A 288,358-nucleotide genomic window follows, 5' to 3' on the forward strand; every position below is an offset into this window, starting at 1 on the left:
TAAGATTTTGGAACGACCTAGATTGCACCATTGCTGTGTTCAAGAAGAATGTCAGTGTCAAAAAGTTAAAAGTCACTGTTAACAATAGAAAAAAACACTAAGACAACAAATCATTCTTTTAATATTCTCTCCTTTTGTCCCCAATCTTCTGGCTCTCTTATAAGCTCTGTGAACTTTCTGTAAATCATCTTTCACAAGGTTTTTCCCCAGTCCATTATCAGATGGTACCTCTTCTTTGTCTCCAGTCTCTCTTCTTCTGTACTACTGATACCCATAGTGTTTACTTTCCATTCTGTTTCAGTGTAAATTGATGCAACAAAGTTCTTCTTGGTCCTCATGCCCATAATCACATTTCCCTACTATCCAGCTTCTACAAAGCTGCCAGAAAATTTTTCCGGATTAAATCTTATCAATTGCTCTTTACTTCAAAGCATTCCAGGTTTTCCATGATCCACAATACACAGTTCCTTGGCCAGGTACAAAATAATTTTATGGTCTGTCTCCTGCCTAAAGTCTCCAAATCTACTTCCTACAGCCCCCAACAAATGTCTTATGATCTCAACACATAGAATTATCTGAAGCCCATAAATGTCCAACCATCTGTCTGCATCCTCTGTCCATTCTCCATGGCCCCACTGATCCCATAGGCCTTCATTGATGTAGGTGGGTCTTCTTTCTACGTGTTGCTTTCATTGGTTAATTAATAAAGAAACTGCTTGGCCTGATAGGTCAGAACATAGGTGGGTGGAGTAAACAGAACAAAATGCTGGGAAGAAGGGGAGTGAGTCAGACGCCATAGCTCTCCTCTCCGAAATGGATGCAGGTTAGAATCTTCCCGGTAAGCCTCGTGGTGCTACACACATTAATAGAAATGGGTTAATCAAGATATGAGAATTAGCCAAGAAGAGGCTAGATATAATGGGCCAGGAAGTGTTTAAAAGAATACAGTTTCCATGTAATTATTTTGGGTAAAGCTAGCCGGTGGCCGGGAGCCAGGTGGTGGGAAGTAGCCCACGGCTCCTTCTACACTTCACTGACAAGGAGATAGCTGGAAATTGGCCAAATGGAATAGCATGGACAAATGGTGGTATAGGACCCTGCAGGAGTCATAAATATTTATTTTCCAAAAAGGTGGAAAGAAGGCAAAAGACTGCTTTAACATGACACAAAGAACAAACAGAGTAGTTAATTGCTTCAATACTTGAAATATCAATCAACTATATCCTTTAGTTAAGTATTCCTTTGTTTAGGAAAGACATGTAAAGACTACACCTTAGACCAAGCATTCTGTAGGCAGCCACTCCCTGGATCAAACCTCCTGTCATATCCTTAAAGAAGCAGGAATAGGCTTGAATTCCTTGACATTTAGTCAAGGTGGAATGGATCCACCTCTATGGGCCATCTTAACATCCAAAACCCCAAGTAACCACACCCTAGGTCAGGATGCCTTGCAGCCGCTCCTTAAGTCAGTCTTCTTGCTGAGAATTTTGAAAGAGCAAGAGTAGACTCTGGACCAACAGTTAGGGAGCCTCCATGACACTGACCCTAGACCTTGTGCATGTGTGTGACAATGGTGTAGCTTGCTCTCTTTATAAGGCTCCTAAAAGTGAGATCAGGACCTGCCCCTGGTGCTTAGCTGGCTTTTGAGAGCCTGTCCCCCATGCTGGATTACCTGGCCTACCCTTGAACAAGGGGAGGAGCTTGGTCACACCTCAACTTGATGAGCCAAGTTTTGTTCAAGCCCATGGGAAGCTTGCCCCTTTCTGAATGGAGAGGGAGAAGGAGTGGGTAGGGGGAGTGTTGGTGGCAAATGGTAAGGGGGAGAGGAAGAAGGGAAACTATGTTGAGTATACAAAATAAATTAAAAAGTTACTTAAACAAAAAAATGCACAAGCTAAAAAAAAAGAATTTGAAAGGATAAACATTTAAATTAGAATACTCTAAACTCATTGCTTGGCTGTAAGCAAACTACTCCCCCCAGTTCCCCCACACCCCTCTTCAGTTTGCCCATGTCATGCTGCCACAGAAAATCAGTGATTTGCCTTACTTAACAATGAGGTCAGTGAAGATTAAGAGAAAAAGTCATCTAAACCCCATTCTCTGGCATCCTACAGGAGATAACCATTGCTAGAGCAGACAAAGTTCATTTCCTATTGTTTGCTCCTTATCCTGAAGTTCTTTTCTGGAAAATGTGGGTCTACTTCTAGGTTGACGTTGTTTTTTATCTCACGGGTAAAGTGACAGCCAAGTACTCAGGAAGGAGGTGCTGGGATTGTCCTGGCATAATTATTGCGGGGTGCCCCTTCACCTCCAGAACTGTGCTGGTTTATACAGTGAGTTAGTTGTTAATTTGAAAGCCTCACTCTGAAAGCTGGCATTGAAGTTGAGCTATTTCAGCTAAGTCGGAGTCACAGAAAAGAGAAACACACAGCTGCAATGCAGGTAACTTGGCCATAGTGAGGTTGGAATGATTATCAGATCTCTCTGCCAGAAAAAAACTGAAGGATCCCATCCTCCCAGGTTCATGAGACCACAGAAAGAGGACAGGGACACAGCCCAGTGAAGTGACCCAGGAAGCCATATACAGCCAGCTGCTTCCTAATCCTCTTGTGGAATGCCTTACTTTCCAGTGCAGTCCTGGCCCTGATCAGAGAATATAGGCATTAAAGCCACTGTTTCTGTGTTCACAGGGGAGGGGTGTGGCTACAAGGTCAAGACAAAAGGCTCTGTGAGGAACCCCAATAAAGTATCTTTTCAAAGTAAGAAATTTTCAGTTCCTTGTATTTTATATGTAATAGTCATACACAATCAGCATCTTCTTGTTTTTATTGCAAATAGATTCTTTTTTTATACAATATATCTGGATTAGAGTTTCCCCTCCCTACTCCCAGTTCCTCCCCACTTCCCCTTCCTTCCATATCTACTCCCTTTCTATATCTCATTAGAAAAGAACAGGCTTCTAAGAGATAACACCAAACATGACAAAACAAAGCATAACAAGATAAAACAAAAATTGTCATATTAAAGTTGGACCTGGCTACCCAAAAGGAGAGAAAGTGTCTCAAAAGCAGTCATTAATGTCAAAGACCCTCTAGTTCTAATAGTCAAGAGCCCCACAAAAACTATATGCAGAGGACCTGTGTTTGCTGCTTCAGTCTCTGTGGGCTTACATGTGTCTTCGTTAGCTAATTCAGAGAGCCTTATTCTCCTGGTGTCTTCCATCCCCTGAATCTTAACAATTTGTCTGTCTCCTCTTCCACAGGATTTGCTGGAGGATTTGATGAAAACCTCCAATTTAGAATATCTCTCTGCATAATGCCTGTCTGTGGGTCTCTGCATCTGTTCCCTTGTTTTGCAGAAGGAAGCCTCAGATAATGACTGAATAAGACATTGACTTATTATTAGAAATAATTTTATTGATTTTTTTAGGGCAGCTGTGTTTGTTTGTAGCCTGTGTCCCTGTGTCTCTGGGCTATCTAGTCTCCAGTTCTTGGTTACATAAGCAGTGTTGCCTATCAGTTTCTTCTCATGGAGGGACCTTAAGTCAAATCAGACACTGGCTGGCTCCTTCCACGAGTTCTGTGTCACCATTACCATAGCATATTTTCCAGGCAGGACAGATTGTAGGTCAAAGGTTTTTTTACTGAGTTGGATTCCACATTTCTATTTCAATAGTCTGCAGAATATCTTCCTGCAACAAATAGACTAGAATGTAGAGGTAAAGGCTCCAGGTAGGTGGGCGCTTGACTTCTCCATGTTCAATGGGTTGTGTGATGCTGTCCTCAGCTGGCATTAACCAACTCCTTTGTTTTAGCACCAACCAGGGTTGGTAGGGTGTAGTAGGTTGTTCTTTCATTCCTGGCTGCCCAGACCCAAATAATCACACAGAAACTATATTAATTACAACAGTTTAAGCTATTAGCTCAGGATTCGTATTAACTAACTCTTTCATCTTAAATTAACTCATTTCTATTAATCTGTGTATTGCCATGAGTCTGTGGCCTACTGGTAAGGTTTCTGTGTGTCCTTCTTCTTCAGCACCTACAAGGCATCTCTTTAACTCTGCATTCTTTCTTTTTTTTTTTTTTTTTGGTTTTTCGAGACAGGGTTTCTCTGTGGTTTTGGAGCCTGTCCTGGAACTAGCTCTTGTAGACCAGGCTGGTCTTCAACTCTCAGAGATCCGCCTGCCTCTGCCTCCCGAGTGCTGGGTTTAAAGGCGTGCGCCACCACCGCCCGGCTCTGCATTCTCTCTCTCTCTCTCTCTCTCTCTCTCTCTCTCTCTCTCTCTCTCTCTCTCTCTAAATATATATATTTACCTCCATTGGCCAAAATAGCTTCTTTATTAACCAATGACAATAAAATATATTCACAGCATACAAAGGGGAATCCCACATCATTTGGGAATTTCCATGGCCAATAACTCAATTAAGTACAACCCAGTTCTGCTACTGGAAGCCCTACCTGGTGACAAAAGATGGCCTGTTGAGTCTCTGTATCCCCCATGAGTAGGAATTGCCATTAGGATCACCTTCACAAATTGCAACATTTCCACTGCGCTAGGTGTCCACATCATTCCCCTAGGTTTCCACATCACTCCCCATGTGCCACCTAGCTACAGTTGTCTCTCTCCCCTCCATTCTCCCTTCATCTCACCCCTAGCAGATCCCTCCCATTCCTGTCCTCACTCACCCACAGTCCCCCCATTAAATCTATTCTCTGCTCCCTTCCCCAGGTGATCAATGTGTCACCTTAGACACTTACCTTTACCCAACCTTTTTCCATCTGTGAATTGCAGATATTTTATATGGACCATCATCCTTTGATCTCTAGGGTGAAGTCTATTTAACCATGGTAGATGATCTTTTTGATGTGTTTTTGGATTCGGTGTACAAATATTTTACAGAATATATTTGCATGTGTGTTTGTACGAGAAATTGGTCTGTAATTCTCTTTCTTTGTTTAGCCATTATGTGATTTGTGTATCAGCTAAGTGTGGTCTCATAAAATAAATTGGATAATTCTGTTTCAGTTTTGTAGAATAATTTGAGCATTGGTGTTGATAATTTGAGAACAGGCATTAATTCTTCTTTGAATGTCTAGTAGAATTTTGTTCCAAAACCATCTGGGCCTGGGCTTTTTTGTGGTTTGTAAACCTTTAATTATAACTTTTATTTCACTAGGGGTTACAGGTCTATTTACATTGTTCATTTCATAGTGATTTAAATTTTGTAAGTGGTACTTATTGAGAAAATTATGCATTTCTTTTAGACTTTCCAATTTGATGGACTATAGGTTTTTAAAGGATGTCCTTTGCTTTCAATGGATTTCCTCAGTGTCTGTTGTTATTTTTGTTTCTAATTTTATTAGTTCAGATATTCTTTCTCCATATTTTAGATAGGGGTTTTTCTATCTTGCTGATTTTCTCAAAGAACCAACTATTTGTTCCATTAATTCTTTGTATTTTTTCTTAGTTTCTATTTTATTGACGTCACCTTTCAATTTTATTATTCCTTGCTTTCTGCTTCACTTTAGTGCTTACTTCTTTTTGTTTTAGAGCTTTGGGTTTTGCATTTGTTGGAATGAGATCTCCCATTTTTTTTAAATGTAAGTCCTTATTGCTAAGAAATTTTCCCTTACAGCATTTTCCTAGTGTCCTATAAGTTTGGGTGTTCTATGTATAAATTTTCATTCAATTCTAGAAAGTCTTTAATTTCTTTCTTATTTTCATCTTGACTCATTTTTCATTCTGTAGAGAATTGCCAGAATAGACCTTCTTCTCAGCACCTCATGGAACTTACTCAAAACTGACAATATACTTAGATACAAAGCAAGTCTCAACAGATACAAGACCATCACAGATTAAAGCTGTACATCAACAACAGCAGACTGACTTTGTGCCTTAAAATGGGGCTGTGAGTATGGCTTGTGTTAAACAGACCTCCACCCCACCTTGTTAGACTAGGCAGAGCCAAAAGGAAAAGCAACCTTAGTCTTAGTAAGGACACTTAGAATTCTAAGAAGCATTTCTGGTCAGAAAATAACTATAGATATGCAATAAAGACAAATCCAGATGAAAAAGACCTCTAGATGGATCACAGTGTGTTTTAAAAAGGAACACAGGCTTGGAATAGAGAAGAAAAAGGGTATATAATGTTATGAAAGGAAGTAAATGGTTTATTAAAAAAACAACAAAGTCTTTAAGGAGACAGAATACAGTCATAGATTAAAGGAGTAAAGATAATAAAATAAATATAAAAAGTAATAGAGTAAAAACAAATAGGCCATGTAAAGATGGAATATACACAGAGTCTGGATTATGTATATTATTGTGTTTTCTTTGAATTTTTTGTTGGTGAAGGAGCTAAGAGAGACATTTCATTGTATGAGCTGCTAAGATAAAGCAACATAAAGGTATCTTGACTTCCAAATTTAGGTCTAAGGATTTGTTGGTTTTTAAGAGAGGTTCTGCTTTTGTTTCCACAGAAGATGAGAACCTGTGGAATTATTTCAAATTAATGTGGTTTGATGGATCAAGAAAGGTTGCCATGAACACCCCCAAATATACTTCACCCAACAAAAAGCAGGAAGCAGTTTGAAGAGAACTACACTCAAATTCCAAAATATTGTTTATAAGTGTTTGTTTATAAATATTTTTAAGGGGGATATGATAGAGAGATGAATACTTTGCATTGGTATGAATCTTGGCTTATAGATACAAATTTAAGGTCAATTTTGTCATATGTTTATTGCTGCTCTTGATTAAGGTATTATGTTTGTGCAGCTCCTTTAAAATGCAATGTATAATTAAGAAATATAGGTCAATAGATAGTCATCTATAATAGTCAAGTTTGTAGTCATGTTAGTTAGGTTTTCTAGATATATAGAGATATATTTCAGTTAAATAGATATTCTTCAAATCTTTCAGAGACCTTCAGACTATGGCATTTAAAATGTTTAAGAACTTAGACTTTTCACGGCAATCAGACACATCTGCTCCTGCATCTGCTCCTGGTAGAACAATCACTTTCTTCTGTGTCCTGCAGAATGTCTGTTAAGACTCTTTCATGAAGCAGGAACTCCGAAGGATAGTCTCACCTTTAGGCAAGTTCAGCAGTCATTTGACTGCAAGTTCTGCATGTCCAGTTTATACAGCATAACATCAAGCATCCCAGGCAAGATCAGTTTCTTGCCCAAATGGCTAACAAATTCCCTAAGGAGCGTCTTTGATACCCATCTTCCATTGAAGGGGTGCCTGCTAGAGTTGGGAGCTGGGATATAGGGATGAGTGAAGTGATGTAGGTTAGAAGGGATGATCTGTAGGACCCACAGATGTGAGCAGTGGGGAGGGAGGATGCAGATGGTGATCTGGTGTAGCACTAAGGACAAGACTGAGGGAGTGGATCCAAGGGAACAGATATAGCACATCATTATTCTTAGTCCTGAAGTATAAAACAAAAATAGAAAGTAAGCCAAGTATAATTGACTTACAGGGTCCATCACAGTGGTGACAATTTATTTTAGTGTTTTCATAAAAGAAAATGCTTCCCCAAGAAATTGATACATTTTGAATATATGGGTAAGCTGGTATATTTAATTGAGGCTGTATATATATTGAAAACATTTTAAGTAAGGGGCTGCTGGAGGTATAAGTGGGTATAAGAACTAGATATGCTGGAAAACTGAAAAGTCATGCATCTATCATTTTATTCCATTATATCACCACGGAGTAAAGACTGCCATGTTTTTATTCATGTTCTCAAAGCAAATGTATGGGTTCTACAAAAAAAAAAAAAAAAGACCAGCATACTAGGTTTTTGTACATGTTGACTTTTAGGGCCAGACCTTTGGCATATAGTGAGTATACTTGTCATCTCCTAGACTGGGCCTCTTGCAGACATTGTATGTATTGATCAGCTCCTAGGGCTGGACTTCTAGTACATAGTAATTGAACATGTATATTACTATTGGCTCCACTGCAAGCATTGTTGTTGTAAGAGGCTGCTTGTTTGTTCCTGGCTGCTCAGCCCCAAAATAATCACACAGAAACCATATTATTCGCAATACTGTTTGGCCAATAGCTTAAGCATATTTCTGGCTAACCCACATCTTAAATTAACCCATCTTCATTAATCTGTGTATTGCCAAGAGGCTGTGGCTTATGGGATAAAGTTCCTGTATCTGTCTCCAGCATGGTACATGACTTCTCTTGACTCTACCTTCTTTCTACCAGCATTCAGTTTAGTTTTCCCCACATAGCTCTGTTCTACCCTATCACAGGCACAAAACAGCTTCTTTATTAACCAATGGTATTCACAGCATACAGAGGAGAATCCCACATCACCTCCCCTTTTCTGTTTAAGTAAAAAAGGAGGTTTTAATTTTAACATAGTAAAATTACTCCAATGTTGCAAATAAAACTTTGGGTGATTGCCCAGGTAACCAGTTGTCTCTGTCATTTGTTTAACATTTTGGAAATTGCTTGATTGCACTTTCTGCTTACTCAAATAATACCATTTCCCTTCTCAGGTCTTTGATGTTATCAAAGACTAGACAGTCATAGTTACTTTCCTTGTATGACATAACCAAGTTATTTATAATACAAGACTTAGACCCCTTAGGATAGGATAATTATTAAAACATTTATCACATGTTTCTTGCTTGATATTGTATATGTTGTTTGTAATTCTAATTTTTATACTTGATATTTGTTCTTATTGCATATAATTTTGTATTAGGCTTAGCACCCTCTTATTTAGACAAAAGGGGGAGGTGCTGTAGGAAATCCTTCAGCCAGTACCCTATAAGTTACTCACCCACTTGGGTGTGGCCTCTTATACTATAAATGCTGATGTAAAATGTGTGCTCCCTCTCTCTTCCAGCTGCCAGATTTGGTTACTGTTCCCTGTTTGAACAGAGGATTGTGATCTGTAAGCCTAGCTCTAAATAAATAACCCTTTATTATACTCAATAATGAGCTAGTGTGGAACTTTTTTTTAGCATCCTCTTCACATTGTGGAGAATTTTCATCTGCCCTGAATTTTTAATGAACTTCCCATGGTCCCTACCCTTCCCACTGTTATATGGATGTCCCTCTCAGTTCTGCTTACTGTGAAGCCTTCACATGCCAAGGGTGAACTGTCCTAGAGGTGACTTGCTCTGTCTCAAATGCATTCACTTTGACTCTATTATTAAAGGAGATTAAGACTTTCCATGAGATATTCTGAAAATCATGAATTTCAAACTCCATTTTGTTTACTCACAGGAACACCAAATCCCCCAGTAAGTCAAAAAGAACACCTTACTCTGCTTATCACTAGCAATTGTAGTAACACATTTTGTTGATATGAAGTTTCCTGTACAATCTGTTTTTCAGAGTAGTCAAGGACAAGCTAGAGAATACATATTTTTACTCTATAAGCATAAGTTTGCCTTGGCCTCTGCCTAGTAGCCCATACCTTTAAAATCAGGACAGCCTGTGGGGGGCAGAGGTAGGTGGGTCTCTATGAGTTCACAGCCACCTTGGTCTAAATAATGAGTTCCAGGACAGCCAAAGATATATAATGAGACCCTGTCTTGAAAGCCCTCCCAAAAAGTTTTGCCTTGAAGTCCTTAGGACTTCAGTAGAGAATAAATCCAAAGAGGAAGTGCAGGTCAGTGGAGCCACATGCTGTCATTTCAAGGGTCCATGCATGTATGGAAGTCAAAAACTATGTATCTGAAACTGTTCATATGCTTTTTTATCTCATAAAAAGTATGAAATTTCCATAAGACATTTGTTTTCAGCTAGGCATAGTAGCACATAAATACAAAGCAATACTTGCATGGTAAGAAGCAGGATGACCAAGAATTCAAGGTTATCCTTGGCCACATAATGTGTTTAAGACCAACTGGAGCTACATAAGATACTTGCACTAAAACAAAAGCAAAGCAAAAGCTGGGTATGAAGCTTAGTTGGTAGAGTGCTTGCAGATCATGCATGAAACCCAAACTTAGTTACAGCACTGCATAAAACTAGGTATAGTAGTGCACACTTGTGATCCAGCATTGCAGAGGTCAGGAAGATCAGAGCGGAAAGTCATCCTTGGCTGAATGAAAAGGTCAAGACCAGCATTACAACATAAGACACTTTCAAAAATGACAACAGCAAAACTTTATTCCCAAGGTGATGGGCCAGCCGCCCCTCTTTTTCATCATGACAACTCTGAGGAAAATGTCGTACACCCCATGAGGCTTTCTCATAGCATGGACACCTGCTATCATTCTGTCTTACTGTAAGTGTTCACACTTCTGTCTCAGAGAAAAAGAAACTGACTTCTAGATAACGACAAATATCCTGAGATATCACGATAGTGACAAAACTATGAACAGAGCTTGGATTTGAAAATACTAGCATATTGCTTTTCCTTTGCAATAGAGACAAAGGCTTGAGTTCAAAATTATAATTCTTACCACCTCCCCATACTGCCTACTCTACCAGTGCTGTTTCTCGGTCTCCATACTAGAATCGAATGAAACTGTTTTTTCCAGGTTCAGCACTTATTGCTTGCACCCATATGAGCCTCTACTGCGAGGCTAACAGGTACAGTTGTGTGGTATACACTGCTCAGCTCAACAGACTTCATTCATACAACTTACGCAACAGTCCTGTCTCAGTCTGGAAAAGCTATGCCATGAACCACCAATCATGTGTGGCTTGTTGTAGAATTAGCCTAATTACACAACATATAGTATAATGCATCAATATACTATTACATATTAATAATATGTTAGTATCACTGTACTAATAATATATACATTAATATACTAATACATTTTAATGCATTATTACATATATAACCTCCTTTTGTACATTTATATTTGTATTATCCAAAACACAGATAAAATATCACTTAAAAAGACTAATGTCTAAAAAGCAAGTATATGATAACAACTAAATTAATACTCTTATTTTTATAGTAATATTATGAAGTAGAAAGAAATTTGTCTTTATTAATAGAAACAGAAAATAAATTTTTAAACAAAAAATAAATATCTTTTTTTATAATTTATAATGTTTTCATTTTTAGAAACTGCCCAATGTTATTTTTCTTCTTGGGATAGCAATATAATTAGCTAATAGTATCAGTTAAGAAACTGACAATATCTGAAAAATCAATCTCCAACATTATCATGCCAGTGTGTGAGTAAGTTTCACTTGGGCTTTGAAAAACAATAGTAGGAAAAAACAGTTACAATTACAGAGCATGGACAATGGTGTCCTATAAATGTTTCAGTATTGGAGACAAATCACTAGTTAAAATGGTCTCAGTTATTTATACCTCGATTTGCAGCCCACTTTACCATATGGTACTGGATCATTATCATCACAATGTAAACCCTGTTCCCCTAACCTAGAATCTAATGTGGATTTGTTACTTCATTGTGACCTAATAGGCAACAGCAAGACTGATGATGTGACAGTTTGGAATCTTTTGGAATACCATCATGTGAATAAAACCAAACACAGAGTAATTTTCAGTCGAGCTAAAACCATTATGGACCAAGCAGATCACCATAGAGCCACAGTCGACTATCAACATGCAAGTGAACTTGGCTAAGCCTCAAAATACTCAGCCCAATTGAGACCAAATTGCATATCCCTACAGCAGTGAATTATTCTAAGTGGTTATTTTAAGACATAATATTTGTGGGTGGCTATTACATACTAAATCTGTCTCAATAAAAAAGTGAAAACAACATTATCCTATGTTCTTCATATTTTGTCTTCTTTTGCTGGAAGAGTCCCTGGTAGAAATTCTCCCACCCCATTTTCAGTTCTACTTAGAGAATCATGTCCATTGTGCAGCTTCTCAAAGCTTTAGGTCGGCTTGGTCTCCAGCCAGAGATACAGGGGAGTTCACCAAAGGACGTCCAGAGATGCTGTTCTCACATGACGATGCAGAAAGGAGAAAACCTACTTGGAAATCAGTGATCAGATGTATTTGTAAGCATTGTAAATTCTGACCTATGACAGACCTCTCTTGATGAGGCATTAGATGCAGTTCTGTTTAGCCACCCAAGTGCCAGGACTAAATCTACCAGAAGAAACTGCTTTAGTCCCAAAGGTCAGCAGGGCAGAGCAATGTCTACAGATTCACTACTCTTATTTGAGGCCAGTGACACTGTAGCACTGTTTAAAATCTAAGAGACAACTTAGAAGATGATTTCTAAGGTAATCATCACAATCACAGTTATGATAGCCTTACATTTATATATTTCTTCCTCTCTAAGAAGGTGCCGTCTATAAAGTGTCCATTGCAAGAAGGAGGAACTAGCAAATGTCATCCAGAAAGGGCTCTTTATGAGACAGAGTGACAGGCAGGAAAGCGATGACAGAGTGAAAATGATAAAGACAGTTGAGCAAGAAATTTACAGCAGGGAAAATGAGATTTGTTTTCTTCAGGGTTCAGAGTTCAAATCTCAGTAATAAAAAATTTAATTTAGGTTTATCACCACTTCCCATCTGATTCCTCTTTACATTAGAAGGAGATTTTTCTCTTCTGCTGGCAATAATAGTTCCAGACACTGCTGTCACAAACGTGACTCCCCTTCTATGAATGTCATGCATAGGCTTTGTTTCCACTCTATGAGAAAAATGCAAGTCTGTGCAGCTGCTTCAGGGAGTGAGCCACGTCTATTTACATCCTTAAAAACATTCCAGTCTTTCCAAAAGCACTGATGGAGCACAGAACAAAAGCCAACAGTTGTGATAAAATGCAAATGACTAACTTCATCTTTTAAAAAGAAGGAAATTACCATACTGCTGCAGCCTGCCAGCAGGGCAGCTCTTTCCCCCAAACATCATGACTGGAGACTCTGCTGCCTGTGTGAACTCAGGAACCACCTACCTCCATGCCAGCCCTGACTCTCTCTGCCTTTTTCTTCTGACTGAACTTCCCTTTGCTATGTCACTTGCTGACTTGAAGAGTCACTGTCTACTAGGGACACCACAGCCACTACACTTGCTGAAGATCCAGACTGAAAAATAGTGATCAAAGAATAGAACACCAATCCACAAGATGAAAACAGATGACTACACCAAGAAACATTTTAAACATCATTACCCTGGATGCCGGGATCTCAGTGTAAAAACACAAACACAGTCGGGACATTTCTTCTCTAGAAGCCAGAGACCCTATTGCAATAGGCTCTGAGGAAAGCAATTCAAATGAAGCCCAAGACAAGGACTTCAGAGTAGCCATGATGAATGTGTTAAAGAACCTTACAGGGAACTGGACAAATGCCTTAATGAAGACTGTGAAAACAGTAAAATGAAACAATGAAAACAATACAACACAAGAAAGCAGAATTTAATAAAGAAATAAAATCACTAAAGAAAACCCAAACTGAAATAAAATTAGAAATGAATAACTTAAGATGTCAAACAAAAACCTTATAGGTAAGACTCACTGAAAGAATAAAAGCTGTAGAAGAGAGGATTTCAGATCTTAAAGACAACCTAGAAGAAATAGATATCCCAGTCAAATAAAATGGGAAATATTTTTTTTTTAAATCCAGGCACAAGATATTCAGGAAATTCAGGAAACTATAAAAAGATCAAACTTAAGAATAATAGGTATAGAGGTTGAAGAAGGAACTCAGGTCAAATGTCAGAAAATACTTTTAACAAAATCATAGAAGAAAATTTCTTCAACCTAAAGAACAAGATGACTACCAAGGTACAACAAGCATTCAGAAGACAAAATAGACAGGCTCAAAAAAGGAAGTTCCAAGGACATATAACAATCAAAACATTAAATATACAGAATGAAGAAAGAACACTTACAGCTGCAAAGGGAAAAGACCAAGACACTTACGAAGGCAGGCCTATAAGAATAACACCTTACTGGCAATTCCGAGAGCCAGGAGGACCTGTAATGATGCTCTACAAGCTATGAAAGACCACAGATGCCAGCCCAGACTACTGTACTGAGCAAAAGTATCGATCACAATTGAAGAGGGAGTAGGAGGAAAAAGAGAAGAAGAGAACATTCTACAATAAAATCAAATTCAAGCAATTTTCTATCTACCAATCCAGCTCTACAGAAGGTACTAGAAGGAAAACCTCAATGTAAAGAACTCAAGTTAACTCAATGTAAAGAAATGTACTCAAGATGACACAAGAAATATATTATTCAAGAACAGTCAATCAAAAGGTGGGGGTTCCCACACAACAGTAAAGTAATAGCAATAAGTAACACTGCTCATTAACTCTCAATGTGAATGATCTCAATCCCTACCCATCCCCCAAAATCCCAGACTGACAGATTAAAAGAGAAAACATGAGCCATCTTTCTGCTGCATCCAAAAAACACATCTCACCATGAAAGATAGATATCACGTTATTGTAAATGGATACAAAAAGGTATTCCAAGCAAATGAGCTCAAGCAATTCCACTAAAATCAGGAACAATAAAAAGATGTTCACTCTTGTAATATTAAGTTGGGGGCATCACCCCAGACCCTGGCATTTATTCTTGAGGCACCAATGGAATGCCAATGGAGCAGAAAGCTCCATCTTAGACCCCCTCCCCTGGGAGTTGCCTTGGGCAGAACTCCACCTCCAGGAAAGTCCACCAAATGCAGACCATTCCCCAGGGAGGGTCAGGACCACTCTCACAGGCTATTTAGGCTCCTGCAACTGTGGTTTAAGGTTTTGCGTGTGCTCTCCGTCTCTGTCTATTTCTCACCATGCTCCTGGCCACAGGAGAGAACAACATTCATTAAACGTGGGCATTTTTGATTCAGTCTAATTTGGTTTGATTGGAGTTCTTTGCACCAGTGGAGAGGCTCTTTTTAAGATTTTTTCCTAAAAACTCTTTTAATATCTAGTTAATATGGTAGTTAACTCTTAGCTAAACCAATAAGTAACTGACAGGGATCAAAGGGGTACAAATTGTAAAGGAAGACATCAAAATATCTTTATTTGCAAACAATATGATCTTACACATGAAAGACCCTAAGGAATTCACAAAGAAACTTCTATCATTGATAAACCTTTTCAGGAGGATAAAAAATTAACACACGAAAAAAATCAGTAGCCTTTCTATTTACAAATGACAAAGATGTGGAGAAAGAAATCAAAGAAACAGCGCCTTTGATCAAATCAAAGAAATAGCCTAAAAAATCTTGAGATAACTCTCACCAAGAAAATAAAACACTTGATTAATAAAAACTTTAAGACATTGAAGAAAGAAATTGAAAACACTCCAAAAGATGGAAAGAACCCCCATACTGCTGGATCAATATGATTCATATTATGAAAAAGGCCATCCTACAAAAACAACCTACAGGTTCAATGCAATCCCCATCAAAATTCCAACACTGAAAAAAATAATCTTCAAATTCACATGGAAACACAAAAGACATGATAGTTAAATCAATCCTGAATAATAAAAAAAATTCTGGAGGCATCACCAACCAAGATTTCAAGTTGTATTACAGAGCTATTGCAATAAAATCATTGTACTATTTGTAATGGACACTCACTGGCAAAGGGAAATCAGTCTCCTCTAATAGCGTGTCACCGTGTGTGTCAATCAAACTCCAGGGCGGGTCCTTGCCCGGGAATAGTTGGCCAGCACAAACAAACATGCTGGATTTTTTGTTTTGCTATGACTTATTTTGTCTTATTGGTTTTTGTTTTTGTTTTGATGTTCACTTTTTATTTTGTTATGTTTTTTTTTTGTAAAAGAGAGATAAACATAAAACAAGATTGACTATCAGTACCATAATAATATAAGACATATTATTTAGGAATAAGTTTAAAAATATTAAGACATGTGTGGGTAACAGAGTAACATTTTATAAAATAACATCAAAAAATTCTTTAAAAACATGGGGAACACACAATAATCCTAGGTAGGAAAATAATATGGTAAAACTGCTAATCAACATAATTTCTAATAAATTTTTATAAGAATTCTCTTTCAGGCCGGGCAGTGGTGGCGCACGCCTTTAATCCCAGCACTTGGGAGGCAGAGGCAGGCGGATCTTTGTGAGTTCGAGACCAGCCTGGTCTACAAGAGCTAGTTCCAGGACAGGCTCTAAAACCACAGCGAAACCCTGTCTCGGGGAAAAAAAAACACAAGAATTCTCTTTCAAGGAGTCTATTTAAAGTTTATTTTAAATTTTTAGTAATTAGGACATTGTAGAATGTTAATTTCAATAATATAGATGTACCAGGACACACAGACCCACACAAAAGTTGTTTGAATTATAAGAAGACAGTTTTATAAATTAGAAAAGAGTCTATTAAATAAATATTCCTAGCACCATTGCTGATTTGTGTGGTAAAATAATATGCTCTTAAGTAAATACAGAAACTGAATCTCTGACTCCAATCATACATGATTATTAAAACCAAAAAAGTCAAAGCCTAAAAGCTATAGAAAAAATTATAAAACATTTTAGAAAAAAAATCAAAAAATCCTAGGAGACTATTTTTATGACTTGAGACATGACCAGCTCCCCACCTGACTCTCTGGAGTGTCAAGCCAGTGTAAAATGTCACAGCAAAAAACTACTCACCAAGTTTCTATAAATTCCTAAACATCAAAAATTAAATGACAAACTTTTAGTGACAGCATTAACTTTTATAAATAAAGTGAATGAGGGCAAATTATCTCTGCAAAGAACCCATATCACACATGCCTCCACCTGCAGAGACCTAGTGCTGGCTAACCCACCTCCCTGAAGTGTGCATAGTGCTTATTCATGTTTTTAATCAAGTAAGAAAGAGCATCGATGACGACAGCCCAGATGTGTGGTTTATATCAGGTGAGTCACAGGAATACTATGATGCCAAACACTGAAGGTAGGTCCTGTCTGCCTCGTGTCGTCCCTTCTTAGAGCTGTGTCATATGGCTGTCCTTTGCGGGGAGGGTCATTTGCATTACTGAGAGGAAGACAGTGGTGGCTAGCAGGGACCCTTAAGCAGTAAAATACTGTGAATTACTCTAAACATGCACCAAGGTTCTATTGGCTGTCATTCTTGGGTCAAGGAATAAAAACTAGACATCTCGAAGGATAAGGGAGAAGCTTAAGTTGCCTCAGAAATCACTACTGACACACATTAATTTTTCTTGTCTGCAAGTGACAAAAAAATATTTAAGAAAAAAGGCATCCCTTGGTGGGTCATGTGACTTCGCCTATTCTCCTGGCAGATCTCTCTTGTCGGGCAGTGTGGAGGAGATTTTCGCTGCCCGTGCAGGAAGAAAACAGGTGGATGGTTAAATAAATATGGCCTTGCTCCTGGTCTCCTTGCTGGCACTCCTGGGCTCAGGAACTGGATGTCATCACTGGCTCTGTCATTGCTCTAACAGGGTCTTCCTCTGCCAAGACAGCAAGGTGACGGAGATTCCAACCGACCTCCCCCGGAACGCCATTGAACTGTGAGTATCGCCGCGGGGACAGCTGTGTGGCTGCCATTTGTTCATCGAGTACTATTGTTATTTTCCTACTAGACTGATATCTTCCGGGCTGAAATATTTCTGACCCGACCAAAAGCCACAATAAAACAAACTCCCCCAGCCAGACAGCCAGACGCTTCTGTCCTATGCTTTTCCAAGGCACTTTGGTGAGAGTTTATATAGGCATTTGTCAGGGAAGGCCAGTGTGGAAAGCTGAATCTGGAGGGAAACAGGGACAGTTCAGGGGACACATTTACTCCTAATCTCTGCGCTCCCTAGAAAAGAAGGAAAAGTAAAAAGGAACAGAAAGTAGAAAACTTAGGAGACCTTCACCTGGAGATAGGAAGAACTTGTTGAAGCCAGCTAGCTGTACACACACGGTACATTTCAAGACAAAGGCACCCAGGACTGTGGCTTTGAAGACAGCAGCAGATAGTTCTGGAGTTCTGGGGTTCCAGGGTTGTTTTTAATAGAACAAAAGGGGGAGCTTGAGGAGTGTGGAAACAGTTTGAAGAAAGGAAGAAGAACAGCTGAAAGGGAGAAAGAAAGCAGTATAATAAACTCAGCAGGGAAAATGATGCCAACTCTAGATTTATGCTGATATTTATTTAAATTTCATTTAAATATTAATTAAAACTAAATTTCATTAAAATTTATTTAAATATTAAATACAAAGTATTTAAATGGGATTTAGACATTCTCCTAGAGTTGGGCAAGAACTGGGACATATCTCACCCTGTCTGTACCCTTTGCAATTTGGAATCCAGAGACCACTAAAGAAATTTCCAAACTCTTACTGCGTATCAAAAAGGACCCTGGGGATATAAACCAGAGGATCAAGCCCACCCACTCAGTGTGTTCTCTCCTGGAGCCCCAGACCTGGGCTGTGTGGTTGTTCAGATACTGAGAACCAAAAGTGTAACTCAGATGGCAAACTGTCTCGGGCTTTCCACTCCATGCTAGGACTGTGAGTCTCAGATTATCTTCTTAGGATAATGTTTGGAATTTATCACTCTTCCGTGACCTCTCAAGTCTACAGCAACTATGCAGAAGCAGTGGCTCAAAGAGAAAACATTGCCCATCTCTGTGTTTTGGCTACACTACCCAGATGAGGCAATTCTTCTTGATTATACTGAAGGATGTGCTGTGCACAGACAGTCCTATGGATGAGGTCAGTCTAAAACAGGGAAGTCAATGCACCCTTAGCCCCATGAGTTATCTGTACCCCAGGCTTTAGGTGTTTACCCCCTCCCCAAGCCTCTGCTTCCTATTTCTAAAGTGATTTTAACACTTGCTTTGGTGACTGTGACATGTGACATGTGGTTCTTTCCTCTCCACACTAATTCGCCTTTCTCTGGGTCTCCTCTACTTCTCCCTGGACCAAGCAATAGCATCCAAGTTTTGAAGCAAATATCCTCTATAGATTTAACTGTTGAGTAGTGTGCCACTACCCTATGAACTCCCTTCCATGCCTGATGGTCTTCCGTCTGCAATTTCTTCCTAAGAAGAGGGATTTTTTTCCATCCTACATAGAAAAAGTTGGATAACAAGAAAAATTCAAGGGAGGGAAAAAGGAGAAGGAAAAAGGAAAGGAGAGACTGGGAGAAATGTGTGTGTACAATACACAAGGACCAGCAAGATGACTTTTTTCTTACACTAATGCATCAATGACTAAAGTACATCCATGTTGAAGAACATTTCATAGCTGAAACAAAAGCATGAGGTGTTTTCCAGAAAAGTGGGAGAACATTAAATGGAATAGCAGAAAAAAGTTTTATACTTGATTCTGGACAGCCCTACTTAGATATATACAATAGAGGAAATACATAAAACTGAAAGGGGCAAAAGAAATGCTTGCTGATTGTTGGCATTCCCTATCACTGTCCCAAAGAAATAAGCCCAGGCCTTTGAAAGCTCTGGGGATCTATTCTCTCTGGAGGCCTTAGGTCAGAGTGTACTAAGTAGGCTAGCAATCTTCTTTACAAAGCATGCTGATAAAAAGAAGATAAAACACAAAAATTATGTGAGGAGTGTGTGTGTGTGTGTCTGTGTGCAAGCTTGCGTGTGTACAGAAGAGAAGATAAAAATCAAGAACTGACATTCCGATTGAATAAACAATTGTTTTATTCTTCCTTATAGGGATAGATTTAGGGTAAACTGGAGTTTTGGCCAAAGAGGTGAAGTTGTGGGCTCTGTTTGGTATTTTTCATTCACCTTGTAGTGTTCTGAGTTAATTAAGGATGTCAGTGGTGGTCATATCTGCTAAGGGTGGGTTGACAAGCTGAGCTTCACTGACTACAATGGCTTGACCCATCAACATGGAAAAGCTGCATTGCTCACCTAAAGAAAAACACCCGTGTTCCTCCATGTGTTTTTATCCTGCCTTCCAACCTCATTTGCATCAGTTTCACTTCATTTGGCGTATGCGCCACCATCACCAAAGATTGCTGCTATCATATGACATGCACATGCTTGTATAAACAGACGTGATCAGAAGTGCCACCGACAGACACGTGGACTGCATTTTCCAATCGGTTCCTGCTGCTTACTTTATGCTCTGCATGTAGTGTTTCACTGAAAACTCACAACGGAGATTCAAGGGAGGCCCTGTTGTTGTTTTCAGAAGCACAGAGAAATTGTACAGCTTCAGCAAAAACCCTAGTGCTGTTCCTCTGTGACAGAGCTAAGAACCAAGTTTAAGTCTGCTTTTGCATGCCCTCTGCATATTGTGGGAAATGTGTATTATCTGACTCCTTCCTATTCTTCTGAGGGAAAAGAAATACCAACATGCTGTTCTTCTAGTCTGGACCCTATGGGTCGTTGCCAAAATAGCTCTTTGGCAGCTATTTAACTCAAGTGTGGTGGCATAAAAGCAGACACAGACAGCAGGTAAATGAATGAAATTATCCTCACAAAACTTTTTTACGCACACACTGAAATTTAAAGTTTATGTCATTTTTACAATACAAAATCTTCTGTGGCTTTTCCAAATCTGTAAAAAAAAAGGGGGGGGGGTTGAAAAAGATTTCTAGTTCATGGTCTTTAGAAAAGCAATCACAACAGTGTTATTTTGGTTATACAATGACCTATTTGGCCCAATCTAGGTTGTTTGCCTCCCACTCTTGCTTCAACTGAGAGTTTCTTCTGAGTTGAGAGAATAAATTGAATGTAAGTGATCTAGAAACTTGAAGCATGTCACCACAGAGAAAGCATTAAACTAGGCAGGGACGGTCAGGAGTCGGGCCACACAGAGTGGCAATTACAGGGTCATCTTTTAACTGATTCTGGCAAGTCAACAACGATAGAATATTAGTGTCTCCACTCTAGAGACCTGAGTTTTTAGACCTGAGTGGTGCCAATAACTTCTTACTCTATCATCTTGTGCCACGGGCTGTATGATAGAAATTACAGTGTATGCCTGACTCACAGAATTGCTCTGGGGACTAAATAAGACAATTCCAGTAACGAACGGCAACATGTCTCCGGTGCTGTTCTTGTGAATTTTGGTGATATTAGCAAGTGTAAAATATTAGACAAAACTCACTTTCAATCACAGGACTCTTGTGAAGATCAGGCCACTAGAGAAGGATGGGAATGATTTGGAAAACTGATTGATTTTCATAGCTAGTCTGTAACCTCCCTTTTGTTTAGCAGTGGTCTCATTCCAGTGGGTATGACACTTAAACTTCATACACTGAGTAGGAAAAAAAAATAAGCATTTCTACAGGCTGATGGCATTTGCCAAGCACTGGAAAAGCAGGTTCATTCTGCTCACCCTGAAAACAATCATGATTTCTGACTTATCCCAGAATCTGCTTCAGTTGGACGCAGCCCTCAAATCCAGAAAAATCTCGGATCATCCTTCATTCTTCCTGGAGTTGAAATTCCTGGGGAAAAGGTAAACACTTAGTCTGGGTTCAAAAATTTTCAATCTAGGAGGCACTCTGAATAGAATCATTTTCTTTGACACAGCCAGAGGACTGTGGTAGCTAAAGGGAGTTCACTGACATGATACCTGGCTGAGGGAATGTCAGACTGGACTCCTGTTGCAAGCTGCCTGTCTTGAACTCACTCCTCACAGTGTCCCATAACTGGTTGCAATCTCATTTGCCTAGAACATACTTCTAATTCTCTAATTATCATTTTTAATTATTATTCTTTTTCTTGACCTTGGATTCCTTGTATGGCTGCTTGTTCTCCACACCTAGAGCCCTGGGTTATTTTTTTTAATTAGGAGCAGGTTTTTCTGGCTTAGTCCTTGCTTGGCAAACCTTAGCTCTCAGGGCTATTTCAGTGTTCCATGAGAGGGATGTCTTTGCCATGCCAATGAGTTTTGAAATCCAAATAAAAGAGTTCTTGATGTTTTCAAACACAATTATGGAGCTTTTTTTCCCCCTAGGAGCATGTGTGGGGATTAAGATCCTATAAAAGACAGATACTTTGGGAAAAGGTAGTCTATTCAACTGCCAGGGCCAGAAAGAATTCCTTCTTAAGCATGAACCATAAGCAGGACTCCTGGCTCCTAACTCAGTACTAAAGGAGATGAGCCCTTGAGTGAATTTTCATTGTGTTATATCAAAGAAATGGCAGTTGGAAGATGTTTGTTCTTATAAAAGGTAGTTCTAATATACACACTGTAACCATGTGGGAAACAGCCATTACCTCTTACAAGTTACTAGTTCTGAGCTAGTCTTATCATTTTATATTCTACTGCTCCTAGCAAGCACCCTCCTAGCATTGCCGTCATCTTTACCTTTGATTGAAGGACTAGCTCTCCAAAGTTTGGCTTTTTTGTTTCTTCATTTACCCCTCTCTAATAAAACCTTCTTTCCCAAAACCAGCCTGCTCAATTGTCATTTCCTCTGCAAAATGCCACCATCACAATGTTATGGGGCCCTATTTCAAAAATAATTCAATAGCTCAATAGCTTCCCTTGCTGACATTTCTCCTCATCCTCTGGTGGAGGAGTGCATTCCACAGGGTTTCAAACTGCATCTTTACCTCTCTGTCTTTATATTGACTCTTCAATTTGCCCCCAGTTTCTTCTTGACCTCTTGCTGCGTACACTGATTAACATGGCCACGCTTAAAGTTTGTATCTTTCATGAAGTCATCTGTTGCTACTCACTCTTTATTTAATCCTCCTTCATCTGAACCCGGGCACAGCTCATTTCACACTTAATCTTGCTTTGCGTTTAATTTTTCATGTGTATCTTATTTCTTCAACTGCAGTGAAAATTCCCCTTATGCTACTCATTGTGCCTGGTTCAAGGCAACGTACATCCTGGGTCTTCAACTATGTGTTGAACAAATGATTTAATAAATCAGGCAGAATTACATCTGTTTATTTGCTCTGCTCCTTGGTATTGAAGAAAAGATTTCTATAAAAGATGATTATAGCTCTTTCCTGCAGTGAACTACAATAGCATTTGTTGCTGTTCTTGTTTTCCTTGCCTTTTATGTGTTTGTTTGACGAAAACACCTATATATCACTCTGGAATCTGTTAATTTATTCAGAAAAGGCAAAACAAGTCACCTAAGTTAAAAGTTTAATATTCTGTACACTAGATATGCCGCTCACTATTTTTTTACTTAAGTCAACAGCGTCTGTCTCTCTCTACCTATGAATATTGAAAAGATGAAAAAAAAATCCCTAAACAAAATCACTTTCAACCAGATAGAAATATTCAAAGAAAAATATATTTTATCAAATAGTACCAGATGTCAAACATGGAACATTATTCCTTATATATTCTTTAATTGTAGCTCTGTCTGGTTATCAAAAATCCAAGAACGCTCTGTGCAGACTGTCCTGGGTGCCCAGTGCAGACCCACCCACTGCCTTGCTTTGTTTAGATGACTCTGTGAGAAAAACAAGCTGTTCTGTGTTCATGCTAATGCACGTACAAGACTTCCTCATAAAAAAAAAACCCCAGTATCTACTTTAGCAAAAATTGTCTATGCCAATGTTTGAAATTTAATTGGGCTGCAGGAGAGAGGTTTATATTCCCTACAGAGGAATGAGGGGGAAATGACTAAAGGAATAGCTATAGAATATAGCACCTTGAAAGAGTAAAAATCACATTCCAAGGGGAAAAAATCTTTTAAAGCAGAAGATGAACTCTACCCTGAGAATTGGCTAAGAGCTATAATTTACAGAGTCATTATCAGCAATTGAAGAATAGGGGTTTGATAGCACAGAACTTCACTTGCTGCATGAGAATAAAATGCCGTTACTTTACCTAGGGGTACCTGCTTCTGTTCGTCAACAAGTCTTCTACTGAAGAAGCCTCCATCTAAAAAAAGGACATATCATGCAAGAAGATAGGAAATTCATTTAACTTTTGATTATTTTTCTCCAAGCCACTTAATTGATTTATCCAGTCACTATTGTTGATTGGACTGTATTTTTCTTTTACCTATTAGATTTAGACTCTCCAATTTAGATTTTTTTAGATAAGATTTTAGCTTACATATCCCTATAAGGTCAACTAGGAAAAAGAGTAATTATTTTTAATTGCCTAGGATCTGATTATAATAAGATTTCAATGATTGTTCCTGATCTGACCTCTCCCTGAAATATCTAAAAGCATGTTTTCTGTCTCTGACCTGAGCATGCCGTTACCTTGTTCTTTAGTATGGAATATGGCACCGATCTGCAACTCTTCAAGGGATACAAACGGATACACAAAGGATACACACACACTATTTTAAATAAAGCAGCTAAGCCTTGCCATGGAACTTAAACTCAGTTATATTTTTAGTATTAGGAGTGTTTGACTTCATTCTCTCTTATTTGTTCTCTGAAACCTCTTTCATCAAACAGTAACATAACACCCTCGCGCAGACTCCTGTTCCAGCAGTTTCAAGAAATGTACAACATCTCCATAATGCCACACTTGATGAAAACCTCCACAAAATAGAGACCCCGTGCCGGGGAGTGGTGATGCATGCTTTTAGTCCCAAAACTCAGGAGGCAGAGGCAGGTGCCTCTCTGTGAGATCAAGACCAGTCTAGCCTACCTCCAGGGCTACACAGAGAAACCCTGTCTCCAAGAAACAAACAAAAAAAAAACATGAAAGGGGGGAGGAGGGATAAAGAGAGGGGGAGAGAGAGAGAGAGAGAACCCATAACCTCCATTAAGCATCAATGAAATAAAAGGATCGACTGGTTAAGCAGACAATGCTAAGGAGATTGGTGGAAGATTGGTTTAGAATGACTCTCAGTTTCCTCCAGTTCTGAAAAGCTTTCATTTTACAAATTCCATTCAGGCACCAAACTTGCCAAAACTGATAGGATTTTCTTAGTCCTCAGATTCCAAAATCTGGGTAATAATTCTAATTGTTGGACTCAGTAGGTGAGAATTCCCTTGGGCTTAACCGACAGTTTTGTTATGTGAGAACCAGTGTGGAGAAGACCCACACAGACACCTAGATTGCTGTTACAGCCTGACAGGGATTTCAAACAAGAATTTGCTAAGAATCTCAGCTCTAGCCGTGACTTTGTGCCTAAATAAACAAAGCCTGAACTTTGCTGAGTATGACATTCCTCTAATGCCCTCTTGGAGTAAGACTGCATAGAAAAGAGAGGCCCCTGTCAGGGAAGGTCACAGTCTGGAATTCCAGACTTATCAGGAGTGGCTTCCCATATTCTATCACCTCTATGAAAGTAGGTAAGATCTGACTCCCCAAAACAGGACCGCAACCCTAGGAGACAGTGTGCCCTATACTTGTGTTCTCCTTTATCACATACTTGTCTGCCAGTTACTCTCTGAGCTCTCCTCTCCTGGGTTACTCTTTGTGATTCAGCTCTCAAATTCAGGGCAAGAAGCCAGATATATTTTAGCATCAAGTCAACACTCCTGTTTCCTCTCTCATCTTTTCTGGCCTCAGCCCTCTTATGTCAATTTTCTCTTCCCTAGCCCTCAGATAAATCTTCCATTTCCCTACACAAACATAATTATTTTCTCTCATCTAAATATACTCTTCTACTTCAGTATTACATAATTTTGAGAGCATAGGAAAGTGGTTCATTTTTACATGTTTTTAACAGCAAATATTTGTTGATCATATGTGTGGGAGACACTTCCCACTTGGGAAAGCAATCATAAGAGGCATCCCTTCTCCTATGAATTTTTTAAAAAAGCAAGTAAGAACAGTAACAGTTTTCTTCTTCACTCTTACCCAAAACAATCAATCCCCCTCAGAAGAGTCATTGCAGAAACCACTAACTTGATGCTTCATTGTACGTTGCTCTATGTGAGATGAAATGACAGCCCACGAGAACTAGAAGAAATGGGTGCAGGGAAACTCAGAGAGAACAGGGCTGTAGCCTAGCACAGAAAGAAAGTCAAGGAGGTCTGTCTACATCTTTCTTGCTGACCACCCTAAGGCTGACTTCAGGAGCTATCTAGGGCCACTTCTCAAACGCCCATTGTTTAAAAAGCTGGAAAATGCTTTCTCTGTTTTATGTATAGTAAAAAGGAGAACACAGAAAGAAATAAAATATAATAACGAATGAATACCAGCAAATTAATGATAGGATTTAACTGGAATATGTTCAGATATTAATTACATTTAACTTTAAGATTTCAAATTATGAAAATTCCAGGGAGCCTCTGAGCTTGGATGAGAGAGACTGACAAAGGAATTGGAAGGAGCATGAGGATGAGAGGATTGAGCTGCTGGATTCCTTTCTCCAAATTCATGGTTTTCCCCAAATCCACTGGGTTCCTAAATGCTATTATGTGTCCGTTGGGTAAAAGTTTGCCTGTCAGTGGACTGCATATGCCATATCCACTCCACCACCACCATGGTATATGGATGCATTCTCTTCAGAGCTGGTAATGGCACTGAACTTGCCTAACAAAAAAAGCAATACACCTTCATAATATAAAGGGGCTCTAGCAAAGGGTCACTGGGTGCCCTGAATGCATAAGGACTTTCTCTTCCTTCTCAGTTTTAAACTCTTTTGTATGGTTATATTAGCTTTAGACTAGAAAACAAAATTAAACACAAAATAGTCACTTTCCGTCTTCAGACCACAGCATGAACTGTATCCATAACCAAATCTAAGCTATTGCCACTCCTATATGCCTGCTATTGCTAGGTTTTCACCAGGTCAGGAAAAAGAACCATTATGGGTAAACAGTTGAGGCATTTCTCTAAGTCTGAATACTGGGAAAGGGAGCAAATCATGCACCAAGAATCACTGGTTTAAGCTAGAAAATGGAGAAAGCCATAAAAATATGAGTGTCGTGATAGGCAAGGGGTCATCTGGAAACCTGCCTGTCTTGGCCACGCTGCTTATCACGCCCCTGAGCATGAGAAGCAGTGGCTCTCCTTCAAGAAGAACACACAGTGTTAGAAAGGCATCTCATTCCCCCAAACAAACACTAGACACGAGTGGAAGAAGAACAAACAGTTCTGATAACCAGATAGGAAGCCTACGGAGCAGTTCCTGGGAGCAGCTTGATTCTGGAGAGAAGAACAAGAGTGGCGAAAAGTGTAATCATCGCAGCAGAAGACCCAATTGGGTCATTAGGGTCTAGACTAATGTTGGTCAGGTTCCCTGGAGAAAATCTTTCAAACACCTGCGGGCAGGTGAAACCCTTATTGTCAGCATTCTGAAGGACAAGTAAGGGCTTTGGGGGCGGGGGGGTAACTAAGCATCTGCATTCATAACTGGTACCCATAAGTGCACAACTCTATTTATGTTCTTCTTTTTTTTAATTTATTTATTTATTAACGATTTCTGTCTCTTCCCCGCCACCGCCTCCCATTTCCCTCCCCCTTCCCCAATTAAGTCCCCCCCCAGCCCGAAAAGCAATCAGGGTTCCCTGGCCTGTGGGAAGTCCAAGGAACCCCCACCTCCATCCAGGTCTAGTAAGTTGAGCATCCAAACTGCCTAGGCTCCCACAAAGCCAGTGCATGCAGTAGGATCAGAAACCCATTGCCATAGTTCTTGAGTTCTCAGTAGTCCTCATTGTCTGCTATGTTCAGTTTTATCCCAGGCTTTTCCAGACCCAGGACAGCTGGCCTTGGTGAGTTCCCAGTAGAACAGCCCCATTGGGGTACACTCATCCATTGCTGGTGGGAATGCAAACTTGTTCAACCACTTTGGAAAGCAGTGTGGCGGTTTCTCAGGAAATTCGGGATCAACTTACCCCTGGACCCAGCAATACCACTCTTGGGAATATACCCAAGAGAGGCCTTATCATACAACAAAAGTATATGCTCTACGATGTTCACAGCAGCATTGTTTGTGATAGCCAGAACCTGGAAACAACCTAGATGTCCTTCAATGGAAGAATGGATGAAGAAAGTGTGGAATATATACATATTAGAGTACTACTCAGCAGTAAAAAACAAGGGCTTCTTGAATTTTGCATGCAAATGGATGGAAATAGAAAATATTTATGTTCTTCTAAAGAATGTCTTTGGCAACTGAACTGCTAACTTGTACCCATAATTCCAACTACACCCGAGGCTGAGACAGAATTGCCACCCTGGGGAATGTAGAGAGATTCAGTCTCAATTTTTTTCTTAATCTCAATGCTGGAGCACACATTCTTAATTCTGGCCTTTCTGCCATGCAACTGTATTCTCTGTGGTGAGCTCATTCATAGCGTTACATTCAGAAGTTTTGTGCCATGCTCAGCTGCTTTATGGAGCCCCAGGCATGGAAAATTCATCTATAGCCTGAACACCTTCACTTGGATCCCTCACTGGAGTCTCAAAATGAACAAGTAGAAAGCAGTGAACTAACCAAACACCTTCCTCCAAGGCCCTCATAGACCCTTGTGGTCACGCTTTTCTTTCCCACCCTCCAGTTCCCAAACAACCAATATGGAGACTTAATACTACTTATAAATGCTCACTGAAAGCTCTGCTTATTACTAATTAGCTCTTACAACTTAAATTAACCCATTTCTATTAATCTATGTATTGCCATGTGGCTCATGTCTTTACCTATCCTCCAGAATGCCTTGCTCTCACTGCTTCTCCTAACAACTCAGGTGACTCTGCCCTCCTTTTTCTCAGCATTCTCTCTGCCCCCCAAATCCTGCCTAGCTATTGGCCAATCAACTTTCTGTTAACAATGAGAGTGACGTATTTTCACAATGTACAAAAGGAGTATTCTGCAGCAGACTCTCCTCTCCCTGTGTCACCAAATCCAATCTCTAGTATCAACTCAACACCTGGTGCTAGTGATTCAGTCCCTGAAGCATGGCTGTAACGTAGTCACTTCCCCTTAGTGCACCACCATCAGAGCTCCATCCATCATCACTTTCATCTGGACTAAGCTCCTGGAAAAAGCTTCCGCCACTCCTCATTCTCTGGTTTCAGGTGATTCCAGGCTCCATCCCCATCGTTGACAGCAAGAGAGGCTTTTAAAATCAGCACAGAAGAGAGATGCTTAGGATTTCTCTTAGAGTTAAATTTATTCAGCCCACGTCTCATAACATCTGACGATGACTGACATTTTTCTAGCTGCCGGAGAGCCAACAGAAGGAAGAAAACAAAATTCTCTCTTGTAGAGATCACATGTTTTGACATGAGTACAAAGTCACCCCTGAACTGGCTCTGTATGCCTCTTCCATAGCCCAATGCCTCTCATGCACTCTTTCTGATCACCAATAATTCCAGACTCCATAGACCCACTTTGAATCCAAGCTTTTACTCCTTAGCTCTTTACCTTCCTTTCCTCTCTGCCAAGAATGTTTTTCCTGCTTCTCTTGGCAATTTCTCACCTTCCTACTCTTCCTAAATGCTACTCCCAAAAACAGTGGTTCCAAACGCTGTGACCCTTTAATACAGTCCCTCATGTTACACTGGCATGGACCATAAAATTATTTCCATTGCTACTTCATAACTGTAATTTTGCTACTGTTATGAATCATGATGTAAATATCTGATATGCAGGATAGTTGATGTGCTGAACTCCCACACACACTGTGAAAATGTTATTTGCCACAACTTCTGCCCTAAAGGGTCTTTCCTGACCACTCCTCCACAGCTGTATCCCACACAGCTCTGGCCTGTGAACCTCCCTAACTTTTCATAAACTAACTGCAATTTGAATGCTTCTTTTTTCCCTTGTCTCCCACTATTCCAACCCCTAGAAACTAGAACTGAAGTTGCACGATGGCAAGAGTTGCTGCCATGCTTGATAGTTTCTGGCATAGAACAGAAGCTTAATATGCTCATGATTTGAATGAATAAGTCAAAGGCTCCTTCAAGCAAAGAATCCAACGGATGAAATGTAACCAGTATCTGCTGTGTCCCAGTGAGTGGCTAACCTCTAACAGTGTCTTCCTTCACATCACCACTCTCTCTGGATTAGCAGGGAGAAGCACAGAATCGATCAGCCCCAAGACCTCCTGCTTCTTTGTGTCACAACCTTTGTACTAAGCATGAAAGAAATACAAATGGCCTCCCTATGTCCTGAACTCCCAAAGGGAAAGTCTGAAGTCTTTACTTGAGGACTTATATATGTTCAAGTCTTGAAGTATTTTCATCTAAAATGCCTATGTTGTCCTGTTCCCAGCATTCAGCAACCGCTTTGAGTGTTAGCACTGCCCTCCCCCCCCCCCCCCACTGCATCCCCACTATACCCAGCCCTGATAGGTACTCAATAACTACCCAGTAAAGACTGGAAAAGGAAAATGAAGAATTATTCAATGGGATCATGACTGTATAGAATAAGGAATGAAAGGTAAATGTTATAGACACTTCCTCCAGCAATAAAATGCAAAAAAATCAGTAGTAGTTCAATGTTAAAGAGCTGTTTGAGCAATATATCTATAACTGTGAATGATGCAATTGGCAACTTCCTTTTGGCTTTTAGGCCTTTCCTTTGATTGCAGATCCCAGAAGAATGAACTTTTGGCAGGTGGAATAGAAAATCATGCCTAATTTTCTGCATGCATGCAGACTTATGCTGGAAGCAAACACTGGGCAAAGGACAAGGGTTGGAGGAGCCTCAGGATAATGGGAGCTGCTCTTTAAAATTTCCACAATCAATTAAATGAAACACAACTCTCCACCATTTAGGAGGAAATTATATTGATCTAACATAACGTTATCACCTCCTTTCTAAGACTTATTTCTGGATTTGGGAATAGCACCTCTATTTTATCATTTGGGCTGTGATTTTAAGGCCTTGGCCATAGTTGTTCCCATAGCTCACCAATCACCATGTCATCACAATTGGAGAGGTGTCAAGTTCAGTTGCCCCCAAAATATCATCTCCACAATTCGTCATAATATCATCATTAATGAATTCTCAAACCTTAAAGATTTCTCAAATTTCTATAACTCTATGATTGAAATATAAAACTATAAAGTCATCAGAAGTGTGTGTGTGTGCACATGTGCACGTGCACGTGCTCCTATGTATGAATGCACCACAAAAGAGATCAGAGAGCAATTTCAGGTGTCATTCTTCAGGTTCTGGACACCTTGGTATTTTGGTGGTTTGTGGTGGTTTTGCTGTTGTTTTTTGTTTATTGTTTGTTGGTTGGTTTTATAGCATTATTGATTTGGAGCTTGATATTTTGTCTAAGCAAGCTGGCCAGCAATTCCCAGAGATCTACCCGTTTCTACCTCCTGTGTACTGACATTCCAAACACAGACCATGAAGCCTTGCTGGTTCTAGAGATTGATCTAGGATCATCACACTTGTGCAGCAAACATCTTACCAGCTAAGCTTTCTCCCTGGCTTAAAAATGCTAAAAACTCTAAACCTATAAGACTCCACACACAAACATTTTTGTTTGTTTTGCTAGATAGTCTTTCAATTTAGTTCCAACTGGTTACCCTGGTATCTGCTACATAGCCCAGGCTATGGCCTTTGACATGTAACAATTCACCTGCCTCAACCTTCCAACTGCTGGGATTGCAGTCATGTATGATCACAACTTACTAAAGTCAACTCTGTGTCATTTTTCAATGTGAGCTTTTCACAACCCTAGTTTCAGAAAACATTCTATAGGAAGTAAATCTGTTGAAGTTTTTCTAAATTCAGGTTGGTTTTGAAAATGCTGCATGCTGTGCCTCTAATTCTAGACATTCACATGCACATAATAAACCAGGAACTCTCAAAGGAAGTCCAACTCAAATAACTCTTAAGTGGTTCATAGAGCACACTTCAAGAAGCTGTGATAGTGATGTAGCTAACCAAGAATATGCTTGGCCAAATGAATTCCCATATGTCCTCAGAGGAACTGAGGGGTTGACACAGGTAGTATGTAGGTGGCAATGGAAACTGATGGCAGCCACTATGGAAAACATTATGTAGGTTTCTCAAAGAACTAAAAGTAGAGCTACCACATGACCCAACTATACCATCTGTGTATACCAAAGAGCTCAGACGCCTACTACAGAGATCTGTGTATATCAGTGTTTATTGCCTCACTGGTCACAATAGCAAAGATAGGACATCTGACCAGATGTCCACCCACATTCATGGTTATGGAAACACCAGCACAATGGAATTTCATTCATTCATAAAGGAAAACATCATCACCTGCTGGGAGATGGGTGGCACCAGAAATCGCACTGTTAAGCAAAATAAGACAGGCACAGAAAAAAATAGAAATTTTTAATCTTATGTACATATCGTAGACTTCAATTTATAGATATAAATTTGTGTATATATATGTACATATATGCAGGTAGATAATAGATAGACAGATGGATAGTTGACAGACAGACAGACAGACAGACAGACAGACAGACAGATAGATAGATATGGTGTGGTCACAACACTAGAGAGGAGACCATAAGAGTGAAATAAGAGGTCTAAAGGAAGAAGGTAGGACAAGAGCAGATAACGAACTTTATGTGGCATAAAAACATTACTGAGAAGCTGGAAAGATACCACCCTGAGGAGACCATGAAACAGACCATGGGAGAAGGAAAGGAGAATCAATAAAAACAACCTAAGTTTGAAAGTGCCATAATGAAACCCACTGCTTTGTATTTTTATATATAAACATAAAGTTTAATTTCAAAAAGAGGCAGGAAGAATGTCAAGCCAGATAAAGGGAGCTGAATTTTACCCATGCACTCTGTATACCTGTGTGTAAATACCACAATGAATTTTATTACTAGGTACAATTAATTCTTATTAGCTAGAAAGAACAGTATCTGTCATAGAAGGTAGTCATATAACACTGGTTGAATGTGTGTGTGTGTGTGTGTGTGTGTGTGTGTGTGTGTGTGTGTGTGTGTGTATGTGTGTGTGTGCAACTGCACACATATATTAGGTCATAAAACTAAGAGGACAATAAGAGTAAGAGGTTTTAAGGAGGGAAAATGAAAATGGAAAGGTGATTATACAATGCAAAGCAGGTGGTTGTACCAATCTCCCCTACCTTAATTTTCTGTTTTGTTTCAGACTGTTTTATTTATTGTGACAGGGTCTCTAACTCTACCATATACCTGCTTAGGGCTTTCAATGTAGCACAGGATGGTCTCAAGCATGCTACTGTTCTCCTGAATATCAGAATTACAGGATTTTCTATGCCCAGCATCCAAAATCCTTTTTAAAATTCTATATGGAATAAGTGTTTTCCTTTGCAAACCTACTTTGTTTCACAAATCAGAGCATTTTTCAGTAGATGAAATTGACATTGCATGTGCAACTTCCCTCCCCTTGTTTTAAGATTGAAAAATAAAGTCATGCAATGAGACAGCTTAGTTGAGGTCAGGCAGATCACTGCAAATTGATCCTCTATTCCCAAAGTTAAAACCTTTAAGTATGATGTACTCAAAGTCTGTGGAGGACCTGATGACTGTACCTTCCTTCCTCCACAAAACAGTCTCTTGCTACAATCTGTACCATTTACTTCCCCAAATCAAGAACACCTTACAGATATTATAACCATTAGCATTTCTTAGCATTTCATTGCCATCCTGCATCACTTTTGTCTCATTTTGTAAGAGAACGCTTTGAGATGCAGTTTAGACAATAGGAAGTTCACCCAGTTAACAGGTATATCTCAGTGATTATTAGTATACAGTTGTACAAGTATGTACAACCATAACCATGGTAGAGAATAAGATTTTGGTTTCCTTTTGCAGTGCAGAGGATCCATCCCAGGACACAAAAATCCCAGGCAAATGTTGTACAATTGACCTACTTCTCCAGACCCTAAAGCACTTTTATCACCTCCAAGGGTGATACAGGCCATTTTTTTCCTCACTCTCAGCCCAAAGTTAATCAGCATATGTTTCTATATGTTTTTCTTTTCTGGACTCTTATGCAAGTAGAATCACATGGCCTCTTTTGATGTTTGTATCTTTCACTTAATAGTAATTTCAAGGTTCATTTAAGCTGTTGAACTTCACTAATTGTAGACAGACTGAATATTTCCAACAATCCTCTGGGGAATGAATTCCTCTACAAACAAATTCATTCAATCATGGCTCCTTCCAAGAATATTCGTGCAGAACCCAGAATGTCTCCTCTCAATTACCTTGCAACTGCCTTCCAACTGTCTCCTGCAAAACCTATCAGCCTCCATCAGAATTTCAACACTGCTCAAATCTTCCTGAGACTCTGAGTCCACCATTCAGGGAGCCGAGCACATTGTGGAAGGTAAAATAATCACTCTAGATTTCCTCTCTCTGACTCTGCTTACATGGAACACTACCCTATGGACTTACCCAGGCTGTCAAGGTCTCACTAGTTCTCGGTCATGCCCAAGGGAAGATTGAGTAAAAGTTGTCCCAAACAGCCTCAGTAACAGGAAGTTAGCAATATGATGAGAAATCCTAAAGTCCTGCAGCTTCAACTTAGAACTAAACAGAGCTATACAGGATCAGTCGATCAGTCTAAACTCTCTACCTCTCTGAGGTGGGAAGGAGAAGGAAGCAGTGTTCTTGGTTCATATTTCATGTGTTTGTGTGTCTGCATGTTGCATTGAATTATCATAATTTTTGAAGATACATTTTCTCACTTAATTCTTGCCTTTAGGGTCATTTCCAGGGACCCTAAATGGGTTGTTACTATTTTATATTTCTTATATTTCATCACGGGGTAGACCAGCTAGTCTCCTTGCACTGTCATGCTTGAGGTCAACCCTACCACTCTTTCCAATCAATAAAGCAAAGAAAGTGTGTATGTTGACAGAAAGCAAAGCAGGAAGGAACCAAGATCCCTGGCATTTCTGGTGTTCCTTTGAACAAAAGAGCATTTGGGCAAGCAATAAGGAACTAAAACATTATTACAATCAAGTTATTAATCTCATTTTTTACTTTAATCTTTCCGTATGCATTCCCTGTTTTCAATAATTCTAGAATATATCCTTTTTGTTTTACTTACTCTTTAGTTTTTAATTCTATCAATACAGAAAAGCACTTATATTCAATGACATACATACATGCAGAGATATTTTCTATATAAATATATCACACATAATGGCTATACCAATAGTGATATGGATTACTATTATTAAAATACGTACACAGATGACAGAAAATATATTTATCATATAAATCTTGTGTGAAATTATAAAATACGATTAGTTATGAACAAGAAGGCATTTTAGGGCATATTTTTTTCTTTAGATATGCTGCTTTCAAATTTCATATTCTAAAGTTTGAATGAAAGCATCATTTTAACTTAATTGTTACCTTGCTATGGAGAAACTCTTTTTTAATAGAAAATAAATTATTTTCTCACACACTACATCCCAATTATAATCTCCCCTCCTTCTACTCCTCCTAGTTTCTCCCCACTTCTCCTCCCCTCTGGATCTACTCCCTTTTCGGCTCTCATAAAAAGGGGAAAAGTCCTCTAAGAAATAACAACCAAACATGAAAATATAATAATATGAAGCAAAACTTCCATATAATAGTTAGACATGGCAACCCAACAGAAAGAAAAGAGCCCGAAGAGCAGGAAATAGAGTCAGAGACTCATTCATTCTCTCAGTCAGGAGTCCCATAAAAATGCTAAGCTAATAGCTATACTATATATCCAGAGGACCAATGTAGACCCATGCAGGCTCTATGCTTGCTGTTTCAGTCTCTGTGAACTTGCATATGCTCTTCTCAGTTGGTTCAGAGGGCCATGTTCTCCTAATATTCTCCAACTCCCCTACTTCTTACAAATTTTCCACTTCTGCAGGATTCTCTGAACTCTAGGGGGTGGGGAATTATAGATACCTCCAATTTAGTCTATCTATCTACCTATTATCTATCTATCTCTGCATAATATCTGGTGGAGGGTCTCTGCATCTGTTCCCATCTGCTGCAGAAGGAAGCCTTTTTGATGATGACTGGATAAGGCATTCATCTATAAGTATGGCAGAATATCATTAGGAATCATTGTGTTGATTCACTTTTTATACCAGTCATGTTTGGTTCTGTCCTAGGTCACTGGGCTCTCCAGCCTCTGGTTTTTGGTTACCCAAGTAGTGTCAGGTGTGGATCCCTTCTCATGGAATGGACCTTAAAGCAAGTCAGACATCGACTCTTTCCTGACATCTATGAATGTGATTCCAATGAAGATTTCTAGTAATGGGGGACACTAAGTCTCAATTGACAATCTCTTATAGCCAGGCAAGACTTCCTGTAGAGGGACTAGGCTGCATTCAATTGAGTTGTTCACCAAAGTGGTCTCATAGAAATCCCCAAACATTTCCCTGATCGCTAAGGAAGTTGAGCATGACCTTAAGTGTCTTTTGGCCATTTGAAGTTCTTCTGTTGAGAATTCTCTGTTCAGCTCAATGCCCCATTTTATAATCGGGTTGATTAGCCTTTTACGGTCTAGTTTCTTGAGTTCTTTATATATTTTGGAGATCAGACCTTTGTCAGTTGCGGGGTTGGTGAAGATCTTCTCCCAGTTGGTGGGTTGCCTTTGTGTCTTAGTGACAGTGTCCTTTGCTTTACAGAAGCTTCTCAATCTCAGGAGGTCCCATTTATTCAATGAGGTCCTTAATGTCTGTGCTGCTGGGGTTATACGTAAGAAGTGGTCTCCTGTGCCCATGTGTTGTAGAGTACTTCCCACTTTCTCTTCTATCAGGTTCACTGTGTTCAAACTGATATTGAGGTCTTTAATCCATTTGGACTTGAGTTTTGTGCATGGTGATAGATATGGATCTATTTTCATTCTTCTACAGGTTGACATCCAGTTTTGCCAGCACAATTTGTTGAAGATGCTCTCTTTTTTCCATTGTATACTTTTAGCTCCTTTATCGAAAATCAGGTGTTCATAGGTTTGTGGGTTAATGTCAGGGTCTTCTATTCGATTCCATTGGTCGACTTCTCTGTTTTTATGCCAATACCAAGCTGTTTTCAATACTGTAGCTCTGTAGTAGAGTTTGAGGTCAGGGATGGTAATGCCTCCAGACGATCCTTTGTTGTATAAGATTGTTTTGGCTATCCTGGGTTTTTTGTTTTTCCATATAAAGTTGATTATTGTCTTCTCCAGATCTGTGAAGAATTTTGATGGGATTTTGATGGGGATTGCATTGAATCTATAGATTGCTTTTGGTAGAATTGCCATTTTTACTATGTTGATCCTCCCAATCCAGGAGCAAGGAAGATCTTTCCATTTTCTGGTGTCCTCTTCAATTTCTTTCTTCAAAGACTTAAAGTTCTTGTCAAATAGATCTTTCACATCCTTGGTCAGAGTTACCCCAAGATATTTTATGTTATTTGTGACTATCGTGAAAGGTGATGCTTCTCTAATTTCCCTCTCTGTTTCCTTATCCTTAGTATATAGGAAGGCCACTGATTTTTTGGAGTTGATCTTGTATCCTGCCACATTACTAAAGGTGTTTATCAGCTGTAGGAGTTCTTTGGTAGAGTTTTTGGGGTCGCTTATGTATACTATCATATCATCTGCAAATAACGAAAGCTTAACTTCTTCTTTTCCGATACGAATCCCCTTGATCCCTTTATGTTGTCTTATTGCTATTGCTAGAACTTCAAGCACTATATTGAAGAGGTATGGAGAGAGTGGACAGCCTTGTCGTGTTCCTGATTTTAGTGGGATGGCTTTGAGTTTTTCTCCATTTAATTTAATGTTAGCTGACGGCTTGCTGTAAATAGCTTTTATTATATTTAGGTATGACCCTTGTATCCCTAATCTCTCCAAGACTTTTATCACAAGGTCCAAATCAGGAGCAGAAAGAGAGAGAGCACGAGCATGGAACTCAGGACTGCGAGGGGTACACCCACACATTGAGACAATGGGGATGTTCTATTGGGAACTCACCAAGGCCAGCTGGCCTGGGTCTGGAAAAGCCTGGGATAAAACCGGACTCTCTGAACATAGCGGACAATGAGGACTACTGAGAACTCAAGAACAATGGCAATGGGTTTCTGATCCTACTGCACGCACTGGCTTTGTGGGAGCCTAGGCAGTTTGGATGCTCAACTTACTAGACCTGGATGGAGGTGGGGGTTCCTTGGACTTCCCACAGGCCAGGGAACCCTGATTGCTTTTCGGGCTGGGGGGAGACTTAATTGGGGAAGGGGGAGGGAAATGGGAGGCGGTGGCGGGGAAGAGACAGAAATCTTTAATAAATAAATAAATTAAAAAAAAGAAAAAAATAAAAAAAAAATAAAAAAAAAAAAAAAAGAAATCCCCAAACACCCCAGACTGATGCTAAGACAGAGGGTTGCTTTCTACAAACTGACAGCAGGGCCCTGTTGCTGAGGACAACATCCACACCACTCATTTAACATGAGAGGCAGAACTGGTGTCTACATGGAGCCTTCACCCCTATGTTCTGGTCTCTTTGGTGAGGAAATACTCTGCAAGCTATCAAAAGAGAAATGCGAACAGCATCCCAACTACAAAACCTTTAGCCTACAATCTTCCCTTCCTGCAGAATATACCAATTCAATAGTGGCACAGAACTTGCAGGACCCACATGCCAAACACTAGTATGGTCTACAGTAATTTTTCTGTCTCCAATAAAATAAGATCAGTAATTTTTCTTCTTGGCAGACCTAACAGTTTCTTAAACACTGTGTGAGTTGAACATGCAGAAATGGGATTACAACCAAAGAGATGCTTTCAAGGGATGTTTCAGTCAGTTAGAACAAAGTAAAAGAACAGATTTGTTATTTCCTGAGAAGGACAGAGATAAAAGGACTTTCCTTCTGTGTGTTTACAATGCTGACCATTTGTCTGAAGAAATTCTACCAGAAAAGAACATACAGATGTACCATAAAGAAACAAGACAAAATTTATATAAGAATCTAAGTTCAGCAAATCATTGAGATTATAAAATATATATACACCATCCAAGAACCCAAACTCGAGGCAATACATCTTTTCTGAAAAATTTCAATGGGCACAGCCATTTTATGGACGGCCAATGACACAAAGACTAATGAACAGGCCATTTAAATGCAACAGAAGAAAATAGAGACACATCAAAGCATGAGCACATGACAAGTCAAGGCTGTTCAAGTTATTGTGTGATCAAGATAGGATAAGCCAGAAAATAGTAGAGCCCTGCAGTTCTTTGGAAGAAGCACATACATAAACATAGCATATGCAAATGTGTAATGAAGTGAGATCAGGGTTGGATCTGAAGCTGTGTATCTGAAGATCTGGTGGAATATCAATAAAGAAACAGTTTTACTTCTGAAGGAAATATAACCTCTGAATTATCAGTTTCTTGCCAGAAATCTCTCTTGCCCAGACCTAGGTCCGAGATGGGGAAAACTGAAGCATTTCTATTCCATATCTTTAAGGATTTTCCACCAAGAAATAATGTGGTTCTCTTTTAATACTTTTCAGAGGTTTATGTAGAAAGAATGAAGGTAATATTCAGAGTAATGTAACAGTGTGATAAATGTATTTTTAAAAATTTTCTATGACTAAACTTACAATAATTTAGGCCCTGCCCCAGTTTGCAACTGGCTTGAGTCACCACATAACTTTCAATAAAAATTTCAACTTTCATTCATGTTTCAACTGCCTATAGAAATTGACTGAGATTTTAATGTATCTAGAAAAACTTCAATTGTGAAGCTACAGGTTTCTGAAATACAGTATATTTTCAGATACACCATTGAGTTAATCAGCCTTTTACATGTAATAGTAAGTCAATCTCAATGAAATGTAGAAAATTTTTCCCAAAGTAACTTGAATGCACTATTTTATTTGTCCACTCTCACCTCTTCTTTCTGCTTAAGCAAAGAACAGAATAATAAATTAAAGAATGAACATGGAAAAATGAATATCAGCAGTTAAGACCTCAGACCATTCTTGAAGAAGACTAGAGTTTAGCTTACAGTACCCATTCTGTGACCTTACAACTACCCATAACTCCACTTTCAGGGAATCTAATGCCCCTGGACCCAAGAAGCACACATTCGTGTGTACACACAAACATATACATAATGCATAATTAAAACTTGTTTTTAAGCTTTTTTTAAAGTTCAAAATAAATATACTGACAACAGAAATAAATATGAAGAAAATGCTGTAACCATCCTGCCTCCATTTATTGTATTTCTCCAGCTCTGCCTCCGAGGCAGGCAGTACAGATCCGCTAAGATCTGCAGCCCATTTCATTTTCTGTTTATGTCACTCTGTTAAGTTGTCTCCCTTCCAATAATCATTATAGTGTAAGTGACACTCCAGGGGAAATCAATTCCTTTTGACTAAATAGAAAAGACTGTGCCTCCCTGGAATCATAATTGGTGTTTTTGTTTGTTTTGCTGTTCTTTGAACCTTGCAACAACCACACTCTTGTTTTCACCAAAGTTGAGTACTTTGCCTGCTGCAGCCTCCAGGGAAGGCTTGCCAGCGTTCAGAAACTCCTCCCTCAAGGGCAGAGTAATTAGAACCACTTAGTACAAGTGAATTTTCCAGCAACTGGCTAAACATTCTTTTCTTCATGATTTAAGGAAAAATCCCTTTAAGCCCCCAAGGGGATGGTGTCTTTTTCTCTCCACTAAAAAAGATGTACAATGACAGAATGTGTTAAGATTTGGAAGAATCTCAGAGAGGAAGATTCCCCATGCTTCCTTTCTATTTGTCTCAGGAATGCCAAATGCTATACAAGTCTGAAATCACAGGAGATTATTCTGAATGGGAATAATTAACCACTCACAGTGAATTGATGAGTTGTATTGACTTGGATGCTACTAAAGTGAATTTTAAGTGTGTATTTATGAACTGACAGGCGTCCACTGTGAGCATAGAAGAAGGTGTAGTAGTCTGAATAAGAAATGCTCCCCACAAATTCAGATATTTGAATACTTGATTTCCAGTTGGTGACACTGTTTGAGGGGGTTATGGGACTTTCCTATGCTGGGCCATGCTGGAGAAAGTACATCACCGGGAGCTGGGTGGACTTTGGGAATATAGCTCTGTCCCACTTCTAGGTTGCATTCTCGTCTTCCTGTGTAAAGAGATGTGATCAGACAGCTCTTCCAACCTGTTGCAATGCCTTCTCCTGCCACTACTGAATTTTCCTCTGGAACCATAAACCAAAATAAACTCTTCCTTTTGGGGAGTAGTTTTCGATCATGGAGTTTTATGGCAGAAACAAAAACCTAGCTAGGACAGAAGGCTAGAGTGTTGTCTATTGACTATATAATCAAGGCCAGAAGTTGGAATGGCCAGAGTGTCAGACTTCTAGGACCTTGAGGAAAATGATTTCAAGTGACTTGGTCAAGGACACACAAGAAAGCAGGGGACTAGCTGAGCCTATGGACCTGGTGACACAAGCAAGTCATTGTTCTCAATCATACTGAGTACACACTGTGTGCCAGGCTCAGCTCCAAGTACTGGAACCTGTCATCCTAAGTAGTCACAGTGACCCATAGGACAGGACTCTCTGCTACCCTGTTTTCAGCAGAAGAAACTGAGGCATGAAACATTCAATAACCAATTCATGCACGAGGGGCAACCAGGACGCGAAGCCAGAAACAAAGACTTAAAGACATCTCCCTTAAACTTCCATAGGCGTGACGGGCAGTAGAGGAGGCGTTTGGAGTTTGGCAGCTTCAAAATTCATGATTTATTACTAAAGAAAATACTAAGACTTAAAGGAAAAGGAAAAACAAAAATACAAGTTCCCTACTTGAGAACTTGTATTTAGAAACTTTTCCAATCTCCTGGACTTAACTTTTTAAAATATCCAGAATTCTCGTGTAAATTTACTGCAGTTTTGCCTGGTTTGAACTGCTAGATCATGCTGTCCATGGTCTTTTAGCTTGCACTGGGTTCCCATTTCTGGAGATAGCATAAATAAAAGCTTCTAGGAGTAATACATAATCTCTTATTTGTATTTTTCCATTATTTTCAAAACAATGTTATAATAATCCAGTGTTCAACTGTTGTTCAGGTTCAGAGGCATTATCAATGTTGGACACTATAACATATATTATCTAGTATGCATCATATACTATATACTAATATTATACATAATATATAAGCAATTAATATATTATCTCTATATAATGTGGTATCCAACCTTGAGATATGTATACATAATATCGGTATTGTTGATGTGGGCTATGTGTACCAGTGGCTTGTCTTGTACACGTGGACAGGAGAGAATTATGATGAGTGATGATATTGGATTAGAATGTAATACGGTATCACACAGTTTTTCAGAAAGGTGGGAAATATAAGTGCCTACCCACCGGTAAGGACTGACTGGGTATCTCCACTGAGTCTTCCACATAGAGGGCACTCATACATCTGCCAGAATCAGAACTAATCAATTGACTCTGGTCATTGACTATACTTAGTCTGAAGGTGCAAGCTCCTTAGGGTTATGAGCACATTGAAATTATTCCTTGATAAGTTGCTTGGCATCCTTTATTTCTGAGTGGGGTTTTCTGGGCAGGTGGTGGCAAAAGGAAGGCAAGAGACAGGTCAGAGTCATCAGATGTTAGTAATGGAATGTGAACAAAGAAGAGGCTGTTTCAAGGATAGCTCCAGCTCTGTCCTCAGCAGTCCAATGAGAGGTGATGCTGCTTTCTAGGTTAAGCAAGGGATAAATTGGTAAGAAGAGAGGGAGAAGGAAAAGTACAAGAGTATAGCCTGGAAGACAAATTTGAGATGCGTTTGAATATCACTGGACAGTCAGGAGTCAGTTGAAGGATCTAGGATGATTGATGTGTTCAAATCATTATCTTTTATAAGGGTAAAAATTAGGACTATGTAGGAGTTATTTATTAGTTTTTGTGATCTAGAGTTTCCAAATATTTTCCATCATTCTGAAAATCTGGGTGATATCATATTACATTCTAATCCAATATCATTACTCATAATAATTCTTCCAAGATTAAGGAGTCTCGTGTCCATTTGTATAAGTTACTCCAGAATCTTGACCTATAAGCCATGTGCAAAGTACATCTAAAAGTAGATACCCACACTTTGAAGGTTAACCCCAAAGTAACAGAAGACAGTGCAATGCTTCGCATAACAGGTATCCTTGGTTAAGAAGCTAGGAAGACAGCCAATGATACTTTATGCCTCCTGTCTTCTGGAAGTATTGGTTTCAGTTATTCTTCTTTATATGAATGTACAATGAGATATCCTTGAAAGTATTATTTCTTTTATTTCCTAAGCTTCACTTTGCTTTTCCTTTTAACTTTATTTATTCTTTGAAAATTCCTTTAATATATATAATGTATCTTGGTAATATGCAAACCTTCTATCCCTATCTCTAACTTTTTCTGGCTCCTTTGTTTTATCTCCCTCCAAACTTCATGTCTTCCATATATATATATATATATATATATATATATATATATATATATATGAACATGAAAAGTGTGTGTGTGTGTGTGTGTTATTATAGTGCTATGGTATTATAATTGTGGTCACTGAGAGAAAACCACAGCATTCCAAGAAAAATAATCTTACCAAGTATAAGGTTTTTTTGTTTTGATTTTTGAGATAGGGTTTCTCTGTAGCTTTGGGGCTTCTCATGGAACTCACTTTGTAGACCAAGGTGGCCTCAGACTCACAAAGATCCTGCCTCTGCCTCTCCAGGGCTTGGATTAAAGGCATACACCACCACAGCCGAGCCACAGTATGAGGGTTTTTTTTGAGTTTTTAATGAATACATCAAACATACATAAAACATTCATTCCATATTTTATTCCTTTTAGTTCTTCATAATTAACTTCTCTTGTAGTTTCTTATCTGTGCCCTGTTATATAATCAGATATTTTAATTACGTTATCACTAGCACTCTTTGTCACCCAAGGCTAGTTATTTTCGGCCTTTTAAGGATGCTTCTACCACACTGTCCAAACAAATCTTCAGTTGCCCGCCCTTCTCAAACAGCTCCACAGAAGTGGGCCATCTTTTCTTCTGTTGAATCAAGAAGCAGAAAAATTAGACAAAGACCTCCTTATGACAAAGGTCACTTACCAGTTTTGTATGAAGCAGCAAGATCCAGACACTATGAGGTGTGCCCCAGGACACAGAAGCAGAGTCAGCATCTTGGTACAATAAGTCCAGCGATGGACCAGAAAGCCTAGATAAGGTTCCAGCACCAAATGTGTGCTGTTGGATAAATGTGGAGAATCATGGACATCTTTGGGCCTGAAGTTGTTTCTCTGTAAAGTGATGAAACTGAATATACTGATCTCTTAAGTCCCTTCATCCCTGCAAAACAGAAGGAGAATTAGAGCACTGGGAATGAACTCTGACTGAGGAAGTCATTCAATCATTTAATGTTAGAATCAGCCGCCTATCTAGGCCATCAGCCTTCCCACTTTACCACTTCCAGAAGCCCTTTAGAGCTTTGCCATTTGCGACTCTAGAAACCCTGAGTGGATGGTAAGCAGCTTGCTTATCTCCCCAGCTTCTTTCCTTCTGACTCTTTGTAACTAAGTAGCACCGAGAATAAGGTAGCAGAACCATTGTGTTTTTATTGACAGTTTGCCCTTCAGCTCTTGCTCTGGGAAGAGGAAGTACACCAGGTTAATTGACCTCATTACCTTTCCACAGTTTCTAATCTTTTTTTTTTCACAGTTTCTAATCTTTAGGTCTGTTAGTAACTGATGCTTATCCATACCACTGCTGCAATGTTCAAGACTGGGGAATGAGGGCCACTTCCTGTGCAAGTGTATAATCACTCCTTGCTTCTCTTATCTAAATGCAATCTAGGAGACCAAAAGATTTTCAAATTTAGGTTGTTAATGACTTAAAACCTCTTTGATAAGCTCAACCTTATTTTCTAAAGAAATAAGTATACAAAGATTAGTTGGTACCAATTCACTCATTTATTCAAAAATATGTATTGATTGCTAATTATACATCCAATACTGCTCTATATTCTGAAGAGATGAAGAAAAACAAAACAAGAAGGGACGATGGTTTCTCTGGAGTCTATGTTCTTCATCAGATGACTTGAAAGTGCTGTCTGTCTAATTTTCTAGGTGGTGTTATACCCACTGCAAGAAATGAACAGAGAAAAGAAATAGGTAGCTCCAGAGTGGTAGATAACATTGACTAGGAGGCACCTCCTAAAAAAAATGAATTCACTAATGCCCTAAAGCTTAAAAAATAAAGCATGTAAAAACAAGAGAGAAGAGTATTCCAGGAGAAAAGGAAACCCGAGCTTTTGATGAGACAGGAGAATGTCTGTATGTACAAGGAGTCTGTATGTACAAAGATTTAAACTGAGAAGTGAAGGAACACATTAAGGTCAGAGAGCAACAGGTTTCATACAGTTAAAAGCTTATAGACTCTTACACAGTCACAAGGTATTCTTTACAAATGCTATCATTCCTGAAGGTTACAGTATTACTATAAGGGTTGCAGATAGGACTGACAAGGACGAGAAAAGGGAGAGGAGCTGTGTATAGGGGAAATATGCTCAATGTAAAACACATACGTGTATGGAAGCTTTAAAAGTAGATAGAGGAGAGTTAGCTATGGAGGCCCACACTGGTGATTCTACCACTTGAGAAATAGAAACAAAGAGATCGCTATTAGTTTAAGGCCAGCCTGGCTTACATACTAAGTTCTGGGCTATCCTGAGCTACAGAGTGAGGCCTTGTACGAAAAGGATAAGAATAAAAATTAAAAAAAAATACAGATGAAGGAGGCCCAGACAGAACCTGAAAGGACTTTTAGGAAGGTCTTAAAATAACCCATCAATTAAAGAGAATAGACTTCAGGAAGTCAGTTGCAGAAAAGAAAAAAACGGTAAGAAATAGTCTGTGTTTGGGCAAAGTTTAAAAGTAGTAACAACAACCTGATGATAAGTGTGGGATATGAGGGAAAAAACATGACTATAGAGTTATGAACCTGAACACTTAGGAAAATAGAAATCTATTTCCCAGGATTAAGAAGAATCTAGACAGTGGTTCTCAATCTTCCTAATGTTGCAACCCTTGATACAGCTTCTCGTGTTGTGCTGACCTACAGGATAATTATTTTCACTGCTACTTCATAAGTGTAATCTTGCTACTGTTATGAATTGTAATGTAAATGTCTGTGTCTTCTGATGGTCTTATGTGACCCCTGTGAATGGTTCCTTCTACTCCTCCCCAAAAGAGTTCACAACCCACAGACTAAGAATCACTGATCTAGGAGAAATGGGGCTGTATGGGAAAAATTCAGGAAAAGATTTCACGTTGCAGAAGACAGAGCATCAGGTCTATAAAAAATAACTCTATAAGCTAAAGATTATTATGGCTTGGATATTTTACTTTCTTCCATGTCATCTGATACCACCCATACTAAACTTGCTCATCACTTGCACATAGAACACTAACAATAAAAATTTATAATTAAAAATGTTCAAGAAAGTCTGAACAGTTGCATTATGCTCCACTAGAAGTTTTATCCCTGCCTCCTAACAGCCAAGCAACTTTCTCCAAGCTCCAAACTTAGGCCATGTGCCCTGGCCCACCTAGTGATAGTGCAAGAACGACCTGAAACTTGCTGGGCCTGCTCCTAGTGATAGTGCAAGAACGACCTGAAACTTGCTGGGCCTGCTCCTAGTGATAGTGCAAGAACGACCTGAAACTTGCTGGGCCTGCTCCTAGTGATAGTGCAAGAACGACCTGAAACTTGCTGGGCCTGCTCCTTTTGGCACCAGCATTCCACGCTCTTCCTCCTTACTTGCCCCCGCCCTTGCCTCAGCTGTCTCCCTCCTCACCTGCTTTTCCAGGGAACAAGTCTGGAGGGAGGACTCGGACACCTGAATCTTGCTAGTGACACATGATTCCTCCTCCATCAATCATTACAGATACAATGAAGAAAGCAGACTCCATATGCCTCAATTAGGTCAGTTTCTTCATGCCCTGAATAGTGTGTGTAGTCTGGGGAAGGGTGCTGTGCACCGATGCCATGGCATTCATATGGAGGTCAGGAGGCAATAGGATCTCTGTGTTTTCCTTCTGTGTACCAAAGCTGCTGGCCTCTATGCTTCTGAGTATTCCTATGTCTTCCCATCCCATTTCCTGATGCAAGCACTGAGATTACAGAGCTCAAACTTCCATCCAGATCTTCACACAGTCACAGTGATTCAAACTCAGGTCCTTGTACTTGCACAGCAACCACTTTTACCCAGGAACTCACCCCCGCATCCCTACACTGAATATTTTTTTAATTCTGAAATTGAAATGTGGAGAAAGGAATAAATTAAAAAAAAAGAAAGACCAATAAAGACCTTTATTACAATTCTCAGGCATGTACATCATTGTGAACCAGACAATTATATATATATATATCTTCATTTTAGAGTAGAAGCTGAGATTTGGAGCCAAGATTTTGCAAATTTGAGAACAGAATGCAAAAGGTGACCTTTTCCTTTCACAGGAATGGCTTCTTCATCAAAAGAACCTTTCAGGTCTCAGATCTCTTATGTGTGTTTTAACTGATGGTGCAACACCATGCAAGCCCTGCATCAGGAAGGGGAAGTTGTGATTCCAAAATGTTCTTCTGAAGATCAATGTCCAAGATAGATTCAACAGGGAGAAACTGGTAGAAATGGAGACAACAACGACGTCTCTCTAGCTAAGAAATCATGAGACAACCAAGACTTGAGTAGAGTAAAATTAGGAATAGAGAAGCTGGCTGAGTCCAAGACAAATGCCCAAGGAAGCAGTTGTCTGGTTTTTGGATGGTGAGAGTTGACAGTAAGAGGAAAGTCAATGGAGACCCCAACTATTGCAACGACAGAAACTAATGAGCTGCTTCAAAAGCTTATTGTCACCCCCCTGGTTCCATTCTTCAAAGTAGCTAGAGCCATCTCCCACCCAAGCTTCAGGATAATGACAGTTCTGTCGGCCAAATCAGTGGGGGGACCAGTTCACTCCCCTGCAAGTCAGAAAAATGCCCAGGTGGGTCTGCCAATCTGCTTCTAGCTGGCTCTTTCTTTCTTGAAGGCACAAAGGGAAATGCTTGGAGCATGCTTTAGGCAAAGCACATTTTATCTCAAAACTGAGAATCAAAAAAAGTTCACCTCTCATGCCACCCAACAGGCTCTCACTCTTTAGTTATGAGCAATTTGCAGTGGCATGCATGAAGCCTGGATGAGCAGACACTGGGAGGGAAAACACAACAGAGAACTTGACGGAAGTTCTTTAGAGGGCAATTTTCTTGAATAAATAAATAACTGGGAAAACGTCACCTTTCAAGAAAGGTGTTTATTTTGGTCCCCATCCTGAAGGGATAAGACAGACAGAAGTTGCTTCCTCATGGGAATTTTTCTTAAGAAAAAAACTTATTAAAAATGAAAGACATGTAGACCTTGTTGTGGTCCCAAGCCCTCTTCTAACAGACTCCAAGATAGAGGAGTTGATGTTTCTATGCATGAGGCTCTTTGGAGCTTTTCTCACATGCATGGTGGCATCTTCAGTCATCTCCAAATTTTAGTCAGTCTCTGGTACCCAAGCACCTTTGCCAGGAAGTGAAAGCCTCTGAAGAAGTCTAGATGATTAAGGACAGCAAATAAATGATTGGCTGCTCCCTTGCACCATACCTAACCCCAGAGATGCCCATGACTACAAGTTTTTTAAGCAATAAGACAGTCAGGATTTCTGCTCCTAAGAGATCTTTCAGCTTAACAATAAATACCATTTCCAAAGCAATTTGGAATTATCTCATTTGGTTTATTAATGCCTAAAGTAGAGATTATTATTCTGCACCGACAAGAACGCTGGAAGTCAGAAAAGTTAAATGATTTGGTCCTATGTATTTATATACTTCAAAAACAATAAAGCAGATTGAATCCAAAGGTTTCTTTAAGAAACTAAAACCAGACAGGCAATGGTGACACATGCCTTTAGTTCCAGCACTTGGGAAGAAGAGGCAGACATATTTCTGTCAGTTGGAAGCCAGCCTGCTATATAAAGTGAGTTCCAGCACCACCAGAACAGACAGAGAAACCCTGTCTCAAAACACTGAAAATAAATAAATAAATAAATATAAAAATAAAATCCTATCATGGAAATCTGTCAGTGGTGAGTGACACATAGTAACTGCTCAGAAAACAGCAGCATCTGGTGCCCAAACACATGGACTTTCCTGACCACCTAGAACCTGAGGCAAATTTCATATTTTAAGGTAATGCCTCTTTAAAAGCATGACTGTGGAATGCAGAATGGTGAGAGACATCATCTGGAAGGCTGGAAGTCACAAAGAGATTCCTGTCCCCTAGAAATGAATTAAGTAAGAAAAGAAAACCCAAATCCATCACCATCCACTTGTAGGCTACAGTGTAGCTCACTGGTATGTTTTAAAACTTGACTAACTTACACTAGAGTGATACTGGTTCAGAATTTAAAGAGTAGCACAAAAGCGCCAAGACCAAGGAGGTGTGCTCTGCACCCACGTTCAGCAGCTATCGCAATAGCCCTTTGTAAAAGCCCTGGATGGTGTGCATGTTAGATGGGCTGTGTGTCTAAGAGAGTGATGCCCAATGGGGATTTATGAATATCCAAAGTGTACCTTGTAGGTCCCCAAGTTAGGATTTGACGCCAGCAGTGTGTCTGCTCTGAACAGCTCCTCTCTTAAGCACAGAACAGGATCTCTTTTGGGTAGCAGTCATTAGAGTACAGTGGGTGTGACAGAACCCACCAAAGCCAGGCGGATTCCAAGATGCACATAACTGTCGTAACATGTACATATTCTTCCCTTTCTTCTTTGTAAGCACCCACCAACCACAAAAAGACCATCTTGGCTAAGGCTAGAAACTATAATCCATCAGTTTCATCAAGAAGGAAACTCATGTAAACTCCATTTTAATTCACAGTGAATTTTTACCACCCTGATAACTTCGGAGATAAGAGTTGTATCTAGACGGCTGAACTGTAATCACTTTCTTCTCTATTTGAGAGCTAGCACTGAGCTCCCTGTGTGCCCATTCTATCCATTTGCACCATATGGTAGTGCTCTGCCATTTAACCCTGACAATGACTGATGTGGGAGTGTCATATATCAATCTGTTGATTTCATTGGTTAAGTAATAAAGAAACTGTTTGGCTGGCCCTCATAGGTTAAAACATAGGTGGGAGGAATAAATAGAACAGAATGCTGAGAGGAAGAGGAAGTGATCTCAGACTGACAGCTCTGCTCTCTGGAACAGAGATGCCATGCTGCCTGCTCCCGGGCAGACAGACGCGATTCAGCTCCAACCCAGGATGGACGTAGGCTAGAATCTTCCCGGTAAGCACACCCAGCTGTGCTACACAGATGATTAGAAATGGGCTAGTCCAGGTGCGAGAGTTAGCCTAGAATTGGCTAGATAGAAATGGGCCAAGCAGTGTTTAAAAGAATACAGTTTCCATGTAATTATTTCGGGGCATAAGCTAGAGCTAGCCATGTGGGCAGCCAGGTGCTGGGGACGCAGCCCCGCCACTCTTATTACTACAAATGACATATAATGTGGGCAACAATAGTAGCCCAGCCTGCAGATGTGAAGACTGAGGTGCAAGCTGTGCCAGCTACAGGCGTGAGGTCTAAGAATGGTGGTTCTTTTGGGCTTTTGATTCATTTTTATACCTGGGTCCACTTATTTTATGTGAGTTACATCTTAAGATGATAACAGATGCACAGAAAGTGAAGCCCAGAGTGATAGATTTTACCTAAATATCACTTGCAATCTATTATAAATGTTTACAAAATGTTTGCACAAGAATCCTATAAGATAATTCAGTGTTCAAAGATTTGGTCAAACTAAGCAAAAACAATCAGTGATTTGAAAGTTGAAAAAACAAAACTGGAGCAAAATTGTGCAGGTGTGAAATAAATTACATCGATGGAATTGAAAGGGAAATTAAAACGAAACTTGTAGTGTGAAGTTTTTAGAAAAGAGATGATGATTTAATCTGAATCACTAAAACAAACAACAAAACACCAGGTGCTTCTTTTTCTCAATACTGGGCCAAACTGTGCCTTATTTGCTAATAGAACACTCCGAGCTAGTCATGTATGCAACCTAAGTTTTCTAACATGCCACCAGCATAACACCAACAAATAATTCTATAATAGGAAATCAAAGACCTAGGACTTCTTGTTCTCCTCTTTCTCTTCTCTGGTCCCCAGCAACGGCAAACATTATCTGATCTTTAGATGGTCCCATGAAAGTCCTGGATTGGGTTCATATGCCCAGATGTGTTCTTATATCGCTTCAATCCAGGAAGCTACTTCACATGATGCTCAGTCCTGCAGGCTGAGATGAAGCTGGAAGAAGCACCTTTTCTCCCATTTGGTCCCTCTGGGCTGGCCACACACGGAAGCTCTCCTACTTTGACTGTGTCAGAAACATGCCCGTCCTCTCCCTAAGAACCACCCTGAAACTCCCTCATGCCTTAAAAATGGCATTCTCCTTGCTGATGTGGAAGCAGATATCTCCCCCAGTTTTCATTCAGTTGACAGAAGCCCATAGCCTGGGAGTAGGTAGACACCTTCCCAGCTCTTTGTTTTCCCTCTGGTGCTCCATACACAGATCTAAGTCCCAGAGGGATTCTAGCTCATCAGTCAAATTCACGTTTTCAAAGAGAATTTCCAGAACAGTCTGTGCCTCACCCTTGTCCTTAGTTCAGGGAGAAGGGTTGCCACGTGATTAAACTATGGCACTGCTTCTGCACATTTCTCTACAATGAGACTAAAGTGCTCCTTTGTGTTGGGTGTTCTGCTCCTTTGCTCTAAGTAGTGAGCATCACCATGGTGCAAAGCCAAGCCTATGAAACAGATGAGAGAGTTAATGTGTGACCAGATGTGGTCACCAGGGAAGAACTCCTTTCCAAGAATTATCACACAAGATAACCCGCAACGGCAGAGACAGACGCACAAATGGGAAGAAACCGAAAAACAGAAAGACAGACAGAAATGAGAAAGTCAAAATAGTGGTCCATGGCACCACTACTCTAATGCCCCAGTACACACTGAGTAGACCCTTGATGCCACTGCACATCTTTCTTCCCCTTCAGGTTCTTTGCCCAGGGCTTTCAATAAGACACCTTATTGATCTGAAATACAAGCCTACTCTTTGGGACTCCTATGGGTCCTCAGCAGAAACACACGAATCTGCTAGATTTTGTGAGTCAGCGTGAGCTACAGAGAAGCACAAAGTAAAATAATATCTACTTCTCTACTCACTTTCCTTTGTTACTGTCTTGCCAATAAGTTATCATGGTGTGGACACTCCGCGGAGCCTTGGAAGCGTGAACAAATGAAAGGTGTAGAGAGATGAGGTGATGGGTCCCATTCGTTCCCTGATGACAGTAATGGCACACCAAGGAGGGAAAGGGTCGTTATGATTCATAAAGAGAGAGCTGAGCTGAAACCTGGAAGAGTGGACACTTGACACTTGAACTTCAGAGCTGGATGTTCTGCGACTGACCTAGTTTAAATATAAAGCCGAGGTAGACATTTGCTTTGAATGCTTTTTTTCTTGTTCTTTTTATTGTCTTTCATTCTATATTTTGTCTACTTAAGAGCAGGCAGCCTGTAAACTCTGCCATTGCTCCAGTTATCTTCACCAGCATTTCTAGGCAGCTCGCACAGGGCCTAGGCCATGTTTGCACAGGCAAGCAGATGGGAGCGGAGGTTCTTTCCCCTGCCCAAAGTTCTACTTTCCTGGCATCATTGTTTCTATTTTAACACAAAGTTGCACAGAAATAGAACAAGAAGGGTAACTGCCCCTTCGTCTTCTTGTGGCTTTCTTATTGTGTCAACAAAATAGAGAGTGTACAGAATTTGAACTAAACCCATGAGTCTAAGAAAGATAGTGGTAAAATGTGGGCACATAAAAAGGTATTATTATGACAGACAAGGTGGCTCAGCAGTAAAGACACTGTTGACAACCCTGAAAACACACCCCAAAAACCACACTGGAAGGAGTTAACTGACTGTAAAGATGTCATCTGATCTCTGTAGATGCATGTCCACACCCAAATGCACACCTCCCCTTTTCTGTGGGGGCATTAGGTTTCCAGACCCATGCTACTGCTCCCGAGCTTTACACAGGTCCTAGGGGTTCAAACTCGGGTTGATTCTGAGAGACACGGAACTGAAAGCCTCACTTGCATTCGCTTCAAACAATTAGTGCCTTCATGGGAAGACCCATTTTAGCCACATTCACAGAGAGGAAAACTGAGGCTCAGATTTCACAGAGCTTCTAAGCAGCACTGAGGTCCTAATCTGTCTAATGTTTTTTTCTTTTTTTTAAATTTATTTATTTATTAAAGATTTCTGCCTCCTCCCCGCCACGGCCTCCCATTTCCCTCCCCCTCCCCCAATCAAGTCCCCCTCCCTCATCAGCCCAAAGAACAATCAGGGTTCCCTGACCTGTGGGAAGTCCAAGGACCACCCACCTCCATCCAGGTCTAGTACGGTGAGAATCCAAACTGCCTGGGCTCCCCCAAAGCCAGTATATGCCGTAGCCCATTGCCATTGTTTTTGAGTTCTCAGTAGTCCTCATTGTCCGCTATGTTCAGCAAGTCCGGTTTTATCCCAGGCTTTTTCAGACCCAGGCCAGCTGGTCTTGGTGAGTTCCCGATAGCACATCCCCATTGTCTCAGTGTGTGGGTGCACCCCTCGCGGTCCTGAGTTCCTTGCTTGCATTGTTTGTAATAGCCAGAACTTGGAAACAACCTAGATGCCCTTCAATGGAAGAATGGATGAAGAAAGTATGGAATTTATACATATTAGAGTACTACTCAGCAGTAAAAAACAAGGACTTCTTGAATTTTGCATACAAATGGATGGAAATAGAAAACACTATCCTGAGTGAGGTAAGCCAGACCCAAAAAGAGGAACATGGGATGTAATCTGTCTAATGTTAAAACCCACATTCTCCTCATGGCCATTAAGCCTGTTAGTTCACGGCTTCTCTGTCTCACTTCCTTCCTCCCAACTTGCTTAAAATGTTCAGTATCCCTCCTTATCCTCTTCCACCAGGAACAAAGTTCAAATTTGCCCAGCATGGCCCAGTTGTGATCCCAATCCATCTCAGTGAGTGTCTTCACAGTTTTGTTCACATATCAGACTCCATTCTCATGAAGTTCTCACCCAACCCATTCTCAGCCTCCTCATAATGATTTGCCTACAAATAAGGGTCAAGACTCACCTTCTTGGCAGAGCTGGTAAGAGATACCCTGTCTCTTTCCACAGGAGTCTTTGCTCCTTTCCTGCTTCCATAATTGCAGCATAGTGATCCTGCAGCACAGCACAGTCAGTCTGCTCAACAGTATCCCAGCTTCAGACAGCATCAGCTACCACCGCTCTTACCTGGTACTTCAGCTTCACATATTAGCTACCACAGCTCTTCACCTAGATTTCCAGCTTCAGAAGACACCAGCTACCACCACTCTTCACCTAGTGTTCCAGCTTTAGAAGACATTAGCTACCACAGCTCTTCACCTAGTTTTCTAGCTTCAGATGACACTAGCTACCACAGCTCTTCACCTAGAATTCCAGCTTCAGATGACACTAGCTACCACAGCTCTTCACCTAGATTTCCAGCTTCAGAAGATACTGGCTACCACAGCTCTTCACCTAGAATTCCAGCTTCAGATGACACTAGCTACCACAGCTCTTCACCTAGATTTCCAGCTTCAGAAGACACTAGCTACCACAGCTCTTCACCTAGAATTCCAGCTTCAGAAGATACTGGCTACCACAGCTCTTCACCTAGAATTCCAGCTTCAGAAGATACTGGCTACCACAGCTCTTCACCTAGAATTCCAGCTTCAGAAGATACTGGCTACCACAGCTCTTCACCTAGAATTCCAGCTTCAGAAGATACTGGCTACCACAGCTCTTCACCTAGAATTCCAGCTTCAGAAGATACTGGCTACCACAGCTCTTCACCTAGAATTCCAGCTTCAGAAGATACTGGCTACCACAGCTCTTCACCTAGAATTCCAGCTTCAGAAGATACTAGCTACCACAGCTCTTCACCTAGAATTCCAGCTTCAGAAGATACTAGCTACCACAGCTCTTCACCTAGAATTCCAGCTTCAGAAGATACTAGCTACCACAGCACTTCACCTAGAATTCCAGCTTCAGAAGACACTAGCTACCACGACTCTTCACTCATGGTGCTGTATGTAACAATAAATCAAAAACTTTGATTGTTTCTTTAGATTGAGATACTTGAGAATAGCAATTTTGTTCTGGTCATTGTTAAAGCCCGGATGCTCAACATCATGACAGGCATAAACCATGGCCTCCCTAAACTGGGAGCTACAGCAGACACAACTGATGCTTCAACAAGGCCAGTGGGAGTGAAGACCCAACCTCCTCCACATCCGTGTGGTATACAGCACAGCAACTTACAGTAGGGCTGTGTCTCTACTGTCTGAACCTGGGAGGTATGTGCTCCCAGGTTCAAACCCAAGCTCTATCACTAACAATTCCAGAAATTACGTGTCTTCCAAGGGACATTTCTTCTGTGATTAGCTCAGCTTCTCTCCAGCAGCTTCATATTTATTTGACTTGAGTCCCATAATTTAATTATTCTAGCATATTATATAATCTGCAGAAATTAGAACCATGTTGGCCCTGCTCACTCTTTCCACATCTGTTACAGTATCTGTGACATAGAAGGTGCTAAGTAAGTGTGTTGAGTGATCTTGGAAGACAATCAGCTTTGAGGGTGCTTGTGTTCTATTTGCATAAAGTGCTGGGATTAGAATCAATGTTCAGAACATTATAGACCCATAAACAAGAAGTATACAGCTATAGCCATCTCTCTCTTTCCTCCAGGTCTCCTACTGTTTTTAAAAATTATTTTTAATGAGCTATATATTTTTCTCCACTTCCCTCCTTTTTTCCCTTCTTCTTCCTCCCTCTCCCATGATCCCCATGACTCCAATTTAATTTGGAGATCTTGATCTTCTTCTACTTCCCATGTAGATTAGATTCATGTATGTCTCTCTTAGGGCCCTTTTTGTTGCCTAGGTTCTCTGAGATTGTGTGTAGGCTGGTTTTTCTTTGCTTTATGTCTAAAAGCCACTTTTGAGTGAGTACATTTGATATTTGTCTCTCTGAGTCTGGGTTATCATACTCAATATGATATTTTCTATATCCAACCATTTGCCCACAAAATTCAGGATGTCATTATTTTTTCCGCTCTGTAGTACTCCATTGTGTAAATGCACCATGTTTTCCTTATCCATTCTTCAGTCGAGGGCCAGGTTCTGGCTATGACAACCAATGCTGCTATGAACATAGCTGAGCACATGTCCTTGTAGTCAATTGAGCATCCTTTGGATATATACCCAAAAGTGGTATTGCTGGGTCTTGAGGTAGGTTGCTTACTAATTTTCTGAGAAATCACCATACTGATATCCAAAGTGGCTATACCAATTTGCACTCCCATCAGCAATGAGGGAGTGTTCACTTTACCCCACATCCTCTCAGGCATAAGCTGTCATCAGTGTTTTTGACCTTGGCCATTCCTACAGGTATAAGATGGAATCTCAGAGTTGTTTTGACTTGCATTTCTCTAATGGCTAAGGATGCTGAGTAATTCCTTAAGTTTTCTTCAGTCATTTTATATTCATCTGTTGAAAGTTCTCTGTTTAAGTCTGTACCCCATTTTTTATTGAATTGTTTGTTATTTTGATGACCAATTTCTTGAGATCTTTGTATATTTTGGAGATCAGCCCTCTGTCCAATGTGGGGTTGGTGAATATCTTTTCTATTCTATAGGCTTCCATTTTGTCTTTTTGACCATGTCCTTTGCTTTACAGAAGCTTCTTAGTTTTAGGAGGTCCCATTTATTAACTGATTCTCTCTGGGTTTGTGATACTGGGGCTATATTTAGGAGGTGATCTTCTGTGCCAATGAGTTCAAGTGTACTTCCCACTTTCTTTTCTATGAGGTTCAGTTGGTTGGCTTTATGTTGAGGTTTTTGATCCATTTGGACTTGAATTTTGTGCATGATGATAGAAATGGATTGATTTTCATTCTTCTACATGTTGATATCCAGTTATGCCAGCACCATTTGTTAAATATGCTTTCTTTTTCCATTTTATATTTCTTGCTTTTCTGTCAAAAATCATCTGTTTGTAGGTGTGTGGATTGATATCTGGGTCTTCAACTTGGTTCTATTTGTCCTCTTGGTCTGTTTTAATATTAATACCAAGCAGTTTTCAGTACTGTATCTCTGTAGTAGATTTTTAAGTCAGGGATTATAATGGCTCCAGAAGTTCCTTAATTGTACAGGATTGTTTTGGCTATCCTGGGTTTGTTTTTTGTTTTTTTTTTTTGTTGTTTTGTTTTGTTTTTGTTTTGTTCTGTTTTGTTTGTTTGTTTTGTTTGTTTTTCCATTTGAAGTTGAGTATTGTTCTGTGAAGAATTTTGCTGGGATTTTGATGGGCATTGCATTGAATCTGTAGATTGCTTTTGATAAAATTGCCATTTTTACTATGTTAATTCTATCTATCCAAGAGCATGGGAGATCTTTTCATTTCCTGATGTCTTCTTCAATTTCTTTCTCAAATATTTAAAGTTCTTATCATACAAGTCTTCCACTTCTTTGGTAAAGTTACACCAAACTATTTTAGCCTATTTGTGGCTATTGTGAAGGGTGATGTTTCTCTGATTTCTTCCTCAGCTCATTTATCATCTGTGTAAAGGATGGTTACTGATTTTTTTAGTTAATCTTGTATTCTGCTACATAACTGAAGGTGTTTATGAGTTTTAGAAGTTCCTTGGTATAATTTTTTTGTGTCACTTATGTAAAATATCCTATCATTAGCAAATAGTGAGAGTTTGACTTCTTCTTTTCTGATTTGTTATCCCCTTGATCTCCTTTTGGTGTCTTATTGCTCTAGCTAGAACATTAAGAACTACATTGAATAGATATGGAGAGAGTGGACAACCTTGTCTTGTTCCTGATTTCAGTGAGATTGCTGTGAGTTTCCCTTCATTTAGTTTGATGTTGGCTGTTTTCTTGCTGTATATTGTCTTTATTATGTTTATGTATGTTCCTTGTATCCATGCTCTTTCCAAGACCTTTATTATGAAGTGATGTTGTATTTTGTCGAAGGCCTTTTCAGCATCTAATGAGGTAATCATGTTTTTCAGTTTGTTTATATGGTAGATTACATTGACAGATTTTGACCATCCCTGCATCTCTGGTATGAAGCCAACATGGATCATGGTGGATGATTTTTCCGATGAGTTCTTGAATTGGGTTTGCCAGTATCTTACTGAGTATTTTTTGTATCAATATTCAGTGAGATTGGCCTGTAATTATCTTTCTTAGCAATGTCTTTGTGTGATTTTGGTATCAGGGTAATCATAGCCCCATAAAAAGAGTTTGGCAATGTTACTTCTGTTTCTATTGTGTGGAACAATCTGAGGAGTATTGGTATTAGTTCTCCTTTGAAATTCTTATAGAATTCTGTGCTGAAACCATTTGGTCCTGGGCTTTTTTGGTTGGGAGCCTTTAGATGACTGTTTCTATTTCTTTAGCAGTTATAGGTCTATTTAATTTGCTTATCTGGTCTTGATTTAATTTTGGTAAGTGATATTTATCCAGAAAAATTGTCCATTCCCTTTAAGTTTTCCAATTTTGTGGAGTACAGGTTTTTGAAATATGACCTGATGATTCTGTGGATTTCCTCCATGTCTGTTGTTATTTCCCCATTTTCATTTCTGATTTTATTAATTTGGATGTTCTCTCTCTGCCTTTTAGTTAGTTTGGATGAAGGTTTGTCTATTTTGTTGATTTTCTCAAAGAATTAACTTTTTGTCTCATTCATTCTTTATATTGTTCTCTTTGCTTCTACTTTGTTGATTTCATCTCCCACTTTGATTATTTCCTGCCATCTAGTCTTCCTGAATGAGTTTTTTTTCTTTTTGTTCTAGATTTTTCAAATGTTCTTGTTAACTCACTAGTGTGGGATTTTCCAGCTTCATTATGTAGGCATTTATGAACTTTTTCTTTTAGCTCTGCTTTCATTGTGTCCCATAAATTTAGATATATTGTATGGTCATTTTCATTAAATTTTAGGTAATCTTTAATTTCTTTATCTTCATATCCATATCTTTCTTTGGGTTGGGAATTTTTTTTGATGATTTTGTTGAACAGATTTTCTGTTTTTGAGTTGTACCTTTCCTTCTTCTATCCCTATTATTCTTAGGTTTGGTCTTTTCATGGTGTCCCATATTTCCAGGATATTTTATGTGAAGCTTTGGTTAAATTTACTATTTTCTTTAACCAATGAGATTATTTACTCTATCTTCAGCACTTGTTATTCTCTCTTTCATATCTTGTATTCTGCTGTTTATGCTTGCATCTGTGGTTCTGGATCATTATTTCATATTTTCTATTTCCAGAATTCCCTCAGTTCATGTTTTCTTTATTGTCTCTGTTTTAGCTTTCAAGTTGTGAATAATTTCTTTCATCTGTTTGATTGCTTTTTCTTGTTTTTTTTTTAAGGTATATATTGATTTCTTCCATTTTTTTGTTGATCTTTTTCTCCATTTCTTTGAGGGAATCTTTCATTTCCTCTTTAAAGGTATCAAACATTCTCCTAAGGTTATATTTTAGGTCATTTTCTTCTTCTTCCTCTATAGTGGGGTGTTCAAGTTTTGCCATTGTAGAACCACCAGTTTTTGTTGGTGTTGTGTTGTTTTTTGTCGTGTTGAGTGTGCTTTTACCTTGTCTACCCATCTTTTTTCTCTGATTGGTGTAGTTGGGGCTGTATCTCTGGTGATCAGTCTTTCAGGTGCCAGTGGATCCAAGGCTTAGATGGTTGTTCCTCATGCAGTTAGGGCCATGGTTCCAGTAACTCTGAAGGTCACTCAGCACTCTTGGGCCTTGCTCTGCAATCCCAGAGGTAGTTCAGGTCTGGTCCCAGGGAGGTAGCTTGCTTGGGGCTGCTCCCACTGAGGTTGCTGACTTGTGCCTGCTCCAGCAGTGGTCATTGCCTTGGGCCTACTCCAGTTGAGGTCATTGGCTCAGATCTCCAGTAGAGGTCTTTGGCTAGGACCTGTTCCCATTGATGTCCCTGGCTTGGGTCTCCTCCTACAGAGGTCTCTGGCTTGGTCTTAGTCCTGCAGAGGTCTTTGGCTCAGGCCTGATTCCTAGGCAGTCATTCCCTCATACCTGCTCCTGCAGAGATCACTTGCAATTGCCTACTCCAGCAGAGGTCACTGGCTTGGGCCTGCTCCAGTTGAGGTCATTGGCTCAGATCTCCAGTAGAGGTCTTTGGCTAAAACCTGTTCCCATTGATGTCCCTGGCTTGGGTCTCCTCCTACAGAGGTCCCTGGCTTGGTCTCAGTCCTGCAGAGGTCTTTGGCTCAGGCCTGATTCCTAGGCAGTCATTCCCTTATACCTGCTCCTGCAGAGATCACTTGCAATTGCCTACTCCAGCAGAGGTCACTGGCTTGGGCCTGCTCCATCAGAGGTCTTTGATTCAGACCCAGTCCCACAGAGGTCTCTGGCTTGGGCCTACTTCCTCGGTGGTCACTCTCTTGTACTTGATCCTGTGGAAGTCCCAGCCTCAGGTCTGCTCTGGAGGCAGAGGTCACTGGCTCTAGCCTGTTCCCATATATGTCCCTTATTTCTCTAATATGTTCACTAACTTTAAATAGCCACACGGTGCCCATGCCATTCTACATTTGCTTCCTCTAGCAAGCCAAACTTTCTCTGTTATAGGAGCTGAGGAGGCTGTTTTCTACACATAGATTCTAGGAATGGCCCTGCACTGGAACATTCTCTGTGGATAATAATCATCCTGAACATTCTGTCAAGTCAGCATAGTTCTCACCCCGCTTTACAGTATCAAGCAATGCTTTCTGTGTGACTCCTGTCTTTCAAATGATTCTTTGTTCTTCATGTTGTGATGGAGGAAGGTCATTGGTTGATTAAATAAAGAAACTGCCTTGGCCCATCTGATAGGGCAGAATTTAGATAGGCGGAGTAAACAGAACAGAATGCTGGGAGGAAGAGGAAGTGAGCTCAGAGGCCATGCTCCCCTCTCCCGGGCAGACACGATGAGAAACTCCGACCCAGGATGGACGTAGGCTAGAATCTTTTTGCTAAGCGCACCTTGGGGTGTTACACACATTATTAGAAATGGGCTAGTCCAGGTGCAAGAATTAGCCGAGAAGAGGCTAGATATAATGGGCCAAGCAGTGTTTAAAAGAATACAGTTTATGTGTTGTTATTTCTGGTGTAAAGCTAGCTGTGGGGGAGCCAGGTGGGATGAAAAGCAGGCCCGCAGCTCCTACTACAATGTTGCATTCATTTAATCATAATTAATACTTGTAACAATTGCACAGTCATTACTGTAACAATGTTTAGCTCTCTAAACCTAACATGGATTCATCATTCCCTCCCACCAAAAAGTTAATGTTTTTATTTTAATTCAGGGTGCTGCCTCAGTCTCTCAGGGTGTGAGAGTGAGAGGAATCACTTCAACATCAGACATCTTGAGAAATACAAAGTAGCACAGTGAATATCGAGACTGTGTTCTATCGCATATTCTGGGACATTTCACCTGCTTCTTCTGAGTGCAATGGCAACCCCACAAAGACTTCTATTCTCTTTTTGTTTTTTATAGTTGAGACAACTGAGACCAAAAACATTTAACCCACTCTACGTCACATAGCTATTAGGTACTATTAGGTATCAGAGCTAAAATCTGAAGAAAATACTCTAAGCTAACACAAAAGCCTTCTCATTCATTGTGTGTGTGTATGTCTTGCATGAAATATTCTACCAAAGGCTGAGAAGAAATTTTTAAACAAAGAAAAGCATAGCAGGCTTGCTCTGACATGTTAAGTGATGTCAGAAGACTGGTGCCCTGGTTTAGAATCAACATGGGAGTACACAGGGCTCTGCAGGAGACAGAGGCAGTTTTCCCCAATCATCACATTTGGTGTTTCAATAACAACCATCTCTGTGACGTGGAACTTAGTTGTCAAAGGTTCTGTAGGTATGGGTGGTTGTAAACTGGCGATGGGAAAATGCTGGGGTTCTGTGTACTGTCGGAAGCCATCTTCTGATAAAAAAGAAAGAGAGAGAAAAGAGGTACTTGCTGGAGAACGAGTTTGCCATGAGACAGGCATCAGAGCACAGCTCTCTGGCAGATAAGCATACCAGCATGAATAAGAAAACCTAGAGAGAGGTACTGGGGTTCAACCTGAAGATCAGAAAGCAGAGCAGCCAAGCCACTAGCGAGTTCTCACTTCTGAGAAATCATTAGACTGAAAGAGGGCAAGTTCTTGTCTCATCCTGCCTTATATTCCTCTCTAGTGTTAGGATTAAAGAAAGGTGTGTGACTTCCTAGTACTGGGACTGAAGGTGTGAGCCACAACCTCCTGGATCTGTCTCTACATTGATCTTCCGTAGCCCAAGGTGGTCTTGAACTCACAAAGATCCATCTGTCTCTGTCTCCCAAATCCTGGGATTTAAAGTGTGTGACACCACTGCCTGGCCTCAAGTGGCTTAATTTTACCTTCTAGTCTTCAAGCAAGCTTTATTTATAAAACATAATAAAATATCACTATAATGGTGTGACTTGAGAACTAAAAGAAGTCCACGGCTGACTCGGATCTCCTTGTTTAATCATTCTGTCTATAAACAGGATGGTAAGGCTCAGTGGAGACAACATCAGGAACTTGAGGACCAGAGATGAAGGGGTAGATACATGCAAGGCCGTTTGCATGTGATCAGCAGAGGCAGCGCTTTCTGCCACACGCCTGTCATCTCTAGTTGCCCAGAAGCTAAGACTTCCCTCTGGGTGTTCATAGTCCCTCCTTAGGTCCTGCTCAGAAAACACCTGAAATGCCACTGCCAAGGTAGAAAACCCAAAACTGTATTTCTGCTGGGGCTATTCAATGTTATAAAGTAGTTTCTTTGAAGGCAAAGACATGGAAGAAGCAATGTTCATGGGTTTAAGTTACAGGGAAAAACTGCATTAGGATAGAAGAAAAACAAAAATAGCCTCAAAGCGTTTCTGACTTAAAGCTTCCCCTCCCGCCTAATCTGCTGAGTTAAGTGCCCTGTTCCCCTTGTCTGGAGATGTGCAGTTCCCTAGCACAGAACATGAGAGATTGCTAGATTATCTGTTTACATAGCAACTCATCCACTTAAAATCCGGGAGAGAAGAATTCACGGGAGTTCCAGAATGTAGCCTTCCAGGGTACATCCTTTAACCCCCAATGAGGACCAGGCTCTCGGGGATCCTCATGTGAACATCTGCAGAGATTCCCATGCCATGTTCTGCTCTTGGGATAAACACTGCATTGAAATGGCTTACGCCTGCCTGATAGAACTGACTCCGAGAACAAAGATATTGACAAGTGGAAGCCTCCCCAAGGTCAATGGCAGTCAGTGCTTGCAGTGAAAGGGTGAAAAACACCCTTCCCAGCATCTCTACCTTCACAGACTTTGCCTTAACTCCTCCTGTTGTGGTTCTAATATGACCTGCTAACTGCTCCCTTTCTTTCCTCTTCATACACCTCAGGGCTTTTCATCTCTACCCTACTGTTCTCAGCTAACAGGGTACTTGAGACTCAGTCTAGGAATAAAGGTTCTCAGAACTGGATCCCAAGTAGCCCATTTTGCATTAATGCTCCATCCAAATAAATATGCAATACCATCCCACCAGCACATCCGGTATACACATAAATAAAGCATCACCTGCAACAATGGAAGCTTGTGGGACCGCAAGAAATGACTAACCCTTCACTCCATGACTAATGAGGATTCTCTATGCCCAGAGGAAAAATGAAACAACAAGGAGTGTTGGGCTCTAGTGGAGGTATCTAATATTCTCTTTGATTGGTCTATTGTTTCTGCCTAAAGATTCCAAACACAGGCACGTCTCAATGTGACCAGTCTATCTTTCTAGCATTACCATTTTGTTCTGAAAACCTCAAACGCTTCCAAGTATGGAGAGAATAGCGTATTAATCCCATTATACCTAAGGCCAACAGTGATGAATAAATGGCTACTCTTATTTCACTACAACCTCCACCTCCCACTATGCCGTAATATTTTAAAGCAAGTCCAAGGCATCATTAGCTCAACTATGAATATTTCTCTGTGTATTCTGGTAGGACAAAATGATATTTCTCTTTCTGAACTTCACGTTCTCTTAAACACATACATATTCTTCAGAAGCTCCTCGGGCATCCCTTCATGTAGTCTGGTGAATGGAAACCTGGAGATTAGGATGGATTTTTATTTTTACTCTTTGCTGATCTCCAGAATACCAATAAAAGAAAAGTTCAAACACATAGCCAAAGTGTCCACCTCACGTGCATGAGCACTGGCACCATGACGGCGTGTGTAAGCGAATCTAACTATCACAGTATTTTGTGTAAGCGAATCTAACTATCACAGTATTTTGGAAGCAGAGTAAATTTCTCTCTTCCCTCAGTGTCCTATTCCATACATTGGGGATAATACTATCTGCTCCGTGGGTTTCACTCAAACCTTGTGAGAATCCCACAGGGTGATCCATGTGGAGTCACTGTAAATACAGTACACCATTCGATTGTAAGGAACAATTACTGAGCAGGAAAGGCACTGCAGAAGCAGCACTCAATAGGAATGTGTAAAGAAGATGGAGACTTCACTGCCAGCTCAGCTGCCATGGTTTCTTGTGCCTCCTGTGAAAGCTCATAATGGAGGCATGCTGAGGGGCCCTGGAGGGCACCACTGCAGAGTGCTGTCAGGAGATGCTTTCTCAGTATGATCTCAATCAATAAAACTGCCATCCTCCTCTGCTATTCAGTTACAAAAGGCACCTGAAAAACTGTACTTTTTCACCTTTGTGCAATCAACCAACAACTGACAAAATGTTGGGCTGCTACCAATCCCACTGTGTTTGAAATGTATGAGCTAATTGCCTTCTCCGTGGTATAGATGAGTGTTGTGTCTCTACTCAGAAAAAAGCCTTTTGCAATGCGGGTATTCTGAAAAGGAAGTCTTATCAAGGAGCTTATTGTGTGCAACAGTATATTAAATGATCAAGAGAATCAGCATTAAGGTCAGACTGCAAATCAAATCCTGTGATTACCACTTCCTGGAGCAGATCTGCACTGTGTCTTTTGGCTCATCTGTGAACTGAGGAAGAAAGTCATCCTACCTTATCTGGTAATTCAGATGATGATGTAAGCTTATGAAAAGGTAAAGTCCTTAAAACAATGCTTGGCATGAAGAATGATGTTGATATTAGCTGCCATGGTGCAGAAATGATGCAATAATATAAAGAGCATTAAAAAAATGGGGATTTGTAGGCAGAGACAACTCGTTCGTTCCCAGCTGCCCAGATGCAGATAATCACACAGAAACTATGTCAATTACAACACTGCTTGGTGTATTAGCTCAGGCTTCTTATTAACTAACTCTTACATCTTAAATTGACCCATTTCTATTCATCTGTGTATCGGCACAAGGCTGTGGCTTACTGGTAATGATCCGGCATCTGTCTCCTTCAGCAGCCACATGGTGTCACTCTGATTTTGCTTACTCTCACTGTATATCTCTTCCAGCCTGGCTATATTCTGCCCTGCTACAGGCCAAAGCAATTCTTTATTAACCAATGGTAATAAAACATATTCATAGCATACAGAGGGGAATCTCACATCACTCATCTCCCCTTTTCTGCTTAGATAAAAAGGAAGGTTTTAACTTTAACATAGTCAATTACATATCCAAAACATGTATCAACCAAGAATTGCAGTTAAAATATTTCTTTATGAGTCTAAAGTTTTATATCTAATTTATCATTTATTATAACTAAGGAAAACTATAACTATCTGTCTTCAACTCCAACAAAGACCCCAGAAAGATATACTATTATCTAACTAAACAGGAATTACATTGTAAGCAGCTTCCAAAACTCTAGAATTGACAAAGACATCTCACTGCCTGGACAGTCATCAAAAGTTCTTTTGTAACATTGGGACATCCATATTCAGCCTATAGACCCATAATATCTGGAAGACTTTTCCATGAAACAGGAAATTTGAAAGACTGTTCAGTTACTTTCTTCTGTCTGGGAAACTCTTTCATGAAGCATGTACCCTTAAGGACTGTCTCACCTTCTTTAGACAAGTTCAGCAGTCATTTTTCCATGGGTCCTGCATGTCCAGTTTATACAGCACACCATCAAGCAGTACAGGCAAGAGCAGTTTCTTGCCAAAATGGCTAGCAAGTTCCATAAGGAGCCTCTTCAATGCCCATCATCCTTTTGAAGGAATTGGTACTGCCAGAAGCTGATGTGTCTCACTGTCAAGAAAAGTCTATGTTTTTAAAACATTTTAAATTCCATATTCTGTACATTTTTGAAATGTTGAATATTATCTATCTAACTGAAATATATCTCTGTATATCTAGAAAACATAACTAATATAATTAAACATTTGATTATTAGAGATAAATAACTATTAATCTGAAATTTTAAATTGTACATTACATTTTTAAATGAAGTGCATAAACAGAATACCTTAAACAAGAGTAGAAATATACACACAGCATAATTGACCTCAAATTTGTATCAATAAACCAAAGTCCATACCAGTGCAAAGGATTTATCTCTATATCATATCCCCCTTATTTTTATTTTTAGAAATTGACTATGACCATAAACACTTGTAATCAACCTCCTTTAAATAAAAACAAACATTTATAAACAATAATTTTGAGAATTTGAATGTTGATTTCTCCAAACTTCTTCCTGCTGTTTGTTGGATGAAGTATTTTTAGGGTTCATGGAGACTTTTGGGGGGGTCTTGTTCTATCAGACCACATTAGCCTGAAAGAAATCCACAGGTTCTCACCTTCTGTGGAAACAAAAGTAGAACCTCTTTTCTACAGCAACATATCCTTAGACCTAAAATTTGAAGTCGAGATACCTTTATGTTGGTTCAGCTTAGCAGCCCCCAGAATCAAATGCTTCTCTGCAGTCAAAATATTAAAAGGAAACACAATAATAAACACAATCCAGACTCTCTGTGTATATTCCACCTTACGTGGCATATTTTCTTTACTCATTTAATCTGTGACTGTCTGTACTCTTTTATATTACTTTTACTGTCTCTTTAAAGGCTTTGCTTCTTTTTATAATTCTCTATACTCTTTTTCTTCTCTCTTCCAAGACTATGTGCATTTTTTAAAACATGATGTGTCTCATTTAGAGGTCTTTTATGTCTGAATCTGTTCAATTGTGTATCTGAAATCCTTTTATGACAAGGGGTATTTTAAAAGGGTAAGCAATGTGGTTGTGGCAGCCCTGGATGCTGCCTCTACCTCTCTTGGCCTTTCAATATTGTAGAGGTACGTTTATCATCCTCTCTGGGACTGCTGGGTGGGAGTCATGCTCACCATCTCACCTCTGGGAAGCATTGTGGGACACACAAACTCTTTTTGTCTGAGTAAAAGCTAAATCTGCCATGCAGCATGTTGCTTGGCCTGGAAATGTCTCCCTTTTTGGCAGGGGGAATCCACAATGCTTTCCTGTCTGTCCATGCCTAGCAGATCTGATCCAGCAGTTTGACCAGGCAGGGGTGCAGAGCAACAGCGGTGCTCTCAGCTACTTTCCTTCTAACCCCAAGTGGGTATACAAGCACCTGGACCACAAGTGTGTGGCTGACCATGCAGGTTAGCTCCAAAGATATGGGCACTTTTCATAGATGGGATTTCTTGTTCATTTCCTGGCTGCTGAGACCCAAATAAGCCTCTAGCCCTCTGTCTACCTTAGAATCAGATATGAAGGTACCAAAGCTCTAAGGTGGGGTTGAGCATTCAGAGTGAAACATATGAAAGAAGAAAAAGAATAAAAGACAGGTGATATTCACAACTTATATGTGTGTGTGTAAGTGTGCATGTGTGTTTCGATTAACCAGGAGTCTTCAGGAAAATAGAATCAATGGGATGGATAGATGTAGTAATAAGGGCGGTGGCGGGGCTGCGTCCCCAACACCCCAGCCGCCTGCTCGGCTAGCTTATGCCCCGAAATAATTACACAGACACTGTATTCTTTTAATCACTGCATGGCCCTTAGCTCTAGCCCTTACTGGCTAATTCTGATATCCCAATCAACCCATCTCTAACAATCTGTGAGCACCAGTCTTACCGGGAAGATTCTAGTTCAGAGCTTCATCGCGTGTGTCTGCCCAGGAGCCTGGAGCATGGTGTCTCTCCTGAGGCGTCTGCTCCCGAGAGGAGAGCTGTCGAGTCTGACCTCACTTCCTCTTCCTCCCGGCATTCTGTTCTGTTTATTCCACCCACAGGGCCAAGGCAGTTCCTTTATTAGCCAATGACCTTCCTCCATCATTTCCCCTTTTTCGGTTTAAACAAAAAAAAAAAAAGAGGCTTTAACTTTAACATAGCAAAATTACATATAATGAAACAGTTATCAAGTAAAAGTTACAATAATCTTTATCATAACTAAGGAGAACTATAACTATAACTAACTATTCTTAACTCCATCAAAGACTCCAGAAAGATACAATACTACCTAAGCAAACAAGAAAAAAGCAACTTTTAAAACTCTAGAAATGACAGAGACATCTCACTGCCTGGACAGTCACCCAAAGTTCCTCTGTACCATTGGGGCATCCATCTTCAGCCTTCAGGCCCATGGTATCCAGCAGACATTTCCATAAAGCAGGAAAATTCAAAGTCAGTTCAGTCACTATCTGTTGTGTCCTGCAGAATGTCTCGCAGACTCTTTCATGAATCAGGAACCCCGAAAGATCATCTCACCTTAGGCAAGTTCAGTAGTCCTATCTCTGTGGGTTCTGTGTCCAGTTTTGCAATAGTCCAGGCAAAAGCAGTTTCTTGCCCAAATGGCTATCAAACTCCATAAGGTACCTCTTCGATGCCCATCTTCCTCTTGAAGTACATTGGTGCTGCCAGGAGCAGAGTGTCTCATTGTCATGAAAAGTCCTCAGTTATTAAAACATTAAATGTCCTATTCTGTAATCTTTGAAAGACATGAAGAATGTCTATCTATAATATATCTCTATATATCTAGAAAATCTAACTAACATGACTACAAGCTTTACTGTTATCAATGATTATCCATTAACAACCTGTATTTCTTAATTATACAGTACATATTTAAATGAACTACACAATCACAATACCTTAATCAAAATCAGAAACATTTATACATATAACAAAATTGACCTTAAAATCATACCAATGCAAATTATTCATACCTATATCATATCCCCCTTTAAATGTAAAAGAACATTTATAAACAATATTTTGGAAACATGGGCACAGTTTTTTCTCTCCAAACTGCTGAATGGGGGCGTCGTTAATTAGGTCTCTCATGGTATAACCTGTGTGCTAGTTTCATCTCAGTTGGCAGTTGAGCAAAGCAATTTTCTGAAGATGTCCACAGCAACCCTTCAGGAGGACGTGGTCCATCATACCAAATCTGGATAGATGCAATCCACAAGGTCTGATCCTCTGTGAAAACAAAAGAAGAATCTCTTTTCCAAAGTATCATATCCTTAGATCCAAATTCTGAAGTCATACCCTCATGATATCTGTTCTGGTTCCACTTGGCAGCCCATATAATGAAATGTCTCTCTGTACTTAGCTCCTTCACAGTCAAAAATTTTAAAGAAAACACAATGTACATAATCCAGACTCTCTGTGAATTTTCCATTTTTACGTGGCTTAGTTTTGTTTATTTCTTTTAATCTCTTAACTATCTGTACTCTGTCTCTTTAAAGACTTTACCTTTTTTTTTAAACCATTAACTTTATTCTCTATATTCTTTTTCTTCTCTCTCCCAAGCCTACGTACATTCATCCAACAGTGTGACTCATTTAGTGGTCTGAATCTGTCCTATTGTGAATCTGCAATTTTTTACTATCCAGGAGCACTTTTGATTTGCACCTTTAAATCACTAGGCGCTTAAGAATCTAAGCTGTGACATTCCTAGGTTAACTTTTTGCTTTTTGAGCATATATCTTTGACCTGGAATAACCCTGTAGATCAGGCTGTCTTTGAACTCTCAGAGATGGGCCTGTCTCTGTCTCCCAGGCATTGGGATTAAAGATGTTTGCTACTACACCTTGAACTCACAGAGATCTGTTTGTCTCTGCCTTTTAGGCACTGGATTAAAGGCGTGTGCTACCACACCTTGAAGTCACAGAGGTTTACTTTAAGAATTTTAACTTTTAGTCTGCATATATTTTTAACACACTTTAAACCATTCAGAAATTTTCTCTGTCTTTGAATCTCTCTTTACCGTATATCTCTCTTTTTCTGACCACATGAGTCTTTAATTTGCCAAGCAATCTCAGTAGGACTAAAGGCGTGGCTTTGCGGGCTAGATGTAGCCCATTCCTTAGCTTTCCAGCCTCATGGCGGATATACAGGCTGTAGCCATGTTTATAGCCACACCTCTATGGCGTTTCAAGGTCCCTGCCAGCCAGCAAGCTACAACAGACAACACTCAAGTCCTCTCTCAGTAGCTGGCCCTCCTGCCTCAAACAGTCAGAGTTTGCCCTGGCAGGATGGCCCAGAAAGCCGGCATTTTTAAACGGCACAGCTTTTTTTCTGCTACGGCTGAAAACTGAAAAGCATGTGTTCAGCTTTTCGTCAACACCGTTTAAGTGTTTCGTGGCAGGACCTCTTAATGAGCTGCAGGCTTTGCAGCTAAAGCTGAGTCAGGAAGCCTCTCTTAGATGAGGCGCTTGCTTTCCTCTGGCAAGCAGAGTAGACCAGAGAAATTGTCACAATCAAGAAAACATGCTTTACTCTTTCCCAAGCTTTCTCAGGCTTTCTGTGGACTCAGTTAGCCACACGTCTGGGCGTCATTTGTAGTAATAAGGACCGCGGCGGCGGGGCTGCGTCCCCAACACCCCAGCCGCCTGCTCGGCTAGCTTATGCCCCAAAATAATTACACAAACACTGTATTCTTTTAATCACTGCTTGGCCCTTAGCTCTAGCCCTTACTGGCTAATTCTGATATCCCAATCAACCCATCTCTAACAATCTGTGAGCACCGGTCTTACCGGGAAGATTCTAGTTCAGAGCTTCATCGCGTGTGTCTGCCCAGGAGCCTGGAGCATGGTGTCTCTCCTGAGGCGTCTGCTCCCGAGAGGAGAGCTGTCGAGTCTGACCTCACTTCCTCTTCCTCCCGGCATTCTGTTCTGTTTATTCCACCCACAGGGCCAAGGCAGTTCCTTTATTAGCCAATGACCTTCCTCCATCAGATAGATAGGTGAAAGACTGATAAATAAAAAACAGATGACAGGTGATGGATAGATGATGAGATAGATAGATGATAAATAGATACATGGATGGATAGATAGATAGATAGATAGATGATAGATAGATGGATAGATAGATAGATAGATATTAGACAGATACATGTGTATATAATGTAATATATATTTGCTGATAGAGATCAGTGTTCATTCTGAGAAATTGACTCGCATGATCATAAAGATTGAAAAATCCCATGACCTACCATCTCTAAGCAAGATACCCAGGAGAAAACTCACAGTGTAATAATTTCTGTAGCAATTAACCAATGGAATTGATTAAGAAAATTCCAGTCTACATTTAACACTAATGTTACAGTTAAAATAGGCCAGCAAGGAAGCAAAGATTTGACTTCATCTTGCTCTAACTCTTGGTTCTATTCAACGGATTGGATGGTGTCCATCACAAAAGAAAGAGAAATTCCACTCTACAGAATCAGATGCTAATTTTATTTCCAAACACTTTCATAGAGCACACTCTGAAATAATGTTTCCTGATACAGTCAAATTGACTCATTAAATTAGCCATCACAGTATTGATGCAGCCAGGTAAAGAATACATTCTGAAAACAGATCTCATTGCACTTCTGAAAGCTGCGGTGATGGAGAGGAAAGAGTTCCGGCATTAGAATCAGAAATAACCTGCCCAAAACTTATCTGTGCTGCTCAGAAATAGTATAAACTTGTGGAAGTCACATGGTCCCCCTCAGCCTCATCCCTTCATCTATAAAAATTTAGGCTAGTTGTTCTTACTTAGTATGGTTATTTTTAAAATGGTTAGAAAAATGAGCCTATAAAGACTCCTTCTAGATCTTGAGACAAAGCAGATTCCTAACAAAAGGTAGTCATTATTAATAATTTTGTGATTAGCCATTGTCAATCTTCTCATCTTATAATCAGATGGCTTCTTTTTTAACCATTAAAGATAGATCAATTATTCCCCAGTGTTTCCTAATCACCTATAATTTTCAAAACAACAGATGAGTGAAACACAGAGTCTGTCTCTTGGGGCTAATTATAATCAATCAAAACAGTCAGGTCAGCAAATAATCGTAGCAATGAAATAAGCACTATCAGATGGATATGTACAGGACAGTAAGAGGGCTTGCTCTGGGAGGAGAAAGGCTCAGGAGAGCCTGAGGAGGCCAGAGGCCTCTGCCTAGAGGAAATAAAAACGACAATGAATTATCTCAGATGAACAGAGAAAAGTCCCATGAGGTCCAGGAAGGAAGGTCATTTCAAGCTGAGGGGACAGCATGAGAGAAAAAGGCAGAGATATGAATACATGGTACATTCCAGAAGCAGCGGCTGCTTCAGAGGAAACCAGATGCTCAAAAGGGAAAAACGGTAGACAAGTCATACAGGATGTGTTTATAGCCACCATCTTGGAGAATGAACTCAATTGGGCAGCTAATGTGCACCGAGTCTCTCTCAGTGAGATGTGAGATTTTGTCCTCTCAGAGTTTCTTTAGCCACTGTAGAAAATGAACAGTGCTCTCTAATATCGTGGCACACGTAGATGAGGCTGGTAAAGGATGGCTTCTTGCAGCCCTGTTTAGGGAGAGAGGCTACCCGCAGGCCCCATGGAAGGGTGCGAAGTCCGGAAGACAAGTCCCAGTTTTACACGGGTGGCCTCGTGGGAGCTCAGCAGTGTGAGGTGACCCAGAGGATGGGAAGCTCTGTGTTAGAGAGATGTGAGGTTCATTAGCCAAGGATGAAGTCTGGTGACTCAACTACACTAAGGCGTTTCTCTAGAGGGGAGAGAAACTAGTGAGCGAAGTCCGGGTAGGCGCTGCTGCTGTAACCATAGCGCCCACAATATTTCTGCGCGAGCCTGAGGTTTGGTCGAGCTTAGTAAGATGCTCTTACAATAAGAAGTGCCCGCAAAGCAGGATGACAGTAAACATGGGGTTTTCCTTTCCTTCACTGATTTCATTTTGCACCTCTAAATTCTGAATGGCATGTCAGTCCTCAGCCTAACAGTAAAGCTGATTCACTTGAGCCTGGGAACTCTGTCTTTCCTCCTTGGTTATACTCCCCTACATTCTAACTGCCACTGTTTGGGGCCAACTTCAGGATCCCGGCCCCTTTATTGAACTGGCTTACACATCCTCTACATGTAGTTACATTTCCCCTCTGCCCTTAAGATATCACCATATCACTTAACATGATATCCTGCCTCCTGTTAGAGGCTTTTCAGGCTTGGGAGTTCAGGAAGGAAAGGTACACACTCAGTCCTTTGTCTCCACACAGGATGCCAGCTACCCAGTAAAATCAGGATCTATCCTTGGTGAGTGAGTTAGTTTATTGGAGCTCATTCCCTATTGTGGGATGCCATGCTCAACCTTAATGCAGAAGATCCTGCTCCAACTTAATGTGCCAAACTTCATTGCCTTCCCATACGAGTTGGGAGGAGTGGATGGGGGTGGACTGCAGGGGCAGGAGAGAACTGCAGATGGAATGTAAAATGAAATTTTAAAAATTAGTACAAAAGATGCCAGCTCCCAAGAGTCTACTCTTTGGTCTTCTCTCTAGCTGGTTAGAAAGCAAAGTGAACAGCAAATGCTCATTACCGAGCAGGAGCCTGTAATCCAGAATTTTATACCCAGTTAATATCACTAACTTTCCAACTAGCTCTCGCTGCTGACTTGGGGATGGGCAAGAAACCTTAGCTTGCCATGGGCTCCCCTGCTGAACTGGCATTGCTCATCTTCAATGTATCCAGTCAACTAGGCATTGTGAAGTGAGGTCAACACATCCCAGTGACCTTCCTACAGCTAGTGCTTTGTCTGTCTGCCTAGTGGCCTTGAGTCAGCATCCCCCAGCCATCTGGAATGGGAGTGCAGCTCGCAAGGACAGAGGTACATTGTTCTGGAAGACCCAATGTATCAGTGCTGAGACTGAGATGGGCTGTTTGAGGAATGGGCCAAGGCCAGCTGAGTCTGCCTTCTGAGAAAGCAGACTGCTTTTCCCTATTTAACTATTTTCCATTTATTTTTGTCTCAGCCTCCTGGCTCTTAAAGGTATACAATATTATTATTTGAATTTTAATTATGTGTGTGTGTATAATGTAGCACACACAGAGAGACACACACACGCATATATATGTGTATATATATATATATATATATATATATATATATATATATATACACACACACATATATATATAGAGAGAGGGGGGAGAGAGAGAGAGAGAGAGAGAGAGAGAGAGAGAGAGAGAGAGAGAGAGAGAGAGAGAGAGAATCCACCTGGTTGTCAGTCTAGTATATAAAGTAACTTTTTTCTGGAACAGTGAAAGTTAGGTCTCAGTGGTGAATGTAGTGGTGGCCAGTGATGGAGAAAGCTGGGGAGAAGGTTGCCAATACAGCACCACTAAAACATGTACATACATGTAATATATGCAGAAACTTCCAACCTTCAACACAGGCCTTCGTGCTCTCTTCAGGGATGATCCTTACAATTTGAGAAAGCAGTTACACTGCTGAAAAGCACCCCATCTATGTGCTTTGTGTCGTGTTTCAATGTCATTAGCCCCTGACATTTTCCACTTGCCCTCACTTGTCCAGAATTGATTGCTGTGACATCTTTCTCCAGAGGCTTTGCTCCTACCAATTTCCTAAATGGAAACATATAATCTGACACCTGACTTGGGTTTTCTTCACTTTAATTCTTGCATATTAATTGGCATATTATTGTCACTCTCCACCTGCCCCAAAGAGTGCTTTGAAAGCAGATCTCCTCCACTGAAGTATGTTCTGTTCCTCACAGACGGAACCCTGTGTTCTAGAAGAGGTTTCCCTTCAGGCTGGATAATGTGGGGGCTCCATTCTCTCTCTACCACGGTCTGTGGCAGGACTGTCAAGGGAAGGTCAAGAAGAACAAACTGAAGACACTTTGTCCCTCATTACTTCCTTGTCCTTCCCCAGTCCCTCCCACATTGCACACCTTTTGAAACAAAGAGTTGTCCCAACTGCTTTTTCCTTATTAAGTTAGAAATCAACCTGCTTCTGTTGAGATTGCAGCTGGACTGGAATTCAAAGGGAACACTGAGCAGAAATACTTTCTCGTCTCTAAGCTTTGGCCATTTTCTATGTAAAACCCTTGATGGATACAAAAAAAAGGGGGGTGGGGGGGAGAAGCAGCCTTTCTCAGAACAAGTTTCTGTGGTGAACTGTTCTGAACTCTAACCAAACTGGAGTATTGTTCCCTCCTTCACAAACAGCCAAGGTTCAGATGGCCTTATAGCAGTGACTGTTCTGTCCCAGTGCACAGCAAATCCTGTCTGAACTGAAGAAACCATGACCTACCAGATTCTAGGGTACCTGTTAATCTGATCAGCTTGCTAACACCAGAGGAAAGCAAATTGCCATCCTCAGTGCCACCTTTTCTTGGAGGGGTCGTTAGGCCCGTGGGGCATTTTTACAAAGATTAAATTTACTCTACTCTTCTCCAGCTAGAGGTTACCTAGATAATGACTTTCCCTGCTTTCCTGTCCAGCATTATTACTGATCCTATCATCTTTCCCTGACCTCTACAAACTGAAATTGCAAGGGTAATGGTGAGTTCTCTCAATGTCTTGTTAAGGAACAAGGGAAGTCACAGCCCACACATTCTCAATGTCTTCAGGCTTTGGAGAATATGGTCAAGACTCAGTCCCACTAAAAAGCAACAAGCAAGTTGCTGACCTGACTCTTGGCTCTAGGCTCATCTGCATTTCCTCTTGGGCACAGCTTCAAGTGAAGCAACTAATCATATTGAGGCTGGTATTTCAGTAAAATCAAGAGAATCAAGGGCAGATGCTCAGGCATTTCATCCAGGCCCGCTTTATTTAACAAGACATGGAAGAGGGCGACTGTTGAGGAGCCAGCAACAGAGCTGTGTAAAGACACCATCCCTAAAGCGGCCTATGTGCTGGGATCCACCTTTGTGCAGCCCCTGGCTTTGATCTGGGCTGAGCCCTTCCACTCCTTTCCACACAGGGCTCCACAAAGCTAACTTGAGAGTTTCAGGCATTAAGAAAAGCAGTGGAGGGTGGGGCTCTCTTTGTTTCTTTCTTCTCATAGGAAATGATCCCTTTGTTTCTCCGTCTAGTTTTATGAGAATTTGCCAATGCTACTTGCATGTCAATCAGAATTAACTTATAATGCTTTCATTTCCACACAAGAAAGAATATGGCAACATTTCTTTTTTTTTAATTTATTTATTTATTAAGGATTTCTGCCTCCTCCCCGCCACCGCCTCCCATTTCCCTCCCCCTCCCCCGATCAAGTCCCCCTCCCTCATCTGCTCCAAGAGCAATCAGGGTTCCCTGACCTGTGGGAAGCCCAAGGACCGCCCACCTCTATCCTGGTCTCATAAGGTGAGCATCCAAACTGCCTAGGCTCCCCCAAAGCCAGTACGTGCAGTAGGATCAAAAACCCACTGCGATTGTTCTTGAGTTCCCATTCTTCCTTATTGTCCGCTATGTTCAGCTAGTCCGGATTTATCCCATGCTTTTTCAGACCCAGGCCAGCTGGCCTTGGTGAGTTCCCGATAGAACATCCCCATTGTCTCAGTGTGTGGGTGCACTCCTCGCGGTCCTGAGTTCCTTGCTCATGCTTCGTCTCCTTCTGCTCCTGATCTGGACCTTGAGATTTCTGTCCGGTGCTCCAATGTGGGTCTCTGTCTCTGTCTCCTTTCATCGCCTGATGAAGGTTAATATTCAGGAGGATGCCTATGTGTTTGTCTTTGGATTCACCTTCTTATTTAGCTTCTCTAGGAACATGAATTATAAGCTCAATGTCCTTGATTTATGGCTAGAAACCAAATATGAGTGAGTACATCCCATGTTCCTCTTTTTGGGTCTGGCTTACCTCACTCAGGATAGTGTTTTCTATTTCCATCCATTTGTATGCAAAATTCAAGAAATCCTTGTTTTTTACTGCTGAGTAATACTCTAATATGTATATATTCCATAAACTTGTGCAACCACTCTGGAAAGCAGTGTTTCGGTTTCTCAGGAAATTCGGGATCAACCTACCCCTGGATCCAGCAATACCACTCTTGGGAATATACCCAAGAGAAGCCCTATCATACAACAAAAGTATATGCTCAACTATGTTCATAGCAGCATTGTTTGTAATAGCCAGAACCTGGAAACAACCTAGATGCCCTTCAACGGAAGAATGGATGAAGAAAGTGTGGAATATCTACATATTAGAGTATTACTCAGCAGTAAAAAACATGGCAACATTTCTTTATCCAGCCTTTCTCACATATCCTCAGAGATTCCCATTTCCTCCCCAGGAAAATCCAGTTATTTATACAGAGCGTTTTCTCCCAGTAGAGCAATATTGCCTCCAAGAAGGCAAATTTGATCCAGGACTTACAGGGATAGTGTGTGTGTGTGGGGGGGGGTCTTATTCATTTAGGTATGAATAACATATAGTATGTAAATAAACACAAAACATATCTATAATATTAAATTTTCATAGAGGCAACTGGGGGGAGATCAAAGACTCTTTAGGAAAGCAGTAATGGAATTCATTCCATGCTAACACTTGTGTAGAGACAGTCTCCCCAGTGTTTCTTAGAATTCACTCCATGCTAACACTTGTGTAGAGACAGTCTCCCCAGTGTTCCTTAGAATTGTGTAACCACTGCTCATAGAATACTGGGCACTGTGCTAGTTTCTACCTGGGCACGTACAACACAAAATTATAAACTAGGTAGACTGAAAACAACAGAAAGTCATTCTCTCGTGGTTCTGGAAGCTGAAAGTCCTCTTTGGAACTCTGCTAGAGAACATTGGCTCCACATCTCTTTCTCGTCATCTGGTGACAGCCAACAAGCCTTATCTCTCATTGATTCACTTTACCCCCTCTCCTTCCCTGGTAAGTCTCTGTCTTCATGTGATGGTTCCTTTCCTGTTTCTATTTTAGTCTCTTAAAACCACCAGTCATATTGGATCAGGACCACCTTCATCTCATGTGACCTAATCTTAAGTTCTTGCTTCAAAATCAGGTCACTTTATTTCAACACACCCCTTTAAAAGGGATGTATGTCAGCCCCAGTAGATTCCCTGTATAGAGCTTATAGATGCCAGTCACACGTATAAATGTTGCTGATCCTTCTCTTTCTAACACTCCCAGTAGTCAAAGGAATAGGCAAGTGCTAGTTCTGGCTTCCATGTGAGGAGGCACAGAATGCCATATCTGTTATACTCATGTGAGTTTATGTACATCTATATCATTCCCCCTCTTAAATACAGAAAATATCAGTCTTTCCTTTTAATCCATTCTTCTTCTGGCCCATTCACTCTCAGGTTTTTTTGACTATTAAAGTGACAAAATCCAATATCTCTGACCTGGTATCTATCTATACCCTTCAAACCTTGAAGCGTCATCTTATTGGCTCCCACTTCTCCCAAATATTTCCTTGACGTCCTTCGTCATTGTTCCTTTACAAGAACAAGTCATATTGGATCAGGACCACCCTCATCTCATATGACCTAATCTTAAGTTCTTACTTCAAAATCAGGTCACTTTATTTCAACACACCCCTTTAAAAGGGATGTATGTCAGCCCCAGTAGATTCCCTGCATAGACCTTTTAGATGCCAGTCACACGTATAAATGTTGCTGATCAGTAGAGGTAAACTCTACTGATTCTTTAGGATGCAACTTAAACATCACTTCACCTAGTAAACCCTCTTTTCCTCCTCCCTCCTTTCTTCCTTCTTTCCTTCCTCCTTCCTCTCTTCCAAATCCAAATCTAGTGTCCAATACTCATTATTTTTATAATACTTTATACTTATTTCTACCAATGCCTTTTTCATGTTTCTTCACAATTATTTTACACACATTTCCTCCACTAACCTATGAACTTTTAGGACAAAAATACACCTTCTTCTGTGTACAAATGCTCCTTGGTGAGACTGTATTCTGATAAACCTATCCCTAGTTAATCATCTGTCCTACCAGATATTATACCTTAGCTTAACATATTTAAATATGCTTATAATACTTACACTAGCCTAAAGTTTGGGGGGGGATCATCTAACACAAATCTATTGAATAGTTTACTAAGTATGGAATACCAGTACTTACCCTCAAGCAGTAACTCCATGATGATGACCAGCAATACGAGTTAGTATCACACCAAAGATTGCCAACTTTGGAAAAGATCAAAATTCAAAAATCAAAGTACAGTTTCTACTAAGCACTCTTGTATATTATTATAATACTTTTTAAAACCATAAAAATAACCAGTACAACTGAAGGTCATTATGAACTCATCATATTGAGTAAATAAAATATAAATTCACTTAAAATTTTGAATTTCAAAAACCCACTAAAATTTTTTTGCACATGCATTTGTATGTTGGTGTGTGTATGTGTAGACAAATGTGCACATGAATGTGCAGACCGAGAGTTTACCATAACTGTCTTTCCCCATTATTCATAGTGTTTTGGTTTGACTTGGTTTACTATTTTGTTTGTATTGTTTGAGTGATTTATGGAAGATTTCCCACGGAACATGGAGCTTACCAATTTGACTAATTTCAGTTGCAAGCATAACCTGGGGCATCCCTGTGTCTGCCTCTCTAGTCTTGGGATTATAGCAGCTTCCACCTCTGCGCAGTCATACACATATTCTGGGGTTCCAAATTCCCATCCCCATCCTCATGCTTTCTGCTACAAGTGCTTTATCCACTGAGACATTTCTTCAGCACAAAATTAATATTTAAAATGTTTCAGATTCATACATGCATATATCTTGGCCTTATACCTAAACATACACACACACACAAAAACAAAATTGAGAAATTCTATGGTGAGCTCAATAGAATAATAAAAATTACAGAGAAAAGAATTAATAAGCATAAAGACATGTTGACAGGAATTATTCAGTCCTCACTCTATTTTGATAAAACATCAGTCATTAGGTTTAAGTCAGCAAAACCCAAATAAGAAAAAGTGAAAAAAACCCATACCTAGAGAAATAGAACCGAAGAAAATAAAATAAATTTTACCAAGAGAAGGAAAAAACATTTCATATAGGAAAATGACACCAATGAATGACTTTCTTATAAAAATCAGTTCACTGGAAAGAAGTGAAAAATTTTATAATTCATTAATAATAATAATAATAATAATAAAATTCATGTACCAATAAGTTCATTATCTAGTTGTAAGCAATTCAGTGCTTTAGAGTACTCACAAAGGTTTGCAATCTATCCGGTAGCTAAGTCCTGAGCATTTCTATCTAATCCCCCCCCAGAAGCCCGCTACCCATCATTCTCCACCCCACCATATCCCAATTCCCTCTGAGTTCCTCCAACTACAGATTTGCTTTTGCTTTATTAACATTTCATGTAAATATAATCATTTGCCATGCAATCTATTGTGATTCTTTCATTTTGCAAATACTCTTGCAAGATTTTTTGTTGTATCCTTTTTTCACTAATTTATTCTTAATGGCCACATCTATAATCTTCCACCAAAAGAATGTGTTTCATTTTGTTTATCTACCTACCCAGCAATGGCCATTTGGATTCTTTTTTTAAATAATCAGGAATAATATTTCTGGGAGGCCTGTGCTTGTGTGTGTGTGTGTGTGTGTGTGTGTGTGTGTGTGTGTGTGTGTGTGTATCTGTTTTCAGGTTTTTGAAGTATGAGTTGATCAGAGAAACATGTCTTCAAATCCTTTACCCATTTTAACCTTTTATCCACTTCAAGTTGATATTTACAAATGATCCAAGATAAAGGTTGAAATTACTTCTTAGAGATGGTCTTGTCCAGTTGTCCAATTACGGTTGATTCACTACTATGATGACATGTCTCAACATTCTTGTCAAAAACAAGTCTACACCGGCCTCTGATCTCTCCATGTAATTTTACCCATTCATGTGTTTATCTTCGTATCAGTTGCTCATGGTCTTTGTTGCTAAAGCTTTATTTGAGTTTTGAAATCAGCAAGTATTGATCCTCCACATCTGTTCTTCATTTACAAGTTTATGTTGGCCGTTGTTTCCCTTTGCATTTCTGAATAAGTTGCCAGTTTCTGTAAATAACATACCTGGAATTTTGACAAGAATTCTAGGGAAACTATAGATTAATTTGGGTATTATTGCTATTTTAAAGATAACTAACTCTTACACTTCCAACACAGTGATGCCTTTCCATTTATTTGGGTCTTCACTATTTCTCTCATCAATGTGTAACAGTTTTACTGACTATAAATTTAATATCAATGTGATTAAATTTATTAAGTATTTTATGCTTTTATATTCTGTGGTAAATGAAGTTGATTTTCCCCTTACCTGTTAATGTGCTTATCACCATCATATAAAAATACCCTTGGTTTTTTGTGTGATAATTTCATATTGTACAACCCCGTTAAACATATTTATTAGTTCTAAAATTTCATGACTACCAATTCCTTAAAATTTTCTGTATTCAAGATCACGTTATCTACAAATAGATGCCATTTTAATATTTTTCAGTGTGGGTTGTTTTATTTTCATCACACAACTATTATATATGGAGCCTTCCGCATAGTTTTAAACTGAAATGATCAAAGTGGAAATCCTTGTCATGTTCCTGACCATAGGTAGAAAGCTTGCAGCCCTCAGTGTTGCAAATGCTTAGAGCTACATGCTTGAATATATGACTTTTATCAAGAGTATTCATCAGATATCTTGAGAATTTTTGTTGTTGCTATTTTTTTTTTGAGTCAGGATCTTGCTACTAAGTAGCCCAGGCTGGGCTGGAACTACCAATTCTTCTTTCTCCACCTCCCAAATACTTTACCTGTGGCATGCATCACCATGCCTGGTGTTGCTGTTTTTCTTTATTATAAAGTAGTATATTTTTTTAAAAAAATATTTTTCAATATCTACTGAGACAATAATATTCTGTCTTCTTTTAGTAGGGCATTGCACATTTATATTCATATGTCAAACCAATCTTGAATTTGTGGAATAAACTACATTAATCATGTTATATTATATAATCTATTTTTATATGTTGATGAATTTGGTTTTCCTGTCCCAGTTAACTCAACGCGGTCATGATCTCCCTATGTAGTCAGGAATAACTTTGATCCCTTGATCCTCCTGTCTCCACCTCCTGAATGATAGGATGACAGAGATATATCACCATGTTCCGTTCATGTCTTGCTAGGGATTAGACCAAGAGCTTCCTGTATGCTAAGCACACTACCAAATGAGCTATATCCCAGCCTAGTTTCTAGTATTTTAACGACAATTTTTGTAACTACCGCCCTATAGGTATTCATGTATGATCCTCTTTCCTTATATAATATTTCCTGATATTACAATCAGAGTAATTATCATCTCATAGAACTAGTTAAGAACTATCCACTTGTTTTCTACACACAGGCATGTTCATCCTACAGCTCATGAACCACACACACCTGAAAATACCTATGAATACATCTGAACATGATTATAGACACCATCATGTCACAGGTCCAAAGCCTAGACACCCTCATTAGAATTTTTCCTAAATATTCAATGCAAATCTCCCAGGAATCTAGGTGTGGTATAAACACAGACAATCCTAACAACTGAGAAGAAAGAGCGGAGCAGGATAATTGTGAGTTCTTAGCCAACCTCTGCTGCATGGTGAGACTATATTTCAGAAAAACGAAACAATGCAAAATTATCATTGAAGTCATCTGGTTTAGGGATGTTCTTTGTGAGAAGTTCTTCAATTTTCTATTGCTAACTTAGACTCTATATAGTAAACCTTTTCAAATTTTTCTCATTTCTTCTTTTTGGATCTTCCTAAGAGTTTCTGTCTCTCCTAGATCACCTTTTTTGTTAGCATGCAGTATGCAGCCTTCATTTGCAATGCCTTTTATTCTAATTTTGCTATTTTAAGTCATCTGTCTTTTCTTATTCATTTTGTCAAAGATTTTGTCCAATTACAAGTCATATTGGGCTTTTCAAAGAATCACCTTTAAGTTTTAGTATATTTTTTTCTATTTCCCCCTTTATATATTTATGTTGCAATCCTTATTCCTATTTATTGTTTCTTTACTTTTTTTCCTTCCTTAAGGTAAAAGTCTAGATAGTTGAGTTCCTTTTTATTGTCTTCCTTTTTGTAGTAGGAAGTTGCGGTAGGCTGCGTTCCTGTCCAGCTCCACACGGCTAGCTTTACCCGAAATAATTACACAGAAACTGTATTCTTTTAAACACTGCCTGGCCCATTAGTTATAACCTCTTATTGGCTAGCTCTTACATATTGATCTAACCCATTTCTAATAATGTATGTAGCACCATGAGGTGGCTTACCAGGGAAGATCTTAACCTGCGTCTCTGTGGGTTGGGAGAATTATGGCGACTCCTTGAATCTGCTTCTTTCTTCCAGCATTCTGTTCTGTCTACACCACCTACCTAATTTTATATCCTATCAGGCCAAGCAGTTTTCCTTATTAATTAACCAATGAAAGCAACAGATAGATACAAGACCCATCTCCATCACCTTTTAATTATTCTTTTTTTGATGGAGGAAGGTCATTAGTTTAAAAATAAAGAAACTGCCTTGGCCCATTTTATTGGTTAGAACATAGGTGGGTGGAGTAAACAGAACAGAATGCTGGGAGAAAGAGGAAGTGAGCTCAGAGAGGCGATGCTCCCCTCTCCCGGGCAGATGCACGCGATGAAGCAAGCCGCCAGGTCAGACATGCTGAATCTTTCCCGGTAAGTCTGGTACTACACAGTTTATTAGAGATGGGTTGATCGGAATATCAGAATTAGCCAGTAAGGGCTAGAGCTAATGGGCCAAGCAGTGTTTAAAAGAATACAGTTTCCATGTAATTATTTCAGGTAAAGCTAGCCAGGTGGCGGGACACAGCCCCACCGCTCGTATTACTACACTTTTTAATATCTTACTTTTAATAATCACTATTTTGTGTCATGTAGGTCTAGCTAACTTCTTATGTAGCCAAGGATAACCTTGAACTTCTGAACCTCCAGCTTCCATCTCCCTATTTCTGGGTTTTCAGATGTGCACAAACATTCCTGGCTTTATATGATACTGGTGTTGGACCCATAACTTCTTTCATACAAGGAAAACTCTCTATCAATTTACCTTACAAAAAAAGAATGTATAGTTACAAATTCACTCAAAACACTGTTTTCATTACACCCCATATATTTTAGTGTGTTGTGGTTTGAATTTCATATAAAGAACAATGTTTTTAAGTTCTAAAAGATATCACTTAAGACGGGAGACAAGGAGCTGGGTGTGGTGGCATGTGCATGGAAGCGCTGCAATTAGGGGTGAGAAGCAGGGGAAGAGCAAATATGTGGGCAGCCTGGGACACACATAGTGATCTAGAGGTCAGCAAAGAGACATTCTCAGAAAAAAATAAAAAATTGTTGCATGGCAATCCTGAAGAAAATTTGTCACCCAGAAGACACATCATACCAAAAACAAACTTAGAATATTGACAATAAAGTAAAGCAACAGAAGTGGTAAATATCTAAAGTACCTGAGAAAATATAACGGGTTCTTCTTTCCTCTTTCTGCATTCTTTAAATATGTATGAAGCTGTTGAAAGTAAAAATCAAAGCCATGCCTGATGGCATTTTCAATGTCTGTAAATTAAATGCACATGGCAATTATAACATGAAGGGAGGAGGCAAAACAGACTAGAAGGTAGAAGACTTCTGCATTCCTATTGAATTCATAAAATATTCATTCTAAGTAAATTCTGAAATTTTAAGTGTGAATATTTTAAAACAACCACTTAAAAATTTATGCAATATGTATCCAAATACAAGCTGAAGAAAAAATTCAAATAGTACAAAAGGAAGAACAGAGTAATAAAAACTGGAGGAAACAGAAAACAGATTAGAAATAGTCCACCAAAAGCTAAATATATTAATAATTATATCATATGTAAGTTCATCATAAGCTATTCAAAGCTACAAAACTCAACTGCATGTTTTCTAAAATGAATCTATTCTACACTATTTATAAGTAGGGTAAATAAAATAATGTTAAAAAGGTCAAGGAAATGCTAATCAAAGTAAGGATGAAGGTGCTATATGAACATCCTATGAATCAGACATTAGAACAAGGAGCATTGCCAGGAATAAAGAGAGACATTGTAAGGTATGAACAAAGTATTGAAGAAATTTACAACTACATTTGGAATTTTTAACATTTCTCTAAAAAAATGAAAAAGGCAAGTACAAAAGTAGACAGAAAATCAGTAAAAATATCAAAGAATGAACATTAACAGACAAGTGGCCCTTGTCTTAACCTATCTATCTGGTATCTTAACCTCATTTTATGAAGGCAGCATTGTTCAACTATACAAACCAGTGCCAGCGCAGCAAGAAGGAAAAGACAGGCATCTCTCCTGAACACACATGTAATTTTGTCATTGCTCACCAGCAAATCAAACCCCACAGTGTGTAACAAAAGTATGCAAAGTGACCAAAGAGAGTTTATTCTGGAGTATAAGAATGTGTGACTATTAGGAAATAAAGTGATATAATCCACATAAAGAAGCTAGAAGACTAAAGAAGAAATGCTAATATATTAATTAATATTGAAACCATATATTTCTACTAAAGAACAAACATTCAACAAACTAGACAGAGAAGGAAATGTCTTGGTTATTTATTCATATTTTTTTCTTAATAGATTTGGTCCACCATAGCTGAGAAGCTATTGACTGTCAATGCTGGCTGGGTAAGAATAGTCATTTTTCTTTGGTATTATGTCCACTGGTAGATTTTCCATATTCCAGTAGTTGGCTGCACATACATGACCATACAGGCTGCATTAATTATATACAATGATATTACATAGCTATCTAAATAGATGATTGATAGATAGATAGATAGATAGATAGATAGATAGATAGATAGATAGATAATATATATGACATGAAATTGAGAAGGCAATATCCCAGCTGTTCTCCTCTTATGTCCTGCCTACTCTCACTATCTCCGATGCATCCCTGCAAATCGCTTCAAAGGAAGCTTCTTTAATTTGATAAGAATACCTACAAAAAATACCACAGCAGTAATACAAAACTGTGGAAAGCTCGTCCTGGTGAATAGAATAAGAGCGAAGATGCCCCCTGTGGTGGTTTGATGAACATGGCCCCCCAAAGGGAGTGGCCCTATTAGGAGGTGTGACCCTGCTAGAGGAAGTGTGTCACTATTGGGGTGGGCCTTGAAGCATCTATACACAGGATAACACACAGTGTAACTGTCAGTCAAATTCCTGTTGCCTGCAAGATGTTGCACTCTCAACCCCAGCACCTTATCTGCCTACATGCTACCATGCTTTCAAGAAGTGGTGGTATGGACTGAACATCAGAAACTGTACATGAGCCACCTTCAGTTAAATGTTTTCCTTTATAAGAGTTGTCATGGTCATGGTGTCTCTCACAGCAATAGAAACCCTAACTAAGAAACCACTCTCACCACCACTATTGTGATGCACCAGCAGCCCTCGGTGGTGCAATGAGTCAATACAGACAAAGAGGATTCATCCCATTCTTATTAGAAAAAAACAGTAAGAAATATATTTCCTCTATTCGTATGTACTATGACCACTTATGAGAAGACCCCAGTGACATTTATTTTAAAGTCAGTGAACTGAGTTTTTGTTTGTTTGTTTTTTGTTTTTTGAGACAAAGTTTCACTGCAGTTTTAGAGCCTGTCCTGGAACTAGCTCTGTAGACCAGGCTGGCCTCGAACTCACAGAGATCCACCTGCCTCTGCCTCCCTGCGTGCTGGGATTAAAGACGTGCACCACCACCGCCCAGCTAGTGAACTGAGTTTTAATAAAGTTGCAGGATTAAAATAATAATGTGAAAACACATTTTACTTCTAAGTTAGTGATGGGTGATTAGAAAACAAAAGTAAAATTTAACACAAGTTAGAGATGGTAAAAAAAAATTAATAATTAGGTACAAACCTAAAACTAGACGCAAAAAGCTACAAGATGGGCCAGGCGGTGGTGGCGCACGCCTTTAATCCCAGCACTTGGGAGGCAGAGGCAGGCGGATCTCTGTGAGTTCAAGACCAGCCTGGTCTACAGAGCTAGTTCCAGGACAGGCTCCAAAGCCACAGAGAAACCCTGTCTCGAAAAACCAAAAAAAAAAAAAAAAAAGCTACAAAATGGTGAGAGAAATAAGAAAATTGAGAACATAGTAAATTTTTAATCCAAATTTTGAAAGTTCACTGTAGTTACAAAGCCAGTTTTCTCCAAATTAATCTGCAGATTAACACAGTTCCAACTAAAATCACAGCAGGATATTTTTATATAGAATAGCATATTAAATGCAATGAAATTAAAATAGCCATAATAATTCTGACAAAGATGGACAAAAATAACTTATACTAAGTCATACTAAGACTTATACATAAAAGATGTAATAATAAAAAGGTGCCTACCAAGAGATGCACACATAGGTCAAATGGAATAGGAACGCTCCATGGAACTAATGGAAAGGCACACTCAATGCCCAAGAAAGGATTTGAGGACAGGAGAGATGGTTTGGAAGAGTAACTGCTGCTCTTCCAGATGACAGGTTTGGCTCCTACCACCCACATTAGGCAGCTCACAACTGATTATATCTCCAACTCCAGGAGATACAATGTGTACTTCTGGCCTCCTCAGTCACCTGCACATACAAGCAATCATGAGAATCTTCTCTCCCCCCTCCCCCAACAAAATTTACATGAGAAGGTTTGGGTCAGAAATATGAAAGCACATTCAAAACTTAAATGAAAGAAAATAAAAAGAATTGTAAAAGTGAGGGGAAGGGCTGGGCATTTTGCTCAGCATTACACAAGAATGATGAATGAGTGTGTTTGGACACCAGTAACCACTAGAGAATGAATTAGAGCTGTGATATAATATGGCTGCACATATAGGACAGCTAAAAATGCAAACGAATTTATGCTTCTCTGTGTGTGATTTGTTGGGGAGGGAGGAGTTGTCTGAGGCTACTCATTCATTCCTGACCACTAGCACCCAAAATAATCACACAGAAACTTTATTATTTAAAACTCTGCTTGGCCAATTGCTTAAGCATATTGCTAGCTAGCTCTTATATATTAAAGTGACAATTTCCATTATTTTATATCTTATCAAGAGGCTCGTGTTTTACCAGTAAAGTTCCTAGGCATCTGTCTCCTTTGGTGGTGACTACATAGTGTCTCACTGACTCTGCCTACTTTCTTCCAGCATTCAGTTTAGTTTTCTCACCTAGCTCTATTCTGCCCTATCACAGGCCAAAGCAGCTTCTTTAATCATTAACCAATAAAAGCAACACATATATAGAACTTTCCACACCACTTCTCCATTTCTGTTCAAATAAAAAGGAAGATTTTTAAATTTAACATAGTAAAATTACATATATTTATATCTACTTTATCTTCTATCACAACTAAGGAAAACTATAATTATATTTATTTATTCTTCAACTCTATCAAAGGCCCCAGAAGGATTGTAATATTACCTAAATTAACAGGAAGAGCATTGTAAGCAACTTCCAAAACTCTAGAATTGACAGAGACATCTCGCTGCCTGGACAGTCACCAAAAGTTTTTCAGTAACATTGGGGCATCCAGTTACCATCCTACAGGCCCATAGTATCTGGCATACTTTTCCAAGAAGCAAGAAATTTCAAAGACATTTCTGCCTATATTGGCAGTTTGTCAGTCACTTTCTTCTGTGTCCTGCAGAATGTCTGCTTCTTTCATAAAGCAGGAACCCTGAAGGATAGTCTCATCTTCCTTAGGCAACTTTAGCAGTCAATTTTACTGTGGGTCCTGCATATCCAGCTCATATAAACATAACATCAAACAGTCCAGGCAAGAGCTGTTTCTTGCCCAAATGGCTAGTAAGCTCCAAAGAAGCCTTCACAATGACCATAATCCTCTTGAAGTAGATTGGTGTGCCAGGAGCAGATGTGTCTCATTGTCAGAAAAAGTCCTAAGTTCTTTAAACTCTTTAAAGGGCATAATCTAAAGTCTTTAAAAGTTTTTCAGAATAACTATCCATCTGAAATATATCTCTGTACATTTACAAAACCTAACTAAAATGACCATAAGCTTGAATGTTACAAATGACTATCTATTAACCTCTATTTCTTAATTATACAATGCATTTTTAAATGAGCTGCACAAACACAATACCTTAATCAAGAGCAGAAATATGCATATAATAAAATTGGCCTTAAATTTGTATCAATAGGCCAAGATCCATACAAATGCAATGTATTTGTGTTTATAGCATATCCCCCTTTAAATGTAAACAAACATTTGTAAACAATATTTGGGAATTTGGGCATAGTTCACTCCAAACTGCTTTCTCCTTTTTGTTGGGCAAAGTAATTTTGGGGGGTTATGGAGACCTTTCAGGGGGGTCTTGTTTCATCAAGCCACATTAGTCTGGAAGGAATATACAGGTTCTCATCCTCTACGGAAACAAAAGTGATGTAATGAGAACAGGAGAATTCTGGGAAGGAGAAAGTTGATTCCTCCCACCCCTGCCCAGACCACTGAAGCAGCAGAATGTGAGCTACCCCACTAAAAAAAGGTACTGAGCCAAATGGCTAACATAGATCAGAAAAATGGGTTAGTCAAGATGTGAGAGTTAGCCAGTGAAAGGCTAGAGCTAATGGACCAATCAGTTTATAATTTATGGAGACCTATGTGTGATTTTCTTTGGGGCCAAACAGCTGGGGGTACCAGGCAAAACAAAACCCCATCAACAAGCAGGCCTGGCCCTTTATGTTACACAAAAGAAAAACTTCTTTTCCAAAGCAACATATCCTTAGACCCAAATTTTGAAGTCAAGATATTTTAAAGTATATATGTTAGTTTAGCTTAGCAACCTGTACAATGAGATGTCTCTCTGTTCTTAGCTTCTTCATAATCAAAAAAATTCAAAGAGAACACAATAATAAATATAATTCAGACTCTGTGTACATTCCATCTGTATGTGGCTTATTTTTCTGTACTCCTTTAATCTATGATTATCTGTACTGTGTCTCTTTAAAGACTTTACCTTTCTGAATCATTTACTTCTTTTTATAACTATTTCTTCTCTTTCCCAAGTCTACGTACATTTATCCAACACGGTGACCCATTTAGATGTCTTTTTCATCCAAATATCTCTTTATTGTATATCTGTAATCCTTTTATGACCAGGATCACTTCTTAAATTGCTAAGCAGCCTGACTAGGACTAAGGCTGCTTTGCCTTTTGGCTCCACCAAGTACTACATGGTGGAGGCTTGTTCACAGCTTTTGTGAACCATGCTCACAGCTCCATTTTCAGGCACATGGCGGGTCTATGTTGCCATTAAGCAAGTTGTAGCACTCTGCTCACAAAGCTCCATAGCCAGACCTCTCAAAAGAGTCAAAGTTGTTTATGCTGGCAAACTGGAAATCCACCATTTTTAAAGAAGTTGTGCAGTTTTTACTGCACCTCTCTTAAAGGATTTTTTGCCCCTCTTCTCACCATGAGCCCATCCAGAAAAAAACGTTTGTGGCTACCAAGAAACTGTGCATGGCTCCTGTTTTTTGTGGGTCTAGAAGCCCTCTTTTTAAAATGCTTTTTTAGGTCTTATGTGGATCCATACCCTAGATGGTAAGTGCCATTCTTTAGGTGGAGACTGCTCATTTGTTCCTGGCCACTCAGACCCAAAATAAATCACATAGAAATTATGTTATTTAAAACACTACTTGACCAATAGCTTAAGCATATTGCTACCTTGTTTTTATATCTAAAATTAACTCATTTTAATTATTTTATATTTTACCATGAGACTCATGGTTTACCAGTAAAGTTCTCGGGTATCTGTCTCCTTAGGTGGCAGCTTCATGGCATCTCACTGAAATATTTTCTCCCAGTATTCAGCTTAGTTTTCCCACCTAGCTCTATTCTGCCCTGTCAAAGGCAAAAGCAGCTTCTTTATTCATTGGCCAATAAAAGAAACACATATACAGAAGGGCTTCCCACACCAGGGAGTCACCTGGACCATGACTATATGGCAAGTGAGAAATCAGTGTGTAGCAGTTCTGGAAAACAGCTCACTCCTTTCATATGTAGCTAATATGTATTTACCACATGACAGTGAGCTCACTTGTGGGGTACTTACTCTAAAAAAATAAGTTATAGTGATATGAAAACCAATATATAAATGTTTATAAAAAGCTCATTTATATTCACTCTTAAATGGGAATGGATTAAATATCCTTCAAAAGACAAATAGGTGAACAAATTGTGGTATGCCCATATAACAAACTCCTCAGCAATAGCAACAACAACAACATTTGTTGACCTGCACATTAAAACAGGTAAATATCAAATGAATTATACTGACCAGAAAAATCAGGCTCAAGGGACATATAAGTATAAAACTATGTATGCAAAAATTTTTAAAAGACAGAATAATACTAATAGAGAAGAGATTAGGCAAATGCAGTGGTTAAAGTAGGGACAGAATTTCTTCATGGAATTTTTCTGGTGAAGGAATTGTTCTACATTTCCACGATAGCAATGGCTATACAGACATACCTTCACACACACACACCACATGCCTGAGCACATGTGCATGCACACACACACACACACACACACCTACACACATGTACGCATGCCTGCACACATATCAGTTTTACTGTACATTATTACTTTTTTTTTCCGTCAATAAGAAATTTGCTTATTTTAGAAAAAAATCCAAATGCTGGCATTGTCCAGAAAATTTTAACAGGTTTATTTATTTATACATTATTAACTTTTAAACTTGCATTGCAACACTCTACTGTGAACCAAAATCAATGTGTGGCAAAGAACCTTGGACACTGACTGTCCATGTAGTTTTCTCGGTAACTTCTGTGTCATCCTCCAGTGCTTTCTTCCTCTTAATCAAGACCTTGTAGGTTGCCAGAGTCTTCCACAACCAGAATCCTTGTGCTATATAACATTTAAAATTAGAAAACCCTCAAAGAGACTGTGAACCTCTGTCAGGAGTGACTCCCAGTTCTTACCATGCTGCAGTCAAATTAGTGCAAAGACCTCTTTTAATTAAACTGTTTATTCCTAAGTTCAATGGATGTTGTCAAATATAGGCTATGTCAAAAGCCAGAAGCAGTTCTCCCTCTTCGAATGAAGTGGATGCAATTCTGCCTCCCAGAAGGCAGGGCCGGTCTTCACACTGCTGCATTGCAGCCTGGCCAAGCTCTTGCTGAGTGACACACAGTTACTCTGGTGATAGAAATTATTATATAGATTTCAATTTTTTTTGCTAAAAAGTACTTGTGTTTCATTTAGCCATCTCTATTTATGTCTACAAGTTGATTGCAGTAAAGGACAATCTTGCCAACTGCAGTGGCTCACACCTCTAAACCCAGCACTCAAGAGGCAGAGACAGAGGCAGATGGATCCCTCTAAGTTTGAGGTCAGCCTGGTCCACATAAAAGTTCCATACAATCCAGGGCTACCTGGTGAGACCTTGTCTCAATAGATTCTTATTATTACTTTTGAAATGGCAGACTGTGCTTTACATGCCTTCAGTGTGTGTGTTATTTATTCGGAACCTGCTCTGCTCATGCTCAGAACCTAGAGAAACAATGTGTGCTCCATAACCACTTCATGTTCTGATGCAAAACAGACTTACTTAGCTTGCACTCTGCTAACACTCTGCAGCCTGGTCAGAAGAAACAGTGTTGTAAAAGATGCTTCACTTTCACCCCCACAAAGGAAATTTGGGATGAAATCATAGATGTCATTTTAAGGATGATATGTGGCTCCCATCAGGCGATCACCACAAAGCTTAAACCATTGAATACCCATTCTTCAAATCTTATAACATCTATTGTTTTAGAAGTGAGTGGGGAGACAGGACTGCATTCTGAGCACTGTACCTTGGCTTTCCTTTGAGCCGATCTTAAGCAGTTTTATGTGCTTGTGCTTGTCTTTACCAGAGGTCATGTCTGACATTTTCACTACACAGTCACTAAAAGACAATTATTCAGCACATATGCCTTCTGATTAAACTTGAGACACATCTACACAGAAAATGGAAACTGATTACAAGTGAATTACAGAAGACCTAAATTTATCTTTGGCTCACAGAATGATGACCAGCTTCTCTTCCCATCTCATTGGTGGCTGTTAATCAACCAGAGCCATGAATCCTGGGAGAAAGCTGATTCCTGGTCAATAACTTCTTATCTGAGCAGAAGCAACCCCAAATTGACCTGCATATGACAGCTGCCTTTTATTACTGAATCTTGAGCTAAATGCTGTCAATAAAAATAACAGTTAAATCAGGTTGACATCAACTGAGAAGACCACAGGAACTTCTCAGAGGCCAAGAGTGTTAGCCATTGCATCATGGGTGTCTATAGGAATAGCGAAGTATTAAAGTCGAATTCTGTTTATTCTCTCTGGCAGATTGCATAAAGGGAAGCCCTAAATTCTATCCAGATCAAAACTCAGGAGCTATAGCAGCACAAACTCCAGTCTGACTTAATTTGACTTAAAAAAAATGACGCCCTAAACATCATTTAGGGACAGTGAGCCAGCTCAGCAGGTAAAGGCACTTAGCACCGAGTCTGACAACCTGAGCTCAGCTTCAGCGTTCCATATCATGGAAGAAGAGAACAAATGTCTAAAAGTTGTCCTCTGACCTCCACATACATGTCTGTCCCACACAGAATGGATGAGGACTACTGTTTAAAGGCTGTTTCTGAGGAGGATTTTCCAGTGAAATCTTACCTTTAATATTCTTGGAGCTTCCTTGGGTATTTCGGAGTCTTTAGCCTTGGAAGACTACTGTCCCCTTTGAGTCAATTTCGCTTCTTTATAAATCCCTAAGCTTCATTTCTGATGTGGAAGTGATTTCTTATTAATAAAGAAACTGCCTAGGCCCATTTGATAGGCCAACCCTTAGGTAGGCAGAGAAAACAGAACAGAATGCTGGGAGAAAGAAGCTGAGTCAAGGAGTCGCCATGATTCTCACTCCTGACACAGCCGCAGGTTAAGATCTTCCCTGGTAAGCCAACTTGTGGGCTACACAGATTATTAGAAATGGTTTAGGTCAATATGTAAGAGCTAGCCAATAAGAGGCTGGAACTAATGGGCCAGGCAGTGTTTAAAAGAATACAGTTTCCTTGTAATTATTTCGGGTATAAAGCTAGCCCAGTGGCGGGACGCAGCCCAGCCCGCCAATCTTACTACAACAGAGTGGCGCCCAGACGTGATGGACTAAATTCACTTAAAAACCTGAGAAGGCTTAAAAATAAGGGAGAGAGAGTTTAACACAGATTTTTGTTGTTAGTTGGTGGCATGCTGTAGAGAGATTTCCTGATTCAGCAACAGCAGCAGGAAAAATATTGTGTCATTTTAAAGCACAGCTTCTTGGGGCTGTGCCGCCAGTGCAAACTCTGGCTTTAAAGCATTTCAATGGCTCTTATGGGACTGGATGTATCTGTTCCTTCTTGGGATCGGAAGGAGAGTGTTCTGAGACCGTGCCAATGGCTCAGTGCTCCCCGCTTGCACCTGGGCAAACGGCAGAATCAGGCTTAGGCAGGCAGAAGAGCATGGTGGATTCCTGCCGCCATACAGAGACGTGTTTTCAGACTGAGCAGTGCTCTGTGTGTCAGATTTGGCTGTAACTTGGATGAAAAGAGTTTCTGTGCTGCATGCTCAGTCTCAAGAGTTAAAGTGCTGAGTGCGGCTCCTACCTGGTGGCCCCAGAGCTAGTAGAAAATGGTACGTCCTCCATTTTGAAATTGGAGAGAAGTGGAGCCAACATCCAGAGCAGCCCTTCGCCCTGCAGCTCAGAGGTGCAACTGATTCAGTCACAAGTGGCTCCGCCATGTTGCACTGGGCAGGGCAAGCCTGCAGTACCTGTTTTTGACCTAGGAATGTCACAGCTTAGATTCTTAAGTGCTTAGCGATTTAAAAGCGCAAGACAAAGTGCTCCTAGATAGTAAAAAATTACAGATTCACAATAAAACAGATTCAGACATAAAAGACCACAATGTTGGATGAGTGTACGTAGGCTTGAGAGAGAGAAGAAAAAAAATAGAGAGAGAATAAAGTTAATGCCTTTAAAAAAAGGGTAAAGTCTTTAAGGAGACAGAGTACAGATAGTTATAGATTAAAAAAATAAAGAAAAATAAGCCATGCAAAAATGGAAAATTCACAGAGAGTCTGGATTATGTACATTGTGTTTTCTTTAAAATTTTTTACTGTAAAAGAGCTAAGTACAGAGAGACATTTCATTACATGGGCTGCCAAGCTAAAACAAAATGGATTTCATGAGGGTATTATGACTTCAGAATTTGGGTCTAAGGACATGATGCTTTAGAAAGGAGTTTCTTCTTTTGTTTTCACAGAGGATGAGAGTCTGTGGATTGCGTCTATCCCAATATGGTATGATAGACCACGCCCTCCTGAAAGGTTGCTGTGAACACCCTCAAAAAATTACTTCACTCAACTGCCAACTGAGATGACCCTGGCACACAGGTTATGCCATGAAAGACCTAATTAATGACGCCCCCATTCAGCAGGAAGCAGTTTGGAGAGAAAAAAAACTGCACCCATGTTCCCAAATATTGTTTATAAATGTTCTTTTACATTTAAAGGGGGATATGTTGTAGATATGAATAATTTGCATTGGTATGGATTTTAAGGTCAATTTTGTTATATGTATATGTATTTCTGATCTTGATTAAGGTATTGTGATTGTGTAGTTCATTTTTAAAATCTAATATATAATTAGGAAATATAGGTTGTTAATGGATAATCATTGATATTAGTAAAGCTTGTAGTCATGTGAGTTAGATTTTCTAGATATATAGAGATATACTTCAGTTAGATAGGCATTCTTCATATCTTTCAAAGACTGCAGAATATGACATTTAAAATATTTTAATAACTTAGGGCTTTTCATGACAATGAGACATGTCTGTTCTTGGCAGCACCAATCTACTTCAAAAGGAAGATGGGCATCGAAGAGGCTCCTTATGGAGTTGGTTAGCCATTTGGGCAAGAAACTGCTCTTGCCTGGACTGTTGCATAAACTGGACACAGAGAACCCACAGAGAGAGGACTGCTGAACTTGCCTAAAGGTGAGATGGTCTTTCGGGGTTCCTAATTCATGAGAGTCTGCGAGACATTCAGCAGGACACAGCAGAAAGTGACTGAACTGTCTTTGAAATTTCCTGCTTCATGGAAATGTCTGCTGGATACTATGGGCCTGAAGGCCGAAGATGGATGCCCCAACGGTACAGAGGAACTTTGGGTGACTGTCCAGGCAGCAAGATGTCTCTGTCATTTCTAGAGCTTTGGATTTCTTGTTTGCTTAGGTAATATTATATCCTTCTGGAGTCTTTGATGGAGTTGAAGAATGGTTAGTTATAGTAATAGTTTTCCTTAATTATGATAAAAGATAACATAGATATAATTATTGTGTATTTTGGGGGAGGGGTTGAGACAGGGTTTCTCTGTGGCTTTGGAGCCTGTCCTGGAACTACATATAATTATTGTAACTGTAATTCTTACTTGATAACTTTTGTTATATGTAATTTTACTATGTTAAAGTTAAAGCCTTTCTTTTTTGTTTAAACTAAAAAAGGGGAAATGATGGGGGAGTGATTTCTTATTAATAAAGATACGTCCTAGGCCCATTTGATAGGCCAATCCTTAGGTAGGCAGAGAAAACAGAACAGAATGCTGGGAGAAAGAAGCTGAATCAGAGAGTCGCCATGATTCTCCCACTCCCGACACAGCCGCAGGTTAAGATCTTCCCTGGTAAGCCACCTTGTGGGCTACACAGATTATTAGAAATGGTTTAGGTCAATATGTAAGAGCTAGCCAATAAGAGGCTGGAACTAATGGGCCAGGCAGTGTTTAAAAGAATACAGTTTCCATGTAATTATTTCGGGTAAAGCTAGCCGAGTGGCAGGACGCAGCCCAGCCCGCCAATCTTATTACAACACATTTCATTTGTTAGACACCCCAGTTTCCTACATCAAAAACCAATCAACCCTGAATCACATACCCTATCTCTTTGTTCTATAGACACACAGAGGCTTGTAGACCTGGCTTTGAGGATAGATTGCTACTTGAGAACCATATCCTTTGTTAAACAACAGACCAAGTAAAACTTGGTGTCTCCATCTTTAAATGGGCACAGATACAGTTACCCACTTCTTAAGGTGGTTCTAAGTTTTGCAACAGCTAATGTAAACGTGAAGTTGAACATAGAACCTGACACAGAAACACTAAGTTGTTGCCTTTTGTCATTTCTACTGCTCTGCACTGTTGTTATTGGCTTATAGATACACACAAGAGAATTAGACCTGGTGGAGAAGGGAATGTGCCTTGCTTACTAGTTTCCCCTAGAAATTGTGAACCATGTGGTAGATGCTCAAAAAATTTTTTTAAGTAATTAGTGGTAGCAGTACCTTTCACCTCCCTCTTTCACACCCTTCCATCTCTGCATGTGTATGTATTCATTTAACTCTAAAGGAATATTTCTGTTTTTATGCAATTATGTTTTGCATTATTGGGCCTATATTTTTTCAGTTGCCCCATAACCATTTCTGCTTTGTTTTAGACTCCTTTCTCCTCACTCTTATCTCCAGTTAGAACATAAGTGCATTATGACATATAATTTATGTTTTATTGATTTTTGTGGTTGTTCCTTTTGGCAAATGTCACAGCATATACAGAAGTGTCTGGTATTTGAATAGAAAAGCAATAAAAGTTTGACCAGCTATTTCATGTTATCCTTTCTGGCTTAGTGACTTTATTTCCACAGGGTGTGCTGCTCTGTTGTGCTGTCTGTGACTAGCAGTGGCATTGCACACCTAACACAGAGTGCTCTTCACCGTGACCCTGACCTCATTACCCATAAACCCACATCAGTCGGTCAAAGGAGGTCCCACAGCAAGATGTATATGTCTTATTCATTTATGTAGCTATCTCTGTGTCAGTCACACAGATATTAGTATATTGACTAATATCTTGATGGTTCCAGGTGTTTAGATTGTTCCATAAGCACATTCTAACAGAAAAGGTCAGAAATAAAAGAAGCTTCATGCAACCTACCCCACCCATCACACACCCAGTTTCTGCCAACCCCTTAACGACTGATCAGAGCTGCTTGCTGCTGATGCTTTATTTCATTGTAAGTAGGTGTTCTCAGCTTAATTATGCACCAAGTCCCCCAGCGAGCTTTAAACTAAGGATGATGATGGCCTCACCCCTTCCAGGCTGAAGCTCAGGCACAGGTGGCATGTAAAAATTTCCATTAGAGAATTATGTGACCAGAATTGGGAATCAATGGGTTCTGAAGGATCCCGACTCATTCAGAATACATCCTTCCAGACACCAGAAATCGCAAACTCAGTGTCTTAACGTGCGCAACAGAGTATCAGCAAATCCTAACCAAACAGCAGCTCCTGTTAGCGTAAGGTTTCAGCCATCTTTTGACCACTGGCACCTATGAGTCTTCAGGCTGAAGCCGAGGGTCACTACATCGTCTGCCTTAAATCTACGGTTTTAGATGAAATCTCACAATTGGAAGTACTGGCAAACAATTCAAACTTATTTAAAATATTGTCTGGGCTGAATAAAATCACATCCTGGCCAGGATTCCATTCATAGGCCATTGTTGTACAGTTTTTACTTTAAACCAACCATATCATTAAAATACTTTTTATATTTCTAGCATATCTGTATTAAATTCCAAGAAGGCTTGACGAGGAGGCTTAACTCAGAAACGTCCTCGATACTAAGCAGAGATAATCAATCAGTAGAGTCAAACTAGTTTTAAGGGGTCTAGAAAGTTCTATGGTTTAGAATATGAGACAATCAGTTGCCTGAAACACAGAATGACTATTTCAACCTAGAGCAATTGCTGGTATCATGACCCCACATCTACCAGTATTCATCTATACCTTCAGTATCTATGGCACTGACTGAGCTGTTTGGGTTCCACCCAAGTGCCTGCTCTCTGGGACCAACCTAGATGCCTGGAGCTATAGCATCTAAACCTATGCAATTTTGGAACAAATACAACTCAAGACAATAAGTGGTACAAGTTTGGTGAGAGGTTAATTTACACACAGGAGATATTGCATGTCTCGTGAAAGCTTTCAGTTCAGAAGAAGTGTAATTGGAAATGGACTAAGGTCAAGGAGAAAAAGAATGACCAGCAGGTTTAGATTCCCAGAGGCAACTGTGAGCAGGCTGAATGTGGGGCTTTGGCACTCTTTGGTTTTCTCGCCTTTTGTTTAGTCTTTCTTTAGGTTAAAGAATGTGGTGGCAAGTAGTATAGAGGAACAGCCGCCCGAGTATGACAGGTGAGGCAGACTAGACAGATGCCAGAGAAGAGGGTATGTGCGTAGCTCCTAGCCAAGGCTGCAGGTGACGACCTGAGATAGCGTCCTGAGTGATGGCCTAGATGTTCTGACCTCAGGACAGAAAAGGAAGTATGTTATTCTGCCATGTCCTGGAACAGATTCTTTCTGTGATAAGCAATTAACATGGAAGTGTTTCTTTCACTTTTACAGGGGAACTGAGGTGGAAAGAACATAACTATGATCCCATCGTACAACCATATTATAAAATTTACCAGGTTTAACCTTCCGATTTAAAAGTGGGATTTATATGTTGTATAAATAGAGGCAAAATAGGGCTCAGAGTACTAAGGGTTTTTTTGCTTGTTTGTTTGTTTTGTTTTTTGCCTGTTTAGTTGGTTGGTTTTTTCTTTTTTGTTTTTGTTGTTTTTTTTTAACCTGTTATCTTTTCTCTTCACTACTGTGCTTCTCCAGAGAATACTTGTATATAAATGGCTTCTAAACCATACTCTCAAGCAAAAAGAGAGAAGATCACCAATGAGGGAAATTCTCTTCCCAGCCAATGTAAACAAAGGAAAGACCAGACAGAGAGAAAGGCTCCAGCCTTGCTGGGAGGTTGCCTGGAAGAGGAGATCAATTCAGGCATGATATGCAGAGATGGCACCATCCCTATTACCAACAAGAACAGATGTTGAGATAAGGCCACAGAAATGGAAGCAAAAGGACAGCAGATTCAGAGCAGCTGTGAGAAAATGCTTGAATGGATGACATGCTCTGCTCCGCTATCATCCTGGTGAACACAAGAAGTAACCATGCCTTCATATCTTCCCAACCATTCTCCTGCTTTAGTTCAAAATAGTGTTTCCTCCACAAGTAGGGCTTTCTAAATGATGATCAGGAGACAGTTTTAAGCAAGGCATGTTGACATATGCCTTTGATCCCAGCGCTTGGGGGGAAGATGCAGGTGGATCTCTGTGAGTTTCAGGTCAACCTGACCTATACAGTGAGTTCTAGGACAGCCAAGAGAGAGAGAGAGAGATTATAAATAAAACTAAAAATAGAAAAGGAGAGACTTTTATCTTTTAAAAAGGGAGGGTGTTGGGATGGTTTTTAACAACCAAGAAATCAACAGAGACAAACTTCCTCTTTTGCCTCTTATGGTAAATGCCATCACCATCCCACTAATGTAAAAAGCCTAGTGTCATCATGAGTGATAAAACTCTGCTGTTTGAATCAATTTAAGCACCGTTTGTCTACTACATGTTCCTACTACAGGCTTAGAAACCAAAAACTAGTAAAGAAAGCATGTTTCTTTTTCCGTATTTTCCTCTGCCTCTAGTTGCTATAGTTTCTGATCTCAAATGATTTGGGCTGTGGAGGAAACAAGATTGGAAGGAAAGGAATTCAATTATGTCACCTACAGCCTGGTAGTCCCTGAGGGTGTGGCAGGGATCCAAATGTTAACTGTTATTCTCAGGGAGCTGCTGTGGGCTCGGCAGTCTCCTGACACTGAAGACCTCCCTCTGCCTCTCCTCCAGCATCCCCTACTCGCAGCCTCGCTCTTAGTACCAATTCAGTAAACAGAAAAATCCACTTTCCTCAGAATAAGCTTTCTCAGATCTCTGTTTTGTTAGACCTAGGTCTACCTCATGGGAAAACTCATAGTTTTGCCCAATTGTCTCTACACCAGAAGTTTTCTCTCACAAATAGCTAGCCACTTCACAGGTTGCAGACCGTCATGTTCTAGTTCCTCTGTCTCTCAAATGACAGGAAGCACATGTCAACCCTTACATAGCTCTCCTGCTGCCTCACACACTTGGCTTGAACAAGATTCCACACCATGAAGATAGATCAGACAACACTGACACCTCTTCAGAGTCCTTTCTGGGAGATACTAAAGCCTTCATTCAACCTTGAAGGCAACTGGTGAATTCATATTGGCTGGACCAATTTCCATGTATTTCACGATAGGCAACATTGCATACTAAGGCATGGGACATTTGCTACTATCTTACTATTCCAGTCAGTCAGGGTTCATATAAAAATGTAATGGGGTTTTATAAAAAAAAAAAAAATTAAGGTGAAGGCTGAAGGGGGTAAGCATGCTTGCTAAACACATGTGAAGATCTGAGTTCAGACCCCTAGAACCCACATCAGTCTAGGCATTGTAATGTCATTGTAACCCCAGCACGCCAGTTACAGGAAGGTGAAAGAAAAAGATGAGAGAATCCTCAGAAGCTCGTGGGACTTCCAGCCTGGTGTATATAGCCATGGACAAGAAGAAATCTTATATCGGTGAGGTGGAAAATGAAGACTGACATCTGAGGTTGCCCTCTGACCTCCACATTCATACCTAGCATACATGTCTATATTTGCACACATGTGTGCATACATATATGCTCTGTCATAAATCGTCTGTCTCTCTATCCACCCATCTGGGAGTCAAATTACATATGCAAGCCACCTATTCCTACACATCATGTGCTCCGTGTGTTTCTAAGATTCATGGATAACAAGAGAGGAAATACAGCCACTTAGATACAGCCACTTAGATACCCAGATCACTTTCTAACCAGCTTGGTCATCTGCTAGATCACGGAAAATAGTTTATCCCAGTGGTTTGTGCTGCTTTTCTTTCTAATTGCATTGTTTGCTTAGTTCTCTCCACATAGTGTCCCTAAAATCATGCTCAGAAAGTTAATTAGAGTGGGCGTTTGACCTAAAGAGTGTGAAGCATGAAAGCTCATGGCTTTACAGGGTCAGGCTGATGATCAATTCCTTCCCTGTGCATCCTTTGCCAAGCTGTTCTCACTTGAATTTTTAAACTTGTGTGAAATTCAAAGAATATCAAGCCTAGTGTCATTTACACTTGGGTCATCATAAAAAGGCAGATTTCTCAAAAAGAGTATTGGCCATTTTCCAGACTGCCAGGAAGCTTTTTATGGAATCTTTTAACACATTTTCCTTTCAGCCAGAAAAGGGAATTAAACTTGGCCAAGGGTGAATGCTCTGCCCAAGACATGAATTACTGTGACCAGAGACAGAGTTCAAGGAAGACCTAAAGCTCCCCAACATGGGGAAAGAAGGAATAAAAATCCACCTGCCCACCCCACTTATCACATAAGAGCACAGACTAATAACAAATAACAAAGCAGTTTCTTTTCAGGAGGCATTTTGGTGAATTGTGAATTGTAGCAACCTTTTGTGTGCATTCTGCCCCTAAGAGAATGTGGTAAAGGAGCCACCTTCCCAAAGGCAGGCTGATGGCACTTCTAACAGCCCTGCTCTAAAACAAACAAATAAATAAAAGATGCTTGGGAATCTCAATCTTCCAAAGTTGATCATGAAATATTTCACATATAAGGAATAAAGAATGATACAAATAATATCTATCAAACAGCCATCAGCTTTGCCAGGTCTTGACATTTGGTCACCCTTTTTGGATACCTCTTGATGCAGAAATAAACTCTGTGCCTGTTCTGGGACTGGCTATCCTCATTTTAACAATTATGGCGGCATCTTTATAGGTCTTGTTGTGCAGGCTTTATTATTTAAATGTGGTGAAGCCAACAGGTCTAAGGACCCAACATTGAAAAGATGGCTCCTTAGACTTACAAATCCCTAGACAAAGGAAGTATAGCCTAGACGAAGGGTTTTATTGGATGTATGCCTATTAGAGAAATTATGTTTTTTTTCTTTCTTTTAATATTGCAATTTTATTTGTAGAGTTGTCTAATATATGGCAACTTTGAAATTCTTGGGAAACCCAACTTGATTTTTTTTTTTTATTTAGACTGCATGACACATCCATTATTGCTGTTATTTCAGACTGTATATTTATACTATTGAGATTTTTATCTTAATTTTTTTATATTGTTCCTGTCTGGCTTTGCTGCCAGGTTACACTAACTACACCAGACAGCCTGAAAGAAATTTTCTTTCTCACTATGGCAGTGTCTTGGGTAGTTTTTACAAAGTTGGGGTTTTCTTTTCTGATCTCAAGAGCCAGAGTACACTTCTGAAATCATATTGTTTGACCTTGATATTTGATGAAAAGTTTTTAAACTATGACCCACCAAACTATGCAGTGTCTTGTATCTATCTGAGGTAGTTGTCCTAATTCTGTCTCTATGAAAACTTCCTGTGCTGTTTGATTTTGAATGAGGAATTTATTATATATACCACTGAGAGGCCTTCTGTTTTCTGAAGAGAAAGAAAAAACAGAGGATTTAGAATAGAGGGGACATAGGTGGGTTCTATTAGGAGGGGAGTGAGGGGAAGGAGAGGTAGTTACAGTTGGGATGTATGTTATATGAGAGAAGAATAAAGAAAATGAAAAATTAAAAAATAAAATATCTAAAAAACTTCTTGGAGTTCTCTCATTTAAAGTTATATCTGTAGTGCCATCTCTCCAGCCATGTGTGTAGTGTGTGGGATATGCATGTGTGTGTGTTGTGTATATATGTGTGGTGTTATAGATGGTTGTGAACCATCATATGCATGCTGAAAACTAAACCCAATTCCCTGGAACAGCAACCAGTGCCCTTAACTGCTGGATCATTTCTTCAGCCCTAGAATTATGAGATCTTTAAACCACTACACTAAACCGTAAATATTACCAAAATAATTTCTTGCTCATTCTAGAAATAAACAGAGCAAATCTTAACTTTACAGCTATAAAATGGAAAGTTTATGTAATGATTAAACTTTATGAATAAAGATGCCTTTTGACTCACCATGAATAAATCCATTTAATCAGTTGATAATATTGAAATTTAAAATTTCATTTGAGGAGGTAGGGAAGATCTGGGAGGAGTTGGGAGAGGGGGAACCATAATTAAATATATTTTATGAAAAGAATCTATCTTCAGTTAAAAACAATTGCATTCTCACACTTAACTTACCAAACATTACAGCCTAGCCTGACCTGTCTTAAACACTCCCAGAACACTTAAACTGCCCTGTGGTTGGACAACACCATTTAATACAAAGCCTATTTAATGACAAATTGCTGAATATTTAATGCAATTTATTGAATATGTATATCCAGAAATACAGTGACAACACATAATAGTCGGGCATCTGTACCTATGTACCAAATTAACCTTGGACCAGAAAGATTTTTTAATGCTAATGTCACATTCCTCAAACCTACAGTATTTACATTGTGTTAGATACCATAAGTAATTAGAGATAAGTAGTATATAGAAAAGCATATATAAGCTAGATATGCATATATATATATATATATATATATATGAAGTACTTACTTGAGTATTCACGGCTTTTGCTATCCTCAAGGATGTGAGCTAGTCTAAAAACAACCCTCAAATAATACCCAAGAACAAGTACCCACTGTAAAATGTCTGTTGTTTCCTTTCCTACCCTCATGGCTTGCTTCTATAGGGAGCTATGGCTCATTTTGGTGGCTCACAATGGTAGCCAGGAAAAGACCAAAACATAAAATTAGAATTACAGCTTCTCCTGAAAGCATATTGTCTTTACATCATCATAAAAAGTCAAAATTTATATGTCAAACTGCTCTCGCTCAAGGACTGTTTATCAAGCTGTAGTGTCTCCTGGGTGTTTCATCTTCCCAAAACTTCTCTGTTGCCAGTCTCTTGTTTCAGCAATTATATTGATACTCATTGACAGTCTTTTGTTTCCTCAATTGTATTACTAATAATTAGTTTTCTCTTTACTGCAATCAAATACCTGAAAAGGAAAGAAGAGCTTGCTCATCTTACAGTTTGAAGGGATAGTCCACTGTGGTTGTTTGAATGAGAATGGCCCCCATACTTGGTCCAGGAAGAGGCACCATTTGAAAAGATTAGGAGTTGTGCCCTTGTTGGAGGAAGTGTATCATTGGGGGTAGGCTCTGAGTTTTTCAAAAAGCCCATTCCAAACCCAGAGTCCCTCTCTTCCTGCTGCCCGTGGATGCAGATATGGAACTGCCAGCTGCTTCTCCAGGAACATGTTCCCATACATACCAGCAGACTCCCCACCATGATGACAATGGACTAAGCTTCTGAAACTTTAAATAAGCTCCAATTAAATGCTTTCTTTTCTAAGAGGAGGCATGCTTGTGATGTCTTCACAGCAGCAGAACCTGAATAAGACATCAGCTAAGCTGTCAGTGGCTCATGTGTTCATGGCAAGGAATCCAGCCGATCAAGTCTAGTGCTCAGCTTGCTTGCTACTTTTTACTCAGTCTGGGACCCCAGGCAATTCAAAGATTGCACCTACATTTAAATAAAGGACTTCTAACCACAATTAACAGTTTAGAAACTCGCTCACTGACACATGAAAAGGATATTCTACATGATTCTAGATTTTGTCATGCTGACAATCAATACCAATAATCACGCCAATGTTTCTTGTCATACTGCTTTTGGGTTTCACTTTAAATTCTATCCAGGAATAGAATGAGGAAACACTGCCTTACGGTTTTTCTCTTTCAACAGTTCAATCCATCTTCTGCTGGTTTCTTCTGACAGAAGCTTAGCTCATTAATATTCTGTCTTTCTGTCCCTTCTAATGCTATAATAATTTAAAGCTGAAAGCTGTGTATGAGTAAAAGCTTAACTATTTATATTCTATTTTCTTATATTACCCCAAATCTTCTTATGATTGTAATTTCTTCTTTGTGTGATTTAAAGGAGTGCTAATATTTTGTGTTGATTTTCCATATGGGTGTATGTGTGTTGAGGTAAAGGAGTAGATTATCTTCTACTGTTTTCTAAGTGACTGAGCAATTGCATTCTTGCCAAAAAAGTTCTTTATTTTCACACTAATTTGCTCTGTGACTTAGTTCAGGGTCAATATCTTTTAGTATTGCTTATTGACTTGGTGGGTTTTCTGACTATTATAAATTCCTACCTAGTCAATGAAGGGTACTAATTTTTAGACTCCACAGTGTGTGTATGCATATGAGTGTCTGTCTTCCTACTGAATTAAGTTTTCTTATTATCTAAATAATTATCTAGCTAAAAGTTTTTAGTGTTTAATTAAATTTATCCTTTTGTCTTTATTTTACCCTCATATTTGAATGGTAATTTTCTAGTCACATAGTTCTAAATTAACAATTGCTTTTCTCTAATAGTTTTTAAGATATTCTTACAAATTTTTCTAATTCTTTTCCTTTGAAGATATTTTGTCTTTTTCTCTCTTTTTGCTTTAAAAATGTTTTCTCTTATAGATCCATAGTTTTTATTATCAGATATCTAGCAATGAAATTTGGTTTCTTTTTGTAGGATAGCTTGGGTTTTCTGAATCTGAGGATTTATAGCTTTCCACAAATTATGGAGTATTTCCCGGGTGCTATTTTAATGAAAATTGACAAGCCTGTATTTTCTGTTCATTTCTTTCTGGGATGCATATAAGATAAGGGGGAAAGAATGACTATAGGAGCAAGGGTTGAGGGGAAGGGAGAGGAGAAGAGGGAGGGAGAGGAGAAGAGGTTGGCAGAGACTTTGCATTTACCCTCTGTTACCTGGCAGACCAGTTTGGCATCCATATACAAATTCCTTGGTTACCAAATCTGGAAATCAAACTCATTCTCCCCTCCCCCTTCAGATTCTGATTTGAACTCAAACTTGCTTAGAATAACATCTGGGATTCAGTTTCTTACTTTGGGCTTTTGACAATTTTTTGACACTTTTGTACAAGCACAGCCATACATGTTAAAGTGATATCTGTTATGATTTATTTAAGACTTCTGGAAAAAATGAAAATTGTTCTTTTTAAAAACTGCTTTCAAGTGTAAAAGCACATAAAAATATGTTCAGAACTGAGAGTGTAAAATGCAGTGTGACCCTACATAGCTTCCATTCCAAATGACTATTCAACTATATAGAAGTTCATTAAGATGTATAGACTTTGGGTCTGTTGTGTGAGTTGATTTTTGTTTTGTTTTTCAAGTTTTTAATAATAAATTTTAGAGACTTTTTAAAAATCTTAATTGTTTTAATAACCTTGAACAACCTAATACAGGCGTGGTCCTTGAAACTTCTAGAAAAGAAGCCTGTTACTAGAGCTACAGAAGTGGTAGAAACAGGAGAATTGGTCTCTGCCATGGCTTCTCATCACGGAGCAGGAGCATGCAATAGCCAAGCTCAGACAACAGGAGAGAAAAGGCCTGCATGCCCACAGTGCAGCTCAGAACATCTGAAACTCCAGGCCGACTTTAAGCATGCAAGGCAGCTTGTGCTTGAAGCATTTTCTAAACATTCCTTGCTTTGCTCTCCTGTCAGGCACCAGTGTTGTAAAAACCCATTCAGAGAGAGCTGTGATGTGCCAGGTCTAGGTGACAACTCGGAAAACAGTCTCTGCCCCCGTGGAACTCTCACGCCTCTCAGGGGGAAGAGACAATTATGTGAACAGGCAGGCAAGAAAGAAAAATGTACAACATGCCAGAAGGATCATGAGAAAAATTTTAAGCAGGGAAGTGGGCCAGGGGACATGTCATTTTACATAGAGAGGTCGGAAAAAACCCAGCTGAGAAGGTGAATTTTGAGAGAATGGAAGATGAGGGGCAAGTCAGGAGGCTGTCTGCGGGCATGATGGGAGGATGAACCTGAAAATGTTACTGAGCGCATGCATTGCAAACTCTTACTATTAATTAAGCTGTTTAGCAAACTTTGAAGCAAACAAGAGGTTAAAGGAGCTAGAGAACAGAGAACTGGAAGCTCCTGTGAGGTTCGGAATGCCACTGTAAGCAATTTGTATTTTCCCTGAGTCAGGAGAGGAGCAGGACCCGATGGGAGTTGTTTTGTCACAAGGGTGAATCAGACATTTTAAACAAAAGAGATGTCAGAAAACCAGAAGTGGCTGCAGCAAAGAGAGGATTTCATGAACAGGGAAAACAGTGACATACTTGTATATGGATGTTGAAATTCAGCAGAGGGGGGATATACAAGCATGAGATGTATGAAAGAGGCGGGGAGATTTGCTGGGGTGTTTTCCTGGAGGAGAGGGAAATGGTGGAGTATGGGTGGGAGGGACTCTTCTTGGGCATGATGCTGGACAGCTCACCCATGGTACCAGGAGGACTGGCAGCAGGTGCGCTCACTGCAGTGAACATGTGAGAACAGTCAAAACTTTTCTCCTGATTCCCCTTTCCCCTGATGAATGGGATGGAAGGTCAGCTCAGTATGAGTGGAGGACAATGTGTAGAAGGGTCTCATGACTGACGGGCAGGCCTAGGCTCCAACCCTTGCTCATCTCTGCTATTCAGTGTTTCTTGAAACAGAACCTGGATGAGTGCTTTTCTGTGAGGAAGGGAACAATGGGAAACAATCTGAAGCCTTATTCTCATGGCAGGCATCCCATGTGTGTTTGTGTTACCTGATGGAATTCATCAATCACTCAATTGTTTATGATCCGGTGGATTATAATGCTTTATACCCACTCTCTTTTCAGGAGGTTTGTGCTCACCAAGCTTCGAGTCATCCCAAAAGGATCGTTTTCTGGATTTGAGGACCTAGAGAAAATGTAGGTATCTGATGTTGCTGTGTGAATGCCCCAGGTGGGCCATGGGTGGTGACCTTGTGCCATGTCTAACATGATGTTCTATACATGTGTCCATCCTTTTCAATGACTCCTTATCTGTAGATTCAACAAAGCGTTGGTTGAACGTATTTGGGAGAAAATATTCTGATGTGTGTATGTATGTGTATAATTCTTATTATTGTTATTCTATAACTGATACAATAATACAACTATTTATGTAGGTTTGCATTGCATTATGTATTTCAAGTAAGCTAAAATTGATTTATGTTGCAGTATGCATGACTATGTGGGAAGATTATGCATGTTATGTATAAGCTCTATAGTGATGTATGTAAGTCCTGAGCACCTATAGATCTGGTGGTTAAGAACACATCCTAGAACCTCTATTTGTTGGGAAGAACTGCATTTAAAAGTCACTGGGTGTTCCAAAAATCTTTTGCATGCCTTCCCTTTTCCTTTCTTATTATACTTCTTACCAATGGTGGTTAGAAACAATTGCTAATATTCCATCACTCTTGTGTGGTTTTGCAAAATGATTTACTTTCCAGGGCCCATAGATTAGATAACTCAAAAAAGAAATCATTTTTTTTCTGTTTACAGCCTTTCTCTTTTAAAGACATCCTCCTACTAGCACTGGTTAGCTTTGAATCAACAGCAAGGGCTAACGTCTCTGTCCTTAGCATTTAGACTTCTGGTTTCTGAGTCATATGCACAATTAATAGTCACTGATTCGCAAACATGTGTAAGTATTGAGAACGTTTGCAGGACTGGCCAAGAAGTCTCCTTTGATGTAGCAAACACTGACATTTATTGATGTAGTTTAACATAGAGTAGACTCCAAATGGAATTTTCTCAAGGCGGGGTGCAAGAGTAAACCCAGAGTGAATCCTCTCACACCACAAGTAATATGCCCTTCCTTTGAAGGCCTTTGGCTTCCCTGGAGGATTTTAGAAGGGAGACATGCACTCTGCAATGACACAGCCAGGATTTAATACTTACATGTCAGTAGGTACATTTAGAGATGTACTGAGTTTTCAGAAAAGGAAATAATTTTATGGCAATAAGGTGAAAGCTACCCTCCAGCTCATGTATTTCTCCTGGAAGCTGTAGGATTTTCCCACCTACTTGGTCCCCCCACTTTAAGACGATTTCTTACTAATGTCCAGGGGAGAGAGAACATGATCTATTCACAAATGGAACACAAAGTAGGGAGGAAAGCCCCATGCTTTCATAATTAAACCATCTGCTTGCAAGACAGTGGCCAGAGTCCTGGTTAATTGCTAGCTTCTGTAAAACTGACTATGTAATCTTGAGGTTGCCTTTAAGGCCTTTGCTTCCTCGTTCTGTATTTGAGAAAGAGAACTTCATTGTCATGTTAGTTGAGAGCTCAGTTTAAAATGTTCTGTCTTCCAATGTTCTCAGCTGGTAAAGATATTTAACACAAGGACAGGCATTCATCTTAATAGAGCTTACCACGAAAGTCATAGTTTGTGAGATTTGTTCCTTGGTAGACTAGCCAATGCCTGGCCAATGATGTGACATATACTAGATGACTAGAAGCACTCCTGGATCCCCCAAACATCCTACCACTCGCGTAGATACAAAACTAATGACTATCAAAAATAACCCACCTCATAAAATTTTATCTGGCAAATATGGCTGGCCCCTCACAGGACACTCAGCATCAACGAGACCATTGTATGGTTAAAGAGCTGGCCAAAGCAAGCTGACATAACAATAATACAAGGAATGAGGAAGCTGGTTCAGTAACAGTGTCACCACACAGCATCTGTTGCCTCTTGTCTTTATAAGTTAGCTAAGTCTATTGCAATGAGGTATAAAGTGCAATTACACTTGGCGTTGAACTCTTCTCACCCTGAAGCATCACCCTCTATCCCGCAGGTCTCAGGAAGCCACCTGCTCCTGTAGTCCCCAGGATCACCATCCCCTCACTGTCTCACAACCTGTTTTGTCACAGCTAAGTTCTCATCTCCTTCCTACGACCATCCTTTTCACCTAAAGTAAAAGTCTTTATTTTTTAACCTACTTCCTACATTTAATAAATACTGGCTTCATCTCCAGTATCTCCCTCTCCATAAATCTCTTTAATTCATTCTGCATATGACCATGTTTCTCTCCTATCCTTACTGAAAGAAGAAAAGGGAAACACTTTCTCCTGAATGTTCCCTTCCCGCCATGCATTTACCTCTCTTTTCACCATGAATACCACTGAAAGGATACCCTCTCCTGCCCTCCTTCCTCCCTCCCATTCAGTCACCTCTTCACCTGCACTCACTTGTGATTTGGCTACAGATTCTTCAAAACTGTCTAATTATCAAAGGTCTTAAGCAACAACTAATATTGCCAGATCTAATGACTTTGGGAGAGGATGGGGAAAGTGATGATTGCAGCAGTCTTCATTTGGTACCTGGCACATGGTGAAGTCCTCAGCGAAAGTTAAGTACAATAATTATTGTGAGGAGGATGCTAATCAGAAACTCCTGCTATCCTTCAGCTCTCAGTTCTCCTCCAGAAGTCTTCCCCAACCACACAGAGACACTGCTCTTCTTCATGGCGGAACTATTTTTTTTTTTTGCAGACCTTGTTTACCCGCGTATCAGAGTTTCTACTATGTCACGCACCCCCGCAGCAGAGCGGATTGTTTTGTTTGTAGGTCTTTTCTCCCTCACACTAAGTACATGTGGTTGAAGGAGACATTTCCAGCTCTGGAGATGAGCTCATAACTTAGGTGGCAGGCAGTTTGAACACCACGTCTCTTAGCTTCAGTGACTGCTAGAGGAGTGCTTCTGTAATCTAGGCAAGTCATAAATCTTGAGGCTTTCATGGAATTGAGCAATGAAAAAGTCAGATCTTTTTTTAGGAATATAATGCCACAAAGAAGTGAAGACAGATAATTGTCACCATCTATCCACTATGGGTGTTGATGAGGATAAAACTCACATAATAGAAGGAAAGACTCAGAGAGAGCCCAAGTCCTAAAGACACTAGAACTTGAATAAAGTTGTTTTTAAAGCTGTTCTTTCTCTCTGAACATAGAGTTAAATGAACCATTAAATCCCCTTCTTTTCCTTAAGCCTGTTGAGAGTTTATTTTCTTCTGCCTCTCAGAACAGAAAAGAGTCTAACAAATGTTCACAGCACAGGTTTTGCACATAACTTCTTATGTAGTTTTTATCTTGGACTGTATTTTAATTATGACCATATAATTACCAAGTGTCTGCATAGACTCTCATGCTTATCTGCCTATAGATTCCTATTGTTGGGAGTTTGTTTGTTCATCCTGGCCATCCAGAACTGAAATAACCACACAGATACTGTATTAATCAAATCACTGCTTGGCCCATTAGTTCTAGCTTCTTATTGGATATTCCAAAGTAGAATGTGCTTTGTGTTCATGGACTTAACTAGATTGCCCAGATTCTGAGATTGCACATCTTTATTTCCCTCACCCCCATGCTGTATGAGCATCCAACTATCAACCAGCTATATAAGTGTTAACGATACCTCTTTGTTCATAATGTTGTCTAGCACCTTAACTTCCCATTCTGTATCCATAACACTGATGGACTTGCATCTCTTCCTCCTTACAATTACAAAAGATTCATGCTTTTTTCCATCAAAAAAGAAAGGAGAGTTGAGTATACATCCTAACCCTCGCAGATGAGTCTTCCTGGTTCATTAACCCAGTTCTGTTTTTGTGAAAAGTTAGCACGAGAGTCTTCTGGGTAAAACAGAAGCTTCCCCATTAACGATGACAGAGCCACTGTTCACGTTCTAGCCTTCATCAGCATCCTTAGCTCAAGCCTCCCAACTCTTCTTTGCTTTGGGACTTGCTGGGAGTAAATGGAAATCATTAAACTCTCTGCAATGTGAAGTGGTTTTGCAAAGTGCTCTGTAAACTGTTTACATTGTCTTTAATTACTTTGGAGCCATATGTCAGCTTGGTATAAAGTGTGAAGATTGGACTGAATAAAGTGGGGGGAGTAGGTGACAATGTGGTGATTTATGGTAACCAGAAAAATTATGTATGGAAATGAGTACAATTTAAAAACACATCTACGTGTTATTATAACACAGGAGGGGGGAAGAAAAGCCAGTTTATAACAAAATATGTTTGAAAATAGGAGCATGATGAATATGTAAATGAGACCAATCAACATCAGCTGAGATATGGTAAATGCAGATGAGACGGCAGTGAGCCAAAAAGTAAATTAGCTCCCAAACCATAAATATGAACCATATAAAATTCATTTGAAATATTCATGATAACATAAGGACAAGAAATATAATCAAGTGATTTATTTGCATATAAAAACAAGCACACTGGCCTGACACTACAGCCTTCATGGCCAGATCACAGAGGGAAAAGTTGGTTTAACAGAGGGAATTTAGAGTGAGCACAGGTGCCCAGACGCTAGACAAAGCCGAGGCTCCTTTTGATTCTCAGTCCTTGGGGCTCACTCTGGACAGATGAAAAGAAAGGAAACAAGTCAGAAAACTACAGCAGTGAGGGCAACTGAGTTCTGTTGCTTTGCCCTCTTGACACTTCCTTACAAGGGTCCTTGAGGCCCTTCCTAGTCCAGCCCTTTACGCTTCTTACAATTAATGAAGAAAGGCCTTAGGTCCTATTTGCTGAAATTAGCAAGAAAGAGGCAATGTCAAATCCATATGTGTCTGTGGAAAATGGGAGGCCAGTATGGACTTGGTAGATTCCAGATGGGGAAAGAAGTTCAGTGCCTCTAAGATACTGGTCGCATTTTACCACCACCATCCCATGGGCCTTTGGAAAACCACATATCTGAATAGTTGGGAATGTTTTTAATTCCACTTTCTATGATAGATACAAACAGTAGCTCTTTTCATGCTTCTGTAATGATGTTAATGTACCTCTAGAATAGTTATAGCCATATAATAAATTCTAATTAATAATTAAAAAGAGATATATTGTATTGGCAAACACTAATGTATATATTTTACTACATTTGTCTAATCTATATGCATTCATGTAGGTGCACACAAGCCATGTACACATGTGTGTGGCCCAGTGGCTTAAACACATGAGGTTGTCAGGATGAATGGCAAATACCCTTACTCAACCAACCATATCATAAGCACTGCAACTGTCATTTTACAGAATTACTCTATAAAGTTAGAGAACTCAGGGGAATCAAAGGCTATTGAAGCTTTATTTGGTGTCATGTGAAACTTACTAGTGGAGAGGGCTTCTGTTCCTGAACATCTGGACCCTCAGAAACTGAGTCCCAAGTGGTTTTGTGCTGAATGAGCTTCAGAGCAAAGGAAGCCTATCCTTGGAGTTCTCCTCTTTCCAGCTCTACTGCACCAATTCACTTCCACTAAGAGTTACGTAGCTCTAAGAATTCGTAGGCTGAGACTTGCCTAGTAAGTTGCAAATGAACGTAGCAGTTGGGAAAAATAAGAGTGGGATCCATTAAGTTGTCATTACTAAGTCAGGTCAAGAAGAGTTAGTGTACAGAAAATGGGTCCTATGTCATTTCTGTTCTTTGTAAATGTTCTGAAAATAAGTATCTTCTTTGCATTTATTGCTTCGAATGAGAATGCAGATGCTCTTTTCTTGCCACCTTTCCTGTTCTTGTGGTCTAGAATTTCCCATAAGTCTCCTTGCCTTCAACTGTTTCTAAAAGGGTCCTTAAAATTTACCTCTATAGTATCTAACAACTGCCAAGTTCAGGAAGGTAATAATTTATTAACTCTATATTCCTATCCAGGGGTTTTTGCTCATTTGCTTTGCTTTTATTTCTTTTATATATTGGCAAAAGAACAAACAAATCTGAAAAGGAAAATGGGGTTCCTAAATTTTGAAGATAATCCCAATTACTGCATTACTACTCTCCACACCTCACTCACTTACACTTCACCCAAGAAGCCCCAGTGGGAAGTCCTGGGATGAGAAGGATTTTAAGGGGGAAAGGTTGGGGAAGGGTAGGGATGAAAGCTCCACAGTGGACTGTGAAGCTTTCGGTAGCCAAGGTATGGGTTGTGCATCTCTCCCTTGGGAAAGCACTGTTTCCCTTAATCACATCTTCTACCTGAGATCTCCCATCTCCTGTGCCATGTCATTCTCCAACACATTCGTGATTCACTCTGGTTCCTTTTTGGCATCTCACATTCAGCAGCTAAGTGGAGAGACTTGACAGATACTACTCAAGGCATTTTTAGCTTGCCAGAAAGCACAGTTATCTTCCATTTTGTAATCAACAGCTGAGACATCTTTAGCTTTTAAGATTTCTGCATCAGCACACTTTGCCCTTCTGACCTTTCTTGGTAAAGGTGGGCTGTGCGAGAGGGCTCAAAACAGCACTCACAGATATACAAGATAAACTGTCTTCCTTTTCTTCCCTGTCAGTAACTCGAAGTTTGTATCTACCCAGAGAAGATACAGTTAAGGCAGCATGATACTCAAGTTATTAATATCCTCATGGCTCTGCTCTGGAGACTCTTGCTAGATATGTTTTAATAGGATAGTATTAAAATAAAGAAGATGTGATCTAAAGGCAAGCTAAATCAATGCACAAACTATTTATTTTTATTTCCTCATTTGGCCCATGCCCATCCCAACTGCATCCATCTGGGACATTTATATGACTAAATAAGATGCTCTAGACGGCCAAAGACTCACATGGACTCTGGGCCTACTCACCCACCTGTCCCCTCTTCAGCAAACAAACTGACTGAGTCTAACACTTCATAATCTCCCTTGCAGGACTCAGATTCACCCTGGGCAGCCCATACAGACACCAAATGATCAGGGATGTGTTTTTACAGCTCAGTCCATATCAGAATTTAAATAGCCATGGAAAGAAATGCACAAGGGTGAGAGATAAATGCCAGAGGAGAGCGTATGTGAATGCAGTGGAAGTCAGCCATCCCAGGGGCTCCGAAGATCTAAAGAGTCTGTGCATAGCAACGTTCGACATCAAATGCTTTGCAAACATGTAATTTGTACATGAACGTGTGGGTTCTTTGCTAAATTAAAAGTGCAGCAAATGCAAGGTAAGAGGAATGATATCACATATGCTCCATTGTCTTAGTGGTGTCTCATTCCAGTCATGTGTGCTTCTATGTTTTGCTCTCCCCAAATTTCTCAAAAGAAGCTATTATGGGGCTGGGCTCAATGGAATGAGAATAACAGGCAGTTTGGCAATTTGTCGTCTTTAACATCTCGGTTCCTTTTTCAACCTTACAGAGCTATATGCACACAGATACACACACACACACACACACACACACACACACACACACACAAACATGTACACATTTTAGTTTGGTTTGGTTATAAGAAGAAAACCACTTTAGAGATTACAATTCTTATCCCAAAAATTTCTCTAGCTATACTAAAATATGATCAATATATTTAAAATGTACATATATGAAGTGATAGTATATTATATAATTTAAAACTAATATTAGATACACTTTGAATAATTATCACAATCAAACTCATTGCATAAGTCAGATTCTCCATTGTTTTTCTTCTTAATTTTTCTCTCTTGGCGAAGAAAACAATCTAAAGAACTTAATGACCTTGAAATCCTAAGAGGCTCCTCGCAAATTCCTCTAAGATAATTGGCCTTTAGAATAAGAATGAAAAGAAAAAGGGGGAAGAACATAGCAACTCGGAAAGACTAAATTACTAGTTGCAGTATCTTCATCCGTGTGATACAACATTTCTAGATGGACCATCCACCCATACAAAAACTTACATATGGGGAAATGGTGCTTTTCCCATAATCATGTTGATAATGCTTCCATGACTCACTCCATCAAGAAAGGACAGAGGGGACATCCGGTTGCCTGTTGCAGTCTTCACATGGTTGTTTTAAAATGTAGTCTCATCCCTTTCCTTAAATCTCCTTCCTTCTTGTCTTTGTTTGACATATAAAACTCAGTGAAATCAAGTGCAATGTAACTTTTTAATTTGGTAAAACGAGCATTTGGCTTAGGAGGGTAAGGTAGTGTACTGAATGCAGTCCCAAGCCCTATAACAAATGAATGCCCAGCACAGAGAGTAAGCCTTGCACTAACTCCATGGAAGGAAGGTCAATTCAGAGATCACTGGTTGAGACTTTCTGAAGGAAGGAGATTTATAGACTCCAGTCAAATGCCCAAGACAAGTACAGAAAGATGGACGACACCAGTTAATCCATCAAGTGATTCATCAGGGTTCACGGAGTGAATGATTGCAACTTCCGTCACTCCCTATTTGTCTGTGAGGATGAGGCTTATAAGGAGCATCTTCAGGCTGCAGGCACCTGCCTCTGATTAATGCATCTACTGTGTGTTTGCTCTGTTCTACTTGTGAGCAATTCTAGGAGAAGCCATGCATACGAAGAGAAGAATAATCCATCCATAAAGCAATAATTCAATAAAATCCCCATGGACCCCAAAATGAAGTCAGTACGTTAGAGAGTTATTAGGCGAGGCTGATGTGCTGACCACTGCTGCCTCCTATGGGCAATGTGTAGTCTCTGATATCCAGGAGTCACCCCACAGCTGAACAACATCAACAACAAAAAAAAAAAAACCAATTTGTTGGCTCATGTTTTTAGAAGACTACAGGAATCACTTTGCATACATTATCTTATTTAGCTAGAGCAACCCTACTATCACTCCAATTCACTTTTATAGAGAGAAGGTTGAACTTGAAGAGATTATATGCCTTTCCCAGCATCGTGTATTTGAAAAACGGTGAGACCAAAATTAGGGCCCGGGTGTTCTTATTAAAAAGTTCATGCAGTGATGGTAGCTACCTAAGACATTACCAAGTGTAGAGAAGGCAACCCTTGGTATAGAAAGATGGAGAGAAGTCGGATGTATATAAACGCAAACTTACAGTTCTCCATTTGATTTGTAGTGACAGCTGTGACACTGCTGGGTGGTCGTCCTGCTTCACTTACTCCTCTTGCTCTTGTCAATGCCTTAGCTTCCCACACCAACCCATTAACAGAGGCTGAGATAAGTGATTGTGTGGTTTGCTCAGCATTGAGCATGCTCTTGGAAAAGATGGTTGTACGATCCAAACCATGACTAATCCAATGCTTCAGCAAATACATCCATTATTAAAAATTGGCCCAACTTGACAGGGATCAGGGAGGACTTGGAGGCAGGCAGATGCCCAGAGCTCACTGATCAATCATTCTAGTCAGTCAGTGAGCACCAGGTTTAGTGAGGGCCCCTGTATTAGAAATAGGGTAGAGAGGAAAATTGACCTCTGACCTTCATACATGCACACACAGGTGAACACATATGCACCACACAAACACCACACACACACACACACACACACACACACACCAATTTGAGCTGTCAATGTGTTTTAAAAGAAAATTTCTTAAGCCAACAAAATTTATTGAGTTTGTCATTTCTTTCCTCTACTTCTCTCAACCTCTTGACTTTCTCTCAAAATTAACATTCTACTGTTATGTAGGCTCAACCAAAACATTTTGATCAAGACATAACACTTCATCTTGAAAAAACAGTCAGTTAGTGTAAGAGTCAGGATCTTATGTAACCCAATCTAGCCTCAGAGTTGCTATGCAGACAAGATTGGCCTTGATGCATGGATCCTCCTATCTTTGTTTTCCAAGTACTGAATGCTAGGTACGTGCTACCATGTTCAGGAAAGAATTCATCTAGTTAACCTCAGTGAGTACTTAAAGAGCTCCTGCTTAGTGGCTCCTACCATGAGACAAATCAAATGTTAATGAGCATTCCAACTACTGGGCTCCAAGTACTATTAAAAAAAAAGCTGGTTAAAGAGGCCTGGATGGAAAGTAAGAGTCAATAGAAACCAGCAGAACCCAATGCTTCTGGTCCGGGAGTAGTAAACGACAGTGAATAACAAGGCCCACCAAATACTAGTCCCATGCTAAAAAAAAAAAAAAAAAAAAAAAAAAAAAAAAAAAAAAAAAAAGTGTGGTGTGCCATGAAAGGAACAGAGCACTCCATTCCAGGGTAGTTGATAAAACATACACAAAATAGTAAGAAACCAAGCACCAAATGTATGTAAAAGTATGCACCTCTTGTTATCAGTTCAATGACACATTATGGGGGAAAAGTGTGAATATTATTTTTTCCAATGTCAGAGAATATTTAATAGTTGAAGCAGTCCTGAGTGTCTAGTCTTACTAGTCACTTATAAAAGTGCCTTGCTATTTTTAAAAGGCACTCTGTTGGTGCTCCAGGAATAGCTGTGCACCAAAAACTTTGATGTGCATTCAGTTCTTTCCAGAGCCTGCCACTGTGTGAACATCTGAGCACACTGACCAAAGCACTCCTTGTTGCTGGATATCTGTAGCTTAGGCAAGAATGGAGACTGAATACATCACTTGTGTCCTTGAAGTCTGGGGTGTGCAGAAGTCAGAGGGAAAGTTCAAGCTGGGGTAGCACCATAAGGTTTCTTCAGGGAAATGCAGCTAGAATTGTGAGTGAGCTTAGTTTGGAAGGGGCACACCATGGGAAAGCATTCAGGTTGCTGGGAAGAAACAAAGAGACCTTATTCATTCCTCCCTGCGAAGCCAAGGCCCAGTGACACTCCTGCAACAAAGCCCCAAGAGAACCCAGAACGGAGTGAACATTGCTGGTCCATGAGCATTCTTAAGGAGGTATGTGCAGAGCTAATCACCGGCCTGAGATTCCATTTCATGCCCTTCCTCCACAAGCCATTCATCACGTTTATAGCAGCAACAGTTCATTACCATGTTCCTGTTTTGCACATTCTTGAACAAGGTTATGGCTCCAATTTTAAATGTGGTATATAAAATGAATGAGGGGAGGTGGGAGGGTGAGAGGGTTCCTGGAGGGAACAGTAATAAACAGAATAGGTGTTCCTTGCCAATTGGAAATGTGAGGTTCCCCCGCCTATTTACGGCTTTATATAATCAGAAAGAACAGCATATCACTTATATTCTCAGATCCATTCCTATTAGTGGCTCCTAAGCTGTTTTTATGAATCTACCTACTTACTCATTTCTCAACCATTGTTCCATACTAAGAGCTAAAAGAAAAGGTAGGATTTGCTTCTAAGGAAGTTTATAACATACTTGCAGAAATTAGAACATGGGTAAAACAACACCCTGGACTCTGAAAGTTCCTGTCCATATACCAGGTGCTGAATCACTTGAGTTAGAGACATAAGAGGACCTCTGCAGCAAACATAGGATTTCTATAACCAAAGAGGAGTGGGGAACCTATTCTTTGCAGCAGATACTGATGAAACAGATTCAAAGTTATAATAGGCATTTGGGGTCTTCCTCAACACAAGCAATGTTTGATCACGTTACACACAATGAACTCCCACTGAGCTCTGAAAGTTCAAAGAGAAACTGAAACAAAGAAGTTCCGCACACTGGGACCATGGCATCAGGAGTCACAGTTCCTGAGCTTTCGTGCTCCTGGATGCTGTGGACAAGAGACAGGAATATTGTCAATCAGTGTCCTGATCATGTAGGGATTTGTGTCGAATAGACAGACTTAAATTACATCTAAAAGCACTAGTGTCACTGATTTCGAGAAGACAGTGTTTAAAAGTTGAATGCTCTCATAGAATAGATATCCATCACATAGGACTTACACAAACCAAAGGAAACGTGAGTCTACATGTACCCACTTATCTCTTATTAAACCCATATAATCTCACTGTAAATTGCATAGCAAAATCAAGACAAGTAAAAAGGTGACTTTAATTTTCTTCTACCTCTGGCTCTGTAGACAGTTTACTGTGTACATGACAAATTCTCACACTGCTTCTCATTGTAACCATATGTTGAAAGAGTAAATCATGTCTGGTGGGGCTTATCATAGTCACTCTTGATTCTAAGAAGTAGTTCTTTCTAGCAAGAGTGAGTTTCTTCAATGCCCCTTTACTAGGATAGGAGTGAAGTCAGAAATGCAAAATTGTACTCCAGCCCAGAAAACAATGACAGCAATTTTTCCACTTTCCACTAGAGACAGCTAAATGAATGCCCACTGTTCTCGTCTGCTTTCCTGAGATAGAATGATCTGGTTTCCTAAGTTTTCTGAGATCTACCATGTTCCTTCCTTTTTCGTAAGTTGCTGTCAGTGTCAGACATGGGAAATAAGTAGTCTGGTCAGTGAGTTCATGGCTGCTGTAACACCATGGCTGGCCTCTGCCTCTTGGCAGTCCTCTACTTTAACAATTCACAAGGCAGGTTTTGAGTGAATTGAATATGCCACAACCAGCGGCCTTCCTCATTAACTCTGTCTCCCTGGTTCTAACCTTATCCCGCCCCTGGAGCGTAGAAATGACCAGGTTTACAGACACATTCGGCCCTTTCAAGCTTTATATGTCACACTGAAAGCCATGGAAAAAGGAAATCTCTGCAACTCTGTTCACTAATGTGTGCTTAAAAGCAGAACTGGATCCTTTGAATGACTTCAAAGATGCAGCAATGCAAACATGTTGAGGTTTCATGGTGATCAAGCAGGGGAAAGACTATAAATGCAGTCAAGTTTTTAGCTTATTATCAAAGACATTGGTAGGTTTTCAAATTCCTCTTCTCTGACCTGAGACTTATTACATGGTCCAGATGAACCAGTTATGAGGTCATTATAGTTCTTTGTTCTTGTTTTATCTTGTCTATTCAACCCTCCAGATGTCCCCAGGCCCCCTTTACATCTAGTCTGGCTTTATTCTTGTTCCTAAGAAGGTTAGGGGCAAGGATAACTGACCACCTTTGAGCCCCTGGTTCAAAATTCCAGAGCCAGTTCACTGAGCCAAAAACTGGACAGATAGTATTTCAAAAGCACCAGCTATGAACTGCACTAGCAGCTGTGATAGGGAGGAATGCACATTTGCCATATCTATGTCCCTTAAAATATCCCCAATGTGAATGACTATGTGCTCCATAGTCAGGGAAGCACTTTGGGCTGCCCTCTTGCTTTCTTCTTGTGATTTTCCTTTGGTCCCAAGCTGAGATGGAAAGTTCCTTCTAGGACGGAAGGAATTGGCCTTTGGTTCTCAGACAAGGGAATGAGTTCAAAGAAACAATGCATCACTTAGTCTAATCCTTCTCAGACTGCATTCCCATTCTTTGTTTTAAGGTTTCTAGGTCATTCCATTGTGAAGTCTGCCAATGACACTTCTCTTGTGCTTCCTTGGAATAATTTAGAAATATTCAAATAAAATACCCCGGGGCCATCAATCAAACAACACCATCTGAAAGGAATATAGGAGCTCAGTTCTGCCCTACCTAATTATAATTTCAATTTTCTAGTATAATTCATGGTTTCCTCCTGGCAGGAGGAGCTCCTGACATGTCACCCTCAGAAGCTGGACGAAGCAAAAATGCCGTCTCTCTTCAGACACAGCAAAGGCGTGCTCACTGTAGTGTGTAAACATTTTATACTACGTGAATTCCATTCATATCCATCCTTGTCACAAATGAGAACCAACAAAACACTCAGATACATATTCACAGTGTGCTTCCCAAATGCACTGTAGGAGAAAAAAAACAGTTAAAGCACGGGGAACAGATTCATTTCATTTAATTAGAGCTTCAGAGAAGCCCAAAGAAAAAGATGAGTGTCTCCTTAAGTGTTCTATTTCTGCTCGCGTGTATTTGTCCAATATCATCAGGTGGTTTGAAATGAAGTGATGCCAAGGGCAAAGACTAAAACCCACTGATTGGCTGCGGTACTGCCACTGCAGACAGAGAAAAACACTGATTGGCTGAGGTACTGATATCACAGACAGAGGAAAACAATGATTGGCCGAAGTACTGCCATCACGGAGAGAGGGAAAAACTGATTGGCTGCAGTACTGCCATCACAGAGAGAGGGAAAAACTGATTGACTGAGGCACTGCCATCACAGACAGAGGAAAACACTGATTGGTTGAGGTACTGCCATCACAGACAGAGGAAAACACTGATTGGCTGTGGTATTGCCCTCACGGACAAAAGGACAGGAACCAGGTTCTGCTGTTATGAATTTTGGACAGGCATACACATTCCCTTTACTGTATCATAGGGTGAGATTCACTGTCCTGCCTTCATCAGTGCTGGAGCCTGGTTTAGTGGCCTCTGAGGAAGGCCCACTTGGCTCTCAGCTCAGGGTGCTCACCTTTTATTTTGATTCTCCTATCTTATTTCAATCCTTGGCTGCCATTTCTTCTCAATCCAACCATCCAACTGCTTACTGGGACTCTTCTGGATATTCTGCCTGCTGCTCATGAGAGTCCTCAAAGCCCCACATGCAATGCCATTCCCTTTGTCAGCTCATTTCTGCTCTTATGCCCTCTGCACTGAAGTGGACCTCCACTCATAAAACATAGCTATTTGTATGCAGTTCTGCCTCCCACATACATCTTTTGCTATAGAGATATTACTGACCAAAATAGATGCAGAGCCTCGCCCTCGTGGGGTCAAGGCAGTGGGTAAAAAGAAACAAATGATAAGGCGTTGTTTAAAAAATGTTCAAGGACCTCCAAGGTAACAGGCCTGAGCCAGTAACCTCCACGGAAGGAGGCATGAGGCAGCAACCTTCACAGAAGCAGGTACAAGGGAGCAACAGCTGAGGGAGCAGGCCTGAGCCAGAGACATCTGTGAGACTGGACACAACTCTGAGGGAGCATGTCCAAGGCAGGGACATCTGTGGGAACAGGCTTGAGCCAGCGACCTTCACCCAACCTCAACCTGAGTAGGTCCACGCCAGGGACCTCCACAAGAACAGAATTGGGCCAGTGACCTCTGCCAGAAGAGGCCTGAGGCAATGACCTCCACAGGAGCAGGCCTGACCCAGTAACTTCCGCCAGAGCAGGCCTAAACCAATGACCTCTGCCAGAGCAGGCCCAAGGCAGCAACCTCAGAAGTAGCAACCCCAAACAAGCAACCTCCATGGGAACAGGCCCCTATGACACCCAGTATGGCAGAGCGACACCAGGGGGCGCTGAGCGACCTCCAGGTACACCAGTGACCTTTGGGGACACCGGTGACCTCAGGGTTACTGGAACCATGGGCATAACCGCACCACAAAGAACAACCATCTGAGCCTTGTATCCACTGGCACCTGGAAGACTGATCACCAGAGACATAGCCCCAACAACACCAATCAGAGGAAAAGATAGGTAGACAAGGTAAGAGCACACTCGACACCACAAAGAGCAAATCGACACCAACAAAAACTAGTGGACCTACGACAGCAAGACTTGAACAACCAAATATAGATGAAACAGAAGAAAATAACCTAAAAACTTTACAAGAATGCCTGAGACCCTTAAACAGGAAATGAAAATGATCACGCAAAGAAATGGAGGGAAAAACAAACAAAATTGGAAGAAATCAACTCATCCCACAAAGAAAACCAAGAAAAAGCAATCAAACAGATGAAATGAAAATCAAAATAGAGACAATAAAGAAAACAAACTGAGGGATTTATAGAAACAGGAATTATAAGAAAATGATCAGGAACCACATGCAAGCATAAACTGCAGAATACAAGAGATGGAAAAGAGAATCTCAAGCTTCAGGTGCTTAAAATGAGCCTGAATGAGCCCATAGTGGCAGTCAGGCATGGAGGAAGAATTCAGAGGCTGGCTGGACTTTGTTGCATAGCTATTTACCATCAGTAGATACAGAAAGACAAGAAAGAACTCAGGGCCTTCAGTTGTGTACCAACTGATGACGCCCCTCGTGCTCCAATAGATAATCTTAGTACAATTGTCACAGAAATTGCCCTGATTAAACTAAATGAGTCACGAAACAAAACCTGAAGTCAAGAATTTGGGGAAAAAACTGGCAGGAATGGTTGTGAGGGGGGAGAGTTGGACATGGACGGAAGGTGGCAGGGATGGTGGTGAGGGGGGAGAGTTGACAGGGATGAAAGGAAGATAAGAGGGGGTAGTGTCATGAAGTAGGATCAAAACCCAGTGCTATTGTCCTTGGCGTCTCAGCAGCCCTCATTGTCCGCCATGTTCAGAGAGTCCAGTTTTATCCCATGCTTTTTCAGTCACAGTCCAGCTGGCCTTGGTGAGCTCCAATAGATCAGCCCCACTGTCTCCATGGGTGGGTGCACCCCTTGTGGTCCTGACTTCTTTGCTCATGTTCTCCCTCCTTCTGTTCCTCATTGGGACTTCATGTCCTGGCTTTGTGGGAGCCTAGCCAGTTTGGATGTTCTCCTTCCTAGACCAGGATGGAAGGGGACTTTCCACAGGGCAGGGAACCCTGACTGCTCTTCAGACTGGAGAGGGAGGGGGAGAGGAGTGGGGGGAGGGGGAGAGGAGTGGGGGGGAGGAGTGGGAGGCTGGGAGGAGGCGGAAATTTTTTTTCTCAATAAAAAAAAGAGGAGGTAGTGTGAGATTAATGACCAAAAGAATCAATAAAAATAGGTAAGGATCCTCTTGTTGTCTTGGTTCTCTGAGATTGTGATTTGTAGGCTGGCTTTCTTTGCTTTATGTTTAAAAACCACTTATGAGTGACTACATGTGATAATTGTCCTTCTGGGTCTGGGTGACCTCACTCAATGTTTTCTAGCCCCATCCATTTGCCTGCAAATTTCAATGTCATTATTGTTTTCTGCTGTGTAGTACTCCATTGTGCAAATGTACCACGTTTTCCCTAAGAGAGACTTACATGGATTTAATCTACATGGGAAGTAGAAAAACACAAGATCTTCTGAGTAAATTGGGAACATGGGAACCATGGGAGATGGTAGAAGGGGAGGGGAGAGGAAGTGAGGGTAACAGAGAAAAATGTGTAGCCCAATAAAATCAAAAATTAAAAAAACAAAAAAATGGGTAAGGATAAGCACTTTTCAGTCTTCATGTGTCTGATAATGTCATCCTTGCCCCTACCAATATAGTAAGAATATACTAGGTAAGCTGTAAATATTATTTGACCATAATTTCCATTCAGCAAATAAAACTGTTGTTTTTTTGTTATTTATTTCTACTTGTCTAAATTATTCAGCAGAAATCTAATGTTTGGCCCTCTATTCTTCCTATGATAGGTTTTTTATTGTTTTTCTTGTATTTAAGAATGGTTTTATTTTTTTTAATTTTCATTCTTGTGGTTTAGTGGCTTCCTTATACACAAACAGATTTTTCTTGGTTATGAGAGGGATTTTTGTTGCTGCTGCTGCTGTTGTTTTTATATATACTCAATTCATTATTCTTGTTTATCCTCCTGGATCTCCTATTGAGCCTTTATTAGAATTTCCTATAATAATCTCCGTCTTTCTGTCCTAATCACTGTGACAGAAACTACTTGAGAGACAAAGGATTTAGATTGGTTCCACACTCTAGGGCTCCAGACCACTGTGACAGGAAGGCATGGTGACAGACTTGGTTCCCAGGAACCTGGAGGCAGGAGCTGGTGCCTAAATCTAACCATGCATTTTTAAATGTGTTCTAAATATCTGACATGTATTACCATTGATCCATGCCTAGAGAGGTAGACAAGCCCTCATCTAAGACTTCAGCATCACTATGACATCCCAGCAATGCTGTTTCATTCTTTGGGATGCTACACCATCCTGTTCTGCTTCTCCTTTGAAGGCAGAAAGTTTCTCAAAGGACCTGAGGAGACTATGATTTAGACTACCTTCTGTGTTGCAGCTTGGCTTGCCTAATGGTACTAAGCATCTAGACAATCGGGGAACAATGAAAGTTGGAGTAAGCTGTAGAAAGAAGATGCTTAGGACACTAAAGCCAAATTTCCAAATAAAAAAAATAAGGAAACATGTATAATATACAGATACAACATACCTAGACAGAACATAGATGTTGATATTATATAAAATATGTGAATTTAAAGCTTCCAGATAAGCAATATCTACATATAAAGTAGTAGCCAACAACCGAAACTAAAGCTAAATTTGGTCATCCATCTGACTATAGTATAGAATATCTTTAAGTGATAGAATTAAAGGGAGCTGTAGAAAAAAATGTCTTTAAGAACAAGAACTGAGTGAGTCTGACTATACATAAGATAATTCCTACCACCACATCAACTCCACAACCTGGTAATGCATTATAGCCACATTATTCACACATAGATTATCACCTAGATTCACACACGTTATCTATGTAAGATGTGTAGCTACCTTTTCAAAGCATTTTTCCACCTTCTATTCACTTATCTTCCCAGCTCATGTTGCTAAGTTGGTTTTCTCATTATCCTAGAGAGGTAATGAAATAGGTATTATCTTCATATGAACCAAGAGCCGCTTATAATCCATCTAATTCGGTATTCCATGAGCCAAAAGCTAAGTGTATGGGAAAGACAGGGCTAAAAATGCCATATTCTGGCTGCATCTGTATAGAGTCTCCTATTCCACTACCTTCACCAGTTTACACATCAGCAGCACTCAAATAAAGTTGATCTAGACATTGGACAGTGGAGTTTCAGGTCCCTATTCTTCTAAACTTGATCTTTAGGCCAGTGTTCTCAGAATCAAGCTTGGTCTAGTGCTCCCCTCTCATGAGTACGTGATTGGTGCATCTATGCGGACTTTTTATTTGAAGAAGTTCAGAATCAGGATTCGGTATGCAGCTCATTACCCCATCATCTTCTAATAAGATGAAGTTTCAAAACAAGACCACTCTGAATTGATGGCCATCTAAAAGAACCCTTAGTAAGAAACATACTTTATCCAATATGAGGAAAGTTTGGAGATGGTCAAGGCTAGGGTTATGATGTTAAGTACAAAGTTGACTGTAAACATACAAAAACTGAACACAAAGGATAGCTGGAGATGATGACAAAGAGTTTAATCCTTTCTTGACAACGGAAAAAAGGAGGAAAGTGATTTCCTTAACTAAAGTGGTGTCAGCCACTGTTTCTTCCATCAAAATGTTTAACATGGCTCCCATGGGAAATAAGGAAATGCTTGAATGTCAAGTAGTATAAATAACTGTAGTGAAAGGTGTTGGTTACATGTTCATAGCAAATAATCCAAATGCACATACATAAATATAGATTACAGATACAGATACAGATATAGATATGTGTGTGCCCAGGATAGATATCTACCTTTTTCTTAGTTAGAATCTAGCATATGCAGTATCTGTATTTCTTTATCCATGTTATGGTCAGAGACATGCAGAGAGAAAGAGAGAGAGGGTAAGACAAGTTCCCTTTCTAAATAACATCTGTATGATGGGACTTGCAAGTGATATAAAATACTGGAAATGACTTGCAAGTGATATAAAATACTGGAAATGAGTTCGAGACCAGCCTGGTCTACAGAGCTAGTTCCAGGACAGGCTCCAAAGCCACAGAGAAACCCTGTCTCGAAAAAAAAAAAAAGAAAAGAAAGAAAAAATACTGGAAATGAGTTAATAATAGATGTAAGAACTAGCTAGCAATACACTAAGTGATTGGAAAAACAGTGACTTAAATAATATAGTTTCTGTGTGATTATTTCAGGAGTCTGGGTGGCTGGGAAAACAAGCAAGTGGCTCCTTACAACACATAACATGTCAAGAAATAACAATATCCTCAAGGAAAAATAATGATATAGCTGCACCTACTGTGTGCAGTTCTACTTTCTTTTGTTCCATGTACCCATAGTCAAAGCAGCTTGAAATTATAAGCTGGAAAATACAGACATAAATGGTTGATAAATTTTAAATTTTACATTATTCAAATAATGTGATTAAATCTCATGACTTCCCATTAAGTCTTTTCCAGGATCTGAATCTCCCTGTCCAGTGTTTCTATGCTACATATATTGCCCACCCATTAGTCACTAGTAGACTCTTGCTAGAACAGCAACTGCTATGGGTGTGTGTGTGTGTGTGTGTGTGTGTGTGTGTGTGTGTGTGTGTGTGCATGAGTAAGGGACAGGAAGAGACAGATAGATGAATGTCATATAACTTTTTTGATTAACTCATCAGTTATATTTCATCATAAATTGTAGACAGAGGCTGCTTGTTCATTTCTGGCCACTCAGACCTGAATAATCACACAAAAACTATATTAATTATAACACTGTTTAGCCAATAACTTAGGCATATTCCGAACTGGCCTTTACATTTTGATTTCACCCATTTCTATTATTCAGTATATCAACACAAGGCTACGGCTTACCAGGTGAAGTTCTGGTGTCTGTCTCCTTCCTCAGCTACATGGCAGCTCTTTGACTCTGCTTAATCTCTATATATATCTCTTACAGCCTTACTATATTCTTTCCTCCTATAAACCAAAGCATATTCTTCATTAACCAATGGCAATAAAACATATTTATAACATACAGAAGGGAATCCCACATCAATAAATATGTGTAGAAAATCAAAGGATCAGTACTATCTACAGCTCCAGACATCCTTTTAAGAGTCTAGAGGCATACACATCACTGATAAGGGGAGGACACTGTAGTAACAGGACTCTTATAATAATCGTTTTAGCCATTCTAAATTGTATGTTCAATGCTTTGGAGTTCACTGGATGCTTTCATAGATGTTATTTTTATCATGAGGACATAAGTGAGATTTTTTAAAAAATTTGTATTGCACATGACATTTGTAAATGTCTACAAGATGTAAAAAAAGTATAAAACTAGATGTCAGCTCTTGACTGCCTCGCACCTTGCTTTGATTGTGACTATGTGGCATGTACTGCATACAAAACTCCCTGGATAGGTACAGACACTATGTAATAGGGAAAGAGGTTTGGGAAATTCAGCCACAGGCTTCACATGTACTGCATACAAAACTCCCTGGATAGGTACAGACACTATGTAATAGGGAAAGAGGTTTGGGGAATTCAGCCACAGGCTTCACATGTACTGCATACAACACTTCCTGGATAGGTACAGACACTATGTAATAGGGAAAGAGGTTTGGGGAATTCAGCCACAGGCTTCACATGCCATACTTTGTTTAAGGATTTTGTTGGGGTGAGGCAGGGAATGCTCTGATATTCCAAGGCCTTCCTCATATGGTGCCCACTGACATATGCACCAGATGAAGTGATCACTTATATTGTTCTGTTATTAAATAAAACTCAGAAGTCAGATAGTGAGGTAAAATCCTGGTAGATCCAAGAGTGAGAGTGGAACAATCAGCTTACCCTGACTCTTGACATTTTCAGATCAATAGGGGCCATGAATATTTCTATGACCTCTCTATTCCTTCCTGTGTCTCTCCCTATCCTAACACGGGTACCCCAAAACTCCACGGCTAATTATAATCAGCTGAATGTTAACTCCACCCTCTGATTCAAGGTTTAATTCTATTCACAGTCTCGGGAGTGTCAGAGTATGATCAAAATATCATACAACCTTTCCCCCTTGTTCTCTAAATAAAAATGGATGTTTTAACACTAACACAAAAAATTATATACAATAATGACAATTATCAGCTATTGTCTAAATAAAAAGGGAAGGTTTTAAAATTTAAAAAGTAAAACATGTACAATATGAATAATTATCATGTAAGAATTACATTCACAGTATCCAGTCTATTTGCATTTGCCAAATTCAGAGAAATTACTGTATTATTTATCCTATTTTGGTGAGTCCAAAGATTTGTAACTAATTCACTTTCTTAACTTGAATTACCAACCAAAAACTATCCAAATCATTTTCTTAGATAAATAACTTAAGCTTTTATGATTCCCAACATTATATATTTTTATATCTTTTTTATGAGATTTTTTTTCTGAATTTGGTAACAAGAAAAGTTGTAACTATAACCATTTAGTCTTCAAAGACCTGATAAGGATGTAATATTACCTGAGTAGACAGAAAGTGCACAGCAAACAACTTCCAAAACTATTAAATAACAGAACATCTGGCTGCCTGGTTCTTCTGCAATGCTGGGGAAGCGAGATTTGGCTTACAGGCCTAGAATATCTGAAAGACATTTGGGGAAGCAGGAATTTTGAAGGACTCTTCTACCTTGCATCAGCAAAGTTCAGCATCTGCCTTCTTTTGTAGCCTGCTTGCCCAATTTGGACTCCATACTGTCAGGAGTCAAAGCAAGAGCAGTTTCTTTCCCAGTGGCTAACTTTGCCACAGTAAAAGTAAACTCCCAAATGGAGCCTCTTTGATGCCCCTCATCCTTTTTTGAAGTAATTTGGTGCTGCCAGGAACAGATGTGTCTCACTGTCATGAAAAGCCTAATGTTATTAAAACATCTTAATGCCATATTCTGTAGATCTCTGAAGAGTTTGGAGACCATCAGTCTATCTAAAATGTATCTCTATTTGACTTTGTAAGCATCCGTAACATGGTTACAAATATGATTGTTATGTGACTAACTACTAACCTATATTTCTTAATTATCATAAATAGTGTATAATAATAACTTACAAGGACTAGAAATTTACATTACATTGTTGAATAAGCTGAAGAGATACAATTTCTTAAACAAGAGTAGAAACATATATGCAGTATAACAAAAACATTACATTTTTATAGATATACAAAAATCCATATCAATTTAAAATAATAATAATTAAATAAAAAGCGGTTGCTTTTTTAGTTTTAAAGTAGATTCAACAATCTACCCTTTTAGCCTATCATTCCTATTTCCCCCTATTTTCTTTTCAGAAAAAGACCCCTGAATCTAAACTTTGCTAAGTTTTTCCCCTGCCCATGACAGTAACAATTTGAAATCCTCCCTCCCTAAACAATGACAAACATCCATAATCCACCAAACAAACCAAAAAAACACCTACTCCACCTCTTGGAAATATGGGCATTGTGTTATTAAAATTACTTCTTGTTGTCTGGGAGTAATGGCAGTTTCTGGGGACCCTGAGAAAACTGAGATAATGATAAAGTCCTGGGAGAGCTAACTGTGATGGGAAAGTCCAGAGATTATCTGAAGTCTCAATTGGAGTAGTCATAAGGTTGGATCATCTTAACTAACTGCCTTGAAGCTGTCCTGAGTAGTTTGTAGACCAAAGCTCTTATTTGGGTGCTGTTTATCAGCTTAGTGACATTGCCACAGTCCAGATTGATTTGTCATTGTGGGTCCCCATCATCTTCTTAGAGACCTCAAAGGTCACTGCCTCAAATGATCATAGATCACTGCCAAAAATTTAAACACTTTAAATCTCATATGCAGCAGATCTCCAAGAGGTTAGAGGACAACAATCTATTAAATACATCTGGTGTACCCAGACTTAATTCCCAGTTGCCTACCTCAAACTCAAGCCTGAAATCAAATAAGGAAGCTAGATAAAATATATTTGTAGAATTTGTCTTCTCTATGACCATTAGTATCATTACAAAATATATATTATAAATTTTGAGATAACATTTATACCTTAAGAAAAGTTTTAAAGATCAAAATAACACCAAAGGATTATAAAATTGATGAGAATATAATCATCCACTAATTGTGAATTTCTTCTGTCTCATTCTAGGTGGCTCTTCTGACATGAATACAGAGATTTTTAATTTCGTTTTAACAAGCATGTTTGGTTTTAGAGGAAAGAGCTATACTCCAACTCTAAAGCCAGTTTTAATTTTTAATTTAATTGGTACTACAAAAGATCATTTGCCTTAAATTTCTGTAGAAAACAGTAGAAAGAAATGTTTGGGAAGGTTTATGAAATGTTTTTCTGTTGGAAATTTGCTATACCATTAGGTCAGTTTACTCTTTTCTTGTGACGTTTTTTCTAGATGATTTGTCCTTCCTTTTTAGATATTTCATTTGTCCAGTGGTCTTCAGGTTTCCTACTTGAATGCTTTTATTCTCCTGGAAAAACAAAAACAATACCCTGCCCCAATCCTAACTTAGAGGAGTTTCCCTTTTCGGCAGGTTACATCTGATCAAATGAAAGGCATTTAATAGTCTTAGTTTAGATCAAATGACCACACTGTTTGAACTATTGCTTCCCCTACTCAGGAGGCCTCTCTTCCTAAAAAAATCCTTACCAATCTTGTTGGTATCCATAGCTTTTCTTCTCCTGTGAAAACAAAAGCAAAACCTCTTTCTGAATGTAACACATACCCTGGTTTCTATTCTGTGGTCAATGCATCCTTAAACTATAGAGGCTGATTTAATTCAACAGTTATTTTTCTGTTATCTAATGTCTCTCTACAGCTGTCGTTCCTTTCTCATTAGCATTTAAAAATTTAAAGTTATTAAAAGCATTGTGTAATCTGTCACTAAGGGGTCTTTATTTCCTTTCTACGTTTATTTTAAAATTGCTCCTTTAAACAGCAATTAGATCTTTCTATAACTGCTTGTCCTGTAGGATTGTGTTGGTATACCTATAAAATGCTTTATATTTTAATATTCAAAAACTGTTTCATTTTACTAAAGACATATGCTGGAACACTGTCAGTCTTAATTTGTATAGTTGTTCCCACAATGGCTATAACTTCTAATAAATGTGTAATTACAGAATCAACTTTTTCATAACTCAAAGCAGTTGCCAATTGAAATCCTAAATATGTAACTATGGTATGGTATACATTCTTCAATTTTCCAAACTCTGTAAAATGTTATATCCATTTGCCAAATTTCATTTCTTTCGGTATCCTTAGGGTTACTTTTAGAAGGTAGTATAGTTTGATTATACTATACCAAGTAAGAAATTTCCTTATAATTTCATTGACTTGTTGCCAAGTGATAGAAAAAAATCTTTCTTCAACCCCTTGCTATTAATATGGTGTTTCTTATGAAGGCTTTGAACACATTTCCTACCAATAGCTGATCAATTCCATCATTACCTTGTGGTGGGGACCTGGTAAACCCACATGGGAACTGATATGTGTCAGATACAAGGGATGATTTCTATTTATGATTTTATTTCTCATAATTAAATAACAAAGTTAATTCTGGATCATCATAAATAAGTTCAGGGATTTCAATATGTAAAACAACTTTTTCTGCATATTGAAAGTCAGTAACTATATTAAGAGGTTCTGAAAAATCTAATACCATGAGACTAGCATATAATTTTGACTTTTGAAGGGAATCATCTATGCCTGTGTCTAGTAGACTTTTAATTACAATGCCATTTATTTATATATTTAGCTATGATCTTTGATCATTTATAGAAGTTTGACAAAATACTTGGTCTATGGTCTCTCCTAATAATTTTGTTTTATCTACTGAAGGTGTTCTGTTATCCAGAACAATGTCTTTTATAACAATGGGCATTGAGTCTTTTAATTGCTCTGTGGAGGAACTTCCCCAGTGCTGACAGAAAATGATCGAACCAAATTTGACATTGGGGCCTGTGAGAGGCCTTCTAAGGCATTTCCTGATGCAAAGTGTTACCTTGCCTGTCCATGTTGATCTGCAATTATTAGTCCAATATTGGCCTTTGCCAAATCATGTTCATATTTCAAAAGGCTGAGTTTTCTGTTTGGATTATGTCTAGAAAAAAACATTGCTTTTAGGAATGCCTCATCTACAATCCCTTTTTAGACGACAATGTTTACCACAATTAAAGCACCTGACCTTTTGATTTGTTGTGAAATTTTAGAAATCATTTCTTCTATCCAAGTATCTTCATGAATGTGAGATTCGATATCAATTGTATTTTGGATCCATTTATCTACTTTTAAAATTCTGATCACGCTTTTGCACTCTGAATTAGTATTTTAAAACACAAATATTTGATTAATACTTGTCTAACTTCTGCATCTGCTATCATTCTATTTTCAGCTGAAGTAAATCTTTCTAAAAAATCAGTGAAGTCTTCTTTTGGGCCCTGTATAATTTTAGTAAATGACTCAGTCCTTTTTTCTGATTCTTCAACCTTGTTCCAAGCATTCAGAGCTGCTATATGGCATAGAGCCAAGGTATAATCTTCAAATGTAATCTGTCTTTGCAAATCAACATACTGCCCTTCACCAAGGAGCTGATCTTGGGAAATTTACTACCTCTAGTTCTACTTAATTCTTCTCTCTCCACATTTTCCATTGTAACCGAGGATCAGCTTTCAATGCTGTTGTAGTCAAATCTTTCCAGTCATGTGGAATAATTCCGTTATGAGTTGCCCATGAATTTAACACTTCTTCACACAAAGAGTGAATGCATACCATGTGAAATAATTGCTTCCTTAATCTCTTCAAATCTCACATTTATACAGGATCCCAGTTAACTTCTGCATAACCTGGCGGCTGCCTATCATCTGGTGGTCAATCCTGTATAGTAACTAGATAAATTAAGGTTGGTTTTCTAATACAGAGGAGTGGTTGGGTCACTCCTCTTCAGGTTCATACTGCAGTGATGTGGTAGGTTCTGCTCTAAATTCCTCTGTGTGTGTGTGTGTGTGTGTGTGTGTGTGTGTGTGTGTGTGTGTGTGTGCGTGTGTGTGCGTGTGTGTGTGTGTGTGTATGTGTGTGTGTGAGAATATTTTTCTTAATTTCATTAGTAGGTCTTTCTAAGGATTGTATCTTATCAGCCAGTTTGTAATATTTGGCATCAATATCAAATCACTTTTAAAGGATAAAATATGAATTACCAAGCTTATAATAATTATAATTGGCTTTATGTCAAACCCAACTAAACTGATTACCCCTTCATTTAATTTTTCCATTTTCAAGCCATCCATTGTGGAACCATACAGACTCCTAACTCTCTGCATCATAATTTTGTTCCCCATTATTAAGGTGAGGAAGACATTTTTGTTTTATTCTAAAACCTAGTTGTACCCATTAAGAATCACCAGATCTGCTAACTTTCCACTTTTCCCACAACTTTCCACTTTTCTCAGCAACAGCAGAGCTTTTGGGACAGTTGGGGGAGTAGCCTGCCAGCTGCAACAACAGTGCCCTATTCTTCAGGCAGGGAGGGCAGGCATGGCACGATGCCCAGAGCTGGACTAGCACAGTGCCGCAATCTATTGCTGTGCTGCACGCCTGGACTAAGGTTAACCACAGCTGTTCATGTGCTGCATGTGGAGGGAGAGTGAGCTACCTGAAAAGCAGACATACGGAGACAGCTAGGACGTAGCCTGGAATGGCAGAAGGCCACCTAAATGACAGAGTTGTGATGAGTGGCTGACTCAGGCAGGTGCAGAATAGGCAAGAGGCTGCAGCTGCAGCATTTGGGGCCCATGTACAGAACCCAGAGTGCGCAGCCCAGGGTACAGCTATTGCAGAAAGACAGCAATGGGAAAAGGCCCTGGTGGGAAAAGCCAGTGGCCTGTTACAGCACAGAGAAATGGCAGCTTTAAAGGCCTTCTTGTGATCTCACACTGCATTGGACACCAAATGATGTGCCAGATGAAATGATGACTTATATTGTTCTATTATATAAAATTCAGGAGACAGATATTGGGGTAAAACCCTGATAGATGCAAAGAGCAACAAAAAATAAAATGATCAGCAGATCCTGCCTCTCCATACTTCCAGATTGACAAGTTCATGAAACTTTCTAAGCCCCTCCATATTCTTTACTGTGCCTTTCTAGCCTAATATGGGTCCCAAAAAAACTCAATGGTTAATTCTGACCAACTGAATGTTGACTCTACTCTCTGATTCAAGATTTAATGTTAATGTTAATGTTAAGTCTTAAGAGTGTCAGAGTGCGAACAAGATATCCCACAACAGACAAACTCTCTCTAGTTAGAACTGCTTCTTCCACTCATTCTTGAAGTTGAGGAAAGACAGAAAAGAAGAGAGGAGAAAGAAAGAGAAGGGGGTGTTCATAAGAAAGTCTGTCACTCTACGTTCCCTACTGGATAAAAATAAATACTTCAGTGCTCCAAACTGTGGGTTTTTATTCTCAACAGTAGTGTTCCCAGACAATACTCTTTCTGCCTGCCTCCCTCAGGTTTGCACCATGACCAAGACCCTTTCATTCCTAGGACAATGACCTCAATTTCTCTTTTTCTACAATGGTAAGGAGCTGAAGCTCATTTACATCTAACTGACTACGACATCACAAAAGACCAAAGATGTGACTTAGGGTGTTGTAGAAAACGTTCAAAAGTTCCCAGAACACGTCTACTACCTGCTCCCTTGTGTCTCGTTTTCTCAGACTCTTTTATTAAGGTTCTTCTCCCTATGAAAAGACACACTTCCCCCAGTGCGCTCAAACTTCCCTTGGTTTTCAGACACTAACTGTAGTTGGCTGAGTGTGAATGAGTCTCTCTTCTTCGGAACAGAGAGCTGTAGAGGGAAAGAAAACAAAGGAAGGCACTGAGCAGGTCCAGAGCAGGCTGCAAAGTCAACTAAGATTCCCATGATGCTTAGAGCCCAGCTGAGGCTCGCAGCCCCAGCCGGGAAAAGATGAGCACAAACCACTCCTTTCCTCACAGGGCTTTCTCCCTATTTTAGCTGCAAACAGTTCCCTGCATCCGCCTCTTTATTAACCTCTCTTTCAAATCGGTGATTTTCCATCTTTAGTTTATGAAGTGTTTGAAGACCAGCCTCCTGCTGGCAGATTATAAACTATTGCACCTGTAAGAGGTATCCTTAGGTTCCACAGACAAACAGCAGCAAAGGAATCTCATGAAACTCTGGGTGAAATTTCCGATAGGTTTCCATGCTCTCACTGCACATCGGAGTGCTCTTTAAACACTGTGGGGCTTACCCCATTGCCGACCTTGTCTAATCACATTGATTGTCAGCAATTGCAGTCTACTTGGAAAGTAAGTTGCTATGGTAATCCCTTCGTCTTATGTCTTACATTTAAAGACACAATGATCCTAAAGTGTGGGGGTAGGGAACTACTTGTAGTTGGTGACAGAGAAAAACATAATTATATATGCAAATTATAAAACTAATGTATTTAAATGAAAGAAAAATCAGGATTTGATATAAAAATTTAGCCCCACAATTTCTACCAAAAGTACATTTATTCTGAATATATTTATTCCCCTCCCCCCAAGCATCCATTTTTTTAGGAAAAGAAAATGGAGTAAGAATGAATGGCCAATTATCTCAGTTGCTTAGAGCAAGGTGCTAATGTCATGGGTTGGTCCTGTAGGGGTTCCTTGTTGCATAGGTCAGCTGATCTTAGAATGGGAATGCAGCTCAGTTAGTAGAGTGTTTATGTAGCATGTTCAAAGTACCGGCTTCAATTTATAGCGCTGTATAAGTCAGGCATATGATATATATTTACAATCCCAGCACTCAGGGGGTAGAGGCAGGAGAAAAGGAAGTAAAGACTATTTACACAGCAAGTGGAAGACAGTCAACCTTGTCTAGACAAACAACAGAGTGGGCTACGGAGACTGTTCAACTCCAAAGAGTACTTGTTGCTCTTGCAGAGGACCAGAGTTCAGGTCCCAACACCATGTTGGAGGGCTTACAGCTAACACCCATTTTGGGGAGCTTACAGTTACATGTAATTCCAGCTCCAGAGGGCCGAATACCCTTTTCTGGCTTTGTGGGCATGCATTGCACATACACATAAACTCAGATAAACATACACATAAAATAAACAGAAGGAAGAAGACGAAGACAAAATATCCCATGAATAAGTAGAATGAGCAAAACTGAAAGGCAGGCACACAGGGAGCCAGTAAAAATGGGACACAGAACCGTGGCTGAAAGAAAACCAGCATGGAGTTAGTTATCTAATTGATCCTCCTTTCTGTTTCAATTTTCTGGGGAAATGTGCTAGTCTTCATGTTTTCTGCCAGTTCTTGGGTAAACTTAATTCTGGGTGACTAGAGAAATTTGTCCTGGAAGTTATTTGAAGAGATGCCTCAGAATGAGCCCAATTTCCCTTTGCTCCACTGCTCAAGAGTGGGGGGAAGTCTAGTCTTACTCCACATAATTCCAGGCCGAAGGGCTTCAAGCCCTGCAGATGCCAAACGCCCACTCAACACACATATTCACTGAATGCCTGGGGACTGACTGTATAGGTCCACCCTATGAATACAACAAAGACACCTTGGCAATTGGCTCTAGATTAGACTCCAAAAATTATGACAATAAATATCAGGGCTGGGACTGGAGAGATGACTCAGTGTTTAAGAGAGACTGATTGTTGCTCTTGCAGAGGATCTGAGGTTTGTTCCCAGCACCCACATCAAGCAGCTCACAACTGTCCATAACTCCAGTTTCAAGGGGATCTGACATTTCTGGGCTCTGCAGGCTTCTACATGCACATGCACACACCTTCCCTCACCTGACACACCACACACACACACACGCATGCCTACATGGGCATCAAGCTGATCTCTTTGTTTCTGAAGGGTCACAAAGGAAAGCTTGAACAACAGTTGCTGTATGTGAGCATTCCAGGGAGGAAAATAAGGTGGGTGATGTGACTCAAATTCAGAAGTGGCCAGGTGCAGCTCCTTCACTGTGACTCACGGAGGAAGCACTGCCATGCCAAGTATAAGAGTTAATATGGTAGAAAATGGAAGGGCATAAAATATGGAGTAATTATGAATTACAGAGTAAAAGCAGAGGATCAAAGAGAAAGAAAGTCAGTTGGTGAAGGGGGTGGTGTTTTAGATGTGGCATAGAAGGCAAAAAGACACCATAAATGTGAAATTATTAAGTAATTTTTTGGGCTGCAGTGAGGTGAGAGTGGTGAACAGGATGGCCTTTAGTAATTATCACATGCACACACCTACAGGCACATAAATCTGCACACTTGTTCTTCTGGTAAAAAGGCTCAGGATATGTGTTATCCCCTTATAGTGGCTTACTAGAGGTACCAATGGAAAACCCGCTAAGCTGACAATAAAATAGTCTTCAAGAGAATGATGGTTCATGCTGTTGGTTCTCACCTAGCCCAGGGCTTTGAAAGAATGGCTGCTGCTGAGACCTGGTGCTGTTCTTTCACGGGTCTGACCCAGGAGAGCTCTCAAGAGAACAGCTGCAGGCTCTTGAGAAAGGCTGCTTCCTGGAGGCCTTCCTCGCTCTAGCCCATTAGAAATGGAAGCTGGCTGTCATGGAGAACTGCCCACGATGTGGTTGACTGCCTTTTAATAACAGAAATAATTAAAATCACAAAATTCTGGGGCTAGAAGAGACCCTAGAGATTATTTGAATCAACAGTGTTGTTTTATAAATGAGGAGCAGAGGCTCGGAGAAGATAACTGATCTGACTCCAGGAAGGTGGATAATTAGTGGCAAAGTCAGGAGTGGAGCCTAGGTCTCCTGACTCTGTGAAGTCATGAAAATGACAGTAAGCACTGTGACCTCTGCATACTGCCATGTGTCTTCTTCTAGTGCTAGCTATGCATTATTCATGTAATCTTCAATAGCCTGGCCCTGCCAATAAAAAGGATTAAAGACACATGCATTAAAGGATAGAGGACCTTTGCAACATTTTACAGATGAAAATGGACCTTCGACAGCTCCGGTGATTTGCCAAAGTGATGAAGAGCTTCCTTTCACCTGTCTGTTCAAGAGACTTTGCCTTGTGCAGACCTGCATCTTCAGATTTTAGACAGCTGAAGACTCAGGTCTCTTTACCCTAACACCCAACTCCCACCTCAAGGTGTTCAGTAGTGAATTTAGTAGCCCTCGTTCTTGAAAGGTTGTTTTATTAGCAGATAGTTTTGTTGTTGCTGTTCTGCTTTGCTTTACTTTTTTGTAAAATAATTGAACGGGGAAGAAAAGACACCAAAATCCTCTATATAATTCAGTGAGCGGCAACCACTTCCTGTGTTCACCGTAAGTGGCCAGGAAACTCAATCATGGGTAGTAAATACTGTCACTAAGGGAGAGTGGCTTCTGCCTAAATGAGGCCAAACACAAATTTAGTCAAGAGAATTTGACCTTGCTTGTTTTCTTCTAATTGGCCAGACAGTCCTCCTGTCTGATTTCTAATTAACAAACAAATAAGAAGCTATTTCACTCCACTGGCTGCGCTGTTTTTCTTTTTATTAGGGGTAGATGTGAAACTCTTCCCCAGCCCTCACAGGAAAAGCACTGGTCAATTACACACGAGGCTTCAGCCTGCATGCTATCCTCTTACCTTAGGTATGGTGCATGACCACAGCAAGCATCAGAGTGTCTGACACTTCTTTCCTACCAAGTGGCCCAAGGTGGTTCCTTTGCATTCTATTTAGAATCCCAGGGCAACAGCAACTTCATTTCTGGGTCCTGGCTTTTCCAGGCGTCCAGGGGAAGGAGGCAGAGTATGAAGTTACATCTCTTCTGTTCATATCACTAGGGAGGGGGAGGGGCTTTCTCCTCTCAAAGCAACAATCTGACTGCAATATTGGCTAAGAAATAGAGTCTAGGACTTAGCATCGAGACACATTCCTGCAATCTGAGCTAGTTGGAAAGCTGAAACTGTGGGTATCTTAATAAGACCTTGTGTCAAATATATACATTGTTTAAGAAGCTAGGAATATAACTTAGTGGTACAGTCTTCAATCTCCAGTACTACTGGGAGGCGGGAAAGCAGGGAGGGAGGGAAGAGAGGTCAAAAGGCAAGGAGAGTATGGTATGTAGCTGGGCATTAATAGGCAAGAAGGAGTGGATAGATTTTTTAGATGACAGCTGGAAATAGATTCCACACCATATATTATCTCCATAATTCTCACAAAATCTCTAAATGGCTGTATATCTGTCACTCTTGAAATAAACAAGTGTCATGAGTGTTGGCTGACTTTTCCCTGGTCGCATGCACACTAAGCCATGATAAGAGAGCAAGCCTCTGGCCAGACCCATCTCTGGCCTCCCATGCATATTGTCATTCATCTATGACTACGACCTCAACAAGTACAAGCCAGCAGAGCCATTTAGTGAGATTCCCTCTGCTGAACATTTAGTGCTATGTTTACTACTCAGCAAATGTCCAATAAACGTTAATTATTATCAGCAGCACTATTGCTCCTGAAGCCTGGGATACACAGCTCAAGTTTACAAGTGTGGAACCTGACTACTACTTTTTGTGACCCAATGTGTGTCTGGCTGATCGAGTCTCCAATTCCCATGCCCAGTGTTGGCCTCTGATGGAGCCGAGAAGCCATGTTAGCAACAAGTGATCGAATGAATGTCTCTTTCCTTTTGGTTCTGCACAGCTGTCTCCTTTACTACCCTCATTTTTCATTGCTAAGAACACAATAGATTCCTGTTCAAACCATTTGTGACAGGCACACACAGTAATAAAATAATTGTCACCCTTGCTAGCTTCCCGATATAACCTGGTCCTACCTGAAGAAAGTATAGCTTCTACCTTAAACTCTTACGTTCTCTCCAGACAACTCCACATATGGCTTCCAAAAACAGGCACCATCCATACTCCTGTTTGCAGATGAACAGCAACACAGGGCACCAGCTTCCACTCTACCCTTTTCTCCACTCAATACTCTGGTGTTACTATTGCGGGAGCTAATTCAACCCAAAGATGCACAAAACCCTCCTGAAGCCAAATAGCAAGTCTGGATTGTCAACCAGTGGCCACATGGAAACTTACCCAAAGCATGCTGCCCAAGCCGCACTATTCTTTTTTTTTTTAGGCACAAAAAGCACATCCTGCTTGACTCACTTCAGTTAGCAAGAATAAAAACTATAGAAGTCATAAAGAAAGGTTAGCAAATTTAGGGACATTTCTGGATTCTGAAAGTATGGACCGGGCTTTTGATATAGTAAGTCTTGTTCCTGCTTTGGCGGGTGTTGGGGCCTACGTGTTGAGTTCTAGGGTCAAAATGTTGCCTCCAACATGGTGTCAGTTATGCTAAGGTCCAGGGACCTGTTATAGTGTCATATTTATCATATACCTAACCTGAGTCTACTCCAACTTCTTAAATCAATCAAATAGGCACACTTGATTTGCTTTTAAAAGAAAAAGTTACCCGTGACTCCCATCAAATCACTACCTAGTTAACACAGACTTTTATAGACACCTGAATGAAAGAAACAGCGAAGAACCATAAAGAGGATAATGGTGACAGGAAATGGGGGACATTTATAAGAAATAGTGAAAAAAGGCAATGAAAAGGACTCAATATCTGATTGAATATTAAATGACTAAGAGGTCATAAGGAAGCCTAGGATTAAAGGGTTGACTTGATCCAGTGAATCAGTAATGATATAAGATTGGGCTGTTATCTCTGTGTTGGGATTGAGGAGAAAGGTCATAGATGAGGGAATCATCCTAAACTCACTAGACTCGTCAAGACACACGGTTATCAGGAGAGGCAGCAAGCATGCCCTGGGCAGTATCAGGAGTGGGGCTAAAGTGGTCCAAGATGGAAGAGTATCCCAATATGTGATTCATCAGCAAAGACTTTGTGCCTAAAGGAGTGTGAGAACGAATCAGGACAAGAGGACTTTAACAGGAAAAGATTGAAAGAGTGGGGCAGAGAATTAATAACACAGGAGAATACACCTCCAAACTCTGTGCTGGGCCTTGGCACCCTTTCTTCTCTTCCCCCACTTCTGTACTACTGACTTTGCATTCTCTGTTTTTTCTACATATGACTTTTATCCAATTAAACTACAGATTCTTAGAAGACAAGGGTGCATCTTTTTACTATTTTATATGCTTTATACTTGCATAAAAATGTGCTACAAAAGCACTTATATGGGTTGCTGCTTTATATTGTGTGTAAAGGGAAAATTTGCATGTGAACCTGTATATCGACTTGTCAGAACTTAAGTGCCCTTCGTCATAGAGAAAGGGAGAGAATCAGGGAAAGAAGGAGGGAGGAAGGGAGGGATGGAGGAAGGGAGGGAGGGATAATGTGTTACTATTTTATAGGCCTGTGGTTCCCCCAAAAAAGTATCTACTCTTAGAGATTAAAATGGCAATAATGGGATTTCCTGAAGTGGAAAGGTTTTAGGCACTGGCAATGTGGTCCTTTATTCTGCTACCCTCTCAGGCTTCATAGAGGAGGGATCAGGGTAACCTCCCTGTGCCTCTTTTCTCTTCTGTAAGATGGCACTTATTTTGGGGGGCTGCTGTGAGCTTCAAACACAGTGGGAGGGGAGACTGGTACATAATGAACACTAATTAGATATTAACTGCTATTATTATGATTTTCCTATCCCTTTTTTTCTCTGCTGGGAGAAGCATGAGAAATATGCCAATATGTGCATGACCACATTCAAGATAAAATCCAAGTGGGTACAATTAGGCTGAGCCATTGAGGGTGATTTTATCTCTGTGTCCCCTTGGGATGTTTTTAGAGCAACCTCAGAAAACACTGGCCATGCCCAGGATAAGGGGGAAATTCTGGGAAGGAACCTGTCCTAAACATGCTAGGAAGCAAAAGAACTTACCTGCTATCACCTGAGCTGTCAGTGGAGCCCTTTGATGGTGCCCGTAACTCCCTCTGGAGATGGCTTGCTGCACCTAGACTGACCCTCTTCTTTGTTGTGGAATATTTGTTTAGCTACACAAAGCTGTATTGCATTTGTTTATGCAACTGTGTAAAGGTGTGTTTCTTTACCTGCCTAAGGTACTTGATTGGTCTAATAAAAAAGGTAAAAGGCCAATAGTTTGGCAGGAGAGGGATAGGCAGGGCTGGTAGGCAGAGAGAATAAGTAGGAATAAGAATCTAGGTGTGAGAGAGAATAAGGAAGAAAAAGAGGCAGATGTCCAGGACCAATCAGACAGGGAGGAAGCAGGAAAGTAGGACATATAGAATAAAAGAAAGGTAAAAAGCCCCAAGTCTGTAGGGATAAGTCCCGCCCCTAAGGGGCCGTGTTCGCCTCGGGCTAATGTTTGCCTATAAATTTGGTGAGCGTGCTCCTGCTCCCAGCTGTCCCTTCTGCTTTCTTGGTCTCCGCGGGAACGGTGGTTCTGTAAGTCTATTTCGCCATTAAAGCTGTATATATATTTTTACAATCTGTCTGCATTCATTTACGCCGTTACAATGATGGAGGAAGGTCATTGGTTAAATAAAAAGAAACTGCTTGGCCCTCATTGGTTAGAAGATAGGTGGGAGGAGTAAACAGAACAGAACGCTAGGAGGAATAGGAAGTGAGCTCAGACTCCACAGCTCTCCTCTCGGCAGCAGATGCCTCAGAGAGACGCCATGCTCCCAGCTCCCAGGCAGACACACACAATGAAGCTCCGACCCAGGATGGACATAGGCTAGAATCTTCCCGGTAAGCGCACCTAGGGGCGCTACACAGATGATTAGAAATGGGCCAAGCAGTGATTAAATGAATACAGTTTGTGTGTTGTTATTTCAGGCATAAGCTAGGCAGGCAGCCGGGGTGCTGGGGACGCAGCCCCACTGCTCTTATTTCTACAGAATGAGTCAAAATGTAGGTAAAGAGAAAGAGATTAAATTAAGTTGTAAAAGCTAGTGAGACAAGCATAAGATAAGGCTGAACATTCGTGACTAACATTAAGTGTCTGTGTCGTTATTTGGAGTCTGGTGTTCCAAGAAAGCCTGCAACACTTCCTCAGGGAACAGCTCACTTCTTTGGTTATAGCTTTGGTTATAGCATGGCCACCCAAGCCAAGGCATCCTGTGAGAGGCCCATGAGATAGATGAGCACTCGCCTTGCAAGTCAGAATGGAGCTGGGGTTTGAAATAAGACCACGTCCTAGTTGAATAATGAAGAACCTATAGATAGGAGTAGGAACTGACCTGGATTCCTTCATGCAAGATTTCTTAGGACATTTGCCAGCAGCTGTTCCCCCAGTATGGTAGTGACCCAGGCCAGCAACTCACGAATTCATCAGCCTACATGAATTCAGTCTTAAACACGAGGAGAGTGAGTTACATGGTCTAGCAGCATGGTGGTGTTTGAATTTGCTATCAGACAAGCATTTCCTTTCATCACTCAGTCCCTTTGGAACCCCAGAGGTATCTATTGTCAATGTCTTATACAGAGATCTTCCGTAACATTCTAGTAGCCAGATGGAGAAGTTCAAATCCTTGTAACTGTAAAATCTCAGAATCAACCTTAAGAGATTTTAACAGGGTATGAATGTGAATTTGAGGCATTTTATAAACTTCTTTGGAAGGCATTTTCATCAACATTTTCACTGATGTTTCCTAACTTTAAACACATAGTATGCGGTTCATCTCCAGAACTGGGAGAGTAGAAAATACAGAAAATGACAGGATGAGTGTACCATATACACATTATCATAAATGATATGTAACCTGTATTTATACTAATATGTCACCAATTATATATGTATGTGTGTGTGTGTGTGTATATATATATATATATATATATATATATATATATATATATAGTTACAACCACATTAAAATTTCTGTCATGATACTCATTCATAGTCGTGTATTTTATAACAATGAATATTGTGTAACTCATATATACTTTTAACATGTGCATTATATGTGTGTATGTAATACGTGAGGATTATCAATAGAGGATATATGATTGCCTAGGTTATGGGAGGGACAGATAATTAAACTTATTCTTTAAGTAAATTATAAGGTTATTAAAGAAATTGAATTTTATTCCAAATATATTATTTTTGGCTTTTTGAGACTGGGTTTCTCTGTGTAATAGTCCTAGCTGTCCTGGAACTAACTCTGTAGATCTGGTTGGCTTTGAACTCACAGAGATCCCCCTGCCTCTGTCTGCTGAGCACTAGGACTAAAGGCATGCACCACCACCACCCGGCTTATTCTGAATATTTTAATGCTATTGGTCGCCTTAGCATACACAATCAAAGGAAAGCAAACTGCATAAATTGGAGAAAGATAGTGAATGGAATGGGAGGAGAGGGAATAAGACAGTTTCTCACTAGAGTTTAGTTCCTATGTTTAAAGAAAAAAATGTAGAATGCCCAACATGAGTAGTTATAAAATCATATTTGTCTCACAATTCTGATGACTGGAAAGTCAAACTATCAGGACACCACCATCTGGCTGACTCATAACATGGCAGAGGAGGAGAAAGGAAACCCACCCTGTGCAGAAGGGCATCCTTTCCAGTAAGGCTGGGGAGACACAAGGCTCTGTGTTGTAACAACTCACACTGGAGGAAGCTAATGCAACTTTACAAGACCTAATGCACTCGACTTAGACTATAGACAAGACTTATTGTCATTTGCTAGGTTTAGGCATGGGGCCAATCAACAAAGGTACAAAGGAAAACCTTGGGCAAATCTCATTTCTTGCAATTCAGCAGATGCCATGCCTAAAATTGGACACTTCCATTTTGATCTTTTCATCTAACCACAAGTCATTCACTGAGTGTTAAATGCATACCAAATCACTGCTAGGCCCTGTCAATACAGAGTTGATTACATAACTGAAATATAGTTGAAACAGCATTAAATCCTTCACACAGGCAATTATGACCCAATCACTCACTTCCCATTAAGTACCAGCTATTTACAGTTACATCTTCTCTCACCCTGAGCATAGTGGAAATCAAATTTGCAACATATGAACCTTGGGACATTTGAACCTATTTAAGCCATAGCTCTGACTCTTTCAAATGTTAACACAGAAGCAGTCACTCAAACATTTTATAAAACACAGGTTATCATTAGAAAAGCCTGAACAGAGCCTTGGGCTTTACACTTCTAAAAGCCCGTGTGTCAGTGTGGGTCTTTCTTCAAAATAAGACAATATAATACTCTACCAGGCTTTTCTTATGACATTCACACAAATGTAGAGATTAAAAGCATGATAGAATAATCCAATTATATCAGCTCAATGGGGTGAAGTTCTTGATTAAAAAATCTGTACTCCCCAAAAAAAGTTTATAGACATTTCAGTTTGTCTAGTCCCTAAATTCTCATGAGACTTTTGCACTTGAAGCAACTATCACATCATTGTTCTGCTACTGCTTTGCTGTTACCATTATCACATATTCTGTCTCCCAGTCTGGTTTCACTGAGTTTCTGGAAAGTATCTTATTCATCTGCCTCTATATTGACAAATCTAGCGGTGATTTGGTATGAATTTAGCACTTTGTAAGTGACTATTGGGCAGATAAAACAATAAAAAAGGAAGAGCTCAGTCTTAGGTGTGGTATCTACTGAACTGCAACAGAGATGAGATTTGCCCAAGGTTTTCCTTTGGCACCATGACCAAACCTACCAAATGACAAGAAGTCTTGTCTGCGGGCTAAGCATTTGTCCCAGAGTTTTGTTGTTGTTTTTGCTCTTGTTGTTTTTCTAGTCAACAAATACAAGAAGCACTTGTATTTGACTGTATTAGTTCTGCTGTACTAAAGCATCAGGGCGCCTTTCTCCACACTTCTCGTTGCCAATAATTTCCTAGACATTGTTTTTATACAATGAGATCCTTGAAGCTACATAACAGTCATAACTGAGAAAGAAGGAAAGCCTGGTGACCACAGATTATAAATCATTTGATTGGGGATTAAGGAAAGTTGACTTTTAAGTCCTGTCTGTAGAGGAAGCAAATATTTGTCTACAGAAGGGGAAATATGCCTGCATGAGGCATGGAGGCAGGAGGGAAAGAGGACAGATGCTCTACAGAGTTCAGAATGCAATTGTACTCTTCTGCTTAAAGTAGTGGTGGCTCTGTAATAGAGTTTGAAGGATGGAGATAGAGACAAAGTCCCTCATCAGAGCAACGGACTGAGCCCCCAAGGTCCAGTTGAAGAGCAAAAGAAAGGAGAAGATGAGCAAGAGTGGACTGCGAGGGGTTGGTCCATCCACTGAGACAGTGTACTTGTTCTAATGGGAGCTCACCAAATCCAGCTGGACCAAGACTGAATGAGCATGCAATCAAACCGGACTCTGAATGTGGCTGTAAATGGGGGCTGACTGAGAAGCCATTGATAAAGGCACTGGGACTTGTTTTCTCCTGCATGTACTGGCTTTTGGGGACCCTAGTCTGTTTGTCTATTTGGATGCAAAACTTCCTAGGACTGGATGTGGGGGGTGGACTTCCCACAGGGTATGGTTCACTGCTTTCTCTTAAGGAGGAAGGGGGAGGAAGGAGGGTGAGTGGGGGAGTGGGAGGGGAATGGAAGGAGGGGAGGAAGTGTAAAGAAATTAAAATTTAAAACAAATTAAAGTAGTGGTGGTCACGTTCAGTACTTTTACAGGAAAAGGTATGGTTCAATCAATGTTCCTAGTAGATAAACTTTTTTAAAAAATTGTATCTTTTATTTTTATTACTTTTAATTTTATGTATGCCTCTGTGTCTGTACTTGGATAAGAGTATGAAAATGCAGGTACATGCAAAGGCTAGAAGAAGGTGGTGGATGCCCTAGAGTTGGAGTTACAGGAGAGTGTGAGCTTCCTATCATAGGCACTGAAAAACAAACTCCAGTCCTCTGAAAAAACAGAAAGTGCTCTTAATCATGTAGTCATTTTTCCAGCCCCTTACTAGAGGGAATTCCAGGGAATAACTGAGCATTTTAGATGTAGCTAGAGATCCAGCATAACTGTTTTAGCTTGTCATAGAGTGATGCTAATGTGTCTGTGGCCGTATATATTCAGTCTTACCTGATCTTGGAAGCCAAGCTGGATTGAGTCTGGTTAGTACTTGATGTGGCAGTGTTGTGACCATTCCCACCATTACAGCTTATATAAATTTGTGAAATCCTGGGGCTGTTCATTTTGAGCTGAGTTACCACTGGTTTATAGAATAACAATACCAGTCTGTGACTAGAGACTAAAAGCCTGGCTGATGCTATAATCAAATAAATTAGAGGAAAAGATATAATACGAAATCAAATGCCCAACACTATGGTTTAGATGTGGCTCACTTGTCTAAGGGTTCACTGCTGAAAATTTGATTTCTGTGATGCTCATGGTAAGTGATGATGTAACTGGAGGGAGATGGCCCTAAGAGAATGTGTGAGCTTCCTTACCTCTGAAAATTAGACTCTGAAAACAGAGCTGTGTTTGCAGATGTGACCTTGTTATACTAATCTGGAAAGGGCTTAGCAAACTGTCTTCAGCTAAGTCCCAGGACAGCAGACAGCATTTCTGCATCTGTCTATTTGAATTCATGCTACCTGTGAGATTTCCTGAGACAGTCAACTGAAGCATTAAAACTGCATGAGAGTCTTCCTGAGAAGCCTAACGATAGCATGTTTCATATGTGAGTCCCATCATAAGCACCAAGTCACCCTGTCTCCTCACAGGCTCTGATTTCTGCATAGTGGACTTCATTTTCCACAGCCTTCATACTTCTCCAGAAGGAGAAAAGCTAGGATCCAAAACATAGGGTGTATTATGCTGAACCGTCATTATGTCAAAGACAGACTTCACTTCAGTAATATCATGGAGGAGGGCAAGTTTTAATCCATGCTTATTTTTTAAAGTAATTGATTAAAAAAATAAAACCAGATCCACAATATCACACATAGCCATCAATTCAACTAAAAAAAAAAAACATTAATGATCTGAATGTGAGACCTGAAACTTTGAAACTGTTAGATGAAAACACAGGTAAAACACATCAAGATACGGAATCCAAAAGCACCAAAGCCATCCCCAAAACTGACACCAAGGAAAAAATCACCATGAACTTAATTAGTTGTCACAACAAAGAAAACAATGGTTAGGGTGATTAGAGACTGGAGATGGGAGGAAAACTTGGCCGCATGTCCATCTGACATAAGATTAATATCTAAAACTGAACAAGAACTAGAAAAGAACCCTCCAGTCGATGAATGGACTAATCAACCAGGTAGTTCTCAAGGAAAAAAAATGCAAATTATTAATACATATTTTTAAATATTCAAATTTTTAAACCATCAGGGAAATTCATATTATTAAAGATTTAATATTCCATCTCACTCCAATCAAAATCACTATCCTCAAAAAACAATTAACTAATTCTGGCAATAATGTGGAAAATATGGAAACCTTATACATTACTATGATCATGTAAACTGGTGTCAACACTATGGAAATCAATATGTATGTTCCTCAAAAGAATTAAAAATATAAATACACTAAAAACAGAAATAAAGCATGATCCAGAGATGCTGCTCACTCCTGGGGTATACCTGAAAGGTCCTAAGTCAACATGCAGTAGAGATATTCAATCATCTATATTTATTGATACAGTATTCCTCAGAGTCAAGGTCAGGAACCAGTCTAGAGTCCAGCAATGGATGAAGAAATGTGGTACAGATATACAATGAAATTTTGCCCAATGTAAAAAGTGACGTGAAAATACAGACATCACCAGAAAATGAAGTTCATTGTGCTAAGGGAAGTAAATCAGACTCAGGAAGACAAATATCACATGATTTCTCTCATATATAGTATGTAGATTAAATCTGTGTTTGTGTTTGTGTATCTCTGTGTGTGTATCTCTCTCTCTCTCTCTCTCTCTCTCTCTCTCTCTCTCTCTGTGTGTGTGTGTGTGTGTGTGTGTGTGTGTGTGTGTGTGTGTGTGTAGTTATAGGACATGAAAGGACAAATGAGACCCGGAGAGAAGAGAAAATGTCTAAAGCAGGAGGGAGGGACAAGTGAGGGCGCAGAATATTTGTGTTATGAAAGCACAAAGTGGTCTACCTTGAGAGAGTAAGAAGACCTTCAGAAAAGGGGAGGGACAATGAAGGGTATGGGAATGAGGTAAGAATGATATATATGCATTTACATCATATGTCTCTGATGATATATATATACCAAACTGCCATTTTGAAAATGTCACTTATATTATTCTAACAAAAATGTAAAAATATTTTTAAGATAAGGAGGAGAGCAAGAATGACAAGGGAGAGTCAGGGTAAAAGGGAAATAGAGATCAAGAATGAACATCTACATTCTCCCACACCACAGCCAGTTTAACAGAGAACCTGGTTTCATAGTTCAGAGCAGGTTTAATAAATCGCAGTTCACTGGCCAGATCCATTCCCATTCTCAATAAAGTTTTATTGGCACACATTCATTTCCTATGGGTTCTTTGGATTTTCAGTCTTTATAGTAGTTTCAACATACTATCCACAAAGTAATTACTATCTGGACCTGAGAAACTTTGCTGACCCCTGACCTAAGGAACTTAGTTTTATTTCAATCCTGTATGTTTCCCTAAATACCTTTGAGTAAGTCTCCTTCACGCTTTAGTTTCTTTAGTTGAAGAATGTTTAATCACCTAATGAACCACTGCCTCAGATTTATTTTCCCACTGTTTTGTAAGCATTAGCATCTAGTGTGTTGGTTTAGACTTATTACTATAACTGACTTGAGAAAAGGAAAGTGGTTTGGGGTCTTATAAATTCTCCTTGGCCCAAGGCTCTAGTTGAGTCCTTAGAAGGTCTATGGAGGGAAACGGAACTAATCTGAGTTATCTTTCTTTTGCTACAGAGAGATCTCTCAAAATGATGTCTTGGAAGTAATAGAGGCAGATGTGTTCTCCAACCTACCCAAGTTGCATGAAATGTAAGCAACAGTACAGTGTGTGTGTGTGTGCATGCATTTGCATGCAGAAGAGGGTCATGATATCATAAAAATCCCTAAAGTTCTTTTGTACTCCTGGGAAGCTTTGACTCCGTTCTGACCTCAGATCCATAGATCATCATTACAAGATACCATAGGCAGCCTAAAAGGGACTGTCATTTGTCTCTGGCTGGAGACATAGGCACCAGCCTCTACTTTAGCTTTATTATGTTTGCTGACTCCCTGAGTTGGTTTTGTTCTCGTTGTTTTATGTCACAGGCTCTAGAACCCCTGTCTTACAACAATGGGAAAACTCCTCCATCCCATTACCTTATTCGATGTTACAACCACAAAAGCCAAAATAAATCCCACTCAATGTGACTGAGGCTGGATAAGCCTATACTGATAACTGCCTCTGCATATGCATGAAGGCTCAACCAAGACACAGAACCATCTGAGATGTCAGTTTCTCATCTGCAAAACCAGACTCCCAGACTTGCTGTGGTGAATAAAGTACATGATAAACATCAGTTCAATCTAGCGTAACAACCAGCAAAGCAGCTATATTGTAATGGCCCTTGGTAGTTCTACTAGTATGGACAAACGTACTTTCTCTTGACATTCTAGTTGTATGCAATGCATAGATCTAATTATGTTCTATGTCAGTGTCTAATTACTGGAAGATAATTTATTGACTGATAGGATGTCAAGGCCACAGAGACTCTCAAGACTGTCAGTACAAAGAATGTTCAAGGTATGTTCTATCTTTGACTATGAATGCAGGAAATTATTTGATATTCAATAAGGAAGAGAGAAAAATATTTTATGATCCAAAAAGATTAGGAAATAAGATGAAATAATCTCATTCACCAGTAGAAAACCTCTAAAGCTATGTAATGTTAAGATACATTTGGGATTGCCAAGAAAATTTTGTACAGTCTATGTGTGTGCATGCATGTACGTGTGTGTGCGTGTGTGTATGTGTTTTAATGAGTTTATTTAGAAATCACAACCTGCCCATTTTGACCAACTCCTTTTTTCTTCTGTCTACCCATTCTGCCTCCTTCCTGATTCCTCCTCATTTTCATTAATGTCTTGTTTCCTTATTCTCTCTCCTCCTGCCCTAATCTTACCCTAGTTAGGAAAAGAGACATTATAGGACCACAAAGTCCACAAAGACTGTCAGAGAAATGAACCAAAGCCACAGTGTGAAGCACCCCGTGTTGCTATCCAGTGGGCAGTGGGGCTAATGAAACAGGTCTTGCATCTCTTCCTTACATGGAAAGGCACTCAACCTCATACAACACTAACTGTCTTTAAAATGATTAATTACCTTGCACTTGGCTCTGGGTAGCTACAGGTTACTGCAACATAAAAGCTAATGAAACAGGAAGGAAGTAATTAACAACAGTATCTCAGCAAATATACATTGATCCCGCAAGATGAGAAAAAAGACAGGTTCTCTGCAGGAATCTAAATGTGAATAGTCTCACTTCCAGACTATTGATCAGGACACAACACGGGCTAAAACCACTGTGCAGAAGTCATCACTCCCAGGGGAGGGGGATCGGAGTGGGGGCAGGGGGAGTGGAGTGGGAGGAGGGAGAGGGAAATGAGAGGCTGGGAGGAGGCAGAAATTTTTTCAATAAAAGATAGATAGATAGGTAGATAGATAGATAGATAGATAGATAGATAGATAGATAGATAGATAGATAGATAGATAGATAGATAGAAGAAATGACCACTCCCCATCTGCTGTGAGGAGCCAATTCAGTCTACAGAATGTGGGTGGAGAAGGGACTGGCCTCCTGCCAGTTGCTGGAACTTGGTGCTTTAAATCAGGGTCAGAAGTGGCTTTTCTTCTAGATTTTGTTTTTCTTTGCCATTTCATTTCCATTTCTCTGCTCTTTTTGCTGCCTCACCTGTAGCCCTCCTGCCCTCTCTCATCTTCTTTTCACCCTTTCTGGCTGGTCTGAACGTCCTTCTCTTGGCTTCAGAGCTGTCACTAGTTCAGTTACCCATGTTAGTATCACCTGCCCCTTCTTAGTTCACCCTGGTTCTGGGAGATTCTTACTAGTAAAATCCTCAGCTCTCTTCATGGTTAAAAAAAAAAAAAGGACTGGAGGATGGGTACCAAGAGATGAGTGTTAAATGGACAGGGTTGGTACTCAATTTACTCACATTTATACAATAAAGGGTCCTGCATGCTTGCTCAATATTTGCTGAAATGACAGCTGGATAGATGAATAAATGGGTAGATGGATGGATGGATGACTTGATTATTTACTGTCAGGCTCTACATAATATGAAAAATACCATGATACTCCTTGCTGTTCAAGTCACTTACAAGTATCTCCCTCTTTTACAGTAGAATTGAAAAGGCCAACACATTGCTGTACATCAATCCCGAGGCCTTCCAGAACCTCCCCAGTCTACGATATCTGTAAGAGATTATACATTATTGCCTTCCTTCTGTTATTAAATTATGCATTCATATTTTAGCAAAATCTCCAGTTGCTACTGTAGGAATAATCAATCACTTTTTCATCAAGAATGGGCAAGAGTTACCAAAGCAAAGGTGGGGGACAGATGGTAGTGAGTTTGACTTTATTTAATGAGAAAATTCCACTAATGTAATTGCATTTTGTTTTCATTTTCAAATGAAGGATATCTTTCTTTCACACAGGATTGTCGGGCAGGCCTCTTACAGAACTAGGTCATAACTTAGGGTTAATGAAATGCTGTCAAACTTTGTTCTATCTTTCATTTTGCAACCTTGACTTCTAAGATACTGTTTGTCTCACTTGTTTTGCATTTAAATATTTTTTCTCAGAGAGATTGGATTGTTTTATTTTGTACATCTTGGTCAATAACTGTCATGGTATTTTATCAGCAGAGAGATTCCTGATGTCTAACTCCATCCTACAACCTGTCCCCATCAGCAGACACAGTTTCCTACACTCAAATGACTTTTACATTAGCCAAGGGCTTGACAGATACTTGAGTGTTATGATGAGGTCTTACAAAGCAGCAGACAAGAATCTAGACCATGGAGTCGAGCTTCCTGAGTGCATTTGCTAGCTGTTTATCAAAAACAAGAAATTAACCTCACATGTTACTTCCTCATCAAGAGAATGGAAATAACAATGCATATAGGTTATTAATGTAACAATACTGAATAGAGGCTTAAGGCAACAACCGCCTATCATTTTTTACCTATCTTGGTTGTTCAATCAAATCACTCTGCTGACCAGGACTTGGTATGCCTGACCTCAGCTAAGCTTACTCATGCTAGTCAGCAAGTCCCTCTGGAGTGAGCCATTCTCAGTGGTCCCGGTTGGAATGACTCAGCTATGCTCTCAGGAAGGATCATCTCCACCGTGCTAGTGTAGGTTTATTTTCATTGAGATCTCAGAGTTACAAGAGAGACATCTGAAGAATCCACATTTCTTTGGCGTACACCATGAATATCACACCATCTCTTCTGGTGCATTTTATTAGACACAGAAGTGAAAAGAACCAACCCGAATTCCAGAGGGAGAGAAATAGGTGTCACTTCTTGATAGTAGAAACTATAATTAGATATAGGGGGTGTGTAAAGTAAAATACACTTGAGGCCACCTTTGCAATCAATCCAGAGTATATAAAAAGTTTTTCATTGTGCCTATGACATGGGGCAAAAATTTCAAGGACCATTCAATAAAACCAGCATCCAAATTTGAGATTTCTCTAAGGCCAGCCTGTGACTGGCTGGAGAGAAACAGTTCTCATGCAGTGCCCCTCGCTGATTTCTGTTGGGAGCTTTTAAAAGCAAAAACCATATCCTTGTTGACAGTTGCAGGGAGAGGAAGGGGAGCAAGCAAGCAGTTCAGTGGAAGCATAAAGCGGAAGTTAACTATACCAGTTTGACCTCAAGTCCCTGGGACAAGGTTGGGCAGTTTTCTCAGGGATTTTCCCAAAAGAAAGCATGTAAGAGGGGTGGGTGTCAGTTGTGAGTCAGACTGTAGATGGCTGAAGCAGGGACAAGATGGAAGGACCTTGGCCCTGTCTCACCTATCATTCAATAAATATTATCTGCCAATAATATCATTCTCTGGCCCTAAATTTTGGTCCAGACTAACAGAGTTAGTGATTATGGTAAAAGGTAGTGATCCATTGGTGGACCTCAGCTCTCTGAGTAGGAACTAAGAAATAAGAATCAGCAAATGAGAGTCCATCTACTCTTCCATGCCTTATCTATGGCAAGAGTCCCAGGAAGGTTCTAGAGAAGAAAGAAGGTTGATTTCTTCTGAATTCGAAGATGGAAAGGAGTTCCTTGGATAGATCAATTGGCAAACTACTCCGGTATGAGCTCTGCTGCAGGGGATAGATTCCTGAAGAAAACCTCATGCACACATTTCATAGCTCCTCACACAATAAATAGCCTGTGCAAACAGAGCACAGCGTAGCGACAGAATGAGGACGAAGAGGTCAGCTCCAAACTCTGAAACTCAGTGTCTGGAATTTGACTCTGGAGTTGGAATTAGAGCTCAGTTGTAGAGTGCTTGCCTAATGTGCGTAAGGGCTTAGATTGGTCCTAAGTATCAGGAAAATAAACTAGAATTTGACTGGTATTGGTCCACACATCATGGCCAGCACCATTCGTTCTTCATAAAGAGAACCCTGATGAACTAGGAGGAGGTACATATGGAAGTCACTGTACAACAAGGGAAGGGGCCAAGGGACCTTCAGCAGAAAAGAAGTTCTGCCTTTGATTTCAGAGGAAGATAAAAATCTGTGTCACTTGTCGTCAAATCCAGCCTCCTCTTAGTGCCCTTTCTCACTTTGAGGGAAGCAGTTCTCTTGAATCAGTATCAGGGAAAAGCTAGCTTCATGGATACACAGCATGAGAATTTGATCAAATCCCTGTGTCCTATATTGACCCTCCCTGGTTCCTGTGGCTGTGGACAGAGAGACAGCTGTAGCTGGTTCCAGTCACATTGTGTTTAGGGAGATCATTCCTCACAACATTTTAAACCTGCTTTCTGAGGAAAAAATAGCTAGTAAGAGATTGGGAAAGATTTCATTTCATTGTCAAAAGATACTCTTTTACTACTCAAAAAAAAAAAAAACCCACACCAAAATGTTGTTGTCTTGATCAGTTCACAATGCTAAACAGTATACCTATGTAGGCTTAAATTACAAATTAATATTTCTCAATGTCTGGAGCTTAAATCTAATATCAGGTGCTCCCTGGTGAAGTCCTTCAAGAGGGTCCTCTTCGTAGGGTATAGACAGGAGTCTTCCTACTTGTCTTCTCAGACCTCATAGGAATCTATAAGAAAAGAAGAGAAAATCCCATGTCTATACCTGCTTTTATGGCATACTGTGGTTTAGGGTTTCAAAATAAGTTAAGGGAAAAACACCCAGTGCATACGAATGACATAATCAGCACAGAATTGTTTCATATCTGGAGTCCTGGGGCTAACTCATAAGGAACTTGAGAATAGCAATTGTATGTCTTAAGCCTTTTGACTTCTGGCTAAACTAAACCTTCCCCAGATGTGCATACCACTTCAGCATGCAGCACAAGATACAACTCTCCCCTGCAACAGCACTTCAGCCAACAATACACCTACCTCTTCATGACCAGACAGCTGCTCTTTGGAAAGATTTTACAGGCCACTAGGACAGAGAAAAAATGCACAGCTGGTCCTTTTGTCTGAAAGTTTCTATCAGAGAAGCTATGTACAGTTACGCTCCCGTTCTGCATTACTCAGAACCTGGTAACCACAGCAAACCACACAAGATAGGAGATTCAACAAAGGAGATTCATTTCAAGCACAGAGGCTGGGAAGTCCAAAATCAAGACACTGGAAGATTATGCCGCTGTAGCAAGTCTCTTCCTGGCTTGAAGATGGCCTTTCCCCTCATCCTCACAGAGAGTGTGGCCACACACCTAAAAAAGCAAGAATGAACACGAGTAAGCCTCTGATGTTGCTTCTTACAGAGACTAACCCAGTAAGATTAGGGTCCCACTCTTATCATCTCACCAAAGTGTAACCCTCTCCAGATACAGTCACGGGAGGATTAGGAATTGATGTTATGAGCAGGAGAGGGACGTGTGTTAGACCTTTGTGCCCCTCCTTACCTGCTTATTCCTGTCATCACAGCAGCCATCCATATAGCTTTATGATTCTGCAGCCAGGGAGAAACAGAGATAAAAATTGTACAAATTCTTTGGGATGGGTGAAGCACAAAATGAATGAAGAAATCCAGTAGTGATGAGCCTCTGTCTGTTTCTAACAGTGTTGTTGTCATTCCGGTTCTTGCTTTAGTAAGCCAGGATAAATATTTAGCAACAGAGCAACCAAAAGCAGAAAATCACCAGGGGGCGGAGATGAGACGCCATTTGACTTGAGCACCCTAACTGCTGCACACACAAACTTAGAAATGTTATACTGGAGCTCTACGCGTTGATTCCATTCCATGCTGTTCCCTTGATAGCATAGAATTCGGGACAACTAGAAATCAGCACTCTTCATCAACGCCTTCAGGCTTCACAGAGGAGCCTGACAGTAGTTAAGAAAGAAAGCTTAGAAATAGTGAAATGCTCTTAAACCAGGAGAATATGCACCAACAGATCCATCTGAATGGACTGTTAAAGCAATATTTTATTTGCAGGCAATCTTTTTCTGCTTTGCCTTCCTGGAGCTGACCTTTTATGTATGAAAGATTATCTATTGATCTGTAAATAAAGTTTATACAAGATTCTCTTGCCTTGGCATCCTGTCAATGTTAATTCCCAGGCAGCTGGGCGCTGTTGTTCACTACTCAATAAAGTATAATTCCATTTAGTTAGCATGTCACACTGCTCCACAGAAGTGTCCTCCCCACAAGCCACCACTGACAGCCATCTTCCTCTCAGACATTAGCCATTAGACCTTTTCTAGAATACCCCGTGATGTTGCTGGGCCATTTGCTATCTACAGTGAGAACCATCCTAGGAGACGCCTTCCAGAGACACCCCTCAGTAGTCAGGCTGTTTTACCCTAGCCTTGGTAATAGGGATTTTCTGACATGAATATGCATTTTTCCTGCAAAATGGATCCCTTCTGGTCCCTAGTCAAGCTCTCATCTCCGTGATGGCTGGGAAAGAGTCATACAAAAATCCAATTTTAGAAACCATGGTTAACATATGCATGGTCCTTCTCCATTTGTTCCATCCTTTGGGTTATAAATTGTCCAGTGAGGAAAAATTCCTTCAGTAATTCATTAAACAATAAGTGAGGACATACTACATACAAGGCTTTCTTGTGCAGAGCAAGTATGACAGGACAGATAAAGCTTCTGCCTTCATGGAGCTCACATTCTCATTATAGAGATAAATAATGTTAAATTATGTCAGGCGATGATGATGCTATCAAATATATTTTGAAGAATATATATTACTTTGATATATATATATCAAAGAAAGTAATATTTGGGGAATTCTGGCTGAGAAAGCCTGGAGTAGACAGCTCTGTGCAAGATTGCAAGATATAGGAGATATCTATAGAGCACTCTTATTTCAAAGAAAAGACCATACTTCTGACAGGACAATATCTATAGAGCTTGCAGCACTGGTCATGCATAAAAGGACTGAGCCAATGCCCTGAACCAGATGTGTCATGGAATGACACATTGGAGTAGGACAATCACATGCTTTAGAAAGGCAGAAGAGAAAAGAGTGGAAGAAATATCCCGTGTGACAAATAAATACATGCAATATGCAAAGATCACAGCTAGGGAGAAACTGAACCCCGTGGGGAAAAAAAATTACTCATTGAGGGAATGTGACTAGATTTTGTTGTATGTGGCTAAGTAAAATGGGAGGGGAACTGAGGCAGGAGCCCTAATAAAGTAGGAAACATAAGCTATTGAAGACTATTGAGCAGCAGGTGGGCAAGAAGGTAGTGATTGGATTGTAGAATATTCCATAGTGAACTGTACTCAAAAGAAGTCTGCTAAGGAACAATAGCCATAAGACAGAGCGAGAGTAACGGTGACAAAGGTGAAAGTGAATGAAAATCACAGTAGTCTGTTATTTACCTTTGTGCCACACAGGGGAACACATATTGAGATTATTTGGTGTACTCGCTTCATTACCCTGGCCTCCCACACAGCCATGTGATAGATGAGACTCATCAAGAACCTAGGCATCTTACATGGACTGGGATTATTAAGATGAAATTATTAGCTATCTTCTGGGATGTCAGCATTGCATCTCAGAATGTTGCCATGACTACCAAGATGCTTGGACACAATGAAGACTACAGAATTGCTTATTTTATCAGTAACCTGTCTTCTGAAGCTGACTCTGCTCTAACGTTGTCAACTCTAGGATAACACAGCTGTTAGAGAGGAGATTTCCATCTGAGTATGACTGCTCCCCGAGGCAAGGAGCCCTTGTCTTGTGTTTGCAAATTTGACAATATTTTTATGTTGCTAACCTTTCCTCCCTGTTCAGAAAGCATTCTTCAGCAGGGGCTCAAATCCTTTCCATCAGAGAGGAAATCAATTGATCCAACAATTCCTTGTATTCTTCAGGTCTTGTATTCTTCCCAGAGTAGGTAGCATTTTCTGTGTTTGTTTCTGCTGTATGTGTTTAGTGGTAGTGTGTGAGTGCATATGTGTGTACATGGGTGTGAATTCACATGTGAGTGTGGAAACCAGAGGTCACTGTCTAACATCTTCCTTGATGTTCTCCAATTTGTTTTTTGAGACACAGTCTCTCAACCCAGAGTCACCAATTTGGCTAGACTGCCCAGTGATCTCTGTGCTTCAACTACCTACCTTACTACACACACACACACACACACACACACACACACACACACACACACCTGCATATTCTGTGATTCTGTGTAATGTAATTTGCTCTGAAAAATTCTTAAAGTCAGGTATGTCTGCCTGTCACTAAGTCTGAAGTAAGACTGGCCTCTCTCTCCTCACTAAAAATCAGATACAAGAAAGAACAAGTCCAGAGAAGGACTCAGTGATCACAGGTCTCAAGTTAGCAGAGGAGAGCTTAGCCCTCCCTTTCTTCCTCATTACAAATGTCGTCTTCCCCACCCCACCCCAGGGAGTGATGCATTAACCCATCCAAGTTTCTCCATCTGAAAAACAAAATTAGCAAAACAAACTTCAAAAGACTGGCCAGGGGAGAAAAGGCCTCGAACTCCTCTATGATAGCTTTCAGCTTGATTACACAGACCAGTAAGCTTTACAGTTTGGGGCTCTCAACGTTACACCTGTCCTCAACCCAGAAGGGCAGAATGCATCTGTAAGACAATGAAACCAACAACATGACAGACCCCTTCACTTCCAAATGAATCTCATTTCCCTGGACGATAAATGCCACAGTCCTGGTGGTACAGTGAGAGACTCCAGCCAGCTGAAGCCCAGTTCCCGTGCTAAAGGGCAACCATAGGATGAATTCCTGCTATGTTGGTCCCTCACAAATAAACAAAACTACCTCATCAAAGCCCTGAGAGTCACTGGCTATGGGGACAGGTTTTTGGAGGCAGATAGCACCCAGAAACCATTGGAGATGGCCTGATATGGCCTGCCTCAGACTCAGACAGACCCAGAGACACCTTGGACAATAGAATATAGAAGGGCAGTAGCAAAGCTCACACCAGAGGACATAGAAAGTATTGCGTCTCACTCCAGTTTCAGCAGTGACTTTATAGATACCTTCAGGCTTGCAGTTATCCCTGGGAGAAGACACACAATAGCGCCACTATCTTCCTAAGAATTGGCCAGAGGATACTATGGGCAGCAAAAGTAGACAAGACACGGAATAAAGGCACAGAGTCGGACAAGTGGATTCCTTTCCTCCTGCTTTCTCTCCCTTCCTCCTTGCCTTCCTGTCTTTCTCCTTTTATTCCTGTTTTTCCAGGATGGGAACAGTTTCCTTTAGCACCAAATCTCCAATGCATAAGAATTAAAGTCCCCAGTGCATTGTAGCAGAGAGGGAAGGACAGGAGGAGGAAGAAAGAAGGAAAGGGAGAAGGGTCATTTCTGTCTTAGAGCAGCCTCCTGTGATGCAGACTTACTGGTTAGGCTCTTGCCTCTTTCTTAGCGTTTGTCAGGGGAGATCTATGTTTTCTCCTTGCTTCCAAATATTCACTCCTGTCATCCACATTAACATTCAGAGCATGTTAGGCTCCTACAACAAAAGTGTTCTAGCCAAGGGTCCCAAGCCCCTGGCTTTACCTGGGAAGGTTGATCTCCTCCATGAGGGCATGACTGTACGAGGAATGCATCCTTTGGCTGCATAGATAGCAGAATCGGTTGGCTCATGAATGAAGAGCAATGAACTGTTAGATGACGCCTGCCCTGTTGTACCCACACCCTAACTGGAGCAAGCACTAGATGATGTCCCAGACATCTCTTAGTCTGCATGGAACCAAGATCAGCACACAGTAGGCTTTTAACAGGAGTGCGGGCCTGGCTTTCCATTTGCGTGTGAGAGAGGAACAGCTGTTGTTTTTCGGGAAATATCTCCGGGCTCTGCAGAGTGTGAACACCAAAGTGACAAACGCTCTAAGGACAGTTTTCATCTTCAGCAGACATTGCATAAATGCTCCAGTGCAATTCAATCACAAACTCACCCACGGTGAGCAAGCTGCAGATAATGCCTACTTTGGGAGGCGCTGAGCTCTTCCCTCACCTAGTTGGGATGCAGAGATGTGCGGAGAGCAGATGTTTGGTGGGCCTATGAGAGGGATTCTTGGCAACCTCCTTATAAGTTTCACTCTCCACCATCCCCCTGGCAAGGGTCTGACCACACAGATTCACTCACCAGACCGTAAGAAAAAACCCTGACAGAAGTATCCAAGTGCCAGGTTCCAGCCCTGGCTTTACTTATGAAGACAGAAACCCCTCTCTGGATCTCAAGAGGAGTGGGAAGAAGGAGCTGGGGTGGGGTGAGGGATCTCAATGATTAAAGTGCTTGCAGCATGAGCAAAACGAGCAGAGTGTGGGTCTCCAGAAGCTCCTGCACTAGTTCCCTTTCTCTGGCTGATAAAACACTCAAAGGGGAGAAACTTAGGGGAAAGGAGCTCACGGTTCCAGGTCACAGCCCACAGTTGCAGGGAGGTCAAGCCTGAAATCTCAAACAGCTTCTCACATCACATGCAGTCAAGAGCAGAGGTAAAGGAAAGCATACATGTTCACTCGCTTACTTGTTTTCTGCTCAATTTATCCACCGTGGTACAGTTCAAGAATGCCTAGGGAATCGTGTCCCCCATACTGGGCTGAATCTTCCCACATCAATTAACTCAATTTAAGCCATCACCCAGACAGACAGTGTATGACAATCCTGGCCATATCACCAAACTTCAGGTCTCCTTAAGAGAACCCATCCCAGAAGAAGAAGGGGGAAAGCAACTAAAGAAAATTCCCCACATCAACCCCAGGCCTCTGCAGGTGCACATTTGCACGAGCATGCTTATGCTTATGTGAGCACACATACACATACATGTATCTTCATACACAGTGTATCTACACCATGCCTGCATACATAGCAAATGAAGACAACAGAGAAGAGACAGCTGGAGAGAAGTGTAGCTGTCTCATCTCCTACAAAAGGCGCGGGTCCCCAGTGTGGGGGACAGGAATCCGACTTTAAGAAGCACTTTCCCTTTCACTCCTTTGCTTACCAAAGTCCTGTGGACTGACTATTTAGTGACACATCTATGTCATAGATAGAAGCCTGAGGTTTTGAGACACTGAACTGAACAGGGTCAAAATTTAGACGACAAAACTGTTTGGGAGTAGGAGGCCCAAGAAAATTTTTATTGAGCATGACAGATTCTGGAATGGACATTTTCTTCACACATGTTGTCTTGTCCTTGATCGTCCCAAAACAGTAGGTAAGATACCTTTTCCAATCCATATGATGGATAGGAAGAAGAACCGAAGCCGTCAATATGTGATTCGCAGTCAGTCCATCCCAGAATCAGAGAAGTGTTCAAAACAGAGGAAGTTGGTGTAAGTCTGCCCAGTGTTCAGAGCACACTGACACCTTAATAATGTGTTTACCATTTGGAATTTGTGATCATCCACCCGAGCAAAGTTGAAGTGCACTGAAGAAATAGCGTCCTAAATAATTTATCTTGGAAATGAGATGTGGGAGAGGGCATGCAAACTGTTTAAAATATTAACTGTTTTGGCGGCTCCCAAATGGGATGTAAGAGTAACTGCTTGCCACAAATTGGTCATTTGATTAAACTTACTCTCTCCTCAGCATCCAAGAAGGGCTCCAAAGGTTGGTGCTTGGCAACAGCATCAGCTGTGACTCTAATGAGGGATACTGAGGTTTCACGAGTTTCTCTGTCAACAACGTAGTGTACTGGGAAGAGTGTAATTGAGAGGGTGCCAGCCAAAAGCCTGGCTTCAGGAGGTGTCACCTGTCTACTTTCTGTCAGACAGATCACCTGGAAGTCTTTTCAGCCTGTTTCCTTATCTGTAAAATGTGGCTGATAAGAGTACCTTCTCCACAGGCTTTAGGGAAAGTGATACATTTGCCCTGGCAAGGCACAGGCTAAGATAACAGGTGGATTTTAATAATTGTTTCTTCCTGGTGCACGTGCAGAACTTCAGTTGTGTCTAAGTTTTGCCCTTCCCAGCTATAAAAATAAGAATTATAAAGAAGCTTATGTTATATGTGCTCCAAAAATAATAAGATATAGTAACTTCTGTGTTCTCTGCTCTGTGAGGACTCTTGGGACTGTGACTTGTGTAACCAGCCTTGGAGTCCACTTTCCTTTCTAGGAGTAGCATCTTGATCTATGACAACCACAGGTGGCTTCTTACACAGACCCAAATCTACATAGTGTATAAAAGTTGGCATGTGGCCTCCTACATCTCTTTTTTCAACCTAAATGGAACAAAAAGTGGCCCATCTTTGCCAGAATGGGCTGTCAAGAAAGAGAAACTCACAATTGCCTTCAGAAATGCTTCTCAAAAGATGTAGTCCAAAATCATTCTTCACTCAGCTTTCATGGTCACTGTGTGTGAGAGATGTTTCCAGAAACCTAGACTATAGTATCCCTTGTGTCATAGCAACTCTGTGATCTCAGGTTACAAGATCTGTCTTAGCCATGATGGTACCCTGTAGCATATTCTACATAAATGAGCAAGTGACATCAACAGCAAGAGCTGCAGGCACTCATCACCAGTTTCAGCTTTATTGTTTCATTATAAATAGCCCTGAAGTAGCCATCTACGGAAGTCTTGGATCTTATTTATTAAGGGATGAAATAACACACTCATGAATACAGAATGAAGTATGCCAATGCCTCTTTGTCCACCAGGGAAGGATGAGGAAAGCTCTGAAGATGTCACCTAGCCATGGCATCAGGAAGCATTCCACATCCCAGAGGGGGGTGGGGCACATGACCCTCCTCCCTCGCTTCTTAAGGGGTCACATATTCCCAGAGAAGACCACACCCATCAGGCCAACCTGCTCCATTCCATTGGTCATTAGACCAAATGGCCAAATTCCCACAACATAGGCCCACTTGTCAGGGATTGCATCTCAAGTTAGTTCTTTTGGCTTGGTTCTCCATGATTTATTTTCTTTTACTCAGATCGACACAGTCATAGATAGACTGCTGAGGTAGGGGTGAGGCTCTCTCCCAAGGCTGACAGTCTCCACAGCTGTGGATGAGTTTGCAGAGGCTCCTGACTTATCTGTCCTGATCACAGTCTCCACTAGCCAGTATCCACTAACAATGACTGTACCTGAGAATCTACCCTCTCACTAATGCAGTTCTGCTTTTCTGCACTATCAAGTTCAGATCTCCACCACGGTCTAGGAACAAACAAACCAACTGAGTGCTTCGTGTAAGAGAGCTTCATCAGCTATGCCCTCACAATAATGGTGTTTTTAGCCACTAATCTGTAGTTAAATAAATTTGTATAGATGCTTTGCTTTCTGTTAGGGCCTCCTAGGTTGAGTAGAACACACTAAACTCCAGAAAAGGAGGGTGTCTAAAGTTTCAAGAAAGAAAGCTAGCACGTGTTTTCCTGGTCATAGACATGTCTAGTGAAAGCTAAGGGATGAAGATGTCTGTAGAAAGAACAGCTCAGCCCTGCTAACCCAGCACTACCATTTGCTCACAGTTGTAGCTTTTCAGTTTTAGACGAAGGAGTCCTGTCCTCCAATGCTTCTAAAATGAACACCATCTTGATGGTTTAGAGATCATATTTCAGTTCTCTCTCACCAAGAAACCTTTCCTCATTTGAACATTTGCCAGGGGTAAGAAACCCAGAACTTATCTGTGCAAAGATAAGAGAACTTTTCTTCTCATGGGCAGCTCTCATAATAAGACTCACTTAATTTAGATTGAGAAAGTCCTGGTCCCACCTCCCGTTCAGCCTCTCCTTATGTGGCTTTGAGAAACACCATGCTCTCTCAGTCTGTCTCCTAAGGTGATACAGAGGAATAAATAGAATAATCAATGGTAAGTGCTTGGTGTGGTACCTGGCTCATAGGAAGTGTTCAATAAACATTGCCATTATTATTATGAGTCTATGCCTATTTTATATAATATCACGGCACAATCTATTGCCATTTCCACTTGGCTACTCTTCAGAATCACAGGTTGCTTTTTCCAAGCAAATACCCTACATGTTAGAATGGGTGGTCCTAATTCTGCACCATAACTTCCCCAACACAAATGTGTTCTAAAATAAGTTGATTTAATTATAAAGTAGATATGTATACAACTACAGTATCATGTGCTTTATAAATTTCCAAACTAATGAGGGTTGAAATACAGATAAATAAACTAATAAATTTCTACACTTTTGGCTTCCTTATATAGTGTTCTACATGGTACAAAGGTTGTTTGTGTGTGTGTTTGTTTGTTTTTGACTCACTACCAATACCTATACTGTAGGGAAAACAGTGTCATATCGTATCTATACTGGATCTTTTTTTTTTTTATTTATTTATTTTAACATTTTTTTTTATTTTATTTATTTATTTATTTATTTATTTATTTATTTATTTATTAAGGATTTCTGCCTCCTCCCCGCAACCGCCTCCCATTTCCCTCCCCCTCCCCCAATCAAGTCACCCTCCCTCATCTGCTCGAAGAGCAATCAGGGTTCCCTGACCTGTGGGAAGCCCAAGGACCGCCCACCTCTATCCAGGTCTCCTAAGGTGAGCCTCCAGACTGCCTAGGCTCCCCCAAAGCCAGTACGTGCAGTAGGATCAAAAACCCACTGCGATTGTTCTTGAGTTCTCAGTATTCCTCATTGTCCTCTATGTTCAGCTAGTCCGGATTTGTCCCATGTTTTTTCAGACCCAGGCCAGCTGGCCTTGGTGAGTTCCCGATACTGGATCTTAATGGCTGCAAAACCAAAACAAACCAATAAAATGAGTTGATCCAATAGAAGAGCTCTGTAACTGCAGTCCCCGGATTATCACACTTAATATTCTATCTCATACCTCTGTTATGCAGGGTGTTTTTTTGTTTGTTTGTTTTTTTGCAAAATTCAGCTAGTAAATTTTCTTTCTTAATGTCAATCAGATGTTCTTTCAAACTACCTGGGAGATGTTGCATTTTCATGCTTTTAATGAAAAGATCCCAAATCCCATGTAAAAAGTTTAAACTGGTTAGAAAAGGTATATTTTCTTATATTTAAAATATGCACCATGAGATTTTTCACATATAGTGACATACATCATTTTTTGCAGTAAAATAGCCATTTTCATACATACATACATAAATGCATACATGTTTTTCCTATAACCCCCTGTGTAGCACAGGTTATTTTCAAATGCTAATGCATTATTCATTTTTAATGTATTCCTTGCCCTTAAAGAATATTTTTAAATGTATCTAATTTGAAAATATCTGCTTTATAGTATTAATACATAATATTTATAATATGGCCACTTGTCACAACAGAAAAAGTCACACTCGAGTCACTTGGCTCTTAAAATAAGAAAATCATATAAATCATCTCTAATATCTGTCAACTCTATAATATTCTTTGATATGTTGTATTAGTTACTTTCCGTTTGTATTACAAAACACTTCCTTGGGGAGGAGTGGATCTATTTGACTTACATTTCACCACACAGTCCATTCTTAAGGGAATTCAGAGCAGAACCTGAACAAAAACTAAGACTGAGATATGGAGATGAGTTACTTAATGACTTGCTCTCTGGCCTTGTGCTCAACTTGCTTTAACAGCCTAGAACCACCTGCCCAGGAGTGGCGCCATCCCCAATGGGCTAAACATGTCCACACCAATCATTAATCAAAAAAAAAATGCCCATACATGCCCACAGGCCAATGTGATGAAACCAGTTTCTCGGTTGAGAATCCCTCCTCGCAGGTGACTCTAGTGCTGTAGTGTGTGTCAAGTAGACAAAAACAAACCAGCACACATGTAGAAATTCTAAGTGACAGTATGATATTGATCCAAAAAAAAAAAAAAAACAAGACTCAGAGACTAAACAAAATCAGGCCGGTGGAAGGGTGATTGTTGCATTAGGTACATAATAAATGATGGGGGAGAGTCTTCTGGCTTATGTTAATTTCATTGGTTAAATAAAGAGACTGCCTTGGCCCTTTAATAGGACATAAAATTAGGTAGGCGGAGTAAACAGAACAGAATGCTGGGAGAAAGAAGCTGAGTCAAGGAGTCGCCATGATTCTCCCACTCCAGACAGACACAGGTTAAGATCTTCCCTGGTAAGCCAGCTCGTGGGGCTACACAGATTATTAGAAATGGATTAGATTAATATGTAAGAGCTAGCCAATAAGAGGCTGGAACTAATGGGCCAAGCAGTGCTTAAGTGAATACAGTTTCTATGTTGTTATTTTGGGGCATAAGCTAGCCAGGCGGCCGGGTGCCTGGGATGCAGCCCCGCCACTCTTATCACAACAGAGACTAAACAAAATCAGGCAGGTGGAAGGGTGATTGTTGCATTAGGTACATAATAAGGAAGAAGAAGATAGCAGAAAGGGAGTAAAGAAAGAATCTGAGACACTGGTGTGGCCAGCTACTTGGATGTCACAGAGGTCAAGGGAATCACACGTTATCGCCCCCAGAAAGTTAGGGAAAATAGGACCTAGGACTGAGAGAAATAAGTCAGTCTTAGTGCGGCAATAGAAGAGAAGGCTGGCAGCTGGCCACAGAGGTAGCACTGTTGAGAAAGTGATGAAGTTCACTTACAAGGCAAATTTATTCCCCTGGACAAATGAAGGAAGTAAGATAACCCCTGTGGCTAAACCAGGACTTCTAGCCAGGTTATAAGGTGATAGTCAGTTCCTTGAGACAATACTACAAGTCCTGACCCAAAGCAGAAGCTCGCTATGTACCTGGAGCACTGGGTTAGAACAATCTCTAGTCACATAGAGCTAAACTCTTGGAGTACTGGCCTTGAACTAATTAAATTCCCCACGTATACTACAGAGCCTTGTTTCCGTGGAGATTAAGGCATATTTGAATTGAACATGGGAGTTAGATAGTCCCAGTTTTGAAGGTATAAAATTGGGATGGCAGAAAGTGAGACTCTACAATATTTTATGCACAGCCATTTTATAGAGAGAAGGTAGGATTCTACAAAGGTCAATCCTGCCTAGGTATAGTCTCTATCCTTGAGTCCAGGGTCCTATTCATTGTACTAAAACATCTAATACATTTTTTCCATCTGGCCCTAAGATTCTGTGATACTCAACTGGGCCAAATTTTTATTAAGTGACTCAGAAAACAGGTATCAACATCTGTGGTCACATTGATTACTGAGATACAAATTCTTCAGCTAATCAAGATTTTCAGTTAAAACTCAATGTAACATCAGAAAACTTCATAAGTACTAGCTTCTTTGCAATAGACTTGGTCCTTCTTTGCAGATTCCATCTCTGCTGGTTCACTCCCTGGCTCACATTCATTTCCAGCCCCAATTCGGTAGTTGTAAAACAGCTAACAGAATTTGCGCCATAAAAGAAAAAAAATCCCTAAAGCACTTTTTGGAATGTTCAAGCCATGACCTGAGCTCTGCCCTTTCCTCGTGTCCTGTGCTAAAAGAGAGCTAGTTCACATAGTCTCACAGTTGCTTCTTCTATATCATGCTGTATTGAGAATAATATGAAGAACTATATGATTGGTTGGCAGAAGTGAAGTCACAAATATCTTGTCATTTTTAGAGTTACTTTGTCCAGTTTGGAAGGATAAGCATTTGGTTCCATTGTAGCTTCTCGGTTACCCCCATTAGTTTGGCTTCATTAGTACTGTTGAAGGCTTGAGGTGATGAGATAGTGAAAATATGGACCTGCTCGGCTAGGAAAAACCACAAGGCTTCTTCTCCTTTTAGTGTACAGAAGGGGCTTCCTATATTTCCCATCAAACCTACACTTCTCTTTGTACTGTCAACAGTTCTTGAGATAGAGCTTCTCCCTTCCCTTTTCTACCTTCTTCTGCTTTTCATCCTCCCATACCCCTCCTCCCATGACCCATGACCAAACTGTACACATTGCTACACTTAGCTCAGACCAAGGCTCTTTACTCTCTAAACATCTGGCTGGTTGTTCTTTCTAGATGTAGTCCTATCTGGTTATTCCAGCTCACTTTGCTTTCTCCAGTCTTTTGAACATGTAAAACATTAGTGATCAATAGCACACAGTTTCATACTAGTCCGTTCCTTGAATGTTTCACCCATGTTTGTCTTAATCTGGTTCACCTTCAAATTCCCTAAAGCCAGGACATTGTCTCTGGTTTAGTCTCTGGAGCATAATGATGCTTTAGTGAGAAGATAATTCTTATACTGGTATAAGTAACAGATCCCATTAACTTAAGGGAAAAAAAAACAAGAACCCACCATTGGAGAGTAATAAAAGTATCAATGATGCAAGGGGCTTTGAGGTCACAGGGTGATCCGTTTGTGAATGGCAAGTATATTATCCTGTGGCAGTGGAGATGGGGATTATTCCCACCAAATGCAAGGACCCCACTAAGCTTATACTGAAATAAATGACAATTTTATTAATGCAGCCTAAAGATTAAGGGAAATCAGTGTAGGAAGGCAATAACACCAGATTGGGATGTGGAGCTGGCTATTGCAAGTTACTTTCTTTGAAAGACCTATTTGCAGAACTTAAATTTGCTGACATTTTACCCTTAGGCCTTTAACTGTTCCAGAAGATAAAACACAGTTGAGTGAAACAAAATAATTTGCAGCAAACAACCATTTGACCAAAACAAACCCATTAAGACACAGAGCTCCTAGCCGATTACCCACTTCCAGACTCTGCCAGACATGAATTTATTGATCAGAAGGAAAAAAATGAATTGAAAAGTAAGTGTTCATCAGAACTCCATTTCCTGCCTTATCTTGGGGTTATAGAGAATCTCAGCTACAGAGTTATAAGCAATAATCTATCCAGATAGACGGTCACTAGATCTTCTTAAGTGTCTTAAACCCAGGACTACTGGGGTAATTTTAACCACTTTCACTATGTATTTTCTTTTCTATAAAAATCAGAGATTTAAATGTGCTGCTGTGGGTGTCTGTATACTCCATACTGTGGGTATGGGGGCTCATTCTTTTGGCATTAGCTAAATGTTTTCTGTTGTGTCATCCACTTTGAAAAGCATGGTTTCTCACTTCTTCAGTTACACAAAACTCATAGCCATTTGCAGCTGCTAAAAGAATGTCAAATCTGTGTGTGTGCTATGGCTGTAAGTAGTACATAATTTCTCATTGATAACACACAGCATATCACCTTCTGAAAAGCTTGGTGGGATGCACACCTTTAATCCCAGCACTCAGTAGGCTGAGGCAGGTGGATCTCTGAGTTCAAGTCCAGACTAGTCTACAGAGAGAGTTCCAGGACAGTCAGGGGTACACAGCAAAACAAAAAACAAACCAACAAGCTTGACAAGCATCAAGTGCAGTCTGTGTTCCATCAGTGTGGTAGAAATGTTAAGTTTTCAGGGCAAACACAGATTCTGCCTTTATACCATGCACAATGGGGTTGATCAATATATGCTTGGTAATTTTTAAAATTTCTTTGCACTTCACTTGTACCTGTAGGCATGTGTATGTACTGCATACATGCCTTGTGCCTGTAGAGGCCAGAAGAAGGCATCAGCTTACCAGAAAGAGGAGTTACAGACCATGGCGTGCAGCTGTGTGGTGCTGGGAATCAAACCCAGGTCCTCTTCTGAAGTAGCAAGTGGTCTTAACCACTGAGCCATCTTTATAGGCCCTGCTTTGGAATTTTGATGAACAGCTAAAAAGAAAAATTCTAGACAAGATGAAATTGTTCAGGGAGTAAACCAAGAGACTTAATTTACTTTTTTTTTCTTTGAAGGAATATATTTTGCTTATTTTTGGATAGTTCCGCATGTGTAAACAATGAATCCTGATCATCTGCACCCTGAATTCCCCTTTCACACTGCCCCAGACACCCCCATTTCATCCTTCTCACCCTTCTGTGGCGTTTCCTGTTACAATGACTAGGTCAGTAAGTCCAGTTAGCTATTGCCTGCTGGGATGTTATTGTTCGCAGTGCGTTCACAGGCGCAGCAGCCATGTCGCAGGCAGAAGACAGCATTTCACTGCACTGCTACCTGTCCTTCAGCATTTTCTCCTCCCCCTGCCACAAGTTACCTGAGCCTTGGAGGGAAGTGAAGATGATATTGATATATCATTTAGGGCTGAGCACTTAATGGTCACTTATTTTCGGTTATTTGATCAGATCCATATCTCTGTATTGACTGCTGACCAACACAATCAGAAGTTCTCTGGTCAAGGTTGACAGTTACATATTATACCATATAGGGTATAAGCATAAATATTTAGAAGGCAATTTAACAGTATGTTCTTTAGCAAAAAAAAAAAAAACAAAAAAGTAGTAGGTCCCTCCTTGGGCTCTATGACCTCCTGAGACATGGAGTTTTGGCCAGGTTTATAGTGTTATACCTGAATTCCTTCCTGTGAAACAAAAGTGGCTACCCCTATGACCTTAGTGCCATTATTGCACATCAGTACTGTGTATGCAGGGTTACCATTGATGGATTTTCTCCACCAGTGGTCTGCACAGTATCTTCCAGATCTGTGAAAGGTAGTCAGCAGGGAAGAAGTTTTCAAGTCAAAGACTGGATTTCTCTATACCCTGCAATGAATGTAAAGTACATGGTATTTTTAGCAACAGGGTCTTACTGTCTACTTTTGGTGGACAACCAAAAGCAATGGAAATAGCCTATGTTGTTTTAGGTTCTTTGAGTCTTCCACAACCAATAACTTTTAAGAAAGTGTCACACATCTGACACTGAAATTTTCATTTAATTACCTATAACATTTAGGGGAAGCATTGTCCATACATTTTGCAAGATACCTATGTTAAGGGCCCCAATTAAGTCAGGTCTCCTCTCTGAAGAATTCCGTTTGTAACTGATTATACTGACCTGGTGAAGAATGGATGAGAGCCCTCCAGATAAAGCACATGTAGATAACGAAAGGCAAGGAGGAGCAAAGAGAAAGACACTGAGGTTGAAGGGCATTGGTGAGACAGCATGAGAGGGGCATCAGAATTGGTAGTACAGAATATGAATTTCACATTGGGTCGTATGGGAAAAAATAAACCTTTCACATCAAGGGAGCAAAGCAGTCCAGTTTATGTGTCTTAGAAGAATGTGATGCATACTGCATGGAGAAGGGATTGGAAAAGAACAAGACGAAGTATGGGGCCAAAAGAAAACTATTTAATAAAGGCAGGGAATGGTAGTACTTGCTTTAGAATGTTTTGATGGATGTAGACAGAATTACATAGAATCAAGATAAAAATCTAAGAAGGCTTTGAGATGGCCTAGCTTTTGGAAGATGAGGACTAAGCAGCCAATTTTTACAGTTTTCTCATTAATTATTGATAGATACCAATTTACTTCTTGGAAAAGAATCATGGAAGAAAGATCTGATGCTAGGAGAAATTTTCAGCTGTGACAGTGGACCATTCAAGAGGATGTGGGAAGTAAAATTTCATTCCTGGCAAACTTAGAGAGGTCAGATTGGCAGTGTAAACCTTGAACTTGCCATAATCACAGTCAGAAGCCACAGGAAGCAAAAGCTACTTATCTGGAACTATAGAAGATGATGACAAAGGTTCCAAATATTAACAGAGAAAGGAATAAAAACAACACAATCAAAAGGAGTAAAAAGGAAAAACAAATGAGTATGACATAACAGAAATGGAAGAGAGACTGGCAAAGACCACTGGATGATCCAAAAGTTCTAACAAAATATGAACTTGAACGCTCATTATATTTGGTAACTGGTGGATTGGTGAATTTGGAACCCAAAACGACTTTTTTTGGTGAAGATATGTAAGTCGAACAATCAGGTTGGAGCAGATTGGACCATATAAATGAGACAAGGGACTAAAAAAATAGTATTGCAGATAATACTTTCTGAAAGTTTTGCTGAAAAAGAAGGAATAGAAATATGACTGGACTGCACTTAAAGACAGCCATGAAGTCAGGAGAGTGAGCAACTACCTGTGAATCTATCCAGAATGTGAAATCCATTGCAAGCTGGTGTCTGTCTTAACCTAGGGTCTCCAAATGCCTGAGCAAGGACATGCATGCAAGTGGTTTATGTCTGCAAACAAACTCAGAGAAAGGATATGGATGACTAAAAGGAAAGAAATGGAAAAAGGATAAAAACTAAATCAAGAATATATTATCATGGCCAGGCTTGGTGGTATAGGTCTATGTTCCCAGATACTCAGAGGGCTAAGGTAGCTTCAAAGGCCTTTCTGGACTACAACCTAAGTTCAAAGTAAGCCTGAGCAACTTACAGACAATGCCTCAAAATAAAAAGAGAAAAACCATGCAGGGCAAAACCAAGTGATAAGGCTACTGCATAGGATTCATGAGGCCCTAAGTTGGTAAAGCCCAAGTACTATAAAGGGGTGAGGGGATGCATTCTCAAACCCTGTATTCCAAACATATGTGCTATAGTATACTACCAGACAGTCGGAGCTCAGTAATGCTACAGTCCCTTAAGATACAATGTAAAATATATTTAGAATCGTTCACAGATGAAACAGAAGAGTAGAGTGCCACACCAACCAGGAATTGTCCACTTCAGTGTTAACTCCCATGCATTTCTGGACTTGTCAAGGCCTCAGAATGGCTTAACAGAATTTCAAAAATGCCAGCCTTAAAAAGCAGCATTGAAGTCCAGGACAGAAAATGAAAGCCCATTCAGTACAGCTGAGGCAAGCATCTGCCAAATTAAATCTAACAGCAGCCTATTGCCATGGCAACTGATAGAGTAAAAGTTGAGCCAAGAGGAGGTGAAACAGCAAAGCAGTGCTTGATAGAATTCCTACCTTGCTGACCACAGTCCACACTTTCTAGTCTGGAGAGATCAACTGGCTTGTGTCTAGTTCATGTCAGAGGTGACATGTAGACTCTCATGGCTACTGGCCTCCAGACCTTCCTGCTTCTGCTTAAGACTAATTACCCCAGACAGCAGGGATACCTGACAAGCAAATTAGCCAAATTAGAGTTTTGATATAGTCCTGGTGACAGAAACAATAAATGTTGTCGAAACATCAAGCAATTAGCCCAGTATTTTATGAGCACATGCTGCATTGCAGACCTATGCGTAGAAGAAGATTGTCAGAAAATATTAACTATGGTGACCGCTGTGATGTCTCATTAGGAGAATACTGGAAGAATGCTGTGGGACGAGATCTAAAAATAGAGAGGGCTAGATCTGATATACAGGGCTGTGTGGAATTGTGGGTCTCTTAGGTTACTACAGTGCTACTGGCAGCACTGAGAAGAATCTCAGGGGTTCATGGAGAGCAACGATGAAAATTCTTTTGGTAGACACTTCCGATTTCAAATACCAGCAGAAGTTAACACTGGGTCATAAGGTGACTTTTATTTTCTTCTGTAAATGTCTCTCTATATTTTTCATATGTCTCATATTAAGCAAATGTATTACTTTGGTATGAAAAGAATATGTATAGTTTTCAGATAACCAAAGTATATAAAGCAACTAATACTCTCACACATTGCTGGTAAATATAAAATGGTATACCTGTTTTTAAAAATGGTAAACTGCTTTCTGTTTAAACAGATGCTGGCCATCTGACCCAGAAATCACACTCTACGGCATTTACCCAAGAAAAAGAAGAACCTATGTTATCTCTATCTCTATCTATCTATCTATTGATCTATCTATCTGTCTGTCTGTCCATCTGTTTATCTATCTAGGTCTCTCTCTCTCCCTCTCCTCTCCCTTACCTGACAGATATCAGTCATATACTAGCATTTAAAGAACCTTTTATGTGTGTGTGATACACTATATGAACATATGACCATTGATGCACTTAACCACATTTTTTCCACAAAACTGAAGCCTCAACTGGAAAATAGATAAGCAATGAAATCCTATCTAGTACCAAAAAGAAGGACGTACAGAAAAAAACAACATGGTTTCAAATACATCATGCTGAGTGAAAATCCAGCCAGACTCAAAAGTTATGCATTCTCTGATTCTATTTTGGAAAATGTGATCTTTTAGAAAAGACAAAAGTCATAGCCACAGAAAACTGATGACTGGCTATTGGGATCTGGAGGTTAGGAAGAGGTTAAATGTGACATGAGAATAGAGGGAACCACGGTCATGGCATTGCACTGTATCTAGGATGTGGTGGTGGCCACTTTCCTCTATGTGCTTAACCTCACTCATTGACCTCAATGCCAAAATGTTCATTTCTCCATATGGAAATCCCATAGCGTCTCACCTATGCAACCCTGGCTGGCCACGAATCACAATTCTCCTGCATCAACTTTCTAAGTACTAGGATTCCAGGCCTGTGCAATCATAGTCAGATTTTTTTTAAGGGAAATTAACGTCATAACAAATCCTCTAAAAGAGTACATGAATAATCTCTTTGGTCCAGTAAAAAGCAGATCATCCTGATTTTGTTGGAAATATTCAAAAGAAAAGCTTATCAAGGTAAGTTCTCCATCCAGTGTTAGGAACCAAGTGGAAACACAGCCTCGGAGAATCACTGTAACAATCCATAGACAGGAGTTACTGACTCTATGAACATAGATACACCGAACAAAACATCAAAATCTTGTCCAGAGCTTTGACCCTTCACAACGATGTGTATATGAATAGGGTTCTTCAGGATGAAATCAACAAAGACTAGCTGCCCTTTAGCCAAGAAACACACATTAAGAAAGTGGGAGCAGAGCTGTACTGGAAAGGCTTGGAGCATGTAACACTAGGGAAATTCTAAAACGTGGTGTGCCTGCTAGCTTTCATGGGTCTCTAGACAGCTCAAGCTACCAGTGTAGCAGCCACTTCCTCCAGAATGTCACCCAGCTTAGTAAAGGTACAGCTGGGTACCACCACCTCACCCAGCACTCGCTCTGACTCGCTTTCTACTCTGGAACACCAGCAGCACAGGGAAAGAGATACCTATCCAAAACTCGCTGGATACTCACAAATATCTCAGAAGAATGGAGGGCATTAGTAACATGCTGCTACCTTTGACCATCAGGAGATATGGATCCAGATCCCTCACTGCACACCCTTCCATCAGAGCAATAGTTCTAATGCATGTTCTGTAGATCTCCTAAATCAGGTCCTTGAAATTAAGGAAACAGCACCAGTAACAGTGGCCAACACCTTCACTCATCCTGGTGCTGACTAGCTTTCCCCTCCTCTGCTTCAGGTTCCTTGCCTCTTGTGCTCCAAACTTACAGGATCCATTACATTATTCATAGGTAGTTTTCATATTAGACTCTCAGATTCTGATTCCCAAGAAACTGAACGCTGAGAAGGATCCAGGGTATATCTGCTGTTATGAGAGGGAGGGATTTTTTTTAAACCAACTTCCCACTTGTGACAGAAGAAACTTGTCTCTGGTCAACTGCAACCACTTTCTAGGAGGGAGTCAAACTGCCACTTCTTGGGGTACTTGTACACCCTGAAGTCAAAGAATGTGGGCTCTCACCATGTAACCCCAACATAACCTCTTTGAAAGAAGAAATGCTACTTCTTCATCAAGTATGCCAAGACTGAAAACTGGGGTAACGTGGAAAATTGTGTTATCTTATTGTAAGTTACTTCTCAGTAGAGCTAGCCTATCAATGTTCAAGCAGAAAACGGTATTTAATGGCAGTAGAATATCCCCACCTTGTAATAAACAATTTTAAATATCTTTGCTCCAATGAATCAACAACTGATTCCATCCTGGTTAGATTCTTAAAACATAAAACAGATAGTAAAAGTACAATTTAGATGTACTGGAGTACTCTAAGAGGTTTTTCTGGCTGTATCTAGTTGGTATTTTGAATTTGGAAAGTCCAGGTTCTGACAGATGTTTGCTTTATGTCTCGCCAGTCTCACTTTGTCTCTCCTCTCTCTAGGTTAATTTCCAACACAGGCATTAAGCACCTGCCAGTGGTTCATAAGATTCAGTCTCTTCAAAAGGTTCTATTGTAAGTTTTGATTGATAGGCTGTCAATCTAACAAATGCCTGAGGTAATAGAGTTACAAAGAGAAAAAAGGGTATCTTCGTTCACATGTTACCTAGTTTCAGTAAATGGCTGGTTGGTGCCTGACCTTGGGTTTATTATGACCTTCTGAACCTCTAGCATCCATCGCATAGTACATCCTCCAAATACGTGGCTCTGGGTGAGCAGAGGGAGGAAGACAAATAGCAAGGTGGACTGACAATTCTCCATTTGTGTTGTCGGAGACTGCTTGTTCATTCCCAGCTGTCCTGACCCTAAATAATCACACAGAAACTAATTACAATACTGTTTGGTCTATAGCTTAAACATATTTCTAACTAGCTCTAACATCTTAAATTAACCTGTTTCTACTAATCTGTAAATCACCAAGAGGCTGTGGCCTACCGGCAGGGCTCCATCCAACATCTGTCTCCTGTACCAGATGCATGGTTTCTCCCTGATCCTCCTACTTTCAACCAGCATTCAGTTTAGTTTTTCCTGCCTAGCTCTATTCTGCCCTATCACAAGCCAAAAAATGCTTCTTTATTCATTAACCAATAAAAGAAACACATATACAGAAGGACTTCCCACACCACATTTGAATGAAGTTAGCAGGCTCTGCACCAAGTATTATCAACAAACAAGCTTAGAATAAAATCACAGTCTCTTTACTCCAAGGCTTTAGTATTAGATTCCTGCAACTCTGCATATTCCTCCATCATTTCTCCTTCCTTCTAGAGTCCCTTATTGTTCATAAAGTATTAATAACAACTGTTTTCCCTCTTCCCATGAATCCTGTAGTTTAAAAGAGGAGGAGAGAAAGCAATGTGTAGAGCTAAGACAGAGCTCAGTGGCAGAATATTTGTCTAGTAGGCATGAGTATCTGGACTTGATCCCCATCACAGAAAAAAAGAAGGAAGGAGGAAGAAGGAGGGACAGTGGGAAGGAAGAAAAAAGAAAGATAGGAAGGAAGGAAGGAAGGAAGGAAGGAAGGAAGGAAGGAAGGAAGGAAGGCAGGAAGGAAGGAAGGAAGAACTTTATTTCCAATAGTAAACTTGTAGATTCTGAGCAGATCCCAAAGGAAAAGGTCAGGATGGGTACAAGGAGTTGGGAACAGAGGATGAAGAGAATCCTCTAGACCTCTTGAGTTGTTTCCAGCTTTTAGCACTTCTACTGTTATATGTTCACCAGACCTAGGTCAGTCTGATGGAAGGATAAATAAAAAAAAAATTTTTTTAATGTGAGGAGTAAAAAAATCAGTAATAATTTTTTTATGTGACTCAAGAAAAAAAAGATGGGAAAAACAATACATAAGAAAAAGAATAATTAACTCAGTGATTGGCTTTTAAGCATGAGGGCCTGATCATGACCCCCCCCCCCCGCAACCCAAACCCCTGCTTTTTTAAAAGCCGAGCATGTACCACCATGCTTATAGTCCCAGCACTAGGGAGAAAGAGGCAGGACACAAGATTTGCTGGCTGGTTGGCCTTTTCTACTAGTCTAGTTTGAGGCCAATGGCAAATGTGTCTCAAGAAAAAGGTGGGTGCTATCTAAGGAATGACCTGAGATTGACCTCTGGCCTACACACACATACAAAGAAAGTACTAGAAGAATGAAAAAGTAGAAGCCAACACAAATAAAATGAGTAGAGAGGTTGGTCTGTAGGTAGCAGGTCAGTTTCTGTGTTCATCCTACTGGGCAGAGTCCAACTGTAGAAACAAGGCTAAAAAGGAATATTGAAGAGAACCTCAATACAGTAACATCCTCTAAGGAATTCTCCAAAGAGAATCGATTCTATGGGTGTGCAATTTCATCTGTGAGAAGAACTAACACACTGCAGATAAGCAGACTGTTTGTTGCCCAAACTTTGAGCTGTTATCCTCTGGACAGAAATTCCATCAAACTGTTATTGCAGCTGCAGATCCCTTGGTGCCAGCAAATGGAAAGGTTGCGTAGGTGGAGCCCACACAAACATCTAACTTGTCTGTTCTTTCTTCTCAGAGACATTCAAGATAACATAAACATCCACACCATTGCCAGGAATTCCTTCAGGGGACTGAGTTTTGAAAGCGTGATTCTGTAAGTAAGGGGGGAAACCCAATGGCCTGGGTCTTGATTCTTCACTTATCAGTCTCTGGCTTTCTCATAACGGCCTAGGCCTTTGTTTGTATAATAACATTGGCATTTCACTGTTTAAATCATTCTATGGCTCCTGTGTTTTCCTCACATTTTTATATTTCAGAATCGCAACATGGAGTCATGTTAATAATGCATGATTCTGTATTGTGATTCAAGTATTTAAAATTGTTCTTTGAATGATGGTCCCCATGATGCAACATCTGCTCCAAAGGACAGACTAGCTAGTGTGTCACTAAAACTGATTATTGCCTGGCAAGGCTTCTGTTGCCTGCAAAGAATGATAGGGAAGGAAGTGTACTCAGGAGATAGGACTCCTTCCTCATAATCACAGGAAGCAGCTCCCATTTGGGCCCATGCTGAGCTCACAATGACCATCATCTCTGCTCAGAATAATCACACTTGTTAATGAGCTTGAGTTAATCTGTCTGAATTCTGGGAAAGTTTTTAAATGTCCTCAGTGTCTTCAATGAATGACCTTCTAATCCTCTGTGCTAGTGGCCAGCATGGCAGTCCACCTGCTCCTCAGGATAGCCAGAAAACAAGGTGTTGTGAACCTTCCAAATGTCCACAGGATCCTTGCAACAGGACAGTGACATCTAGAGAATCACTGATTGTGATTATACTTGGAAGAAAAAAAGCTCATCGTCCTGTTTTACAAATTGTTATGAGCTCATTTTATAACATGATTTCTCATAGCTTTGTTTTGGAGTAGACTCACTGTGTGCAGTTTCTCCTCTCTTCACCGCTTGGTTTAGAAGCACTGTGGGATTCCTCAAAGCTCAGCAACACACTTTTCAAAACGGGATGCTTTTCTCTTGAGAGTCAACACTTTTCAGACATGTCTCTGGAAGATAAATTCACACTTGTGAGAACAGCATCTATTTTCTTACGTTGTCTGCTTGTTAATCCATAGATAATAGAGTCGGAAGACTCCTACTGCACACAGCTGTAAGTCTCCAGTTGTGCTTCATCCAGATACTTGTAATACAGAGATGCTTTCTCCTAAGAGAGCCATCCAGTGCACTCGAGGAAAATGTAAGAAAACGGTGCTGAGCACTGGCAAGCTCTACCTCATACATCTTCAAAACTTTGGAACTCTTTTCTAATGACAAATGTACATATTTATTTTTTCCTAAACATCCTAAGATTTCAGGCCCTTGGTAACTGATTCAAAAAACTGAGCAATAAAAGCACATTTTGTAGGGCCTTTGAGCCCTTTCTCACCCACCTGTGTCACAAAGAGCAGAGGGGCTACTGGGTAAAGTACCTAATGAATGGCCTAATTCAGGAGATGAGAGGTGAGGTTATAATTGGGACCACGGTTCCCAGCATTCTCCGGTCCCAATTCTCTCGAAAGGATTGTGTCTTTCATGTTTTCTCTCTTCCTTAACTAGCTCCCATCTATTTTGTCCATCCTTCATGAGTTTTAATGGGCAAGGCTTCCTGTTTTCAAGAGAAGTCTCCCTTGAGTGTCCATATCATTTGACTCTAGGGATGACACAGGATCTAAGAAACCCTGAGGGATTTTTCTTCAGCAGGATAACTTCACAGAGGGCTGTCATTCTCATCATCATCCTAACATCATCATTATCACCAGATTTTAAAGTGGGCACTCCCTATTTTAGATTTGGAACCAGGCCTAATGTCACAGGCCTATATTCCCAGCTACTTAGGAGGCTAAAACAGGAAGCTTGTAAATTCAAGCCTGCCTGGATTGTAGGATGAGATCAAGGCTAGCATAAACAATTTATCTAAAATTTCAAATATATGTATATTTAAGTATAAATATCTATTACCTATATATAAATGGCTAAAGATATATACCAGAGGTAGAAAATGTGTCTAGCATGATCGAGGTCTTGGGTTCACCCCAAAAGAACCAGAGGAATAGATTAGGAATGTATTTTATAGTTGTTGGTTTCTCTGTGTTAGTAGAGTGAGACAGCCTAATAGGAAGTCAAAGGGAAAGGGTTCTGACATAACTTGATTTTGTGTGATGATGCACCAGTGACATAAAATATCATCCTGCATGTTGTGGCCTGATAATCAATAAAACAGTAAAGACAATGGGCTTCTTTGAAAATAGTAATTATTGTAGTCTATGTATTATTTCATTATACCAACATCTTTCACAGGACAATCTTGTGCAGGAAATATTAATTATCTAATCTATAGACAAGTAGGTAATGCCTATACAGGTCTACAAAGTCCTGGGCAAAGGTACAGGACCAACAACCAAAAATGCACAGGTCAAATCCAGCTTGTAGCTAAGATTGGCTTTTATAATTGACACGCAAAAAGGAAAGGCAATTTTATTTAGCTACTATATTCTGTAATTGTTCAATAAAATGTGTGCCATCACTTTGTGATACCCTATATAAAACAAATGTCATCTTTAACCTTGCCTTTTGGCCGGGCGGTGGTGGCGCACGCCTTTAATCCCAGCACTTGGGAGGCAGAGGCAGGTGGATCTCTGTGAGTTCAAGACCAGCCTGGTACAAGAGCTAGTTCCAGGACAGGCTCCAAAACCACAAAGAAACCCTGTCTCGAAAACAGCAAAAACAAAACAAACAAACAACAAAAAAAAACCCTTGCCTTTGGTCCATAAAATAGAGAATGTTTGTTGACACTTGTGGTTGATGTCTAAACCCCAGGGACAAGCAAGCCACAGGTTAGAGGCTGCTGTACCAGTCATTTTCACCACAGAGGGCAGGCTGATGTATCTGCATTCTAAATGTTTCAGGGAGAGACCTTTTAGGGCAGTGACAGTAGAGAATTGGGGGTGGGGAGCAAGATGGAGTGCACAGCCACCCTCTTGTCACCAGATGCTACTTGTTGACTGCTAATTGTCGAAAAGATTTACTTTTCTTCTCTCTAGACTTCCTAGCTCACTGGATTTCAGGAAGAGGGGAGAAAAAGGCATGCGGTTGTTTGCCTGTGGGTTTTTGGAAAAACGTCTTCTAGCTGCTCATCACAGCTGAAGGAGTTTCTGGAGTCCCCCTGTAGTTTCTCTCTGTCAGATTTCAGAATACTGCTGTCAGGAAACCCACCAAGTCCAAGTCCAGCAGGGGAAGCTGTAAGCAGACAAGTGCACATGGCCAGAGGCTCACAGCTGGGCTGTCCTGACCTTGGGGAGTTGTTTTTGTTTGAAAGTCCACTCAGGAGAAGAACAGGGCAGAGTTGATGGCCCACGATGGCCTGAGACACCCCTGACCAAACATACCTGCCTCTCAGCATCTTCATACAGTGATCATGACAATGTACACCAACCCCACCTTCCCCAAAGCTCAGCTACAGCCACACACACAAACTCAACCTGCCACAGTCCGCAGTCGCTATAATTAATTTCTCTTCTTTTCTGCCTTAACCCAGAGCCACCTCCACAAACCTCCAATAACTAGGGCCCCACGGGCCACTGGAGATGTTCAGGCTGTCTAACAACTTAATTAGATCATTTTTTGATGGCAGCCAGGCCTGCTGCTGTAGGTGAAGAGCACATCCTTAGAGAAAGGTGACATAAATGTCTTTTCTCTGTCTTAGAAATATTTGCTCAATAATTACAATTTCCATCCTTCAAGGCAGGGAGATCCTTGGTTTTCCTGTAGAATTTTCTCTATACCTGGGCAGAGTGTGCAAAGGTCTTATAGGTATAGTATCCAGAGAGCGTCCTTTTAAAAAACAACTAAATTCCATTCATTCATTCTTTTCTGTGAAGCTCAGTTATTCCTGTGAATAGATAATATGCAGAAATAATACAAACATCAAAACTTACTAAAGGTTCCATAGCAATAAACCAGCCTCGGTCTCCCTTCCCTCCCACCCCTGCTTAAGGGTTGCATCTTATTTATGCCACTAACTGTGCTGTCTGACCTTGCCCCAGTGCTTCCAATTACAAACCCCTGCATTGGCTGCATCTGACATTATTATGTTTTTAATGGGCTTTTATTTCAGATGGCTGAATAAGAATGGGATTCAAGAAATACACAACTGTGCATTTAACGGGACCCAGTTAGATGAGCTGTAAGTAGCCCTGACTACTCTTCCAGGCCATTTAGAGGGAAATGGCTCCTACAACAGGGATATTGATGTGACTTTCTTTGTCTTATTTTTTCTCCAACTCCATCCCCAGGGATCTAAGCGATAACAATAATTTGGAAGAATTGCCTAACGATGTTTTCCAGGGAGCCTCTGGGCCAGTCATTTTGTGAGTAACTTTGTTCGTTTCCATATAGAAGAGCTCAGCTTATACAAGTTAAAAGCAAATTTTGTCCTGCTTAAATAAGGGGCGGTCAACGAAATCAATTTTAATTCACAATACTTGCAAAGACTTGTGGGGATAATTCAAAGTTATCTATAGTATGACTTTAAATAAAGTGAAAACAATAATAACGTGTGATGAGCATGTTCTGAGTGCCAGTGTCCTAATGGGTTAAAATGTGCTCTCAGTTCTTATAAAACCCTTCTGGGGTAAGAGTTCTTATTGCCATTTTGAAGAAAGAAAAACTGGATGATTTGGAAGAATTAAGCAACTCACTCAAGAGTAATGCAAGTTTTATAGAAGGGATTCAAAACAAACTGTCTGGCTCACAGCAGACACCAACCACTCTGCTCTGTGTCTCTCCCTTGACAGGGAAAGGCTGGTTTCCCTTCCTTTGCTTTGTACCTACGATACATATATACATGTCTTCATTGCAGTGAGATGCACACATTGTTCTTAGGTCCTCTTTCCAGATCCAGCAGGATGCATCAGTGTCTCACTCACTCCCTGGATCAGGAATCTTTGCCCACCAGCACTTCCCTATTCATAACCTTCATCAAAACTGGCCCTGCCCTCTTCTCTTCTTACCGACGCCCCCTTTCCTTGAGGCTCTCTTAAGTCCTCTAAAGGACTCAGCCAAGAGTGACTTCCCCCTGTGACTCCCATTGCCTTTGTGGGTGGGGAGGGGAGGGGCTCTGTATCACAATTTCCAAAGGTCTTCTTTGAAGTGCTTTCCTGGACTCTAAGCAAGATCCACTGAATTAACTAAAGAATATTCTTCAAGAAGAAAGGCACTTAAAAGAAATGAAAAAGGTACAGGAAGGCAGGTGAACAAATAGATACTTTTATACCACACCTCAGACCCCCCCCACCCCATCTAATGCAGACATTTGGTAGCCACGCTCCCGTCCTCTCATTTGCCAGCCACCATAGGCTCCCATGCATCGTCATTTACCTGCTTTGCTACCATCCACCAATCACTTTCACCTTCACAAATGGCTTGTGTTCTCTTTTGTGATAGAATCTTTGTATTTCCAGAGTCACGCTCTGTAAGGCAGAATGTGACTTTGCAAATGTTTGTTATTGATGACAAGGGGCATGTTGTAATTCTGAAACAGGCTCTCCCCTTTGAAGAAAGAAAAGTATGTGCTAAGGTAGATTTATCATTCTTAGGAAGTTCAAAGATTAATCCAAAGTGCCTGAGTTGAGACAGACTCCACTAGCAAACAAGCCTTGTTAAGGCAGAGGTGTCAGAGCAGATGGTCCTGGTTAAAACTGAGTCCTTTTCATCCCTCAGCTCCAGCTTCCTCATCCAAAGAGCAGTGGTGTCTGTCTGCTATTACTGTCTGAGACTTAAAGGCAAGGGTTGATAGACATGTCCAAATGCACGTGTATACATGGATTTCACTTGTGGTTTCTAACAGAACACCACCCTGGTACTACAGAAAACCAAGAGTTCTTCATCCCAAGGGCATTATATTTTCATGGAAGAGAAATCAGGTCATAATCATATAGCTTAATATATCTGATTATGATATTCATTTTGAAGTACAATGTAAGACAAGGGGAGAGTGGTGGGAAGAGAGTCTAAGTGCTAAAGGACATGGAGTATTCAGAACCCATAAGGCTTAATGTTTCCTGTTCTGAGAGATCTTGGAAAACAAGTGGACAAAGTACTTTTCTGAGGCTCTGTGGATGGGTAGAAGTTTGTCCGTTTCACTTAGCTAATAGTCCTGAATGCTTTGGATGCTCTTACATGGGCTCTGCTATCTGTTCTTGGCAACGCTTTCAATATGCCACCTACTGGATCTGTAAAGCTGTAGCCAATTGCATGCTCCCGAAACTGTAGCATTGAGTATGGTCCACAGCTGCTCATTATACAGCTGAGACATCCAGGACCAGAGGAGGAAAGTGGTCCATGGAAGGTCATCCCACAGATAAAAATAACACAGCTTGAGGCATAAACTAGCCTTCTCTTTTCACATTCCCATGTATTTGCATCATAAATGCATGTACTAAGAAATCTGAAAACTATTCATTAGAACCCCAACAACTGGTGTCGAACTGAAGTAGAAGGGAACACCAGTCTGTGATACAGATGAGCATGTGCTGAAGTTGCATAGACAGGATCCAGGCCAACCACTGACAATGTGTCTCCTCGGAATTAAACAGAGATCACAAAATACAAGCAGGCAGAAGAAACAATTCTACAGGGCCCTTACAAGCCTGTCTTTCCATCCACTTTGCTGCTGTAGTAACACATATGCTCACAATAAAGGGAATGATATTTGTAGAAAAATCCAGTGGAATTAAGAAACACTTTGATTGATTCAAACTGGCTGGGAATGCTGGTGTGCTGATGCCCCTATCATCCCAGAACTCTGGAGGCAGACACAGGAGGATTTCTGTGAGTTGAAGTTGGCCTGGGTTGGTCACATAGTAAGTTTTAGGCCAGCCTGAGTTACAGAGTGAGGCTTTGTCTCAAAAAGCATTTCCAAATAGTAGTAAATAAGAATAATATTCCACATACCCCATGCCTTTTTGTGACAAGGCATAAGGATATGTGTGCAAGAATCTAGCTGAAATCACAGCATGTGGCTGCAAATTTCCTTCTGTCCCTTCAAGGACAAGTTAGCACTTAACTTCCAGCCTCCCCTTCTGGGGCTTTCAGGTTATTCCAAATGTCATTCAAACCGCTCTGCCTGATAACTGGGATTTGGGTAGATGACAGCCTATCTTATTTCTTACTTGTTCAATGTTGTGCAGCAACTCAATTAAACCTTCCCAGTGGGCGCCTTGTTTGGCTGACCAGCTTCCTCCAGTGCTTTAAACAAGTGAGTAGAAACAGGATTGTACTCAGACAGCCCAGAGCACAGCAGCTGCTGCTCAAGCTACGACTGTAGCTGTGTCTTGGGTCAGATCCCCAACTCCCACCCCAAATAAGAGTGCTACAGGCTCCTGAATTCAGGAGATTCACTACAAAATGCTGAGTATATGGGGAATACTTGATGAAAGCCCAGTCTGACTGAGTTGACAACTGAATGGCAAAGCATCTCTAAAACATCAGTGGGTCCCACAGCGAGCCCTATAATTAAGATGGGTCCTCAAAGCTGTATTGAAATACAGCAAGGAAGCATGCCCCTACATAAGCAGTCATCGGGTGTGGTTGACCCTGGGTGGAGCCGGATTATGTAAGTCAGCCTAGGGCAGGTCTCAGAGTACAACACAGTTATGAGCCATCTCAGCTGTGAGTGGGTTTCAGCCGAGTTGCAGTGGGGTATATAAATATGATTGAGCATCACAATCATCTAGAAGTTTTTTAAACCACATATTGATAATTTGCACCCTAAGAATGTTTGCTTCATTGACTCTGGGCACAAATCAGTTAGTAGTGAACTTGTCTACTAGACACAAAGCCCTAGGTTTGATCCCCAGCACTCCATGAGATCACATATGGGTGGCACACAATTGCAATTGCTGAACTGGAGCTGAAATAGAGACAGGAAGTAAAGGCAAAAGGATCAGAAGTTCAGGTTCATCCTTGGCTGCTTGAGTCACAGGAGACCATGGCTGAAATGTGGGGAAGAAGGTGATTCACCATCTGAGGACCAGAGCTTAAGAACTGGTATCTCTAACAATGTCCCCCAGTGGTGCTGATGTTGGTAGACCCAGAAGGACTCTAAACATCCCTGCTCCAGAGCCAGTGTTGAGAACTGAAAAGCCTTGCTCAGCCTCAAGAGACTGCACTATGTGTGGCTTCCTCTCCCACAGCCTTTCCCTTTATCTCTAGAAGAAAAGTCCAAAAGCTTCTAAGGAAATTGAGAGAGCTCACCCAAACTGTTGGCTGCTTTTTCCTGAAGGTGAAATTTCTAGCTACGTGAAGAACAGGGAGCCTCTGAACACAGGAGTCTAAGCTGTTTGATTGCAAAGAGGAAAGGGTGTAGGAAGCCGGGGGCATGCGGAGAAGCCCCATCACGTTTCAAAGGCACAGCACCCTCAATCCTCCTTATGAATCTTGACCTTGAACATGAGCAGACATCTAAGTTTTCACCTGATAGCATTAACTCACTGGAGCTTTTTTTTTTTTTCTAAGCAATCAAGCGATTGCTGTTTCCTTGGGAAACAGTTTCCTGTGGGGAAAATTTAATGTATTGCCTTTGCAGGTTGGAGCCAGTACAATCATATTCTGATGGTTTATCAAATTGATTTGGCTATAGCTCAGATTCATTTGATAGTTCAGATTCAAACACTGAGTTATTTGTATAAGAATGATTCTCTTCCATTACCAGTGTACCCACAGTCCTATAGATAGTAAATTGCCTTTTTATCCCACCTGGGATCATGAAAGAGCGGTCTTCTAGCCATCTGTCAATGTAGAATACACCAGAAATGTGCTCTCACTTATGGAAATGATTGACCTGTAATAACGTCTTTGCTGGGAAAAAATAGAAATTGTTCAAATGAAATTTGTGGCAGTGGCTCTAACAGATTTTATTAAAGAGACACAGAGCACTATTTAACTCCTGCCTCTCCTATCCCCATGCCATTACCAACTGCCTTCTCCCTTGCCACTCTGTAACTCAGTGCCAAGAATCATAGCACTGATGAAACAATTTAGGATTACTAAATCTCTGGGGACCCAGCCATGAGCCTGTAGTGTCTCTCTTGGTACTTTGATGGGTATAAAATTTCAAAATCATACATTGCCAAAATATAGCATGTGTTGAAATATTTAACCAAGATAGTACTTTAAGGTGGGAAACAATAGTCGTTCAACTGAACCATACTAAAAGACAAGAATTAGACAAAGCAGCCACAGCTCCTGCCACCTTGTCCAGCCACCAAGAACAAAGACAGACCTTTCTGTTATTTTTTCTCTTTTCTTTAGGCATGCCTTCTTTCAACCAGCTCTGCTACTGACATGGATGCTCTATTCTCTGAACAATTTTTCATTCTCCTCTCCTTTGGGATCTTCCTTTTCCTCTCAAATGTAGAAGGCTCACAGGCAGCAGTCCAGGTCCTATTCTTTACGTTCAAAGATCTGCCCATGGAATGAGAGGGAAGCCTTAAGGTTGATCAGGGACAATTTAAACTTGGGTAATAGTTATTTGTCAAGGACATTTCCCAAAAGCAAGCAATATAAAACTGAAGACCCGTTTTTTTTGCTTAGTTATGTCTTCAAACTTGAGTTTGGAACATGTATTTAATTCAGATTCGTTTTAGATATCCAGTGAAATGAACTTTTATATTCCAAAGAATATTGTCCTATTATTTAATATAGTTGTTGGTAGATTAAAGATGATTGCAAATTCTTTAACTGTCTTTCTATTAACCATCTATTTGTCCTTATGTGGAACCTAAGCTGAATTGTGAGGCTTTGAGGCAACAGAATATGAAAGTGTTGCTACTTGAATTCTGCACACAGAGCTTCAACATTGGTTTTGGACAGTCCAGGACTGCCATCAAAGAGCTCTGAACGTCCAGGGCAGTTCGTGTGTCTAACCTTCAGATGCTGCCATACGACATTGTTACCTGCAAATTTCACATGCAAAACTATACAACTAAGCTTTTAAAAATCATACACAAAGTGCTATAATGTTTTGAATACGTTTATATACATTTCTATCAGCAGGGACAAAGTAAGAAGTAAATCTTGTTCAATGTTGTTTGAGACATAACTATTTCCATTTTTGCCCTGTTCTACTACTACATCACACACACACACAATTTCCTGACTATGATTTTCCCAGGTAACTTAGAAATATGTTGTTTGATTTTATAATTTCTTTATTAAAATGTTCTTTACTTCTACATGACAATCACCTATGGACTGAAAACAGACACCAGTTTTCAGGTCTTCATGAAAGTAGGCATGTGCAATTGTGACTAAAGTGGCTGACTTTAGCTCTTACTGCGGGAGCTGAGGGATACCCAGTGATCGAAAGCCTTATTTCTGAACATCTGTGGGATATTCCAGAAGACTGCACTTGATTCAGTGGATTATAGGGGGCTATTTTCCTTAATCAATGTGTGTGGGCATCATCCAGCTGACTGGTGTTTTGACTTGAGCAAGTAAAAGAAGACAAATTCACACTGTCTCTCATTTCTGGAGGTAGTACACCCTTCTTTTTCTACCCCCATATAGCAAAAATCCAGGTTCAACAGCCTTTGGACTTGTAACTCCTTGGGCCCTCTGAGAGCTGAGGACTCTAACTTGGACTACGCCATACTGCCACGTTCTTTGGTCCTCTCTGCTGAAGATGGCCTATGGTGGACTGCTCAGCTTTCACACTCACGTGAACTAACTCCCATGATGAATCTCATCTCCTGTATCTCTACATCTCACTATGTTATAGGTTATGTGTCTCTGGAGAGTTGTGATTAATGCAATCGCTATGTGCTTAGCGACATTTTAGTTAATATTTCAAGATAGCTCAGAATACAAAGCAAAACACAGTGAGGGTTATTCTGAGCAATCATGTTTTAAAGAATACAGGGACCATGGATGAGAACTCTGAGCTTTGAAAACCAGACAGAAATATAAAATTTATATAAGAAGGAAAAATGACTCATTGAAATCTGGAGACTTTTAGTCTTGAGTACTTGGAGACCTTCACATAGTATGCATTCAATAAATTGTATATTAAATGAACTGTAAAGAAAAGGAATTAAAGATAGAAAGGAGGTGGAGTGGCTATTACAAAATCAGGTCTGGACTGGTAAACTGTCTTTTCATACTGTTGCTTCCCTGGTCACAGTCATCATGCTGTCCTTATCGTGGCCCATGCCTGTACCCTCATAGTTGAGTGGCTGACTCAGGAGGACCACTGGAATTTCAATGGTAGCCTGGCTTATATCGTGAGTTCCAGGCCAGTCTGGAACAGAAGCTGGGACACTCTGAAACAATGAGCAGAAATGGTAAGCTGGCCAGCACAGCTGACTTACTTAGCAACAGAGTCAAGGCTCTTTGGTGGGCAATAGTTTATGCACCAGACTGGCATCTGCAAGGACCCCGGATCTAAAAAATTATAGCTCAAAGATGAAGACTAGAAATCATACCTGGAACACCTGAACTTGTTCCTTATAAGCGATAATAATGAGGAAGCGAGAAATTTTGACCATTAGGGTTGTATATGTGGGGCACCAAGAAGTCTTTCTAAGGTTGAATAGAGGATTGAAAGACAGGAGTCAAGGATGCCATAAAAATCTGTCTGTAACAAATTGGAACATCTAACTTGCTGCAGGTGGATCAGGGTTGTTGTTGTTGTTTTAAAAATCAAGAGGTTAATTTTTAATGTCTAAAGCTGATTAAGTGGGCATGCAAGTAGAGATTGCAGTAAGGTGGATGATCTTAGAGAAGTAACTAGAATACAGCATTTTACTCCCAAGGCATGCCAGGCTCATGTACAGTGAGAGAAGACAGAAAAGAACACTGTAGGTAATGAGTCCTTGGGTGTCCCAACATGTGATGGTCAGGAGGACCTGGAAAAAAGAGCAGCCTCAGAGTTAAGAGGCAAATATTAGTAGATATGGAGGAAATCATGAGGAAGATAGTTTTAAATTCATATGGAGCTGAAAATAACCAAGAATATAAAAGCAAGAATTAAGAAAACAAGAAGCATTTAAGTCCAGAATCACAAATGGGGACCCTGGTGTCCTTCCCTCCATGATAATAGAATTGGGGAAGGTTGGGGGTGTCAGTAAGTATAGAGAATTAGAATTGGAATAAGCAAATTTGATTTAATTGGCAAGAGGGAAATTTTTAACATAGTTAAGTACTACCTAAAGGCAATTACTAAAGGTTTTGAAGATGTCAGTCTATCTGACTATCTTATAGGGAATCAGAGGCCTGGAGATTATCAGGGATAGATAGCCACTTCTGAGCTCAGGACTCAAAGAGCAAGTGAGAGGTAGACATTCTGTAGTCAAAGAACTAGATCTTAACCAGATCTGTTCAGTAGTGTCTGGAGGAAATGCAGATGCTGCCAGAGGCAAGAAGGGGTAAAAGGATATGCTCTCTTGCCATTCGCAGGCCTCCCACCCACAGTTAAGAAGATGATTATGAAAAATAGACCTGGCGGGGTCATCCCTCCTGCAATGCAGAGAGGAGCACAGATAACGAAATGAAAAAGATATAATATAAACCAGGCAGGGGACAGGTGTACCATACACAATGATTGGTCCTTTGTCATAAGAACCATAGGAATTTGTTGAAGAACTTGAGGTCATAATTTGATTGGCATGGTAAAAATTTTTGTTCAAGTTGTGGTTAGAAGATTGTATTGAAAAGGGAAGTAGATGACCATGGAAGAAGTTATAGTCCATTTCATCTGTCCATGCAAAGTCTCAAGTAACAAAAACAAATTAAAGGCCGGTTGAGATGATAGACTGTGTCCAAGTGAAGAAGGAGAGAAAATCAAAGATAACTCCCAGGTCTCTATCTTGAATAACAGGGGAAGAACACAGGAGAAACATACTGAAATAGAGAATACCAACTCATACCAGACCCATGGTAACTTAGTCAGAGACACTCTTTCAAAGAGTGAGCATGCACATGTGTGAGCATCAAAGTGTGTGATACTTATGTCTAATAACGGCCAGGCATTAAGTATTGCCTGCATATTCCTTCACTGTGGGTAGGTATGATTTCTGCCCTCTCACTTTAGAGCTGAGGAAATCAAGACATAGAAAACACAGTTTAACCAGGGTCACAGATCTAATAGGCACAGGGGCAGGCTATGTCTGCCATGAAAGTCAAGCTCATGTCCCCTACCTTCCTGCCCCCTGGACATCAGGCTGAGGCTGCCTCTACTGACTACCAGACTCCTCTTTGCTGTATGACATGCTCCCTTCTTATCATTTTCTATGGCTCAGGGCACAGATACTTTTAAAAAAATCTTTTCTCATTTTACATACTAATCCCAGTTCTCTCTCCCTTTCCTCCTTCCACTCTTCCCACCTCACCTTTCAACCACCTCACCGCTCCATCTACTCTTCAGAGAGGGTAAGGCTTCCCATGGGGAGTCAACAGAGTCTGCAGGCCACAGATTCTACCACAGTTCACTAGGGATAGTTCTATAGCTGGCCTCACTGTGGAGAAAAATGGTCTCGGTCAGGCACAAATGATACACAGAAGAGAGATAACTGATTCTACTCACCAGCAAGGATTGTGCCCAAACCAACCAGGATGCAAGTCTATCCAGTTATTAGGGCAGCCTGTTAGCTAAATCCTCCCATCAGGAGCAATAGGATCAGGATTCTTCCTATGCAAGCCAAACGTCTTTTTAAACTGAATATTGACAGGGCCCAGGTGTGATGCTAAGCTGTAGTCTCCTTTCCCACCCATTTAAAAACAAACAAACAAACAAACAAAAATCATGTTACTAGAATGTCTACTAGTTTGTCTATTATCTGGAAGCAGAAAACCTTTGAACCAAGGTGATTGGGGTATTTTATTTTCTCCTTATAGAGACATCTCAAGGACAAAGGTCCATTCCCTGCCCAGCCATGGCTTAGAAAATCTGAAGAAGCTGAGGGCCAGATCCGCTTACAGTCTGAAGAAGCTTCCTAGTCTGGAAAAGTTTGTCACCCTTGTGGAGGCCAGCCTTACCTACCCCAGCCACTGCTGTGCCTTCGCAAACTGGAGACGGCAAATGTGAGTCCTTCTATGTCCGCCCTGAAGTCTGGCATGGGCATCACCACAGTGTAGAACTTGTACACACTGGTGGCATGAAAATCCACACACAGGGAAAGTTCCTGAAGGAAGGCCTGAGGCGTGTTCTGGGTCAAAGAGTCAGTTTGAGAGGGTGAGAGTGGCTGGGTTCAGTTCTTTGAGAAGTAATCTCAGAGGAGAGAGTGAGTCACAAGGTGGAGCATCCACCAAACATTAAATGAAAAACATGAGAAACTTCCAGCATGGTCTCTGACTCAGACTGATACTTAACCCCCTGTCCTTTCCTTGGTATCAATATGAATTTTTCTTTCCCGTGTCAAACTCTATATATCATAAATATCCCCATCCCATAAAATAACTAAATGCTCGTCCTACTCACATCAAAGTCAGCAAGGGAGGAGAGATGCAAAAATGCCTTCCATAGAGCATGTCTGGTGTGTGCACACTCCATAGAGTGCGTGCACACCTATAACTTCCATAGAGTGCATACACACCTGTAACTTCTCCCAAGCCCAGTAAGCCACTCAGATCCACCACAGACTTCAGCAACTCAGAGAGAGGGCAAAGTTTAAGACATCTCTTAACTTTGGCCTTGACAGAGGCTCACACCTAAACGGGATAACCAAAGCAGAGCCAGGTCCCAGTGGCAACTCTTTCAAAGGTTGCAGTGATCATAGGCAGGATCTGTAAAGGAAAGAGATGTCAGTTTTGGGGAGAAAGTCCATAAGCTCCAGACCTTAAAAGGGTCTATTGGAGGAAAGACATTACCAAACCTCTCATTTTCCCCTAACCTCACCAATAGGAGCCACTCTGCACAGTCTCACTCAGCTGGATGAGGCCTTTCCAGTGTCCTTAAATGGTAGCCCAGCGCCGAGGCAGCTCCCAGGCTGTGCTATTTTACCATTTAGTGCACTCTCCTCAGTTAGCAGATACTAAGCAGCAACAGCCAATTCACTTGCTCAAAACAAAAGAAAGGCAAGAAAAAGAGCATCAAGACAATCCACACCATGCAGTGCTCCCGAAGTAATGGAAAGTACCTAGCCCCTCATAAAGGACCATCGAGAAGGGGCTGCTTCTTAGAATTAGTGTACATCACTGAGAAACTGCACCACAACACTTTCTCTATGCACTACGGTACTGCTTGCGAGTCTGACAAGAAGCTGGAGACTGAGACACACAGACAGAGACGGGTCATCCTTGAAACAAGAATACCCCCTTGAATCAAGAATGCCCACTTTATTGTGTTCCAGGGAAGCTTATATAAGGTCTCCTTGACTAAATGACCACACCCCAACTCTCATCTCTAAGCCCACCAGAAACCATTCCCCTGCCATCAGGGAGGGTCTCGCCCTCAGAGCAGCTGCAAGCACAGGAAAACAAGTTGTTGGCTCAGAGCAGCTGCAGGCATAGGAAAACAAGTTGTTTACAGGAAATTCAGGGTCTGGGGGTCCACAGTTCCCAACAGAAAACTATCCAGGTTTAGGGACAACCCATAGACGGACCTAACAGCTGGAGGATTTCTTCCCAACAGTTACAGTTCCCAAGGGCCTTAGTGGAGGCAAATGGCTTGCCTCGTTCACATCCAGACAAGAATTCTTCTAGCCAATTTACTGCAAAAGCCCTACAACAGAGAACCCTCAGGAGAAATCTCAAAAAATATTAAGATCACTATAAGAGTGGCTGCTGTATGCCCTATGGTCCTATGCCAGTGAGCCACAGGAAAGACTCTCTTACTTTGTTGCTAGGAGATCTCTGACTTTTTCACATTCTGGTTATATGGACATGGCTTTAGGACTCTAAACCAGAAACCTCAAGTTTGCCTTAGGTGTTCCATGCCATAAAGCTTTCTCTGGTCCCTCCAGGTCATTTGGTGTTTGTGCCTCCTGGGTCCCTGTTATAATTTTCATTAGTGGCCTGTAGGTCTCCCATCATGTACCAAAAGATAGGTGTTTGTTTCCTTTGTTTTTTTTCACCTAACGGATTCACATTTGTGCACGCATGCATGCACGCTCGCACACACACACAGACACACACACACACACACACACACACACACACACAAAGATAATGGCTGGCAGAATTTTTCCTAAAATAGTGTCATTTCATTACTTATGTGAACAGAGGTTTGCTAATAAGATTTGTCTCCTAAACTGTTTTATGAAACTGTACTTCTTGTCCTGGTTGGGAAATAATGCCCACTATATAAATACAAGCCCCATGATCCCATGGGGTTTGGGCTAACTGTCCCCCTGGACTTTTGTTGAAATGCTGGGTCAACCATATTGTCATTGAGTCAGTGATTTCCTATACACAGCTAACTTTGTTTTGTTTCTCTTTGCTTGAAGTTTTCTTGTCTATAGGCCATTTCCTCACAACTGTATTTTAACCAATGCACCATGACACATCCTTCCTGGTACCCAACATGACATCAGTGAGCACCATCAGCTGTTCTGCACACTGCTGGCAGAGCAGAGCGCTCCCTGCCACCATGAGATCACATTTCTTCTTTACTGCTCGTATTGCAGAGGTGAATCATCATTATCAGCGTGATTCCCTTCTGCGACAGGCAGAGACTAGGGCCCAGACCTACTGATAGCCGCATCTTCATTGGCCAAAGGAAGCTCCAAAACTTCAGCTCTGCCTGCTTCCATAGCTCAGGCCCTGGGGTACCCTCTGATGCCATCTACTTAGTATCTGTCCATCAATGGCTGGACTCCTCAAGTTCCACTTTTAAACTGTCCCTGTGCTAACTCCCCTTTCCTTATTCTACTGAGGATCTATTTGCCGAGACACTGCAACGCAACACTTATTTTCTTTAGCTCGGTCTATGGCACTGGACATGCATACTCGCATCCTGTAGAAGCAAATGAGAGCTGCTCCTCCCCCAGCCACCAGCCTCTTCGTGTTATCTAGAGGGACATAAGTCAGCGGGTGCCTTCTGTTTCAAGAAAAGGAGAGCTCACTCTTAAGTAGGTCGGTGGTAGCATCAGTGATGAGAGTTTTCTTGACTGAAGCCAGTAACCCCAGAAGAGGAGATATTCTCTACATATTGAAGTCAGCTCCTAGTCCCCTGAACCAGATGCAATTCTCAAGCACCAGAGAAGTTACCTTCTGCTCCCAAGGCTGGATTGCGACTAACCCAGAGATGGGATTCAAACTCAGCACCACAGAATGGGCCCCTGTCCCCTCCACACCTGTCTTAGGGCTTGCCTCACTTTAGCTCACCGACTAAACTTGATGATTTCCTGGATTCCCGTTCCAGCCATTTTCAGTTTTGTGTGTTAACTGTCCTTATTAGTGTTGCTAGGACAGAACTGAAAAATCTTTTCCGGTTTCTAAAATAAAAGATGATACTCCAGAAATAAAGTAAGAAAGAAAAACAGAATCTCTAAAGTCAAGATAAAGGACTTCTGGCCATTTTGTTCATTTCCCATTGGTGAGAGAAAAGAGAGCAGGGTTCTCCATGACGTCCCTTCTCACTGGGCAGAGAAGGAAGGGAAAACTCAGTCTATAGTACTGGACACACGACTCCTCCCGCCCTCCCCAGACACCTGCCTCTTCGTATTGGGGCTTTTGAGGGGCTTGAATGCTCTTTCTTTCTTTCCTGTTGGTCTGAGATTGTGTTAAATTTGAGAAAATGCTAATTTAACATTTCTGTGACCTTTCCCCTTGAGCAGGAAAGGAAGAGTAAAGATATATATTTGAAGGAAAAAGATACATTTGATTTCATTTTTTCATCAAGAATTCTCCCTGTATGAAAAAGTCACACTGGTTAGGTCTTTATAATACAGAAGTATCTCTTCTCTCTACATGAGAGTCTGAGTAGATAATTATGCATACATTTATAGGCTGAATATTTACCACCCAGGTTTCATTCAATTCTTTCTGAAAGTGCCTCTATCCTGCTGACAAGATCTATTATATATTTGGGCTTACAGAGGAAATAAAAGACAGGAGAGTGCTCTGAGAGGACTCGGTGGCTCCTGGGATATGTAACAACCTGCCAACAAACTAGGCTCCTTTAAAGCCTGCATTTGCTTCTCTGGCCGCCCACAGGGGAACTATTTCATATAACAGAACTTGGCTTATTTTGCAGGGCAAATGAATGCCTGAGACCTATTGTCACCTCTGGGGAGTGAGACGATAAAGCCCAAGATCCTGGTAGCATTTCAGGAAAATTAGCTGGCCTCTCAACAGCCTGAGCACCCAAGAGCCAAAGGATGGGGCTGCACACTCATACTCTGGTTTGTGCAGATAACAGGAGCAAAGAAACTCTCGTTCGTGTCAGAGAACAGAATCTCCCAGTGGTTAGAGAAATAGGAGGACGTCCACCCAGGCACGCTGGAAGATGCCTGAATGGAGGCAGGCAGGAGTGGAGTGGAGATAATATCAAGTCTGTAAATTATTTGTACTTAACAGCCAGGGTTAGCCCCAGGCGCCTTCCTTCCCACATACAGGTTGTGGCCAGATGGTTTCCCCCATGGGCCATCCAGCCCAAGGATTATATATATACACACATTCTTCTCTTCATTTACAGTAAGCAGCATTAGCCCATGAGTCAGCCTCAAGGGCAGACAAGATGTTGAGAAGTAAAGCAATCTCAAGAAGGAACCCTATTATTTCTACTCTGTACAAAGATGGCAATATAGTTGCCATTTTGAACCCAGGATGTTGATTCTATTCCTTTTTGTGTTTTTCTAGCTCTGAACTTCATCCGATTTGTAACAAATCTATTTTAAGGCAAGATACTGATTATGTGACTCAGGCTAGGGAACAGGGCATCTCTCTGATAGACGATGACCCCAGTTATGGAAAAGAATCCGACATGATGTATAGTGAATTTGACTACGACTTATGTAATGAAGTCGTTGATGTGACCTGCTCTCCAAAGCCAGATGCATTCAATCCATGTGAAGATATCATGGGTTACAACATCCTCAGAGTCTTGATATGGTTTATTAGCATCCTGGCCATCACTGGGAACATCACAGTGCTGGTGATCCTAACCACCAGCCAATACAAACTCACCGTGCCCAGGTTCCTGATGTGTAACCTCGCCTTTGCTGATCTCTGCATTGGAATCTACTTGTTATTCATAGCATCCGTTGATATCCATACCAAGAGCCAGTACCACAATTATGCCATTGACTGGCAAACAGGAGCGGGCTGTGATGCCGCTGGCTTTTTCACCGTCTTTGCCAGTGAACTATCGGTCTACACTCTGACAGCCATCACCCTGGAAAGGTGGCACACCATCACTCATGCCATGCAACTGGAACGCAAGGTGCAGCTCCGCCATGCTGCCAGCGTCATGGTGATGGGCTGGATATTTGCCTTCGCAGCTGCTCTCCTCCCCATCTTCGGAATCAGTAGCTACATGAAAGTGAGCATCTGCCTACCCATGGATATTGACAGCCCTTTGTCGCAGCTGTATGTGATGGCCCTGCTTGTCCTCAATGTTCTGGCATTTATAGTCATCTGTGGCTGTTATACCCACATCTACCTCACAGTCAGAAACCCTAACATTGTGTCCTCATCAAGTGACACCAAGATTGCCAAACGCATGGCTACACTCATCTTCACTGACTTTCTCTGCATGGCTCCCATTTCTTTCTTTGCCATTTCTGCCTCCCTCAAGGTGCCCCTCATCACTGTGTCCAAGGCCAAGATCCTCCTCGTTCTATTCTATCCCATCAATTCCTGTGCCAATCCTTTCCTTTATGCCATCTTCACCAAGAACTTCCGCAGGGATTTCTTCATCCTGATGAGCAAGTTTGGCTGTTATGAAATGCAAGCCCAGATTTATAGGACAGAAACCTCTTCCACTGCCCACAACTTCCACGCAAGGAAGGGCCATTGCCCCTCAGCTCCCAGAGTCACCAATAACTCCAGTTACATGCTTGTTCCTCTAAGTCATTCGGCCCGGCAATAAAATAAAATGTGAAAATGGATCATCACCTTGAATGGCAATGACTTCTTTCTGAAGAGTGGGCCAGGGAAGAGCTGGCAGTGTTTCTATACTTGCATCTAATTTCATCTTCCTGGCTCTGTGCATGGCAAATTGATCAGGAACTTAACTCACGTGACTCTTTTAAGAACTGCATTATTGGTAACAGCAATTAAAGTAAAGTCATACTGCAGCATGCTTGTTTCCTGTTTCTGTTTGTATTGTCTCGATTGATTTTGTAAAAATCATGTTCAGGAGGCTAAGTGGGGACTTGTACTGGAATTTTACAGTGAGGAAAACAAGACTCTCAACAACTTGTCTGAAACTGCTTGATGTATTAGAAACAAAGCCAGGATGAGGCAATCCGACTCTTCTGGAATCTCCAAGAGAAACGCCGCAGCGTCGTGCAAATATTTATTGAATGCCATGACAGCTTTGTAATGGGTCAGTGTGTATGGGCTCGACTGCATCATCCAGAAACCCTTCCTTGGGAGTTTTGAGGTAGGGTGGGCCACCCAGAGAATTCTTAGGAAGACATAACGTCAAAAAAAAAAAAAGCAGCAGCTGTACTGTGGTCAACACTACCTTGCTGAAACTAATTCCACCAAGCTGTCAAGGCCTCATGGTGGGGGATCACTCGACTTTTCCCTAGATCCTCCCTTGAACTCTTTGAGTGAGTTTTGGGCCGTGTGTTTTCAGTAGCATAATGAAGGATGAACTTCTATAGGATATTTTATCACCAAGGTCACAAGCAACAAGAATAGAAACTGGGTTCAGTTGTTTCCCTGGGGCTATACCCTGTGTCTGTTGAGTGTATGCTCACGATCTTTCCTTTATGAGGACGTACGCCCTGAGGACACTGAGCTCCAGCATCAGATGTAAGGACAGCATCCTTCCACACCCAGCTTAGGCAGTGTCCCAAATGTGGAAGAGACAATTCCCCGTAACAAATATTTACCACCTACACATATTTGCATTCATACATATGTATGATTGCTTCTGCTGCTCTGGCTGAACGTTTTCTAATGGAAAATATACCTATTATATGGCATGCATATAGATTACAATGTTAAGGACGCAGCAGCTTTGAAATCAGAGTGAAGATTTTATTCAGATTCTGTGGTAAGCCGGGACCCAAGGTCTTCAGGCTCAGCTCCTTCCCCTGCAAATGTACTAGCTGTATCTCGAACCTCTAGTCAACAGTGAGGAGGAAGGAAGCACTTAGAAAGTGCCTCTTGCTGCAGCAACTTTAACATCTATTGGTTTGCTTCTTACCTCTCTGACCAGTTCCTAAGCGTAACCAGCTCCCCTAGCCCTCAGTCTAGAATTCCTTCTGTCACCATCTAAGGTCTTGATGGGGTTCGTTTCCTCTACCCCTGAAAGAATAAAAAGGACAGGAAAAATCTTGAGTACTACAGGTAGCGACAGAGGAAGTCTCAGACAGAGCAGAGTCAGTCTGTGGAGAAAGGCTTTTAGTGGGGGGGGGGGAGACATACACATATGAGAGAAAGACCCTCTGTGGAGGAGAGGAGACACTCAGAAGCCTGAGGTTTGGTGTGTATCCTTGGGCCAGGGAGTTTAAGGATCTTTGAGAGGTTTTTCTTCCCTAACTTAGGGTTGATTTATTTGAACCTAAAGACAGAGCGGCTAACAGACCCACAACTTGGGAATAAGCATATCTTGATCCCACCTTGAACTTGTCTAGTGTCAGGAGAAAAATCCACCAGGGCTTGACACCTTTGTTTCCCGTTAGGAACATGATAAAGAATCTGGAAGGTTGCCCTCTTTATTATCTATCCGTAGCACCTTTTCCTGTCTGTCTGTCTGTCTGTCTGGTGATCTGTCTAACTCCTAGCTCTTGCAGTACATTGTACTACAGCAGTTCTGAAAACTGAGCATGCTACCCACACGTGTCCACAGAAATGAGCCTACTGGAGTAACTAGACCACACAGAACCACCACAAATCCCTCCAAGCACTGTGCAGGTCCACCAACGTCTGAGCACCATGAATAGCTGGACATGGCAGGGGGAGTGGCCTCTAAGGAATAAAACTGTGCTGTCCATGTGAGGTCACTGCCTGGCTGCCGTCTTGTGCCCAGGAAGAAAGGACCTTGTTACTCCTCCCAGTCATCATTCCTCTCCCCTTCCCTACCCTCTCTTCTTTTCTCCTCTCCTCTCTTCTTCATTCCCTTCCTCTCCCTTTCCCTCCCCTCCCCTCCTCTCCTCTCCTCTCCTCTCCTCTCCTCTCCTCTCCTCTCCTCTCCTCTCCTCTCCTCTCCTCTCCTATCTATGGATTCTCCCATCAGCAATCCAGTCTTTTCTTCTTAGACCAGTTGCACATGGTCCCTTAGGATTTCCCAATTTAGATTAATGGTGTAAAATGTTCCTGTCTCTCCCTCCTTCCTGGGCTCCACTTCTGCAGAAGCCAATTGTTGCTTTTTCTTCTCGATTCTTTCTCAAGTAGGTTTGTTTTTCCTACTCCCTAAACCTCTGAGCCAGAGTGAGTGGGGTTTATACTTCTAACCCCTGAGTGCCCAGCCTCCCCCTGTTGAGTTTTTGGTCTGTGGTGGCACCTGAGCTGGAGATGACATTGCCCTGTCTTGGTTTAAATAGATGTCTTTTTCAAGTTTGAACCTCCAGGTCAAGAATCTTCCATATTTCTTTGATTTGGCAAGCAAGGATCAGGCGTTCGAGTGGGCAGGAGGAATGTAATGCGAAAAACCATTTGTCTTTTTTTTTTTTTACCAGTGTTGTAGATAACTTTAAATAGCCAGACTCCCATTTGTACTTTGGATTGTTTTGTTTTGCTTTGTTTCCTGCTAAAATCATTCTCTTACACACAGATTTGCTGTAACATTTGGAAAAGGAATAAAAGTCCTTTAAAAAGAAAAAATATTTGCCAAACAGCAGGAGGGGGACAAATTGCCTACCACACTATCAAGGATCCTCAGAGCTTTGAGAACTGTGAACAGTGTTTATAAAAATTTGAAAGCCTTTGTGAAAGAAAATTTCTTCTTCTCAGGGATCTTCTTGAGGAACCCTGCTTGGCTAAGGTGGTACTGACTCAATGGTTCTGCTGCCACCTTTGGGGTGCTGACCTTATACATTGGCCTTCTCAAGGGTGTACTGGGAGCCTTGTAGCTCTGGCTGCCCATGGTGGGGTCTACTAGAGAAAGCTGCCCCCGAGATTCCTTGGAAGGGAAAGTTCAGTGAGGACGACCCAGCATCTGGAGGGAAGGAGCTGAGCCCCAGTGCTAGGGAGGCAAAGCCAGTTGTGCTCCTGCTCTGTAGCTGCCTCTCAACCCCTGCGTGCAAGAACGCCAACAATTTAATGGTTGTTCCTAAATGCATTAACAAGGACATCCTGTTGAAGCCAGGCAAAAATGCAAGTCACCTCTGTCCACGGCATCATTTCAATATGTTGTGAGTGGAAAAAATAAAAATTGAACAATCTTTCTTGCAAATATTTTAGAGCATGAAGAAATAGACAAGGGGAGAGGCAGAGGGGAAGGGGCAGGAAGAAAAGAAATGGAAAAGGAAGAAAGACAGGCATCCCACTTTCAAAACTAGAGTCTGCATCAGTAAGGTGGTTCTGAGGACAAAGGACTAAGCTAAGCCCTCCAGTTTTCCCCTCAACTCCATGTCTGAGACACAACTACACTAATATGTTCCGATTTTTGCTGTTATATTAAACACCACATGCACACACATACACATAATCATCGCTATCATCCACATAATATCAAATGCAATCCTGGAACTCTTCCCACAGTGTATATGTATCTAGACCATTACTATCTAATTCAGCAGCCATAGCTGCATGTCACTACACAACACTCAAATGTGACCAACCTGAACTAAAATGACTGGAAAGTGTAAAATGCACTCTGACTTAGAAGGACGCAAACAAATAAAAGAGAGTACATGTGCTTGGACATATTGAGAAAAATAAAGCACAAAATTAAAAATTAATTTCAGCCAGGCGGTGGTGGCGCACGCCTTTAATCCCAGCACTCGGGAGGCAGAGGCAGGCGGATCTCTGAGAGTTCGAGACCAGCCTGGTCTACAGAGCTAGTTCCAAGACAGGCTCCAAAACCACAGAGAAACCCTGTCTCGAAAAACCAAAAAAAATAAATAAATAAAAATTAATTTCAGCTATTTTTACTGTGGCTTCTATGAAATTTAAATATCCAATGTGGCTGGCTTTCAATTTCTGTGGGAGAACTGATCTCAAACCCCACGAAAGCATAGCTTTCTTCTTTCACCCTCCTGCCACTCCTTGACTCCTAACTTCCACAATTCCTACCCAGCACATCAGTTTGCTATACAATGGGCTGTCCCAGCACCATTGACAATCATTATTCTTCCTTGCTTGTGGCCAGAGGCGGTATATTTCTGAATTTAGATTCAAAAGTAGAAGCTAAATTATAAATATGATGGAGGAATAATCACCTCACAGCATAGCTTCTAAGGACACGCTGGTTTAAGACTTGCTCTGACAGGCAAGAAGATGTTCAGAGATAAATATACAACACAAGACGCTCAGAAGATGCTCTGCCCATAGCTGTCACCTGCAACACTTCCTGCCATGAGATGGGACAGTTCTTAAACAAGCAAACATATTCTGGGGTTACTAAGCTCAGGACTTCTAACCCCTTAGACAAGTCTCAAGGTTAAAGAAACACTGCCTTCACTTCCTGCACTTTAACAGAACCAGGTAGAATCCAGATTACCATACTTCTGCTGTGAGGGGTTGTTCAGGCAGCGCTTCTGAAACTGTGCCTTGTAGGTGGGATTCAGTCCCAGGAATGGGTCCTGAACACATACATGTAATTCAGAGAACTTTCAGGTAGGGCTGAGACCATAACTCAAACAGGATGGGCTCAATAAAAATTAGAGAGGTAAGGGGGTCCCAAAATAATAAACTACAAGTTCCTTTCAGTTCATTTTTTTAACATCTTCTTTTGATTCTTAAATGCCATGAAGAGGATTAGTTGCTTCAAGAGATTTCTTAACATACCACATGCCCAGCATTGCCATTTAAAATAATAAAGAACTGGTACAGCCCAGGTGCTAACCTCTAAGGGTGAATACTGACTGCAAGCCTTCAGCTTGACATCCTGGCACACAATGGTGCAATGATGCTGGCTCTGCACGCTTCATTGCAGCCCTAATCTTACACTGGGACTGTTCATATCTTCAAATATGAACCCCATAAACATCCTTCAATCCCATCACTGCAGCCCTCTATTTCTTTTCTCCTCCCCTTTTTCTCCAGATACTCCCTTATTGAATACCAGGAAGCACACAGACATGGTAGGAGCCACCATGGAGGGGTGCAGTCAGAGAGCCTAGGTAACTGAAGTTTGTAGATGGCTGATAAAAAGCGAACTCATTCACTGGATTTTGTCTTGCCATTCAAGCAATTACAAGACTAGGAAACAGGTGGCATTGTTTCACCAAGAACCCTGTGTATTGAAAGACGGTATCCTTCAGTTTCCTTTTCCAGTAGGAAAAGAAAAATCTAGAAAAGAAACATCCCCCCCCCCATATTTAGTTTTTGCTTAGATCTTCAATCGAGATAAAAAGGAATAAGTGAAACCTGAACCCAAAATGTGGCAGGGAGGGCACAATGATCACGAACTACATGAGCAGATGGATGCACTGCCCTCCAGCTGCAGCTGCAAGGGTCTCATGGTCAAGGAGCATGCAAGGCAGAACTCTCAGCACTGTCCACAGTAGGCAGCAGTCAACTCCTGCAAGATCTGCTGTTCCTGGACCCAAGGTGCTCTGTGACTACCATAATGATCATGCTTTCTTCTGCATTCCCAAAGACCACGTTTGTCATCCAGCCACTCAGTCTCAACAGTTCAGACTGCAAACTGGGAACTGTTCATGTCTGGCCCATCACTTGCCATGGACAAGCTATAGGAACTGTATGCTCAAGATGAAGTTCTCAACCTCAAAATTTACCTCATAGATGGACTTAACCACTAGTGTGTGTCATTATGGCATGTGAAGTCACCACCCTGGCACGTGAATCCTGGAATAATTAGGTGAGTAGGGGAATCCTTGTAACCAAATCCTTTCTCTTAATTGCCTGGAGCAGCAATATTTTCTGCTATCTGAAACGCTGTCTGTAAACAATTCAAAGGAGATAAAACCCTAGGGGCTCATCATTAACAATGGTATCTAAAATCACAGCATAGTTGACCATGGCAGCCAGCAAACATCTCCAGGGCACAGCAGAATCTTCACAGCCACCAGAGGAAATCTTGCATGGCCCAGAAGACTTAGCTCTTGCTATGCATGATACTTGCTTTATTTAACTTGGCATCACACTGTATTCATTAGAACCTTAGAAGAGCTATTGCCATTGATGACTTCAAACTCTGGGTTCACAAAGTTTCATTCATGTCATTGCTAATGAAGCTGAGAACTGGAGACTAGACAGGTCATAGGCCGTAGGGGAAAACCTACAACTATTATTCTGATAAATGAACATAGCAATAAAATAACTCCTGTTGATACCCATAGATCAGAATATCTTTCGGCCCTCACCAGAGGAACTTCTTGCAATAGGTGGCCATTAACATAGAAACTCAAAACTGGATGACGTGCAGAGAGTGAGGGACTTTGGAGCACTCCTTCCTGTATGGGATATCTATGTGGGAGAAGAAGTTAGAGGATTATAACAACCAGAGGTAATAGACAATTTTAAAGAAACAGAATTTTCTAGACAGAGCCAAGCAGATGCACTCATAGATACCATAATGGGCTCGAGCCAAACAAAAGCTCAGAAATGAAGTGGGCATAAAATTTCCACCCCTAGTCAAGAGACTATTCATAAATAATCTGAAATCCCCCCTTGGGGAGGTGAAGCCAATGAGGCTCAAGGTCAAGATACAGAACTTCCCCACCTGTCATGTCTTTATGTTCCACTGTCCCCTCCAGTTCCACCGTCCCGTGCTAGTCTGTCCCATCCCTCTATAAACAAACCCTAGAATGTAATCACTTGAGGCAGACACTGCCCAAGAATGCAAAGGGAAAGTGAAGTAATAAATAAAAGAAGCTATAAAGAAAGAAATAGACTAGGAGAGGAAGAGGAGAGGCCTGAGGAATGGAGAGAGAGAAGGGCAAACCAAAAAAAGTAGTGTGGAAGGAAGTCTGGTGGAGGAAGGTCATTGGCTAATAAAGGAACTGCCTTGGCCCATTTCATTGGTTAGAAGATAGGTGGGAGAAGGAAACAGAACAAAACGCTGAGAGGAAGAGGAAGTGAGCTCAGATTCCACAGCTCTCCTTTCCAGAGCAGATGCCTCAGAGAGAGACGCCATGCTCCCCGCTCCAGGGAAGATGCATGCTATGAAGCTCCAACCCAGGATGGACGAGAATCTTCCCGGTAAGCGCACCTAGGGGCACTACACAGATGATTAGAAATGGGCTAAATTAATATGTGAGAATTAACCTAGAAGAGGCTAGATAGAAATGGGCCAAACGGTGTTTAAAAGAATATAGTTTCTGTGTAATTATTTCAGGGCAAAAGCTAGCCGAGCAGGCGGCTGGGGTGTTGGGGATGCAGCCCCGCCGCCCCTTATCACTACAGAAGTCAGCCCTTAGTTCTGTTCCTCTGTCACCCCACCCCCAAGTACTTCTTCATCTGGGACTTAAGCAAACCCTGTCAACTTGCTGCAGGGTAGCCAGAACTGAGTGATATCAACCCCGCTCCACAGAAAGGCACAAGGACCGTGAAGCTGTAGGTTCCCTTCTCATGACATAAAGGGAGTCTCCAGGAGGGGTGGGAAGGGTGGATAATGGGAAATATTACTGAAGGTCTCCAAAGCCTCCTCACCTCTGATACTGCAAAGCCTGATCAGTTCTGTTCATGGTCCAAGATCTTCACCATATTCTCTCTGAGCCGGGGACTCAGCCCAAGTGTTCTTTTCTCCAACAGATGGGGCTCAGAGTGGGCTGATCCCAAAGTCTGTCAGGGTATCCTCTATTCCCTCTTACTTTCTCTTGTTTCATCTGCAAAACAGAATTCATCGAATCCTGAAACATTTCACACACACACACACACACACACACACACAAAGATGATCATTAAAGAGCATCTTATTTTTAGTGCTATTCTCTATAAAATAAGATGCAAAGAACATTTTCAACTTGGCATTTGGAAAGCTTTCAGGCAGTCTTCCCCCCACCACCACATATCATTAGCTGGGGTCATTTAAACCACCAGGTAGTAATGTGTTACATAAAAATATTGTTTGGCCAAGGAAGGTTTGAAGTTGTTTCACAAGCAGCAGGAGCTTCTTGTCTCCCAAGAATATACCTACCAAGCAGCTTTGTTCCTTTAATTAAAACTTGGAAGTTGAGGGAGGGCAAAAGCCAAGGGCAGGGAGGGCTTTTAGTAGGACTTTGGGTTCCTCCAAAAGTCCTTGCTTCATGCATTTCCAAGTCAGAAGGCATTGTATTCTGGGGATTGGATGAGTCACTGCCTTCTGGCCTTGCAGCTCAGACTGGAGAAGGTACTTGAACAGTGTGGGGATTGTACAGCATCCACTGTACAGTCTGACTTCCCTTTCTCTTATGAGCAGTTATGGAAGACAAAGCCTATGGAGACCATAGAATTATTTATGCAAAACTTCGTTCAAAAATGAAAAAACAAAGAGAAAAGGCTTGTGAAATTCAGCTATAATCTAACTATAGCCCTTTTCTCATAATACCCTCCTTAAACCAAGGAAATTTGCAGCACGAACACTCACAGGTGCACACAAGTGTACCCCGCACTTGAGAAGAGTCAGTTTGGAAGTGGAGAGATGAGTGAGTCTCAGCTCACTTGATGCTCATGCAGAGGTCTTGAGTTCTGGAGCAGTAACTTACAACTGCCTGTTTCCACAGTTCCAGGGAATCTAGCACCTCCTTCTAGTCTCTTCAGGCTTGATACATGCACACAGTACTCCTGCACACATGCATGCAAAACATTCATGCACATAAAATAAAAATTAATAGTTTTTTGAAAAAAGAACAAAAAGGCAGCTTCCCTGAACTGATGGAACAGCCTCTAAACTAACTATCCGCAGTGATTAAATATCAAGGTTGATTTTAAAATATCTATAAGAATTTCCAGTTCTACCCTTCCATTTATACTGATTTTCTGGTTTTGTTTACTCAAAAGTCAGGTGCCCTAACCTTGGAGACAACTACAAGGAAATACAGGGTGTCTCTCCTTATTTCCTTGCCAGCATGTGCTTGTAAGTCTCCTAGAGGCAACTGCAGACCCTCTACATCCAAAATAGATTTAGGCCATTCCTTCTGAACAAAAAAGGAAGCAAATAGAATGAAACGTTTCTGAAGTTCCCAGAAAGTCATAACTCATTAAATAATCTTGAAGCCTGACTGAACTGAGCTTCAGTTAATTAGGCTATTACAGACTAAGAGCCAAATTACGGGGCTACCTTAGCTATAAAAATAGTCATTTATAGACCACCTCTGCATGTGATGTAAAATCTTGTGGCTATAACGTGAATTCTTTTGCAATGTACAAACAGAACCCTAACTTTCACCAACACAAAAGCTAAGAATGTTATCAAATAGCATCTGATGCCTATATCAAAGATTTCCATGCTTTATTGTATCCAGTTTTCTGGTATTTCCAGAGATACAAGCCCAGACTACACTACCCAACAAACCTTTCAGTCACAATAGATGGTAAAGGATGTGCCATCATAAAATAAAATTCAAGCAATATCTATCTACAAAATCAGCCCTGTAGAAAGTACTAGAAGGACATTGCTAACTCTCAGCATCAATGGTCTCAATTTCCCAATAAAAAGACAGACTAACAGAATGAATACAAAAAACAGGATCCTTCCTTCTTCATCCAAGCAACACACCTCAACATCAAGCATAGACATCACCTCAGGGCAAAGGAATTGAAAAAGATATTCAAAGCAAATGGACCTAAAGGCAAGCTGGTATAGCCATTTTAATATATGACAAAATAGACTTGATACCAAATCTAATTAGAACTTATAGAGAAGGGCACAAATTCATCAAAGAAAAATATCCAACAAGAGGGCATTACAATTCTTAATATCTATGCACCAAACACAAGGGCACCTGACTTTGTAAAAGAAACACTGCTAAAGCTTAAATCACATATTGACTCTCACACACTGATAGTGGAAGTCTTTAATACCCTACTCTCACCAACATACAGGCCATCCAAACCAAAATTAAACAGAAATTCTGCACTAAAAGATGTTATAAAAACAAATGGACCTAACAGATATTTACAGAATATTTCACCCAAACACAAAAGAATATACCTTCTTCTCAGCACTCCAACAAATTTTCTCCAAAATTGACCACATATCTCAATACAAACCAAGTCTCAACAGTTGAAAGAAAACTGAAATAACACCCCACATCTTATCTGACCACCATGGACTAAAGCTAGATTTCAAAAACAGAACGCTTACAACTCTTGAAAACTGAACAACTCTCTAATAAATGAGAAATAGGTCAAGACAGACATTAATAAAAGGGTTAAAGACTTTCTTTAATTTAATGAAAATGAAACCACAGTGTACACAAACTTACAGGATTCGATGAAAGTGTTTTTTTTAAGAGCCAAGTTCACAGCACTAAGTGCCTTCATAAAATTTTAGAAAAATCTTATACTAGTAACTCAAAAACACACCTGAAGGAACAAAAACAAAAAGAAGAGATCACACCCAACAGGAATAGATGGCAAGAATTATCAAACTGGGGACTGAAATCAATAAAAATAGAAGCAAAATGAAACAATACAAAGAATCAATGTAATAAAAAGCACATTCTTTGAGAAAAATCATAAGATAGACAAACTTATATCCAAGTTAACTAAAAGGCAAAGAGAGAATATCCAAAGTAACAAAATTAGAGACATAACAGATAACAAGGAAATCCAGAAAATCATAAAGATAGCCTTTAAAAACCTGTATCCCAAAAAATTGAAAATTTTTAAAGAAATGGATAATTTTCCTGATTCCATTTACCAAAGCTAAAGCAAGATCATATTACCAATTTAGAAAGACATATAACACTAGTGAAATAGAACCAGTAATTAAAACCCTACCATCCAAAAAAAGAAAGAAAGAAAGAAAGAAAAAATATCCCAGGGCCAGATAGTTAAGGAAAAATCATACCAGACTTTAAAAGTACAGTTAATGTCAATACTTCTTAAATTATTCCACAAAATAGAAACAATAGAAATTGCCCAACTTTTCTTCTGAGGCCATAGTTACCATGATACCCAAACCACACAAAGACTAAAAAAATATCAAATTAAAACGAAATTTCATTATGAACATTCGTACAAAACTCAATAAAATACCAGAAAACTGAATCTAAGAACACATCCAAGAAATCATCCACTATGATTAAGTAGGCTTCATCCAAGAGATGTATAAATGGGTCAACATTCATAAATCCATAAATGAAATCCATCATGTGAACAAAGTGAAAGAAGAAACAACACTGATGTGGGATTCCCTTCTGTGTGTTGTGAATATATTTTATTACCATTGGTTAATAAAGAAGCTTTTTTGGCCTATGGTAGGGCAGAATATAGCAAGGCGGAAAATACAAGCAAAAATAGAGAAGGAAAGAAGGCAGAATCAGGCAGATGCCATGTAGCAGCCTAAGGAGAAAGATGCCAGAAACTTACTGGTAAGCTATAGCCTCGTGGTGATACACAGATCAATAGAAATGGATTAATTTAAGATACAAGAACTAGCTAGGAATATGCCTGAGCCACTGGCCAAACAGTGTTGTAATTAATACACTCTTTGTGTGATTATTCAGGTCTGGGTGGCCAGGAAATGAAAGCACAGTCTCCATTTACACCACATGACCATCCCATTGGATGCAGAAAGAAACTTTTTTTTAAAAAAAAGTCCTGTAGATATTAAAGACACAAGAGACAGACCTCAGCATAATAAAGGCTATTTACAGAAAGCATCTTCAACAAATGGTACTGGGAAAAACTGGATGGTTTTGCAATAACAAATAACAAAAAAAATGACTCCTAATGACACTCTGATATTCTCATAGATTAGTGCCTTGCTCAGCCATCATCTGAGAAGCAAATGGGAACAAACACAGAGACCCACATCTAGACATTATTCAAAGGATGAAAAATCCTTGGAACACTCAGCTCTAAATGGGATGTCTCCATCAAATACCTCCTCTCAAGGCTCAGGGAACCCTGGGAAGAGGAGGCAGAAAGAGTGTAAGAGCCAGAGCGGATGAAGGACACTAGGAAAACAAGGCCATCTAAATCAACAGGGTCAATGCGCATATGAACTCACAGAGACTGAGGCAGCCTGTCCCAGAGGAGTCCTCGAGCAGAAAAGAGGTGGGCATGTGCCCCCATCTCCAGTTGACAACCACTTACAATGCCCTATCATATGACAAGAGCATTTGTTCAACTATGTTCATAGCCGCATTATTTGTAATAGCCAGAACCTGGAAACAACCTAGATGCCCTTCAATGGAAGAATGGATGAAGAAAGTGTGGAATATCTACATATTAGAGTACTATGCTGCGGTAAAAAACAATGACTTCTCGAATTTTGTATGCAAATGGATGGAAATAGAAAACACTATCCTGAGTGAGGTAACCCAGACCCAAAAAGATGAAAATGGGATGTACTCACTCATAATTGGTTTCTAGCCATAAATAAGGGACACGGAGCCTACAATTGGTGATCCTAAAGAAGCTAAGTAAGAAGGTGAACCAAAGGAAAAACATATAGCTATCTTCTTGGCTATGGGAAGTAGACAAAGCTGCCGGAGAGAAAATTGAGATCTTGCCGGTGGGGTGGGATGGGGGTAAGGGGAGATGGGGAGAGAAAAGGGAGAAGGGGAGGAAGGGGGAACTTGGAGAAAAAGGAGGATTGGGAAAAAGGAAGGTTGGATAGGGGAGCACGGAAGCACAATTCTTAGTTAAGGGAGCCACCTTAGGGTTGGCAAGAGATTTGAACCTAGAATGGCTCCCAGGTGCCCAAGCCGAGGTCCCCAGTTAATTCCTTGGGCAGCTGGGGATAGGCAACCTGAAATGACCCTATCCTATAGCAATACTGACGAATATCTTGCATATCATCATAGAACCTTCATCTGGTGATGGATGGAGATAGAGACAGAGACCCACACTGGAGCACTGGACTGAGCTCCCAAGGTCCCAATGAGGAGCAGAAGGAGGGAGAACAAGAGCAAAGAAGTCGGGACCACGAGGGGTGCACCCACCCACTGAGACAGTGGAGCTGATGTATTGGGAGCTCACCAAGGCCAGCTGGACTGTGACTGAAAAAGCATGGGATAAAACTGGACTCTCTGAACATGGCGAACAATGAGAGCTGATGAGACGCCAAGGACAATGGCAAGGGGTTTTGATCCTACGTAATGTGCTGGCTTTGTGGGAGCCTACCCAGTTTGGATGTTCACCTTCCTAGATATGGACGGAGTGGGGAGGACCTAGGACTTACCACAGGGCAGGGAACCCTGACAGCTCTTTGGACTGGAAAGGGAGGGGGAAAGGAGTGGGGGGAGGGGGAGAAGGGTGGGAGGAGGGGGAGAAGGGTGGGAGGAGGGGGAGGGAAATGGGAGGCTGGGAGGAGGTGGAAACTTGTTTTTTTTCTCATTTTCTCAATAAAAAAAAGATTAAAATAAAAAAAAGAAAAGAAAAAAAAAAGAAAATTTGTTTTCTCCAAAGGAATCTCACTGGGGAAACAAACTACTCTTAATGGAAGATTACAAGCCCAGAAGTAGATCGCCAAGAGGAACTGAATTCAATGGCATCATTAGAGGTTCTTTATTTCATAATGTCCTGTCCAGGCTTTTTATTTTTTAATTTCATTCATACATTTTTCAATTTTTTTAACCTTCATGTATATATCATGACCTTAAGTTTAGTGTTTCTATGGGATCACTGAGTGTATGGAAGAGTGAGTCTCTGCATCCATACCTGCTTCACCTGCCTTTTCTTGAGTTCTTTTCCTTCTGTCTGTTGGTTTTTTTCCTGTTCTGATGTATTGGGCTTTTTCCTTATTTTATTGTGTTTTATTATTATTTCTTAGAAGTCTGTTTGTTTTCTAAACGGGATGGATCTTGTTGGGAGAAGGTGAAGAGGGTGTGAGAGGAATAGACAGAAAACATAATCAGGATATATTGTGTTAAGGAAAAAAACTAGTTTCAAAAAAAGAAGAAAAAAAGAAACTTGAAGCCCTTCATAGACTGCAGTTCAGAGACATCCACAGAACTCTCCTCACCATGAATTTCTTGTTCCAGTGTAGTTTGCCAGTATCACAAGCCAAGGGACACTTTTTCAGGAAATGACCCAAAATGGCTTCCTCTGTCTTCAGCTGTGGCAACATTGGCTGTGGGTTAACCAACCCCGGAAGCTCACAGTTTTCAATGAGGCTTAGATTTTTGTGTACTTCAGTGAACAGCTTTAGATAAGAATTCAAGAACAAATTATTTGTATAAAAGAGTCTATTCAAGAGACATAAGGGCTAGCATTTGGAATTGTGAAAATATTTGGTGTTGGGATTACATTTTATCACTGGTGGCCACCTCCAGAAATCAAATCTAACTCTGAAGAAGCCCACACAGTTCTGGCTTCCACTCACTCACTCAATAAATATTTAGCAAGTATCTACAAAACAGTGTCCTTCCTACAGTTGGAAGTGCAGTAGTCAAGGAGACAGACACTTCTGCCCTCAGAGACTTGACATTCTAACCACAGCGGCAAATACAGTACAAGCTGCATGGTTAAAATTCATTCACACTAAATAGAGATGAGGGCTGGTGACAAAAAAATTGATGATGATGATGATGATGATGATGATGATGATGATGATGATGATGATGATAATGATAAATTAGGGAAGAGATACTGAGATGAAAATTCGGAGTTAACTTTGAGTTAAACAGATTTTCTTGGCTCTTGGTAAACTGTTTTGGGGACTAAGGTTCTAGAAAATTCAATATCTCAAACCATTCTGAGTTTGGAGTTCTTGTCTCACAGAGCACATGGGGTAAGCTGTAGAAGGAAGTTTATTGTAGATTCGCAGGTGGGAGCATGAGAGAAAGGGAGAAAGCAGTGCTCTTGTACAGCAGGAAGCGATCACCAAGGACACTGGCTGCAGGCCCACTGCTCTTCTGAGAGGCTCAAACACCTCATGGCAGGACCTGGGGTGAAACATGGGAGGAGGGCGACCTTGTCAGTGCCAATGGCTGGACCATAGGTGTCCAGGTGTCTCCTTTCTGCTTTAACCACATCTTTATGTAAGTCTTCCAGGCAGTGTAAGAGGTAACATGAAACCAGGAGCTGGTACTCTCTTCTGGCACCCTGGCTTCTAGCAAGAACATTATCAGAACTGCCCCCACTTGGCCAGTTTCTGTGTTCTATTCTCAACAGGACGGTGAGAAGAGAAATGCCAGGGAGCTGTTGAAGGCAGCAGCTTCTCTAAAGATATGCGTCTCTCAATGGACCTTAGAGAATAGGAGGTGAGACACATGCAAGCTGAAAGGAGGGGTTCCAGAAGGGAAAGAAGTACCATGAAAGCCCTTTGAATCAGATGAGTGAGCCTAGGGAGTTTTGGAGAAACATCACGACTGAGGAAAAGAAGTCAAGGAAAGTACAGAAGTGAGACAAAAATGATCTAGAAAGCTAGAATCCTTTGGGTTTCTTTATCCCTATAAAGGTGATAAAATAGTAAACTTAACTTAAAAAAAAACCTGAATGGTGTTGTTTTCATTATTCTGGTCTACGAAATGTCACGCCTGGTATTTACTGGAAGTCTGGTCTTCCTTCTTTTCTTCTAACAGCTTGTTCCACCTCTTTCTTTCCCTCCTGTTTCCTATTGGCTTCCAGATTCCCATCATAATCCTCTGCACCTTCATCTCTCCACTGTCCCCAGAGAAAAGCCCTCCTCTATGAAGCTGTCAATGGCTCATACTACAGGGCGAATACTCTCCTTTTACATTCCAATGGGAGGATATGGCCTTGAAAGGGCACATTAGATCCTTAAAACAGCCCACTGAAATAGGAGAGAGGGTTCTTCTTTTACAGAAGTCACCCTCCACAACCAAGTGGCCTAGCGAGATGAGCAATGGGGGAATAGCTGAGCTGTGAAGGAACGGCAGAGCTCAAGTACCTTGGGTCCATTTTAGGCCATCTCCTTAGTGACTGGCACGACTGATGGGTCTGTTTTAAAGAGTAACAAATACCAGCCTTATCAAGAAGAAAGGGACACAACCTAGACCAGACACCACCAACAGCAAGACCGAGCCACAGCAGATCAGCAGCTGTGTGCTCTCTTGGTCCCTGCTCCCTGGTCATACTGAAGCCTCTGAGGGTTAAATTTAATCAAGAGAAGAAGGAAAATGCAGTAGAAAAGTACCACACAGCATAACACTCAGGTGGCAGCCTTCTTACTAATTCCCTAGAATATCATTTCTCCTGATCTTGAGTGTCCCCCTGACTGGCATGCAGCTGAGCTCAGCAAAAGTGAGGGGGAAAAAAATAAAGGCTATGAAATAGGCTCTGGCCCAGGAGAGCACTAACTCTGGGGCCAAGCTTGGCTCTGGGCCGATGCAGTCAAGAAAGGGTTTGCTAACACTGAGGTGTTTCCTCCAGAGGAGAATAACCTTTAATTCAAGTGTATCTTTTTTCATCTTTAAAAGTGCCCGTTTATTGGAAGAAAGCAGACAATCACCCGGCCTTTTTTTTCTGCTGTAATCATTTATTTCACAAATGAGTGCTGAGAGGTAGGAAAGCAGACTAAGAGAGGAAGCACTCAGGCCTAAGAAGGCAGACACAGTACGGTAGAGAGTCCCACCCTGGCCCCACTCACCAAGGACTCTGAAAGCCCATGTGGCCAAGGACACAAAATTACCCAACAGTACACCCAATGCAGTCTGTCACGAAATCAAGTCGTGGTTTTTCTTGTCACCCCAGAGAACTCCATCTCTAGTGTTCATACGACAGAATGGCTGGAGTGTTGAGGGGGCTCAGAGGTACGGGGGAAAGGCCAGGCTAGACCCTTGGATAGTGAATGCAGTTGGGAGGAAAGAGAATGCTGTGGGTTAGAACTTCCATCTTCAGAGTCACTTGAGTCTGACGGATCTGACTAGTGGAACTCCTGAAGCAGAGGATGTAATCTGCCCGGGGATGAAGATTCCCTACCTTTTTTTTTTTTTGCTGTTGTTGTTGTTATTGGTCTTAGCCACAGAGCAGAGTATAATTTTCCAATGCTAAGATAATCTATAAAGGTCCAGGGCCAGCCAGTGCCAGCTGCTAGGTAGGGGAGGCAGAGGCCAAGTGGTTATTGGTATCTGGGATTCATGGATGAGAACTAAACATACTTCATACTGAAAATGGCCCATCATGATTTATTTCTTACAGTCCCAGGGATTCAACTCTGACTGTTAAGTTTGGTGACATGTATCCTTATTTGCTAGACTCTCTCACTGGTCCCTCTTTAAGTTATTATATTGTAGTGATGGAAAATGGTTGGCTCAGGTATTGGAGCATGCTGGTAGGGAGGAGAATTTAAAGCTGAGCTAAGAGAGAGACGAGAGCATGGGCTAGTGGTCATTAATCCCTTTCAACCCCATCATGCAGGAAGAGCTTGCTCCTGCATGTAACTGCAGCCAGAGGGTCACTGCACCCTAACCGACTCACAGCTGGGGAAGCATGCATTCATGATAAATCACCTCCACTTTGGTAATACACTGACACAAACAAGTGTGTCCTTTATATTCTCTTAAAGGTAAGAAGCATTGCGTGAATTCTACAACACCTTAGAAGAAAATATTTGAGAATCAATGAACACAGCAAGGTTTCTAAACCTAGAACTGGAGCATGTGGGAGAATGAGGGGCCAGGATTGGCTACCACATAAAGTCCTGAAGCATACCACAGGGGCGGTGGAGAATCTGGAAAAAATTGTGCTTTGCAACCAGATAAATCCTTAACTACCCTGTCTACCGCTTCCCTCTACCTCTTCCCACACCCCTCGATAATACTTATGGACCCCATCTCCTAAAGGTGCTGCCCCTGTAGCACCTCCTTGCAAAGCAAACTCCTGACCCACGCCCTGGGGATGAGGCCTTTGATGCCGACGGAATGTGACATTAGCCAATCAGCCAGATACCTTGCGCTGCAGAGAACACAATATAATGTGTCCAAAGATCCAGCTTGAAGTTGAAAATTTCCTGGACTAACAACCTTGAAGAAGTCACTGGCTGTTTATGTAACTCAATTTCTGTAACCGTGAATAGGGACAACACCGTGCTGAGAAAGGATGTGTGAGCCAGCCTGTGAGAAAGAATGCCTAAAATTGCCTCTTTGGCAATACTGCTCCAGCGGAAATGGCAAAGGTTTCTTGGGAAGGTATCAATCCATCTGATTTAATCAGCTGACCTCCTTGCACCCATGACTGCGTTTTTACCCTTGGAAAAAAATAGAACTTGCAGGCTGTCTGGTGCAGGAAGGAAGGCAGGGGCCAAGAGCCAGGCTGGAAATACAAAATCAGCGCTTGTTGCCGTGTGCACGGAGTTTTGTGAGCACTTGAGAAGTACCCTAAAGAAAGTGAAAGATCACTGAAGAGCAGGTTAGCTTAGGTCACCTGACTTGGACCATTCCAATGGAAATAAGATATGCAAGCATAGGGCTAGCTTAGCAGCCCAGGGCCCCAGCTAGCTTGAGATTCACACACACACACACACACACACACACACACACACACACACACACACACCTCTCTTCCTACAGCGTACTTAGGAACCCGGGCTCCCCCTGAATCTCTCTGCACATACAACCCTCTCCAAACAAAAGTACCAATTACGTCTGCCTGTAATTCCCTAGCAAACCTTAGAAACCCCTTTCCTGAAGAGACCTAGAAGAAGGGGTAGTCTGATACAGTCAAACTGGTTTGGCGCACATAATCAATACTCAATAAGGCAAACTGTCTCTGAACCTTTAGGGGAAAGTCCTTACCATCTTAGAGTTATGTGTGACTGAGCATGCATCCACTGTATCATGGAACCAGGCTTGAACAGTGGACGATGGTCTACATAGTCCAAGACCAACAAACAAAACTGAAAACAACCTGTGCTTTACCAAACAGCTCGACTGCCCTTTTCCAGGGCTTCACAGAAGGAAGACCCCGGCAGGCTCCCGGCACTCCGGTGCTTTGTGCTTCCTCGGGGCCTGCTTCCATCTCGCAGTATTTCTAGTCTGTACTTCATTTCCCTTCTGACTAACATCTTTTGCTGCTCTGCATTTTGTATGTACTTCTTCAGTTCTTTGAGCAAGAGGCCAAGAACCTGAAAATATCTGGTATAGAGACCACCAGCAGAAGCAGGGCATCTCCCAGGAGAAAGCCGGAGCTCAGCACCAGCCCCTGTTACAGTCAGCCCTGAGAGATCCACAGACAGCGCTATTGCCCGAGAGTGTGCATCTGTGACTCTATCAACTGTGTGGACATGGGGCAGCCTTTTAGTAATCCGTTGGCAAAGTGGGCTGTCTAGAGCGGTGCTACGCAGAGAAACATGTGAGTAAGTGTAGTTTCTCTTTAACTCTGTAGACGAGGCTGGCCTCAAACCACCAGGATAGCCAGAGCCACACAGAAGACCCCTGTCTTGGAAAACCAAAACTAAGTAAATGAATAAATTGCTGAGCAAACAATACCAAGAGGATGGAACTGCATGGAATATTAAGACCTTGTGATGTTTTTGATAAGATAGAAGAAATGATTTGAAATACAAAATAAAATAATTCTAGTTTAAAATCCAAGAGAAATCATTGACTAGGTATGGGAATACATATACAGTTTGAGCTCCTGAAAGACAAAATCTTTAAATGAAACAAAACAAAAATGACCTTAGGTAAGACCTTAGGTAAGGTTTGTTTGTTTGTTTTTTGAGAAGGGGGGGGTCTCTCTGTGTAGACCTGGCTGTCCTGAAACTCACTTTGTAAAATAGGCTGGAGTCAAATTCACAAAGATTGCCCTGCCTCTCCTCTGCTTCTTGATGCTGGAATTAAAGGTGTGTGCCACCATGCCCAGCAAGACAAAATTTTCTAATTAGTACCCCCAAAGCTCTAGTCATTAAAAAAATAAACATAATAAAAATTCAACATGTATGCTCTTCAATAAACACGTCTACAAAAATAAAAGGCAAACTAAACCCTAGGAAAAGTTTTTCTCAAGGTGCGTATCTGACAGTGATCTCATGTCCAGGACACATAAAGAATGTCTACAAATGCCAACACTGAAGAAAGTGTAGCAGGGACAGTGGAGGCAGCTCAGCAGTTAAAAGCACTCATTGCTCTTCTACAAGACCTGAGTTCCATTCCCAGCAGCCACATCAGGCAGCTCACAACTGCTTATGACTCCAATTTCAAGGGATGTGATGCCCTCTCCTGGCCTCAGTGGGCACCTGCCCACCTTTATGCATTGTATGTATGTATGAGTAAATAAAAATCATTATCTTTCAAAATATGCACAATAAAGGGAAGATAGCACCATCTGCCATTTAATCCAGAAACCCACTTATAGTTTCACATGGGGAGTTTTGAAATACGTCACAAAACAGATATGAATATAGTATCCATATTTCTAAAAATGACAAATTGTAAATGGCCCCCAGAAAGTGAGTGGATGAACTACGGTATGTTTAGACAATGAGATATTTATTTATATGTTCTTTGTATTTGTGGTTTTTTTTTTCAATCTCTAAAGTAGTCTAATTGTGTTCCTTTACTAACAAGTAGAATTTAGAGTAGAGAGGGTAGGGAAATCACACAACAGCCATGGAAACTCTCAGGTATACAGAAGTAAATACAACAGACAGACAGCAAGACTTTCACAGTTAGAAAACCCAAAATAAAACCTAGGTAAATAGAGACCAAAGCTGTCATGTAAACCTTTGCACATCTTAGACAACAGCTCTATTGTTGAACTATAGTCTTTGGTTTTTTTTTATATGGGGTTTCATTACGCCATATAGACTGACCTTGAATTTGTGATTCTCCTGTCTCTACCTCCCAAATACAAGAATTACAGGGCAACTACAGGCACACCAGAATACCCAACCGGGCTGTTCTAAACCACCAATAAATAGCAAGTTGCTTTTAATTACGTCTGAGTACTGAACTGTTTTATAGTTTGTGAACTGGTCTGGATGAGGTTGGATCTTCAGGGTGTAATGATAAATCTTCTGGAGGCTAATCTCACAGCTGGCTTTTTAAAAATAATCTTTGTGTACTCCAAACAACATGCATTCTGTGTTTATTCTTGAATCATTGAATCCCAGCCTGGTAATTGCATCCCACAACCCTCATTTTCCTACTGTCTGGAATACAGCCTTCAGACACCTCTCCAAGTGTTAGTCAGTACTCCCCATATAGCAATCATGTGAGACTATGGATGCCTCCCCTAATTCGTGTTTCAACCCCTACATTCAAATAATAATTTTGCTGTGGACTACTGGTAGCCCAGTGATTGAAATGGTTAATATTGTTGATGAGATAGGATCTAGAGTCACATAGGAGACAAATCTAGGGGTACAACTATGGGGCAGTTTCTAGTTTGAGTGAACTGAAGTGAGAAGACCCATTATAACTATGGGTACAAATATCCCAGCCTAGATAAAAATGAGAAAGCAAGCAGAACAGCAGCATGCCCCTCTCTCTGCCTCCTTTCCTGATGGTAGACACAATGCCACCAAATGCTTCTTGCCAGCTGCACCATGCTTTCTCCAGCAAGAGAGACTGTGTACCCTACAACCGTAAGCCAAAATGAAAGCTTCTTGCCTTGTTTCATGTCAAGTGTTTTGTGATGGCAACAAGAAAAGGCAAGGCTTGTGTGGCTTACCCCAGGACTATCAAGAAAGCTCCAATCTTGTATATAACAATTTTCCTCTGGGTTTACAGCCTGCTTCCTCAACACTGAACATATTAATTCACTGCAGCACACACCCAGTGCTGCTTTGTAAAGAAAGGTTGTAATCTTATTTTCTTGTTCCTTTGGGTAATATGCATTTTATCTTTGAAAGCTTGTAAAAAAAATCCTCTTTTTCTTTGATATCCTTTAATGTTACTGAAGAATGTCTCTGTGTGAGGTCACCTCCCTTGCTCAGCACTCTGTGTCCTTTCAATACAGAATCCCTTTTCCTTCTGTGATCTTCTTAGGTAGATATTATAGCCACTTTAACCCTCCATATATGCTTACTGTACTCCTCACATGTCTATATCCTACTCCAGGGCCTTCTAACAAAGTTTCTTCTTCCAGAATCTCAAACTGTTAGCATGTTCTTTGGCTGTCATCATTTTGAAAGGCAGCCCATCCATGAAATTCTTTGTGTAAATTATTTATAGCTACTCCATGGCTCTAGTTGGCTTCTCTTTGTGTCTGTTTTTCTTTGCTTTGTTTTTCAGTGGTCTCTTATCTCTTTAAAGATAATTGCTAAGCTTATTTTTTAATTATGTTCATTCTGTTTCCTCTGGTTTACCTTGTTTGTTTCAATGTATTTCTCCAAAAGAATTCCTTTTCCTTGAGTATCTAGCTATTTTTTTCCTTATTAGCTAATCTTTTCTTCCTCTAGGATTATCAACTGCTTTTAAAAGTAATATCTGCCTTGTAGAAGAGCTGGGTTTGTGCTTTTTCTTCTTTAGGTAAATTGAAGGGAAATGGTTTCAAGGTTGCAAACGTACACTCCTATTCTCAAGCCTCCTCTGCTCAGCACGGCCCTGGCCTCATGATAGTATCTTCTCAGGCTCTCAGAAGATAGACAGACTCTGTGAAGATTGATGTTGAGTGGAGCAGGAAGGCAGGATGTCAGAATGCTCAGGGGCATTCAATTATCTTGACACTGGCCTCTCCTTTGGGCTGGACTCTTCCTTGGTACCCTACCACTGCATCCTGGTCTTGTTGCTTTCCTTCCCAAGAAACAGGCAACACCCAAACTCAACCCAGAGAAAAGAAAGGACATGCCAGAAAGCTGTCTCAGCTGATCACTGCATGTCACTGACTTCCTCATCTCCTGAATGAGAACACCTCAGAATGCATCAGATGGGGAAACACAAATCAAATAATCCTACACTAGCTCCAAATATGGTATATTAAGGTTTTTCTTTATTAAAAAGGAAATTGCACAGAACAAAAAAGGGGTCAAACATTCAGGTGCAAAGCACAGGAAGAAAGGGACGAGTAGGTGGGATCATAGCTTTTTGGTACACCAAGGCCATGCCTCAACCTGGATCAGCCTCTCAAAGGCCATTGGCTGAAGGAAGTTCCACATCATTTCTGACTTTTGTCTAAATAAGAGAGTTTCAAACCCAATACAAAACTATATACAATAAGAACAGTTATAAAGTTTAAAAATTAGAATTACAAACAGCATAAACAATATTAAGCAAGGAACATATGCTAAATATTTCAATAATCATTCTATCCTAAGGAGTCTAAGTCTTGTATTTAGAAATGGCTTAGCTAAATCATATGACTATTAATTAATCTTCAACTCCATCAAAGGTCTGAAAAAGGAGATAATATTACTTGAGTAGGCAGGAAGCGCAATCAAGCAGCTTCCAAAATGTACAGTAGATGACAGAGACAACTGGCTACCTGGCCAATCACCCAAAGTCTCAATTGCAATGTTGAAGCAACCAACTTTGTCTAAGGCCTAGACTAATTGACAGATCATTTTTCAGAAGCAGAAAAAATTTTTAAAACTGTCTTACCCTGTCTTAGCAAGGTGTTGGGGCTGCAATCTCCAGCCTCTTGATTTTCTTTGCCTGCCTCAAACCCTTTGCCTGCTGGAGTGAACTGAGCAAAACAACTTGTTTTCCTGTGCCTGCAGCTACTCTGAGCATGAGACCCTTGTGAGCTTCTGATGACAGGGGAGTAGGTTTTACAGCTGGAAATCCCAAGAGCTGGGGTATGGCTATCAGTTAAGAATCCCTATATAAGCTTCCATGGAGCACAATAAAGTTGGCATTCTTGTTTCAAGGATGACCCTTGTCCCCACATCTCTGTCTGTGTGTGTATGTTTTTAAACCTCCAGCCTAGTTCCTGGCTTGTGTACTATCCTGTACTGCAGGCACTATAGCAAGGATTGGCAGTCTTTTTTCTTGTGTTTTGCTTGACAAGTCCAGACACCATGCATTTTGTCAGTGGTCAAGGCATGGGCAGTTCCTTGCCCAAAGGCCAGCTTTGCCAAGAAGAAAACAATCTCCAAGTGGAGTGTCTTTGGTGCTCAACATTCTCTCAGGAATAGATCAGTTCTGCCAAGAGCAAACGTATCTCATGTCAATAGAACCCTAAGTTATTTAAATGCCATGTTCCTTGAAGTGGTTGAAGATTACCTGTCTATGCATAATACAATCTCTATTGATCTAAAGAACCTGATTAGTCTAGCTATATGTATAACAAACATAAATGACTATTGACCTATAATAATTAATACCTGTATAACTTAAAAAATAAGACTTCATATTAGAATATTAAACAAACTTTAAAGAACTGTGCAGTAAACGAGGACAATGACAACAAAATGCAAGCAATGTATAAGAATCTTGATCAGAGGTAGAAATGTATAACACAATATGATAAATATATCGTAAAATTGTATCAATATACAAAATGTCTTGAACAGAGATAGAAACATGCATGCACACAATCTGACAAAATAGGAGCATATTCAATATAACAAATATAATTTGAACTTGTTTCAATATACAAGAATCTATGCCAATGTAAATTATCCATAAATAATAGCTCACAAGTATTCACTTTATTACTATTATTATTATTAGTGTGAGTAAGCTTACACTAATATGCCTATTATCCAATTCAATTTTTCCATTATTTTTTTCAAAGAGATCTCTGAGCATACATAATTTCTACCCTAACCCCCAACCCTATACCAATAATAATCAATCCCTAAATAATGTCCTTAACTCTGAGGACAAACTTTGTTGGGAGAAGGGCCATCATTTTCTAAAATTACTTGCAGTTGTCACAGAGGCTATGTTCTTTCTATGGGATTCTATAAAACTAAAATAATGGTTAAGTTTCAAGATTACTGTCTGGTATAATTGCAAATGGTCTCTGAGTTCCAAAGTTCCTACTTGGAGTGCTGTCCAGAACATTGTAAGAAGGTACATCATTTCAAGTAACCGAGTTGGAACCATCTTGACCCGCTGGTACCCAAAACAGGTCTTATAGTAGCACTATCAGCATCATGACATCATATCAACCAGGTGGAGTCACTGTTGTGGGACCCCTTCTTCTTCCTGGAAACTACAAAGATTACTGTAGGAAAGTTTATTGTTTACTGTTTATTGTAGGAAACTTAAGCATTATTTATACAAGCATATATTCAATAAAGATATAGACAAAATAGGTATGGAGAAAAGTAAAATTTTTTCTAAAGTCTTTCTTCTTTCTGTTCTGTACCAGATGGCTCCTGACATAAAACAGAAACTCTGAATTTTTGTAACAACATGCTTATATTTTGAGAAGGATAACCATTGTTTAACTCCAAAGCCATCTATATGTGTGTGTGTGTGTGTGTTTGTGATATATATATAACCCTCAGATGACCTGTCCTTATAAGCCATATTTCTTTTTGCTTGGTGATTGTTTATGGATAGTTATTTTTCCTCTTTAGACATCCAAATGTCCAGGGTCTCTTGACTTTTTGAAGATGTGTATTTTCCTGCAAAGACAAGAACAGAACCCTGCCCTAACCCTTATGAGGTTTTCTTACCACCTGTATGATTGTCACCTCTGTGAATGAGCGATTGTTTCTTTTTCTCAATAGGTATCTCCTTTTCAAAGCTTATCATTTTGATGATATCTATAGCTTTTCTTCTCCTGTGGAAACAAGAACAAACCCCTTCCTTAATGTAACACACTCCTGGTTTTCATCCTGAAGTCAATACATACTTGAAATACACTGCCTGATTTAATTCAGAAGTCTTTTCTATTATCCAATGTCTCTCTGCTGTCATTGTTCCTTTCTCATTAGCATTAAGAGAATTCAAGGTTAATAAGGCATTATGCAATCTATTTCTGGGGGTATTTTCTATCCCTTTCTGTTTGTTTAGCTTATCCTTTATAGTTCGATTTGACCTTTCTATAATTGCCTGACCTGTAGGATTATTTGGTATACCTATAATATGCTTTAGATTATAATAAACAAAAAAAGTTTCATTTTCTTAGATATATATGCTGGACTATTGTGTGTCTTTATTTGTGCAGGAAAACCCATGATGGTCATAACTTCAAATAAATGTATGATTACTGAGTCAGCCTTTTCCAAGCTCCAGGCAGTTGTCCATTGAAAACCTGAATAAGGTCTATGGTGTGGTGCACATTTTTTAATTTTCCAAATTCCGTAAAGTGGAACACATCCATCTGCCAGATCTCATTCCTTTGAGTACCCTTTGGGTTATTCCCTGTCGGCAATGGTATTTGGTTATAGAAAGAGCATGTAGGATATCTCTTTATAATCTCCTTAGCTTGTTGCCATGTAATAGGAAACTCTTTCTTTAAACCTTTGCTATTGACATGCTGTTTTTCATGAAATTCTGAGGCAACACACTTCCAATCGGTAATTGATCAATTTCTGCATTACCTTGTGCTGGAGGACTTGGCAGACCTGTATGGGATCAGATGTGTGTTATGTATATGATACAAAGTCTATTTCTGATTATATCTTGAACCTGAATGAATTATGAAGTCAATTCTGTATCATCTGTTATAAATTCAGCTGTTTCAATATGCAAGACAACACTTTCTGCATATTGCAAATAAGTAACTATATTGAGAGGTTTTGAAAATCCCTTAGTACTATGATAATAGCATATAGCTCTGCCTTTTGAACAGAATAATAAGGACTTTGTTCCACCTTACTTAAATCTTCTGATTCGTAACCTACCTTTTTTATTTGTTTGCATCAGTACAAAATGTATGGGCTCCAGTTATTGGTATGCCATGTACAATTCAGGGAAGAATCCAAGTAGTTTTCTTTATAAAGTTAATTCTATTGATTTTGAGATAATTGCTATTAATCTCTCCTTAAAAATTAGCACAAGCTCTTTGCCAGGGCTCATTGTCTTCTAATATTTGTTTTAAATTCATCAGTAGAAAAACACAATAATCTCTGCTGGGTCTATACATGGTAGTCAACAAAGTCTCAACTTTCCTTTTATTCAGAGAACTTTTCCACATAAGATATTTTTAATTTTTTTACTTTATGGTTTATGTGGTAAAAAGATTCTTTCTAAGATAATATCATTACTCTGAATTAAAATTCCTGCAGGAAAAATTCTGGAAGGTAATATGACTATATTGCAATTAAGATTTGGATCTACCCTATCAACATAGTTTCCTGTAATTTCTCATCAACCACCATTAATTCTTTCTCAGCCTCAACTGTTAATTCCCTGGGATTATTTAAGTCTGTCACCATCTAAGGTTTTGTTTAAATGAATCAATGATCAAGTGTTATCCACTCATGAACTGGAACTACATAATTGACTGAATCACTTCTCTGTATTTTTTCAGGAGCAATTTGTAAACCCCATTTAGGCAAAACATTCTTTACTTCTTCAAACAATCTTTCTGAAGTATCTACATTTGAATCAGATAGCAAAATGTCATCCATGAAATGGTAAATTACAGACGTAAGAAATTGCTTACGTATTATTTCCAATGGCTGACTTATGAAGTATTGGTACAGGGTGGGGATATTGAACATTCTCTGTGGGATGATAGTACATTGATATCTCCTGGTAGGCTGAGAATTATTATAAATAGTCACTGGAAGGCAAATTTTTTATCCCTTTCTTGTAAAGGTATAATGAAGAAACAATCTTTTAAATCAATAACTATGAGAGGACATCCTTTTGATAATAGAGAAGGCAGAGAAATTCCAGACTGTAGAGGGCCCATAGGTTGAATAACCTTGCTGACAGCTCTTAGATCTATCACCATTCTCCATTTTACCAGATTGATTTTTAACAAAAAATACAGTAGAATTCCAAGGGCTGGTTGATTCTTCAATTTGGTGAGCATCTAGTTGCTCCTGTACCAGTTGGTCTAAAGCCTGCAGTTTGTCTTCTGTTTTAAAGGTCATTGTTTAACCCATATTGGTTTCTCAGTTAACCATTTTAAAGGCAGGGCTGTTAGTACCTCTGAAGGTTTGCTAGTTGCTTTGTGTTCTTGTATATCCTTCTTGTATATCATTCTTGTATGAATGGCTGGTAACCTTTGTTTATAATACCTTAAAATATCCTTCCCAGAAACAAGAGTTTTGGGAACTGCAGGAATGTTAATCTGGATATTCCACTGCTGCAATGGGTCATGACCTCATAAATTCACTGCAGTATTTGCTTCAGGCTTCCTCTCTGCCTCTCTGGCCCTATGCATTCAACCCATCTCATGCTTTGTTTCACTTGAGATAGGGTTCCAATTTCCTAGGAATATAACATCTGCCTCTTGAAGAGACCAAATCAGATGCCAAGATTCTGGAGCAATGATACTCACATCTGTACCCATGTCTAGTAATCCCTCAATTACAATGTTATTTATACACCCTCTTAGCTTTGATCTTTGATCACTTATAGAAGTCTGCCAAAATATACATTTTCTATTTCCTATTATAGTTTTTGATTCATCTTTCATGTCTATTCCATTATCCAGAACAGTATGGTTTCTTACAGTAGGCACTGGATTTTTAAATTTTCCTTGTTAAACATGTTCTCCACAGTTACTGGGAATGATTGGACAATATTAGACATGGGGGCCTGTGAGAGGCCCCCCGAGGAGTTTCTCAGTGGTATCAGGTTGCCTTGTCTGTCTTTCATTGACCTACATTCATTTGTTCAATGTCGGCCTGTGCCAAACCTCCTACATATTCCAGATGATTGAGACCTTTTATTCTTGCCATTCTCAGAAAAGAGATTATTTCTAAGAATTCCTTGTCTAAAATCCATTTTCAGATATCCTGTTCTACCACAATTAATGCATTTGGCATTTTGATGTCTCCTTATACCACTGGAAATTACTTCTCCTACCCAAGTCTCAGTACTATAATCAAATTTATCAACAATTCATTGTATGCAAGATCTATTCATCTATTGGTGCTGATCTGATCTTTAAAGGCCCAAAGATCTTTTTGCATTCTAAGTTGGCATTTTCAAAAGTCAGAGGTTCAATAAGTACACATCTAGCTTCTGGGTCTGTTACTTCTACTTCTACAGCCTTAGTTAATCTTTGTAAAAAGTCACTAAGTGGTTTGCCCACCTTGGGCACCAGATGTAGCAGAACACAACAGAACACATCATATGGGGGGGGATAAATGTGAATTAAATAATTCCACACTAGCTCTGAATAGGACATATTAAGTTTTTCTTTATTAAAAGGGAAAATTCACAGAACAGGAATGGAGATCCAACAACTAGGTATGGAGCACGAGGAGAGAGGGGCAAGCAGGTGAGACCACTGCTCTTTGATACCCCAAAGCCATGCCTCAACCTGGTCGAGTCTCTCAAAGACCATTGGCTTAAGGAGGTTCCCTGTCAATCTCCTATCTGATGTTTCCCTCATCCAAACATGTCTGTGAGGATGCTAATGTTTTTGTTAGCTAATGAAAATTTTTATCATTGGGTTCAGAAAAGAAAACCAATACCATGCAAAGATTGAGCCACATTGAACTTTAGGAATACTAAGGTTATACAACAACTACTTAGTAAAGAATTTTTAAATTAAATCACAAGAGAAAGGCAATGTGACTAGGTGGAGTTAGATCAAATAAAGGCTTTCCACTCAGGCTGCACAGCATTCCTGACCCTTTTCAAACCAAAGAGAGGTTTTCAGAATCAATTTAATTCAAGTGATGCTCACAAGGGACACTAGAGAGAAAATAGTTGACACTTTTGACAATTACTTGGAAGCACTGACCCCTGGGAAAACTGAATATGTAATCACAGACACACACTCTCCTGGACACAGCCCCTATTCTCATCTATTTTATCTTTTCTCTTTTAAAAAATTTATTCTATGTGCATGAGTATTTTGTTTGCATGAGCACCTTGTGTATGCAGTTCTTGTAGAGGCCAGAAGTGGGAGTCAGATGCTCTGGAACTGGAGTCAGAGAAGAGATGGGCCACCATGTGGTGCTGGGAAGTAACCCTGAGTTCTCTGCAAGAACAAGAACTCTGAAGAACAGAGTTCTCTCTCCAGCCCCATCTCTTCTTCTCTCAGGTCACCCCACACACACTCTCTATCCCTTCTTCCCTTTCCTTTCCTCTCTTCTTTCACCTCCCCTTATCTAAAACATCAGCTCCTCTACTGCTCTCATTTTATTGTTTCTGTGCCAGTACAAAGATACAGACACAGTAGGGTAAGACTCTTTGATAAGTCCCACCAGAAAAGCTATACTTTAATTGCTTCGGTGAATTCAGAGTGATCAATAATTACTCTAAGATAAAGCAAAACACTTCTTGTGGCCCACATAAGGAAATTCTGTACTGGAGAAGAAAGAACCAAGTTCTTTCTGTGCCAACAGCAGCTCAGCATCTCTACGGAATCAATTTTACCCTTCTTTCTCTGAGTAAAATAGCATCAGGGTTTAAGGCAAATCATTTCTGAGTAAATGGATGGAGTGTCCTACATGCAAGGCTCTTCCTCTAATTGTGAGATTAAATCACTGCTCATTGGACCTACACTAAGTCTCTCTGAGATGCAAGACCATTATCGTGAGTTGTTCTGGGGACTTTAGAACAATTAAGACTGATAAATCAACAATATTAAGCCAATTCCTAGTGATAACTGGCATTTCCTACTTCCCACCTTTCTGTGGTCCTGGACCCGAGTATACACACATGTAGACATGCACACATCACAAAGGACTTTTTTTCTCAATTTACCCATCTCCTTCTCTACTCTCTGCCTAAAGCAAACACCCATACATCTCCCAAGGGGAAAGACGTCTTTTACAAAAACTCTGTCCACCTGACCTGGAAAGTGAGTTATTTAAGGTATACAAGAACCAACTAAGAATACTTGGTGCCCTCAGACCAAAGAACCTTTCTCCATCACAGACAGAACAAAGAAGGATTGTGGGGAAAACTGGTCCAGTTCTTAAGAAGTTGAGGGCTATCATTCCCAATTTTGTAGGTGAAGCTATTGACACCCTGTGAAGTTCTATGCCTTGCCAAATACGCCACAAGCAAGTGTGAGCAGGTGAACTAGAATGTGGGTTTTATGCTCCTGAAACCATGATTTGCAAACCACAGGTTTTTAATCCATGCTCATATAGTCTCGACACATCACATTCTGTATGAACAAGTCAGAAAGATACTAGAATCCCTCAAGTTTTATTACTTCAAATCTCACCAACCTTTTCACAACTCCAGTAAAGCTTCCCAATTTCACTCTCCTGGGTTACAGTTACCTAGAGTTGACTACGCCATCCACCATCAGTGGGCAGATCACCAAGCAAGCACAAGATCGCCATCTCGTGGTGAATGTAGTAACTGCAGGTTACCCAACACTTCCTAGATTCTTCCACACCCTTTCATCCCTAAATGCACTTATCTCAGAGAGCTTATTTTCAGCAAATTTCCAAAAATAATTTTCAAAGCTAATCAAGATTTTCCTATTTTATAAGATATGAAGTAAGTTTAAATTATTTTTAAATGTAGGCATTGACAAAGCCAGTACAGTTCTCAGCTTCTTGCTTCCAGATAGACCGTGCAAGTGAAATCTGTAGGCAAATGTTAGTCTGCTTTCATTAAAGTGGCTCTAGAGTCAACATTAGCAAATTCCTGGAAAATGCATGTCAGACGAAAATAGCTGCTTGTAAAATATATGAATACTGGTTCTCAAACAAGCATTAACTGAACACCTACTACAGGGTACAGACTGTAATAGTATGATTATTTGCTACACACACATGCACACACACACTCACACACACACACACACGTGCACTCGTGCCCACGCACGCGCACGCACACACACAATGCGAGGAACACTATGGAAAGACTGTAGGAGCCCCAGGTCACGGGGACATTGTCTTGTGCACGTAGTAGGACCAGTACAGCCAGGAACTCACAATGGCTATGGTTGCCAGCACAAGACTGAGCAAGGCAACATCCTAGCATGTGTGGGAAGAGACTTGCAGCTATGGGCAGTTGATGGCTGCTAGGGAAGGTCATTTTTCTTCAGAGGTGTGGTCTCTGGAAGGTCCTCCATGTTCCACTGGATGGCCCTACAATGGTGCACAAATGAGCCGTACTAACTGGGTACTGTGGGTTACTACAAAATGGGAGAGGACAAGAAATTGGAAGGGGTCCATGTAGGGGGTCTAGGAAAAGCTGGAGAAGGAAGAAGTGAATTCCATCAAAATACATTGTTTACACATATTGAACTCAATAAATAAAAACATTACAAAAATAATGTGGAGATTATGACTGACTAAGATACTTTTTAGTGATTCCTCTGCCCTTCTATGGTTCACACACTGTGTGCACACATGTGAAGGTGCATGTGCACACCACAATAATGCATAAGGCTCTTTCCTCTCCACTCTCGACTGTCCCTTCCTCTACCCTCTGTCTACAGGAAGACTCATGCAGTTCTCCCAGTGGGACAGATGGCTTTTACAAAGAGCCCACCCATCTGCTCCCAATAGCACTTAAACAGTCCTCCAGCAACCTCGCTTCTACTCACTAAACATTCTTCTGTGAGAAACTTCTCTAGGCTCCCATTTCACATTTTCAACTGCAGCTTCCCAGTCATTGCAGCTAAATCAGAGATGAACAACTTCACCTCCAAGCTCCACGTCCCCTCGTTCCTGCCCAAATCTACACTCAGCAGTGACTCTTCTCTCTAGCGTGCTCACTCTAAACAGACCCAGGGCAGCCCAGCTCTGCACTGACGAAGGCCTCATCATCCCACCCACCCCCCACCCCATCCCATCACCCCAGAGATCGAGCGCCCCCTCTCTTCCACTCCGACCGCAGTTTCCAGTGCATAGTTGTTCTAGATGAGCTTGGTGGGAGCCTTTCATGTGCCAGGTGCTGAGTGGGTCCTGAGAGAGCAAAAGAAACATCAAGGTGAAATTTCAGGGCTTTTGAGCGATTACAGGAAGAGGAAATAAAAATGGGTATTTTAAAAGAAAGAACACATAAAGAAGAACTAACATTCTCACCCTCTATCACCGCCATCAGAGTCTCTGCTGCTCAAGGAAGAGTGGTACTGAAACTCAGAGAGCCTGTGAGACGTCTGACACGGGTCGATTGCCAACCAAGGAAAGGCAAATACCTAATTGTTTCCCACAGTCTCAGGTCTTATGTAACTTTTTGAAGTCGTTTTCATAAATTAACAACTCCTGAACTTTTGAGGGGAAAGAGAATTAATTAGGCAAAATAAAAATGGTACATGTGCCTCGCCACAGCCAAAGCTGTGAAACAAAACCAGCTTTTGTTACTAGGAGGCAAATGAGCAATGCGTCCCTGTTTTGATGATTTTGCTAGAAACCCAAAAATTTAAATTACATTTATTATACCTGGAAGAATTAGCTCATCAAATTGATGCTTATAGAGCCTAAGAAGCAATCAGTAAATCTTGTGCTTGTTCATAGTCCCAATATTAACTGATAATTTATAAGGCTTTCTATAACTGATTGATTGATTGTTCCATTTTTTCTTGCTGGTTGTTTGCACAATAGTCCCCTATGGGCCAGGCATTGGTGAACTTCGGAGTATAGAAAAATAATGTCATAATTGTCCTCAAGAAATCTGCATTCTAGCATAACAAGAATTTGCAAAATCATAAGAGATGAGCCATCTAAACAGAAATTCAGATGAGGTTCTGTGTGGAAGGTTCTGTAAAACAGGGCAGGTGGGAGCCAGACAGAGTTCACCACACAAAGGCACTCTGCTTGGGGTTTGGGTTTTGTGGGTGCTTCTGCTGGAGTTGGGGGAAAGAAAAGTATGACAGAGAGAAGGATGCTCCCAGAGTGTGACACTCCACGCTGAAACAAGTTCCAACACATTTCCATGTAAGAGCCCCCACTCCAGAAGACAAAGAGAGAATGAACCTGCTCTAAACGAGCACAGTTATCAACACAGTGGCGCGCTCTCCCACACTGAACAGATGTCAGACAGTTTCCCATCCCAGCTTGTTGGACATGAACTCAAATGGCCAAAGATCATATGTACAATATGGGCAGACATATGTCCGAATAGACTCCAAACAGAAAACCACTCCACAGTTCCCCTAAGGCCTGAAATTAACATACTCTGAGTGTGCCTAGCTGTCCATAGCAGCCAGGAGTTTATTAAGAGGAAATTCTGCTTGCCCGTTGTGTTATCTGGTGTTTGACTCGTTGTGCGGTTACCACAGCAACATATGGAGGGATAAATTTGGCACAGAGCATGCGGTAAAGCTAGAAAAGATTTGCTGTGTGGGGAACTTTATGATACTATTTCCTCCAAAAGAGTTAAAGATAACACGGCAAAGCCACTGTGTGAGTCAGAGTTGACACAGAAGAGGAGGTGAAATGGGGTGTGTCAGGAAAGGGCCTCATGGACTCTGCCCTGGCAAGTAATTATTAGTTCTAAATGGACCGTTTCCAAGGCAACAGTGAGTTTAAAATAAAATACTAATAACTCCACTGTGAACCTGACTCCCCTGAAGGAGAAATAGGTACTCAGGTTCCAATCTAATTGGCCATAAGTTACTTTAAAAATACTAATATATTTTTGTCCTTTGAGATTATAATGTAATTATATCATTTCCTCCTTTCCTTTCCCACTGTCCCCATATATTTTCACTTGTTCTTGTTTGTGTGTACATGTATTCCTAAACATACAAATACAGCTTTATCAGTCACATAATGTTGCTCCTCTATCAACAAGAGGAAAATCATGCCTATTACTGGAAATCTAGTCAACTATCCAGGGCTAATAAAGTTATTGATCTTGGAGCAGAACCTACAACTGCCATTTTACTAAACCAGCATAACCCCTAACTACATTCTAAATATTTTGGGGTGTGTATATGTGTGCACACGTGCATTTGCATGTGTGTGTGTGTGTGTGTGTGTGTGTGTTTGTGTGTTTGAGACTGGGTTTTTCTGTGTAACAACTTTGGCTATCCTAGATAATCCTTGATAAACCAAGTTGGCCTCAAACTCTTAGAGATTTGCCTTCCTCTGCTTCCCAAGTGCTGGGATTAAAGGCTTGTGCCATCACATCCACCCTAAATATTTGACTTTGTATACCAACACACAAGTGTAGTCTTTATCCTTCATGAAGGAAACATCTCCTTATAATAGATGGACACCATTAGAGAAAACCACAACCAATTGAAATGCAGTTGTGGATACCAGGACCAGTGGATACATCTACAAAACACTCCCACTGCTAAGGCTCAGAGACAATGACAGAAGAGGGGACATAGAGAGCAAGAGGATCAAGGAATTTGCTGTGAGATAAATGTTCATTCTGAAATTTCAGCACAAGAGAGCTTGAGGCAGGAGGATTATTAGTTCCAGGGCAGAATAAGCTAAAGAGAAGAAACCTACATTAATCAACCTGCTTTTTAGACTCCTTTATATTCTAAGCAACAAAACTTAAGAGTTAAAGTCTGTCCCTAAACCATGATCCTGAATTTTGCTTCTCTACATAGTGAGAACAGGGCATGGTTCATTCTAAAAACAGCAAGGACAGAAATTCTGATTCATAAATACAAAAAGTTTGAGGTACTCTTGATAATAAGACAAAATTTAGATAGATAGATAGATAGATAGATAGATAGATAGATAGATAGATAGATAGATAGATAGATAGATAGATAGATAGATAGATATTGATAGACATGAGGCATTGGGAAGATACAGTGAGCTAATTAACATGTACTGGGTTCACTCCATGTGTATCTAGTAAGCACAGTGGTGGGGTTAGGTACTTAGTAATCATTCATGGACTTTTTCTTTATGTTATTGACAGCGTGTGGGGGGAATATTAAATCAGCAAACAAGCCTACATATGGTGGGTATTGCAGACAGGAGCACATGTTACACAACCTTGCTAAATACAGATCACACTTGGGTCTGGTACAGAATGCTTTTCTGCAGAAGTGTTGTCTGCCCATCAAAATGTCAAGAGAGCAGAATATGGAACAGAGAAAGAGCACATGAGAAGTCAGCACATGGCAAAGAAGAGAGTGAATAATTGGAGAGTGGAGAACCTAGCAGGGTGCAGGCTGCAGGGCCCTGCAGGTAGTAGAGAAGTTGTAGAATGTGGAGGGCTTTTCAAGGCTGAGAGGGAAGCATCATAATCTGATAGATAACTTACCTGCATAGGATGAGTGAATTGGGACTTAATCGGCACACTTGAGGGTTCAGTCACTGAGCCATTCTTTGATGACACAGGAAACCAGAAAAAGAGAAAGCAGCTTGAGTTGAAGTTTAAATTCACTCAGCCTCAGCCAAAAACCACAGCTGCAGTTGGAGAGCTACTTGGGATCCTGCAATTAATTACCAGAGACTCCTAACCGATTTCAGCATGCAGTGTTTGTGTGTAAGTAGGTGGTATGAGAGGGGGATGCAGGCTTCCATGCACAACCTGACTTGAGCTTACCAGAGAGAAAGACTCTGTGCAAAGGAATCACCGAGAGAAAAACCTAACTCATTCATTCCTCAGTTCCTGAGAACCACTTTCGTACCCAAGCCTCTCCTCTGTTCACAGCTTTTACCCTGAGAACTGTGATAATATCCATCACTGAGTTTCTGTCATGCCTTGGCCAAGGATTAGTTAATAGCCAACTGAAAGCAAAGTAAGCTAGTAGAGCTCACAGGAGTGGAACTCTGATGAGGAATGTGGTATTTGAATAAGAATGGCTCCCATAGGCTTACATATTTACATTCTTAGTACCAAGGATAGGCACTACTGGAAAGGATTAGAAGAACTCCTGTGGGGGTCCTCTATTCCTCAGCCTGTCTGCCATCAGGCCAAGAGGTAGAAAGGGGTAGAAAGTTTTGTATGCAGCCCATGAGCACAAATAGAGACAGCCCTCTGGGAGACAGATTTTGGAGAATCAGCTCAATTTTATTCCATATATAAATCTATAAAGATTGTATAAGATTGGGGAGCCTGGGAACAAACCTTAATTTGCATTAAATGGTGCATTCCTATCCCAAGGCTTAGTATGTGGCAGCAGGATAATATAGCAAAGCTCTTAGCATAAGTCTTCTTAACAGGGATGAATCAGGCCTCTAGTTTAGAGACAGCTTTTAGATAAGGTTAGTCCTCCAGGCAGGGAGGGAGTTCCATATTGCCAGTCTTAGAGAAAGCTTCTGGGCTTATGGCAGACTGCCACCTCTAACCAACCAGCAATGTCTTCCAACAAATTAGGAGCTATGACCTTGTTGGAGTAGGTATGGCCATGATAGAGGAAGTGTGTCACTTGGGATGGGTCTGCCTGTGTGCTGCCATATTCCCCACCATTATGATAATGAACTAAACCTCTGAAACTGAAATTACCTGGCTCGGGGTGGGAGAGCCTTCCGAGTCACGGCACAAATGAAAGTACCTGGTGTGAGTGAGAAGAAAACAAGGAACACACAACAAACTCGCTTAGTAGTTTATTAGAAGGGGCATGTACAGGCCTGGGGATGTCAGTGTGCAGAGAGAGGAGGGGGAGATGATGCATCCAGCGTTTAAAAGTTGCCTAGTGCATGTGCACAGGAGGTTGACATGACTATGTCAAATGCAGATAACAGGGCTCATGCATGTGCACAAGGGCTCAGCTGAGTCATACATGGATGATGTAATCCACCCCGCACATGTGTCACACAGGGCCCTTTACCATCCTTCTGCCTGAGGGCTTGTCCTGGCCCTAGAACCTGGAAGTGTCAGTCTTATTGTAGCTGAAATCATAACAGAAACTGTAAGCAAGTCCCCAGCTAAATGCTTTTTCTTATAAGAGCTGCCTTGGTCCTAGTGTCTCTTCACAGCAATAGAACACTGACTAAGACAGGGAGAAATTGCAGCCAGAGACATGGTGCAGGTTTTTGCTCCACATTATCTTCTTGCTAATTGTGAAGGTCCAAAAATGTGAGCCTGTTTCCATGTTGACCAAAGGTCAGAGTTCAAACTTACCTCTATTCTTTCAAGGTTATTGTGCTTCTACCTCAAATGAAGGTACCACCTAGGCGAAGACCAGAGAGTTCTGCTCTCTCAAGGTTATTGTCAACAGGTGTGGTTAACAGCCAGACCTTGTATTTCAGGAATGGAGAAGTAGATATGTTTCTACCTCAAACAAAAGTTTATGGGTCCAACTAAGTTCCAGTTCCCTTAAGGAGATAACCTTGGATTCCACACAGGGAGTGGTTTGCCTACAGAATGTTTTGGTCTAGGGTGTGAGCATGACTTGTTTTGTTCTAGTAACAAAATGTTTAACTATGAATGTAGCTTCTACCTTCAACTGATATGTTCATTTCCTTGTATCATGTTAATGCAGTTTTTGTCTTACTCCCATCTTTTGTGGTCAGGGGTATTTTAAGCAATTGGAAACTAAATTCAGGTGAATTCCAGTACACACTGGACCTCCCTCCTCAATACTATTCTATGTATCTCTCCATTTTATTATTTTCATTTCCATCTTCATATTCTTTACTAATATTTTCTAAATCTACCCTGGCAAGAGGTACTTTTGTCAAGACTGGTCCTTGACACTAGTGTTGAAGTCAGAATAAGGAGTCTACGGTCCCACTCTGTGGTTACTGAGCTGTGTGGCCTTGTGTTAGTCATCAGTCCTGGGGCCTTTTGTCTTGTCGCCTGTGAACTCTGAGCAATGAGCCATGTGTTCAGAAAGGCCTCCTCTCACACTAGAAGTAAAAATATGCAGATTTCTGGGCTTGCTGGCTAAAAAATAAAAAACCCATAGAGCATTCAATGAGCAGTCTTATCTCAAAAAAACAAGGATAGCTCCTGAGTACTGCACTCAACTTTGACCTCTAGCCTCCATGTGTATGCACACACACACGCACATACGCATGCATGCACACATGCACATACATTCCAAAAGCACATGCATCTACACACACACACACACACACACATACAGCCCCCATCACATGCATATAAAACATGCACAAACTATGTAACTAAAGAATCAAAATTTGTTATTAGTTGTGGAAAATATCAAAAGCCAGACAACATGTAGCTTGTTACAGATGAAAAGATTTTCCTGTTTTATTAGATGATGTTTGAAACAGTTAGACCCAATTTTCCCATGAATTTAAAGAATATAATGGAGGACGTCAAAATATGATTTGCTTTTGCTTTGTTTTGGTAATTGTTGGAAGCAGGCAAAAGGTCCATTCATTATATCACATATCATAAATGTAATTATTCTCTTTACTTGCATATCTGCTGAAGCTAACTGGAAGAGACACTGGAAGAAATTCCAGACAGCATAAATTGCACGCAGAAAGGTTGAGAGCCCAAGAATGCATAGTCTGCGAGGATGACACCACATGTCCTTGTTCATCTGGGATTTCCTGATTTGTCCTGTTCTGTGGGACAACGGTCTGCACCCTGTCACTTGTATTTTAATAAAATGCTGATTGGCCAGTCACCAGGCAGGAAGTATAAGCTGGGTGATGAAAACAGGAGAATTCTTGGAAGAGGAAAGCTCAGTCTGCAGTTGTCACCCAGACAGAGAGGAAGCAAGGTGGGAATGCCTCGGTGATGAAAGGTACCAAGCCACATGGCTAACACAGACAAGAATAATGAGTTAATGTAAACTTTAAGTATTAGTTAATAAGAAGCCTGAGCTAATAGGCCAACCCGTTTATAATTAATGTAGACCTCTGTATGTTTCTTTGCGGCTGAACAATTGTGGGACCGGGTGGGACAGAAACCTCTGCCAACAGTCCTACCAACAGATAAAAAAACGTCCCCATTTTGGACAACTTATGTCAGCTTTCTAGTCTGTGATATAACTTGGAGGTAGGTAATCACAAAGAACAAGACACTGGCCAGTTCCTACAACCATTTATTCTTGGTGGCAAAAGACATCTACAATGAGTCTCCAGGCCTGACAGTAATTCAGGGTGTTCTCAGAAAGGTAGAGAGGCCAGAATGAAAACCGGCACACCCAATAAAGTCCAAGCTCTGCCATATAGAGAAATGAGCAGAAAGAATAAGACTGAAGGGAGGGGCAAATGTTTCTAAAATTCTGAACCAAGGTGGACAGTTAAACCCTGATATTTGAAGAACAACTTGTGAAGGTCCCTGGGCAGAAGCAGAGCAACTTCACAGTGTAGATGCACTGGTTAGGGATGCTGACCCTCTACCCAAGTTACTGGAGGAACCTTACAGAGAAGTTTTAACTTTCACAGTGGACAAAGAAACAGGTCCAGAGTGCCTTCCCCAATAAACACATTGCAGGTAAGGATAGGGACACCGGAGTTCCTAAAACATCCTGTTGCTGTCACAACAGAAGAGAACATAGCCTCTTCATTGATGGAGCAGGCAATTTCTGAATGTACTTTGAAACCTAAGCCCTTTTGTGAGCTGGAGTTGAGGGAACAATAATGAAAGAAAGACAAATTCTTTTCTCACCAGGAAATAAGTGTTAGTTTTTAGACATTTACACATCTCAGAGTCTGGATGAGAGTTTTTAGTAACCACTGGCAGCTTTGGAAGAAAAGTCATGTCACCGGCTGGTCTTGTCCCCAGGGCTCATGTTGGTAGAGCCATCCTGGGGTAGACTAGTTGTACTCAAGAGTGTCCTGGGCCATTGGTTTCTGATAACACTGTCCTCTGCAAAGGCAGAGAGGCAGTTTCTCACATTAACACCTTTGTCTACATTCTTACTGAACTTCTGTGTTATTTGGGCTCCCATCATGGGTTCCCTGTGTTACAGTACTATCATACTTTCAGTTTTCCCTCACTACTGCTGTACTCATGTATGGAAAGGACTCATGTGGCCTGTACCGTAGCTGGTCTCAACCTCTCCTGCTATTCCACTAAACTCTACTGACTTTGACCTGCCCTATTTTCGTGACCATATCCTCTTCCACTAGATGGTTGGGAGAAATGTGAGCAGTTGTGTGGTAACTGCCAAAATCTCTTATTGCTTTTGATGTGCTGTTATTTGCCAAAGGTGTGACTTATGACCCCAGTGTATAGTCAAGTCAGGAGGCAAGGATGCTGATGTCCTGATGGACCAAGATGAGATTTCAAGTCAGGAGGCATGGTTGCTGATGTCCTAACGACCCTAATAAAGTCAGAAGGCATGGATGCTGGTATCCTAATGGACTCTGATATACTTCAAGTTAGAAAGCATGAATGCTGGTGTCCTGGTAGACCCCAGAGCGTAGTCAAGTGTACAAATTACACATTTTGTTACTATTACAGGGACTTGGCCAGAATAGAAACACTGTCTATCATAGAAAGAGATAGTTACATTTGGTTGTTTCTGGTAACAGCCACAATCTCTTATTACTTTTGATATTATTGGGGTATAGATGACAATACCTGGATGAAAATGTGGCCTAGGGATCACTTATTCCAGCCTCATTTAGAAATTTTTCTATTTGAACTAAAACTATATTTTTCTGTGGGACTGGAATTTATAGATGGAGATTGGGGAGGATAGTAGTCCCAGTCATTTTTTTTTTGGTTAGTCTAAGAAAAGGACAAAATTGTCCTCTGCCTCCCTCCTTAGCAGGTATTGTGTGCTAAATGAAGACATCATTTAGGAGAAAGTGGGCAGCAGCAAACATGTACAGTTTGCTTTTGCATTATAACACCAAGTAGCATCGCCATAAAGAGTGAGAAAACAGAAAACGAGGCACTGGAAATTGAAAGGGAAACAAATATCTTGCATTCCAGATTTTGTGAGGTTTCTTGTCTCCAACCATTTAAGTAATTAAATTCTTTGGCCTGTTTTCTTAGCTTAAAAAGGAAATATGCCCATGCAATAACAATAAAATGGTTCTAATGACACACTGCTATAGTCATAGAGCAGAGCATCTCCCAGTCGACATCAAGGATGCTTCTCCTGGCAGTACATGGAAATTAATACAGAAACCCACAACTAGACAAGGTGCAGAGAATGAGAGACTTTGGAGCACTCACCCCAAATTAAATGTTTTTGCCAAAGCTCATAGAGCTATGCGGAAGAGGATGCAGAAAGATTATAAAACCCAGAGGTGATAGATGACTCCAAAGAAACTATGTCATAAACACAATTGGACTGATGTATGTGTAACACACAGAGACTATATCAGCATCACAAGCCCTAACAGGTTCAAGTCAGTTGGTAAACCATTTTTCTCTAATGGAGTGTCACTAGGTGTATCGTGCCCTCCAAGGTGGGGCCCACACCCAAGAGTAGTTGGCCAACATAAAATGGACTCCATGTTTCATTTTGTTTTTGTCTTACTGATTTCATTTTTCAGCTTTGATCTTCAGGGGTTTTGTTGTTTTTCCTAGTTTTTTTGGTTGGTTGGTTGGCAGTATTTTAAAGAGAAAACATTGAGTGGGTAGAGAAGTGGGGAAGTTTTGGGAGAAGTTAAGGGGGAAGAATATAATGAAATATTATATGTAGAAATTAAAAATTACATAAAACTTAAGATGCTTGTTTATCTTAAAAGTTATCATGGCCAACATCAAAGTTGCTGGTTTAAAACTACAAAAGCATGGCTGCCCAGCAGACATCTCAGGGAAATCTGTTAAGGCGACATTCCAGAAAGCCCAAGTACATTATAAATAAGCTCACTTGTCCTACAATGAGAGAAAGTTCTTGGCTTTCCTTCCCATACCTGTCCAGTCCAGACTGCTTCACTGACCTAGGCCTTTTTGAAAATGCTTCTCCCAGCTCAAACCCAAAATCATTGTTTCCCTTGCCAACTTAAAGTGGCCTAGGTGACACGGTTTACTAGGTCTTGATTTCCAGCCCTAATATCCAAGCAAAGTCCTACCCAGTCAACCTGATTCCTGATATCATGGTAATGGATATCACCCCAAGGAGACTGAATTAGAGGATGGCCAGGGAGTCTGTCAGAGGAGAGTACTCCGGGTCAGTCCTCCATCTCAGCTGGGAGGATTACCCTAACAAGACATTCTCTTTCATATTGAGGGGTTTCTTTCTCAGGGCCTCTCAGCCTCAACTCCTGGGGAGAGATGATTGACAAACACATCCCCTGTTCCTTGAGGTGTCCACACCCCAAAACCATGACAAGGAGCCTCATGCTGTGAAGTTTCCACAGAGATGCTCCTAGAAAGAAGTGCATTGCTGCTCTGAGCGCATTCATCACACATAGAAAGACCAGGATTTTAATTCGAGATCTGTCATTACGTATAGAATTAAATTCATGGTATTGACCATTTGAGGTTGCCGTGGAGATAAAAACAAAATAGTGTGTGTAAAAGACTCTGCCAGGGTATCAGGATACCTGTTATTTTTATTTTCATTTTTGCCGTGGTCACCAGCAACACTGTGAGCTGCCCTGGCCCTTCCTCTCATGAGAGTCTGCTGTTGTATTCTGCCTCTCGTGTCTGGAGCAGGCCTTTGCTGCCCCCTCCAGGCGACTGGTGGATATGGTCCCTCTCTCCCCTTGCTCTGGCACTCATGTTGTCCACCTCAGTCACCAATGGGATTGAGAGCACTATCGTGAACATCCACCTGCACTGGTGCTAATCCTCGGGAGTTGTCTGTGCCTATCAGGAAGATGCCCTTTCATCCAGGCCCACAATGCCTGCCCTGAGTCCATGAAAATCACACTGTTTTGAAAGGAAGTTTGTCAGGATCTTCATACACAGTCCACTACAGACTTGTCTAGAAAGGACAGCGTTGGTCAAATACATGGATTAGAAGAGCAAAGCCTAGCTTTTTAGCAATCAAATATATATACTTTCATTAAATTGAGACCTTCATAACAAACTATGATAATAATATATAAGGCACATGATAAAAGTTCAATAACGTCTGGTTCACAGTATCAGAAGTGTAGACCATCTGAGAATGGTGTGCAATGTGCCAGAATCTGCAACAGGAGCCTCTTTAAATGTCATCTCTTCCCATAAACAAGTGTTCTCCTTCCTCCAAAGCCAGTTCTGAATGGGTCTTGGGGTGGCCAGTGATGTGTGTTCTCTATGATAGATAGAGAAAAACAGGGAATTCAGTGGGCAAGAAGTGGGGTCCATGAAAGTCCCTGACATGCACAGCTCACAGTTTGTTTCCCCACTCACGCCTTCCCTCCCCCAGAATAGCTCTTTGCTCTTCCACCAAACCCAGCTTAGATACTTAGCACATTACCTAAAGACTTCCCCAGGCCAGAGTCTGTGTCTGTGTCTGCAGCTCTACCTACAAACTCCTCCCAGACCTCCTCACCTCTCTTCTCACTATGCTCACAGTCACCTTTGCCAATCCTCACTGATGCCTCACTTACCGTAGTGTACCAGTGCTTTGATTAGCTCAGATCCATTCACTATGATCTCTTTAATTTGACTGTCATTCATTGAAATGGAGGTCAGGGTGTATTCATTTCAGGAATCCCCAGTGTTCCCAAATAGGAATGGATTCCTAAGTGTTCAATTAAGATCACTAAGCTTTGACTCTCTTCTAGGTAAATGGAATTGGCTATAAATGATGTTCCTCCATTTTAAATGAGCAAAAGGAGAAAGAAAAGAAAGAAGAAATAATACTTGATGAATAGTTCCTTAGAGCTATATGGTATGTTTTAGTTGTAATGGCCTGAGATTGTGCTGCCCAGTTGTATGGATTTATTTTTCATGTGCATGATTTGTCAATTGATGTGGGAATTCCCTCTGTGTGCTGTGATTACCATTTATGAATAAAGAACTGCTTTGCACCTATAGCAGAGCAGGCCAGGGTGGAGCAGAGTTACATGAAGAGGACTGGACTGAATGCTGGGAATAAGAAGGACAGAGATAGAGAGAAGCCATGTAGCCCCACCAGAGACAGACACGGGAACTTTAGCTGGTAAGCCTCAGCCACATGGCAATACTCAGATTAATAGAAATGGGTTAAATGAGTGTGTAAGAGTTATCCAATAAGAAGCTAGAGTTAATGGGCCAAGCAGTGATTGAAATAATATGGTTTCTGTGTGATTATTTTGATTCTGGGCAGCAGGGAACAAACAAGCGCTTCTCTTCATACTACAATGATGGAGCATAATTAAAACTCAAGTTGTCTGAGTCCAAACCATACTCTTGCCAAGACCTTTATCACCAGCTCCATTGTCCCATGGCCGTGTCTGTTGTAGTGGCATAAGCAGCTTACCTACAAAGAAATCTTGCAGAGTCAACTCTGCCCACACATAGCAAAAGTCTTAATGTGTTCCCTGATGTCTGCGCAGAATGCACCATCAAACATGCGAACAGTACCACTTCTGCATGCCCCTCCTTAGGTGTCTGTCCTCCATCACTGGCCAACTCATGTTTAGGTCAACGATCAGGCTTGAGTCATTCACACTTGCAAAGACTTAAGAGGATGTATGAGAGGGTTGACAGGGGCCTTGCTTACTACCTCCTGTCCACATGCCTCTAGGCAAATATCTTCAGTTTCCCCAGATTTAGTTTCTTCATCATTAACTCAGGATTCTTTCAAAGCTCCTCAAAATTGTCTGGCACTAAATGTTAAGCAAATGATAAAAAATGAAGGTCCTGAATTTTCACATTAAATAGAAGTGTCGATCTTAGCTCCTTGGGGACAAGCTATTTAGCCAAATAATTGAAGTTATTCTTAAAGAATGATTTTTAAGAGAACCATTTACAACCCTTGAACAAAAATTAAATATAAAGCGAATATGTGCTAAATATTTTATCAGCCCATTAATTAACATGAGAATCTGCAAGACATTATAATGTATTCAAAAGAAAATCTAAAGCACATACACACCCTCAGCTCTGAGATGAATTTTCAAACAGTTGTAGTCAATATATAGCAACACTTGGATTTCACAGGGCAAACTGTTTGCATTTCAACAGGCAGGAACCACATTCATGACACATAGAGGTCATCAACTTACAGAAACTGAACAAAAATTTGGAAAGGAGCCACTGGTGATTGCAAGAAGACTCCGGAGTTAAGGATGCTTGTGAAGCCTGGTGAATTGAGTTCCTTCCCTGAACCACAGAGTGGACGGATAGACTAGACGCCCATAAGTTGCCAGCTGACTTCCAAATGCATGTCACAACGCATGCTCTATACAGAAAACATAACTTGAAATTGTGTAAAGTAGCCATGACAGCAACGAAATAATCCAGGTAGACCTGCTAGGCAATACTTTGAATAATACTGTGTATTCTCTTTCCTCCCTCACCACTGCAAAATCTTTTGTTATTTTTAAGTATAATTTATATATTAGACCCTGAGTAAGGAGAGAAGTAAGAAAATTATAATAAAGTACTCCTATGCGATGCTCTCCATTTTTTACAACCAAATCTTCAGTACTAAGGAATTAGATACAGGATTCTTGCTAACTAACTAAAATTTAAATAAAAAGAGAAAATTCAGTGCTTCGCAAAGAAGAGGAACATAAAACACCACAAAGGAACACACTAGGAATGCAGAGTCCCAGGTCACACTTCTACTTTCCTAGGTTGGAACCTCCATTTTAACTACAATCCTTATGTGTTTTACATGAAAATAAATTTTTAGAGTAGCCATGGTTCTCAAATCAGTGTTTCAGTTCTACTAGGCTTCAGGCAGCTGTGTCATTTAAGCAAGTCAATCCACGTCTCCAGGCCTTGGTTCCCTCACTGTGAAGTAAAATGGATCTTTGGTCTTGATCTCCCTCCTGCTTGCTAAGTTCATTTACAAAGGCTCTCTCTCTGTGACATCAAGCTCCAGAGCCTACACCACGCCATCAGCCTGGAACAGGAACGGATTTAGTTAAGCCTGATTTACAGTTTTCTCTTGTGTCCTTCTCTGAGAAGAATAAATTGACACAGTGACCCTAATGACATTAACGCTGTCTCTAGAGCACCAACAATGTGCTAGGCTTCCCTGGGAGCAAAATGAGTACGAAATCTCGCCATCAGCTTTCAAGCCAGGGCTTTCCACAGCTTGGCTGCCTGATTGAGTGTATTCCTGTTGGCGTCCCAAAATAATCAATTCGGACAAGGAAGATTCTGATATGCTTCAAATTATAAAAACACAAAAATTTCCTGACAACCTGAGAAAGTGAGAAAGCGAATTACCAGCTTGTTATTTTTAACTTATTTGGTTTCTGCAGTCAAGCTGGCCTGTTCCACAGGGAACCTCTGACCCCAGGGCTGTGGATACCAGCCCAGCACTTCTCAGAGCCCTCCCCTCACCATAGCAACACAGAGCCCCCTCTGCAATGAGCTGGGATTACAGTCAACTCTGGGGAGAACTCTAGGGGAGTCTTATGAGGAAATGTCCACATTCGGATGCAGATGGTGCTGCCTCTTTTTATGTTACCCTGTTTGTACCTGAAATCTAGGTAAAGAACAAAGAATTTTGAACTCAGGGTTCCCATGGCAGCATCCAAATGCTCAGGGATCCTGTAAGGATTGCACATTCACCAGAGAGAATTAGCAGCAGGCGCGGTCCTTTGTTTTTCGCTTGTACATATCGGGGTCCTCCTTGATGACTCAGGGTCTCTTCAGATTACTCAACCACTAGTTGAATCTGACATCAGTGCTTAGGCTGTGAGTTTGGATGGTTGCAAACCCCACCTGAGGCCCAGAGGATGCACAGATGGCCCTAGCCTGACAGAGCCATGAGCATCTTCCACGTGTCATTCCACAGTGGCACCTTACCTGACCCTGACAGTGAAGGATGCGTGGAAATAAAACACTGCTCTCCACACCCCTCTATTTCTCGTCGCTACTTGGCTCTGCACAGTCAGGAACATTTGACGCTCAGAAAAGAAATGACTTTTATAGCAAGAATATAAAGACAAAAAAAAATTACCCAAGCCATTTACAACTTTTGAATTTCAGAACAGATTTTTCAGTCTACTATCAGAGCAAACTGGTTTGAAAGCCAAAGCCTTCACTGGGGATACTGGCCTTCCTAAGAAATAAGAGCTAACAGGATTCCAAATGCCCAACAAGGCTCAACTGGAAAGTTTTGAAAGAATCAGGGACTTGGGAATCAGAATGATGAGGAAAGCTGCAGAATTTGTTTGCATATTTACATGGTCTGTGCATTAGCAATGAGGGAGAAAATGAGGCTCAGCGAGTTGTGATTATGGATTTGAAGTAGAGTCACCTGGAAAGAGTTTCAGTGAGGGATTGCCATTGGAAATGAGATGTTGGTGGGGATTGCCTTCACTACATTAATTGGGGTGGGAAGCCCTGACCACTGTGGGCAGCACCATTCCCTAGGTAGGGGATGGGGAAAGTGAGCTGAGCACAGATGTACTAATTTACCCCTTTCTGTTCTTGTCTGTGATGCGATATGACCAGCTGTTGGGGGGGGGGTAATTTTGATTTTTATTTATTTGGGTTTTTTTGTTGCTGTTGTTTTTCAAGAAAGTGTTTCTCTGTGTAGCCCTGGCTGTCCTGGAACTCACTTTGTATACTAGGCTGGCCTCAAACTCACAGAGATCCACCTGCCTCTGCCTCCTAAGAGCTGGGATTAAAGGCATGTGCTACCACCACCCGAGTTGCTTCGAGTTCTTGTCTTGATTTCCTGAAACGATAGACTGCAAAGTAAAATTCTGGCATAAAATAAATCCTTCCTCCCATAAGATGCATTTATGAGAGTGTTTTATCATGGCAACGGGAAATGAGATGAAGGCAGACCCCAATGGTAAGTCACACCTTGGTGTTTAATGGAGACCAGTGGTAGACAGCCTTGCCCTAATAGTGCAGAACTTGGCTAATTTCTTGCTAATACCCTCCCCACAGTGTGAGACAAGGCATCAAATCTTGATAAAAGCAGACAAGTGTCATAATGGAAAATGGCCAAAAGCAGTCATAGACACAGAGACAAAGACTTGACACTCTTTCAAGCAAACACACCCATACATTAGATAGGTGGAGACCCAAAGTTGGGTGAAATATCTAAACTGGGTAAATTTAACTCAAAATAACTGCAATTGATGAGATTTAATGAGTTAAAAAAATTGCTGTCTTTTCTGCCTTTAGACAAAGTCTTTAAAGTACGATGATTGACATGTAAAATGTCAGTCCCTATTCTGTCGCATGCCTGAGCAAATATCCGCTGTACTTTTCTGAGTTTAAGCAAGAGCATATTGGACAAGAAAGCAGCCACCAGCTGATTTAAACATGCTCAGAAAAGATGGTACAAGTAACGCTGAGGCCCATGATTGGGGTGAAATTGCCTGCAGGTAACATGTACAACCAGTCAGGAAAGATGCCATGTACGCTTCAGCTAACACCACTATAGCAGTGGGGCTGACGAAGCCCACTGGAGCCCACTTGGTGACACCTTTTGCCCCAGCTTTCACCCAGCTAGGCTGCAGTATTGCTTGGTGCTGTCTTTCCTTGCTGCTCTCTTGGGCCGTCTGTTTGGAGGGTGGATTTTGTGTGTGTGTGTGTCTGTGTGTATGTGATTTATACACTGAATATTTGCAACTTTCTTTTTTTCTTTTTTCTTTTGATGTTTAAGAGTTTGCCTTAGATATTAGAAACTACTTTAGAATTTTGAACAGCATTTGGAACTGCTAAAACTTTAAAGACTTTTGTTCGGTTAGTTGGTTTTGGTTCTTTCGAGACGGGGTGTTTCTGCAGCTTTGGAGCCTTTTCTGGAACTAGCTCTTGTAGCCTAGGCTTGCCTCGAACTCATAGAGACCTGCCTGCCTCCACCTTCCGAATGTTGTGATTAAAGGCGCACGCGACCACTGCCTGGCGTAAAGACTTTTAAGGTTAGACTAAATGTGTGTTGACGTTATGGGATGGCCATAAGCCTACGAAAGCCCCTGCATAATGCAGTTTGAAAGTGAAATGCCCTCCGAGGTTGCTGTTTTGAACACTTGTTTCCAATTAGGTAGCGATATTTTAGAAGGTTGTGGAACTCTTAGGAAATAGGATATCACTGATAGAAATAGGTCACAAGGGACAGACCTTTGAAGTCACAGTCTGGCCCCTAGTTTTAACCACTTTCTGTATCCTTATCTGCACCGGGTTATAGTAGTCACGTGATCAGCAGCTGCCAACATAAACTCTACCATGCCTTCCCCACTGTGGAAAATTCAAGTATCAACAGCCAAACATCATTTCCTTCCTTAAGTACCTACTATTAGGCATTTGAGTACACCATGCTGGTCTGATCCATACCACACACCAGAGGCCCACATACATGAGCCTGTACTGAAACCTCCCTAAAGCCAAAGTAAGGTTTTCTCTTTACACTCAATTAATGATCTGTGTTTGCTACTATAGCAGTCAACACAAGGTGTGGCATGACATGAGATAAGGGCTCCATCAGACAAAGGTTTCTGTGTGAAAAGCTGCTAATTTTATCCTCAGAGAAGTAATGGGCAGGTGTGAAGGGCTGTAACAAAGTAATTGCAGCGTCACTTTTATGCTTGTCACTGTTTTGTGTTTACATCCACTCTCTGCTGCCACCACCCAATCCTCACACCCATTCATCTGCTCCACAGGCCCCCATAGTCCGCTCTCCAATATTCCAGGAGTCATTCAGCTGGTGCCCTTTCCCCGGCACTACAAAGAGTTCTCTGCCTGTGATCTGCACAGCACCTCAAGAAGATTACCTTAGAAGCAAAAATCAGAATAGTAAATACTAGTTAATGAGGTTGTGGTCAAAGACAAAGAAATGCCTAGTCCTGCCTGTTAATTACCCCACCCCCTCCTAGCCAAGTCCTAAACAGGTGCACACAGAGAGCAAGTGCTGGTCTCCATGCTTTATTGATAGCCACAATGTAGACACATGACTCTGTTGAAAGACTGAGTTCAGTGAGGTCTCCTATTTACCTCCTCCCTCTCACTTCTAGAAGTTGTGGCTGTGATACAGCTGTCTTCTGGGAAAGAGAGAAATGGCTGAGCTCATAAAAGGAACATTAGAATCTAGGTCTGACCCTTTTTAGGCATAATTAACATCAGCCCCCTTAGTGGTCCAGCAAAGTCTCCGGCACTGCCTACTAACCTTAGTAGAAGGGGTTTGTGGCTGAAATTCCAGAGTTGTCAAGGAAAGTGAGAGGCACAAAAAGCCAAAACACCACCATTGCTATACTTCGGGCTTTATCCACTAGCCTAAAATTGATCAAATGGCTGTCAATCGCAGTAGGAGAGGCAAGGAGTCCTTTAAAAGATGGCTGTTAGACTCTCTTGAGTAAAGGAATGGCCCAGAGAACTAGGCACTGCTTAGATTTGTCCTTGAGGTGTTGCATGACATAAGGAAATCTGGAAGACAGCTGAAGGAGCAGGCTCCAGAGGGGTTGCCCTACACTTATAAATTCAAGAATTAAGAAGGCCGCAGAGGACACATTGTTCCCTGAGGAGGGGTGTAATGGAGGACTTTAGAGATCATCTCAAAATTTACATCCAAGAGAATGCTTTCATCTCTCTCTTCAGAGATCCTCTCTATGATGATTTTTTATAAACAGTCAGTTCAAGGAGAAATTACAAATATTTCCATCACCATACCACAGTTAAGGAGGCATGCAGTTTAAATTCTATTATGGAACTTCTCCCTCCAACACTGGCTTGCAGGCTGCTTTATAATATTTGACAATGAAAACTTACATACAGCTTTCCTAGGTAACTGACACATTATTGCTGTATCTGATTATTATTTTTTTAACAAAATCTACTAATGCTGCCATGTAAATGACAGCTGAAGCATGGGAACAGATCAGCTGAGAAACAGGTGGGTGTGGCCTGAATGTGTGGGCTCCCTTCTTCCAAATCCACCATGCTGAGACATCCCTGGTCACTAGCAGGTGCCACTGTTACCTTTGCCTCCATGGTGCAGCCTTGAAATGCTAATTTGAACGTGATGGCAAAGAATCAATATTTTCCCATTATATTTTGAAAAATCATTTGAACCTTCTTTTTGGAAAGTTATCCAGAAGTAGCAAAAGGAGAAGAAATCTAAAAGATAAGATCTATTTTTGGTAAAATTAGATCATTAAAATCTCAACTCTCCACTGTTACACTTGAAATGCGTGTGTCCCTTCAAAACTCATGTTGAAACTTCCTCCCCGGTGTGATAGTGCTAAGAGGCGAGCTGTTTGGTGGGTGGTTAGGCCAAGAGGGAAATTAGCAGCTTTACACAGGACTCTACAAAAGAACAAGGCAGGTCCTCTTTCTCTTCTGCCACCTGTGGGCACAACAACCGAAAATCATTTGGAAAGCAGAAATGGCGCCCTCACCAGACCCCAGACTCCACCTCTAGAACTGGAGGACATAAACCTCCACTAATTATACATCATTCACTGTTAGGTATTCTTCTGTAGTGGTTCATGTGGATTAACACATTCACCCTGTCCCCTGCAAAAACACAGCAGCTTCACACAAACATTATAACCAAGAAGAAAGCCCTCGAGAAGAAACCAATAGAATAAAGCTAGAATGTGTTCCTCCTGGAACTTCCAGAAGTTCTGAAGTAACAGACATGCTCCTTGAAAGAGGAGGATATGTGTATGTGTGTGCATGCACACACACACACACACACACACACACACACACACTATGATACAAATTGTAGTTTAGGATCTCCAAGCTGGGGATGAACCTCTAAAAATCTACGAATCATGTGCCATATTCTCAGCCTGTATTTATAGTATCAGATGGAAATTTATTTGCATATACTCATATATAATATATAATAATAAAATAAATTAATAAAAATGACAGATATGATTGCCTCTACCAAGTGAAATCTAAATAAATTCACACATAAAACATAAACCAGAGGAAATTCATCTATTCTGAATAGGTTTGGCTACTCCTATACATATAAGTAGGTATAAGACATTTATCTTTAGCTGAACATGGCAACACACACACAAACAAACAAACACACAAACTTCTGAGGCTTGACACGGGTACATAATGTCATTCTGTCTCAAAAAGAAAGGAAGAAAAGAAAAAAAGAAAACCAAAAATGGATCCCTTTGTCTCAGCTGCATTCCTGTGAACCCACTGGCTAGGAATGGCAGTCTCGATCTGCCTTCCTTCCTCTTGGGAACCCCGTAAGCACCTCTCCTTCCCCTCCTTCTCAAATCCCCACACTCATCACCATTCCTAAGTGTCAGCTCCCAATACCTAGAAACACATTGTACCCAGAACCCTCAGTGGCCACACCTAACAAGAGCCCAGAAGAATTTCCTACCAAGCAACTTACAGCTCTTGCCCCAAACCTAAGAGCCAGAGAGGACAACAAAAGCCAAGGAAACAAAACACCCACCCAACAAAAATAAGAAAAGCTATCAGCAACCAGGATTACAATCATCCCAAACCCAGATGCCTAGACACTAACATACACACACACGCACACACACACACACACTACAATAATAGCTAGGAGAATATATTTCCTCTAGAGCCTAGAAATCCTACTGTCACTATATATGTATTGCAACATAGCTGAAGCATAAGACAAGCCTTTATGAATATGTTAGAGGTACATAAAGAGGATATGAATAAATCTATTAATAAAATCTATGAAAACACAAGCAAGCAGTAAAACAGTTCAAGGCATGAAAGTAAAAATAGAATCAATAAAGAAAATCCAAACTGAAGGAAACCTGGAAAGGAAAAATTTAAGAACTAAAACAGTAACCTCAGAAGCAAATCTCACCAACAGAATAGAAGAGAAGGAATAGAGAATCTCAGACAGTGAAGACAAAATAGAAGAAATGGATATCTTGGTCAAAGAAAATGTAAAACTGAAAAAAATCCTGGCATAAAACATCAAGGAACTCTGGGACACTAAGAAAAGATGAAATCTACAAATAACAGAAATGCAAGAAGAAGAAGCTTAGATCAGAGGCAGAGAAAATATTTTCAGCAAAATCCTAGAAAAAAAAATCTTCTGACCTAATAAAGGAGGAGTCTGTCAAGAGACAAGAAGCATATAGAACACCCAATAGACTTGACCAGAAGAGAAGTTCCCCCATCATACATAATAACTAAAAAACATACAGAACAAAGAAAGAATATTGAAAGCTGCAAGGGAAAGGGATCAATTAACATATAAGAGCAGAACTATTAGAAGAAGATCTGGCTTTTTATTGAAGACTGTAAAAGTCAGAAAGGCATGGGCAGTTGTTCTACAAACTCAAGAGCACAAAGGCAAAGGACAACCCAGACTACTATATCCAGCAAAACTTTCATTCACAATCAATGAAAAAAGAAAGATGTTCCATGAAAAAGAAAAAATTCAAGCAGTGTCTATCTCAAACTCAGCTCTGCAAAAGGTGCTAGAAGGAAAACTTCAACCTAAAGAGGTTAATTACACCCAAGAAAACAAAGGAATAAATAATTCCAGATCAAACCACAACAGTGAATAACAAGAAACAACAAACACTGTTCATTGACATCTCTCAACATCAATGGTCTCAATTTCCCAATAGAAAGACACAGACTAACAGAGTGGACTCAAAAAACAGAATACATCCTTCTACTGCATCCAAGAAACGTATAATAGTATCAAGAATAGACACCACGTACAGGGTAAAGAATGGGAAAAGATATTTGATAAAAATAGAATTAAGAAACAATCCGATATATCCCTTTTAATATCTGACAAAACGAGACCATACCAAAACTAATCAGAATAGAAAGGGAAAGATACTACATATTTATCAAGGAAAAATCCATCAAAAGGATATTGCAATTCTTAACATCTGAGCAGGGAACACAAAGGAAACCAAGTTCATAAAAGAAGCATTAGCTCAGCTAAAATCACATATTAATCCTAACACAGTAATAAGGGTGACTTTAATCTCCCACTCTTAGCAAAAGACAAGTCATCTGAACAAAAGCTAAACAGAAATATGCTAGACCTAACTGATGTCATAAACCAAATGAACCTAACAGATATTTACAGAACATTTCACCCAAACACAAGAGAATATAATTTCTTCTTAGTACCTGATCAAACTTTCTCCAAAATTGACCACATAACTGGACACAAAGCAAATCTCAATAGATACTAGAAAATTGAAATAATACCATCAATCTTACCTGAGCATCATGGATATCAACCACAACAGAATCTCGTGGAAACTGAACAACTATCTACTGATTGAAAAATGGGCAAGACAGAAATTAAAGACTTTCTAGAATAGAATGAAAATGAATACACAACATCTCCAAACTTATGGGACACAATGACACTTATGGGACACTAAGAGCCAAGTTCAAAGCACAAAGTGGCTACATAAAATAATTGGAGAAATCTCATACTAGCAACTTAACAGCAGAACTGAAAGCTCTAGAACAAAAAGAAGAAGCCGCACTCAAAAGGAGAAGATGGCAAGAAATAATCAAATTCAGATATGAAAATAATGAAATAGAAAAATACAAATAATAAATTAATAAACAGCTCATTCTTTGAAAAAATTAACAGGATTCACAAACTCATATCCAAATTAACTAAAAAGCAGTGAGAGACTATCCAAATTATTAAAATTAAAGACAAAAAGGATGACATAACAAGAGATACTGGAGGCAATCCAGAGAATCATTAAGAATACACTTTAAAAGCCTGTACTCCATCAAAGTGGAAAATCTAAAAGAAATGGATAATTTTATTGACATATACCACTTTCCAAACTTCAGTCAAGATTAGATAGGCAACTGAAACAAACTTATAACCTCTAGTGAAATAAAAACAGTAATCAGAAGCTTAACAAAAAATAAATCCCAAGGCCAGATGGTTTTAGAGCAGAATTATACCAGATTTCAAAGAAAAAATAATATCAATAGCCTAAACTTTTCTACAAAGTAGTAATAGAAAAAAAATTCCTAATTCCTTATTAGGTGACAGTTACAGATCAATTCCCTTTATAAGCACAGATGCAAAAATTCCCAATAAAATACTTGCAAACATAATCCAAGCACGCATCAAAAAGGTCATCCATCATGAGCAAGTAGGCTTCATCCCAGAGATGCAGGGATGATTTGACTTATGTGAATTGATAAATGCACCATAATATAAAAACAAACTGATTGACAAAAAAAATATAATTATCTCATTAGATGAAGAAAGGCCTTTGATAAAACCCATCACCCTTTCACAATAAAAGTCCTGGAAAGAATACAATTGCAAGAGATATACCTCAACAAAATAAAGCAATTTCTAGAGAGTCCATAGCTAACATCAACTTAAATGAAGAGAAACCCAAAGCAATTCTATTAAAATCAGGAACAAGACATTGTTTTTTATTCTCTCCATGTCTATTCAATATAATACTTCAAGTCTTAGCTAAAGCAATAAGACAACTGAAAAGGATCAAGAGTATGCAAATAAGAAGGGAAGTCAAAGCATTTTTATTTGCAGATGATACGATAGTATACATAATGACCTTAAAACTCCACCAGAAAACTCCTACAGCTGATAAATATTTTCAGCAAAGTAGCAGGGTACAAAATTAACACATAAAACTCAGTAGCATTCTTATATACAAGCGAACTGAGAAAGAAATCAAGAAAACATGTTTTTCAATAACTTCAAATAATATAAAGCAAGTGGAAGACTTGTAAAATAAAAACTTTAAAACACTGAAGAAAGAAATTGAAGAAGACATCAGAATATGAAAAGCTCTTCCATGCTCATATATCAGTAGGATTAATACAGTAAAAATGGGTGTGCTACCAAAAGCAATATACAGACCCAAAGCAATCTTCATCAAAATTACAGCACAATTCTTCACAGATTTTGAAAGGACACTTTTTTCTTTGAGTTTTATTAATAATGCTACACAATTTCATATGAAAACATAAAAAACAAAAAATTGCTGAAACAATGCTGAATGATAAAAGAACTTCCAAAGGTATCACCAGCCCTGATCTCAAATTGTACTACAGACTTATGGTAATAAAAACAACATAATGCTGGCACAAAATCAGACACATTGATCAATGTAATTAAATTGAAGACCTAGACATAAGTACACATATGTATGGACACCTGATTTTTCTTAAAGAAGTGAGAAATACACACCAGAGAAAAAACAGCATCTACAACAGGGTGCTGGATCTATTATGTAGAAGAATCCATAACTCAACACCATGTGGATAAAAAACTTAGGATAAAATCAGATACATGAGTCTGATAAAATGAAAAGAGGGGAATGCCTTGAACTCATTGGCACAAGAAAAGACTTTCTGAACATCAGCACAGGCACTAAGATCAACAATTAATAAATGGGACCTTACGCAACTGAAAAGCTTCTGTCCAGCAAAGAACACCAACATTTGGACAAAACAAAAGCCTACAACATAGAAAAATATTCTTATCAACTACATATCCAATAGAGGACTAATATCCATAATATGTAAAGAACTCAAAAAACTGGACATCAAAAACCAAATAACAATTTAAAAATATGATATCTAAACAGAATTTTCAAAAGCAGAATCTCACATTGCTGAGAAGCACTTAAGGAAAAGTCCAACATCATCAGAGAAACACAAATCAAATCACCTTACATTCATCAGAATGGCCAAGATAATAAAATAAATGTGAGCTCAAAGGGGTGAGTATGTAACATTTGCTCGTAGAAATGCAAACTTGTACTGCCACTATGGAAAATGGCATGGTGGTTCCTTGAAAGCTGGAATCTACCTCAAGACCTAGTTATACCACTCGTGAGCATATAAACACAAAGGATGCGTCATCCTACCACAAAGATATTTGCCCGATTCATAGTATCGAGAAATTGGAAACAACCTAGATGTCACTAAACAGATAAATGGCTAAAGAAAATGTGGTACATTCACACAATGGACTATTACTCAACATTAAAAACCAAAATAAAATCACAGGTAAATGGATGGAACTAGAAAAAAATAACCATACTGAGTCAGGTAATTCAGACTCAGAAAGACTAGTATGGTATGTATTTGCTTATATTTGGATGTTAGCTGTTAAGTAATTGGTAAGCAATTATAATCCACATAAACACAGAAGTTGGGTAGAGAGTAAGGAATAGGTAGAAGAATGAATTTCTTAGGAAGGGGAAATAGAATAAACAGTTATGAATGGGTGGGGTGGGAACTGAGACGGGAGGATCAGACAGGGAGGGGAGGAGAAGAGGGGGTGGGGGAGAGGACATGGGAGAGACAGCTAAAACTAAGGGCCATTTTAGGGGTTATATAGAAGTTTAATACAGTAGAAGCTTCCTAAAATATATATTATTATGAAAGGAAACTAAATAAAATCCAATAATAGGGAGGCAGAGCCCAACTGTATATATCTTATCTCCAAATGAAACTTTTAGTGCCAGAAATGGGCACATACAGTCAAGTTGTTGACTAAAGAGGTGACAGTGGAACCCCTAAATGACTCAGGTTATTGACAAGGCTATTGATTGTTCTCTACAAACTGATGGCAAGACACTCTTGCCAAACACAACACCTACATAACGCATTGAACGTGAAAAGCCTTAAGCGACTTGGAAGGGAGCAACTGGACTTTAGAAGGGGTTGAGTTGCTGATTCCAGAGGTTTGTTTTCTCATAGCCTAATTGACCTACAAAGCTTTTGGTTTGCACATTTTTTTAGCTTTTTGAGCTATATTTTAACTTTAAAACCCTTTTAAAAGGAAAAATGTCAGCAGAAATATTTTTTAAATGTATTCCCTTTGTGTTAAGCCACTGGAATTGTAGGATTTCTTACATCTAAAGCTGCCCTGACAGATGTAGAAATTCAGAGGTCATCATTATTCATATTACAGGTAAGATATCTGCTGTTGAGAAAATTAAGATACTCACTCAGGGTCACAGAACTGTTAAGTGACAAGCTTATGTGCACTGATCTCCAAATGCAACTTCTTTTTCTTCTTCTCCTCCTCCTCCTTCTCCTTTTCCTTCTCCTCTTTCTCCTCTATGTCTCACTCTCTGAACTTCTACCCACACCACTTAACATTCTCATTCCTTTTGGCTTCCAACAAATAAACCATAATAATAGGAAGGGAAATACACCTACTTGGCAATTTCATGTGATAGCACCTGCCCTGAGTTTATCCCCAAATTACCCAAATGACTTTCTACAAAAACATGCTCGTGGTTTGACACATAACACCTTTACAAAGAAGTAATGCCTTTCCACAGCTGAAAAATCCACTAGCTAATTCCAGTACTTGCTTGACTATCCAAATATCATGTGGACATTTTGCAATATTTTTAAATCTGTAAATGTTGAAACAGAGTAAATGAGGGTGTCTGAGTGGAGGGGTACCCCTAAAAGTGGTATAAATGGAAAACTTCTTTAAAAACAAGCATGCCTATATAGAAATCAAATATATGAACAAAGAAAATCACTCTCAGTCACTCAAAAAATGCAAACCACACAATTTTAAAGATTCATAGTAGTGCTTGCTCGCACAGAATTTAGTACGTTTCACTCCTGGTTTTAGCTTAAGTGAAACACCAGGTACTGGAGGCTGGGAAAATGTGAGGAAAGAATCCAGTCTCACCTATCTTCACTTCCGGTTAGGACTGGCCTGAGGGAAGGGACAGCACCAATGACAATTTAATCTGTTTACTAACAGTCTTCCAGTGACCATCTCCAATGTCAGAGACTGACTGCTCTCTCTAATAATGACACGAGGGCTGTTAAAGACATCATGCATGGTGGAAACTCCGGATCACTCCCTTTTACGTACTTCTTAGACTACAGATTTGCAAAATAGTTGCTCTCAGCCTTCCTAAACAAAATCATAAGGTGCTCACACATGCCCGCACACAAGAACCTACTGGTCTCTCATAATATTATGATAGTCTTCATCACACCAAACTGTGATTGCCTCTTTAATTGTTTATATCACCTAACAAAATGTGATTCTACAAAGAGAAAAACACGGCATGCTGAAGATGATCCATAAAGGCCTAGAGAGTGTTGAGGGCATAGATGCCACCAACAGCATTTAGTGAGAAGCTGACTGAACAGGCAAGTCTCTTAAACTTCCAAAAGCTACAGTTTCTAAAAGAAATGAAATGTTCCCCCTTGGGACCAGCATTTCCCCAAGGCCAAATACATTCCAAAAGAGCAAATTAAGTGTTTCAGAAAATTGTTTACCAGATTGCAGCCACCCAGGAAGCCACTCAGTTCTGTCTTCCTGGAGATCCATGGGGAACACACTACCCTTGACTGTGTTTTCAGTAAAATGCTAGTAGATAGGCCTTTGGTTGAGGCTGGCAGGGGAAATAACTCTGACCCAAAAACCCTCTCCTGCCTCTGCTGTCTAAGTGCCGGGCACTACTCCTGGCTCTCAGAATTCATTTAACACTGGCGAAGACTCTGAAATAGCTGCTGCTAATGTCCCTGTTTTAGCAAAGAAGAAAGTGAGACACAGAAAGAGGGAGAAACCCACCGAGTTCATTCAACAAGTATGTGGTGGAGCTGAAATTCAAATCTAGAGTCTTGGTTTTTACCTGTGCCAAGGACCATATCGGACCTCACCAGCTTAGGGCTGGTGAGCCTAAATCAGGTAAAAATTCTACCAGGCCTCTTCTTTGGTCCCCCAGCAACTATTTTCAGTGTTTTTAATCAACTGTTTACCTGGCATTCTTGTATGGAAGTCAAAGCTAAAAGAAGACCTGATCATCCCTCAGCTCTAAATGGAGTTTTCCTTCTGCAAAGAATGTTGTCTTTACAAAGGCAACATGGACACTGCTCAGGAGAAGATGTCTTGGGACATACAAAAAGAAAGTTAATTGATAACTAAGAGAACACCTGTCACTCAGCAGAGAAAAGGGCTGGGCATACGCCTAACAAAAGATTTGCTACCTAGTCAGCAAGTTATCACAGCTCTAGGAACAAGGAAACCCTGACAGTCTTACCAATGAAGGACAACAGCAAAATCGAAACATCTCATTTTCTGTCACGTGTAAGCAGAGTCACGCAGCAGTCATCGAGAGGCAGTAGAAGGCTCCAGAGCCTGAGTCTTCATTTTATAAGTGCTTCATAATTAATAATTAATGATGCCAAGATGGCAATCTGTATTCTACTAGGCTGATTCTTTTGCAGAAATCAATAGTCTGACAGAGGAAATCCTTTTGGGAAGAGACTATTTAATCATCTTCATTATAATCATCATTATCATTGTGATAAATGGCATTTATTGAATTCTTAAGATGTGCAAGGCTTTGAATATGAATGACCACATCTCATCCCTCCTCTAGCTTTACCTCAAATGGGTTTATTTCTGGCAACCTGGCGGAGGACTTACATAGTAGAATAGCCATTCCTCTGTAGTACACATTAGTGGTGAACAAAGTTTTCACATAAATGCAGATGTGGTTTGTAAAGGTGTGTCAAGAATCTTCAGATCCTTCTTCAGCAGTGTGACAACAAATAACTAATTTCCTTGGTCCTCAGCTTCCCCAGCATACAAATGAAATGAGACCACCTCACTAGAGTTTGTGGTAAATGATCCCTTTTATATCTGAGAACACCTGACAGAGAGAGGAGCTTCCAGAGAGGCAGGCTCCCTTCTGCCCCGAGTACCCAGCTAAAATGCCCTCTGACTTGCCCACAACCGTGACTAGTGCCTTCCTAGTATTCTCCCTTAACTAATTAAACAGAACAAAATGTCTTTGTAAAGAGAACAAATGTTGTCGTTAAACCTTTCAGCTTTCTCATGGTACCCCACGGTCTAAATGAGATCCAAGCTTGCTTTTCTGTGGTGATGCTCTAGACTGCTGACCCTGTCTGTAATCCTCTTGCTCCATTCAGGAAGGAGCGTCAGCCTAAGCCTAAGCAGAACTTCCTCCAATCCACCCCAGTTCCTCCCTTCTCCCCTACTCCCTGAGCTTTGGCACTTCAGCAACCTCAATTCTCACAAAACGGTTACTCAAAATAGATTCCTCCAGAAGCTGCCTGACTGTGGTCTCCTGCAGAGCAAGAGTCATGGGTTTATGGCAGCTGCTGACCATCCATTCTCGGAAGTCTTTGGATCTGCCCTCCAGATTTGTGGATGTTCGCTGAAGTAGTCCCCCCCCAAAAAAAATAATCACAGCAGTTGTATATTTATATTATAATTTATATATCAATTTCTGCTTTCCCTTAAGCCTTATTATCTTGTCCCTAAGCCTTAGTTAGAAGGTTCGAAGATCTGGTATAATTCTCTTTTCCTATATTCCCAAACACTGGCATTGGCACAGGAAGCCAAATCCAAGCACTACCCCAAAAGCTGTCTGTTTCCATGGCAGGCAAGTCCTCACTGAAATCTGAAGCCAAGGAAGGTCTTCTGGATCTGCTTCCTCTTCCTCTTGGCCTGTCTGAACAAAGCCCAAGCTTGTGACCCATTTAAAACTCCCATCAGCACATGCCTTCCTTGACACCCAAGCACACCTTGGCCAGTCCTTCCAGCAGCTAGCTCAAGTCACTCAACCAACCCTTCAGGCCACCTTGACAAGGTTGCCTTCTGCTGGTCATTAATTCGTGTGATCTTTCTGCATTGTTCCACATCTACTCACAATCTCTATTTTTAGGACTTGATGACTCCACCTGTAGGGGTGGAACATAGCTGAATGGCTGTATCCTTGGGGAACAGACCTCCCATCCCCAAATATATACCCACAATCTTGAGGTCTTAAGCCAAAGAAAAGTTGCTGGCAGCTGGAAAGCTCTTGTCTCCAAGTAACCTGATGCCTCCAGGCTGAGATTACTGATTTCGTGGCATGACTAACGCAAAGTCAAAATGGAACTCTGAACTTCCAGAGTGCTCTAAAGAGCTAATAAATCCAAAGTGAATGAGACTTCCTAAATTGAGCTTCCTTTATGAGGCCATTCATGAGCACTTCTGTCTTTCTCTACTGAAACAGCAAGCAACAACTGTAAATATTAACAAAATGGGGAGGAGGCTCGAGGAAAAGGAAACAAAACATACTCGAAACCCTGTCTGGTTCCCAAAGAGGAGCACCCTACACGAGATTTCTCTGTCACAAACTTCATGTAATTCTAAGTACAGATGAACAATCTGTACTCCTGTGGAATGGGGTAGTGTTTCATTATGCTGAATCTCAGGAATGAGTGTGATTATAACTCTGTGACTACTATAGAAGTTTGATTCTGAAGATAGATTCTGGGTTGCCATGAAGTGTTTTGCTCATGTATATATTACTCAGATGATTTGGGGGCACAACTAACACAAAGTCATTGCTGAAATTTTTATGTTTTGTTGCTTTCTTTTGAGGTATAAGCACAGAATACTTTTTCATCAATTTTTAAGAATCCAAACATTTCAATGTTATCATTTCACCTGACTCATTTGGCAAGACATTTAAATGCAAAAGGCAATAGAAAAGTTGAAAAGCAAAAGGAAAATGTGAGGCCGAGAATGACTGAGCCCTGAAGTAGCAGCTGTGTTTGCGTGGAGCACCAAGTATGTCCTAGCTTTCTGTGGGTTATCACACTGATTTAATGAGAGTCATAGCTACACAGGTGAACATAACTCACAGCTTACATGGATTATCTCATCTAATCACATACTATTACCATGTTAGAGATGTGTCGGCAGAGACTGCTCATTTGTTTCCTGGCAGCACAGACCAACCACACAGAAACTGTTTTATTACAACACTGTTTGGCCTATTAACTCATGCTTCTTATTGGCTAGCTCTTATATCTTAAATTAACTCATTTCTATTCTTCTGTGTATTGCCACATAGTTGTGGCCTACTGGTAAGGCTCTGTCCAACATCCAGCATCTGTCTCCTATGCTGCTACATGGCTTCTCACTGACTCAGCCTTCTTTCTCCCAGCATTCAGTTTAGTTTTCCCACCTAACTCTACTCTGCCCTATCACAGGCCAAAGCAGCTTCTTTATTCATTAACCAATAAAAGCAACACATATACAGAAGGATCTACCATATCACAGATGGGAAAACTAAGTCCCAGGAAAACGTTTACAAGATTTAAAACTGGAGCAATGAAGACTCCAAGCTGGTCTCCCACTGCACAGACAGCACTTGTTAAGCCCTACATGGTTACTCCCACTTCAAGGAAGCAGTGGCCTACAGCTCTGTGCTGGGAGAGGGTTTAGGAGTCTCACTCAAGCTCTGTCCAACCTGGGGACTTTCTACTCAGCAGGGCTCTGCAGCATGTCTATAGTGTGGGGAGGGCTTCTGGGAAGTGGAAACATCTTGTAAAGCATCGTGTACTCTTTCCTGAGCCCTACCAGAGGCCTGCATAAGCCAGGGCAGCGCAGTCAGTCTTTATAGTTGATTTCAGCAGAATACAGTTACCACTCAGCAAGGAGCTCAAGGAAAACTGGCTGAGGGCCAGGAAACAAGGAAGGGAAGCATAAACTTGAAGAATCTACACTGTGGGCCAAAGCATTAACATCACAGAAAGTTCTTCCTATTCCTTCCGGGTGAGCAGTGTGTCCTGGCCAACTGCCTGTGGGTTGGCATCCAAAGGCTCCAATCTACCCCTGTGAGACTGGTGACAGCGCACAAGAGTCACAAGCTCGCCCAAAATATGAGAACAGAACATTTTCTGCTTAGGTTCAGTGGCAGACACAATAGATACAGTATCAAAAGACATAAGGGGCAAGCCTTCCAGGCAGATACACACAACAAAAAATTTACAAGGAGAATAAAAAGAGCATGTTTCCTGATGTGTGGACCCCAGCCAGGTAAATATGCAAAACTGGGCCAAAGAAGGATTTTAAGACATGGGAGAGACAGGTCAGCGGCTGCCACCTCATCTCTGTTCAGGATTCGGAGGAGCAGCTTCTAAAAATTCTCCCCAAAATAGGCTCCAAGGCAAGCCCCCAGCATGCTCCACTGTGTGACTGCTGCAGTAGGGGGACAGTGAGGACTGGCCCATAGCTCATGCCCGAGAAAGGTGGCAGTCCTTATACACTGAGGTTCTCACCATCCAGGATGTAATGAATTTTAGAAATGGATCAGCTACCACCCTGTGGTAACTGAGGAAAACTGCTGTAGAGATGAGCCCACACCTGAGAAATTCGGGAGCTTGCTCTTGAGCCCCATGTGAGAGATGGCAGACAAAGTCACTGTGGGCCTTGAGAGGGGTACCTGCGAGAGGCTGCAGAAGTCCCAGCACCCCGAGGTGGAGGAAGAAAGCCTAAACAAGTGCTTGGGAAAGTGGGGCAAGGAGAAGGACCGAGCAGGGAGACCCCTAAGAGCCCTAAGAGATGACTCCCCGGAAAGGGCCTTTCTTTAAACACTCATGAGTTCTTCTAGCCAATAGAAACAGCTGACCTGCTTCCCTCTTCTCCCATCAGTCTGCAAAGGATCAACATGGCAGCAAAGTGGGTGGGTGCCCGCCAAGGGCCCCATTCACCTGAAGACTTCCAGAGTCCAATCATGGGCAGCTACTGAAGAATTTTGATATCTCTCTTAGACTGGCCATTCTAATTCCTGAACTGAGTCTGCACAGATGAAGAGGCCCACTAGGCCTGTGGAGAGCACGAAGGTCCGCCAGCTCTTTCATCCAGGGACCATATTCACAGGAAGTCAATTTAAGTGTGAAGAAACTGCCAGCCTTTTCCCACACAAGCCTGTTTCTTCCACACAGTGGTTATAGTGCAAACAACCTCATCCACAGCCAAGTCTTGGAGAATTTAGGACAGTAGGATCCAATGGGTCCCTTCTCTACTCTCAACAAAATCTGTCCTCACAAAGGGACCACAGGCCCACAGTCTGTGCAAAGTTCCTGGAGCCAGCGTGACTAGTGGAGAGGCCAGAGGGTATGAAGAACTTGGATGTACTATGACACCTTTAATGAAATTTGACTTGAGGGTCCTAACCAGGACACTTTCTCTTCATCTCTCTCACTGCCCTGTGCCACGTCAAAATCCCATCGTTCCTTTGTCATGGCCACACTAAATTTAAGTATTCTGAGAAATACAGGGCAGTTTATGCTCCTCTTCCAAACCTCATTGCAAGTTACTATATTTTTTCAAACTGAGATGCCCTGTTTTGATGCTCCAATAACTCTTATTAGCTTGTTTTTGCTTGTTTTGAGAAAAGGTTTCTGTGGAACAACCCTGGCCATCCTGAAGCTCTTGGTAGACCATCTGGCCTCCAACTCACAGAGATCCACCTACCTCTACCTCCTGAGTGCTGGGATTAAAGGTGTGAACCACCACTTCCAGCAAGTTTTAATATAGCCTTTAAATATTTAATGTTATAACATTGTGACCAAATCAAATCAAAGGAATTATAATAGTGAATATACTTTAGGACCAACATATGGATTTTCCATAAGTAAGGACCCCGTGTCTCTGAGGGCTCCCATGTCACCACCATGTCATCTTGGTTCAGTTCCATCTTAAGAACAGCTAAGATCACAGTTTAGGAAATAAAAAGTCACATTGTCTCCTGTCACTGGTACAGGGAAAGGGAAAAGCAAATAAGCTTGCTGAGCATTATGCTGCAGGACCATATTTTTTTTCTGAAAGAATAGAGGATGTGTTTTGATTCAGTAATGCAAAATCCTGCCTCATAAAATAGCATAGCCCGTCCCTTATATGTAACAACTCATTGTTCATCTACAAAGATGTTTTAGACCACCAGCTAGGGATCAGAACAGGCAGGAGGTAACTTTGAAACCAGAGTATTGCACACCTCTTAACAAGCTCCATGACCCTGGGCACATGCCTTACTGTCTCTGGGGCTATATTTTTCATCTTTAAAAAATGGGACAAAAATAGATACCCTGAATATCTGCAATGAAGTTTGAGTCACTTTTAAAACAAAATGTGAAGAACAGGGCCTGGCATACACTGCGTGCTGGGTAGCATTTCAGCAATGTGGATTGGCAGACTCTTCTGTAGTAGGAGATTGCTTGTTCGTTCCAGCTGCCCAGATCCAAAAATATTACACAGAAACTATATTAATTACAACACTGTTTGGTTAATAGCTTAGGATTCTTATTAACTAACTCTTACATCTTAAATTTGCCCATTTCTATTATTTTGTGCTTTACCATTAGGCTGTGGTTTACCGGTAAAGTTTTGGGGCATCTGTCTTCTTCGGCAGATACGTGGTGTCTCCTGACTCCACGTTTTTTTCTCCTCTATCTCTGTTTGGAATTCCTGCCTTACTCTATTCTGTGCTGCCATAGGCCTAAAGCAGCTTCTTTATTAACCAATGGTAACAGAACATATTCACAGCATACAGAGGGGAATCCCATATCACTCTTATGTTTCAATATAAACAAAATTTAAGGGCTCAGAGAGCTCACAGGAAGAGCCACAAGCAGGCTTTCTGCAAGGGAACTTGATGGTGTTGTATGCCGCTCTTCAAATAAGGAAACTAACCTGTGAGGCTGGTGTACATGAACAGCTGCCACTTCACGTTTGCCATCTGTGCACCCTGGGAGATAACCACTCAGTGACACTTGTGGAGCCCCAACTCCCTCCTCACTGTGGGGAACCCGATGGTGCTATGTAGCTGAAGAACATGGCTCCCAGAGAGGGGAAATGGGAAAACCTCCAAAGTCCAGCTTCAGTGCCCCAGACTCGCCCCAGCCTTTGGCTCCTCTTGCTGTCACTGAGTGTCACCTGCCATGCACACGATCCTAACCCTAACCCTATGGATGGGAGGCACACAAAGCCAGGCTAGAACTGATAGGGTGTGTTATGAGCTGTCTGTTTGCTGGCTTGTACTGAGAAGTTCTCTATTTCTAGCACCTCTCCAATTAAAGGCCAAGAGGCGTCTCACCTCCCCAACCCCCTCCTCCATCCCACTCCCTCACCTCCACCCCAGCATGACTTCCCAGCTGAGCTCAGAAGAGCCCCTGCCCTGTCCAGCTCCCTTCCTGGACCAAGAAGATATTGTCTTATATAAGGCAAATCAGGTATGTTGTGCTATATGATGAAGCATTTCGGCAAAGTCGTGTCTATACAGTTTACAGTTGGGGACAATTAAGGGAAGTTACTAAGCTTATCTTCAGAAACAAGCTTAGGAAACAGTGGGTAAGGATTGTAACAGAATGTGTTACAACAAACTACTCCTTAATGCCTGATTGTAGGCAAAAATATGGGGTGCCCATGGCTCTCACGTCCAGAGTGATCAGATGAAAACCCCAGGAAAGGCCTTTTTCTTCCTCAACCAACATATTTAAGCTATGTGGCATAAAATCATACATCTGGAAATCTAACAACTCCGGGCTTCTTGGCTGGGAGCCAGCTCTTATAGCATTTGGAGGAATCAACCTGCTGGCCCCTGCAGCACAAATGTATAACCAGTTGAAATGTATGTCTCCTTGATGCCTTAGAGACCCAGTTTCAAGAAACACCACTTAGTCTAGGACTGCACGTCAACACTTACTTAGCACCCTAGGTAGCCATGTAGATAGACAATGGGAGATACTATTTTTCTGCGAAGTAGGCAGAGGCTTTCAAGCAGTAGACTCACCATCTCCTTTGGTGCTTTTTCACTCTCTGAGACAAAAGAAGAGGATGTCTAGACAGGCTGCTTATTCTGAACACCAGCAGCATGCTATATTCACCAAGGCTTTAAAAAATCCCAGAGCAAAGACCACACAACAGAGCGGTTTGGTCAGAGTCTGGGGTGAGATCCAGGTGTGAGTTCTGAAGCTTCTACATGAGCCTAGTGATCATCCTAGAAAAGAACCACTGCCCTGCTGGGTTTGGGTAGCCACAAGATGAAGAAGCCCGGTATCTAAACAGAGCAAGCCGATAGCATATCCACCAATAACACGGACATTTCATGGTGAATGCAAGATAAAGAAACTTCAAGTGTTTTAAGCAACTGATAGTCTGAGAGCTTGGTTTTTAGAACTGCCTCCACTGCCAGGTGGGGATCTGGGAGTGATGCAGCACTTCCCTTATCAACTAAAGTGTTCTTTGCCAGTATGGGTGATGCCTTGATGACTAGAAACTGAAGATGCCTTTGTGTCCAGAGTTCCATGTGACTAGAACCATGAAAGTCACTGGAAAACAACCAGCCTGCTGGAATAACAAACAAGCAACTGTGTGTCACATTCCCCCAACATAAACACCGTGCCAAACAACTTCTCATTCGCGTCTTGGTTTGCGCTACTGTAATGAAATGTTATTAACTGGGTGATTTATAAAGCTTTCCGTTACGTCCTAAGAGGTTGGTTAAGATCAAGGTGACAGGAAAACTGTTGTCCGAGGAGGGCTTATGTTTTGTTTTTGAACAGCATTCTTCCTGGTGAGCCCTCATGAGGCACAGAAAGCAAGCAAGCTCCTGTGGACGCCTCTCCTAAGGGCACTAACCCATTCCTCCCATCCTCTCAAGGCCCCCTTTAGACAATTTGCTTTGGGGATTATGTCCCAGTTTATGAATCTGAGGTAACATAAGCATTCTGGCCTCAGCATCCTCCCAAGAGTGACAAAGGAAACCCTCCTCTTCACTAATGTGAAAATAACGTTTACAAATGAAGAAATTGTGGCTCAGACAAGAAAATCGCTCTCCCCAAATCACAGAACCAAAGACAACATCAGATTTTCCAAGGTGGTATTCTTTCAACCATATCCTGATAGTCTAACCCACTAATGTGACCCAAGGCAAAAGGCAGAGATTAGTTTGCTGTATGAAAGAACCTTGCTATGACAGAACAGCAATCACAGTGGAAAACACTAACTGGGCTTTGGGTATCATCATGGTAGAATCAGATCCTGGAAACAAGTGAATCAAATATGGGCCTTCTAGACTCTAAGCAAGGCAAGTCCATAGACTAATGCAAGGGCCACAGACGAATCAGCAAGATTTAAGTCCCATTGCTGCGGCATCCGCCTCCCCTTGAGAACAGGTTTCCACTAAACTCTCAAGCCTTCCTTCTGACTTGAGCTCCAGCCTTCACAATGGGAACAGTTTCAGAATTCCCAGCCCCCTCTTCTGCCCATTTGTTGAAACCTGAGAAAGTGAAAGAAGGCATGTTTTAACAAACAAATCTGCTAATTAAAATTCTACAAAGTTGTCAAGGGCTCCTTGTGCCTAGTACCATATCAGACTCCAATATAGCACTAACTGAAGAGTAGGTGTCAGACAAAAGGATCCTATGTTTGCATTAAAACCAGGAGTCATAACAATGTCTTGTTGACATCAGGGTGGCCCATGCCCACATAGGCTTCAAAAGTAATGGGGTGCCATACAAACTCACTGTCTTTACCAGTGAATGTACCCACAATGCTTGTGACACACTCTGGCTCTCATCAGGGCTCACAAAATGAATTAGCGATGACCTCAAAGGCTTTACGTGAATCATCTCTAATCCCCAAGGCCTTCAATTAAACGGTTCAGAGATGCCTTAAAGGCAGATGTCACAGAATCACATTTTACAACTTTGATGAGCCTCTTCCCATTGCAGTCTATGATAACAGCACCCCTGGAGCTGTGCTCCACACACCCTACATGACCAAATACCACTTTGCCCTGTCCTCTTCTTTGTAAGAATTCATCCTTCATCCAGATGAATGCAAGTTACTCTTGAATAGACAGTAATCTGCTGACTAGAAGAACATCAGAGGTCAGCACTAAATCAAAGTAGGCATCAGCATAAAGGGTCTCCCATTCCGTTCACTCTGATGCCTGCTAACCCCTGAGGTGCATCATACTGAAACTGAGCTGCTGGCTCACTAATCTATTTCCCTCACCAGAATGGAAGAAGCTCAAGACCAGAGATGCTATCTTACCCTGGTACCTGACACAGAAGCTGACATACCGAAGGTGCTCAGCACCTTTGCTGACAGATGAAGGAGTCAGTGACTCGCTCCTTTATGGATTTATAAAGCCATTTCTCCACAGCAAATACAGTTCTAGACCCTGTGGATATAACCACACATAAAACAGCCAACAAACCCATCCCATCCTTGCAGAGCTTGTGTGTTAGAAACTGGGAAGGGAACACATGAGTGAAAACACTGAAGGCTGTAGAAATAATGGTGTGAGGCACAGGGTCATGGCTGTCACTGGTGGAGTGCTAACCACGTGCCAAGATCTATACCCCAACAATCTAGGAGGCAATGTGCTATGCGGGTTAAGAACACGGCTGCAGAACTGTACTGTTCAAGTCATATTCCACTCTACCCCTTGCTGACTATGACCTTGGCCACTTACTCTCTTAGTCTTGGTTTCCTCATCTGACAAAGGGTTATTGTGTAGTTGGAACCAGTAGAAGGACCAGATGACACGGTTTTTACAGAGACTATGAACCCCATTCTTCATACTCACTTAGTGCCCACAGGTAAATAGATACTCTCACCTCCCATTTAACATGCACATCAGCCTATGAAAGATAGGTGTTTCCTTCTTGGAGAAGAAAAGAAGCTAAGCTTACACAGATAGGAACAGACAAAGCCAGATTGACCCAAACTTACTCATTTCTAACGTCTATGCTTTTAACTACTGTGACTTGTGAAAGGACCAGCACCACAGAGATTCTGGAGAGGCCAATCCTCTTCCTAGCATTTCCCCAATAGTCAAGCACAACATCTGTTAGCCCTTCAAGATATAGCATCTAACTCCATGCTCCTTCTATATAGAACCTCTTTGATGAATCGGCACACAGCCAAGAACAAAGTGGTCACCAGGGGGCAGGGGTAAAATTCTGGGACTACTCATATTATTCTATGTTTTGTTTTATTCTCTGGTTCAGACTGGTCCAGAACTTACCATTTGGGAAGATCAGCCATCAGCAGAGGGCTGACGGTTCTAGGGAAACAGATGGTTATAGAAGGAAAATTACCATAAAGGTTCTGGAGGTTAGGGCCAACATATGTTTATACAGCCCAAAGCAGAAGGGAAAGGAGGGATGTGGGAGTGATTTCTTTCTAATCTGTTGCTTTCATTGGTTAATTAATAAAGAAATGCCTAGGCCCATTTGATAGGCCAACCCTCAGGTGGGTGGAGTAAACAGAACAGAATGCTGGGAGAAAGAAGCTGAGTCAGTGAGTTGCCATGATTCTCCCACTCCAGAGAGACACAGGTTAAGATCTTCCCTGGTAAGCCACCTCGTGGGCAACACAGATTACTAGAAATGGGTTAAATCAATATGTAAGAGCTAGCCAATAAAAGGCTGGAACTAATGGGCCAAGCAGTGTTTAAAAGAATACAGTTTCCGTGTAATTATTTCTGGGCATAAGCTAGCCAGGCGGCCGTGATTCAGGGCAGCCGGGTGCCCGGAACGTAGCCCGCTGCTCCTATCACAGCAAGGAGGGATACACAGGGTGGATGTGGTGAAACTAGGACACAGATATGCACAGACCTGGGGTACTGTAGCCTTCTTCTCCTGTGGGTTCCTGAAATGAACTCATAAAAAGGCAAAGTGAATTTACCCATGCTATACACACGAACCACTCTCCATTCCCCTTCCTGGTGGTAAAAGAGAAACTAAGATATAAAAGGAGATGATGAGGTGGCCCAACCTCATACCCCATCACAGAGAGGACATGGCTAACCCTGAGTCCAGAAGAAAGCTGACTTGGAGATAAGCAATGATTCCACCCCAGAAAAGGGGGATTAAAAGGCAGACAACAAGGAAGAGAGTTAAGAGAAAGAAAGATAGGGATTGGAAAACCCTCCACCACCTCAGATCTGAAAAAGAGACCCACTGAAGGTCTCCCCACTCCTGTGAAAGTTATCACCATGCAGTTTTATAAGGTCCTTTCCAAGGTCTGTACTGAGAACTACCCATAAATTAGCCCATCTCACCCCCAACGGGGCTCTCTCTGTTCTCAGCTTACCCAACCATATCAAAATTACCAATCAGTGTATTTCCCACAGACCAGGAGAAGAACGTGTTCTAGGATGAGAAGGGAGGGTAAAAATGCTGGGGGAAAGAAGAAAGGTGTGCCCAAAGTCCACAGCTCAGGTGTATGAAGCTGAAGTTCAGGAAAAGAAGATGTTAAAGACTCTGAAATCTCCAAGATCCCACTTCGACCTTATCACCCCAGGAGATGCAAAACTAAGGGGGAAGTTTCAAATAGCAGCTTCAAGATTTAAAGTTGTATCCTAATCTTGCTCCAAGTAAAATGCTCCTTTAATGTTAATTAATAATACTAATGCTAAAATCCTCTGTGCTATGGTCACCCTGGAATAGGAAACTCAATGAGGGTTGACAATGTTATGAATGTATAGCTGTGGGGGAGTGGGCAGCAGATGGTCGGATGATGGATGAAGAGGCAGATGGATGTGGATCGATAAATGGGAGGATGGGAGGGCAGATGGTAAATCTCTACACTACATAGCAAAATACACTCTTTGTTTTCAGAAAAATAGTATTTTTAAATAGAGGTCGTTAGGAACTGGTATTTAGCATCAGAAATACTTTCAATGTAACTATTAACCCAAACCTACCAACTCCATATAAGGGTTCATTTCTCACCAAATCGCATTTCCAAGCCATTCTTTCTCTCTGCACTATCTTACTCAGATACCTACTTTCCCCTCACAGCAAAAAACACCTACTAGAAGATAACTTCAGCATTTCCTCCCAGTGATGACCCCTGCACTGACCACTTGTCTTCTTTGGAGCTGTCGATCCTGTGTGTTCATCTGGATGCCATGTATGACTTTAATCTCAACATGCCTACTTGAGTGCTAACACTTGCCCCCTCTGCCTCAATCTTTGTCTCCCATCTAAAGACCTAGTATCTCTAATCTCCAAAGTTTTAATGAAAAACATAAAATCTGTTATTGTTATTTTCTCCCTTCTGTAGGCAATCAGTCACCATATCACTTTATCTGCCATTTCAGAAGCCTTCTGAGACGTTTCCACTTATGATTTCCGCTCTTTGCAATCAGACTCCTGCACATCTTTCTTCGTTCACACTACTTCACATGTGCAGACCTGTGCATGTTCAGACCTGAGCACTGCACTAGGGATTCCAAGACAGATAAAATACAATTGCTGGCCTGAAGGATCTCAAGACTTCTGTAAATACTTCATATATTGACTCTATTTGTTCCTGTTTCAAATCTCTGGCAGTTACTCATGGTCTGTGGCCCACAGTCATTGCCCAAAACCTGTTTCTGTTGCTAGCTTCAGAAGCTGGATTGTGGTGTCAATTCAATTCAGTGCTTACAGAATAATTATTGTGAGTTAAAACCAGGCATGCTGGAGCCCAGGTCCCTGCCCTGTGCCTTCCACTCAGTGTTATGAAGCTGAGATTTGGGATGCTGACTTGAGGCTCAAAGAAATAGCAGAACTGGGTAAAATTTAAATATTGGCAATAAATCAGGGCGTCACCTGGAGGCCAGGAATGCTGATGCTGAAAAAGCATTAAAAATGATAGTGACTAATAATAGTGCAAATATTCTCCCAGAATGGAGGAACTAGGGAAGGGGAGTCCCAGCTTAGCAATTCCAGAATTTCTGAACTACAATAAGCATAGACCCTAAAAGATTCTGAATGGTACCCAGTGTGTTCCTTGTGACCCTTCCTGCTTGGTTCTCCCTCTGGTGGGAACCCCAAAGGAAAATGTTCAGTAAATATATGTGAATGAATGAGAAAAAGATGGGAGGGTGGAGGAAAAGAGAAGGGAGAGGGGAAGGAACACTGAGTTGACATTATATGATGACAGGAGTCTGACATGGAGCTTTGCAGACCAAGAAAGCAGGAAAAGAGCCTTCTCTCCATCATTCTTAACCCAAATTCAATCCACCTTACGTTTAAGCCGTGTAAGGGGAGGAGAAAACTGAAATGTATTATGGAGAGTGTTAAGTCTGAGACGATGAAACCGCCTTTACCCCATACTCTGAATCTTTAGCAGAGTCCCTCCCTAGATGACTCAAAGGAAAAACTCCATGTGCCCCTCCCAAAAGGAGACAGGAACCAGACCCAGGTAGGCATCAATTTGGTTGATTTCCATTGTGGTAACTTACAATGTCAAGACTCACTGATGAAGATGCTGAAGAAGATTGGTAACTAGAGAATATGGATGGCAATAGAGAAGGGTGGGAACTCAATAACACAGATGCCACTGGAGGAGAACGGGAACTCAATGATGCGGATGCCACCGGAGAATGGTGGGAGATGACATGAATGTCTTCGTTTGGACGGGAATCCAGCTTCTGTAGCTGCCTGGGGGCTCCAAGCACAGTCATCATGCTTCTCCCTTTTCCACTTGTCCTCCAAAGTCAAGCGAATCTTAGAGATCAGATGACACTTTTCTCTAAAATTCAAGTATAGCCCAAAGGTTTGTATTTATTGCCTGTGGGCTTTGCAGGAATATTTGGGCCCAACAAGGGCTTTGATCCACACAATATTACAGCTCACTCCAAATCCCAGGTTTCTGAGGGACTCCCTAGCTTGCAGGATAGTTACAAGGATCAGTGAAGGTACCAGTCTTGCTTTTCCATATCTTTTAGATTTATCTTTTTCTAAACAGCCCCAGGTGGAGACTAGAAATCCAGTCTTGATTTTGCCTACCATTCTACCTACCAAGTTTTAACCATCGCTGTCCACTGGCAGTGAAGAGGAGAGGTCTAAATTCACACTGCTTTTGCAGATGCAGTTCTCAGAGACTACTGAGGAGAGCGAAAGAGAAAGTAATGGAACTGTTCCAGTATCAGGGATATCTATTGAGGCAATAGTACTTCTTTCCATGGAGATTCCATGGCTAAGAGACTTTGTTTTTCTAAGATTTATTTTTACTTTGAATTGTGTGAATGAGAGTGGATATCTGTGTACATGAATGTGAGTACAAGTGGCTCAGACACCAAGGTGTTGGGTTCCCTGGGAGTTCCAGAAGGTAATGAGCCTCCCAAAGTGCTGAGAGCCAAACCCAGGTTCTCTGAGAGAACAACATGTGGTCTTCCCGGCTGATCCACTTCTCCAGCCCCGTAATGGACTTTTTATTGTTCTGTCCTAGCATCTAGAAAATGTCTCTTCACTCGTGTTAGCACTGCTGTCCTTGGACGTGCCCGGACCTTCATCCCAGAAACTGAATTCTCGTCTGTAATCCGCCACTGACCAGTTAGACCCTCATGGGCAGCATATTTACCCTCTTAGAACTGCACGCCCCAGTGTGTAAAAGGCGGCAGTAAATATGCCTGGGCCACTGCAAGGTAGACATAAAAAACACAACAGATTTAAGAGCTAAAAATGCTTGACAAACATAAGACCTTATTAATGTAACTTTTATTTGGTTGGCATGAAGAGAAATGCAAGCAAAATGGGAGGAAAGCACAAACTTCGAAAGCTGCCTACCCTTAAAGAAAGAAATGAAGCAGAGAGAAAGTGAGGGAGGTGAGGAGGAACAGAAGAAGGGAGGGAGGGAGGGAGGGAGGGAGGGAGGGAGGGAGGGAGGGAGGAAGAAGGAAGGGAGGGAGGAAGAAGGAAGGGAGGGAGGAAGAAGGAAGGGAGGGAGGGAGGAAGGGAGGAAGAAGAGAGGGAGTGAGGAAGGAATGCAAATTCCAGGCAGCCTGCTGACAAACTGCTCCTTCCACAGGCCTGGAAGAGCTGAAAGGAACAGAGGAAATTCATGTATTTACAAGCTAAGCAAAGAGAAAAATGCCATCATAAATCGGAGGGGGAGAGATAATACAATAAAACAATACAGTGTCCTATAAGCACAGAAACAATAACAACGCTAAAACAGAAATAGCTTATTAAGTTAAAACAGCAGTAAATCTGTCGGAACAGCCCACAGATACTCTCATCTCATGATAATAAAAAGCGTCTACCATGCCTATTGTCTTATACTTTCATTAAACTACAGTTTTATAAGCTAAATTATCACTACTTCTTGCTCAATTCCCAGAATGAAATCTAGTTAAACTCTTAATTTGGTAGATAGATCTCTTGTAAGTGAGGCATCTTTAATGGACAGCTCCCAAAGGCTGACTTGACTGGGGAATGGAGCACAGAGAGCAAGAACCAAGGCACAGAAGTGCCGAGCCTACTATTTGGGTGTGACCAGAGAGTGGGGGATTTTACCAGACACCCAGGAAACAAGGGAATAGGGAATCTCCCCCCACACACAAAGGGGGCTCAGCCCTCAAGGGAGGTAGAAGTTCCAACCAAGCAGTTTTAGTCTCTCTCTAACAAACTGGGTCTGCAGTCCTCGCACGCTCCAAGCCCTCTCAGCATTAGGTGCCAAACAACAGGTGACCAGGGTTTTTAATGCCCTTGCTAGTAAAGCCTTGGGTCTTAATGTTTACCCCACCCCATCCCTGAACTGACTTGCTCTCAATGCTCTTTGTCTCAACCACAAAGGTTGCTTTCTTTGGTGACTATCCTCAACTTCTACTGACTACATAGTGGTTATTCCACTACATGTTCTGAAGTTCTTGCACCAAGCCTGTTTTCCAGATGCCAGCTGCTCCAGCGGTACAACCTTAGGAGCCTACCTTGAGCTCTGTCTCCAGGGAGAGAGGCAGCACCTCCTGTGTGGCCCTGGTCTGATGGGCAGAGACCAGAATTTAGTTCCTTCACAGCAGGAAGCAGCGACAGGGATTCTGAGGCATTTCTGTGTGTGATCTGTGCTGCCCCAAGCCCTTATGGCATGGAGAATTGAACCATTGCAACTTAACATAAAGAAGCACACTTCAGTTAAAATTATCTGAGAACCTATGTGGCATGACCATCTGGATTTTGCTATGGTATGTTATGGACAAATGTCTCAGGGAAGCCTTCTTGTCTTAAATGTCACCTCATAACCAGTTTTATGAGGCAAATTATTTCTGGTGCTAGAGAACTGCCAAGCACTTGGCACAGCTTGTTATTTTTATACTTCTCGGTGCCCCACGGAACAGCCACCAGTCTCCTTTCTCCAGTTGCACTGCCTCTCCTCTCAGCTCCTCCTTCCTTCCACAGGCCTTCCTCTCTCCCCAGACCCACCTCACCATCACTGAGGAGGCTCCAGTGGCCTCAGCCTGCAATGACCTTCCTGTAAAGTGACTTCCCCATTCCTCACCTCCCTGACAAAATCCCCCTTTCATAAGTGGATTCCCTCACATGTCATGTTTACAGGGACCTCTCTTATCCATGGTGCCTCGGGATGCTATTTCTTTGCTCCATCACAGCCTTGAACCTTTAACCTTGTCCACTCAGTACAAATGCAACAATTACTAAGGAGGAAAATGTGAACACTGTTTTTTCTATACCCGCATCAGGGGCACTGACAGTGCCTTTTCCCCAAAAGCCAAGCTAATCTTTATGCACACACATACAAAAACCCATTCTCTCTCTCTCTCTCTCTCTCTCTCTCTCTCTCTCTCTCTCTCTCTCTCTCTCTCTCTGTATCTCTGTCTCTCACTCTCTCTCTCTCTCTCTCTCTCTCTCTCTCTCTCTCTCTCTCTCACACACACACACACACACACACACACACACACACACACACACCATCTCAGAAAAGGAAGAATGTGTGTTGCAAACCCATGGGGGAAGAGCATCACGGGTTCATCGATGGGAGGGTTTTCCATGAGTGTTATGGGGTGGGAAAATGAAAGTTTATCATACTGAAGGGCATCTGGAGGTTCTTTTAGACAGAGGTTAAGGTGCCATGCCTATACCCTCACTTGTGGGCAATGCCATGGAAGAGAGAGAAGTCTGTGATCACTGCTTTCTTATTTAGGATTTCAATTGCTGTGAAGAGACACCATGACCATGGCAACTCTTAGAAAGGAAAACATTTAATTGGTTGGCTCACAGTTTCAGAGGTTCTGTCCATTGTCATCACAGTGTAGCATGAGAGGGAGCTAAGAGTTAATATATCTTGATCTGCAGGCAGCAGGCAATGCACTGAACGAGGTGAAGCACGACCATAAAAGATGTCAAAGCCTGCCTGTAGTGACATACTTTCTCCAACAAGGCCATACCTCCTAATACTTCACCTCTTATGAGCTTATGGGGGACAATTTCATACAAACTACCACTGTTGTTTCTCTTCTATGTTCTATTTACCACTAAAGACTTGGGACTCAGATATAGAGGTGAAAATCTGCTAGATCAAAGAAGCCGGAAACATCCAGTTGACCTTCCTTTTTGGCTGGAGACCCAGCAAGATAGCATCTCTCTCTCTACCCATTCAAAACCAAAGAGGGTCATGAATCTCTTCGTCCCCCCCCCCTCATTCCTTCCCATGTGTCTCTATTCATATTCCTGGCTCCTCCATATTCTCCATGGCTAATTCCTGTCAACTAGTCACTGACTCTGCCTGCTGATCCAAAGTTACTTTTATTAAAACAGACGTTTCACAGTGCCATCAAATATCCCACCACATACCACAACTAGATAAAAAAGACGGGAAGCCCATGACTTCCCCAGGGGCATCAGGACTGAGAGCTGCAAGGTCGAGGTCACTGTCTACACAACCACTGTGCAAGCAGAATGGAAAAATGTGCAGATTGAAATGTCAGGACCACAACAACCTGTTCCTTCCTAGTTTGGGCCACTGTGAAGGTATGGGATTTTTCTGTGTTCTGATAAAGCCAAGGAGGGGACTCCAATAATAGCTGAACTTTCGTCCCTCACTCACATTGCTGATGAAGGAAACTGAGGGGCTGGCATGACTCATACTGCCACAAAACACTGTCCATACCCATATTAAACTCCTCCTAGGTGGGCCTGCCCTCTGCACTGGAGGAAACTCTGGCATAGGATGCCTTCTCTATACTCCCCACCTTTCCCTACCTACCTCGCCCCAAGTTTTCCTAGTCTAAGCTACTCAAAGCAGCCTCTGGGGTCACAGAGCACAGTCTGATGGAAACGATGCCATTTCCCCTGCAGTTTGTAATCCACCCGTGTAAAAGGCAAGTGTGGAGGTCATCTTTCCATAAATTCCCAATTCTGCTGGAAAAGCAGAAAAAGGCAGCTGAGGAGCCAGGCGACGGCTTTGTTTTTGCAACTCTTTCCATTGCAGAGCCCTTTGTATATGCAGCCCAAGTGGAATGCATCATAAAAGGTGACATTTTATCACAGCAGTTTGTAAATTTTACAGACACCGGCTCCCTGTAAATCACCCAGCTTATTCCCCAGCTGACTTTATTACAGCAAATCCAGTCATGGATAAACTGTGTGCCAGTTTACTTGAAATTTATCTTTTTTATTCAAGCTGAAGTGAGTCCTCTTAATATTCTTCTCTCTTACAATGATAAGGCATAATGATAACCTTATTTTCTATTCAGACAGCTTTAAGGACTCTCATTTCTCTGGAACTGCAGTTCCTATTTGGGGCGTCTTTGCTCCCAAAGTCATTTCGAATTTGTTTCTTGTGTCAAAAATGTGGGTACCTCCCTGCACCAAGTCATGGAACTCCCTAGAATTTCAAGTTCCTTTTACTCATTTTCTTACAGCCCTCTGCTTCCTGGGTCCCAGACTTTTCCCTCCCATGGCAGCTGCAGGAAGGCCTCTGTCTATGCCTCATTGACCTCCAGCCTCTCATCTGCTGAAGAGGAAGCTTAGGGGTGGTGTGGCTGACACTTCTGCTCACCCACCCAACCTCTACACTACTGAAGGCTGGAACTGCAACTAGTCCATGCTGAGATACGCTGCACTGAAAAATGTACTACAGCCAGGAGGCGCACCTTTAGTCCCAGCACGCAGTAAGTGGATCTCTGTGAGTTCGAGGCCAGGCTAGTCTACAAGAGCTAGTTCCAGGACAGCTAGGGATGTCACACACAGAGAAACTTTGTCTCAAAAATAAAAAATAAATTAAGAGAGAGAGAGAGAGAGAGAGAGAGAGAGAGAGAGAGAGAGAGAGAGAGAGAGAGGAAAAATGTGCTCCAGACCACATGGGCTCAAGAGACAATGGCTCAATATGGTTCACACAGAAGGACCCTTCACCCTGCATAAAAATCAGGCACAGGGGCATGTGTCCATAACTCCAGGGAGTTCCAAGTTCAATAACAGATCCCATCTCAAATGATGATGATGAGGAGGAGGAGGAGAACAACACCCAGCAACAGGGGCAAAGGTAGGAAAACCCAAGGAGCTTGCTGGCCAGCCACTCTAGCTCTAGGTTCAGAGAGACTCTGTTTCAACAGATGAGGTGGAGCACAATAGAGGAAGGCACTGGCACTGGTCTGGCCTCCACATGCACATATACAGGCGAACACATGCATGCACACACATACAGAATACATACCATTTATATATACATATCGAGAGTCTCTCTCGCATACACACACACACACAAATACATGGAGTGGAATATACATATTCCAGATTTTAAAGGTTTAATGAAAAAAATCTCATTAGTAATTTTTACATTATAATAATACAATATTAACCAAATGGTGAAATGCTATTAATTTGAATGTACTAGAAGAAATAAAGCATAATAAAAAATAACAGCAAGAGCTGCATTGTGCTTTTCTGAGTGTGGCTACTAGAAAAGAAGACCACATTATGTCTTGCAGTCCATCTGCTGGGTTGTGCTGCTCTGAGGTGAGCACATGCTCCCAGAGCCTAAGCAAGAGCACATCTCTCCAGGGGGTCTCTGGCCTTGAATCAGGTTAATCTCTCCCTGTGGTTTCTATTTCCTGTAGCGCTGAGAGAGGTCTGATAAGGAGGCGGTGTCTATTAATTTTGCCAACTCACATGTACAAGCTATATGAAGACCAGTGAGTGGTTCTCAACCTGTGGGTCACAATCCCTCCAGGAATCTCATATCAGATAATCTGCATGTCATATATTTATATCCTGATTTGTAACAGTAGAAAAATTTCAGCTATGAAGTAGCAATGAAATAATTTAATGGTCGTGGAGTCACCACAACATAAGGAATTGTATTAAAGAGCCTTGGCTTGAGGAAGGCTGAGAACCACTGGTGTAGATCCCGGAAAGTTGGAGTGCCCGAGAGTGACTTTACTGTCCCTCACTGCCCTTGGCAGGTTTTGGTGTGCTTGTAGAAAAGATGATGAACAGATGTGAAACAGACAGACAATTCAAAGATAATACCAGCACAGGGCCAAGACCTGACAATGTCTTAGATTATGCTGGACTATAATCCTGAAATGAAAGCCTTTCCCCTGACGATAGTCACACCCTTTGGGACCTGATGCTACAAAGGAGTGTGTGGTTGCATTGTCTGGAGGTCATGCTACACCAGGGGAACTCGACCCAAGGAAGGGGGTGAACATTAGGATGAAGAAGCAAGATTAAGTTCCAAATGGACTCCCCAGCACACACACACTGCTATAAACCAACTCCTTTACTAACACCACAGCTCCCATCCCCCTCCTCTAGACCAGGTATGGGCATTCACCTGAGACTATATTCCAACAATCGAGTCATGTCCTGGCCTCACTCAGAACCTACCATAAGACCTTGGTGCCACAGGAGGGTGTGGTTTCCAATCTCCCTCCCCATGCCCAACTCCTCAGTGCACTCATTATGTGAGTCTCCTGATTTTGTGCTACAAACAGACTGTGTGTGCCCAAAATAGCCCTCCCCTCGGCAGCATCCTCCCCTTCACCCACCTGAGCTCTCCGTCCGTATTGGTCATCCAGCATTTCTTATATGGTGCACCCCCTCCCAACTCCTTCAATCTTTTTATTCCTGAGTTCCAAAAGTACCATTAGAAATCACTGCCAAGTGTGATGTTCTAGAAAGTCTCCACAGATGGGGATAAGTTGTTCAACTACAGGACTTAGGCCTTAAACACTGACAGAATGCAGAGACAGTGTAAGCTCAGGGGAATTAGGGCAATTAAAAACTACTCCCTGAAAGTGGTGTTAGAGGTGGAGAGTAACGGCTGCCACGAAAGACCTCAGCAGTGTGGAGGAGAAGATGCCTTGTTCACCTGAGCAGGGAATAGGCAAGGACTCAGTTCCAGCCTTGTCTCAGAGGACCACGACAGAGCCTGACTCTTAGGACAATACATGCTTTTTCTGGGGGCAGAACAGGACCTCATGCTAGGAATGAAAACTATCAGATGTTCCTGGGTTATCTTGTCCATCTCTCATCTGCTGGTTGTAAAAACAGGGGCCTTGGGTGAGAAGAAGATGAGGCCAAGAAGCCAAGGATGAGTAGTGATAAGACCAGAGCCTGCTGCCAGCCTGAGGCTAGAGTATTCAATCTGAATCATGGTCAAAATACCTGTGTCACTACTGCAAGGACATCTTTCTGAATACAAAGTGTGAAGTCATGTTGGGAGAGCCCTTTCATCTCAGAGTCTGGGTGAAGCTAAGAAGTCATATTTTTAGGAGGCTCTTAAGTAGCTGTCATGTGACTCAGCTGAGGGTCTGTCACCACCACACTGTTTTCCCTCTGGAGCCTTCACGGAGTTGATAACTCCAACTGGGAGTCTCACATGTGGGAAACAGAATGTCAGATGTCTCCTTTCTGTGGGTCACCAATGGATCCCACCCATGAGACTCAGGGAGACCATAGGGTATTCCCAAGGAGGACTGAAGGAAGGGTTTGGAGGTGACAGGTTGAAGTGAGCTAGGGAAGGGGGTCACACGGATCTAGCTCCAGAAAGCTCCCTTTTCCTGGTATTTGTTGGCCACCTGTGTATGCCATTTAGCTAAAATCTAAACACCCAAACCGGAAGAGCAATAAATAAATATTGAGAAAGGCTTTAAAGGCTATTAGGTTGTGGAAATTAAAGAGGATTAAATGGCTGGGGAACTCAGAAAGCTGCAGAGTTGGATGAAAACCGCTGTGCAGTTTCCAGCAGGATTCTCAGTGTGAGATATGGGCCTCCACAAGGCATGAAGTGTGAGCCACTCAAGAGTTCATACTGTTAGACAGCTGTGACCACATAGCCTTAGATGGCCACTTTGAAAGAACCCATGCACTTCAGAGTGCCCTCCTGGACCACGGATTAAGCAGAGACCACACCCAGACATGAATTTCCAACACAAGATCCTTTATTGAGCAAGGCAAAGAGAAATGTGACTGAATTTGAACCAGACAGAAACAGAAGCAAATAGCTTTGCAGTGGAGATTTTAAGAGGGAACAGAGCAGGGAGAGGGCTGTTAGAATGAGCTAGGATGAGCTGTTAAGTTCCGATTGGATATGTGAGTCAGGTAGCCAAATGGGGATTTTTGATTGCTGGACCTTGATGTTTAGATAGCTGAACTTTGGTGATCCACCTCAGGAATGAGTCAGGCATGAGAAAGAAGTCAAATAAGGGAATAGACCTTGGTGGCCAGCTTCAGGAATATGGACATGTCTAAATAAGGGAATCTAAGGGCTTAGTAAGGGAGAGGGAAGCAAGGAAAACTTGCTGGTGCCATGTTTGCCGTGTGTGGGCTTGTTGGAAAGCTCTTCACTCTCTGTGGACCAGCCCAGCTGGAAGTAACATGTACTTACTCAGGGTCTGTGCCCCAGACAGTGTTATTCCCACTCTGTCGTCACTGAATTTGAAATGCCTGGCTTGGCCTTAACATTTGGACCAAGGGAAAATGAAAATGACTTTCCTATTTATTTCAGGAAGGGGCTAGTCCTTCCTAAAATCTGCTGTCTTGGCTGCCAAAGGAAACTATTTTTGTGAAGATGCTGCCCTGTCCCTGTAATTGATATTAAAGTCTATCGTTCAGTAGCAGAGGCATTCTAAGACAGTTTGGCATGGGATGTGAACCGCAGTGAGCACAGTCAAGACGTTAAAAACCAGTGTTGAAAGAAAGAAACCCAGAAAGGAACAGAAGCCAGGAACAGTTACCATTTTTTTGCATTTCCTCATAAGAAGAGATAAGGTAATAAGAAATGCAGTGATTGTAGCCCAACCTATAAGTTACATTTACGCTAGCTCCTCTCTAAATTATTCATCCATTTTGTGGAGTGAGCTCAGTCATTCGAAATGAATCTCTTTATTATCTTCATTAAATTCTGAAAAGAATGTACTCTTTGCACCAATCGTAAGAAAGGACTGCTGGAACAAACAGGCATGCCTAGCTGTGTCCCATATGACCCAACGGGAGTAACCATCGCAGACGGAGACAGAGTGCACAGCATCTTGGGAAGACCACAGTTCTAGACCTCCCAGTCAACTGGCAAACCTCCCTTCACAGAGTAGAAAGCGCTTTATGCCAAAGCCTCTTCTGTGCCCCTCACAACCTCCCCTGCTTCTTTCCTCACTTCAGATCCCCAGACTACACATAGTACGAACGTTCACCTATGACATGTTTTTGTCTCAAGTTCTCATAATTTCTTCCTAGGAGCTTTGTCTGAGTTCACTAATGCATTACTTGGCTCCTCCCAGTCTTAGGGAGGAGGAGCTACGGAGCAGTAGAAACAGACAGTCTTCTTTGGAGAGAGAATGAATATGCTATCCTCCTAGAGTAGCAATGAGGGTCGATTATGTTACCAATTCCACAGAGTCCCAAGGACAGCACGAGCCACACGAAACAAGAACGAGCAATGAACGTTGACTGGAAATCTCCCCCCAAAAAACCTGCAGTCTAAATGGGTGGCTGTGGCCCATGCCTTTAATTCCAGCACTTAGGAGGCAGAGGCAGGCAGATCTCTGTGAGTCTGAGGTCAGCCTGGTCTACAGAATGAGTTCCAGGACAGCCAGGACCTCACAGAGAAACCCTGTCTCAAAAACACCTAAATAAATAATGACTTGGAGACGCACAGAGGCGGAGCGGCGGCGCTAGACGCGGCGGAGCGACACTGCACACCGCATTCAGGAAGAGGCTTTGGGAGACCAGTGCGGCAGCAGACGCAAGCGGCAGGGTCAGGCATGCAATAAGGAGAGCAGATCGCCCTACTACAATCAAATCAAAGAGGTAGGCCTTTGGTTGGCCAGGTCACTGGCAAACGGGGAGCCTGGTCCTGTCCGGAAGACCCTTCGGAGGGGTGAGAGGGTTCTTGGCCGGCGGCAGGAACCAGGAAACAGAGCGAGGGCATTTTGTAAGCGGAGCCCTGGGCCAGCAGGGAAACCTGATCCGGTTTTTATAAGACCCATTAGATAAGATTAATAGGAGGAGATGGGCAGACGCCAAGGCAAGAACTCACCCAATAATCTGAAAAACAACATGAAAACACCAGAACCCAAGGATCTTACAACAGAAGTATTTGAACAACCTAACACAGAAGAAGTGGAAAAAAATTGACTTTATGAACGCAATAGAGTCCCTTAAACAACATGTAAAAAATGCCCTTATAGAAATGGATGAGAAGTATAACAAAAAGTTTGAAGAAATGAGTAAATATGTACATGATACCCTGGGAAACCAAGATAAAACGATCAAACAGGTAATGGAAACCGTTCAAGAATTGAAAACTGAAATGAAGGCAAGGAAGAAAATACAAACTGAGAACCAGCCGGATATGGAAAACCTAGGTCAACGAGCAGAGCCTACAGAAACAAGCATAATCAATAGAATACAAGAGATAGAAGAAAGAATCTCAGATGCTGAGGACACCATAGAGAAAATAAACGAACAGATCAAAGAAAACAGCAAAGCCAACAAATTCTCAACACAAAACATTCAGGAAATATGGGACACAATAAAAAAACCAAACTTAAGAATAATAGGAATAGAAGAAGGAGAAGAGTCACAGCTCAAAGGCCCAGAAAATATATTCAACAAAATTATGGAAGAAAACTTTCCCAACTTAAAGAAAGATATTCATTTAAATATTCAAGAAGCATACAGAACACCAAACAGACTAGATCAAAGAAAAACATCTCCTCGCCATATAATATTTAAAACACAAAATATACAGGTTAAAGAAAGAATATTAAAAGCTGCAAAGGAAAAAGGGCAAGTAACTTATGAAGGTAAACCGATCAGACTTACACCTGACTTCTCTATGGAAACTATGAAAGCCAGAAGGTCCTGGATAGATGTACTGCAGAAGCTAAGAGACCATGGATGCAAGCCCAGACTACTATACCCAGCCAAGCTATCGTTCATTATCAATGGAGAAAACAAGACATTCCAGGATAAGAATAAATTTAAACAATACGTAGCCACAAATCCAGCCCTACAGAAAGTAATAGAAGGAAAATCACAACCCAAGGAATCCAACACTGCCAACACGGCCTACAATAACTCAGGCATCTAGTGACCCTTCACCAGCACATCTCAAAGAAGGGAGACACACAATCTCTACTACCAAAAGCAATAAGAATAACCGGAGTAAACAACCACTGGTCATTAATATCACTTAATATTAATGGGCTCAATTCACATATAAAAAGGCACAGGCTAAAAGATTGGATACGAAAACAGGATCCAACATTCTGCTGTTTGCAAGAAACACATCTCAACCACAAAGACAGGCACCTACTCAGAGTAAAGGGTTGGGAAAAAGTGTTCCAAGCAAATGGTCCTAAGAAAAAAGCAGGTGTGGCCATATTAATTTCTAACAAAACTGACTTCAAACTAAAATCAATCAGAAGAGACCGAGATGGTCACTTTATACTCATAACAGGAACAATTCATCAGGATGACGTCTCAATTCTGAATATCTACGCCCAGAATATAAAAGCACCT

The 288,358-nt window shown here is 40.9% G+C and overlaps 1 protein-coding gene across 1 annotated transcript; it reads left to right on the plus strand.

Annotated features, from left to right (window-relative positions):
- The first annotated feature begins 17,280 nt into the window (after nt 1–17,280).
- On the plus strand, nt 17,281–200,727 carry Fshr (follicle stimulating hormone receptor). The gene is made up of 10 exons (XM_075981893.1): nt 17,281–17,432; nt 108,922–108,993; nt 152,113–152,187; nt 154,553–154,627; nt 178,639–178,710; nt 180,727–180,804; nt 184,816–184,884; nt 184,994–185,068; nt 194,592–194,777; nt 199,497–200,727. The coding sequence occupies exons 1-10, from the start codon at nt 17,281–17,283 to the stop codon at nt 200,725–200,727; spliced, it is 2,085 nt and encodes a 694-aa protein (XP_075838008.1).
- Nucleotides 200,728–288,358: the final 87,631 nt, after the last annotated feature.

The sequence above is a fragment of the Microtus pennsylvanicus genome, chromosome 8, assembly GCF_037038515.1.
Source record: "Microtus pennsylvanicus isolate mMicPen1 chromosome 8, mMicPen1.hap1, whole genome shotgun sequence".
NCBI lineage: Eukaryota > Metazoa > Chordata > Mammalia > Rodentia > Cricetidae > Microtus > Microtus pennsylvanicus.

Excerpts from the sequence above, each read along its gene's own strand:
- Fshr (XM_075981893.1), top strand. The coding sequence starts at position 17,281 with ATGGCCTTGCTCCTGGTCTCCTTGCTGGCACTCCTGGGCTCAGGAACT. Across the intron at positions 180,805-184,815 it reads AGTTTTGAAAGCGTGATTCT|ATGGCTGAATAAGAATGGGA; the intron begins GTAAGTAAGGGG and ends CTTTTATTTCAG. Across the intron at positions 194,778-199,496 it reads GCAAACTGGAGACGGCAAAT|CTCTGAACTTCATCCGATTT; the intron begins GTGAGTCCTTCT and ends GTGTTTTTCTAG.